The sequence below is a fragment of the Podarcis raffonei genome, chromosome 4 (assembly GCF_027172205.1).
Source record: "Podarcis raffonei isolate rPodRaf1 chromosome 4, rPodRaf1.pri, whole genome shotgun sequence".
Lineage (NCBI taxonomy): Eukaryota > Metazoa > Chordata > Lepidosauria > Squamata > Lacertidae > Podarcis > Podarcis raffonei.
In genome coordinates, this window is record NC_070605.1 from 104,617,151 (window position 1) to 104,905,508 (window position 288,358).

The 288,358-nt window shown below is 41.7% G+C and overlaps 2 protein-coding genes across 8 annotated transcripts; one reads left to right on the forward strand and one right to left on the reverse strand.

The window, feature by feature from the left end:
- Window positions 1-954: 954 nt before the first annotated feature.
- Window positions 955-62,316, reverse strand: TDRD3 (tudor domain containing 3). 6 transcript variants are annotated; one of them, XM_053384707.1, is made up of 14 exons: window positions 62,084-62,316; window positions 51,335-51,419; window positions 49,010-49,075; window positions 41,346-41,506; window positions 37,858-37,999; window positions 35,821-35,892; window positions 34,702-34,851; window positions 33,108-33,242; window positions 30,743-30,899; window positions 28,565-28,690; window positions 24,715-25,547; window positions 23,623-23,748; window positions 4,971-5,096; window positions 955-1,174 (listed from the first exon to the last, which is right to left on the reverse strand). In XM_053384707.1, exons 1-13 carry the CDS (start codon window positions 62,122-62,124, stop codon window positions 4,977-4,979), a joined length of 2,214 nt encoding a protein of 737 aa, XP_053240682.1. In that variant the 5' UTR covers window positions 62,125-62,316; the 3' UTR covers window positions 955-1,174; window positions 4,971-4,976. The 6 variants fall into 6 exon arrangements, with proteins under 6 accessions (XP_053240682.1, XP_053240683.1, XP_053240687.1 ...); XM_053384708.1 differs by lacking the exon at window positions 62,084-62,316 and adding an exon at window positions 61,209-61,227; XM_053384712.1 differs by lacking the exon at window positions 62,084-62,316 and adding an exon at window positions 49,669-49,703 and having other exon boundaries at window positions 51,335-51,394.
- Window positions 62,317-89,783: 27,467 nt separating this feature from the next.
- DIAPH3 (diaphanous related formin 3) lies at window positions 89,784-215,862 on the forward strand. Of its 2 annotated transcripts, XM_053384714.1 has the most exons (28): window positions 89,784-89,921; window positions 91,533-91,565; window positions 93,275-93,451; window positions 95,186-95,290; window positions 98,141-98,271; window positions 100,319-100,393; window positions 101,341-101,410; window positions 103,856-103,992; window positions 105,613-105,718; window positions 108,672-108,782; window positions 109,171-109,289; window positions 109,627-109,743; window positions 113,525-113,643; window positions 114,084-114,148; window positions 116,407-116,511; window positions 117,958-118,293; window positions 126,520-126,634; window positions 128,634-128,723; window positions 131,543-131,637; window positions 133,799-133,900; window positions 134,650-134,889; window positions 137,456-137,585; window positions 139,470-139,594; window positions 147,682-147,846; window positions 148,710-148,845; window positions 151,369-151,464; window positions 151,681-151,746; window positions 214,753-215,862. In XM_053384714.1, exons 1-28 carry the CDS (start codon window positions 89,790-89,792, stop codon window positions 215,007-215,009), a joined length of 3,555 nt encoding a protein of 1,184 aa, XP_053240689.1. In that variant the 5' UTR covers window positions 89,784-89,789; the 3' UTR covers window positions 215,010-215,862. The 2 variants fall into 2 exon arrangements, with proteins under 2 accessions (XP_053240689.1, XP_053240688.1); XM_053384713.1 differs by lacking the exons at window positions 89,784-89,921; window positions 147,682-147,846; window positions 148,710-148,845; ... (1 more) ...; window positions 151,681-151,746; window positions 214,753-215,862 and adding an exon at window positions 92,660-92,807 and having other exon boundaries at window positions 139,470-140,596.
- The last annotated feature ends 72,496 nt before the right edge of the window (window positions 215,863-288,358 follow it).

Genomic DNA, 288,358 nt, shown 5'->3' on the forward strand with positions numbered 1-288,358 from the left:
ACTTTGTATTAGAGTTTCACAAATCTAATTTTAGTTCTCTCCATGCCTTGACTGCAGAAGTCACAGCGAGACAATCCAGACTGTGTTGTGGAAATGCAGCCTTATGAGTCAGAATGAAAGGCCTATTGAGTCTCTAATCTCATCTGTGGTAGTAACCCTTTGGCTCAGTCCCCTAGCTCCTGTGCACTACTGCATGTAAGCCTGTAAACTAAACCTAACCACAAGCAATTGAAACATTTAAAGTTTTATTTCCTGTTTACCCCTGCCTCATCTCTCTCCCGTGTCAAATTTTAGACTGTAAGCTCCTTTTGTCCTTTAAAATAGTGTTCTATGTTGGGTTGCCAGTGCAATGAATTTGATTTTTAGCACAGGAAGCTGTCTCCAACTGGGTGGGTTTTTTTAAAGTATTTGATTGTCCAGTAGAGGCAGGTGTTGTTAACTGGACTTTTGAGTAGGAGAGTATGGCTGGGCTGGCAAGTTGCCAGACCTCCCCCCTCCCCCAGTTATTATAAATATCCTTAGTAAAACTACATGACACACTTTTTAGACTGCTGCTTCCTGGACCTGCCATCTCTTTGTGGTACTTTCATGACAGCCAGGTCATGTGACGAAGCTGAACAGGTGTAAGAACCAGCCTGAGTCTTTCCTCTCTGGTCATTTTACACCATCAACCCAGCCAGCTGAGCCCTGGCTGAGCTCGGGAGAGTAAATGACTCTGGTGTAGCTTCAGCTGAACAGGGTTGGGGATTTAACACCAGCTGGGGCTGCCTGAGCTCAGGCATCCTAAACTGCTCATCTTGCCATAGGATTGCCTAATAAATGTACCACCACAGAAAATAATGTCCTCTTCAGATGCTAAAATACGAGGAATTAGGATTGCACTCAGTGATAATCTGTGCAATAAAAATGGTTGATTCCAGCCAAGTAAAGAAAAAGACACAAAGCAAGGACAGGGTAGATCATGGTGGCTTTTATTGATGGCAATATTAACAATGGTTTTATTTCATATGTAAAAAGTTTAGCTTCATGGAACTTAAAAAAATGTCTCTGTTGAATACATCCTATACGTACTCCCTGCTTGTACCAGCCTTCTTTATCAAGTGCCATCCATGAGGCAAAGTGAGACGTCTTGAGCACCAAGGAGAACACTGAGAACTTTTGCCACAACAAATACCTGAAATGCGGAGGAGAGGAAAAAGGTAACATGGAGATCTCATTGTCATTTGCACTCCATCTCCCATTGTTAATCAAAAAAATTAGCAGATGTTCTATAAAAACAGGCTTCAAAAAACTGCAATTTTGTCTCAAATAACTTTTATTTTTTGAGGTAAAGCTGTTTTGACATTATGAGGTAAGACGCACTGTTGTTGGATTTTGAAGCACTTTTTAGGAGAAAAGAAAGAACCCAGTAGTAGGTTAGGTATTAACTTAATGAGTGTTCCTCATTAATTTCAGCAGGCAGGTTGCTCACTGGGGCAAGACAGTGTGAGCATATTACACTGATCCTGGTCCAACTGCACTGATTACCAATTAGTTTCCAGGCCCAATTCAAAGTGCTGGTTTTGACCTATAAAGCCTTAAGGACCACAATACCTCAAGAACCGCCTCTTTCCATATGAACCTACCCAGACGCTGAGATCATCTTCTGAGGCCCTCCTTCGTGTGCCTCCTCCTCGAGGTCTGGAGGGTGGAAACATGAGAATGGACCTTTTCTGCAGTGGCTCCCCGTCTGTGGAATGCTCTCCCCAGGGAAGTTCGCCTGGCGCCTTCATTATACACCTTTAGGCGCCAGGCAAAAACATTCCTTTTCAACCAGGCCTTTGGTTGACTAACATTCAATGCCCTTTTAAAATGTGCTTTTGTGGGGGAGGGGGTTGTTCTTTTTTCTTTTGATTATGTATTCTGTGTTTTTATATCGTGATTTTATCCTGTGAACTGCCCTGAGACCTGGGGGTATAGGGCAGTATACTAATTTAATTAATAAATAAAGAATGCAAAAATCACCACCCACATTCATGTTAGCAATGAACTCCAAAACGGAGAAGTGGATCCACAATTTTGTAGTTTGTGTTTTTCCAGCTCAGGAGCAACCCAGGTGCTTCTGATATTGACAGAAGCCCATGTTGCCCTGCTGCCATACTTGGCATCCCAGTAAAGCCGGGCATCTAAAGGTGGCAACTGCTGTCTCTAAGCAGCGCAACAGGCTACAGCTCTGAAGAAGAAACATGTCAGGAAAGAAATCACATCAAATAGTGTAATTTCTGTACACTAAATATCAAATATAGAAAAAGAGAAGGGCAGTTTATAACCTTGGAAGATAAATAGATACAAAGGGGACCCACAAGAAAATGTTGCCATATGGATTGCTCCTGTTAAGTCCAAGTTCCAAGCCAGCCATGTCCTGTTTGTGGATATTCCACACTTCCGCTCCCTCTCACCCCTCGTTTCCTCCCCCAGCCTCAAAAACCACTTGCCATTCTGTGCTCTTTGGGCGAGGGCTGTGGCTGCGTGCTTCTCCATTGGTGAGAGCTTCTGGCTGAGAACATGTGACGCCATTGTCCACACAGCTCCACTGGCTGCCCATCTGCCACCAAGACAGGCTCAAGGTTCCTGTACACCTCAGGGATCGCCTGATATTCCAGCTCTATCACTGAGATAATCTTGCGTCTTTGGTCGTTCCCTGAGTTGGTGAGACTCGTTTGACAACAACAAGAAATCAAGCCATCGGCCATCGGCCCAATCCTGTGGAACAGCCTGCCTTTTTAAAATTTACTGGGAAATCTTCTATCATCACCACTGGAGTTAGTGGGAAATTTACTGGTATCAACTTTCCTTTATATTTTGCCCATATCTCAATGACGTTTCTTAATAAGGGATTTTCAGTATTATCCCACCACTGCCTATTTGGTTTGATGAAAAATCTGTTCACTAACTTCTCCCTCATTTCCTGTGTACCACTCTCTAACCATTCTAACTCTCCTTGTTCTATTATCTCGTCTATGATATATCTTAACTCATTTGCTATATAATATAACTATGTTGGGAAGACCCAGTCCACCTATTTTCTGGGGTTTATACCCCATCTTTTATTAATTCTGGGTTTCTTATCCCCATTACAGATTTATTAATCATACGTTGCTAACCCTTTATCTCTGTCTCCAATATCTTAATTGGTAACATTATAAATAAAAAATATTATTCTAGACAAAATTTTAATTATCACTATTCTTCCAAACCATGAAAGATTAATTTTCTAATATTCCTTCAGCTTTTCCTTAATTTCAGTCTTTAATTTGTTAAAATTCTCTTGTTCTAAATTTTCTAAGTTTCTTGTTATATTTATTCCCAAATACTTTATTACATTTCTTAATTTTATATCTATTTTATTTTTCTTCAAAAAAATGTTTTTCATCTTCACCGTAATTAAATATCATCATCTCTAATTTGGACCAATTAATTCACAACCCTGTTATTTCTCCAATTTTTTCCCCAAATGTGCTTCTATTACCTGCATATTTTCCAATGGATTTTCAGTTGTTAGCAAGGTGTCATCTGCAAATAAGCTTATCTTCTCCTTTCCTTTACTGCTTATTCCTTTCATATTTCCATCTTCTCTAATTACATTGGCCAGAGTTTCAATGACCAATACAAATAAGATTGAGAAAAGGGGGCATCTTTGCCTTGTACCTCAGGCTAGTGTTATTTGTTCTGTTATACTATCGTTCACCATGACATATGCCTAAATCAAGTCAAATCTAATCCTTTAAATCGTTCTCCAAATCCTAAACTTTCTATAATCATTTTTAACACTGGTCATTCTACACAGTCCTATTAAACTAGACACCTGTCTTCCTGCTATAAAGCCACATTGGTTTTTATTTATACATGAAAGTGTTCATCCTTTTTGTCATTATTGTTGTCAATATTTTAGCATCTTGATTTACTAGGGAAATTAGCCTATACGATTCTGGGTCTTTCAAATCTTTTCCTGGTTTTGGAATTAAGATAATTATTGATTGTTCCCACAATGGTGGGCTCCTCTCACTCTCTATTATTGAATTAGATAATACTTTTAATTTAGGAAACAGTATTTTTAAAAAATACCTTATAATATTCTGTTCCCACACTCCTGGGGTTTCCCTCCTTTTAGTTTCCCTATAATTTCTGCTGTGATATATTTTCATGATACAGAGATATATAAATATTTTAAATAAATAATAAATAAATAAACTGCAACCAATCGACACTAGCATAGATTTATACTGTTAATTAATATAAAGTCCTAAACCAATCAATTCCATGGTTGCCACATACTGGCTTTAGTGACATTTTTTTATCCACAGACCCCAGTGGTGGGTAATGTTTTTGGCAAGTATTTCTCAAATCAAGTATCTCACCATTTATATTGAGCCGCTTTGTGGTTTGGTGTGGTTTTTAGCATCTGCTGAAGAGAGAGGAATCCAGGCATGACCATGCTTTGCCTGCGCCTTTACTGTACACCTTTAGGCGCCAGGCAAAAACCTTCCTTTTCAACCAGGCCTTTGCCTGACTTGATTTACATCCTATACCCTTTTTTAAAATGCTGGCTCTTTTGAGGGTTTTTATTGGGTTGTTGGTTTTGTTTTGATTTTATGTATTTGATATTTTATGTGAACCACCCTGAGACCTTCGGGTATAGAAACAAACAAACAAACAAAATGCTTTAGCCAGGTCCACCACATTTGCCTCGGATACCCATTCCTTTTCAGAGATTATCTTCGTGACTAGTAATTTTTAGCTGACTCAAAACAGTAGCCCCATCAGTGCAAATTTCTAGACAGCCCCGCAGCATCAGCTAAGTTCCAACAGAACGTCCGTGAGTTATTCTCTTATTCCAGGAAGTGATAAATGTTTGCAAAACCAAACATTAAAAGGTTTTGTGCACTACCCCCACCGCCCCCTCGCCCTGCATGACCATCATCAGTATTTACCCATTATCAGTTCCTAGCTCTTGGAGGCTGATAAAACTGTTGAGTAGGCCGTGTTGACCGCCGGGGCTGTCCATCACCACCTCTTCGGAATTCTAAAGTTTGTTCATAAGCCAATTCTTCCTCTTCCTGCAGGTAAACAACATTATTTAAAAGTGTACACTGACAGAACTATACAGAAAGAAGTTCCCTTTCTAGGCAAAAAGATCTTTAGCTAAAATGGCCCTTACAAGAATGGCTGGGCCAGATCACACTCATGTTTTCTTAAGGACAGAAGCCTGAGAAGTGAAATCTGGATACTGGAAAGAGCAGGGAGAGGCTGCATGTGTAGCAAGGAATCGTACAGATAGAACATCTTTCCCCCCAAAAGTCTACACAAACTAATCTGCAAAAAAGGGCCAGAAAAGTGACTAGTGGGACTTTTAATGATTAAAAACATGGCATTGGAGTGACAAGTACTTAAGGTGTGAGATCCAACACAGAAGCATTAAAGATGAAATGAAAACGTGAAACAGAAAAATGTTACTACTCTTTCTGTAGGAACCCTATCTGTGAGATAATGTCTGTAATGAATAAACAGAGAATTCAGTAGGGTATAAACAAGCTCTGAAAACTATAGTTATATGTATGTCCCACACTACTTTGAGGTTGGCTCAGAGTGATTAGCTAGCATGGTGCACAAGTTAATGACACATTGGAACTGGGGAGACCTAGCATTGAAACTCCTTCTGTGAGCTCAGATCAGTCACATATTCCTACTCTAGCCTACCTCACAGAGTTGTGAAAATAAATGGAGTGCGGACAGGGGGCAACCATATACTGTATGTCGCTTTGAGATCTTCGGAGGAAACAAAATCATAGAATCACAGAACTGTAAAGTTGAAAGGGACCTGAGGGTCATCTAGTCCAACCCCCTGAAAAGCAGGAATCTCAACGAAATCATATGTGACAGAAGGCCATTCAACAGCAAGCACTTAAAAATCTAATACTAATTATAGTTTTTTGGCCGTAAATTGTTGCTCCTTACTGAATTGGAAGCTCACCATGACAATCCCCATAGTCATGCCCCAAAAAGAATCCCAAAATGCAAGCTGTTCTGTTGATGCCTTCATAGATAGATGATACTGTAGAATGAAGATGATAGATAGATAGATACAGTGCTTTTTTGGGGGGGTCACAGAGGTCGCATAACCCTAAACATTTTGTGAATCTAAGTTTGGCCTCATTGGGGGGGCAGTATTTCAATATGAGTAGGAAAATGAGAGTACCCCTAAACTTTTTTTAGGAAAAAAGCACTGGATAGATGATAGGTAGGTAGGTAGGTAGGTAGGTAGGTAGGTAGGTAGATGATAGATAGATAGATAGATAGATGATAGATAGATAGATATAGACAGACAGACAGACAGATACAAGAACTCACAAGAGTACATAGCATAATACCGTATTTATGAGGCTCAGAATGACTGCAATCCTATGTAGTTTCTGGAGGAAATTCCATTGAACACTTGGGTGCTTACTGCTCACTGCAAGTGTAAAACACTGACCTGCATGACACACTAAGCCTTCCCTTAACAAGACCATGCAAGCATCTGGGTTCCCAAAGAAGATAAATTCTGCAGGGATTAGCTGCTCTACAGACTTCCTAGTTGTCAACTGCCTACTGCAGCCAGTTCCAGCAGGGAGACAAAGATATGGTGCTGACAGCACAGCCTCCTTGTCAAGCCTGCTGGGATCAGCTGCACGGAGTTCCTGACTGCACAAAGCAGGCCTTGCTGTAAGTGCCAATCAGCTAAAGGTCATAGTGACCTCAGGAGATGGACACAAAATGGGGATGGGAGTTGGTGGAGCTCAGGATGTGGTCTCCTGGTTGGATCTTATTTCCCCACCTGTAACATAGACTGTATATTAGATTGAAGTATCACAAGTCAATAGAAGTCTGGTCCAGAATACCGTTTGTGTTTCTTTTTCACAATCTGTGCAAATTTCTCACTCCAGCTACACTCGGTGGAGGATAAGATTGTAAGGGGAAAGAGGTGCAGTAGGCATTTCTATCGGTGCTTTTTGTACAAACTGACATGTTTTGCTACGACATTAGAGAGACCTCTTGTTCACATCATTTATAGAAAGAACTAGCAGGGATAAATGGAACAAGGATTGAACAGCATGGGGGGAAATAGGAACACCTGGCCCTATTTTTATTTCAAAGCCAGTTCAGTTCTCCTAGTGTAAAGGAAAAAACCAAAACATATTAAGTAGAAGATTTCTCACCTTTAAACTTCTGATACCCTTTTAAAGTGTCAGCAGCTCTTTCAACAGATGTTACATATAACAACTGCAATAGCTATCACCACTGAGCATGAATTTAAATTTAAACTTGAATTTTTGGCCTCCCATCTGCTTCCCCCCCTCTTATTTTAAATTATAGTACAACCTCCTGTCAGAAAGATTAAAAGCAAAGAAAAGAGGAGGAAATTAGTAAGTGACCTAAAAAGCTAGCTCATAGGTGCTAGAGTACGACTTCCCATTATTCTAAAGGCAGGTTAAAATGCAGCTCTATCCCTTTCTTGCTGTGCTTAAAGCACATGGGTATGTTTTAGTCTACACGTTTTCCAGGTGGCTCAAACCTTTTGGTTATGATTGGGCCCGGGGTGTGGAACTGCATTTGGCCTGTGGGAGAGCACCCTGGCATTCCTCTGCAGCAGCGCAAACTGGGATACAAAGGAAAAGCCAAGCAAGGCTTGAAGCTCAAGTCCTGGTTTGGCAAGGCATAGCTGGGCTATGAATTCCCTATGGGGAACTCTCTAAGGAAGCTGATGCTGGTGCCTTTGCTCTCACTACAAGGGTGAGAGCAAGCCTGCATTGCCAATAAACCCTCAGGTGCACACGATATGGCTCACGACTGTGAGCTAACAGCAATGTCCCTACCTGTCCCACATCTGACATCACATATGATGGGAGGTGTTGGGCAGGTATGTGTGGTTTCATGGAACTGGTTAGCAGACCTAATTAGGCCCACAACCCAGAGGTTCCCCAGCCCTGGCATAGGTGTTGCCCTGCACCTCGCTTCAGGTATTTGAAAGGGAATTGCACGTGCTACACTCTCAGATAAGGTTAACAAGAGACTTTGGGACCATGCTAAATCAAGTGGGGGTTGGCAGTGAACTGGTCTGCAGTCATACCTCATTTCTGACCAAACATAGTACTGTTATTGAAGCTGTTTATGACCGGATGTGCTTCAAATAAAGTAGCCCCAAGTGAACTTGTCAAATGCCCTCTCGGCATCCACCAAAGACCATCAGCAGCAAAAGTGTGTTCTCCACAGTTGCTATTAAGCCATGTGAATGCTTTGCTAAGACAATGGTTAAGAATGAGCTTAGGACATAGATTTCAGTCTGCCTTTGTAAATCAGATCAGACATTAGCTTGAGCAGAAAAACTTGGTTTCCTCACATCGGAATGACTGGGGCATGTCTCTTGTATCTTGCCTAAGACTCTGAAGAGCTGTTGATGTGCCCCAAACCTTTTCCCAAAGCTACATTGTCCAGTGAAGCAGATAGGTTTCTGACACAGTGGCAGCCAGACCATTTTGTGGCACATACCATGTCCATCTGGCGAGTGAGAAGTTTCTTACCACACTGACCAGCAAAGTACTATGCCAGTTCACAGCTACATTCTTGGGGCTCTTATTGCAGATGAAAAGAGGAAGCTCATACTGGAATAGGCTGTTCTAAGAAGAGGGCCATCATTGCCTGGGTCATTATGGCCATGCCCTCCCACAACTGGCTTGTTCGTGGCAGATTAGCTCAAATTCAAAAGGTGTAGACTTTGAGGAAGCACAGACAGTCTTTCTGTAGGAGATCACTTGTTCAGTTGTTTTACCAGCACAAATTGAATGGAGAATGCAGATAACTCTGATTAAAAACAAACTTGGGGAGTGAATAGGTGGAGCTTGATCCTTCTTTGGTCTGCAAGCTTTGCAGCCTCTCAGAGAACTGAGAAGGATTTCTTCTAACTGGGAAAGTTCAGGCTAACAGGGTAAATGCTTACAATTCTTTGTCAGATTGTTTCCATTTCTAATTTAAAACTAAAGGTTGCATTTCACTAGGCTTTTTAAAGCTCAATATGTTTTGCTAAGAGGGACGCGGGTGGCGCTGTGGGTTAAACCACAGAACCTAGGACTTGCCGATCAGAAGGTCGGCAGTTCGAATCCCCATGACGGGGTGAGCTCCTGTTGTTCGGTCCCTGCTCCTGCCAACCTAGCAGTTCAAAAGCACGTCAAAAGTGCAAGTAGATAAATAGGTACCGCTCCAGCGGGAAGATAAACGGCGTTTCTGTGCACTGCTCTGGTTCACCAGAAGCGGCTTAGTCCTGCTGGCCACATGACCCAGAAGCTGTACATCGGTTCCCTCGGCCAATAAAGCAAGATGAACGCCGCAACCCCAGAGTCGTTCACGACTGGACCTAATGATCAGGGGTCCCTTTACCTTTACCTATGTTTTGCTAGTTAACCTACATGTTCAGAAGTAAGCAGTACAGAGCTCAAAGGAGCTTAGCCCCAAGTTAAGTATAGAAACAACTGCAGTTGTGTCGTAATTCTTTTTAGTTTAATGGAATAAAAATCCTAAATAGTTGAAAGGCTGGGGGTGTCAAAAACTGTGGAATTAATACCAGCTGTCGAATAAATCACATGAATGATTCATATACTCATCAATCTATGTAACTGGCAGCACAATCACATTAAGATTCTTGCTGTTTAGTCAGAATTAATCCCCAGGGAGCCAGCAGCCGATGGGCCAGAACCAGCCTCCTCAACAGGTCCAAACAGGATGCTTTGGACCACGGCTCTCTTAGGATACTGCCTGAAACTACTTGGGAAAGGCAAAGGACAAGGGAAGGTATCCAGAGCACCTTCAAGTGATTGTTCCCAGTGGTGATTCTGCATCCCTTGCCATTTCTGTCACAAAAGGTGAGGGAAGCGGGATATGCTGGGAACTATTGGAAACTACTACCTCAAGGTTCCTGGAACACCATGAAGCTGTGGTTCTCAAAGGACCAGCAGCCTCTTCTATTGTGGGGAGGGGGAAACTAGGAGGCCGTGGAGATCTCATTCTGTCTCACTGCTGCCCTGGTGATTAGGAACAGCTGAACCTACCTTTGTCTTGGCCAAGACTACCACTTGAGTGTGGTCCCTTGCACCAAGACAGAAAAAAGGTTACCTACCCCTAAATCACAAACTGAGTTATGTAACTTTGTCAGGTAATATCTGTGCTGGTAATTGCATGAATATTGTCGCACTATCATGACGTAGCTATATGTTACAGCTGACTAGTAGAAAGTGGTTCTTAAGGCCAGTGATAATTTGTTGACCCATCACTAGTTATTCAAGAGGAAAGCACCACCAGACGTCTCCTGTACATGCCCTTCTGGCTGCAGAACTATCATCGCACAACCTGTTGGTGAAGGTGACAAAAACCTCTACCTGCAGCATCTCCTAATAGAGGAATAGGTAGTGGAAAGCACAAGGGTCCACCTGCCAGAGTAATGTAGTATGGTTCAGGTGGTCTGCTGGGTCAGTTTCTTTCACAGCAATATAAATCACCACATGAATGATAACATTAGGTACACACCAGTTCCACAACTCCAGTGTAAGGGCAGGAGAATCCTTGAACCAGTGCCAGTTTGCTTGTTTATGTAGAACACTGTCAGAGGCCACTTGGATGGTATGGCTCCAAAAGGAGAACCTGAAGACTGGTGATGGCCAGCAGTTCAGGGGAATGTATGAGAAGCCTTGGCTCTACTCAGGAACACACAGCCTTGACCATAAGTCCCACAATGTGCCCCCACCCCACACAAAAGTGAGAGTTTGTGGCAACTACAGCAGTCAAGGACTGAGGGGTGAAAGAGCAGTACAAGTCGATCATCTGCATTCACCACAAGGAGCACTGAACTCCCAGGAGGTGGAAGAAGACATTTGGCATGGGAGCCCACTCCCTGCTGGAACATATCTAGGAGCCAATGCTAAAGAAGGTGCCTCTTCAAACAGATGAAGAGGTAACACAGTTGAAGTCATTGATCCTAGGCACTTTGGCAGCTGGCTGTGCGAGCAGGTCCAGCAACCACACTGGTAGCCAATACAATAAGGTTTTGAGGTATGCTAGAGGCCAGGTGTGCATGACCATCCAAAGAGCATGTGGGAAGAAGTCACACATTCTATGAATACTCTGGGGGCCATGGCCAGTATAAATAGGAGGAGTTGGAAGCAATGGTCTCCCTGAGGATGTGCAGGATGTGATGTTTGTGTCAGATCGCTATGTGGAAGTACATATCTTCAAGTCTATGGGTACAAATTCCCAACATAAAGGAATGGAAGGATGCTGGCAATCCTGAATTTCCTTGGTCTCATGAAGGAATTATGTCAAGAAGGTTTACAATTGTCTAGAGGCATCTACCTTTCTCAGGATAGTGAACAGAAGCCCTGAAGTCTCAAGGCATTAGATAACGATTCCATTGTCTCCTTTCAGAGGAGGGTTCTGATCCATCTCTCTTAAGAGATCCATCTCTCTTAAGAGGAGACAAAGGTTTTGAACAGGAAATGTCATATCCAGGAAGCAAGAAAAAGTCAACTGCATATTGCATGTGAACCATGGTGACAGTCTGCCACACCAAGCAGAAGTGCCAGAGTCTGGTCCCAAATACTGGTGGGTATAGCTCCCAACTATGACATGTCACAAGTCAAAACAGATGCTTGGGATATACGCTGCCCTGGGATGGTTAGATAACTGAACTTCACAGATGGGAACGACCTCTTGGATCAATGTGAAGATGACTAACAGGATAATTGTGCCTCTGTTGACTGAGATACAGGACATCTGGAGAAACCTCCATGACAAGGGCATATGGCACACTGTGGGCCTAGGTATGGAGCTTCAGTACAGAATGTCATTAGTTTTAGAACTAATGAGTCCCTTACCACTGAAAGGCAGGCCACTGAAAGATTTATATTAACTCCCTGTGGCCCAAAGGATATCTGCTCCTGTAATGATATTATGGTGCTAAGTGTCCCCATCCCTGACAAAAATGGTTCATGCCTTGGATGCATCTACAAAAATCCCCTGATGAGCTGCAGTGTTAATGGCATGGCAGGGAGCAAGAGTACTGATACCAATGGGGCTTCTTGACGATGGGATCCCACAGATACTTTATCAAGTATTATAGTGAGTGTAAATAGTCTCTGGATTTCCAAGATCTAGAAGACAACTTCTTTGATCCCAGAAAGCTACAAGCAAAATGTGGTATACAACTATGCCAAAAAGATAGCAAATACCAGTCTCAGATACAAGAGAGTCAGAATGACAAGCTAGTATCATTCTGTCTAGGGGTTATATAATCCCTGATCCCCCTTTCGTACATCAACTGATGACCTAGACTTCAACTGAGTCCTTATAATGCAAGATGTATAGGACTGGGGACCAAACAAGGGCAGATCAGACTTAGCCTATCTAGGACTGGCTGAGAAGAAAATGAAATTTGGGTTTCTTGCATAGACTTAGATAGAAATGTTCCTGAGATGCAAACATATCCCTTTATTTTCTTTCTTAGGTTCTGAAGCACCAGAACAGGAAGATTGCTTAGCTTTGGATTTCTACAGCTGATGAACCAGGTCAAGACCCCATCTGATGTTGAGGAACCAAATGTGTGGTGTTTTCCACACCCATCATCAGTACTGAAGTTGTAACTGCCATGCTCAAATCTGAGAATGGGTCAAGTCCAGAAGGTGTGGTGTTGTAGCCATGTCAAAGGAAACTTGTGACCTCTCAGTCTGAAAAAACAGTCTGCTGTCAACAACAAAATGAATGGAACCAAAGTAGAGAAAAGCCAAAGTTTGTGACGGTTGGAAATATTGGCATCGGTGTCAAGCACCATGGAGGCTTGCTCTCACAATGTCACTTGGTAGACGGCATGAGTGGTTTTGGTGTGCCTGGTGGAAATGCTGGCAATGACTGGGTACATGTCCACTCTTTGTCCCTCAACAAGACATTCATGCCCATCAGTGGAGGGTGGAATGCTACCAAAAGCAAACATGACCAAAAGGCCACCCATTGCATCATAGGCTCTGATGGAGGGCAGCGAAGGTGTCAATCAGTGCAGAATGGACCAAAATAAAATAACACAAATGGACAGAGAAAAATAAACTGTAGAAATGAATGTAAATGAAGGAAGAGATGCCCTGTTTCCTGCTGCAATGAGGCATTTTAGATTAAAAATATCTGCTCTTCTTGCTCTTCCTTTGTCATTTTAGTGCTGCAAGTTTGGGTTTTCCAAGTTTCCATTACATTGTTTGATGTCAAAGTATGTATCTTACATTAGCAGATTGTTTTTCCTTTTTTAAAACAACATCCTTTTCCTGTTTAAAAATTGATGCCATTCTTTGGGTAATTAAAAGAGGAGGAACAAAGAAGACTCAGAATCTTGGTGTAAGTCACAAAATGATGGATTAATTTTTAATGAATAAAATTATTTGAGGATGTAACCAATGAGAACTAAATTTAAAATGATTTTTTTATTTTAGGGGAAGGGCCTTCTTCTCTCTCTCGACCTTTATCTTACAACTTCTAGTTCACATGGGATTTTCCTCCAGCGACATTTTCCTCTCCAAACCCACCTTCTATGAAGGCAGGAACAGTGGTTTGGTGTTTTGGAGAAATGAAGAATCAATCTATGCTTTTATTGGGCACGCTGGTTTGTTCGCTAAGAGGAGACTTGTACTCCTTCCAGGTCAGGTCTCAAAGAGGATAGTTTTCTTCAGTTTTTTCCTGTTTTTGTTTCCTTTTTTATTCTTCCTGATCCTTGTGGACTACATTTGCTCAGAAATCTTCTAATGGAAAACAGTAGACCTCACCCAAGAAAGTCTGGTAAATAAGGTTGTTTTGATTAACATTTTCTCAATTTTCAATAATTTATTTACTCATTGTTCCACAAAGTCTTTACATCTATCTCCTACATGTCATCTTAATCTTAAGCAGTTAATGCAACCAGCTATATTTCCCCCTATTTAGTGTTTGTAGCAGTCCCACTGAAATTGTTTCATCTATTATATTGCATTCATATCTATTTAATTTAGTGTTTATTTTGCATCATGTTTGCATTGAATATTTCCCATTTTTCACCACTTGTCAGTTGTTTTTCTTTCTGGTGTGGTTCTGGTCTTTGCTCACTATCCATATGCTCACTAGAGCAAACTAATGTAGACTTATTTGAAAACCTGTTTTTCAAAGATAGGTTTGGAGCCTAATGCTTTCTTCTGGCAGGGGTTGGAGGTCATGTCCATTAACATTTCAATTATTCTAATGGCTCTGACACATGATGCTTTCATATTTAAATCATTCTAGCAGTCAGAATGAGAATATGAAATATCAAGGCTCTCATTGTGAAGAAAGGATAACAATTGTTTGCAAGTGATTGGTTAGAAATCCAACTATTGTTCATCTGGCACAGTTCATAAGTGCTGTCCTTTTCCAAAACAATTTGTTCACTTTGACAAAACATTTAGGGGTTTAAGTTTTGTTTTTGCAAAAGTAATGTACTGCTGTCCACATACCCATAATATCAATAAATTATCACATTTCAGCACAAATATGAATGCTGCCTCATAATCCTCTCACACACTTGCACTGGCAACATGGTTTTCACTGGCTATTCCTATGTCCCACACAGGGAACAATATTTTTCTCCACAACAGGTCTTTTGACCTGAATAATATCAAGTCGCCAAGATACCGGCTGTATTTGAATGTCATGCTAAACCAGAGTTTAGTGCACTGTGAAAGGGCTTAGCCTCCTCCTAAGTTGACATGCTCCTCTTGCCTTCCCTTCTCCTTCCTACAAGGCTGAGATTTGTTTGAAAGCTCCTGCTTTTGGTTTTTGTTAAGTGCAGCCTCCCATGTCTTCCATACAAGGAACTGTAATTGAAACTGGCTTATTTTTTAGCTCCAAGTGACACAAGAAACTGTGGTATCCTAAAGAAAAAGGAGAAGCTTCGGAATTCCTCCTTTTGAACTTATGGGATGATAGGAGAAGTGTGCAAACACTGGATGAGTCTAGGACTATTCTCCACATGCTAAAACACAGTTCAGCCTGACATCCAAATGTGGTTCAATTATGATGTAGTCAACAAGTTAGAAAAGGCTCCATCTCAAAACTCAATAAACTCTTCTCCATATTGTCTTAAAGATTAAAACAAGTATGCTTTCAAAAGCATAAAGTTACTGAATTTTTTAGATCTCTCTGAAAAGCAAACAGAACTGAATTAAAGCTAGAAAGGACTTGTAATTTATACTTGAAGGAATTCAATCAAATAAACCATCTTGTTTTGCTTACTAGACTAATTCTGACTTCAGGCTGTTCACAGCATATGCCTATACCAAGTGTTATTTGACAAGATTGGGAGTCTGTGCTCATAACAGACTCCAAAATTAAATAGCTTTCAGAATGGAATACCTTCCACCTGAAAAAATGAACCCTTTTTGAATCAATGTGTTAGGTCCAAACAGCTAGCCTATATAACATTGGATAATATGCCTTCATACTGGGGAGTGTTGTGGGATGAAGTGAAGCACAAATACTGAAAATAATGAGATATTTTGTTCAAATTCCTTTATTTATATGCTGCACTACTACATCTCTCACCCCCTAACGGCTGCCTAGTAGAGAAGGCCCAGAAAAATAAATAGAAGATGTGTTCATGCACATGTACCTGCATGTGTGTTTTGTGCATTAAGAGTGTGTGGTTGTTAAATCTGGGTAAACATTGAAAAAATATGTGATGAAATATTTTCTAATTTTTAAAGCAAGCAAAGTTTTTAAATATACTGCTATTAATTGCTGATTATGCCCTCAAAATGTTTTCTAGTCACCATTTAAGACAATTTATAAGGCAATCTATCCCATTTACTCTAGAGGTGTAAAATAAAAATCTTGTCAACCTTCATATTCCTATTGACACACGAAACAAACAGCTGTTTCAAAATATGCGTGCCATTTTTTAAAGAAAAAAACAAGCTAACATGCATATCAAAAAGCTTTTTTCAGCCTCAGTAAATATTCACTTTTGTTAGGTTCATGAAGATAAAAATGGAAGTCCGGAATCAGAAGCTATTGATCTTTCAGCAATACTCTGAGAGAGAAACCTGAGGGCTGTACTTTTAGTTTTTAAAATGACCTGAGTTTCTTGTGGCTAACTTTGTCTAGTTCCTGTGGAATTGTATAATGATGATATACTGCTGAGTACTTCAGTATCATCAAGCTAACTCAATGGTCCTTAATAATGTGATAATGTGGCCAGTGGAGGCCAAAGTAATTTCAACCCTCTGTAGAAAAAAGTGCTTATTGTGTATGCTGCTAGATCACAGTTGCCTCCAGTTAACAGGTTTCATTTCTTCTGTTTCTGGGTAATGTTGATGGCATGAAGGGAAGCCTGTTCCTAAGCCAAGATGGTAATAAGGCCTTTTATTTCAACTCTATTTTTACTATATTCTCAACTGGCAAAACTGAAATATGCCTGACTACCTTCAGTGCAGCTGCCTCTTGCTCCTTCTCCAATACTGGAAATCCTTTTAATTACTAATTTTTAATATTCAGGTATTTTCCTAACAGTATCACTTCATGTGCAAAGCTAAAGAAAACTGTTTCTCTCTTTATCACTCTTAAGTTTAGAGATGACAAATGAGCACCAACAAAACCTTACAGTGCTGTCCCATCCCCCAATGGTAACATCCCTGTGCTAAGTCTCTGGACAGCATGGGATTAGGTCTGTGGAGCTGTTTGCAGAACACCTTAAGCTCACCTTCAGACCCAGTTCTCGCCCCATCTATTTTGATTTTTAAAATAGATGTGGCTCAGCTGTCGTCAACTGCAGCTTAATTTCTAGACTTACAGTCTGCCAAGCTGGTGCCAAACACAGTGCTCTACTTTCCTTTAGGCCACATCAGTGAGGGTCCTGTCTGGCCCAGGCTTGTGCCCCAGGGATGTCACCTCAGTGCTGCTAACCCAGACTCACTTCATTGCCTCTTGAGACAGACAGATGCCAACAACAAAGGCCCTTGCAATTCCATAGGCTAGGGGAACCACTTCCATTGGATGGGCCAGATCAAAATGCAGCCCTCCACATTTGACAGGTGGGTGGGGCTGTCCAACTATCAATCAACTTTTATAAGGCAGCTGTGGTTGTATTCTAAAGAAGCAGGGTGGCATTCAATGCCAAATGTAAACTGCAGCCAGGGCTGCAACAAAACAACTGAGAACCACCCCAAGGCTTTGGATTGTTCCTTTGCCACCATGACTTTAGCTGTTCCATTCCTGATGTATTGTAAGCAGATGAGTAGCAGGCGACTGTGGCTATGTGAAAATGGCCTGGTGGGTCTAATTTGGGCATCAGCTGAGGTTCCTCACTGCCAACTGTAGGTCCTGGAAGCTCTCTCAAATCACAGAAGTAGAAACTCACCAGGAAATGATAAAAAGCATAGTAAATATTCTACTTTCTCCCAAAAAATTATCTTTCATTATCTCCACCCGCCCACCCAAATGGGAGAGGAAACATTTCGTTCCTCTGTGACACTGAAATTGATGGAAATTTTACTTTTCTAAGTGTCCGAAATCCTGCTTATTCCTATAATTTACCAAAGTCTGCCTGCTTACAAAATACCGGTTTGGCAGAATTCAAAGACTATTCAGTGCAAAAATCCAGACTGTTGGTTCCATAGTTTGCACTTAATTTTTGATAATCATCCTGTCATGTCCTCTTCCAGCCGTCCCCTAAGCCTCTATTTCAGATGCAGCAATAAAAAACAAGGGTTGTATCTTATAATGTTGTCCCACTAATGCAATAACTTCTGCCTGCAGAATGGGACTTCCTCTCCTGTCCCGAAATGTCTTCCCTTCCCTCCACAGTTTGTTCTGAGGGTTCTGCCAACATTCTACAGCAGATGGGAGAGACACAAGAAGCGAAGTCCCATTGTGCAGGCTAACATCCTTGCACTAACAGGATGTCTTAGCTGAATATAACACAGTACTTTGTTGTTTTACCACCACTGATGTGGTTTCAATGCATCTCTGCTCCAGTTACGTTCAGAAGGCCATTTAACACATCACCTAAGAGCACACATAGGGATTTCCATCAAGTGGAAATTAAACAAAAAGCCACAGCCAATCACATATTTCTGACAAGTGTAGCTATATATCTTCACTCACAAATGATGTCGTTGTTATTGTTTTGGCTCCACACTATACAGTTTTCAGGCATATACATAAAAAATGGTGTATCTGAGTCCCAAGGACTCCTTCCACTATGAAAGAAGTGCATGATCAGTCTATGGAGTGGGGTGGGGTCCATGGGGTGGAGCATCTCCAGCCTGAGGCTTAACTGGGTCCAAACCATGACCAAACCATGCCCATAAACTCTGCACCTGGCATCACATATGACATCAGGTGTGGGGCAGATAAAGACATGGCTGCACTGCCAATCAGCTGATCATCAGGGGTTACAAAGCACTGGGTGTAGAGCTCTGCCATCCATGATAATCTGATGATTATCTGCACAAGCAAAAATAAGTCACTGTATGTCATTGTGATAAACTTGGTCCATGGGGTCTATATGGATTCAGCCCACTGGCCAGATCTAGTTCCCCACCTCTGTGGCAGACCAACAGATGGATTGCAGCCATACTGATCTCTTTCAGAAGGCTGTGCGAGTGATTACTGCTTCCATTCAGCTATTCACTTCAAAGTTATAAATGCTAAGATGTACAAGCAGCACTTTACAAGACATAACACAAGTACTGGCCCATATAAAACTAATGCACTGATGTCACATAATCCATAAAGTCATCCCTGAATGGCACAGTAGTGCATCTGACTTCATCAAACCAGATGATTTCACCAATAACTGCTGCTTATCATTTGTGATTATCGCTATTAAGACTTCTGAAAAGACAGACAATCCTATTTTAATTATCTGAAGCCTTTCCACAAATTGTGTGAGTTACAGCACATGGATAGAAGAAGCCAGACCAAATGGCTTAACTGGAAAGAAATATGCAGTTTTCTGGAGTTTTGAGGTAAAGAAGTCTGCTTCTAATATATACAGTGTGTGAGAAAAATGAATCCTGTCTCCTACAGCATTGGGGAGAAGTGGGCCTCCCTCTCCCACCAAGGCTACTGGATGACGTCATGCTCAAGAAGAGAGACTGGCTACTGTTTACCCAATATTTTTGACTTCATGGAATATTTGACTTCAAATATAGGTGGTGTGTTGACCAGCCAGCAGATCAGCATCCCAAACAAACACACATTTTTATGTCAACCGTACCTAGTGAGTAGAAGTAGGTTTTTATTCTTCAAAAATCATATATACCCTTCTGTCACTTTGTATGGTTTGCACCCATGGCACTAGTTTCATTGCAGTCAAATCAACAGAAAACAGGTTTTTAGAACTGTTTCAGTCACTTTTCAGTGCTACTATGGAAACTACTTGTAAATGAAGGCAAGATTCACATTTCACTGTTAATACAGGAAGTACATTAAACCAAAGAGTTTTATTAGTTTATGCTAAAAGCCTTTTCCCCACCCACCTCTAAACTGACGTGTAGCCCTTGATAAGAACCTTCAAGAGCAGCATGTAAACAGCAGTACAGGCCCCTATAACAGCTCACTACTTATTCAATAATAAGGTTGCTAACCCAATTTGAGTTCATGGAGAGTGATTTTCGTGTGTGTGTATGATTCAAAACACAACACAAAGGTTGGGCACTGTGTTCCTGGTAACCAGCACACAGCAACTGCATATGAACTGTTTTCTAATGTTTCACTTTCTTCCTATGACAAATAGGAGCCTTACAGATGATCATCTTACCACACATAATCTTCACCTTGTGGGTAGCAAAATTCTCCTTACCCCTCTCTAGTGTAACACAGATGGTCCAGATACCCTGATAAGAGAAGTCACTCTCAGATTGGTCACCTCTGTGGGATGGACACAGAAGCACCTATCCTCATATACACAGAGGACAGCTTTGCTCATGTGGACAAGGATATGTGCCCTTACCTAGAGCATTCATGCCAATTCACTGTCTTATTTTACTGGTGGTTGCCAACATACTACCAATAAGCTAAAACTAAAGTGTGTGAATTTGGAAAGAGACTTCAGATATGCAGTAGTATTACCTAATGTTCAGATTTCTGTAATGACTAAAAGGCTGACAGAACAAGTGTCTGTATTAAACATAACTAACTTCCAAATGTTTGGTGTATTTGTTCTAAGGCACACGCAGCTCATCAGGCCTAACCAGTGCCTCCTGTGAAGTTCGTGTGCAACCTAAAATATGCTTGAGAATCCTCTGCAATGCACAAGAGCGCCTTGGCAGGCATGTTGAAGTGAAGTGTTCTCTGAAGACGAAAAGTTTCAAAATTGCTGACTGATGCAAGAGGTACTTGTTTGAAAAGATGTGCTCCATTATTGAAGCACTGTCACTTGAAAGTACCTCATTATTTCTGTTGGGCTACTGTGGGGTTAAGAGTACTCTTAGACAGCAACCATAAACAGCTGTATTATAACCAGATGCTTAAGTTCTACTTCCAGAAATAAAGCCAAATGCTAGAGATTACTGAGAAGCACACGGACGTATGAGAGTAAGAAGAAAACTAGTACTGATAATGAAATTAGATGCTGACAAGTGCATAATCATTTGTAACCAATGTATTCCTGAAATCTGAGAAAAACATAACACTTTAGGTTTAAGTTATCTTGTGTTTATTTTACATTTCTACAGAACAGACTTAATTTAGCCTGAAGTCTCTGAACAATGCATGCTTTTCAAATTTATTTTAAATGTTGCAAAAGAAAAAGTTTATTGTTGTGATGGCATTTAATTTTGGGCTCTTTTTTGCAAACATATACCTTTATTTTGTGATCACTGCTACATTTAGCACAACAGTGGATTGCATATATAAGGGTACATATCTATAGCCAAGTTCAACGTTCAAACAATACTTGAGCGATGGAAAGTGCAAGCTTCTTCATCTACATTTTCTATTGAAAGACCTGTATGTCTGCTTGAAAAGAACTCATTCAAAATCTCACATTTATTGCTTTAGGAAATATACAGAATTCATATAGCCCTTTCTTTTACTTTTAATATAACTGAAATGCATTTATTACAGTAACATTCCTTCCCTGTATTCCTTATCACTGTATGCTATTTTTCTTCTGCCAGGACTCAAACAATATTGTGAAGAGCTTAAGAGTTAGAACCATATCAGGATCAAACCTTTAAAAGACTATCCATTTTTGTTTATTTTCAACAAAATGGAAATTACTCAATTCCATGGTAAGGAAGCAAAAATTAAAAAATGCCATTTCTAAGTACACCTCCAGCTGCAGGATCCAAACAAAACAAGGGACAGCTCTCCTACTGGCCACTGTTTGGAGATTAGGCTGGATGCCTTCTGCAACCAGAGCATCATTTACATGCACTCTCCAAATTGACCAAATCCTAAGGGTGCATTATTTATGTTGCTTTGTTGTCAATTTAAGTGTGTGTATTATGAGTATCTTCATTATGTAAAATTTGAGGCAAGGCAATTAGAAAAGGCCACCACGGGGTGTGGGTGGGTGTGGCACACACACCTGTCCTTCAACAGACTGCCTCCAACTCACTGAGCCTCCTCCTCTCTCTTTTCTCTGTCCTTGTATTTTCACCTGCTACTTGCAGCAGCTGCTACTATTTCAGGCCTGCCTACCAGTTTTCCTCCTGATGCTATAGACTGTGCATGGCCATAGTATCATAATGAAGCACACTGGCTGGAACTGGTATGCCTGCAGCCACCACAAGCAACAAAAGCACAGTGATGTCCCTCAGATCAGGCAACAGGCTGACCAAGCCCATAATCAGACAAACACTGAACTAGCATAACTCATCTTTAGCAATGCATCCATACAAATGAGAGCTTTGGGTGGGCTCTCTTATTTCATCCTGAAATGACCCAAATTCTTTGCTGGATATCCAAAGGACATCTGAAAACTAAACAGATTCTGAATGATGAGTCTACTGGGTCTCTAGGCCAGGAAACAGGTATGACAAAAGTTGGGTTTTGCAGTGGCTGCCACAATATGGCCTGCAGCGTTCTTTGCTGCCTCCAACTGAGGCTCTGAATGTTGCACAGGACCAAGATGCTAGAAAGCATGAGATGCATAATGCTCCTGGCTCCTATCTCGAGATCCTGCAGAGATGTGTGACAGCACTGATGGCTTCTAAACCTACTTCAATGTCGTCTGGAAATCTGGGAGTCGTGCAAGAAGAACTGCATGGGGACCCACAACAGGGACTGTGACAGTACATGATACATTTCGGATTGGGCTGGATGCCAGAGAATCTGAGAGCTAATCTGATAGGACGGAAAAGAGCAGGAGACTCTAGACATCAGTTGACTGTCCCCATCCTGAATTACAGAACAAACCTCTTTGCTAGAAGAAACTAGTACTAAGAGAATGCAGAAGCTTGTATGGAAAGAAAAACAAGGTCCTCCACTTTACATAATATGTTTGCAGCTATATGAAAGGGAAGAAAATGTGAGGAATTATCAGCAGCATGAAAAAATGTAGCACGAGTTCTGGTAATTACTACTTGAACTGCTATGTTAAGTCATAAAATTTATAAAAAACCATAATGGATTTTTAATTTTTCTACTGGGTTGTCAAAAAAAACTCAGAAAGAGAGCACAGAAAGGACTGAAAATGTAAAAGCCAATTCAAGCGTTCACTCTTCTGTGTACCATTAACAGGATAGTTATAAAGTGTCATCATAGCCAATTATACAGTCTTAGTAAAATGGAGTTCAAAGCAGTGGGTGGTAACCAGTGCTGTACTCATGCAAGGATGCTTCTCTAGGACGGGGAGTGGGGAGCAGTGTGAATGGGAAATTGAGAATTAATTGAGGGGGAGGCAGTTTGGGCTTCACTGGATACAACCCAATTGTTCTTGAATAAACATGCACTAAACAAAAAGGTTTTTTAAACTCTAGTTTTACCTAAATAGAGCTTTCCATGAACATGTTGTATAAGACCTTTTAGAATGGCATATTTTATGAAGCACTTTAGGTCTTTATGGTTATTGTACCTATCTAATATACTTAAGTAGCATTTGTCAAAATAATGAGCACAATTAAAACAATGGTGGAAGCAGCTCTAATTTTACCTGTACATACAGATAGATTAAAAAACCCTTTGGAATTTAAGACTTATGAATTCATCATCTCCTAAACTAAAACAGAACCATATGGAAGCTGTCAGTCAGAACCCTTAATTTGTCAGAGCAAATTTAAAAAGCATCCTGTTAATTTTTCATATAAATATGATTTTGCTAGTGACTCGAGAATATTGCCCGAACAATTTACATTTTATTACATGAGTGTAAGACCACATGCAGATTCTTTAAGGCATTGTTATGGATGGATATGTAATAAAGAAGGTCTTAAACCAGTTCTAGAATTCTCTTCTTCAGGCTTTTACTTCAAACTCTCTGCACGATTACCAGTCATCTGTTTATGGCTTCATTGTTCGTATGAACTATGCACTTTATCTCTTTGTATACAATTTATTATCACGTACCCAGGTGTCAGCTTGAATGGGTCTGATGTTGCTTAGTAACACCTCTTCATAGTTTCCATAATCACAGAACTTAACAACTGCAGTTGTCCCAGAGGAATGAAGAGCTTCAATTTCTGCTCGATAAAACTGGAAAAGACATTTAAAACAGAAGTTCACATATTTTAGTTGCAAAAGCAACAATATATTCACAAACCATGTAATAAAAACCAATCTGTAATAGGATTAGGAAAAATGTATAAGAAACAGCTGATAGTAACTTTATCCATTTTCTTTTAAAACATTCCTAGTGAAAGATTTAAATCTGCAATTTAATCAACAAATACTTTAGCTGATTAAATGACGGGACAATTTAATCAGTGAGGTGTGAGTTGGCAAACTGCATTACATACTAGAGAATAATAATTAAAAATTAAAAGATGACAAATCACCCTAAAAATGAATGGTTGATTATATCAGTTGTAAATATTCTTCCATATCCTTGATTCTTAAAAAGGCATCTGCAGTTCAGTTTTAAAGGTTTTACTAAATATGCAGACATAATCTATTGTTTAAAAATTAAAATATCCTTAAATTGCTCAAGTGTCTTACATTTTATACACTTTGTACAGAGGGAAAAACAAGGCTGCTCATCTGTCTCTTTAGGATCACTTATTCAGAGAAAACTCACTCTTAAGGAGTCCCACCTTCTGTGTCACACCTATTACCCAGGATTACTTCAAGCCTGCTGCTTTTAAGGAAATATCCTCTGAACACCCATTACTACAGATATGACAAAAAAATTCTTAGTTCCACACAACCCAACGGAGTGCCACGAAGGACAGGAAGCCAGGATAGAAAAACTTTACAAACCCAGGCAGCAAACTATTTACTTTTCTTATTTATTATCGTTTATTAAATTTGTATACAGCCCTATACCCATACATCTCAGGGTTCACAACACAAAACCACAATATAAAAAACACAAAATACATAATAAACAGGGATATTTTATCAACGTCCCTTTCCCCAAAACAATAGCCAGAGTTTGATAGTACAAAGACGCCTCTTGCACTTAAAACAGAAGCAATAGAATTTGACTTGAGTAGGGCATACCTTGTTATCTTCCCAGTAAAGGGCGAAACATTCATCCCCTGGTTGCCAGCTTTTCCCATATTCTCTTGAAGTAGATGGTTCCACCATTTTTTCTGGTTTGATGGGTCCAGATCTCTTTTTGGGCCCAGTATCATAGTACATTTTTACATCAAATGCTGGGGCCATGTTGGGCGCAGGCAGTTTAATAGGTCCAACTCTCCTTCCTTTCTGAAAATGCTCCACATCGCCATTTGGTACAGAACTAAAACGATCAGTTCTAACAGGGTTTTGATAATCTATGTTCATACCAAAGTGCTGCTCATTTTTTAAGCCAGTTAAAGTTTCATTTGTTAGCATTAGTGTTTTCCTATCATAGAAATTGTCAGGATGGTGTATCTGGTTTTCCCTACTTCCCTGTTTCTGATTATTGTTGTCAGATGCATCTTGAGCAGCAGAATTCTCTTTCATTTCCATGGGTGAGGCAACTTTTCCTTGTCTGCTTTGCACTGGGATGTCCCGCTTAAAATGAAAGTCACCAGGGTGAACAGCTGTGGGATAGGAAGTATCTTTTCGAGCATAAAGTCTATCACACCTATTTCTCTCTTCAATCCATTGTTCAGGGCCCAAAGAATTTTGTCTTTCGGAAGCTCTGGTTCTCATTAATACACTCCCCTCCATGGCGTGCCTCAAATTTTGACTGTCTCGCTGAAAACGAGGCGGCTTCTCGTTCCTTGGCTGCCTGGTGTCATTTCGAGGAACATGCCTTTGCTGACTATATACTTTTATGCCATTCTGCTCAGCATTCATTACTCTGTGCTGCCCCTGATGCTGCAGTGACATCTGTAACTTTGGTTCTACAAAAGAAAAACAACAGTTATTAGTGACACAGCTAATCAGTATCAAACTATTTTAATTCCTAAAGACAGTTTAGATATTTGACAACCGATATGTAGTTGATCATCTGGTGTATAAATAATACATGGAGTCTAAGGTCACATTGTCACTCTCAACCTATATTTATTTTAGTTATCTCCTGCCTCTCAGCAAAGATTCTAGGATGCCAAAATTACACATAAAAGTCAAGAATTCACATGAAATTAAAAAGGGAGTTAAAAATAATAATAAAATCACAACATAATAAAACTTCATAGAACATTCTCATAGAACTATTCTATAAGGTGCAATCAAGAAGCATGTCAATAATCTACGTTAGCAAGAAACGTGGGAAAGTGTTCATATGGTATTAACCTGAATAACGTTTTCACAAGCTACAGGAGTTAAACACTGGGGGATGAGCCGCCTAAAGATAAGCACTTCGAAGCTCTTGATTTCGAAGCTGTTAATAGAGCAAACTATGGCTACCGCTAATCAGCAACTGCTACCAAACCATGCTTTGAAGGGTTCGTGGTTTGGGATGTTTCTTATTTTGCAGGTAACCATAGTCCGCTCAACTCAAATGTCTGGCAAATCGTGTAAGGGAGAATGAAAACAATGCCTCAGAGGAAAGTATTTCATGGAATGACCACAACCTCTAAACCACGGAATGGCTGTAACTTCTTAACTCCATCAAGGAGAAAGGAAAGGGCCACAAGCCTAAAGGTAGTTTAAATCCAGGGGGCTGAGGGGTGAAATGGCCAGGAAAGAGACTATAAACAATTCACAGGCTTCATCTTGTGCAGGTCTAGCTTAAATAGTAAGCGAAGCAAACCCAATCTTTATTGTTGAGCAGAGAGTATAAAAGCAGAAGTCATAAACGTTTGCTTCTTTGTTGTGTCCAACACTTGCTTTAAATAAAAAGAATTCATATATTGGTGCACCTGGCAAGATAAAAGGTAAAGGGACCCCTGACCGTTAGGTCCAGTCACAGACAACTCTGGGGTTGCAGCGCTCATCTCGCTGTACTGGCCGAGGGAGCCGGCGTACAGCTTCCAGGTCATGACCAAGCCGCTTCTGGCGAACCAGAGCAGCACATGGAAATGCCGTTTACTTTCCGCCGGAGTGGTACCTATTTATCTACTTGCACTTTGACGTGCTTTTGAACTGCTAGGCTGGCAGGAGCAGGGACCCAGCAACGGGAGCTCACCCCGTCGCAGGAATTCGAACTGCTGACCTTCCGATCGGCAAGCCCTAGGCTCTGTGGTTTAGACACACAAACACTATGTTAAATCCAAATATAAATCTGAAGGTGCATGCTTTGCTTTGAATAATATTAGATTTCCCCCCCTTCTCAAATCAATTGTTTATATTGCTTAATTAATTCTGTCTGAAATTTGTGCTGGAATTCTTGAGTGTACAAGGTATCTAATTTGGTTGATCTCCCTAGCAAATTTTACTAATTCAGGCTGAGCACAGACGAAAAACATTCATTAGAACTGTTGCAGTCAGAGTCCACCTTGAGACAGGTAAGTCAGTGGACTGGTGTAATTTTGCTACCCTGTCACTTCAGACTATTTGTATCTGACAGTAATTTTGGACTTTGAAAGCCACAATCCATTAAAAAAGCATTGATTTTATTAACCATCACAGCAGATGTTTCCAACCCAATGAATTTCTGTAGCTTTCTGCAAAGGGAAAGAGGTTAGTCTGGCATGATTATTTCAAGGTCACAGATTTATGGGAACCTAAGTGAATAAAATGATTGACTGACAACTTAAAAGGGAAATGCTTGTCATCTTAAAACTACCTAGTATAAGACAAAAGCTTTCCTGTCTTGCAATTAAGGCAAAGACTGAGCCATTTTCCAAGCTATTTTCCCCAATTTCATTTTACCATAATAGCTGAAGAGATGTCTAGCTGTGTGACAAAACAGCATGTCCTGCTCTTAAGTGTCAAATTAGGTTTGTTACTACTGTCCAGCGAAAGCATATACGCCATTTGAGAGTTTGGGCTAATGGCTCACTGGAGAAGGAATAATACAAGAGGAAATGGTGGGGTGGGGTTGGAGTTCCTGTCACTTCCCTTTATGCTACGAAAATGAACTGCTGATAAGCTTCTAGGAGTGTTGGACCTGAGGTGAGCCCCATAATTGTGCAGCAATCCCCAAGTTCTGAGCTTAAAGAAGAGATGGGGAACTCATAACCATCATCCTGGGTCACTGGTCATGCTGGCTGGGACAGAGGGGAGTCGGGAGTCCCACATCATCTGGAGGGCCACAAGGTCCCACCATCCCTGGATTAAAGTTCTCTGCAAAATTTCCTGCAGAGGACAATTCTGTTTTTGCACCAGGTCAGTGTTGTTGCTGCTTATTAAATTTGTATACTGTCCTTCATTTATAGATCTCAGGGTGGTTCACATGTGTTGAAACCATTTGGAACTAAGCTTCCCATTTTTGGACGGAGGCAGGCGGGGGGAGTGTGTATCTGGAGGAGGAAAAAGCTGAGTTTTCCCATTAGCAAGATTTCCATCTAGCTATACAAGACATCGCTAAGGATGTCAGGTACTGCCAAAGGACATTCAGCAACAAATAACAGAAACTGGGAGTAACAAAACTCAACCACAGCTCGGGGCTTCATAAATTGTGTTTTACACAACAACAAGCTTATTTCCAGGAAGGGTGCCTCAAGTAGCTGCTGAAACAACTATCTCTTTGTAAAATTTGAAAGTGGTTCCATAACAAGTAAAATCTCCTTTTACGTGTAGTCTAAATACTTCAAAATACTCCAAGTAAACTACTTTTAAAAGGAAACCTTTCATTAAATAAAATGCTAAAGAATACTGAAAGCTTCACATGCAAATAATGCAGCTCTTTTAAAAAATAATTTCTAGATGGTGCACGGGTTCTCCGTGGAGGAGGATGGATCTACTCATATGGATGATGGATCTACTCATGGTGTCGTGCAAGAAGCTGCAAACTCCCACCGTGTCTACATACCTTCTACTGCAAGAGTACCCATTTTAGACTCCAGGAAGTCAAACAGTGTGCTTGGAGCCGATGGCCTGGCATTTCCTAGTTCTTCCTCATCTTCAGGTCGTATCCGGCCTCTGCCTTTCCCCTTCCCTAGAGATAAATCATATTTAGTTATAGTCAAATGAACTTAGCTTGAAAAATAAAGCAATTCAAAGTATTTTAAAGTTAGGTATACAGAGAAACCTTAAAGGAATGTAGTAACTTATCAACTGGATTAGCTTCCACCAATCTTGTGTTCCCTGACGTTGTTGGGAGAACAACTGCATCACCCCTAGCCAGCATGGCAAATGCTCTCCAACAACATCTGGGACACAAGGTTGGGGAAGGCTGAAATAGATGGCTGAAGACATTTTCCATATTTTTGTTGACAATATCTTACACCTACCATGTTAAGGTGTATTAAAGTAGGATATATATTTCAGAGAAAATCTTTGCACCTGGATGCAAGGTAAGTTTTTCATGCTCTGGCAAATTCCAAATACTGTAAGCAATTAGGGTTCTAATTCTACAGGGAGCTCCCACAATTCACCATGGGTCCATTAGAAACATTCACCCTCCAAAGCAGAGAGAGGAGCTAGGTTGGGAACCAAGCTAGCTATCAAGCTCCTTTTCTCCCTCTCATCATGTGAGGTGATCACCTGACTAGGGCATGCATGGCCATTAAAATGAACCCTTTACCTTATGTCCACTCAAACTTATTTATCTGAGACTTTTTAAAAAAATTAGGTATACAGCCGTCTGTAACAACACTATTCTTATTTGACCAAAACAGCAAGCTTGCCTTGCCTCTTCAAAGCATGACAAAACTTTTAAAAGTCACTGAACCTGACCAATATAGAAGGTCCAGTGGGAATTAACTGCAAATATTACAGGAAGAATCCATGAGCTAAATGGGGTGGGATGGGGAGCCAGAATAGAAAAGAAAGTGGAAGTAATAGCCAAAAACCTTCTGTAGTATCCACGTTTTGAGGTAGAATAAGATACAGAAGCTGGTAATTGAGCACATTCTACTTTTACCACATAGCAGTGATAGTAAGGAAAGTAAGGAAAGAATTGGTAAAATCAGATATGTTATTTACAAGATCCTGCCAAAGTTAAAAAGTGTGCTGATCACAGTGATGGAGTGTTCATCTCCACTGTGGATAAGAATTAACTCCTCCCTTTCTGACCCCTCTTTCCCAGTCAGTGCTACTTTAAATAAGCACATGTGAAAAATAAACCAAGTGGAAGAAATTCCAAGAGGTTCTGTTTAAACTGCTTTTTGGCATAATTCTACTAAAAACCAATCTGGACTCTTTGATCATCATGAGGCCCTTCTTCATGTGCCTCCTCCATGAGAGGTCCAAAGGGTGGCAAGACAAGAACAGGCCTTTTCCGCAGTGGCTCCATTTGTGGAATGTTCTCCCCAGGGAGGTCTGTTGGGCGACCTCAACATCTGTCTTTTAGGTGAAAGTGTTCCTCTCATCAGGCCTTGGGCTGGTTCATTTTCTATGGCCCTTTAAAAGTGTTTTTGGCAGGGTGGGGGGGCTGCTGCTCTGTTTTTGTTCTATTTATTTTGTGCTTTTATCCTGTATTTTTACCTTGTGAACCTCCCTGAGATCTTAGGATGAAGCAGAGTATATAAATTTAATGAAGTTAAAGGAGAAGAAACTTTACCCTTAAGGTTCCTAGATACGTGCACCCCTGCACACCCTTTCCTAGTTTTCCTGCTCCTTTTCTCCATTCCCTTCTTCCAAACAACTTTTTCCTAGTTCCTTGTGCTAAGTCATTTCCTGGGCTCATTCATGTGCCCCCTTTGACCATGCTGTCTGCCATGTTCCTCTGAAGGACCTCAGCTCAACCCATGGTAGCCAAAGAACATTCTAACTCTCAATACCTTGGTGACATTAAGGCAGGTTAGACATTCGTTGAAAGAAGCTTTACAGCACCACAACTACAGAATCCCTTGGGGTGTTGTATTATAATCCATTATGTACTGCGTTACAATAGCCTCATGCTCTACACATCACCAGCAATGTTAACTGGGAAGTAATTACAGTTGGTGGCTTCACAGAAAACCACCAGAAACCTTTGGTTGTAGTTCAGAAGTAAATTGTTCCTATTCAAATGCTTTTCTGTAAGAAGCAGCCTTTAAAGTTGTACCTCTAGGAGGTGGCCCTTGTACAGTCATTTGTTTATTGCTGTTCAGAAGGAAGTTCAATGAAGCTTCAAGGTTGTTGCTGTTATCCATAAGCGCTTGCCTTGCTGCTTCCTTACTGAAACCCATTTCTGTTATATGTTTGAGAGCCTTTTCATCAACCTGCAATAGAAGACATGAATAAATGTAAACCATGGATACAATGTACCCCATAAAACTGTTTACTTTTAAAGTGAATATTTATATTAAATTAAAACACAAATTAGTATTTCATGTACACACAAGACAAGACACACAAGACCACAAGACAAGTCTGTTTTGCTAAATTAAGAGTAATTTGTTACAAAGTCATAATTTCATACAAACCACAGACAAAGAGAATATCAAAATATGCCATTTATTGCCTTTGATTAAACGTCTTTCCTGAATTATCTCCAAGGAGGGCAGGAGCAGGTAGAGGATGCCACCAACTAATTGTGATCCCTATGCTGCCCACTAATTTGGAGCTCTTCCCATTCCACTGCAGTCCACGTGCCACATTTCAGGATATGCTCACCACTCAAGGGAGTCTTTTAAGGAGCTTCAGAAAACTGCAATGGATTGGAGTAGTCAGGAAAGCCTGGGATGAATACACTTCTATCCCCACATCATTCAATACAACCTGGTGTGTTCTGGGAATTATGAACTGTTGCACTATGATGGAAACAGACCCGTCTTATATGCAGCAATCGCACTGCAAGTATCACAGCCCTCTCACTGTCAGGGCTGCACACAGATCCAGCAGCTACTACCTGCCTTGAATGAATTCAAAAGAAGGCACTTTTCAGCCTGGCTGAGTGACCCAGTATCCATCTGGGTTCTTGCATTTGAAAGTGCTTTCCAACCAATTTCAAGAGGGATACACAAGCACAGGTAACCTCAAACATTTAAATTCCTCCTGAATAGCTAAACTCCACGCCAAACTGCTTTTGAAAACTCCTTCAGTTTCAGAAGCAGTTCACAGTATAGCACAGGGAACTGCTGTTCAATAAAGACAAAGGTACTAGCTTTGCACATGTTACTAGCTTTGCATTTCTCTGGATCCTGGCCACAGCTTGCAAGAACAGTTCAACTTGCACACTGCTGCCACAATGACTTTTAAATAATTACTAGCAAGGCTGATGTCAAACTACAGATTTGGCAAAAGAACAACATTTTAAACCAGTTTTAGTGGGGGACGGGGGGCGGGCGGGTGTGGGGGACTCCCTGGTCCTGAATGGGGCAACTGTGCCCCTGAAGGACCAGGTGCGCAGCCTGGGGGTCATTTTGGACTCACAGCCATCCATGGAGGCGCAGGTCAATTCTGTGTCCAGGCTAGCTGTCTCCCAGCTCCATCTGGTATGCAGGCTGAGACCCTACCTGCCCGCAGACTGTCTCACCAGAGTGGTGCATGCTCTAGTTATCTCCCGCTTGGACTACTGCAATGCGCTCTACGTGGGGCTACCTTTGAGGGTGACCCAGAAAGTACAACTAATCCAGAATGCGGCAGCTAGACTGGTGACTGGGAGCGGCCTCCAAGACTATATAACACCAGTCTTGAAAGACCTACATTGGCTCCCAGTACGTTTACGAGCACAATTCAAAGTGTTAGTGTTGACCTTTAAAGCCCTGGACAGCCTCAGCCCAGTATACCTGAAGAAGCGTCTCCACCCCCATCGTTCTGCCCGGACACTGAGGTCCAGTGCTGAGGGCCTTCTGGTGGTTCCCTCAGTGCAAGAAGTGAGGTTACAGGGAACCAGGCAGAAGGCCTTCTCGGTAGTGGCACTGCCCTGTGGAACACTCTCCCATCAAATGTCAAAGAAATAAACAACTATATGACATTTAGAAGACATCTGAAGGCAGCCCTGTTTAGGGAAATTTTAATGATTGATGTTTTAATGTATTTTTAATCTTTTGTTAGAAGACGCCCAGAGTGGCTGGGGAAACCCAGCCAGATGAGCGAGGTAGAAATAGATGATGATGATGATTGTTGTTGTTGATATTGTCACTAAAATCCAGCAATATTTTCATAGTTGAAAAGCTCAACATGCATCTGTATGGGGGAGAAATCTGAATTATAAGAAACATATCTGCAAAGATGTTACCTTTCAGCCATGACAGTTGGTTTTCAATTTTCTTGCAATTTAACATTTTACTTTAATCAAATATTGAGTTAGGCTGCAATCCTAACTGAAGTATCCTTCAGTAAGCTCCACTGAATATAACACATAGAAATTGTACTGGTAGTCAAGATGTCTGCATACCTTGCACAAAAACATCCCCTCAGCTCCCCCTGAACATCCTTCATATAAAATACTGATGTTTGAAGGCTTGCTGAGATTCCAGCCTTACCAGTTCTCGATAGACACCTTCATTTTTCCCCTCAGGCTTGATCTTCTCTTTTTGGAACACTTCCCTGATTCGATTCCCTCCTGTACTCACACTGAGATTGCTTCTAGTACTGCCACCTCCTCCAAACGTTTTAGTCTTTAGAGAACAGATAAGGAAAATAATGTTTCAGTACCACCAGTACTAACTTTCTTTATATAACCACTAGGGAAAGCCAGTCTGAAGATACTCATTTTTAGCATTCCTGCAAACAAAATTTTGATTTCTAGCTCCACTTCTGGTCTCTCTAGAAATCACAAAATACTGTAAAAAGGTTTTAACAAGCATAATTGGGGATTATTATTACTATCAAATTTATTACCCAACCTTCACAAACAGCTCCCAGGGTAGGTTACAACAATTTAAAACTCAGAATAAGAAACATGTAAAACAGATTATAGTTACAAGAACAGAGTGGGCTATGAAAACACACATTTCAGGTGTCAAAGGCAAAGAGGTGCAAAGGCACAGAATGAAGAAGCCAGACACACCTCTGTGGGGAGAGAATCCCACAACTTATATAAAAAACAACTTAAATCAGAAATTGGAAGGAAGAATATTTCATCACCGATACATTATAGAGATTACACAGGCAGTACGGTTAGGCTTTTAGTTTAAGGGACCTTTTACATTACTAAAACTGCTTGCTTTTATACATAACAAAATGTTTTGGTTCCAAAACATTCTATGTACGAAATAAACCAGTCAAAACATCTACCCTAAGTCTGACATATTTATGTGATTCAATATACATATTCATTTTAATCCTTGGCTAGTGTGATATCTGAACAATCTACTCCTCCCGTATTTCTGGTCTTTCCAAAACAAGCAAGCAAACAAACAAACACACACACACCTGGGTACTGAGATAAGTTACACTGAAACATATGTTTCCAATATCTATCTATCATCTATCTATCTATCTATCTATCTATCTATCTATCTATATCTATCATCTTTCTTTCTTTCTTTCATACAGTGGAGTGGTACTTCGGGTTACAGACGCTTCAGGTTACAGATGCTTCGGGTTACAGACTCTACTAACCCAGAAATAGTACCTCGGGTTAAGAACTTTGCTTCAGGATGAGAACACAAATCGCGTGGCAGCAGCGGGTGGCTCCATTAGCAAAAGTGGTACCTCAGGTTAAGAACAGTTTCAGGTTAAGAATGAACCTCCAGAATGAATTAAGTTCTTAACCTGAGGTATCACTGTACTCAAGTTTTCTAATTAGCTTAAATAACTATAATCAATGAATATAGAACAATGCATGCTTCTAAACTGATTGGGTGATTTTCTCTTCAGCAGTACTCCATGCCAAATTCCTTTAGAACCCCCTTTCTCCTCACTGGATAATTTATTTTGTGGGAACACAGCAAATACCTTCATATTCATTTCTCCATACAATACCAAGAAGAGAACGCACAGGCATTATAGTACCTCCACAAATTAGAAATTTATTGTAAATGATGATGATGATGATGATGATGATGATAATAATAATAATAATAATAATAATAATAATAATAATAATAAAAAACTGCAGACCCTCTTTCTAACCTCTTTGCTTTTTGCTACTTCTGCAATAGCAGCTGTTCGCTGTTTTTCAAACTCATCATTGTCCCCGGCAGGTTTCGCTGTGCTTGTCACTTGCAGAGTTTTTCTCCGATCCAGCTCCCTGCTGTCCACTTGCAGCTGAGATACACACTTCTGGAAATGTAAAAGCATATTTAAAAAGCAGCTCCATCTACCATGTATTTCATTTTTAATATAATAGAATCAAATCACAATACAGCCACATGCCAGATTCTAGTTGTGATCTGAACTTCCCAGTCTCTACTACACAGGAAATAAAGACAGATAAATTATAAGAGAGCAATTGTGTTACTCAAGCAGCCCAGCATGATCCCCTGTATCCTCCTCTCCCTTAAAGATCTTTTGGGACTGTGCAGGTTCCAAGAAGTGGACAAGAGGCTCCAGAGGAAGCCTCCCAGTCCAGCCCCACTCAGGTCTTTCTTTGATTAAAGAATCCTCTCTGCTGGATGAAGAATGCTCCATTTCTAGACAACCGGTTGGTACCAAATAGCGGAAATTGAAACTTTCCCCACAGATCAAGCTGCTTTTAGAATATAGTCTCATTGACATAGGTACGTGCACAAGAAACTGGGTATGTGTGTGTGTGCGCGCGCGCACTCTAAAAACAAACCAATACTGATGGCCCATGTACACACAGCTAAGTACAAAGCAGGGGCAAAACTTAAAATGAAAAAGATATCTAACCAAACATTTAACTGCTAAATAGAAAGTATCACGTAGCTGATGTTCCTTGTGGCACTTGAAAGAATGGACTGGGAAAGCACTTGGCTGCCGCTTGAAAGTTCTCAAACATGTAGAAAAGCATTATGTTCAAACTAGTTTCTTACAGTTATATCAATTTGTAAATTAATGCTTAAATATCTTTTTCCTGCACCATATCCTGTTAAACACTAGACTCTAAAGAACACAATGCCAAAGTATTGAAATAAAAAGTCCTATATGTAGCTTTTTTAAAATAAAGCATCTGGGTATGGGGCGGTATATATATTCAATAAATAATAAGAAATAATAATAAGAAATATTCTAAGATACAACAGTCACTTCTGTTTCAAAGTTTAAACCTATTTTAAAAGCACGTCATACCTGCCCAAAAGGCACAAAGGGAGGAGGTCCACCTTCCGTTCCTATGTTACTTCTGTTGTGTTTCGATAAGCTCTGTGAAATTAAGCAACATTATCATTAACTGGTATTGCCACAGCAAGAGGTATGACATTCTACCCGTCATGCCCTGTATCTACCAACTTACTGATCAACCTTACTAGAAGCACCGGTGCCATGAGAAGAGTGTGAAGGCACAGGAAAGCTTGAAGGAGACAAAGAGAGAAGGCAAACTTTCTAAACAAGCAAATCAGCTACCCAGTTTGAATTGGGCATTAAGCTTGTGCCTCTAGAAAGAAATACATATGAAGTCTTTTTACTGAGGAACAGGAAGTTCTATGGATTCAAAGAAATGTAGGGTGGAAACATGCTACACAAACCACAGAACTTCGTGTTTTACACACTGTGTCTTCAACCAGCGCTAGATATCAATTTATTAGGCAGGAAAAAGGCCACCTTAGAGGCTGCTCCAGAGGGACTATGCCCTCCCACACCCCAAGATCTTTTACCACACCTGCCTTCTGGGAAGGATCCTGCTTAATATTTTGATAGTGTGATTGCAGTTTTATTAACAGTTTCGTTACACTGCAAGCTGCCTTGGAAAGATTTACATCATGAAAAGCAGGTTATACATTATTGCAATAAATACCGTATTTTTCACTCTATAAGACGCACCAGACCACAAGACGCACCTAGTTTTTGGAGGAGGAAAACAAGAAAATAAATATTCTGAATCTCAGAAGCCAGAACAGCAAGAGGGATCGCTGCGCAGTGAAAGGAGCAATCCCTCTTGCTGTTCTGGCTTCTGGGATAGCTGCGCAGCCTGCATTCGCTCCATAAGATGCACACACGTTGCCCCTTTTTAGGAGGGGAAAAGTGAGTCTTATAGAGCAAAAAATACGGTACATATAATCAGACAAAAACAACTATTCAAGAGATGTACAAGGAGTGTTTGCTAAGTTCTTTCTGAAGTGCCTCAGGAAGGAGACAGGTTTTCCCATAAAGTGAAGAGGCAAAAAGTAGAAAGCCTCAGCAAGGAAATCAGAGAGCTTTATGACATTTACAGTACCACACTGACACTGGATAGAAGGCTGGTATAGAAACGGCCCACCTCCAGTGTGGAACTTTTGCCAGCCCATTTTCTCTGACACCTCAAAATGCTAACAAAATGCTAAATTTTCTGGGTTTAAATCAGGGATGAAGAACCCCTCGTGAGCAACCTGACAGCAGTTTAGGGCCAGAGGCAAACATGGATAGAGCAATGGATGCTCTACTTTCCTCTGTACCCTCCCACATTCTGCCCCATAGACACCATGCATCTCTCCATCCAGGCCAGCAAGAGGCATCAGCACAAGGACACATTCCAGGAGGAAAATGACTTGAGGAGAGTGTGGAGCAGGACTGGTGAAGGCTGTGGTCTGGGGGGGTGGTCTTGGGGAGCCCCAGAGGCCAGGTATGGCCCCCCAAGCCTATGATTCCCCATCCCCAGCTTAAATCCTGACCTTTCCATAAAAACATTTTTAATGCACATTACAATGTGACTTAATTAAATGTGCTTTGTAACACAATCACAATGCCTTCATTTTCATATACCTAATAAATAATTTGAAGTTTAACTAATATACCTGAAGGAGCGTCACCCCCATCATTCAGCCCAGACACTGAGGTCCTTCTCTGAGGGTCTTCTGCTGGTTCCCTCATTGGAGGAAGCGGAGTTACTGGGAACCAGGCAGAGGGCCTTCTCAGTAGTGGCAATCTCCCTGGGGAACACCTCAGATGTCAAGGAGATGAAGAATTACACAACTTTTAGAAGACATCTGAAAGCAGCCCTGTATCAGGAGGTTTTTCATGCTTGATATTTTTATTTTGATTTTAGATATGCTGTAAGCTGCCCAGAGTGGCTGGGGGAAACCCAGCTAGATGGATGGGGTATAAATAATAATAAAATTTATTATTATTATTATTATTATTATTATTATTATTATTATTCAGCTTAAGGTAGGGAAAAGCATGTTACCTCACCCTTTGCAACTCCCACTTTTCTATAAGATGGTCCACTTCACCGCCAAGAATCACTGTGTTGCTGTCATCCAGAAGGAGGATGCCATTTTTCACTTCCACAATTCCCAGCAGTTTAATTTTCGTTCCAGGAGGAGTGTTCAGACTAAACACAAGAACAAGAGGAACTCCACAAGTATTGACGAAAGTATTATTTCAGTATTTTGTTCTGAATCACCATTACACTGAATCAGTTCTAAGTTATTTATTATGTGATACATATTAAATAATTTGGTAGTCTGAAACTACAGTGCATTCTGTTTTAATGCTAAATAGCACATGGCCCAGCACTATCACCTTATGCAGGAAGCATAGTCAGAATCCATCTCCATATTGCTTCTGGAAGCACTCACAGAAAACGTGTTTAACTGTACGTTTTTTTCAAAGTGCCCCCAATGTTCAGTGGCAAAATAGGTAAACAAAAAAACACATTTTCAATGCTGCAGCATCTATAGAACATCAATCATTACAATGGTAGTTTTCAACTGTTCACAAATTGACAGGATATATTAAGAAAATCAGCTGTCAATCACTTCAGAAACTGAGCTCTGACTAGGGATACTTAGGTGAGAACAAACCCTGTTCCTGGAAATGGAACAGCGCACAAAGGAGATATGAGATTCAGATATCTGAATATGGGGCATCTCATGATTGAGACACCTTTACAGTAGCATGTGAGAATTCACAGCCTTGCTACTGGGACCTTGAGGATCCAAAGCATGCAGCCCTCCCAATGAAGCAAAGGGCTTCAGACATTGGCCAAGCAGCACAGAAAGGAGATAGAGAGCCATCACATATCTGTAATCCACCAACAGCATCAAGACATCTCTAGTACAAAGTGTCATGAGAAATTCCAAATCCTTGTCAAGCATTACTGAATGAAAAAAGATGTTCATTCTACTTTCGCCATCTTCATTATAATGTTGGCTCCATACAGACCCTCTTGCATTCTGTGCTGGCCACAGATGAAGGAAGGAGCCCAACTGTGGAGTTTGGTCTTCCATATTCCTAGTCTAGCATCTTATCAGATGGGCTGGTGGTCTAGATCAGGGATAGGCAAACTCTGGCCCTCCAGATGTTAGGGACTACAATTCCCATCATCCCTGACCACTGGTCCTGTTAGCTAGGGATGATGGGAATTGTAGTCCCAAACATCGGGAGGGCAGGAGTTTGCCTATGCCTGGTCTAGATATTGCTCAGTCCTGCCCTTTGCCAACAGCTCTATTAAGACAGTTGAGGTGATGCGAATTACTTCCAGATCTCCATGAATAATACAATAATAGTTTATTAACTAACATAATATGTGACAACTTCCATCCTTAAGAAAAAGAGTGCTGAAGTAAAGTCAGCGGGCTCCTTCTGCAGAGCTGCCATTTTGTTCTAGTTCAAAAACTGCAAATGGTACAAGGGTGGTCAGAGCATGTTGCAGTAATACATTGTTTGTTTCCAGGCTCAGTTTAAAGTGTTCTATTAATCCTCAAAATGTGTAAGCGGTCTAGAACCAGGTTACCTTAAGGACTGCCCAAGATCAGCATCTGAGAATCTAAACTCCAGCCAGTCATTAGCAAAATTTTGATCACTGGCACTGCAATCACAGAATTCTCCACTTGAAGAAACTAGAGAAGCCCCCACCCCACCCCCCCTTTTGGACAGATGCTGAAAACGTTTTAAAGATATTTTGTAGCCAATTTTTGCTTATGTAAAATCTTCTTTTTAAAAAAATGCTGAGCTATTTTAAGCTGTGTTTTTACTGTCACTCTATTTTGTTTTCTTTCTAGAAACTGCTTTGAAAAAATATTTTGACAAGCACGGGTGCAAATAAACTTTATTCTTCACTTAGGCTTTATTTAAAGGACAACTTTTTTCCAGAAAGAAACATGTTTCTTTTAAAGAACTAAGATGACAAAACCATCATTTCACATTTTCAGAAACAAAAACGTTGTCTTTAAAACTATTTAATTAAATAGCATACAATATATTCAAATATAAAATTGAAGGTTAGTCCTGTAGGATCTTGCAAAGCTGGACCGATCTTTTGGTACTGGAGTACAGCTTCACACTTATTTTTGGATGCCTAACAGGCTTTCATCTACAGATAATGAGAAAACGGGCACATGAGCTCTGGGAAGAAATATGGGCAGTTAAAGTGAAGGTGCAATGGTTCTTGAATGGTTTATACTAAAGTAGATCTAAAGGATACATACAACTATGAAACCAAATACCTAATCCTGGCCACCACACTGCCTCCAGTGCTGTCTTGTTGCAAGATTTAAGGCAACTGTGTAGATAATATAGGATAAAACAGGAGCATACCTCCTTGACCAACATGGAAAAGGACAGAATATCTAATATGGAGGCAGTGTTCTAGGTGTACTGTGGCCCCTAAAGCTGTGGGGAGAAGTTGTGTAAAGACAACAAGTCTTATGATTAATTACAAACTAGCACTAGGGTAAATGTATCTGGGTGCAACCTTGCACAATCTTGCATATCCCTATGTAGTGTAGCTATGAATGTGCATGGGGGCGGCAGCCTTCTGTTAGAGAAGCTTCAGGAATGTTGAAGGGCAGTTTTAAATTGGTGCTGGCAGGGGTGCCAACTTGTATAAAATATGGGGGGCAGGTAAGTCCCCCCCGATGCGGTGCCTGCACACTATTTGAATGGCAATGTCCATCAACTTTGAGGGCCCCAGCACCCTCAAATATTTTATTTGGGGAAGAAGCCCCCTCAGCCCCTAGAAGTTGGCTCCTACCCACAGGGAGAAAGGCTTTTGTATAAAGTTAAAATATTTTTGATTTTGCTCACCAAGTAATTTCTTAGTGCACAAACTGCTCTGCAATCTCTTTATGGTTTACCATACGTGTAAAGCCAACAAGCTTTGCACGTGGCTTCTCATCAAGTCACTAATTCATATGTAGTCTAATCCAGTATACCTATTATGCAATTCATTAGCATTTTTAGTAATGAAATTCCACTCATTTTATGTACACAACTGATCAGCTGGCCAGATGGCCTTTCAGCTGTTATCACCCTATGTTAAACTCCAGCTGATTACTTGAATGGGTATCATATAGGCACACAATTGCCCAAAGAATCTGAAGGACAGCTTTAACTATAGCTGTGTATAATACGTAACTCCCTAAAGTTTTCTATTCAATTCATTTCTTATAAATGTTTTACTTTTACAGTGTACTTCTGTGTTTTCAGCTACTGTAAACCAAGGACCACTATGAGAGATTAGCAGTCAATTTATTCTTGGAGGCATAAACCACAAACAGAAAAAGATATGAAGGATTTCTTTGTATAGGATTATTATTTCTTCACTTCTGGAACAAACTTTTTCTCCTTCAAAAGATATTGTAAACTCAGACATATTCTATATATTGAAATGCCTTTGAGAGTTCTAAAATGTAATGTGCTTTCAGTCAATATGAAGCAAAATAAGTATTGTTTACCTTATTTTGGACATATAATTATATTCTATTGCAGTGCAGCTTGTGTGTCCATCAGTCATCTGCAAACGCAGCATTCTTGGAGCAGCCTGAGATTCTTCATTGTCCTTTGGTGCAGCTATATTGCGTACTTTTTGGATTTGTAGAACACATGGACCTTCTAGCTGTGAAGACCAATGCAAAATTACTTTAATTAGCTTTGTTCTATTTTGTGTAACTACTATAGGAAATGGTTCTGGTAGGTATTAGGTTACCTAAAAAAAAAAACATTTTTAATTATACTTCATTATTATTGTTGCCAGAGCACTGCCATCATTTCTATGGACACTAGGGTTGGGCGATATCTGGTTTTCAACATCGCAATATATCAGCAGCTAAACACTGCAATATTTCAATATATCACGATATCTGAAATAAGGCTGGAGCTATGTAGAGGTGAACGTGGTAATGTCTTGACAACTGCTACCATTTATGAGTCTAATTCTAAAACTGATAATTTTTTAATTACCTTTAACATATTGTTACAACTGCTATGTTATAGTGGTACTGTACCAATAATGTTTAAATCAGCACATTTTCTCTAAAATTAAAGCTGTGGAAGTAATCAGTAGCATATATCAAAAGTAAGGTGAGAGAATGTTTACTAAAATTTTAATTGCATTACTAAACAAGCAAAACACCGATTCAGTGTCACACTTTTAGATATTCAAGTATCCATTGAGTCTTATACATCCCACAAACCAGTTATCTGATTGATGGGTAATGTTCTTTTCTAAACCAGGCCAAACTATTATAGTAATAATAATAATAATAATAATAATAATAATAATAATAATAATAATTTATTATTTATACCCCGCCCATCTGGCTGGGTTTCCCCAGCCACTCTGGGCGGCTTCCAACTGAATATTAAAACCAGTACAGCATCAAACATTAAAAACTTCCCTAAAGAGGGCTGCCTTCAGTTGTCTTTTAAAAGTAAAATAGTTGTTTATTGCTTTGATATCTGCTGGGAGGACGTTCCACAGGGCAGGCGCCACTACCGAGAAGGCCCTCTGCCTGGTTCCCTGTAACCTTACTTCTCGCAATGAGGGAACCGCCAGAAGGCCCTCGGCGCTGGATCTCAGTGTCCGGGCTGAACGATGGGGGTGGAGACGCTCCTTCAGGTATACAGGACCGAGGCCGTTTAGGGCTTTAAAGGTCAGCACCAATACTCGGCGGCCACTCCCAGTCACCAGTCTAGCTGCCACATTCTGGATTAATTGCAGTTTCCGGGTCACCTTCAAAGGTAGCCCCACATAGAGCGCGTTGCAGTAGTCCAAGCGGGAGATAACTAGAGCATGCACCAGTCTGGCAAGACAGTCCGTGGGCAGGTAGGGTCTTAGCCTGCGTACCAGGTGGAGCTGGTAGACAGCTGCCCTGGACACAGAATTAACCTGTGCCTCCATGGACAGCTGTGAGTCCAAAATGACTCCCAGGCTGTGCACCTGGTCCTTCAGGGGCACAGTTACCCCATTCAGGACCAGGGAATCCCCCACACCCGCCCGCCCCGTCCCCCAAAAACAGTACTTCTGTCTTGTCAGGATTCAACCTCAATCTGTTAGCCGCCATCCATCCTCCAACAGCCTCCAGGCACTCACACAGGACCTTCACCGCCTTCACTGGTTCTGATTTAAAGGAGAGGTAGAGCTGGGTATCATCTGCATACTGATGAACACCCAGCCCAAACCCCCTGATGATCTCTCCCAGCGGCTTCATATAGATATTAAAAAGCATGGGGGAGAGGACGGAACCCTGAGGCACCCCACAAGTGAGAGCCCAGGGGTCTGAACACTCATCCCCCACCACCACTTTCTGAACACGGCCCAGGAGAAAGGAGCGGAACCACCATATAACAGTGCCCCCAGCTCCCAGCCCCTCTAGACGGTCCAGAAGGATGTTATGGTCGATGGTGTCAAAGGCCGCTGAGAGATCCAGCAGAACTAGGAAACAGCTCTCACCTTTGTCCCTAGCCCGCCGGAGATCATCAACCAGTGCAACCAAGGCAGTTTCAGTCCCATGGTGAGGCCTGAATCCCGATTGGAAGGGATCCAAATGGTCCGCATCCTCCAGGCGTGCTTGGAGTTGTTCAGCAACCACCCACTCAATCACCTTGCCCAAGAATGGAAGATTTGAGACTGGGTGATAGTTGGCCAAATTGGCTGGGTCTAAAGATGTTTTTTTAAGAAGCGGTTTAATGACCGCCTCTTTCAGCGGGTCTGGGAAGGCTCCCTCACAGAGGGAAGCATTCACCACCCCGCAGAGCCCATCGCCCAGCCCATCCCGGCTCGCTTTTATCAGCCAGGATGGGCAAGGATCAAGGAGACAGGTGGTCGGTTTCACTTGTCCAAGCAGCCTGTCCACATCCTCGGAGGTAACAGATTGGAATTGATCCCATGTAACAGGACTAGACAGAACTCTAGCACTCTCCCACCCTGGCCCTGCTCCCATGGTGGGGTCTACCTCCTTCTGAATCTGAGCGACTTTATCTGCTAAAAAACTTTGCAAAAGCATTGCAGGAGATCTTGGGGTCCCTACCAGGCCACGGTGGTGCAGGTGGTTCCGATAGATTGCGAACCACCTGAAAAAGTCTCCTGCTGCTGTTTTCTGCAGATGCAATGGAGGCGGTGAAGAAGGCCCTCTTCGCCGTTGCCATTGCCACTTGGTAGGCTCGACGTTGAGCTCTAGCCCATGTCCGGTCTGATTCAGAATGAGTTTTCCGCCACCGGCGCTCTAACCATCTCAACGATTGTTTCATCACCCTCAGCTCCGGGGAAAACCACGGGGCTGTCCGGGCTCCATGTAATCGGAGAGGGTGCTTCGGAGCTAGACAGTCAATAGCCCTGGTTAACTCCGCATTCCAGCGGGCCACCAGGGAATCAGCTGAAAGGCCATCAACTTGGGATAAAACATCCCCTACCACTCTCTGGAAGCCAATTGGATCCATTAAGTGGCGGGGCGGACCATCCGAATCGGTCCCACCTCCCTGCAGAGGGGAAGAGTCGCGGAGAAGTCCAGTTGCACCAGGAAGTGATCTGACCATGGCACTTCTTTTGTTTCGCTTTTAGTTAATGTCAGATCACCAACATCCGTAGAGGTAAACACCAAGTCTAAGGCATGTCCGCGACTATGAGTTGGGCCAAACTTATTCAGGGACAGCCCCATGGAGGCCATGCTTCCCACGAAGTCCCGAGCGGCCCCTTGTAAGGTCATGTTGGCATGGATGTTAAAATCCCCCAGGACAACCAAGCTAGGTGTCTCCAGGAGCATATCCGCCACGACCTGAAGCAGCTCGGGCAGGGAATCCTTGGGGCAGCGGGGAGGTCGGTACACCAAAAGGAATCCTGTACTGCCCCTATTGCCCAACTTCCAGAACATGCACTCAGAGAACTGGGTCTTCCCCATAGGACGCCTGGTGCAGACTAATGACTTCCTAAAAATCACTGCAACACCCCCTCCCCGCCCACATGACCTGGGTTGCTGTGCGTAAGAGAAACCTGGTGGGCAAGCAGCGGCAAGGACAGGCCCATCTGCCTCATCCAACCAGGTCTCTGTCACACATGCCAGGTCAAATCCTCCATCCACAATCAGGTCATGGATGGCAGTGGTTTTATTCATCATTGACCTGGCACTGCACAGCAACACTTTCAGGTCATGTGGGTTTCCCTTGCTGATTCCAGTATCCTTCCGGTCAGGACCAGACCTGGAGGCAGGGATAGTCCTCAAACAACAACTAAACCTGCCTCTTCGGTAATGACATGGTCTGGTCTTAGCGTAACTCCTCCTCCTGCCTGTGATCACTGAGATCGGGTGTCCCAATACATTCCCCCCTGTGGAACATGCCCCAGCCATTCTATTGGCTGAGGCCCACTCCCAGGCAGCCCTGACCCTTCCCCTTAAAAAGCAAAATACAAACTATATAATAACTTAACAGAATAATAAAAATAGAAGCACAGCAAAAAAAACAATAGTGCTAAAATTAAACTATTCCCCACCCTAACTAAATACTTAACCAACCGCAAGCAGAAATAAAATTATAAAATTATAAAACATTATAAAAAACAACCACCACCACCATTTAAGGTGCAGCAAATTAAAAGCAGTTAAAACATTTAAAACCATTTTGTCACTTGCTGCAGGTAGCTGCTCAGGCCTCTAAACTAGAAAGAATGGATAAAATTTTACAGAACAAAAAATGATTAAATGAAAATTTTTGCAAGGAAAATTTGCATTTCAGCATTCTCTGGCAATAGAGATGCCATTTGTCTCTGAAGAACATATGCTGAACATACTTTCAGAAGGCACACTTGTTCCTGGGATAGCCCAAAATGTCTTTGCATGCACCATCAATACTGGGAAGGATGCCTCATGTGCCGTTCACCATATCAAAGGGCATTCATCAATGTCCACTGTTGGCATAGCCATATAGTTATTTTAGCTCTTTGGTCCTCCACTTGAAATAAACATTTTTTGCCAACCCCTTTTCTATGGAGCATGGTGAGTATTTGGCTCTGTAGAAGCAGCAGAGTCCCATGCAAGTCTGTCATCTTCTTTATGGCATCCTGTCTGACAGCCTCAGGAGCCTCCAAGAAATGCAGCTGGAACCTTGGGTCACACGGAGGCTAGACCTATAATGGTTGCAGTAGGTTCACTTTCATTCTTTTCTAACTGTGCACCCAAACCTCACATTTAATATCAATGTATTAATTTGTTGTTAATAGCAAATGTGTGAGAAACCAAAGGGGCCAGGAGAGAATCGGGAAGAGTTCTAGGGTAGGGTATGGGATTGGAAGAGAAAATGGGGGGGCATAATGAGGGGGAGAGACGCAGATGGGGGGAAAGGTTCAAAAGGCAGAGCAGAGTGCTTTTTCTCTTTTACTCTGAAGCAACTTGCAAGCCAACAAGCATCTCGAGAGTGTATTTCCCCCCTGCTTGGACTGATAAGCTGGAAGACTCACAGAGTTAACATGGGGCTGGCTGCATAGGCTGGGTTAATAAGAAACCTGTGGGCTGCTTCTGCCCCAAAAGAAAGGTGCACACAACAAACACAGCTAACAAAGGGCTCCAGCACCAACAAGGGAGGGGAAAGACACACACACACACACACAGAGAGAGAGAGAGAGAGAGAGAGAGAGAGAGAGAGAGAGAGATGGAGCAAGGAAGCAAACAATTTTGAAGGGAAAGAGTTAACAAAGAGAACGGGACAGAGAGCGAGCAGCCGCACCACCACCACCACCACCACCACCACAGAGTAGTTCCTTGTAAGTGTTGTGCCACAGAGAGACTCAGCATCACTGGAGCAAGGAAGCAAGCAAATTGGAAGAGAAAAAACGATCAGGAGGCAGAGGAGACTGTGCAGCGATTGCAGCGATTTTTGCTCAGCCTGTAACCAGTTTTTGTAGCTATTTGTAGTGATGACGGGGAGAGCTAACTGAAAAAGGCAGGATTTTTTGCAGCAGACTATTGTAGCTATTAGTAGGGATGGCAAGGAGAGCCAGGTGGAGGAGGGGGGGTGCAGGCCGCCCTGGGTGTCACCATTGAGGGGGTGACAAAATGCCGGGCGGCACTCACCACGGGGCCTGCAGCGCGCCCGAGCCACGCCTCTCTCCTGGGAGAGACATGGTGGCTTGGGCGTGCTCAGGCTCCGCACTGCCCCAATGGTCCGCCCACTACCTCCCCCCAGCTGTAGGGCGGCTGAGTGGGAGGAGGCAGGCAGACTCCGGAGGCCCCGCAGTGCGTTGCTGCCCTACTGAATTCAATGGGGCTTACTCCCAGGAAAGTAGTTTAGTTGAAGTCAGTGGAGCCTATGCATGCACAGGTTCCACTGGCTGCTGAGGTGAAATGACACCAAAGCCAGAGATACACAAGACAAAATAGAGTTGACAAAAAACACCCACCCACTAGAAAACCTTCTTTAACCTTTTGAAACAATTGCCAAACAGGTTTTAGTTGTGGCGGGAACTTCTGTGCTGCTAAATTCAACTATTAAGTACAGCAAGTGGGGTGGCTGAATTTTATTCTGGCTCCTAAGAAGCTATTCTCCTGGTTGCACAGGAGAGCTGGGGGACATTGGCCTTTCCTCAGGCTCATTCTAGGCTTGTGTACATAGCACTAAATCATTGTTTAGTTTAAAATGGGAAGTAGTCCAACATCTACAGGCTGTTTGTACAGAAGAATCTGCAAAATTATGTCTGTCCCAATCCTAAAACCTCCTTGTTGAATTTACCAAATGATTCCTTGTCTAAGCATAATTTATCTCCCTCCTCTAACAAATGGGTCCATCTAGAGGCCATCTGACCCACAAAAGTGCAGCTTATACTTTGGCACCCTGTTTTTTCAGCTTCTCACCTGATGGTTACACCCATTAAACATATACATTTAATTACAGTGGTACCTCGGGTTACATACGCTTCAGGTTGCAGACTCCGCTAACCCAGAAATAGTGCTTCAGGTTAAGAACTTTGCTTCAGGATGAGAACAGAAATCGGGCTCCGGCGGCGCGGCGGCAGCAGGAGGCCCCATTAGCTGAAGTGGTGCTTCAGGTTAAGAACAGTTTCAGGTTAAGAACAGACCTCTGGAATGAATTAAGTACTTAACCTGAGGTACCACTGTACAGAGCTAAAGCTTCTGAAAAAAATTTGCTTAAATACCCAGCACTAAAAAGACAAGAGAAGATCTAGTCTCACCGTCAATATATTAAAAAGATCCCTAATTTTGATTTGTACAACCAAACAGATATTAAAGATATTTGCAGAGAAGACCAAGACTGCTAACCTAAATTGATTTCAGCACTTAAACTTAATATTGCAACAATAATTTGGAAAAAATGCTAACTGCGCATAGTTTGGATTAGCTCTAAATTTGTTCAAACCCTTCATATGCTGAGAAGTATCAGATTTCCTGTTTAAATACAATAATCATGATATTAAACACCATTTAACTCTACTCACGATAAGGCACGCTGTTACATTATCTGTCACATATGCTGAAGTTCAACATTTTTCTTCAAATTTAATCTAACACAGCCATCTTGTGGCTGAAGCTTGTATCTCATGATTCTAAGTTCCATGAAACTGTACTGCTACACCCTAGTTATCGTTGTTCCGGAGAGGGTGGGGATGTGTTTGGGGCTGTTTCCCCCACCTGCCCGCATGTGACATCATATGTGACGTCAGGTGTGGGGCGGGTAGAGAAGTGGCTGGATTGGACACTCAATCACAGCAGGAATAAAGTTACTACCCAGCTGGTAGCGAGTGAGTTCACCTTGCTGGTTTAGCTGTGCCACCAAGTTCCCTAGATCACTAGATCTAGGAACTAGATCACACAGCTGATCCATGCAGCATGCAGCACCGTCATCCTGGCGCCCAGGGCTTGCACAGGGCTCTCCAAGTGCCTAAAAGCTAGCTCTGTTCCCAAGCACCTGACAATCAGCTGGCTCCCAGGCACCTGAGAAAACCTTGCAAGAGACTTTGACAACCCACCTGTTAATCACCTGACACCAGTAGCCCCTGCAGGGATGATGCCCAGTAAATGGAGAAGGGAGAAGAAGAGAGACAAGTTCAGCTGGAAAAGCTGCAGGAATACAAGTACTGTATGAACACAAGTACTGCAAAAGCCAGCAATTTTACCTTTTCCACCTTTCCGCCATTGATGTCACTTGGAAGGAACTTCTTCCCAATAGCTCTTAAATCTGTCTGAAGTCAAAATAAAAATTAAGTTTGAGTACTGTTTTCCAAAATAGATACCAGAAAGAAAGTAACAATTCATAAGAAATAATTTATAGTAAGAAGTAATAACAGTATTTCACAGTCACGCATACTGGTAAATATACATACCCATGAACAAAGTAAATATTATCAAGCTCATGATTCTCATACACAGCTCTTAAACAAAATAATCTTTTATGCAACTTAATGTAAATCTTTAAAAAGGAATAATCCCTACTTAAGAAGAGTAAAATAATGTTATAAAAAACTTGTTGCCTTTTTACAGAAATTACAGTTCAGACCTCTAGCAGCTATGTATGCTTGGTTGCCTCCATATTTCCTAATGGTTTCTAAGATCCAGCTGTTTTAGTCTACATTTACTTGAAGCAGGTTTTGTATGTCATATCCTTTAGCTAGCTGTTACTGATATTTTTATTTTGAATGGGTTTTTTTAGTTAATTGTTTTATACACACACATATACACTATTTCATTGTTTTACGTTTTTATTGTGTAAAGCACATTGAGATGTTCACTTTTAAAAGGAAGTATACAGTATTTTTAAAAAAATGAATATTACTACCCAAGACACTGCAACACTCAGATTACAGTTTCTTCCTATAAACAAGCAGATGCACAATATAATTAAATGATTTATGCTTCACATTTTTGTTTTAACTTTGAACTAAACATTTATAGTATTGTTCCAATAGCTTACCCAACGCCAGAGACACCGCTCGTTTTTAAAAATAGAAATCATTAAATCTCTGTGGTTTAAATGTTGGTTCTTTACCTGCACACCCTTTACAATTAGGATTTACATAACCTTCATTAGTTATTTACATAACTATATTTTGTTCCTGCACTGTATTAAGCAAGTTTCTAGTATGCATGGCTGCAAAAACTCCTGTGGGATCATGTAGGTGGTATTATGGAATGAAATCTAAAGCATCCTGAGAGGAAGCAGAAATGACAAAGGAGTTGTGTACATGGGTGCTAGGCTATGTTCCTGCTGACTGCAGCTCCTTATGCTATCCCTCTAGAACAGATTTGCAAGATGTATGAGACGCACCAGCAAAATATGGGTGAGGAAACCCAAAGGGAATATAATGAACACTATAAAAGACTAAATATATATAAAAAAATTGTCCAGTAGAACCTTAGAGACCAACTTAAGTTTGTTCTTGGTATAAGCTTTCATGTGCATGCACACTTCTTCAGATACTATAAAAGACTATAATTCTAAGGAGAGAAAGAGAGAAGGCATGACAGGGTCTTTAGTCTTCCATTCTGTTTCCTTAAATGTCTGCTCATAGATTCTGACTATTTGCTGGTTAATGATAACATATGCTTAGTCTATTACCTGACAATACAGTACACTAGCACAATTTTTGTTGGTATAAAAAAATCTGCTGCGCTGAAAAGGTAACATTAAATAAAGGCAATAACCAGAAAAACTATTGCTTGCCTAGTATAGAAGCATGAACAGAAGCCCACAGTTAAATTTTCAGAGAACACATAAAGTTAGTAATTGATATACTATACAGAATTATTCTTAAGAAATACGAAGAGAATTGTATGAAGCACTAACAAAACTTAGAAAAAATGCTTATATAACACGGATGCAGTCAACACCGATAGTTCTACCTTGTTTACTTTGGGGAGAAGCAGGAGAAATAGTGATTTCAAAGAATGAACCATATCACTATTGTTTTCTATTTAACAATGTTATGGCAGAAGAAATTGCATCCAGCTAAATCCCCAGGTAATAGACTAAAGAATGCCTATACTTCTATAACAGAAATAGTATTTCTAACTTAATTTATCCAACATAGTTAAGACCAGAGCATAAAAACAAGGTAGAATATATACATAAAACGGCTTCAATCAACTTCTATTACAGATGGAAACCTGTTCTTTAAACCCAGCAAGTAAAAACAAAATTGCAAAACTGTATTTCCATAACTCAGAATGGAAATTAAATCTAGCAATTGTTATTGTGATGGGCCTATTTAATCCTTTTAAGACAACAACTCAAGTCACCCACCCTAAATAATTACTAGGCAAAACTTTATTTGTATAATACTATTCTAACCTATTTTGGGGTTTTCTAGTAATTATTTTACAATAATAGCACCTTTAATAGCTATGGTATTTCATTTTGTATTATATCAGCCAACCCTTAAGCTAATGATCACAATAAGTGACAATTAACAAGACAATTATGAAAGTTCACATATGCTACCTACATTAAGTGCAATCAGAATAATGTTGTTTATGTTGACTTTGTCAGATGAATTTGTGCAGGCTTCAATTCCTTCATCTGACAGGTACCTATTAAAAGAAATGAAAAATGTTGATTTAGTATACGGATATCTCAAATGAAAACATCCCAAATCCTTAATCTACCCATGAAAACATTTCTAATGCATCTTAAGTTGTACAGCAAGTTACGATTTCACTGAAGCAATTCTGGGATGTTAAACTGTTGCACAGTAAGTCTCCAAAATACCAGATGATGGGGAGAACAAAGGAGAAGAACTCTTGTCCTCCTAGTTTGCTTGTGAGCTTTTATGGAATGACTAGTTGGTCACCGATTGAAGCCTTGGGTGAGAGCCAATGTAGCAATGTGACCTCTCTCCCTCCCATGAGCCCCACAAGTGACCTCCAAAGATCTGCTCTGGAGGCTTATGGGACTCTATCAAACAGAGTTTAATGGCCTGGGGAGGTGCTGTAGGAGGGAGAAAAGGAACCAAGTCCTGTTGCACAAGCACATAGACATCACTAAATGTTGCTCATTATACTGGACATTGTCCTGAAATAACAAAGTCATTCTTATTTTCTAAGTAATTCAACCAAACATTGTAGCAGCTGAAGCTAATTCCTTTGCTTTCAAAACAGATTGGTTGTAAGTAACTTTGACCTGATTGTTCCAAGATATTCAAGAGCAACACCCTCAATTAATATGAACTTGATTATGTTTTGTAAAGCAAGGTTGATGCTTTTACTTTTTTTGCCAGGTTATCAAAATATTATTTATTGAAGGTGTTCCTCAGCAAATTCTGATGCCTCAACAATACCCTTACCGTTCCATATACAATATTCCCAAATACTTATTTTCAACCCCCCACCCCATTTTGCTGTTTTGAGGGGGGAACAATATGGCGGACCACCATTACGATAATGGTAAAGACCAAACAGCCATGCATAAAATTCTACTGATGTAGCAGGGGTTTTCAGTTCAGCCTCTTGAACTTCCGGAAAAGACACTCCTTAAAAACCAGGAGACCCTCCATTTCAGGAAGGGCTGCAGCTGGACAGGAAACATTGGGCGCTGCACAATTAAGTCTTACTCACTGAAGATGTACTGAAATTAATGGTCCTAACTTTTGGATACCACCCATTACTTGTCCATGCAAACATGAACCTATCGGGTTCACAAACACCATTGTTTGTTTTTAAACCACGCCTTTATTGAAAAAGAAACATTTCCATGCAACTTAGTCAGAAATAATAAAAAATAAAAAAATAAAGCTGAAGCCTGATAGGAAATTTGTTTTCTACATTCACACATTACACTAAATGACAGGTGAGGAAATGGATCCAGCCAACCCTCCAAGAGCCGCACATCAGGTGACTTGGCTCAAGGGAAGAATTAGAAGTGCACTCTGGATTATTTTTAATTTTTACAGTCTCAGCTTGCACCAAGTCACAGATGCAAATATTCCTGCTGAAAACAGGGAAGGGATTCAATCCCAAATGCATGCTGTGCTTTAGGTGGGGATCAATTTAACTCAGAAACTCTGGAGCGGAGCCAATCCCAGCAGGGCTTATAACTACAGTGGTACCGCGGGTTAAGTACTTAATTCGTTCCGGAGGTCTGTTCTTAACCTGAAACTGTTCTTAACCTGAAGCACCACTTTAGCTAATGGGGCCTCCCGCTGCCGCCACGCCGCTGGAGCACAATTTCTGTTCTCATCCTGAAGCAAAGTGCTTAACCCGAGGTACTATTTTTGGGTTAGTGGAGTCTGTAACCTGAAGCGTATGTAACCTGAGGTACCACTGTACTATAGTGCTAAATTTAAAAGGTGCTGAGTTCAAGCTCTGCTTGCAGAAGATCATTCAGGAGAGCACTCTAAGAGTAACACCACATCCAAACCAGTAGCTGTAAAAAGAACTGCATTTCCCCCAAAGCTATCTTCACCACTCTATTGAATTCCCTGCCACACACACACCCTTTTAACCATTAAGTAGGTTCAGAAGACAATCAGAACATGGCTTGTTATTTTGAAGTTTGGTATACACACATGCAATAACTTCCTTCTATACGTCAAGCTATCAGTTATATAGCCACTAGACATTTAACAGCTACACAAAGGAGTAAAAAACTTGATTTTGCTGCCTGCCACTGCCGAAGCAAGGGGTTGCTAAGTATCTGGCAGGCTTTAGCACATGGGAGTTGAGCAGTGTTTGGCTTAGCTGGTCACAACTTGAGCAGGCTTACCAGCTTTAGATCAGAGTTAAGTACATCCTCTACTTACAAAAATATTTATTTATTATATTTATAAAGTTAAACAACTTTAGTGCAGGGAAGTGCACTAAAAACAAAGAATGAAAATAAATATTAAAAATATGATACAAAACAATGAAAGGAGTATGAAGATTTATTTCTGGCAGATACACAATAAGGATGAATCATAATTTTGAGAACCTCAGATTAAACAACTTGTTCGTTTAATCTGAGGTTCTAACTCTTTTAATGTGGAAAAAAAGTATTTATCTGATGCTGAAAAAACTATAAAGATGGTGCCAGGTAAGCCTCTTGCCTGAATCTACTTCATAAATTGCTGTCACCAAGATAGCCCTCCTTAGGTGTCACCTATCTCACTTCATCTGCTGGGGAACTTAGAGCAGGACCTTCAATAAAGATTTTAAGGAGATACACACACACGGTGAAAAAAGTATTACAAAGCCTTGGCTTTTCTGAAGCAAAGCTCTGATTTGGACCCAAGTAGAAGCAAGGCAACATAAGCTGAACCATCCTGCTTTCTAAAGCAAAATCCAAACCAATGTAATCTTTGTTGTTTTAAAAAACACACACCTCAAAGCAGTGTGCACCAATGAAAGAAAATAAAGTATAATAATAATAATAATAATAATAATAATAATAATAATAATAATAATTGCAACAATAATTCATAAAGATACTCAAAAGTATTTTTGTTAATGTTTTGAAGTAGGAACTGGACCAACACTAAAATATGGAATGATCTAATTGAGGATGTCACTGAAATACTGTAATATACTGTTTAGTAAATAATAATAACAACATACAATATGCTGTGCTTACATCTTACTTTCAACCTGAAAGCAAATTATACTTAAACAAAGCAAACAGAATTTTCTTGTCTAGGAAACATCACAATGTACAACTATGGAATCACCACTTGGTGGAACTATTGCTGCATGTCAAGTCCTTGTTCCTTAAAAAATAAACAAGTCTTTTAAAATTGGGGGAGAATGTCCAAGTATAAATAAATAGTTTTAAATTTAACACTAGTTTTATGGAGTTGCATGTTTGAGCAGAAGAGTGCAGCTAGAATATGTATTTTCGATTCCATTTCAGAAAGTCTATAATTTATGCAGAGCAAAAGCATGCAGGCCAACTCAACAATAAGCTTCACTGAATTCCGTGGGACTTACTCCCAAGAACAGGCACCTACAATTACAGCCTAATTGTCTTAACACATTATCCACAAAACACTCAAACCTACTTGACACAATAATTTCCTATACACTCACCAGCATTAACTAGAGCCAGGGGAAGGCAACCTAAGGCCCATGGGCCAGAAGAGGCCCACGGAGGCCGTTTAACCGGCCCAAGAGCCACCCCCAAACTGAGCTGCGCTAAACTGGCGCAGCATGGCACAGGGACTCTCTTCCGCAGCTCCAGAAATTGTTTCTGCGCATGCCCAGACACCGGAAATCACGTCTGCACATGCCCAGACACCGGAAATCACGTCTGCACATGCCCAGACACTGGAAATCGCTTCTGCGCAGGCATGATTTTCGGTGTCTGGGCATGCACAGAAGCTATTTCTGGCATTGCGCTGCGCCGGCCCGGCCCACGGAGGATCTCTGTGGGAGTGATCCGGCCCATGCCTGGTAAGCCTTGCCAACCCCTGAACTAGACTATTATGTGTGGCAAGAACAGCACATAAATGCATGTTCTATGAGACTTCCATCAGGTCAAAAAGGAATAGGGGAACCAGGGAATACTTGGGTGTTGGAATAATGCATTTGTATAAAACAAAAATATAAAATATAGCACATTTTACTTTTGGGGCTTAACATCTTACAAAGGCAGCTTACAATATCATAAGAACACAATGAATACACCAACCACTGGTTGTACTGCTGTTGTGCAAAGCACTGCCTGCTCAGAGACACAAAAGCCCCTCTCGAAAGGCGTTCTGTTGGCTTTTGAAGAAGTTTCTGACAAAGACATTCACTTGATCTCACAACCAAAATCTCCTGTACTTGATATATTGTTTTAATGGTATTGTCTTATTTCTCATTTTATTTATAGGTGTTTATATATTAATGTTTTCGTAACCTGGTTTTCTATATTTTGTAAACCACTTAGAAACCTAGTTTGGCATTAAGCAGTATATAAATTAAAACAGGAAAGTTGCTAAAAGTGACCCTTTAGAGCACAATTACAGCAAGGAACATTGTTCCATGTACGTTGTGGTTTATGCAAGAGATGCACTGGATGCTCACAACCTTTGTGTACAGTGGTACCTCGGGTTACATGCACTTCAGTCTACATACGCTTCAGGTTACAGACTCCGCTAACCCAAAAATAGTACCTCGGGTTAAGAACTTTGCTTCAGGATGAGAACAGAAATTGTGCTCTGGCAGTGCGGCGGCAGCAGGAGGCCCCATTAGCTAAAGTGGTGCTTCAGGTTAAGAACAGTTTCAGGTTAAGAACGGACCTCCAGAACGAATTAAGTTCTTAACCTGAGGTACCACTGTACTTTGAGTTGACTGTGTGCCCTTCTTTCTCTCCCCAGCCCCCAGTCATGCACATCAGATTTCAAAACTATTATTTGAAACTATGCAGTGAGTTGGCTGGGGGAGCGGGTGCATGTGAATAAGCAATTAATATAGACTAACGTAATGAGAGACAGCTCTTCTCACTTATGGTCTTAAATGTGTTAGTTCTTCCTTAAACAGAAAGACAGAATCTCTCATTTATCTCAAAGCCTACATAATTTTATTTCGGATCCTGAATCAGAAGCATAACTAAATTTAGTTTACGGCTACAAAAAAAAGAATCTTGTTGAAATCACATGATTACACTCCAGTAAGTAGCAATCAAGAAAATTGTGCCAAAGGTTCAAAAGAGATACGTTCACTTGCATTTATGCCCAGAGTAGTATCATTTAAGCCATGTTTTTTCTAATAATTATTTTATTAAAGAGTTTCATGTAGATGTTAAATAGAATAGGGCATTGGTTATCAACCAGTGTTCCATGGCACCCTGGGGTGCCTTGAATGCTGGTCAGGTGTGCCGTGGGCAACACTGGCCTGCCTCCATCTCTCTTTCCTTCCTTCCCTCCCTCCTCTGATGCCCTATTGCATCTCTGCCTCCCAAAGGCTTGCATGGCTGTTTGTTGCAGCAGCCCTGGCTCTGGGGCTGGCCAGGGGGTGCTGGTTGCCAGGAGCTGAGGCAGCCTCGGAGGAAGCAAGCAAGTGGATGAGGGAGCCCAGCCAGTCTGCCAGCCCTTGCTGTTGGGAATGGACAGACAAGTGGGAGGCCGAACAGGCAGGCAGACAGGTGCAGTGCTGGCCTTTCTTGTGCTTGCTGCGTGCAGTGTCTGTCTGGGAGCTGAGTACCCAGCACTGAAGGGGTGCTTTTCTGCCATGCAGGCCCTGCTGCGCCTGCTGCTGCCACTCAAGGTGAGTAAGGTGATGGCCTCACGTTCACTTTCAGCTAGTCTCTGTTGGGCTGCTAAGGCTGGGGACATCCTCTTCCGAGGCCCCTGTAGGGTAGTATGAGGCATCTCTTTTGGGTGGGTGGCTCAGAGACCAGGCTCAGAGACCAGGGGTGGTGGCAGCGGCTGCCTGGAGGACTCCCAAAAAGAGGGGAGAGGAGGCTGGGGGAACACTCCACAAGGGAGGGTGTTTGGAAAAGGGTGAGGAGCTACAGGCAAGGGGTGACATAACTGGGCTCCTGAGCCCCACAGGGGTGCCGCACAAAGATTGCAGTCGGTCAAGGGAGCCATGGGCTCAAAAAAGGTTGAAAACCACTGGATTGTGTGTTGCATGAAGAATGACTTTCTTGAATCTTCCAATGTTCAGCTTCACTGAATGTCCAAAAGTTCTAACGTTATGAGAGAAAAAATTCTCCAGCCACTTTCTCCATGCCAGACATAATTTTATAAACTTCTATCATGATACCTCTTATTCCCCCTTTCTCTAAACTAAAAGTTCTGAACACTGCAACCTTTCCTCATAGAGGAGTCGCTCCATCCCCATGATTATTTTGGTTGCCCTTTTCTGAACCGGTTATACAATATTCTTTTTGAGGGGAGGTGACCACAACTGTATGCAGTAGTCCAAATGAAGCCGCACCATAGGTGTGTATAATGGGATTAGGAAACGGGTGGCTTTATTTTCAATTCCTTTCTTTAAAATCCCCAGCATGAGATTTGCCTTTTTCACAGCTACAACACACTGAGTATACACACTGGTACTTACCTAATTTTAAGACATGCTAAGGAACAATTGGTTGTTATTATGTCTTCATATGTAAAACCACAGAATTCAAAGAGGCTGCACTTTCTTTTCCCCATGACTGTAAACAATCTCAGCAAGCAATAAGCAAATAATAATAATAATTTATTTATACCCCATCCATCTGGCTGGGTTTCCCCAGCCACTCTGGGCGGCTTCCAACAAAAGATTAAAAATACATTAAAACATCATAAATAAAATAAAATTCCTTCCGGTAGCTCCTTAGAGACCAACTAAGTTAGTTATTGGTATGAGCTTTTGTGTGCATGCACACTTCTTCAGATACACTGAAACAGAAGTCATCAGACCCTTATATATAGTGAGAGGGTGGGGAGGGGTATTACTCAGAAGGGTGGTGGGAATGGGTGATTGGCTAATAGATGTGGTAAACCTGTTGACGACTGTTAATGACTGCAATTGGTCCTACAGGAAAAAGCAAGGGGTGAGATGGCTAAAAATAGCTTTATCATGTATAATGAGATAAGAATCCAATGTCTCTATTCAGACCAGGTCTCTCCATGGTTTTAAGTTTGGTAATAAGGTGCAATCCAGCAACTTCTCTTTCCTGTCTATTTCTGAAATTCTTTTGTAATAAGACAGCTACTTTGAGATCTTGTATAGAATGTCCTGGGAGACTGAAGTGTTCTCCTACTGGTTTCTCTGTCTTGTGATTCCTGATATCAGATTTATGTCCATTTATCCTTTGGCGTAGGGTTTGGCCTGTTTGTACAATATAGAGAGCTGAAGGGCACTGTTGGCATTTGATGGTATACACAATGTTAGAAGATGAGCAATTAAATAGTCCTGAGATGGTATGTTTGATGTTGTTGGGGCCAGTAATAGTGTTGTCCGGGTGTATGTGGCAGCAAAGTTGGCATCTGGGTTTATTGCAGGCTCTGGTACCAGTGTCCATGTTAAGTCTGGTTGTTGTATTATTGTGGGTGAGGAGTTGTTTAGGATTGGGTGGTTGTCTGTAGGCAATGAAAGGTCTTCCTCCCAGAGCTTGTGAAAGAGAACTGTCATTGTCTAGGAGAGGTTGTAGATCTCTGATGATGCGTTGTACTGTTTTAACATGGGAGCTGTATGTGATTACTAGTGGTGTTCTGTCAGCATGCAACAACCCACGCCCCAGGAAATGGCTGCGACTAGCCAGCTAAACCAGGTGAGGGTAGTCGAAGGGTCTCAAACCCTCGGTGACTTAGGGATTTCCCCTGCATGTGAAGACAGGCTCCTGCAGATTGAGCCGATGTGACCAATAGTGGATCCAACGGTCAAGAAGGCAGTTGCTGCATGTGCTGTAGAGAGAAATGAGAGGCAGATGGGGCTCATCTACCTCAGAAGGTAGCCCACCTAGAAGAAAGAAAAATCTTATCTTAAAAGTTCTACTGTCTTGTGGGTTATCTTTGGGAGAAGAAAAGGCTAAGGAGTAAAAACCACACAAATCCAGAGTGGAATCCCCAAGACAGTTGGATGGCACCTTGTATGCCTGTTTCTGGCAACTCTTGCAGCTGGTGCCAAACATATTGCTGTGCTTTCCTTTGGACTGCATCAGTGAAGCCAAGAGATGGATCTTGTCATCTGGACAGTCCAGGACCTCCACACACACTGCCCAGGCTTGCGCGACAGGGAGGTGACTCTGGTGTTGCTAACACAGCAGTTTGAGTTCACCCCTGGAGGAACACTCTATTCTCTCTGAAGATGGGCACCAACACACACACACACAGCATTAAAAGAAGTACTGAATTAGTAACATAATGCATGAATGTACATAATGCAAGTAAATATCAATTGTAACGTAACTTTTTTCAGATAACTATAGCCCTCTTTTCAAGTTTTCATGGTCTATCCATATGTTCTATCAAAACATGGTGGGCACCTAGACTGTACTTGTTGGCCCCTCATCTCTGTATGTTTAATAAAAAGTCAGAATAGGCTTTCCTCATTTTGAGTATGTGATCAAGAACCCTGGTCTGCACAGGGACTCCAAATTACCTGAGTATAGCTATACTGTATGCACAAAACCTATCTTCACCTTCTGCCTAACACATAGATAGAACATGAGGACAGGGCTAATGGGTGGAAGTCTGCTCTCTCTGCACCTGCTGACCAAAAGTGTTGATAGGAAAAGTAAACAGTATTTATTCAAAATATATATAGAGTTCCTAATGCCAGTTAGCTCAGTTGGTTAGAGAGTGGTGCTGATAATGCCAAGGTTATGGGTTCGATCCTCATACGGGCCACCTGAGATTCCTGCATTTCTGGGGGCTGGACTAGATTATCCTTCAGGTGCCTTCCATCTAGGATGCTAATGCACAGCTCAATGCTAGAGTTAGTGGGTGGGAGCCAGATTGTTGTGAATGGAAGGGCTCCTTCCACTCCTGGAAGGCACTGAGGTCCAGCAAAAGCTTCCCACTGGTGGAAGAGGGAAAGGGAGGCTTTTTAAAATGACTCCTTCATCCCCCATGCAGCCACTCGTGTCAGATGTTATCTCAAACCTCCAAATTTTGAACCGGGAAGACCTGGTGAAGTCTGCCTCTCAATCCTCTTCACCCAATGCTAGCTGAACTTCATTGAACATGATTTTGGATGCAACTCAGTTCAAAAGTGTATATCAGCCCCCGATTCTCTATCAAAAGTCAACCAATGTAAGGGGTCTTCTCCAATAAAAAATAAAATTTCAAACAAAGCTTTAAATGCTTAAGTCATATTATTTTACACATTTGGCTACTGGGGGGAAATTGGTATAGTTATACAATACATAAAATTAACAGGGAATATGTTTTGTGCATCAATACAAGTTAAATAAACACGTTGCTGGCCACATGCCTGCCAGGTACATCATGCTTTCACTGCAGCTTACAAAATTATTTTAGAGTATATATCTAATGAAGAAGTACTGAAGGTAAACTTAAAAGCAATACAAAGAATTTCTAAATTTTCACTCTAGTATGATCACTTTTTCTTTGTCTATTCTACTTGTCCCTGAACTCCTGGCAGGCTGGAAGTGAGTGGGTGAAGAGTTTGCCTATCACCTCCCTCACTCCAAATAATTAGCAACATTGCTTCACATCAGTGACCAAATATGTTTTCATACTGTTGTGAACTTGTCAACCAAAGCTGTCAACCTCGTGGTTAGGCCCAAGTACTACTTTAAAATATTAGCTTTGCTAGAATACTTTAGTATTCAGCATTTTACATTATTCAGCTTTCTCTACCAAAGCTGCTAAAGTAGAAAATGGTTTGTTTCAACAGTACATATACTGCAAGCAATGTAATTATTAGTTATAAATATAGCACTGAACAACAACAAATGAAATATACCTTGCAAGGTTCTTCAAGTGTACTTTCATTAATCTCTTAACTGTCAAGCTAACCTCAGCACATATCTGATGAAAAGTAAAGGGCGAGGACAGATTTCCACAGAAAGGACTAAAAAAAAATGCAAGCACAAATGCAAAAACCTTTAAATTGTGCCACCTTGATTTCCAATTGCACAGCAGCTAGTTTAATTATTTCTGGCCTAATCCTCACAAGCTGACAACATATCTTTAGGGGAAAGAGTGTACTGCGTGAGGAGTAACAGAAACCTAGGTTCAAAAGCTGGGACAGCAGTTAAAAGACTGACATGATAGAAATGCCTCAAACTTCAACTTCAAACTTTGACTCATCAGGTGAACTTAAGAAAATCTCTTTTCTTAGTCACTACATCTATAGTATAGGAGATTGCATTACTGATCTGCCATACACAGTTGTAAGGTATGCTAAAATAAAGTTTTGGAAATTCAATACAGGAGGCGACAAACGGCTGCTAAGAATATTTTTGGACGGTGAGCTGACGAGAAGGCAACCCGAACCCAAGTTCTGCAAACTCCCGAAAAGCAGCCCAGGTGCAAAGCGGCGCTGCCCTTGCAACCCCCCCCCGCCCCCCGCTGTCAAAACCCGAGAGGCCGGACCCCGCCGGGCATGCAGGGCGCGGCGCCGCGGAGGGCGCGATCTTCCTTCGCCACCGGCCTGCCTCTCGGCCCTTCAAGGGAGCCCTGAATGAATAAACAAACAGCGGGGATGAAGAGGGACCCGCTCGGGAGGCCTGCGGGGAAAGGGGGCGGCCCAGGAGGCCGCGTCAGGCAGGGGAGCCGCCAAGAGGGGCGAGAGGTCGCTGGGGGGCTGCCCTCCTCCCCCCCCGCCGCCCCACTCACCAGCCGGCCTCCGGGAGCGCCGAGGCGCCTCTCTCGGCCATGGCGCCGCCGCCTCCTCCTCTCCGCCCCCCGCGGAGAAAGGGCCACGCGGGGAGGCCTCGGCCCCGCCCGCCTCAGGCCCCGCCGCGCAGGCGCAGAGGCACCCGAGGGGAAGCACGCGAAGCCGGGGGAGGGAAAAGGAAGAACGGCAGGCCCCCTCCCCCCTCCGCCCGCCCCGCCCGGAGCGCCGCTTCGCCGACTCTCACGCTGCCGGAAGTCGGGGAGTCTCCGGCGCCCCCAGCTCCGCGCTTCCGCTTCCGCAGCTGCTTCCGCTTCCGGGTGGGAGGCGGGCCCTTCCGGCCAGCGGGCCGGGTCTTCCCCGAGCGCGCCCTTCGGGACCGAGGCTCTGGTGGCGGGGAGGCGCCTGGGGGGCGGGCAGAGCCAGGCAGCGCAGCCCGGGATTCGGGGAAAGGGAGAGGGCTCGGCCTCCGAAAGGGGCCCCGCCGGACACTCAATTAGCCTTTGGCTGAAGGGGGGGGGCGGGTTATTCTTTATTTTGTTTTCAGGTAATGTCTTTTTCTGGTTTTATACTGTAAACTGCCCGAGATCCTCGGGGGAAGGGCAGTATAGAAATGATAATAATAATACTAATAATAATAATATAACTCCATGAATAAATTTAGTCCTGCACTGTGTACCCCACCGTTCTTAAAAAGAGAGGGAGAAGTGGCCTGTGGTCCTGCAGTGTGAATGTGCTGATAACATAACAAGGTCAAAAGATGCGGCTGAAATTGGGAGCAGAACAGCCTTCCTCCAGGTGGCTTGACCCGCTCCCTCTCAGACTCCTTAGTCCGCCTTTTCCATCACCGCACAAGAAAGTGGCAGGACTCAGCCATGAAGGTTTGGGAGGCAATAAGACCACAGTCCGTGACTGCTGGGAGGAAAGGATTCAGTGGGGGTGGAGAGGATCTTTGGCTTTTCTGTTTCTGATTTTAATAGTTTCAAAAAATGATATTCGACGGATGGCTAAAGAAACAATTTAGAAACAGTTATAATCAAAGCATGTATTCGTACCATCCATCATCCACACAGCAAAGGCCTTATTTTTCAGGAGCTAAGTTCTAGTTAAGTAAATAGCGTCTAAAGGAGCTGAATCCTAGAGTGCTAACCCTGGAGAATCTACTCTAGCAAAGCAGTCTTGAGGGACCACAGTAAATTGCAACCAAAACCTAGATTATCAGTGCAATTCCAACCATATCTACTCAAAACTAAGTCCTGTTGAATTCAGTGGAGCTTGCAAAATGTAAGGTTTTGAACAAAGCCTAAGGGAACATAGTCCTATGCAGAAGAAGCTGGCCAGGGTAAATTAAGCCAGCATAATGTTACAGTAGTAGCAGGGCTGTTGCTGCTGCTCTGCCTAACCCTGACACAGTGGATATTTCATTTAATTCATTGTATCCCACCTTTCCCCCAGGGAGCTCATAGTGACTTACATGTTTTCCATTGCTCCCCATTTTATCCTCACAACAACAACCCTGCAAGATAGGTTAGGCTGAGAGGCAGGGACTGGCCCAAGATCACCCAGGGAGCTTCATGGCTGAGTGGGGATTAGAACCTTGGCTTCCCAGGTCCTAGTCCAACAATATTAACCACGACACCACACTGGAATACAAGCTGCCATCGCCATTGTGCGCACAGCCCAGGAGGGGAAAACACATACAATTAAATTGGCAGAGACATTACAGTAGTGCCCAACAATCAGTGACTGCTGGTGATGATACCCACATTGCCACTCATACATGAAGGGATATGTCACCAGCACATACCTTTGCACACAATATGCAATGCAAGACCTCTGTGCTGCCAGTCTGTCAGTCTCAGTTGCACAGCCAGCAACAAATGCACTGCTGCAAATCTCAATGCACCCCTGCAGGCAGGGATACAAACCCCCTTACACTTCTCAAAAGCATATTTATGTTTAATTCTTATATTATTATTATTTTTTTTTAATAATATTTATTGAAATTTTTCATAATATCTCCAATCTTACAATTTTGAACATCACTTATTTTAGCTTATCCGACCTCCCTCAACTCCTCTGGCAATCATCCATACTTAATCTCTTATCTACACATTCCTTAATTATAATATTACCATTTTAATACATTTTCCATCCTCTTTTACATTTTTGCAATATTCCTTATTTTTTCACAAAGCTTCTTTAAAACACACTAGCGTTATATTTTCCTCACATACAGTTTTCAAATAGTCCCTGAATTTCCCCCAGTCCTCTAAAAACTCATAATCTCTCTGAAGTCTGATTTTCCCCGTTAATTTATCAAGTTCTGCGAAATTTGTCAGTTTTTCTCTCCATTCTTCGATGTTTGGAAGTTCTTTCTGCTTCCACCTTTGGGCCAGCAATATTCTCGCAGCTGTTATTGCATATTGGAAGATTTTGCGATATAATATAATAATATAATATAAGTTTAATTCTTATATTATATTATATATTATATTATATTTATTATATTTTCTCCCATTAAAGTCAGTGGGAGAAAAAAAAATCCATGTACCAGGTTTGGAACAGGAGAAAATTTGCACCATGAATAAGGCCATTCCAGTGAAACCACACCCACTGCAACTTACTGGGGTCAGTTATATGAGAGTTTCCCTCTAATTTGCCAAATTCTCTACTATTGAACCAATGATTTTGTGTGTCTTTCCCACCCAATCAGCCTGACCCTACATGGTTCTGGTCTCTCAGTACCCAGCAAGCGTCACCTATGCAAGTTTAGAGTATATGAAGAGGGATTTTGAAATAAGTGGGCTTTATTTCCATGAAAATGCATTTTGAGTCAGAACTCCAGCACAAGAACGTTCATTGTCAAGTATCATTTAACAGTTCGTTCATAAATAGCAGTTCATCCATGAATGGAACATTAAGTACCACTGATGGCATTGCTGTAGATCATTTATGCACACCATCTATATAAACTGTTAGTAGCCTGAAACTATCACCTGCATGAGATAATTGATTAATGTATTTAATAATAGGAAATTAAATTGTATCACATAACTGAGAGATCTTTTAATTGATTACTTGCCCTTTTAACTGATTATTTTTAAAAATTTAATCATGTACCAAACTTAAATATGTGTCTTTTTGAGACATTGAAAGAAGCATAAAGTAATGTAATTTCCAAAAGCTACCACTCATTGCAGTAACAAACTAGAAGCAACATAGCTTCAGAAACCAATGCACTTTATGGGCCCCTTAAATGGTGTTAAAAACAACAGATGCTGCAGCATTACTGGAGATAAGCAGGTACAGGTTCAACATTACAGGCCTTTAGTGCTGAGGCCTTGCTCTTCATAATGAGCTGAACTGGAATTAAAACAGAGCACAATATAATGCTATATAACCCAACATAGCCCTTTTCCCATGGCCAAGATCTTTCTATAATGTCACAACAAAGTCCAATTCAACAAAGGTCCTCTCCAATGTTAATTAAAAGTCTTTTTTAAGTAATAATTTTTATTAAATCTGCAGTTTTACCTCTTAAAGTCAACATTTTACATACTATTAGATATCCCATGACTTCCCTCTTTCCTTGGTTCATTTTCTTTATCTTTCATTCCTGCATATTTTGCTGTAACCATTTCAGTCAGTTCACTTTTACATCACTCAAACAATAATTACACAGTTGACTTTATCTTAATGCTACCAGCATTTTCAGTTGTGTACAGTTATTTTCCATATACTCAATAGATGTTTTCCACTTTTCTTTGAATATATGTTCTCCTTGCTCTCTTATCCTACATGTTAAACCTGCGAGCTCTGCATATTCTACCATCTTACATTGCCCGTCCTCTTCACTTGGGACCTCCCTCACTTTCCATTTTTGGTCTAACAATTGTTGCATACATAAATAAATTTTGTTGAAACTTAGGGACTTGCGTTTGAATTATTCCAAACAAAAATGACTCCAGTTTTTGGGGAAAGTTATTTTAAACATTTTTTTTACTCATTATAAATAATTTCCCAATATTATTTTCCCTTTTTGCATGTCCACTACATATGAAAAAATGTTCCCTTCATTTCTTTACATTTCTAAATAAAACATTCTACCTGAGTAGAGAAAACGTTTCAGATCTACAATGGTGGTATACATAATATTTGTGGTTTTCTTGCAATATTTATTATTAGTTAGATGTGCCAAGATGAACATGCTACCTAAAACCTTGGCTCTAAAACTTGCTTGCTCATCTGGGGTAATATTACTTTTGCGCACCCAAACTTCTATTTTAAGAAGCAAATATTTAGCCTACAGTTAAGCAATGACATTTGTAAAATAACGAGTTTGTAATTTCTAGGTAGTGCTCTATGGCCCTTCTTGTAAAAATATATAATAATAAAAGCAGTAACTCTCCACCACACACAAAAAGAAAAAGCTGATAGCATCAAAATGTTTAAGAATCAAAGGAACCCACCATTCAATGTTTTTGTGTGATTCTAAAAAAAAATATTGCAGGAAATACTCAAATAATTCATTTTTGGTCAGATAACCAATTAAGTCTTTTACCTTCATGTCAATTGCAAGATGTCATTTAAATTTCATGCAGTCAGTATGAACTACAGAGGTCTGAGCTACTTTATTGAATGTGTAATAAAATATTACTCCTAGAACTATTTTGGAGATGTATAATCTATAATCAACTCGCATAATACAGCTGCATCCAAATAATGAAGCAATTATTTCAACAGGAGAGGAGTTGTCCTTTTTTGCATTTTCCAGGTCTATAGAATTCCCTTTGAAATGCAAGAATGAAATGATGGGAATTGTGCATGGCATTCAAAGTGCGGTTGCACCATATATTTGTATTAAGACATAATAATGTTGACAACTTTCCTAATGATCCTTCAGACAGTATGCTTTTTCCACAGCTGCTGTTCACTGGGTCGATGTTTCATTGAGCTCCATCATAACTCCTAGATTTGTTTGCTTGGATATTACATCTTTTCAAATCTGCATCCATAACTTTTAGACAGGTTAAAATATAAAACTAAAGATTATAATAAATGTTCATAGATAGCATATCAAACAAGTACTAAACCATCAAATAAAAATAATGCTGTTTCAACTGGCACTGCTTAGAATTTGAGACTTTATGTGTAATCAAAACCCAAACAAACAAATCACAGCAAGCAAATGTGGAGACAGCTTGTGGGCCACAAGCAGGCTTCCAGTGAAACATTTGCTCCCTGCTGGTTGCTTGGATGCTGGGAAAGAATCCTGAATCATGTAGACCTTGGTCTGATTCAACAAAACACTTTTGAGGTTAAGGTGGCAAGGTGCAACTGGAATCAGTACAGTCCCTTAGCTTCCAGCCTGAATCTGCATTGTATTGCAGAGTTTATACCATTTTAATTAATAGTACCTTTACCGCTGAAATTATGGAAAGAAGTCACACATCAATCCTGTTATTAGCCATCATAGGTGCTTAGATTGGGCAGGCTTGATCATGACCTTCTGCACTCTAATTGTATCACTGCAACTATTTCCCTTGTTTTGAATGACACTGGAGAAGTGTGATGGGCTGGACTTAGCAAACTTGGATTCAACTGGTCACCCAGACATGAAGCTCCTTAGGGGTTTTTGGCAGATCAATAATTTGGCCAAACCCAGAGGTGTTGCAAGGATGAAATAGGATAACCTCACATCAATTACCCTGAGCTTGCAGGTGGTGCAGGGTATATGTGAAAAGTAATATTTTATCTGGTTTTGGCATTTATATGTCATTGCATAAATATCTCCTAATCAACTGTCATCTGAGAATGTTACAGATAGGTAGCCGTGTTGGTCTGCCATAGTCAAAACAAAAATTTTTTTTCCTTCCAGTAGCACCTTAAAGACCAACTAAGTTAGTTCTTGGTATGAGCTTTCGTGTGCATGCACACTTCTTCAGATACACTGAAACAGAAGTTGCCAGATCCTTCTATATAGTGAGAAGGTGGGGAGGGGTATTACTCAGAAGGGTGGTGGGAATGGGTGATTGGCAGATAGCTGTGATGAGCCTGTTGACGACTCTTAACGACTGCAATAGGTCTTACAGGAAAAAGCAAGGGGTGAGAAGGTGAAAAATGGCTTTGTCATGTATAATGAGATAAGAATCCAATGTCTTTGTTCAGACGAGGTCTCTCCATGGTTTTAAGTTTGGTAATGAGTTGCAATTCAGCAGCTTCTCTTTCCAGTCTATTTCTGAAATTCCTTTGTAGTAAAACAGCTACTTTGAGATCTTGTATAGAATGTCCTGGGAGATTGAAGTGTTCTCCTACTGGTTTCTCTGTCTTGTGATTCTTGATGTCCGATTTATGTCCATTTATTCTTTGGCGTAAGGTTTGGCCTGTTTGTCCAATATAGAGAGCTGAAGGACACTGTTGGCATTCTTTGGCGTAAGGTTTGGCCTGTTTGTCCAATATAGAGAGCTGAAGGACACTGTTGGCATTTTTCCTGTAAGACCTATTGCAGTCGTTAAGAGTCGTCAACAGGCTCATCACAGCTATCTGCCAATCAGAGAGCTGAAGGACACTGTTGGCATTCTTTGGCGTAAGGTTTGGCCTGTTTGTCCAATATAGAGAGCTGAAGGACACTGTTGGCATTTTTCCTGTAAGACCTATTGCAGTCGTTAAGAGTCGTCAACAGGCTCATCACAGCTATCTGCCAATCACCCATTCCCACCACCCTTCTGAGTAATACCCCTCCCCACCTTCTCACTATATAGAGGGATCTGGCAACTTCTGTTTCAGTGTATCTGAAGAAGTGTGCATGCACACGAAAGCTCATACCAAGAACTAACTTAGTTGGTCTTTAAGGTGCTACTGGAAGGAAAAAAAATTTTTGTTTTGTCATCTGAGAAGTTCACAACTTAAAAAAACAAAAATCTTACTACGTCAAAGCTAAATCAATCACAGCAGCATAAAATCCAGCCAAGGGTGAAAAACAGTTCAGAGCCTAAACAGCAATAGAACCATAGTTGTTTGACAGCATCGGAAAGTATAGCAGGTCTTCACCGGGTTTCAAAAAGTTCATAAAGTAGGTTCTGGGCGAGCTTCTCTGGGGAGAGTGTTCCATAAAATGGGTGTCAGAGCTGCAAAGACAAATACTATAAGAACAGTCCACAAAGCATTGTTAGCACTCCCATCTCTTTTTTAATCAGTTTTATTTATTTATTTTTAAAAACTTTCTTACATTTATATTCCAGGTTGGCATTGGCTACCACCCCAACCTCAGCACTGCCACTGCTTCTCACTGGCACCGAGAAGAAGAAAGTTGGCCCTGGGCAAAGGGAAGACCTGCAGGGCCAGCCCAGTGCCCTTGAATAGAGGAATTTGAGTCTCATGAATGCACAGTCATCCACCTGCCCAGCCGCTTTCCTTCCTCCAGGCCCCTGGTCTCTCCCGTCCTCATTACTCTCCCTATAAGAGCTGAAGCACTGCAGTGTTTCACGTCTCCCTGCACAGGGAAGCTGCTGTTCCCTCTCTGTGCCCGGCTGAATTGCTCCTCAAAGCGGCAGCAGGCATGCCCTTCTAGTCATTCTTTCTACTTGGAGCTTAAATGGTGGCTCAGGCAAGGTGGCTGACACTTCCAAATGCCTCTTCTTTTTAGGCCTGCTTGGAAGGAAGCCTTTTGATCTGCAGCCCAGAGGCTTTGTATCACAGTGTGGTACGTTGGCTTGACAGCCATGGACAGAAAGTCTTTACAGAGGGTGGTGAACACAGCACATGATATCATGGGCTGTCCCCTGAGCCCACTAGATGACATCGCAAGAGATTGTTGCCTTAGTAGAGCGAGGAAAGTTCTCAGGGACAATTCACACCCCGGCCAGCACCTCTTTAATCTTCTACCCTCGGGCAGGAGACATAGAAATATAATCTGTCGTACCAACAGGCTAAAAAACAATTTCTATCCGTGGGCTGTTAGGCTGCTGAATGGAAAATAATATAGTGCAACTGACTTTCGGGGTTGGTGTGTTGTGTGACAAGCACACAGAATGCAATGAGAATGAGTGTTTTGGAGGGGGAGGGAGGCTCAGTTACAGGTTGTACATTGACAATAAAAGTATTATTTGCACTTTGTCAGTAGAAAACATTAAGCAAGTGAACAGGCAGTACAGCAAGCTTAGTTCTTATAGAAGATGTTAATTTGCATTAATGCTGCTTAGAGGGAGCAGGGAGACACATCAACATCCAACTAAGGTAAAGGTAAAGGGGCCCCTGACCATTAGGTCCAGTCGTGGCCGACTCTGGGGTTGCGGTGCTCATCTCGCTTTATTGGCCGAGGGAGCCGGCGTACAGCTTCCGGGTCATGTGGCCAGCATGACTAAGCCGCTTCTGGCGAACCAGAGCAGCGCACGGAAACGACGTTTACCATCCTGCCGGAGCGGTACCTATTTATCTACTTGCACTTTCACACGCTTTTGAACTGCTAGGTTGGCAGGAGCTGGGACCGAGCAACGGGAGCTCACCCCGTTGTGGGGATTCGAACCGCCAACCTTCTGATCGGCCAGTCCTAGGATCTGTGGTTTAACCCACAGTGCCACCCACATCCCTTAACATCCAACTACCGGTAATTAATTTAAGCCACTCTTTGTGCTAGCTTCTGTGGATGATTTTGCCTCTCTAAAGTGAGCAACTTTACCCTCAAAGCAGAGATTCTTTTGGTTTTGGTTTCTTGCTTTGCTCTTCATTTCCCCTCATAATCTTTTTGGAGGTTGGAGGAATAAAGGTTTACCCGCTCTGTTTGAAACAGGCTCTCTTGGTAGGCTGTCCTACCCTGCTACCCTGAGGAGATACAGTCTAAGAGTTAATAACTGGGTCTTCTGTATTGTAATCAGAGCAGATCCTTTAAAAAATCCACCATTTATTGATGCTACTGCATCAAATTTGTGTGAGATATAATTACTGGTTATGTGTTGTTTGCCATTCTTGAACCCCAACCTGTACTTCCCAGCTCCACCATCAAAATAAAAAAAGAAGAAAAAGCAGCCTTTCTAGAAACTTCACAAGTCCATTTCAAAGTGTTTTCCCTATTCATCAATTTTGGCAGTGAGGATTTGGCAGATGCCAATACATACCCTATGAAACTGCATTTTGTTCAGTCAAGCCACCTGGCCCCACACTGTCTAGTCTCTGAATTATGACCACTCTTCAGTTCCGCTTTTAAACTTGTTCACAATCTGAAGTTAGGGGTGAGCAGTGAAGTGGCCAAGCTTGCTGATTATGACACCAGATTGCTCAGGGCAGTTAAAACTAAAAAAGAACATGATGAACTCTCAGGGATGTCTCCAAACTGGGTGAATGAGCATTAAAATGGGAAATCTGCACTAATGGGCTCTGAACTGGTGATGAGTGACCAGGAACAAAAGTTTGGGGCTGTAGTGGATAGCACAATTAAGATGGCAGATGTGAAAAGGGATAATTCTGTGTTAGCAATAATGAGAAAAGGGGTTGAAAATAAAGCTTACACAAGGCTATGTTTCACCAACACTTGAAATACTGCATACAGTTCTGGTGGCCACAACTCTTCAAGGATATTGTATTGCTGGCAGATATCTAGAAAGGGGCGTAAAAACCTAACTCTGTCCTTACTCTGTAATCTCACGTTCCCAGAAGGCCTGGGTGCCAGAGGCCAAGACATGCCATATGAAGCCTTTTGCTGAGTTAAACCAACCTTTAATAATAACCAAGTCCCTGAAAGGGAGCCAGCAGGCTTGGTAGGTTGGAATTGGCTCCACTTGATGTTTGAATTCCTCTGATTCCACCCAGAACAAACAGTGTCTTAAAACTGATTTGCTTTGTTGTGATGCTCATTACTATACAGTCCTTGTTTACTTTTCATATTTGCGCACATTACAAAAGCATGCATTACAACCAGTTACAGGAAAACTCAGTAGCACATTGCTATGATTCACAGCTGCAATATTGTTTTATTTTCAGTTTTATTGCTTATATTGTTTGTGTGTACATATGTATATTTCATTCTTACAAGGCAGTAATTTAAACATAAAGCTGTGTTTTATTTATGTATTTACTCAAAACTCTGGAAAAATTAAAGTTAAAAGTAAAAAAGGGGCAGGTGAAAGCGAGAGTGAAGTTGTAAATCTTGCTTTATGTTTGGGTTGTATTCAGCTTAATTTGCCAGGAAGCTGCACCCTGCGTTTGTTAAATGTTTGCCTTTACATTTTCTAACAGATGGAACATGGGCATTATCAATGTTTCTACTAAACAGCAAATGGCACTGCAACGTAAACACAATATTGCAAGAGGTTGGTCTTACATTAGCATCTTTACAATCTGGCGGATAGTTTGCACATTTAAAGGCATCTTATTTTTAGACCAACTGCTCCTGCATTTCCACATATTGATAGGGGGCATTACTGACGCTTCTGTACCAGAACTTGCTTTTCAAACCATGCCTAATGTCTATTCCAAACTGAAACAGGAGACCCATTCTTTTCTTTAAAAAATAAAATAAAATTTATTTTATTAATAAAATAACTCCTAGATTAAAGAGCATAAAGAAATATTGCTATAGCAGGTTGAAAGCAGCATAGGGTTGGGCATTCTCATTGACCTTATTTATTTATTTATTTAGGTCTGTCTTTGACCATTATTCTCCTATGTCTTTCGTCTCAAGGCATCCACAACTCTGGTATGAAAAAAATATATACTCAGTAGCGACAAACATTAAATATGCTTTTAAATCAACCTTATTTCTATCCCACTTCCAAACCATCTCCATCTCACATGATTTTCTCTGATACATCTTAGCCCATTTTGCACAGGTTTCAAAAGTTTTATCTTCCAGTACAGAATATTCCGCCTGGGCAACAACAGCAAGGGAGAAGCAATGCCTCTTCTTCCCTTTCAGCTCATAAACTCTAAACTCCAGCTGACCTTTTCTGGTAACCGCCCAGTTATACTATTGCAATGTATTTAATCTGTGGCTTCCTTTGAAGATGGTTCACAAACTACAGCTAGTGCAGAGTGTGGCTGCTAGATTGTTAAGTGAAATTAGAAGGTGTGAACGTAGAACACAGGCTCTGACCCAACTACACCTGCTGCAAATTTGTTTGAACATTTTGGCTCCCAAACACCACAAACCCAGAAGTGAGTGTTCTGGTTTGTGAACGTTCTTTGGAACCTGAATATCCAATGTGGGTTCTGTGACTTGCGATTGGCTGCAGGAGCTTCCTGCAGCCAATCAGAAGCTGCGCCTTGGTTTCCGAACGTTTTGGAAGTCTAATGGACTTCTGGAATGGATTCCGTTCGACTTCTGAGATATGACTGTACGGGTTTTGACCCTTAAAGCCCTATACACATAACTTGCAACTTTTAACTTGTGCACATTCAGCTTTAAGTGTTTGGCAAAAAAAAATAATAATAGTGGAACGGAGATGGACATCTGGGAAAAAAGACTTTGGCAATTCCACCCACCATTGAACCCAATGTGTTTTGACTAGGCACAATTTTGGCTTTGGAACATAACCCCCCACATGCGTGATGTCACAAACACTAGACTTTCTGTTATTTATTTATTCATTCATTCCAATGATTTTCAGACCACCTTTCAGCCAAAGGCTTCCATTTCTTCATGTGGGAACCTATTGCAATAATTTACAGTGGTACCTTGGTTTTCGAACAGCTTAGTTCCCGAACAACTCGGAACCTGAATGCTGCAAACCCGGAAGTAGGTGTTCTGGTTTTCAAACTTTGCCCTGGAAGCCGAACGTGCTCCTGAGCTTCTATTTCACTGTTGCACCGCTCAGTTGAGTCCCCCACCATCGTAATTAAAGCCTCTTTTCCTCCCGCTTCTGCCCTTGCGCTGCTCATTTGAGACTCCCCCGTCATAATTAAAACCTTCCGTTTCTGATTGCAGTCTTCTGAGGTGATATTTGGTACTTTTGTTTTTGCTTTTTTTGCGTTTTTGTTTGTGGTTTTTTCATTTTCATGACTGTGGCTTGTTTTTCGTTTTATGATTGACTGATTGTGTAAATGCGGAAATGGATAAAAGCCACTCATCCAAACAATGACTATCATCAGCGCAGGTAAGAAAAATTTTTAAATTAAATTTTTATTATCTACAATATTGTCTTCTTTGTATCACTTTATTTCTTTATAATTGAAAACTTTTCAATAAAATATTAATATAAAAAAACCACACATGCCAGTGTGAGTTAAGCCAGCATAAAGTTATACATATCCCTGATAGAAGGAAAGCAAGCCTTTTAAAAAGTGCTCTTTGCAGGGTTGCCAGGTCATGTGACCAAGCAGACTGAGGTTCCAATACTGTAGAACCTTAATTCCCTCTCTCTGGTCCCTCCACAACCCGAATGCTCCCACTTTTAGATTTACACTAGCCTTGAATTATCAAAAACAAAAAACAAAACCCTGCATGCTAAACTGCTGATATCCACGGATCTTGCCATAGGTTTACCTCCTAAACACATGTTGTATCTCTACATACCATCCTTGCACTAAGATGCCTAAGATTAATTTTCTTCACTGAACTAAAAACAGGAGGTGGGGGAGGGATTATACCATTTGTCAAAGTGGAGGGGCAACCTAAGTTTGTATCTGGATTGATATTAGACAGCAGGAAATTATTCTTGCATTAGCCATTTAAAGCACATCTTGAAATCTGAATATGAAGAAGATTTATATCAAAATGCAGCAGTTTTCCTGGCACAACAGCAATAGCTGTCTGTCGTATAAACTGCTATTTTATGAATTGTGTGCTCTAGGAGTTTCATTTTTACCCTTTTTGTACATATTGAGGCATTTATTACCATGTGTACCATATTTATTAAAATGACTACTTGATAGATACCGAACTGCAAAAGTGTGTGATGTAACTATGTTATAGAATCCACAGAATCATAGAATTGTAGACTTGGAAAGGACCCCAAGAGTCCTCTCGTCTAACCCCTGCAATGCAGGAATCTCAATTAGATCATACATGATAGATGGCAATCCAACCTCTGCTTAAAAACCTCCAAGGATTATTCATTTGTTTCTCAAATTTATACCCCTTCCTCTGTGTAGGCATGGCTTCCAAAGACTGATTGAGCCAAGTATTTTGGCCAGTCAAACTCATGAGCTGGTGAACTGTTTGCTTGTTTCTTACATTGATGTTCAGAGGTATGTGGCATCTGAAGGAGGTTCAATCTGCCCATAGTGGGCAGATCTACATGATGCATTTAAAGCTCATGACTTCTCCCAAAGAATACTGGGAATGGTAGTTTTCCCCTCCCAGAGCTACAACCTATAGTACCATTAACAAACTACAGTTCAAAGGATTCTTTTGGAGTAGTCATTTGCTTTAAATGCATGTTGGGTGTGCTTTAAGTGTGTGGTGTGGATCTGCCCACAATCCTATCATCCATGAGTTTGTTTTTCTAATCCCCTAGTAAAGCCGTCCAAGGTGGTAGTCATGTGACTCATCACATTTTGCAGAGTTGTGTGAAGAAGTACTTTATTTTTTGTCCTGAATTCTTTGGGTGGCTCAGAGGTCAAATAACATGTTTTGTCATGTTTGTGTTGATTATATGTAATGTAAATAAATTTGAGACTTGTTTTTAGTAAAAAGCAATATGAAAGTCTAATAAATCTAATCAAGTTAGACTATTATGTAAATAACAACATCATGCTAAATAGACAGTTATCTGTTGTGATCCATTAGGACAATACACGTGCATGCAATCACTAGAAGTTAATCTAGAAGTTAACACGTGCATGTTAATCACTAGAAGCTTTCAAGTTCAGGAGAATTCAGACACTTGTTCCCTATCATAATAAAGACGTTTACCAACATGTCTGCCTTTGCTTTCAGCATCTCATGAAGTAGCCAACTGTGTACCCTCTGCCTCATGCCTCAGGCCCACTCACTCACCCACATAAGAGATAGTGCTCTGTGCAATCGCCTGTGAATCTTGAAAGGCAGCGTCTCTTTTTGGAACTCTAAGCCAACTGCCTGAGCCCAGTAGCTTAGTCCTTCTGTTCCAGTCAGGAAAGTCATCTTGACAGGAGATTCAACACTAAGCTATGGAGAGAGTGGGGAAGCCGGCGGGGGGTCTCCATGTAACAGAAACAACTGGTTGCTAATTCATGGCAGACACAGCCTGTCACAAGTGTTTCTCCATGCTGACTAGTAGTTTTGCAAAGAAACTTATAGTTGTAAAGTTCAGGGAGAAAGTTCTGCTCCCAAAGAGTCCAGTTTGGGCAGCCATCCCATAACTACTTAACTTGAGAGTAAGCCCATTAAACTCAGTGGAACTTTATTCTGAGCAGCCATGTATGGAACGGCAGTGTAAAATTGGCTATTATTAAACAGAAGCAATTTATCTCTTTTGTCTTATTATGCAAATAACCTTCCAAAATCGAGCTTAACATGCAATTTTTATCCAAGAATATTTTTGTGTGAAGCTATTCTGAAAAGATTTGTATCTTTATAATTAGGAAGGGCAAATATATTAAGAAGGATAAAAGGATAATTTTCTAATCTCCTGTTATGCAAATTAGTTTATAATTTTTATCATTTACTTCAGAACTGGAAGAACAATGGAGCTTTTGTTCACATGCAAGGGAGTCTCCGTTGTCTGCTTGACATGGTGCAACTGAAAATTATCTCAAGGCAAGTATTATTAATGGCATGAAGAGACTGTAAATACATATCAATTAGCTACATGCACACATATTAAACTAGTAAAAGAAAAGTTCATATTTTACACACTAACTTTAGCTCTTAACCTCTTAGCCCTTCAGTTTCCAAGAATGCAATTTCTACCCTTCTGTGTTCCATATTACAGAACTCTGTACTTATCTTAAAAGGTAAAGGTAAAGGTACCCCTGACCGTTAGGTCCAGTCGCGGACCACTCTGGGGTTGTGTGCTTATCTCGCTCTATAGGCTGAGGGAGCCGGCGTTTGTCTGCAGACAGCTTCCGGGTCATGTGGCCAGCATGACTAAGCCGCTTCTGGCGAACCAGAGCAGAGCTCGGAAACGCCGTTTACTTATCTTAGATGAAGCTTATTTCATTAGGGGTTTTCCCCTCAACATGTATTTCAAAATGTTAAGAATAAACCTCAACAATAATTGATATAGCATGTTCTACATGTATTGAGTATTGAAGTAAATTATTAGAAATCAAAAGAACAATATTGTTGATGCCATCACAAAACATCCCCAGAGTGGATTATTATTATTATTTTCTTGTTTTCTCAAAATTAGCCAATACGAAGGAGGAGTTAAGCAAGAAAGGAACATAAAGGAGGTTTTCCCCTGCCGGATATACTATGAGGCATCCTGTCTGTTGGTTGAAGGAATGGATGACATCAGAGAATTCACATATTCTAGACTTAGAAGGTCATTACTATTTTTGGTTGGCACGCTTATTTATGGTTTGAAAATGTGAAAGTTCATAAAGGATTTACAAATCATATAATTGGGGGGGGGGAATGTACAATGTATGGGATAAATACAATATTAGAGGTAAAAACACCACTTTAGCTCTAACCATTGGAACTATACCGGTAAAGAAAAAGAATATGATAGAAGGGTGGACAACTTACAGAAATTTATTAAAACAAGAGGGAGGAGAGTATAAATTAAAAGAATTTAAGGAATTATCAGGGAAATTAACAACATGGATACAATATCATCATTTGAATGAAGTATTTAAGAAAGATAGGATATGAGGGTTTGGGGAACAAATATCGCAACTGGAGAGAGACCTGTTGGAATGTAATGTAAAAGTGCTGTCTAAAATATATAAAATATTATTTGAATGGGAGACAAAGGATGAGCAAGTAAAATCCTCAATGATACATAATATAGACATGGAAGCATGGGAACAATTGTGGAATATGGATATAAAATTTACAGCATGCTATAGTCTAAGAGAAAATGATATGAAAATGAAAAAATGTATAAATCTAAATCAAATAAGTGTTGGAAATGTAAAGAGAAAGAAGGTTCTTTTTATCATATTTGGTGATCTTGTAGTAAGGTTGAAGCTTACTGGGAAATGATATATAATGAATTGAAAAGGATGTTTACAATAACGCTTGTAAAAAAAAACCCAGAAGCTTTTCTTTTGGGAATTATAGGGACAGAACTACCTAAACTGTATAGAATCTTATTCATGTATGCTACTACAGCGCCAAGAATGTTACTCACCCCAAAATGGAAAGAAGTCCCAGCAAAGGAAGAATGGATACAAAAACTTGTGGAATATGCAGAAATGGCAAAACTTACTGGAAGAATAAGAAATCAAGATAACTTTTTTTATATATAAAAAAATGGAAATGGGTTTGTTGAATATTTACAGATAAACTGTAAACAGATAAGAACATTGGCAGGAGTATTGTAATAACTTGCAGTTTTATAAGAGTATATATTTAAAGTCGATGAATAAATGAGCAAATTAAGTTAATTTGGATATGCGGAAGTTATTAAAAATAAATTTAAGGAATCGCAGAAAGAGGCGGAAGGAAGACAATTTTTGAAATGTTAAAATGATTGTCAAATCAGTGAAATATATAAACCTGAAAAGCATAATTAAATTTCTTTTTTAAAAAAGTAAGTGCTCACTCTTCTTCAAGAAGGCCTTCTCAGTAACTGATAGTAAATAATGCCATGTTATGAGGGGAGGGCCATTTTCACTTATTTCCAGGGTGCACCTATCTATATGTATGTGCATTTCTGTTGGATGAGTGATTTCAGCAGAGACTCTCCTCCCTGCAAGAGAGGGGCGTGGTTGTGGCCGGGAGCCGGACTCCGCCTCAAGAAGGGGGCGTTTGCCCCCTGCCTCCCAGTCACCTGGCTGGCCCTCAAGGGGTGCCTTCAAGGGGGCGTGTACAGCAGCCTAAATTGCTGCGGCCCTCACTTTTTGTCGTCCCGTCGCGAGTCACCCACCCTCCACTCCCTTAGAGCAGGGTTTCCAGTTTTCTTTTGGCCTTGCTATGGACCTTAGGTTGGTCGCCCTGGTTGTCCGGGGGGCCTGGTAGGAATTTTTCCATTTGGCGTTAGGCTTTTTGGTTTTTTCACCTACCTCGTAGCAATCGTCACAACTTTCGTGGTATTGGTGGATAGGTTAGGCATTGGAATAATGTTTTGTGGTGTCGAAGGGCTAGGTGTGGCCATCGCCGAGCCTTCAATTTTTGGGTATTCCATTAAAGGAATCCAGCGGTCGTGTATTCTGTCCGATGCCTGCTTGGCGGGAGGCCATGGCACGACCCTCGGTGACATCAGGGGAGAGCTTATAGTTGGATTAGCATCAACAGGCTCCACCTGAGGCATCAGATCAAGATCTGTATTTTAAAATGAGCTTAAAAAAATATATTTGCAAATGTTTGTATCTCTCATGCCAGGCAGAAGACCAGCTGGGTTTGGCATATGTTTATCTTCCTGGATAAGGGCCCCCTGATTTATTGCAGGAGACAAGTGCCTCAGGGTTGTAAAAGGAAATTACAAGCTAGGAGCAAAAGGTCACACTGACCATACAAATTACAGAATACAATCAAGCTGCAAAAGCACTCATTGTTTAACAAATAATAATACCATGTGTCTTCCATTAGAGACTTGAGCCAAAGGTTAAAGGGTAAATTGAAGAAGTTGCTTTTAGAAAAAGCAGTTGGCCAGGAAAAGGGGGGGGGTTGCTTTGGAAAGTGTTCTTACTAAGTTTCCTTCTAAAAAGCTATATATGTTAATGTATGAAATATATTGGCTTAAATGTAATTATGCAAAGGATTTAGAAAGTAAGAAATGTTAGATTCTTATGTTAGATTCTTATTTCATAGAATCATAGAATCATATAGTTGGAAGAGACCACAGGGGCCATCGAGCCCAGCCCCCTGCCAAGCAGGAAACACCATCAGAGCACTCCTGACATATGGTTGTCAGGCCTCTGCTTAAAGACCTCCAAAGAAGGAGATCTTTCATTGATGATGCGTGAGAATGTGAACCCAAGATCTCTGACCTCTGTTTAAAATAAAAATTTAAAACCATTAGCCATGTGTTTTGGAGGGCAATAGGGCAAGGAGGGCAAGAGGTGAGCTGGTAATTAAGGTGCCTTGTTGAGGCAAATGTAAGATATATGACTATTTATTTGCCATTTATAGATAGAAGGAAATATAGCTCTTTGTCTCCCATAAAAGGTAATAGGAAATGGGTCTTTTATGATTGGTTCTAGCAAACAGCCAATAGGAATTTCAACCAGGCTGATTGGACAGAGGCAGCCAAAGGAGGAGCAAGGGGGCTGGGCTGAGGGAATATAAGTGCTGGCCATAATGGCAGGAGGGCAGGCCAGAGCTTGGTAACCATATACCACTGTGCCTCTTATTTATTTGTCCGACAAATAAATTATTATTTTAATTTCTCTATTGCTGCGTTGAATATTTCATTCCAGCTAAGCGTTAACCACAAGCAGGGTGCTACACACCTACTGGTGAATAAACCCCCTTTGTTTTTTAGACTCACCCCTCGCCGAGTGGGTGGAGTCAGCTGACGTAATCCAATGCCTAAGCCAATACCAATACCTTTTCACTTGCTGTAATCAATAAAGTTGTGGCCTTTTCTTGCCCATTAACCTTATATCACGTGTCCTTGTGTTTCATTCCACTGCGCGGGGTTCGGGTCCTCGAACCATAAGATACAGCTGACAACAGACATGACTGATAAACATGGCTTGCTTTAAGCTGGGCCCTTTTAAATGGAGAGACTCCTCTCACAGAAGGTGGAGCTGGCTTCTGAGCTAGAGCTCAGCTCCTGTTCAAGGCTCAGACTGAGGATGGCTAGCTATCATTGAGTCGCATCTGAACTCTGCTTTTGTGGAGTCTCCAAACTGAGATCTGTATGGAACTGTCCAGGGTGCTGCTGAAGCCTCACTTCACAACTGCATTGCAGAGTCGGTTGCTTAAAGCAGAACAGGTGCTCACCAGTCACATCAGCTGCCAGTTACCTGATGATGGGACTCTGGTACCACTCCGGTGGGAAGGTAAACGGTGTTTCCGTGTGCTGCTCTGGTTCGCCAGAAGCGGCTTAGTCATGCTGGCCACATGACCGGGAAGCTGTACGCCGGCTCCCTCGGCCAATCAAGTGAGATGAGCGCCGCAACCCCAGAGTCGTTCACGACTGGACCTAACAGTCAGGGGTCCCTTTACCTTTACCTTATGCCACTACTGTCTCTGGGCACTTGGGCTGTGTCTTCTTTGTGTGATTCCGCCCATGGATGGTTAAGTCCAGTCAAAGGCAACTATGGGGTGTGGCACTCATCGCGCTTCAGGCCAAGGGAGCTGGTATTTGTCCACAGACAGCTTTCTGGGTCATGTGGCCAGCATGACTAAAATGCTTCCGGCGTTTACCTTTCCGCCACAGCGGTATGTATTTATCTACTCATGCTGGTATGCTTTTGAACTGCTAGGTTGGCAGGAGCTGGGACAGAGCAATATACCATGAATTAGACATCGTATGTAGTAAAAGTTGAATCCATCCAAAGGTTATTTGTAATATAAAAAATGTTATATAACATTTGTAATATAACAATTGTTATTTGTAATATAGTGTATAGAAAGCTTTTCAAAACATGTCAAGTGGCTATTAAAGCATTCTTTCCCCCTCCACCCACACAGTTTGATATTGAAAAAGTAACTTATAATTATATGTGCTATGCATATGCTCTTTGTGTTGCTGTAGTGGCATTAACAGTTAACAGCCTGAATAATGTTTCAAGACATTAGAGATATTGCAGAATTCCTACAGTCCCTATCATCCACTCTTGCACTTTATTTTCTCTTCTTTCAATGACAGAAATTAACCCCCACATCTTATTCAGTTGAGTGTTTCTGGGTTGTTGTTTTAAATTCCCAAATGCATTATAAATGAGTCACACCACAAGTGTGTATACAGTACTGAGTGATTAACCATAAGCTGTGAGACATTTGAAATAAATTCTTGAACAAGTAAAGCTGTACAACGAGTGTACAATGGTAGTTCAAGGTCAGAGGATCAAGGCACAATCTTGAAAGAAAAATTGCAGGATAGAATCAGAGACAAACTGCTGTGGGAAGTGTTTATCATTGTTCCTTAAGTTGCTCTTATGTGTGGCAAAAATCTGAGAAGGAAAGTTTTGTCTCATCTCTCCACAGAATTTGGGAGGAAAATTGTTCTTTCACAAAAATATTATTGCCATGTGGGGTCAGAGCAGGGCTCCATCTTTCCCAATATCTCAACACTGCTCAGTTAGATGTTTCTGTGGTGCCAAAAGAGCAGCAAGCCTTCCTTATTGCTTACCTTCCAGGAACACGTGTTTTCTCTTACTTCCCAGAAGTGAAATCTGAACTGATACTTAGGTGAAACTTTAATTTAACCACATTAATAAACCAGAGGACAGAACTTTAGGACCTAAGCAACCAACAGAGCTTAACTGAATGGCTGGGGTACTTTTAGGCCCAAAGGCATTTAAATATTTAGGACTATATAGAGTACATATTCCTATAACAGTGGGTAAACTATATAATTTATATTAAAAGCCTTTAGTGAAAGCCATTCAAAAAATATAAAGAGGTAGGGAAAGAATAATGTATGCTGGGCAGAAATAGAATGGCAGAAATGAAACTTATTCCAATATTACTTTATTTGTTTCCCTTTCCCCACTCCCACTATTAAGGCTAAAAATATTCAATTTTTTTCAGAGTGAAAGATCTAGAATTACCATGCATTTTGTTTTTTGTTTTTTAAGTGAATGAATGGGGAGTCTCTAATCTGGCTATATATGATGATTCATTCCATCTTCAGCAACTGTGCTACTTGATTTTCAAATAAGAGTAGCCATGGATAAAAATAGAATAAACAAAAACTATGGCAAAGAATCTTTATGTGTATTGTCATTCCACCCATTGTACCTCAGCAGTTTGGAATAAAATAAAAAAACCCAATTATCAGGTGCACTTTTCAGGTCTGGAAAAACTGGCAAAGCCTCACCTCTCCAGGAATTTCTCCAATAATGCCACCTGATTATCACCCTAGATTTAAATGTGATATACCCAAAGGTAAATTAGTAAAATGGGAAGAAAATGGATATTTTAGACCTAAATATATATTCTTTACCACAGAGCTGATATTGGACAATTTGAATACACCAGTTAGAATGATGTACTCTTAAGGATGATGGCATTGCTATTTACTGGCTTTGAAAGAATGGTAGAAGTGAACAATGTTTCTGAATGGGGGCTAATATAAAAACTAAATACACAATATTTTCTTTAACAAGCACTATGACTAGTTTAAAGATAGCATGGGAAACCAATGTGGAGCAGTCTATAGACTATTATGATTGGAAAGCTATTTGGTTAACCATGCAATCAGTTTTTGCATATAAAAAACACCTTGAAATTTTGGGATACATATACAGTATGGTATACGACTCCCATACAATTGTAGATGGGGTTTCCATAACTTGTTTGCACAACTGAATGGGGCATCTGCTACCACCTATGGTGGACCTATCTGATGAGTGTGACTTTTGGGGGGAAAGTACAACAGGAATTTACTTTGAATTTGAAAGAACCCATTAAGTTTGCATTTTAGTGAATATTATTCTCTTAGGTGAGAGGCCAGGTTTAGATATTAAAACATAAGAATTGCTTATGTTTCTTATTATAGCAGCTAGACTATCTGTTGCATAAAATGAAAATCCCTAGAAGAACTAAACATAGCATTTATAGAAACATTTAAAAGGCTGCAGTGGCTGTAAAAAATAACACAGGCTATCTGATGAGAGACACTGATAGACAAAGTGTGTTTTATGTAGCATGCCATGCCTTTATTTCATATGCAAATCAGAAATATATGCAATATCCACCATCCTCAGCAGTTCTGAAAATATGGAGACTGTAACTATAAAGCAATGTTTTGAAAAGAAGCTATTTTCTGTGATACATCTACGTAATTTACTTAATTTTCAACTTGATTTTACATGGTTTTTACCACATCAGAAGGAGGAAGAGGAGAAGGAGATATTTTACAAAGATTTTACAAATTTTACAAAGAATATATTTTAAAATAATTTATTATTTGCAGAGCCCAGGAACTACTAAATAATTGGTGGGTTATTATATTGGTTTTATTTTCCCTCCATTTTGTTGTAGTAGTGCAGATTAACATACCTAAAAGATAAAGAGATACATTTGGTTCTATGAAATCAAATTCTTCACAACAGCTTCAATTGGATCTGAAATTCATGGTTATCCTTCCACTGGGCCATTTGATACATGAGGCTGGCCTCCCCCAGATTATTTCATGTAGCCCTGTCAGCTCCATGTTTTCCTCATCAGCCCCACTAGAACATGCTTCTGCTGTAACCCTTTAACTGCTCTCTTTTCTTTCAAAGCAACAGGTAGTGGAAGGGTATTCGTCATCCTTGGAGTGACCAAAATACTACATTAAACCCTTTAGTGGCTGCTAGATAGTCATCTAGGGGACCTGAATCTGAAAACGGACGATAGCTTGCAGATGGTGTGGCAGCACCTTCACTGCCTGTGACACACACGCTTTTCCATCCTCAAATCATGCAGGATTGGTGGTTCTTCAAACACAGGTTTGACAGATGATTGTGTTACAAAGGAAATGGCAACATAGGCCCTCTATCACACCACCACCAACGCTTTAAAATTATTGGCTGGCATCCAAATAACTTATTTAGATATGCCCAAAGACTTCTGCATGCCCAATGGGAGTTTTGCTTTTTTAACTTTGGAAGACCCAACCTGTGCATCATATCACAGCTTACTTATGAAAGTATTTTCCATTTTTATGAAGTGTTTTTTTTTTTATGTGACCATGTGTGTGTGCTTATTTTGAGAAATATAATCCTGATGCTAATGTGGCTATATATGTCACTTCAGTTACACCGGACCATATTGGCACTCCAGCCTTGGAAATGATGGAAATACGTAACAAAACCCTGTGCTTCTTGTGCACAGACATTTAAGAGGGCACTCATTTGCCTCTACTTAATTGGTCCGCAGGTTTTGCGGTTTTTTAAAGCATGCAGCATACCAGAAAAAGGAATTCCTCCTCTCTCACATAAAGGAAATTGCTTTTCCAACATTATGCTAGCTGTGACACATGCATGCAGAATCTAAAACAATTTTCTCCTTTGGAACCCTCCCCCCATATACTGTACATACATGATTGGTCAATCAATTACTGGTATACATTTAATTAGTTAAGATTTCTTTAATCAGATGTTGTTGGCATCTGCCTGTCTTGGGAGACTATGGAAGGGTGCACTTTCGAGGGTAAAGTCAAACTACTGGAGAGTTACAGCGTCTGCTGAGGCTGCAGAGACCTATATGAGAGAGACATGTTTTATTGCAAGTGGGACAGATGAAGGCATCCAGTTTTGCTGCTCCAGGGGCACCATGGCATTTTTTCTCTCGAGTCCCTTCCAGCCATCAGATGTCATCTCATTTTCACACAAGAGTTAAAGTGTTCCGTTGTTTCCTTTATTCCCCCCCCTCACCCCACAAAGAGATTGCTTCGTAATACTGTATTACTGTACAACCTTCACTGCCTAGACCGTCTATTCAAATTACAGATTTCTCTATAGATTTAGCAATGATGACAATCACATAAAAAGCACAGGCAGGCTTGAAAGTGATGTAAACCTCCTGTGAGAATGCTCCAAGAATTAGAAACACATTTGGATCAATTGCAGACCAAGGTGCTCCAAGAATAAGCACACAGAAGTGAGTTCTATCATACAGATGTCCAAACCGTAGCACAGTCCTGCTGGCAAGGGAAGACCAAGTCATCTCAAGCCACAGGCATGACTGGCACACTTTATAACTGCCATCTTTACACACCTATGGCACACTTGTTTTGGTCAGCAGTTTGTGGCACTCATTATTTTGATCTTCCCCTAATTTTATTATATTGGAAGCTAGTGTATTAAAAGGATTTGTGACCTGATTTCCATATTAGCTATATTGCAACAGCTACACAGCCATTTGTCTTTTTATGCTCTTTCTCTCTCTCTCTCATATTTATTGGCCCATTTTTATTTTATGGTTTTTTAATTGATCTTATACTCATTTGTGTTGTATTGCTGTTATTTTTATTGTATTTCTATGTTTAATGGTGCAATTCTATACTGTACACACTTATATGAGAGAAAACCCATTAAAGTCACTGGGAATTACTTCTGAAGACAGGCATTGGATTGCACTGTTAACTTGGAAATCACCCTGGGGATCTATGAGAGTGAAAAGTCGGAACCAAAATATTTAGATAAATTTTACCTGTGGTTCTGTCCTACATCATTGTAGCACTGAGTTGGTTGGGACCATTCTGATTACGTTGCCCTTTCCCATGCCAGAATCTAGATGGGTAGGAGTGTGTGCATGCATACCACAGATGAAACCAAACCAAGAAGGCTTGAAACTATGTAGGCCTCAAGAGTGCAAGTATGAATAACTTCAGCATAAAGTAAGCAAAACTAAAAGATAAAAGAATTAGGAATCACTGTTCCCTCCTGTTAGAGTGTCAGTGCCAAACATCAGTTTAGTTTCTGCTTATTTAAAAGCAGCTTTGTATAATTTTTTCCTGACACTACATGAAGCAGAACATGCCTCAGGCTATATCTTTTTAAAGCTTCTCAGATGCTTTTGTATATAAATTCTTAGTTGTCACAAGGTTGACCAATTCTTGTAGCAATGTTCTACAAATTGAGATACTGTACCAAAGTTTCATTAAAATGCCTGGCTCTGCTGCTGCTGCATCCTTTTTCTGCATATTTGAGATATGTATAGATTTGGTACATGTGCGAGATAAATTATTTCAAGGGGGGGACTCTCTTCCTAATAATTTTAAAAGTCTGTGTGAAGTTTAAAGGAAACCAATTTAACTCATAGTTTCTGTGTAAACTTTTAAATAATGAGATAATCTTTTATAACACTTATGAATTATGTTGTAAAAATTAGAAGTGGTTTAGTGGAGTTTGGGCCATTTTGACAGTATGAAAATGCATAAATCAGAAAGCTGGCAGCAATTTGGCCTAATTTTGCTGCTTCATATTTAACTCTGAGTAACACAGTAATGGAACATCATTACTCCTTGGAATCTAGATATCACAAAAACCTCATGATAAAAGCGAAGTAGACTTTCATTATGAAAGTTCAACCTTTGGTGCTGAATGGTAGGTGTATTCAGTTTTAAGTCAATCTTTTCTGCCACCATTTTGTAATCATGATTTTTTATTTTAAAAAGTTTTTATACCTCATTCAATAACAGCACCGTGATCCTTATTTGCTCTACTAAGTCAGGGGAGATAGCTAGACTTTTTGAGGCTAGCGAGTGCTGAAGGGACACAGCAGGACAGCCTCCCAAAATGATGTTACAGTGAATGCCTCAGAGGTAAATCTCAAAGGTGTTACAGTGCTGGCTCCGGAAATGTTCTATGCACATCTGCAAACTCTTCTCCACCTTCAGCAAATAAGTCCTTCTGGAACACAAATAGCACAGGGGTGGGATCTGACCCGGTGCTAAGGGAACCTTATAAAGACTGCAAGCTTGTCTTTATATTGCTGGAGGACAGGCTGCCATCTGTCTGGTGGAGCTGGCCCAGAAACTAGCACATTTATGAAACTACCTGCACACAGGATGTGTAACTTAGGGATGTCTGGGAGGTAGAAAGCCTTGCAAGGCATCCAGGGGAACAACAAACACAAGAGTGATCCCAGAAAAAAGAACTTTTACTGAAAAAGTAAAACAACATTTTGTTCATGTTAACAGTTACTGAAGGCTCTCATGTACAAAGTTAAGGGAGGATAATAAGGCAGACAATGGCAAACCCAAGTGGCTACATGGTTATGCTTTAATATTTGGAGGGGGGAAGGAGGGTGGTTGCTGACATGGAAACTGGCAGGAGAAAGAGTGTTGCATCTTTCCTTACTTGTCTTCTCTCCAAAACATGGCGTGGGTGGGGGTTCTGCACACATGCGGATGAGAAACAGTGTACAGGTGGTCTAATCGTTGTAGACACTAACGGAATTATGAAATGCAAGCAGGGAAGCCAATATAATTAGCACCTCGTTTCTGTATGTCTCATCACAAATAGTTGTTAAGGACATGGGGCAATGTGGGCTTTGGTTTGGAGAATATTACACAAATAGGTAACATGGTCATGATTACACTGTTCTGTCTTTTTCTCTTCCTCAGCAGTAGATTAAGATTTTTCATTTCATAGGCCATCTGCCTCACAAGTATGATACACCTGTTGCTCTGAAATTCTGTTAGGATGGAATGTAAATCTGCAGGTTTTTTTCTCAGTATGTGTTCAGATTTTTTTTAAAAATATTTTAGCAGGAAAACAACATATTGGCCAAAGTAATCTGAACAAGTGGAATTTCTCTGCCCCAACCACCAAAAAAAGATTGATGTTTGGTATGTGACACGTTTGAGAGCCTCATGGAACAAAACGATGATTGTATAAGCCTAGACTGTCAAGTAATGATTAGAAAAGGCAGATGCTCTGTTTTCAGCACAGCATCTGCCAGAGTGGTGAACTTGTTCTGCTCATTAGAGCAGGCTCTTCTGAGAGGCAGGAGTAATAATGTTGGTTCAAGTCCAGTTTTCAGTTTTTACCCTTGAATATCTCATGTCAGAGAGTGGAATAAAGAAACTGTGTTGCTTTTCCCATTTTATTTTCCAGCTACAAGTATGGGAGGGTGTGTTCTCATATATATATATATATGCACCCCTAAGTTGCTTCCTAATTGGCCAATGGGTGGTCCTGACTCGATCCCATCCCCTCTTGTGCCTGCTAGCTCAAGGGGGACATTGGGCTGGAACATATTCCCCATGATGGAAGCCCAAAGCAGCCTCCCCAACCCACTATCCCCCACCATGCGGGCTGGAAATCAATGGGAATGGTAGTATACAAACTTTACCAAATAAAATAAATAAATAAAAACAACAAGCATTTGTGTGCACCTTGCTCCCCCCCCCCCCCGTGGGGACTCAAGACAGAGTATAGCTAAAAACAGCAATTTAACATTGATAGAATTAAAACTATATTGATAACCATATATATACAGAGAGACAGGTAGATATGGGGGAACCAATCATTAAAATATATATATAAAATTATAAAATTCAAACAATATTTATTTGTTTGTGTTGAATAACTCTGGAAAACAATAGTTATTGTTTGTGTATAGAGAGAGATGAAACACGAGCTCCCTCAGACATCTACAGGCCCAGGCAGGAGCCGAGTCAGTCTTCGGTCCCGCGCACGCGCCCAAGCCAAAGGGCAGCCAATCGGCTCAGCGATTCCCCGGCGCCTCCGACTCCCGTTCCGCGGACGCCGCCGCTGCACCCGGGACTTTCTTCCTCCCTCCCTCTCTCCGGAGAGCTCCGTTTCCACCTATCAGAGAGGAGAGAGGCTCCCTGGCCATGCTCGGCGGCCTGGGATTGGCTGCGCAGAGGCGGGCAAGGAAGGGAGGGCGGGGAGTCCGTGGCGGGAAGATTCGGATGCCTGGGTTTCGAGCCCGGGCGTGGCGGGCGTTTCAACGGCCCAGGGCGCCGGGCGAGAGGGGGCGGGGCCTCGCCAACTGCCTTCTCCTCAGCCGAGCGCGCGCCTGCGGGGGGCTCCTTCCGCGCGGCTGCCATGGAGCCGGGGGCGCCGCGAGGGAAGAAGGGCCGAGGAGGGAGCAGGGTGCTCCGCGGCGACGGAGACGAGCCCGGCTGGGAGGCGGCGGCGGCGGGCGGAGGCGGCAGCAGCACTAAAAAGCCCAAGTTTGTGAGTAGCCTGAGGCAGCTCTGGGCTCCCGGGAGCCTCTCCTTCCCTCCCCCCCCCCAAGGCCCGTCTCTGGGAAATACCTCTTTTTAAAAAACAACACCACGCAACTGATTTCCCTCATGGGGGGTTGGCGACCCCCCCCCCGCCATTATGCTGCCCCGGAACTTTCCTTCGGAACTGGCTGCCTCTTGAGGCCCAGGAGGCGCCTTGACTCTTTCCTGCAGCTGCTGCAAAAGATAACTGGTTAGACAAGCCACTGGGAGAGTTAGACCAACTCTGATGGCTGTGCATTTTTCTGGATTTTCTTTTTGTAAACCGCTTTAAGGGTGAGGTTTTTTAATATATAAAAAAACTGTAACTAGGATATTTAAACAAAAGCTCAGTGAAGGCTTTTTCTTTCAGCATGAGGCCAGTGGGGAGAAGGGTTCAGGCGTCTCTAGAGATGCTGCTTGCCACCTCGCCCTCGGGCAGAGGTTTCCCAACTTTTTGAGTCCCTTGAGGAACCACGTTCTCTCTGCAGCTCCCCTGTGGGAAACGAGCACCTCAGAAGCCCAGCTTGGTCCCCCTTGCCTGCACAGCCAGCAGCCCCCCATCCCTTTTCAAACATCCTTCTTTTGTGGAGTGTTTCCTCAGCCTCCTCTCCCCTCTTCTTAGGGAAGCTTCCCCGGTCTCTGAGCCCCCTGCCCCAGAGAGAGGTGCCTCCTCACCACGTCCCACTGGGGCCTCGGAAGAGGATGTCCCCAGCCTTAGTAGCCCAGCAGAGACTGGCTGAAAGAGAATGTGAGGCCAGCATCTTACCTTGAGTGGCAGCAGCTGGGCCTGCATGGCGGAAAGGCTCCTCTTCAGTGCTGGACACTCAGCTCTCAGGCAGGCCTTGCACACAGCAAGCACAAGAAAGGCCAGCCCTGCACCTGTCTGTCTGCTTGTCCGGCCTCCCACTTGTCTGTCCATTCCCAACAGCAAGGGCTGGCAGACTGGCTGGGCTCCCTCATCCACTTGCTTGCTTCCTCCGAGGCTGCCTCAGCTCCTGGCAACCAGCACCCCCTGGCCAGCCCCAGAGCCAGGGCTGCTGCAACAAACAGCCATGCAAGCCTTTGGGAGGCAGAGATGCAATAGGGCATCAGAGGAGGGAGGGAAGGAAGGAAAGAGAGATGGAGGCAGGCCAGTGTTGCCCACGGCACACCTGACCAGCATTCAAGGCACACTGGTTGATAACCACTGCCCTAGGGTGTTTTATTCTGATACTGATAAAGGGGACTCTTGGCCACAAGTTCATACAGAGTTCACAGGGAAGGGATGGTTGTCTCCTTATCTGCTAGCTTTTCTGGGCATAAGCAGGTTAAAAAAGGGGGGCAGCAGGGGCAGTTCTTCTTCACTTACTGCCACTCAAGCCAAGCCAAGGAGGCCAGGGACTTGTGGCTGTTCCATGGGATGGGTTCTTGAGGTTGTCCAGTGGGGTATCATCAGGATTACCTCCACATTTACAGAGACCAATATGATGATGGAAAGTGAAGGAATATTGCTTGCATTGTGAAATTATACCTAGAATTTCTTTGCTAATTTTTGGTAGACTATCTGAACTGCATTAAGAGCTTGTTTCTTTATTTACAGCATTTGCACATCAAGACACTGACAGATGATGTGGTAAGATTATTTTGCTTTTATTCTGCTGTGACTAACTGTATGTTTTACCACACAGATAACGGGAACTTGCTTTGTAAAATAAACACTTTTTGTCATTCAGATTTGGCACTTAACTGAAATGCAGTAACTCACTTCAGATGTAATGCCAAATAATGATTTTGTGTTACATGAACTTGCCTAGGGCTAATGTGCTGTCCCCCTGCCCATAATGCCATCTCATATTTTTTCTTTAGTTAATGGGTAAGTGAACCAATAAATGGATAAATGTGAGTAAGAAATAATAACAATAAAAACTATAACAATTTGCTGTGGCATCCTACAATTTGCTGTGGCAAGTTTGCTTGTAAACTAGAATTGGGAATTAAATGTTTGGTTGTAAATAATAGTTTGCCCAGATTGGATGTAGTGATAAACTATAGTTTTTGACAAAACAAGTATAGGAGGAATAAATGGGTATCCTAAGTGTTGTTCATGCAAACCAAGCCAATAAGTTGAGTGTGCCATTGGTTAACTATGCTTTAATCATGCTTCCACACTTATGAAAGAGATGTCCTGTTTACTGTGTTTTGGCTGGAATTCTCCATTATCTATTCAGCTAACAACTTTCTACGTCTGGGAGGTCAGAGTTATAGATGACAGTCCTGGGTCCTACCTTATTTTTAGGTATTTTGCATTGCAAGATTTTGCTGCAGGAATGTATTTAGGGGTCCTATTAACTTCTTTGGGCATGATACTAAATTATAGTTTAGAATTATGTGTATGAGCCTAAGTTTACTTCAGGCTTGCATTCCAGATCACCTTTCTAGTACTGCTGTGAGGAGATTGGAAGCTTTAACTTGTGTGTCCAGTCAACTGCTTATTTAATTATTTTAGAACCCTAAACTGTAGTTTATATTTACTATGGTTTGTTGAATAAAGCTATTGCTGATTAGGTAGAGAGTTGCATAATCCCAGTATTGCCATACTAATGTACAATTTTTTTTTTGAAGACTGCCACATGTGGTTGGATATGCCACAGCAGCAAATTGCAAAGTATGGGCAGGGGTATAAGGAATATGGCAATTTTTAAAGTACACTTGTGCCATGTTGTTCAGGACTTTATATACTTGCCTTGATAGCATGCTTGGTAGCATGCTGACATACAACGCAGGTGTCAGTAGCTAATGCCCAATAACATCTAGACTACAGAATTCTTCAGTGGCTGCAGCTTACAAACCAGCTTCAAGGGTGGCTCTCCAAAGGGTGAGTTACAATACTTTATATTCAGGGCTAGTGATGCTTGAACCCATGCAGCCAAACTATCCGAATCCAATAATGGTTGCAGCTGATGTACCAAACGATGCTGGTAAAATGCGGTTGTAGCTACTGAGGTAACCTGAACCTCAAGTGACAAAGCTGGGAGTACCCGTAAACTAGGTACCTGGTATATCAGACAAAGTACAACCTGGCTCGTCCAGGCTCAGTCCTGTAATATCAAACCAAAGTTTAGTGTTTGTCTAAGCAAAGCCACCATGAGTCGGAGTCACCTAATGATGGTAGGAATGAAATAGTACTAGGTATACAACATTTTTTAAAAAAAATGTTTTTGCTTTTTTGTATTTCAGTGCTACTGTAAAGAGATACTACTGATCCCATGTATAAGAAGTATTTTTAGGATGCATTGTGTATAATATGAACTTTAGACATATTCATTCTTAGTTCTTGTTCAGTTTGATAGATTTTCAAGTATACGAATTCCTGGGAGCAAAAAAGATCGACCAACTATAATGAATCTGAAACAATTGCATTCTACAACCAGCAGCTGGCCTACATCTACAGATTTGGATGACTTCATTCCTAATCCTTTATCAGATGGGGAGATCCTATCACTATTTGAAAAAATGATGGTAAGAGAAATTGTTCAATTGGCTATGAAGGTGTAATGATATCATAAACAGAATACTAAAGTTCCCACTATGCTATTGGGTTTCTCTTTCTGCACAATAAAAGCACTGTTAAAGTTATATCTACACACTCATTAAAAAATAGTTCAACTAGTTGTGTGTGAATTTTAGCAGTGGCAGATAGTATTACAGTCCATTATATGAATGGCTCTCTTCTACTAAGAATCTTGCCTGTTGATATAGCCTTGTCCACTTATGGCACGAGCTTAATTTTCATATTATTCCATAAGGGTGAATGGTACCTTTCAAAATAGTTATGGCAAAGATTATACTAGTACCATTACTCTTGTTTTATATATGCGACAAAAATATTTTTGACTATTTTTTCTTGAAAAATCGACGAGAGCAATTTATAAATGAGCAGCAATAATGAAGGAAATGGTTACCAATAAATCATATATATTAGTAAACCCTAAATTGCATCTTTCTATAATTTCTACTAGTCCCAACTAATAATAATTAATAATAGTAATTTATTATTTGTACCCTACCCATCTGACTGGGTTGTCCTTGCCACTCTGAGCGGCTTTCAGCATATATACATTGTAAAACATAGTAAAACATTAATCCTTGAAGAGCTTCCCTATGTAGTGCTGCCTTCAGATGTTTCCTAAATGTTATATAATTACTCATCTCCTTAATATATGATGGGATGGCATTCCACAGGGTGGGCGCCACTACCAAGAAGGCCCTCTGCGTGTTTCCCTGTAACTTCACTTCTTGGAGTGAGGGAACCGCCAAAAGGCCTCAGTGCTGGATCTCTGTGTCTGGGCTGAGTGATGGGGGTGGAGACGCTCCTTCAGGTATACAGGGCCAAGGCTGTTTAGGGCTTTAAAGGTCAGCACCAACACTTTGAATTATGTTCGGAAATGTACTAGGAGTCAATGTAGGTCTTACAGAACGGGTGTTATATGGTTCCGGTGGCCACGCCCAGTCGCCAGTCTAGTTGCCACATTCTAGATTAATTGTAGTCTCCGAGTTACCTTCAAAGGTAGTGCCGCGTAGAGTGCATTGCAGTAGTCCAAGTGGGAGATAACCAGTGCATGTACCATTCTGGTGAGACAGTGCACAGACAGGCAGGGTCTCAGCCAGCATACCAGATGGAGCTGGTAGACAGTCGCCCTAGACACAGAATTAACCTGTGACTTCATGGACAGCTGTGAGTCCAAAATGACTCCCAGGCTGCGCACCTGGTTGTTCAGAGACACAGTTACCCCATTCAGGACCAGGAAGTCCCCCTTTCCCCCCCAAAACATTACTTCAGTCTTGTTGGGATTCAACTTCAGTCCATTAGCCGCCATCCATCCTCCAGCTGCCCCCAGAAACTCTCACACGACATTCCCTGCACTTCACTGGTTCCAATTTAAATGAGAGGTAGAACTTGGTATCATCCACATCTTCATTTTCACTGTAACTGAGCTGAGCTGAGCTCACAGTCCTTCAACACAAAAATCCACTCCAGGTTAATCTAATCTTTCTACATTTCAATAGTTAATAGGATCATTTTGTTGCTTTTGTTAAATAAAAAAATCCTTGCAATCTACAGCAAATAACTCAGGATTTGCCAGCATATTCTAATGAACCTTTTATTCATTCCTGGTTTATGGTAAGGTGATTTTGTTTGTAGAAGGGGGGTAAATCATAGTATGTAATGTCTGTGTTGCCTTTTCCCCTTAGGAAGATATGAATTTAAATGAAGATCGGAAGGCACCATTGAGAGAGAAAGATTTCAGTACCAAAAAAGAAATGGTGGTGCAATATATTAGTACTGCTTCTAAAGTGGTAAGCACTCTTGAGTGGAGTGGGTGTTTGGGTGGGAGAAAAACTAACAGATATTAAGAGATTGATGCAAATCAAGGAAAACACTACTTTTATCAGCAACTGCAATCACAGCTCCCAACAAGTCCAGTCCAGTTCATGCCAGATTGCATGTTATTTAGTTAAGATATTTATATACCACTTATTCACATTTCTAAGTGGTGTAAATAAAAACAATCCACAGAAAATGGGACAATAGAATGATAAGACTTTATCATGAAACCAAACATCACCTTAAAATAAGTGCTAGAACAAGAAAGTCTGAGTCAAGTGTCTGAAGTTCAGCAAGGAAGGTGCTCAGCTGGGAGGGAGTTCACAGCCTTGGGTCCACTATACTTAATTCATAACTTTGGTTAGTTATGAGCTGCATATCTGAGCCACGGGGGACCACTGACAGAGACTCACTCAAAGATCTCAGTGTTTGGGCCTGGATATAAGGGATTATGGACTCATATTGTTACAAATTAACTTTGTAAATTAACGCACGAACCTTGAACCTGGACCGGTTAAATATGGACAGCCAGTGCTTGCTTTTAAGCACTGGAATTATGTGCTGGTACAGTTACGATATAGAAGCAATGCAGCTGCAAACTGCTAGCTTGAAAAGTAAACATGATGGGAATGTTGTGACTGTCCGTGGGAAACAGAGGGACAGTCAGCTCACAGGGCAATGCACCGGAATTAGCTCAGAGTGTAATATGAACTCTTCCTCTTGCTCTTGTACAGGAAGTACAGGAGGTGTTTGTCACTCGACTGCTGGAGCTTGAAGAGAGCAGTCATGTTTTCTGTAATGCTGCAAAGACAGGAATAAAAGCATGTAAATAAGTTTCTGTCTATCTCCATTTCCCTGCCGGGAGAGCAGGAGGGAGGGGTGTGTTCTTCCCACGCTGAGAAGAATCGCCTATCGAGACCTAGCCTGGATCTTGCTGGGGAATGCAGTCAGGGAGGTCAACGGGAGACCAAGCCGGGTGCCTGGGAGTGTTGCCAGTTACTCCTGATATAGGCTTGATTTCCGACAGGTACATCAACAGACTAGCCACAGCATTTTGCATCAGCTGGAGCTTCTGAACCAGGCACAGGGTAGCCCCACATAGAGAGCCTTGCAATAATCAAGTTTTGAGGTTATCAATTCATGAATTTCCACAGCTAGGCTAACCCTATTGGTACACTATCTATAGTTGGTAAAAGGTACTCCTGGCTATTTAGGCTACTATTAAATCTGAATGTAAGTTTGTTAGTTCTGCTATTTTTAGAAAATGAAAACAGTGCCTCTTTCATTTAAATGAAGTATGAATGATTTACAACGCTTTATCTACCAAACAGGTGTGTTTCATTTTCATCTGATGAATTGCTTTAGTTTGCCCAGTAACTATCAGTCATGGCAATTTAGTTTGTTTGGGTAGGACAAGGCAGAATGAAGCAGAAAGAAGCAACTTTTGAAAGAAGAGAGGTCAAAGCTGTTCAGTACACAGGTTCATAGGTTGCCTATTTCTACTGCCTAGGAATGGAGTGGATTCAGCCTTTAATTCCAATTTGGCCTTGCTCCCTGAAATGGTGCTCTCACAGATGTCTTAGTGGAAACCAGGGCCAAAAGTAAAGATCTCCTCTCAAAAAGAAAGGAAAAAGAAAAGAAAAGAGGCTAGATTAAGATCTAGGGAATACCCAAGTTGTAAACCCTCATGTGCCCAGAGACCTATTTACATGTCCTTATAGGCCCCTCCTCTCCAAAACACAGGGGATTCATAAGGTTTGAAAGACAAAGCAGTATTGGTAAAGACTCTTCAATTCAGTTAGCTTCCAGAATCTTTTCAAAATGAACAACCTGTGCCTTAAAGGCATTTACATTTACCTATATTCAGAACTGCATCAGGTTCCCCTGCCGTGCAAGGTCCCACTAGGACCTGGAGAATACCTTAACCTGTCTTCAACAATATGGCTTCCTGATAAACTGGCAAAAGAGCCACCTTTGCCCCTTGCTGCAGATCCAGCATCTGGAGGCTACTATAGATATAGCATCCGGGGGAAACTATAAATACAGCAACCTTTGCTCATGAAATCCATACGGCTTTTGTTGCATTTTTTAAAAGCTGCTGCAAAGGGCTGGCTTGATGCAGTTGTGGCCACAGTGTATTAGATAAGTATTCATTTTTTAAAATATAGAATTGAATATGTTTGTATTGAGATTTAATTTTAAATTGTATACTGCTCAGTATGCAGGTGGGTAATGACACGTTTCAGTTTTTTCTGTACTGCAGGTCCCCCAGCACATGCCAAGCTAGCATGTTTGGGAGGATACATTAGGGAGGCACTTGCAGATGATTAGTGTATTTGTTCTTAGAGTGAGTACCCAATCTAGTAGTTTTAAAAGTGTTAGTGACCATTATGTGTTGCTTTATGGTTAGTTGTTTTTAGTTAATTTTATGTAACTTCTGTACCCCAACTTGGAATCTATTGTAATGTAGGGCAGGCTATAAATACATTTTTTTATTTAAAAAAAATACTACTTGTATAAATGTAAGGAGATAGTTAACTTTAAACATGTAATGCTCTCCAAGTAATCCTATGTACCATGTGTAATTGCTTAATTTTTATGATCAGCTAGATATAATTTTAAATTATTTATTTTATTGCATCTATATTCCAGCTTTCTAAGTTATACATTCTTCATATTTTATGATTTTAAACTAGCTAGAAAATTGCTTTAGTTAAATACTGAGTTTCTCTAAAAGTTAGTAGTTTAATGAGATGCTTGTGAATTGTAACTGGTAAAATGCAGTGAACTGAGATATTGAGCAAGTATTACTTTCCTTGCAGGGGTGCCTCAAGAGTAGCAAGCAGATTTCACCACAGGAGTTCATATATGAACTGAAATCAGGAACAGTAGATGAAAAACTTGTCGGTTGCTTAGAATCCCTCCGCGTGTCATTGACTAGCAATCCTGTCAGGTAATTCAAGTAGTTCAAAAGTTGTTGTTTTTTTCTTTAAAAAAAAGGTGTGTCACTGTATTTCTATATGACCATCTTCCTTCAGTAATCAAAAAGCAAATTAGTAAAATTTTATAAGGTGTTGTCTTTTACCAGGTGTGTTTATGACTTTGTTTAAGGTAGAGTTTCTCCAGAATCTCGATCTCTGAATATCAGTGGCAGTCACTTTCCTCCAAATGCCTTTCCTAGATGTCTTGTTTTCCCCCTGTAAATATATACAAGTGGTATTAGAAATATGAAGTTGCATGTCTAATATTTTTGCTGAAGTTGTAGGGATAGCAGAATTGGACTTTAAAGTAGGAACAAGTGACTACAGCTTGTGTTGTGATCCAGAGAAAAGATGGTGCTTTTGTTTTATAGCAGCTCAATGATTCTCCCGTGTGTGCATTGCTATGCTGCTCGTGTACTTCATCTGTGTTGCTCATTCACTGGATACTAAATTAATCTCCATATCATTATGATGTTGCCAAAAGGTCTCTTGAACTAAAATTAGAATTTGATTAAATCAACAGTTTTAATACTAGCTGTAGTGTTTTATGGCAATGTCTACGTATAAATTGTTTAGAGTCATTTATGAACACTAAATGTTCACACATTTCAGAACTTATTCTCTAGCATTGTCTACGCACCTTTTCAAGGCCCTTTCTGTGTCAACTTTTTGTGTCCCACAGTAGGGCTACTGAGAAGAGATGTGGAGCAGAGCTGCAATATTAATGCCGCATGATCGGCATTCTTACTATAAAGAATGCATCCTCCTTATCTATGTGCAGATAAGTTGATACCAAACAGCAGTAAACAAGTTGGGAAATGATATATGAAACACACATCCCTCTCTCAAATATCATACAGGTTGCCTGCAAGTCTTTGCCTATTTTTGAGTGATGTCACATGGGGAGTTTAGATTTTGGAATGTGTAAAGATTTTCAGTGCTGTTAAAACTTTATTTCCTAAGGATGTGACAGCTGTTTTTAAGTGGTAACTACTGTTACATGGTTAAAATATTTGGTACATTAGGCTAAGAAACTTAGTTTCCCATGTTTGTGTCTGTGTGTACATAGGAAGCATTGTATCACTAAAAAAGTTTGGTGTCTGGTTGAAAAACATTTGGTCAAAATGATACATTGGTGTTAATCATACATAAGCATACTTTTGTCTGTTTTTCGTTACCTGTTTTTCAAAGTCTTTTTCAATTTTCTGTGGTTATACTGTATTTAATTGTATGTTATTTGAGGGGTTTTTTCTTCTTTTCTCAACTTTTTTGCTGCTGTCTTGGTTTTTGAATTTCAGTTATATCTACATTGGTTTTTTCTTTTGGTACCAAACATTAGCTCATGAACAGCAGTCATGTAATTGAACAGATGTATTCCCTTGCATAGTTTGCGGCTGTTGGAAACTAACTTGCCCAAGACCCAGTAATCATTGTGGGTTATATTGGAAACAATTAGCAACGCCTGATAATTGCCTTGCACAAAAAAGAGGCTGTGGAAGCCCCAGCCCAGATTATGACTGCAGCATAGGATAGAGACCTTGTGCTCTGCTTTCTTGCAGCGAAATATCTCAGCTTAGCTGTGACTTGCCATGATTGGGAAAAAATGTATGCTCACATAGAGGAAATAGTATTTGTGGGAGGAAGGGACACATTTAAATGGAGAAGATGGTGTGGGTTAACCCCCACTGTCCCACACCATAGTCCTGGACTAGATTACAAGCTCTACAGCCCCCATAAAGAAAGAAAATAAATAAATAAATAGTTGAGCTGGGAGATGTAAACCTGACATCTCTTTCTCAAAACCAAGACTAACATTCCAATCTAGAAATCAAACTGGCCTGCAAAAATCTGTGTCTCCTGGTTTGTGGGTGTCTTGCTGCCCACCACACGGAAAGGATTCTGAGCTCTTGACGCTCTTGACGCTATTTTTATATAACTATAGTAATTGCTTGAAATAAAAGGTCACCTAATGGATACAATATTCAAAATGTCTTTTTCACCACCTCTTAATACTTGCAGTTGGGTCGAGAACTTTGGATATGAAGGACTTGGATTACTACTGGACATCTTGGAAAGATTGGTTGAAGCAAAGCAGTAAGATTTTTTTCTACAAATATACAGTCTAGGCCTGGGTGATGTATTGATTCATCGCCCCAAAACCAGTTTTGAAACCTGCATTGCAGCAATGATTTCACAATTTTAGGCCAGGCAATATACCATGAATGCCAGCAGGTGTTGCCAGCATTTCAGGCATGGCCTCCTCAATCCTCAGCGAGCCCAGCAGGGCCACTCAAGACCCGCTCCCTCCCTCCACAGCCCAGCCAGCCATTCCCAAAGATACTGGAGTGGGGTTGGGGGTGGCAGCGTGCTTGCACCTACCTCTTGTGCTTTGTGCTGTGCTCGCTGCTTGCCCGCCCATCATTTCTTCGGCTGAGCAAGTGGGCTGTTCCTCCATCCCTTCTGCCTCACACCTGGTGCCTCCTGCAAGCCCCTGTGATGGGAGCATGTGGGGAACAGCAGTAGCAGCAGCGCTGGCTCCTTTTCCTCATCTCCGGCCCTGTACCTTCATGGTTGATTGGTGGTGGCGGTGCCCATTTCCCTTCAAGTTGCTACTTGCAAGATGGAAGTAGTGGGGCTGGCTGTGGTGCTGGAGCTGTTGGGAACGCAGTGAGGTGGCAATGGCCATGGGGTAAGCTAGGAGGGAGCTGGTGTGTCTGCTTGGGGGCGGTGAGGTGCTTAGGCAAGGCGATGCTGTGCTGTCAGTGTATGCTGTCCCATTGGTGCAGATGGGAGCTGCATTGTGGTGTAAATGAGGAATGGCTATGGAGGGTTAACTGGCTACTCTACTAAACTAGTTCAAACGACTTGGAAGTCCTCCTTCCTCCTCATTTTCAGACATTGTGATATATCACTATATTGTAATGCTCTGCTGGTGATGCATCACAATGTTGAAAAGCAGATATTGCCCAGCCCTAATACACTCCTCAGTAAGAGTAGAATAGCTTGCATTATGATATAAATTTGTCCTTAATTTGTTTCAGACAGGAACAAATTCTGAAGAAGTTACAGCACAAGATCATACAGTGTTTGAAGGCCTTTATGAATAATAAGGTTAGCAACATCATTTGCTTAATTATTTAAGACTGCTGTCGTATACAGTACTTGGTTACTTGGAAATAAGCCCTATTAAACTCAGTGACGCTTTCATTTCAAGAAGAAATGAAGTATAAACACACATAACTGATACTGTTAACAGTTAAGTGACATGCCAACCTTTGTCTCATATCCTTGATTCTACTGGCACTTACATAACTAGATACACAAATTGAAGCTGCAATCCTGTGTTCAGTTCTTGTTGGGGTCAATATCTGGTATGTTATGGTTTAACTATTTTCATGCCTAACAGAAAGCTATGCCTATGCCAGTGGCTTAAAAGTGCTGCAGTAGTAGTAGTAGTGATGATGATGATGATGATGGAATATTCCTTTCATTTCATTTCTGTACTGCTTTATATTTTTAAGAAAAATGCTGCACATTTCCATTCAATAATAGTTTCTTTTTTGCATTACATGTTAAGCATTATCTGCGAATCAAGCCAGTGAGGTGCCAAAAGATCATAGTTAATCTACAAGTTAATCTTGTAGTGTCCAGTGGGGCTCCTCCCCCTTCCCCTTGTGTTTAGGATTTCAACCTCATAGTACTAATTTAGTTTCCTCGTTAGGAGGCCTTCATGCATTTTTATGAGGTGCCAATTGGAAAAAGAAGGTAGCTTAGTCCACTGGTAGAATCAAACTTCAAAATTTACACACTGAAACTCACACATTTATTTTAAATCCAAGTCCAGTTTCCTTTCTGCAGGACAGCATTGTTTCTATATAAGACCCTACGCATGTTCCAAAAGCAGCAGAAGATACTGTATCTGTTGCACTCCTTGCAAAATATTCACTTAAAATTTAAATATGGCAGTTAGGAGTAAATCAGTTGACACATACAGAGTATATTTATGAAAAACTTTATGTGCTTACACAGATAGCAGATGATGCATATGAAAATGAAACATGTAAAGCCAAAGACTGGACGTGAAACAATGAGATTCTATAAAAATACTGAATGTTGCAAATTAATCATTTGCCTATGACAGTGGTTTTCAACCTTTTTGAGTCCATGGCTCCATTGACCAACCACATTCTTTTTGTGGCTCCACTGTGGGATACAGGAATTCCCACTTATATGGGGGTTTGTGCTGCCAAATACAACAGTTCTTTCCAAGGATATCAGGACAAAAGGAATGAGGTGGAGGAAGGGGAACCAGAACAGTTTTATTAACAGGCATACAAAGCATTAGCAGGCATACAAAGCATAACATAAAACATACCCGACATGGGCTACTCAATCTCCCCTTCAGCTGCCCGGAACCCCAGGTAGAGCAGCATGAGAAAAACCCCAACCATTGGTGTCCCATCATCAGGTCCTTTGATCTGGACAGAAGCTCACCAGGCCCCTCCCACCTATGACTTTTATAGCCTGCCTTGATGCGTTCAAGTGCACCTGGCATTACTCATGATTAATACAGAGCGGCTGAGAGTCTCCCACTACCTGCAGCCGGCATCCAGCCAACACTTGCAACACAGGTTGAGAATCCAGCAGACCTCAGGTGACAGGTGAGAATCCAGCAGACCTCAAACTGGGGATGTTAAAGGGAAAGGGACATGCCACCACACTCCTCAAAATACAATTGTCTTCCGCATTTCCACTACAGGGTTGCATTCTGCCCCCCTGCTTGCATCACTTGGATGTGTGTAAGTGGGGATTTCCCCCATTCCACCCCACATGTATGATAGCACACATACAATAGCCAGGTTCTTTAAAAAACTGAGCATGCAAGGCTTAGCGACAGATGTGGAAGGACACAGTGTGTCAGTATTAGGCAATTATTAGACTGCGTGTATGCCTGTAGTATAAGTTTACAGTGTGTGAGTAATGTGAAGGGTGTGTATAGTGTGGCTGAGTATTACCGTATTGGCCCGAATATAAGCTGCACCTGCAAATAAGCCACACCTTTAAAATTTGGGGGAGGGGAGAAAAGAAAACTACCCAATATAAGCCACTCCCTTAAAATTCCACAGGCTCTCCCACCCATTCCATTTTACTATATGTTTGTTTCAGCAGTGTTATCGTAAAAGCCAATTTTTGCAAGGTCGTAAATTTTAGCTGCTCTTTTAACTGTTCGTGGTCAGAATTTGGAAAAGAAGTACAACTTATATTCAGGCCAATATGGTAAATATTCTGAGAATTGTAAGAGCCTAAGCAAATTTCCACTTGTGTATTCTTCCTTGTTATTTTATTCTTATTGCTATAGGGTTTTTGCATGAGTGCTTCAACAAAATACTACATGGTAGTTTTTCAGTCATTTGAGTAGTGTGCAGTCCTGCCTACCTGGAATATTTGTATTTTGAAAGTGGCTAGGAGAATTGGTAAACTAATAGAAATTATTCTTTTTATAAATGGATGGCACTTGCCTACTTTCTGTTAACTATCACTTTTTGTTTTGTCTAGTATGGTTTGGAAAGAATAATGGGTGAAGAGAGAAGCTTTTCATTACTGGCCAAAGCAATTGATCCTAAACAAATCAGCATGATGACTGATATAGTTAAACTTCTTTCTGCAATATGTATTGTTGGAGAGGAAAACATGTAAGTACAGCACTGAATATCTAAGTTGGTTGGTGACTTAGAAATAAGTAGGTGAAAGTTGTTAATTGGAAATGGTTGTATTGAGACATAAAGTTTAATCATGAAAATACCAATACCTTGGCAGTAAGCATTTTTAAACAATGCATGGAAAGCTTTTGATGGAAAGCACACATTGTTTGGGTGGTGTTTGCAAACAAGGCTTTGCCAAGATGTACAGAATGGAGGCCTGTTTTACAAACATCTGTACAATCACAAGGGTTAAAGCTAGGGAACTGGTGCTTCGCTCTCAAAGGTGGCAGCAGCCAGAGACCATCAGTGGAGGAGGTGAGCTGTTTAGCAGCCCCTCTTCCATAACTGCTGGAATTCCTCCTTCTCTTAAGAAAGCCAGCCTTTTTGCACCTTTGGCTGGCAGAGGGAAGCCTCCCCCGTCTCACCCCCTGCTGACTGAACGATTGAGAGCCCATCTGGGCTCAATCTACCAAGGAATTGGGGGCTATATCAAGACATGGTCCAATGGGAAGAAAGACATGTATGGGAAGAAAGGAACTGCGGAGAGTAGGGGGATTCCAATTACAGTGGCTCTGGGCAAGGGGAGGTGTGGTGTAGGGGTGGGGCATGCCTGGTAAGGGGTACACTGCACAGGCACTTTGTGACTGTGCCAGCCCTCAGAGGCTGATGGATTCAGTTGGTTTCCAGAGGGCCCTGGTTGATGTGACTGGCACACTTGTTGAAGCCCGGGCTGACTTGTAGAACATCCAAATGGTTCAGGCCATTGAAACAATCACACGAGTGCACTTCCCCACTTTGTAGAGCCCACTTGTGGCTCAAGTGTTCTTGGTGGTGCAGAGTGCCTTTCATTGGCTTCGACTAGTGGCCCAGCTGTACCGCTGTCAGGGCAAGAATAGCCTAACATATGTTGTCTATGCTCTGGTAATCTAGGTTAGATTATTGGAACATGTTATACATGGGGCTGCCTCTGAAGACGGTTTGGAAACTTCAGCTGGTGGGGAATTCTCCCAATTCTTCTAAACAATCTGGCCTTTTAAACTGTGGGTGGGTGGGTATTGTTTTTGTTTGTTACTAAATTGGGTATTTTTGTAGTGTAAACTACCCTGTGATCTTCGGATAAAGGGTGGCATACAAATCGTAGTAGTAGTAGTACAGTGGTACCTCGGGTTGCAGATGCTTCAGGTTACAGACGCTTCAGGTTACAGACTCTGCTAACCTGGAAGAAGTACCTCGGGTTAAGAACTTTGCTTCAGGATGGGAACAGAAATTACGCGGTGGCGACAGGAGGCCCCATTAGCTAAAGTGATACCTCAGGTTAAGAATAGTTTCAGGTTAAGAACGGACCTCCAGAATGAATTAAATTCTTAACCCGAGGTACCACTGTAATAGTAATTAATAATAATAATTAATGATGATGATAAGTAATAATAGATTATAAAGATTCCATTCCAGTTGGTAATCTTTATATAGAATTCTCTATGCATAGTCCTCCTCTAACTTGCTCTAAGGACAGTAAATAAAGAAATTGCTTTAAAATTAGTTTTATGCTATTATAATCCATTTCTTTTTATTGGTAAATATAAATTATTTATTTGGTTTTTCATGTTATAGCCTTGAAAAAATTTTGGACGCTTTGACTACAGCAGCAGAAGAGAAAAACATTGACAGATTTTGTCCCATTGTGGAAGGTCTTCAGGGGAATTCCATCCATCTGCAAGTAAATGATAAGTTTGTGTGCTTTTTTTTAATAGCAGAGGCAGCGTCTAAGGAAGACTAAAAATAAAGCTAGGATTGGGTATATGTACCAGTTCTATTTGCAGATGGGCAGACAGTGACATTTCTGTGCAATCAGTTGTATTGATTTGTGGCTCTATTATGGCTCTATTATGATGATCACTTAGGATGTCAGAGCTTATGTGCGCAACATTAGTAACATGTTGCAATCTACTGTACCACTTGGAAAAGCTACTTTTTCCTGAGACCAATAGCGATGGATTTTTTAAAAAGCAAAACCAGAAGTTCATATTTTCCCAAGTGTTATGGAGTTTGGGGGGGGGGTTGAAGTACTGTGGAACATGTGCACTAAAAGTCTTATATGCCCAGATAACATACTTGGTCTGAAAAAATACATAGCTGAATAGTGGTTGGGCTTTTTATCTTAATGGCTAATGGTCTTTGGGGTGTTGGATTTAGAACTGCAAAAGCTTTTTTCTCCTGTTGTAAGAATGCTGTGGTGTGTAGCTTACTGAACACCCACCTTCCCTTGCATTGGCAATTAACTTTAAGACAGCCTGTGTTGGTGCCAATGGAAGGCTGTTGTTGATGCTTATTGGCTGAGCTAACCCTCTCCTCCACAGCTGCATATCCCCCTCTTCCAGCAATTAGGTTTGAAATTTAATAAATTTAATAAAAAGATAGATGTTTAATATAAAAAAGAAAGACGCCAAACTGTTTTTTGAAACCTGAGTGCTTCATGAGAGAGTATGAGAAACTGCATATGGCTTGTGCTGCATTTATTTTGAAGTATTTTATCCTGCCCTTCAACTGCAAAAAGCTCCCTCAGACTTCTGTAACAGAAAAAGAAATGGTACTGGGGAGGAGGAAGAAAGCAAACTTGGGAGACTGCTCTTACATGCATTTTGTAATGGGTATTTGCCTGTGGGTGGGTGTGCAGCAGCTCTGACCTCACCTGTTTTGGCCTCGCCCATTGCAGTCATGTGGATCCTGGAAGGTTGGCTGTAAGAAAATGTGGCCCTTAGGTTGAAAAAGGTTCCCCACTCCTGATTTAAAGGAAACTTTGTACTAATGTGTAGGTTTACTGTGATGTGTGAAATTTATTGAGAATTTACATACATTTTATGTGTAGCATACAAGGTAAAAATATATATAGCATATTTTTCCATGTAGAATATGATTATTATTTTTTGCTAAACTTTTTTTTAGTCAGAATTTGGGGGTTGTCTTATACATAGATGGTTAAGAAAAACACTACTTACGAGTAGCATAGGAAGCCTGGGGGTATTATTTGGGGGGGGGGGAGCACATACACACGATGCTCGACTAAAGTCTTCAAGGGAGAATTAGGAGGGTCACTTTTGCAGTGAGAGGTTTGCAAACAAACAAACAACCGAAAGGGCGAGAGTGCAATGTGGCTTGGAAAAGGCACTCAAGACAATGCACCAAAAAAGGGGGACGCCCCCCATACACACACACACACACACACACACACACACACAACTGAAAGGGGGCTGAGCAGGCCCTGGAGCTGAGACCTAGGTGGGCTGCAGCTGCGGTTGCCGGCCTCCGCTGCTGCCTCCTTGCTGGTCTCGGAGGGAATCCATCCATTAAGCTGCTGCCTGCGTTGGCTATGAATGGAGATGCGACGTGGGCCAGAGAGGCAGCCAGCAGCTCCTTGTCTCTTATGCAGTGCTTCCTTCGCAGCCTCAGTGGAGCAGCACGGCTGCCCAGGCATCTCATACTTGACGTGTTGCCATTGTCACCGCTGCTGCTCCCAGTTCCTCCAGCCTCTCTTACTTTCCCCTCTTTGAATCTCTCTCACACACTCACAAACAAGACACTTCAACTCTCACCCACAGGGTCCTGCTGCCTGACAGGCAGCCACTCCCAGTTTCCATTTAAAGGGCATGCACCTACTCAGCACAAAAAACCACGACATTTTGCCAGATTAAAGAAACCCACTGCAGGCGCCATGAAGGCCTGTCATTTCACTTACTACTTCTGCCAACCAGTGCAGACCACTGCGGCAAGCCAGGTTAGGCAGAGCAGGAGCTCTCCCTGGCACTCTAAATGAAAAAAAAAGTTGTTCTGTTTGATGTTTAAAATACTGATTTCTTAATTTTGGGTTCAAAAAAATACGGGGCGTCTTATACACAGAAAAATACGGTATATTCTTTGTAATATATGTATATATATAGAGAGAGGACATGGGTGAAAAATTAAATTGTTTTATTCATCCTTTGTTGTTTGAACTGGTAGGTTATTGGTTTATGTTGGCATACATTTCCAGATGTGTTGGTTGTGTCCTATTGAGTCTAACATATATGCAGTAGTCATCTAAAATGATTTGGATCAAAGTGGCCCAAAGTTTCATGCCAAGTGGGCTGCAAGAGTACTTTGACACGTGACCTGTAGACCACACACTGCCTTGTCATGCAGGGGGCAGGAGCAAGGCCAAAATTTGACACCCCCCCAAGCCTTCACACTGCCTTCCCTAAGCCAGGTGCTGCCACAAGACTCTGGCAGTCCTAGAGCCCTCCCACCTCCTTCCCAAAGCTGGGAAAGCACTAACTAGGCTTTGGGAAGAAGGTGGGAGGACTCCTGGACCATGCCAGAGTCCTCATGCCTTCTTCCTAAAGCCCAGAATCTCCTTACCTGGCTTTGGGAAGGCAGCATGAGGGCTGAGGGCGTGAGTGTGTCATGTTGTTGAGGGCTGCCAAAAAAGGGCCGTCCGTTGGATCACCCTGATTTAGATACTCTTTAGCAATATTTAACAAGTAGCACACTGGGTTGCATGTCATGGTGATACTCCTGCACTCTTAGTAATAAAATATCAAGTCATAAAATATCAAGTCATAAATGGTTGTAAGCTGAGCACATGCAATTTACTATTGTTTGGTCTGTTTTCTTCTGAAATATTATTTTTCTTGCAGGTAGCCTGTATGCAGCTGATCAATGCATTAGTTACGTTTCCTGATGATTTGGACTTCAGACTCCACATTAGAAATGAATTTATGCGTTGTGGATTGAAAGAGCAAGTGCCAGTAAGTCCCCTATAGTGTGTGTGTGTGTGTGTGTAAGAGAGAGAAAGAGATAATTAATATTTAAATTAGTTTATTTTTCTTGGCTGAGGAAAAGTTGTGTTAAGCCCCTTTTGGTGAAATTTATTAAGACAGAGAATGAAAGATTACATATAAAAATTGATCCACAAATGTATAGATGAAAATGAAGTAACAATAATCTTTAGTACCAGCTTTGTTTTATGTAATGTATTCCAAATTTTAAAATATATCATTTGTTTATTTGAATAATTAATGTAAATTCTCCCAAATAAATCCCTTGCTATGTTAAAAATTGGATTTTGTTCAGAATAACTTATATTTATACACAGTCATTAATTAAGCACTATTGAATTCTCCCTTCCTGCTGCAGCAACTGAAATGCTTAAAGAATGATGCTTTGGATATTCAACTAAAAGTGTTCTGTGAACATACAGAAGAAGACATGATTGAATTTTCCCATCGTTTAGAAGATATCAGATTGGACTTTGAATATCCTTTGAAAGAGGACAGAGAACCCAAAAATTTTAGACCTGGGATTGGTAGCAAGCATCCCATTGGTGATGCCTTTCTTTTTTCCATTTTAAATGGAAGTAAGAGGTGCTGATGTAGAAAATGAGAGTGTGCATGTTGTTCCAGGACTATGGGTCCGGGCGAGCAGGGAAGGCAGTTTGGGCCAAACACATGAAGTAGCTGTGCTTAACTTACACATCTCAGCTTGGTTATTTAAATGTTGAAATTATAATAAAAAATAAATTTTGCTTTGAAAGAGTAAAGTACTTGTATGGCCTTGAATACAAATTAGCTGTATCATCCTTGACCTGGATACTGAAGCAAATGATGTTTACAATGTGGTGTGGAACACTGTAAAGGACACAAGTGCAGAAGGCTATTTTCTTTCTATACTTCAGCATCTCTTGTTGATCAGAAATGACTCTTTTATAAGGTAAGGAAAACTTGCAATAGCTCTTACCTAGGTATTTATTATAAAAGATTGTATAATGTTTACCACCTGGAATTTTTCCCTGGATGTTTTTTTTTCCCCCTGTGAAAAGGGAATAACTTGTGAACTGATGCAAGTTACTTAGTTTGATAAGAGGAGGAATTCCAAGGGAAACTGGGCTTTTCCTAGACTAAAGTTAAAATGGGCCATATGCTTGCCAAGGAAAGGTGGTCTTTGCTGCCAGCATATCTAAGAACCAGTTCATATATTGGAACAAGCTCACTTGTAAACAACTATTCACATGATTACCCATGGTAGCAATATAATTCTGAAAGTGACATATGAGAAAACTCTGCTCCCTTCCATTATTTTATTTTTTTAGGTAGTGCTTTTTCTCATCATGAAAGAGAAGTCTTGATTTGCAGGTGTTCCCTTCTCTGGTTACATGAGTAGATTGAGTAGTTATTTGCAAGATTGAGCTGTCTCCAATGACACATGAACTGTCACTTAGATTATGATGATAATGATTGATTCAATATATATACTACCCTTTATCAAAAGATTCCTGGGTGGTGTACAACATTTAAAATATATTCTGTGGAACATAATAATAATAATAAATCATAATATCAGTCCCCCTTTAACAGACCATAAATTATTTAATGACCAAAAGCTTGGGTAAAGAGAAATGTTTTTGCCTGGCATCTAAAGACATGTAGTGATGATGCCAGGCAAGCCTCTCTTGGGATAGTATTCCAGATGGGCCACCCCAGAAAAGGCCTGTTCTCGTGTTGCTACCCTCTGAACTTCTCAGAGAGGAGGGACATAGAGAAGGCCTTGGAGGACAGGTCTGGGTTGGTTCATATGGGGAACCTGAGGTCCTGAGCTGTGTAAGGCTTTATAGGTCAGCACCAGCACTTTCAATTGGGCCCGGATTGGCATTATATGCCCCCCAAACTGTTCTGTTTTGGTGAGCAATTGGGCCATTGTGCACCAGCTGAATTTTCCAAATCATCTTCAGAGGCAGCCACATGTATAACGCATTGCAGTAATCCACCAGCCGAAGTTGTTGGAAGGCATTAGCAAGGCCACCTGGGCCTCAAGCGACAATAATGGATCTGGGAGCACCTGCAAAGTACAAACCTGCTCTTTAAAAGGGAGTGTAACCCCTGCAAGAACGGGCCTTCTCCCATCTATTCAGTCTAGGGAACCACCACTAACAGTGCCTCAGTCTTATCTGGAATAAGCTTCAGTTTATTGGCTCTAATCCAGTCCCTTCCTGAGGGAGCAAGGCATTGGTCTAGAACACCCACTGCTGCACCTGTAGATGTAAAGGAGAAATTGAGCAGATTACCATTGACAACACACTCCAAAACCCAGGCTTCGTGTAGATATTAAGTAACATGGCAGAAAGAATTGAGCCCTGAGGGACCCTACATTGAAGGCCTCATGGTGCCAAAAAAACACTCCCAAAGCATCGCCCACTGCAGACGGCCATCCAAGTATGACTGGAACCAATGCAAAATAGTGGCCATCCACCCCCAACTCGGATAGCCTCCCCAGGAGGATACAGTGCTTGATGGTATCCCTGAAAAGTCAAGGAGGATTAACAGGGACACACTGCCCCTGTCTTTCTCCTGACAGAGGTCATCATGTTATGCAAGCAGGGTGGTTTCTGTGCCAAATCCCAATTGACAATTCTAGAAAATGAGTCTCTTCTGGACTTCCCACCCTTACCTCCACAGTGTTTATACTGAAACCCTTTCTACTGCATTATAGCTTCATTACAAAAAGTTTCTCTTTTACAATTTATCATTTTTCGTATACTGCTTTTATCTCGATTCCTGCCTGTGATTTCATTTGACTGTAATACTTTTTAAAATAGTCCACGAAAGTCCTCCATTCTTCTATAAAAAGTTCATCATTTTGCTCTCTTAATCTCCTTGCCATTTCTGCATAGTCCATTATTTTCAAAAGCTACTCCTCCTTTGTGGGAACTTTCTCTTCTTTCCATTTCCATGCTTATAATATTCTAGCTGCTGTTGTCACATACATAAATAATCTGGTCATCTTCTTTGGAACATACAACCCTATTATACCTATAAGAAAAGCTTCTAGTCTTTTCAGAATAGCCCATTTAAACATTTTCTTCATTTCATTACATATCATTTCCCAAAAACCTTTTGCTTTTTTTACATGTCCACCACATAGGGAAGAATGACGCATCTATCTGCATACATTTCCAGTATTTACATGACACATTTTTATACATATTGACCAGTTTATTTGGCATTAAATACCACGTGTACATCATTTTAAGATACTTTCCTCTTAGTGTATAACAAAGCAGTAAATTTCATATCCTTTCCACATAACTTCTTCCAAGAAGCCATATCAATATTATGGCCTATGTCTTTAGTCCATTGTGTTATTTTTTCCTTAACCAGTTCATCTTTAGTATCCTATTCTACTAACATTTTATACATTTTAGAAATCAGTTTTTCATTACTCTCAAGCAACCCCATTAGGAAATCAGGTCTTGGTTCCATTAAACCAGTGGTTTTCAACCAGTGTGCTGTGGAACCCTGGGGTGCTTTGAATCATATGGTCAGGGGTGCCATGGGCAACACTGGCCTCTTTCCTTCCCTCCCTCCTGATGCTCTCTCACTTCTCTGCCTCCCAAAGGCTTGCACAGCTGCTTGTTGCAGCGGCCCTGGCTACAAGCTCCCGAGGCGAATGGTGCCTCTGGGGCTGGCTAGGGCATGCTGGTTGCCAGGAGCTGAGGTGGCCTCGGAGTAAGCAAGCAAGCAGGTAAGGGAGCCCAGCCAGCCAGTCCTTCAGCCCTTGCTTTTAGGAATGGACAGACTTGTGGCAGGGCAGACAGACAGGCGCCTTGCTGGCCTTTCTTCTGCTTGCTGTGTGCAAGGCCTGCCTTAGAGCTGAGTGCCCGGTGCTGAAGGGGAGCTTTTCCTCCATGCAGGAGGAAAGGCACAAGCCTCTATGAGGGATAGCAACTATGGCGGTTTCCCTTTAAGTAGATTCTTATACCTGGACCATACAACAAAAAAGCTTCTCCTTACAGTTTAATTTAAAAAGTCTTTATGGACCTTTGCTTTTTCATGCCACAGATATGCATGCCATATCATACCCTTACAGATCCAGCAATCTAGTATTTTTTTTAATATCATCCATTCCTTTATCCATGTCAAACATGCTGCATCATAATGGATGACTATGTTGGGGGGAAAAACATGCGCATTAGAGCCTTGTTTCATGTGAACATATTATTGTTATCTTGGCCTGATTTATGTAGTGGGACAAGACATATTATGACACTTTGGTTGTAACCAATGTAGCACTATGTAAAAGGCCCTTAGCAGTTTTCTTTTCTTTTCTTTACAAATAGTCAGCTGTTACATCATTATTGCAAGTAACACTAAACAGTTCAATCTTACATCAGATTTTGATTGTTAAAATCAAACCACATAGGACTGGCATGTATCACATGAGGCAGAATAATGCTAGGGTCATAGAAAGTAATGTTTGATCAGGCCTCCAGGCTTCAAGAGTGCTTTTTTCTGAAATGAAGTTTCTTAAAAATAAATAAAAAACCTTAACATACCACTGTGGGCTCCTTTGGGGGAAAAGCAGGATATAAATTGAATCAATATTAATAATAAACCCTGTAATATGAAACCTTTGCTTCTCAGAAGCAACATTACTTGTAGAATGAAGAACTTTCAGCTTGTTCTGCAATATGTATTTTTCTCTTTCACCTGTATAGGCCACTATATTTTAAGTTAATTGAAGAGTGCATTTCACAGATAGTCTTGCATCGAAGTGGAGTAGACCCCGATTTTAGTTATCGTAAAAGACTGGATGTAGACTTCAGTCATTTAATGAGTAAGTCTTTTTATATTATTATTCTTCCTATAAAAAGCATGTTTAAAAAGATTAGCTGGTATGTGGTTAAAAGCAAACCTATTCCTCTTTAAAAAAACTGCTTAGAAAGCATAGCTGTGGGCCACAATAATGGGTCACAATTACCTTCCCACTTAACACTGTTTTCTGTGGTCTCTGATAGCTACTGGGCTTTCTAGCTGTCCTGATATCACAGCTGGCTATGTGTTGACATGTCTTATTATAAGAAGGGAGAGAAGTAATACTGGGCAACTGAGTCACCATTAAGCATTCTTCAATACTCATCTTCTGTTGATTGCTCTGACACTGCTGTGTGTGGAATGTGAGCCAAATAGAGCTCAGCCTTGGAGCAGGCTGGCTAGGAGCTGAAAGCTTGCTTTTCAAATTACTTTTTAAAACCCCAAACCTTGGCTTCCTATTAGATATTTGTATTGAGCAAAAGAAAATAGAAGAACTTGAAGAGAGAGCTTCAGAATTTTCAAAAAAGGTTAGTAATTTCAGGTTGTTTTATTCAGATATGCTTAACTTTAAATGTATACATTACAATGTGTTCTGAGACGTTAATAATTCATGATTTTAAAGAGCTAAAATAGGCTTGATGCCCAAGACCTGTGATTCAAATCCAACACTTTAGTTTTAACATAAAAAGTAACCAAGTGATTTCTGTTTCCTGGATTGGTGCAATCGTTTGGGAAAGGGCTGTCTAAACCTTCTTTTCCATGTCATTCTCCTGATGAAAATCCTCTCCCAACTGCTATTACAAATTCCACATGATATTTGTTCTGCACTTGTAAGGATTTGGTCTGTCAGTGGGACAGCACCTGCACTTTGGAACTCCCTGCCCATTGATATTATTATGCAGGCATATTTGCTGTACAGTAGTACCTCGGGTTAAGTACTTAATTCGTTCCGGAGGTCCGTACTTAACCTGAAACTGTTCTTAACCTGAAGCACCACTTTAGCTAATGGGGCCTCCTGCTGCTGCCGCGCTGCCGGAGCACAATTTCTGTTCTCATCCTGAAGCAAAGTTCTTAACCTGAAGCACTATTTCTGGATTAGCGGAGTCTGTAACCCGAAGCGTATGTAACCTGAAGCGTATGTAAGCCGAGGTACCACTGTACTGTTTTCAGTGCCTACTAAAACTCTGTTGTCTAAGCAACCCTACCCTGACATATAATAATTGTTTTATAGTGTACATTTATACAATTGCTGGTTTTATTTTATTTTAAAATGTTTTAGGCTAATTTTTTTTTATATCTGTTTTTATTATAATATTAATGTATATTTTATGTAAACTGCGAAGAGGTTTTTATGATTAACTAGTACATCAACCTGTGGAATAAGTAAAGGACCTGCTTCACCCTGCTAGGAACTAGACAGGTATTTGTACTGCATTTGTCCTTATTTCCCCAGTGTGGCTAATGGAAGATAGTAATTATCATGATTGGAAAGACAGTTTTGGGGAACACTTAAAAACAAAATAAAAAGACCAGCATGCTTTAGTGCCCCTTGAAGTCTGTGTCTGCACAACAGTACCTTGGGAAACTACCTGTTTCCGATCTTCTGAATTGCCATAATTTTTGGGAAGTGGTTGAAGGTAATCCAAGAACATAACACACTAGAAAATGGGCATCTGTGTAGTCTGACTGTCTACCATTTTTACTCCTACTTCAAATTTAAAAGCTATTTTACATTTAACTGGCTACTCTACTGAAAAGAATATAGAGTGTGCTATAAAAGACCAGTTAAATATGAGCACACAGTCATGTGCATAACAGGTTATTTCTGTGGAAATTGTATGTTCTTAGTATTCAAATCTATTCATCTTAGTCATTTTTTCCACTGGTGTCACACTATTATTGGCCATATTCTATCACTGTAGCTTAATTTTTACCTGTTCAATGGTGCAACCCTGTGTACACTACACTATGACTTACTCCCAGGTAAATATAATAATAATAATAATAATAATAATAATAATAATAATAATAATAATAATAATAGTATCTTTATTGTCATTGCCCCCTCTCAGGGACAACAAAATTACTTGACTGCTCCATAAAAACACTAATTAAAACAATACAGTATAGTACAGCAAGGAAGATCAGATGACTTTCAAAGTCCCGGCTTCCCATTCAGGGCCGAGATCGCTCTGGAGAAGAAGCTGTTCTTAAGACGGCTCGTTCTTGTCTTCATCGTCCTGTATCTCCGTCCCGAAGGCAGGAGCTCGAAGAGACAGTGACCAGGATGCGATGGATCTTTTACTATGTCCAGTGCCTTCCTATGGCACCTTGTGGCATAAATCTGCTCTAAGGTGGAGAGTGGGCAGCCAACAATGCTCTCTGCTGCCTTAACAACTCTGCACAACCCCATCCTGTCCTGGGTAGTACAGCTTCCGTACCACACACATAAGCCATAAGTGAGCACGCTCTCAATGGCACAGTGATAGAAGGCAAGCAGCAGTTTCTGCGGAAGATGGTTTTTCCTTAGAATTCTCAAAAAGTACGGTCTCTGCTGCGCCTTCTTCACAAGCCCCCTTGTGTTGACACTCCAGGACAGATCCTCTTGTAATTCAATGCCCAAAAATCTGAACGTTGTTACCCTCTCCACACAGACCCCATCAATCAAATATGTGCTGAACTTTAGTTTAAATGGATATAAGTAACGCTTAAGGACCGAGGAGTTATATTAAACATTGAAAGAATGAATACAATGATATATAGCACTTTAATGCTTGTATTTCAGTTTGAAAATGAATTTGTAGCACATCAAGAGACAAAAGCACAACTTCAAAAAATTGAAGAAAAAATTATTCACACTGAAGCAAATGGAAAAGTTTATAAGCATAAGGTAAATGATTTTTTATTCCTAAAATGTGGTTTTTAATCAAACTATTTGAAAACAAGTTTTCAGATAATGATACAACTAGTTACTATAATACAATTAAATAAAAGGTCTTTCATTTTTATAAATACATTTAGTTGTCTTTATATAATATGTACATGATATTTATATTTGTTATGTCTGTAGATAGTTGCTCGTGAGTAAACAGCCAGGACTCCGACCTGTCTTTTACAGGTTTTATTAAGTGCAAACTATGTACAGTTCAGAGATTCAAAGTTAATGTCTGTCTCACTCACTTGCAGATTCCTGGAGTGGCCTTTTCCGGTCTGTCCCCCCCAGCATAAGAACTTAGACACCCCAAATCTCCGCCTTCCCCCCTTGCGAAAACTGGGCAACGGAAGCGGCATGTCCGTTTCCCTACCAGGCTGGCTGAGCCGAGGTGCTTGGACTCACAGTAACGTCTGTGAGCCTTTGCCTTGCTTTGCCCCTCCTTTCCCCCTCTGCTTCGCTGGAGGCATGACTCTCCACTGCCTGACGAAGTGCTACTGCTCAGCAACTTTGGAGGCTCCCTGTACTCTTCTGCCCCCCTCTCCCCTTTCGATGGCAGTCCCCTGGCAATATTTTTAAAACTAAATTTTGTTTAAACCATTGGGCAGAATGGTTCCAATGTGGAGATAAGAGAATCTTGAACAAGAAGCTGCTCTTACTCCATGCTAGATAGAACAGGAAGAACATTTATGCATTTCAGATAGAATTCTAATATTGGTAGTGTCTTGTGCTTTATTCATATTTTTACGTTATACTTTTATTATCTTCGTAAAAGTACAGTTTTTTTTTTAAGATAGACATATTTCATGGAGGAAGCCTTTTGGGAAGGATAACTAAATGTAGCCTCCACATGTGGAGACAATACGCCTCTGAGTAGCAATTGCTGGTAGACAAACAAGGTTGGATGGGGACATTTGCTACTGTGCCCTACTTCTAAGCTTCTTAGGAACATGTGATTGGCTGCTATTGGAAGTGGGATACTAGACTAGATGGACATTTAGTCTGATCCAACAAGGCTTCCAAGTTATTATGTTTCCTAACTGGAAACGTCTGAGAAAGTTATGTGATATGAATAACATACAGCATTGTAGCATTACTAATTTGCACAATGTTGGGTCTAAGCTGCATAAGGCTTTTGTACACAATGCTAGTTCTTTGCATTGTGGTTGGTAGCAAATGGCTAAGCAACACAGTGGACCTGCATGTTATTGATGAGCTTTGCCATCAATATACTGGTTAGGGAATAGAATTGCCTCCTAAACTGTCTCATCACATTGGCATTGTATTTTACAGTTTTATGTCAAATTTACAACAGAGTAGTTATGCTGGGTTTCATAAGTTTAACTTGATATTATCAAATGATATTTAGGGATTGTATTCATAAATCGGAAACTTGCTTTTCAGGATGGCTCAATAATGAATGGCGTAGGTGCCTGTCCAGTGACATCTTTGGAAGGACATGTGACTTCAGTCCCATTAGCTGATGCAGCACCCAAGTCATTACCACTTTCAGCTGGAGCTCTGCCACCACCACCGCCACCGCCACCGCCACCCCCATTGCCACCTTCATTGACTAGTAGTTCAGGAAAGGCTCCTCCTTTTGGTGTGCCGCCACCACCACCACTACAGACATTGCCGGGAGCACAGTGTTCTCCTCCTCCTCAAGTACTGCCTTATGGATTGAAGCCTAAAAAAGAATTTAAACCTGAGGTCACTATGAAAAGACTGAACTGGTTAAAGGTAAATAAACGGAAAGCATATTTTGCAAAATTCTAAGTAGAACTGAATTATTAGACACTGGTATTAGTTTATTTATTTTTATTCCTTTATTAAGAGAACAGTATCTCACATTTTAGCACAAATGTCCTCACAAGGTGGTGTATGGAATTAATAAAACATTAAAACCGGTTTAAAGTGAAAACAGAGCCCTTTAAAATGAGCCATAAAACGGACATAGGTGACATTACTTTTTTTTTTTTAATCAATTGAAATAAAAATGTTTTGAGAGTCATTCTCAAAATTGCTAGGTAGGGTGCCATGCATACTTCCAAGGTGATTTTATTCCGTATGTACCACCACTGAAAAAGCCCAGCCTCTGCTTCCCATCAGCCTTCCCTGTCTCCTGTTATTGGCTAGAGAACAGGGCTACCAATGGGAAAGTTTTGGCAGGCTCATATAGGTGCAGATGGTTTTTCAGGTAATGTAGTCCTAATTAACTAGAGCTTTAAAGGTCAAGGGCAGTATTTTAAAGTGTGTCTAGAAAGAAATAGCAATATAAACTGCACATAATAGTTATTATAGACTCTGGTGGTTTAGTTTCTAAGCATTGTGTTGTACCGACTGAAGTTTCTCAATTGTTTTTAGAAATGACTCTTATGTAGAGCACACTACAGTAGATCTAGCCAGGCTATAACCAGAGCATGTGTCGTTGAGACAAGGCCGGGATTATGTGACACTTATAGTAGTGCCAATTCTGCCAGTCGAAGGAGTCAAGTGGGTCCTGTGAGATAAGGCAATCTCATAGGTAAACTGGTCTCAGGTTGTTAAGGGCTTTATATACCAATAGCAATGCCTTGAACTTGGTCTGGTAGCAAATCAGCAACCTTCATGTTGCTTTCATTCCAGGATGAGCTGTATTAACTAGCACAGAAATGTGAATGTTTATAAATATGCTGAAAAGAACATGGGTTTCTGTTAAAATTGGTTGCTTCTTGCGCAGCACTGTTATGTTGTTGTGGTCCATTGCACTCTGAGGTGTCCAGGGACCTGGGGAAGTTTACACAGTAGCACAACTATTTGAGAGGGCAAGGAGGCCTACCTGGACAATGCAGCTTTAATAGATTCTTACTCTCATTGCTGCTGGTTGTCTGGAAACACGATACTTACCTCAGCCTTGTATGTCCAGTGGAATTGACTTAACTTCTTCTTTCCAGTGTTAGAAACTGGGATAGAAAAGCTAGGAGACAAATGGCTCCTGGGACCTGGAAAATGCTTTTTATTTATTATTTTGATAAGCATGAACTAATATGCAATTCACATAAGTGACACATTGTTAATATCACATTTTAAAAAGAAATTGTTAATACATGTTTAATTTGGTGTTTATAATAAAAAATACAGTGGCACCTCGTGTTACGTACCGTTCCCCTTACGAATTCTGTTTTTTTTTTTTTTATATAAAATTTTTTATTGGTTTTTCCACATATAATATAAGACAATACAAAAGACAGACACAAACAAACACACATATAAACATATAAAATTTCATAGATTTTTTCATATACCCAATTTCAGCGACTTCCCCATGCCCCCCTTTTCTGCATCTCTATTTTAAACTTTTTTTTTTCCAGCAACCCCTGGTCCAAATTATTCTTAATTCCTATCTTTAACTCTTATCCAATCATTTATCGCTGCAAATCTGTTATGCTTTACCCATGACATTTTAACACTCAATAATTTTGCAAGTATTTTTAAGATAAAGTTTAAATTTCTTCCAATCTTCTTCCGCCGTCTCTTTCCCTTGGTCACGGATTCTGCTCGTCATCTCTGCTAGTCCCATGTAATCGATCACCTTCGTCTGCCACTCTTCCAGTGTGGGTAGTTCTTGTGTCTTCCAATACTTTGCTAGTAGAACTCTCGCTGCTGTTGTAGCATACATAAAAAACATCCTATCTTTCTTTGACACCAATTGGCCTACCATGCCCAGGAGAAAAGCCTCTGGTTTTTTATGAAAGGTACACTTAAGCACCTTCTTAATTTCATTATAGATCATTTCCCAGAAGGCCTTAATCCTTGGGCACGTCCACCAAAGGTGGTAGAAAGTACCTTCAGTTTCCTTGCATTTCCAACATTTATTATTGGGCAAATGGTAAATTTTTGCAAGCTTGACTGGGGTCATGTACCACCTATAAATCATTTTCATAATGTTCTCTCTTAAGGCATTACATGCCGTAAATTTTATACCGGTGGTCCATAACTGTTCCCAGTCAGCAAACATAATATCATGACCAATGTCCTGTGCCCATTTAATCATAGCTGATTTAACCATTTCATCCTGTGTATTCCATTTCAGCAGCAAGTTGTACATTCTAGACAGATTCTTCGTATTGGGTTCTAACAATTCTGTTTCTAATTTTGACTTCTCCACCTGGAAGCCGATTTTCCTGTCCTGTTTAAAAACTTCATTTATCTGATAATAATGTAGCCAATCTCTTACTTTAAACTTCAATTTCTCATAACTCTGTAATTTCACATTTCCACCTTCTTGTTCTACAATTTCCCAATATTTTGGCCATTTAGATTCCATATTAAGTTTTTTAACTTCCTTAGCCTCCATTGGTGACAGCCACCTAGGGGTTTTATTTTCCAATAAGTCTTTATACCGACTCCAAACATTATATAATGCTTTCCTTACAATATGGTTTTTGAAGCTTTTATGGATTTTTACCTTGTCATACCATATATATGCATGCCAACCAAATCTATTATTGAACCCTTCTAAATCCAAAATGTCTGTGTTCTCAAGAAGTAGCCAGTCTTTCAGCCAGCAAAAAGCTGCTGCTTCATAGTAAAGCTTTAAGTCCGGCAGGGCAAACCCCCCTCTTTCTTTTGCATCAGTTAATATTTTAAATTTTATTCTGGGCTTTTTGCCCTGCCAGACAAATTTCGATATATCTTTCTGCCACTTCTTGAAACAATCCATTCTGTCCACAATCTGCAATGTTTGGAACAAAAACAGCATTCTTGGCAAAACATTCATCTTAATAACAGCAATTCGGCCTAACAAGGAAAGTCTCAAATTTGACCATATTTCCAAATCTTTCTTAATTTCTGTCCAGCATTTCTCATAATTGTCTTTAAATAGATTCACATTCTTAGTTGTTAAATTAACCCCTAGATATTTCACCTTATTTGCTACCATTAATCCAGTTTCACTCTGAAACTTCTCTCTTTCATCCACTGTTAGGTTCTTTCCCAATACCTTTGTTTTTTGTTTATTTAACTTAAAACCTGCCACTCGACCAAAGGCTTGTATTGTCTCCAAAACTTTTTTTGTACTAGTGTCTGGCTCTTGCAAAGTTAAAACTAGATCATCTGCGAACGCTTTCAACTTATATTGTTTGGCTCCGACCTGAATCCCTTTAACCAGCTGGTCACCCCTGATCATATTTAGTAAAACCTCCAGAACAGTTATAAAAAGTAGTGGGGATATTGGGCACCCCTGTCGTGTCCCTTTTTCAATAGTAATTTGTTCAGTAACCACGTTATTTACAATTAGTTTTGCTTTTTGTTCAGAATAAATTGCACCTATACCATTCTCAAAACCTTGACCCACCCCCATTCCTTTGAGATTCTTTTTCAAAAAGCTCCAAGAGATATTGTCAAAGGCTTTCTCAGCATCCACAAATATTAATACTGCCTTAGTGTTAATATTATTCTCAAGTAGTTCCATAATGTCTATTATATTCCTCACATTGTCAGATAAGTGTCTTCCTGGGAGAAAGCCAGCCTGGTCCTTATGAATCTCACCCACCAAAACCCTCTTCAATCTTTTTGCCAAAATGTCTGCAAAAATTTTGTAATCCACGTTAAGCAATGATATAGGGCGGTAGTTCTTAATCTGATTCTTTTCCTTCTCAGATTTTGGTATAAGTGTAATATAAGCTTCTTTCCACGATTCAGGTGCCTTCTTCCCCTCTAAGATTTCATTGCAGACTTCCTTAAACGGTTGAATCAACCAGTCTTTCAAAGCTTTGTAATATCTGGAAGTCAGGCCATCTGGTCCTGGAGATTTTCCCAATTTCATGTTTTGAATGGCTCCCTCTATTTCTTGCTCAGTTATTTTCTGGTTCAAAATCATTCTACTTTGATCAGATATTTTTTGTAATCCATACTTTTTAAGAAATTCTTCCATCTCTTTTTCCTCCACCGGCCCTTGTGCATAAAGTTTCCTGAAATAACTCTGAAAACAGTTTCTAATCTCATTTGGCCTAAAAATGTTCTTTCCTTCAACCTCTAGGCTTGTAACCGTGTTTAACTTTTGTCTCTTCTTCAGTTGCCATGCCAGAAGTTTCCCACATTTATCTGCCGATTCAAATGTCTTTTGTCTCATTTGCTTTATTTTCCATTCTATCTCCTGGTTCATCAATTCCATATACTGTCTCTGGTAAAACTTTATTTCTCTTAAAATTTCATGAGACTTTGGCTTTGATCTCAATTTCTTTTCACCTTCTTTTATTTTTTCCAAAATTTTGTTTTTCTTTTCATTCTGTCTCTTCTTTTTCAGGGTATTCTGCTGTATCAAAAATCCTCTCATAACCGCTTTACTTGCGTCCCAAATTGTTCTTTTTTCCACCTCTGTTTTCAGATTTATCTCAAAGTAGTCCTTAATAGATTTCTGGGCCTTTCTGTACACCTCTTCATCTCTAAATAGGGAGTCATTCATCCTCCATCTGAAGGAGCCAGCCGTTGTTGTGTTCATTTCCATCTTTACGGCGTTATGGTCGGAGCAAGTTTTTGGGCAGATTTCCACTTTCTTTATCTTAGGTGCCATTCCACTAGTTACCCAGATTTGATCGATTCTGGTCCAGGTCAATTTTGCTTCGGAGAAAAAAGTTCCCTCTCTCTCCAGAGGGTTTCTTGTTCTCCAAATGTCAATCAAGTCCATGTTATCTGTCATTTCAAAAAAAGTCTTAGGTAGCCTCCCATCCTTGGAAACCACCTGTCTTAGTGCTTTATCCATATTTGTAGAGACCACTCCATTCATATCTCCCATCATGATTATATTATAATCCAAATAGTCCATTAATGTCTCATGTAGTTTCTTAAAGAACTCTGACTTCCCTTCGTTCGGAGCATAAATCCCAATTATCAATAATTTTTCTCCTTGGACTTGTATTTCTATTGCCAAATATCTTCCTTGTTCATCTTTAAACATCAGCTTCGGGGCCAATTTTTCCTTAGCATAAATCACCACTCCTCTTTTTTTCACCTTATCTGATGAAATGAATTCCTGTCCCAGTCTTTTATTAACAAGTAATTTTCTATGTGTTCTGGTCACGTGGGTTTCTTGCAAACAAATCCAATCCAATTGTTCCTTTTTTAAAATATGGAAAACCTCACGTCTTTTTCTGGGAAGGTTCAAACCGTTACAATTCCAGCTTAAAAATTGTAGAGCCATGTTGTTACTTACTTTGTTGCTCCTCCAACTGCCCCCAACAGTTGTTCTTCCTTTGTTGGGGTCTGAAGTCCAAATGTCAAGTTCGATATGTCCGCTAAGTCCTTAGCCTCATTAGTCAGGTCCACCACTCCCTTCACCAGGTCTTCTTGATTTTTTTCCAGAAACTGTTCTTTATCTTGCACTGTTCTTATTTTGATTTTTTTTCCCTTTATAATTGAAAGAGAGGCCTTGAGGGTACTCCCATCTGTATATTATGTTGTTCTTCATCAACAAGGTGGTCAAATCCCTGTAGTAGGTTCTTACTTCCAAAATATATTTAGGAATATCCTTGTAAATCTGAACAAAGGAGTCTTCAATCTCCAGAGATCTTTGATATTGTAAATTCAATATTTTGTCTCTCTCCTCCTTAGATCTCAAAGTTATCAGGCAATCCCTTGGCTTCTTTTTATTCTGTCTTCTTCCCAGTCTAAAGGCCGTAACTATCTTAAATTCCTCCTCTTTCAAATTCACTTGCCAAAAGTCTGAGAATTCTTTGGTGAGGTACTCTGCCAAACTGTCCTGCTCACTTTCTGGCACGGCTCTCAGTCTCAAGTTCCTCTCCTTTCTCTGAAGATCTATTAAGGACAGGGCAGCCTCATGTTCCTCTAGCTTTTTGCAAACAGGTTCTAATTTAACTTGCGTTGATTCGGCTATAGTTTTTGCCTCTTCAGCAGTCTTACGAATTGCAACATTTTCTTCAATTAATTTATTTATAGTCTCTGTATTAGATGCAACACTTTTAGTGTTCAAATCAAGCTTCTCCGATAGCTCTGTTAATTGTTTAGAATTTTCTGTACCTTGTTTGGTCAATGCCTCTAATGATTCATTAATTTTTATTAATGCTTGTGTCACTGTATCCATCCCTCTTTCCTGCCCTTCTACACCTGCAAGGGCTAGGCCTGATATGGAGCCTCTTCTCCTTTGTGCAATTTTTGTTTTTGCTCTTGTTTTTATCTCATCCTCTTGGCCTCTCATGTCCCAAGGTCGTTCCCACAAGAATTGTTTCCAAATGGAAAACTCCACTAACTTTTTCCTTGCGCTGTTAAATTTTTCCCTCAGCCCTCTAGAGGGAGCAATTCACAGTTCAAAGTACAAGGAAACAAAGAAAAAGAAAGCGAAAAATGGCCACAACTTTTCAAATAATTTTCCAGTTAGAAAGCTGTTATCCTCAGCCACCAACAGTAGCAGATAAGGTCTCAACTTTGTATCCAACTTGCAATACACCAACTTTGTATCCAATCTCAAATGACAGTATCCAATCCCGGTGAATTAGTCCTTTTTAAAGCAGTCCTTTCCCAAGGGTTTAAAACAGCGGATAATTTTCCCTTTCATCTCTTTCCAGCAGGTAATGCTAGTTCAGGTTCATCCCCCCCGCTCCTGCTGCTAGGGGGGAAGGTTCAGATTCAATGTCTAGGTTAAGTATAAATAGAGCAATCTTCCGTCAAATTGCAGCTTGTTTATCGTTGCTTTAACTGTCATGCAGTCCGGGAAAGGCAGACTTCCTTATTTTAACTCTTTCCCGTTTTCAGCCAAATTTTCAAACCGTTTTGCTTTAAATCCCGGAGATTTCCCAATCTTACTCACGGGTAATTGTACATCCAAATCCGAATGCCAGGAAGGAATCGGCGCTCTCCGTTATGGCGACGCGGCTTCGCTCCGCGAGCTGGGTTGCGACTCTCAGCCCCGCGCTCTCACCCGATGCCGCTCCGGAGCCTTTAAAAAGGCTCCTTCGCAGTAAGGGGGGGCGCTTCAGGTGCCCACCGAGTCTCCTTGTTCACAGGCTTCTGCGCCTGTGATTTTAGGGGTCCCCGCTTCGCCGTAGCGGTCAGACCCGAACTCACGGAGCAGCCTCCCTGAGCAGAGCTCAGCAGGAGACCGCCATTAAACGCTGGTGCCGACCGGAAGTCCCCCTTACGAATTCTGTGGGTTATGCGCTCCGCTAACCCGGAAGTAGATGCCCCGGGATGCGAGCGGAAGTCGAGCTCTGGTGGCGCGGCAGCCGCGGGAGTTGCCATTAGTGAAAGCGCGCCTCATGTTACGAGTGGTTTCCTGTTATGAACGGACCTCCAGAACGGATTAAGTCCGTAACACGAGGTACCACTGTATTGACACCATACTTCAGTTTTCAAAACACTCTTTATTGTTAACCTTCTTAAACATACAGTGGTACCTCGGGATGCGAACAGGATCCGTTCCGGAGCCCCGTTCGCATCCCGAAGCGAATGTAACCCGTGTCTGCGTGCGCGGGTCACGTTTTGACGCTTCTGCGCATTCGTGTGACGTCATTTTGACGGTCTGCACATGCGTGTGCACGCGGCGACACCCGGAAGTAACGCACTCCGTTATTTCTGGGTTGCCGCAGAGCGCAACCCAAATTTGCCTAACCCAAAGCCTATTCATCCCGATGTATGACTGTATTGTCTATCCTTAACATATACTTCAAGGCTTCAAAGCACATACATTTCAGTAATCCTTGAGTGTCAGCCAGGGGCAAAAAATGGCACCCAGACTTTCTGAGGTGCTCACAAATAGAGAATCTTTAGGTGAAATGCACCTGGCGCCCTGCTAATTTCGAACTCTGCCTCTATCCAGAATGACTTCTAAGCCATTGGAAAGAACTAATATTACTTTCTCTTCATCATTATCAGCTATATTAATGATCAACTTCCATATTTTGTGCGTGACTTCTATTATTATATATCTGTAGCTAATGTGATATCACTCAGCAGTTATTATTATATTTGCAGATTAGACCACAAGAAATGAATGAGAACTGTTTCTGGATTAAGGCAAATGATGGCAGATATGAGAGTGCTGATCTTTTAGGCAAGCTGGAGCTTACGTTTTGTTGTAAAAAAACCCGTAAGTAACTAATTGTTTTGTTTTAAATTCTTACTAGGTTAGAAAATGAGCCTAGTTGATTTTGATTGAAACATCAGAATTTCTTACAACTACAGTTGAATATCTACATGTGCTGTCTGAGAACCAAGTTGAATAGTACTTTGGCTTACCTAAGACCTTTTATAAGTGATCCCATATGAACTGTAATTAGGAAGAATTAGGAAAAGGAGCATATAACATATGACAATTTTGGGTCAATGTTTTGTAATGGGATGTACAATAGTTCAAAGTTGGGAATGCAAGACACAGATCTGTGATTTTTGAGGGGTGTGCGTGCGTGTATTAAACTGATCATGACTTGATGGCCTTTATTGAAAAATGGAGAAAGTAAGTAGCACAGGAAGTGACTGCCTAGAGCTCCATGTGCTACAGTGGTATAAGAGAAGTGCAGCTGAAATCAGAATTTCGCTATCTCCGTCTCCACATTAATCTTCATTGGCTTTAAATAGATAAGTGGTGCTCTGGTGGTGGTTCATGCAAAGCTGCTATTCATACTTTTGATTTTGAGTATGAAACTTGTTCAAGTTGCAGACGCTTGCTTGATAAACAACTCTTGATTGTTGATTGTGTATTAAATGCACTGTACAGTGGTACCTCGGGTTACATACGCTTCAGGTTACATACGCTTCAGGTTACATACGCTTCAGGTTACAGACTCCGCTAACCCAGAAATATTACCTTGGATTAAGAACTTTTCTTCAGGATGAGAACAGAAATCATGTGGCGGTGGCACAGCGGCAGCAGGAGGCCCCATTAGCTAAATTGGTGCTTCAGGTTAAGAAGAGTTTCAGGTTAAGAACAGACCTCCAGAACGAATTCAGTTCTTAACCTGAGGTACCACTGTATTTGGTTACAGTGATTCAAAAAATAGCTCAGCCCATAGCAGTTTGATGTTGTGTGGGCATAGCTTAATTTACATTTTTAATCTAGTTTAGCAATACTTTTCTTAGAACCAATCAAATCAAGGCAATCTACAACTGTGGATTTGGGAGTTTTTTCTTATGAGCTAACATGGCTGCCTTTCTGTGTGTTGTTGTTGTTGTTTTTTCTTTAAAGGAAATGCTGATTAAACTTGAGTAAATTGGCTTTATAGTGGTACCTTGGTTCTCAAACTTAATCCGTTCTGGAAGTCCATTCCAAAACCAAAGCATTCCAAAACCAAAGTGCTTTCCCATAGAAAGTAATGCAAAATAGATTAATCTGTTCCAGACTTTTAAAAACAACCCCTAAAACAGCAATTTAACATGAATTTTACTATCTAACGAAACCATTGTTCCATAAAATGAAAGCAATAAACAATGTACTGCAGTCACACAATCAATCAATCAGTAGCTGAACTGGGTTCCACACAGTCATAAACAAAACAAAAAGAGCCGCAAAAACAAAAACACAAATAGCAAAAATAGTCAGACCTCAGCATAACACTCAAAATGGAATTGTGGCACTCAAAATGGAAGCATAACAACGAAATGGAGCATGTCCAGCTTCTGAAAAAGGTTTGCAAAGCGGAACACTTACTTCCGGGTTTGCAGTGTTTGGGTTCCAAGTTGTTTGAGTACCAAGGCGTTTGAGAATCAAGATACCACTGAATACAGTGAATACAGTGGTAACGTGAATGCATCACTGTCCTGCTTTGTCTTCAGCATAATGCCACATTTGGGGGCCTTTTGTCACCCATACTGCCCATGACTTTGATGGGAATATCTCCACCCATTCCTAATCTCCAGCAGTGGTGTAGATTGGGGCTTAGGGTTGTGGCTTTGCTGCTTACTTTTAAAATCCAGCAACATGAATCTTGTTATGTGCTTCTGATATGTAAGGAATGGAACTTTCTGCACTTGCATTGTGCTTATTTTTATTCATATTTAATTTCAAAACCACAACAAAATATGTATCTTTAGGGAAATATTTGATGCTTAACATTATTGTGTGCTAATAACATTGTTGTGCTTTTTGACAGTAAAAAAAGATGAAAATATTGAAGAGAGAAGTATTAAAAAACGAATCAAAGAACTCAAAATTTTGGATCCAAAGACTGCTCAAAACCTTTGTATGTAAATGCTTTACTTTGTTTAAAACATTTTAGAGAGTCAGATTTTTTTGAAAATAACAGTGTTCTACTTACTGAATTGTATTTATTATTACTATATTTAGGACTCAATGTGGCTTACAGCTAAAATAGAAACAGCTTAAAACAGAAATTTTAAACTCAATTCTCACTTTGTATTAAAGCACGGATTGTCAACATGGTGTCCTCCATATGTTGTTGAACTCCACCTCCCATCAGTCTCAAGCAGCATGATTCCAACATATGGAGGAAGTTATGTTAGCTTACCCCTGTATAACAACAATATCAACAGTAGGTTTAACTTATGTAATGGTGAGCGTAGGATTCATTACTGTACATACCAGAGCTTTCAGACATTGGAAACTAAATTGCAAAAGTACATAAATTTCTGGAAGATTATCCATCAGAAACAAATTTAACTATCAGTAGATGGTTGTTGTTTATATTTAAACTCAGACATTTTCTTTATTCAGTATTTGCCATCTTCAATGGGGATTTTTCTAATGAGCTTGTTTCTCTTGGCTTGTCCACACTTCAGCTTGTCCTGTACTTTCTGAGAGGTTTTTCATTTGCCCTGCCGCTTCCTCAGGGAAAACCCTCTGTTTACAGTGAATCGTAACAAATGTCAGTTTTCTGCAGATTAACATGTGAAACAATTCAGTGGTAAACAGCAGATTTTCCCAGGGTAAGCAGTGGGGCAAACAAAAAACCTCTTGCACTCTTACCTAGAAAGCATGGGACAAGCAGAAGTGTGGATGAGCTCTCAACTTGCTCCCACAGCAGAATTAGTAAGTTTCTCCAGTGGCTTAGGAGAAGGGATAGTTATTGACTAGACAATGGTGACTTCACCATCCATGCTGTTGAGGTGAGGAAATTCCTGTCATGGCACAATCTCGCATACGGCCTATGGTATTCTTCTGGAGCAGCTGTTTTGAGTTGGGGGGTGGGCAGTCAGGGGCACAGCTATCTTCTCCGGTACCTGGGGCAACCCGCCCACGAGGCCGCTGCCATGAGCCCTGCGCAGGGGCCACCATCCTCCTTCGCAGCTTTGCTGGCAGGCAGCGGCCCCAGCAGCACCCGGAGCGCACTGCACCCGCCTTGCTCCGCCTCTGGGGGCAGTACTGCTTTGCAGACGTTTTGATCCTACTTGGCTGACCATCTTCAGAAAGTGGTGATTGGGGCACATGAGCCGCCTTTGTGAGGTGCTGCAGGTTTCAGAGTTCATGAGCTTAACATCTACGTGGAAATGCTGAGTGGGATTATCCAGAGTTTTGGAGTGCATTGCACACCTTCTTTTGTTTCCTGAGACAGACAGATGCCGTCCAGCCCAACCTATCAGCTCCTGGTACACAGCTCTATTCCTTCTTTACATCTGCAAGTGTGGCAGTGAGTGTGATAGCTCTGTTTCTGACCTCAGTAATGAACTGGATAAGAGCTGTTAAACTGAAGTTTAAACCACATAAGATGATAGAGTTAGTGCGTGTTTCTCTAGACTGGAGGGTGGGGTGTGATCTGCCCTGGATGGGGTTACACTCCCACTGAAGGAGCAGGTGTGTAGCTTTTGGGTACTTCTGGGTACTTTAGGCTCACGTGACTTCTGTGGTGCAGAGTGCCTTCCATCAGCTTTGTCTGGTAGCCCAGCTATTCTCCTTTTAAGAAATGATAGTCTGAACACATAACCCCAATCTTGGCATGACTGCAGTGGCTACCAGGCACGATTTGAGTTGTAAAGCCATATGCAGTTCGGGAGTCTCGTACCTCAAGGACCGCCACTCCCCACTTCAACCAACCTGAACCCTACTGTCAGGTGTTGGTGTGGTTGCTCGAGAGCAAACAGGCAAGACTCCAACCTGTCTTTTCCAGGCTTTATTATCTGTACAAAGTATTTACAGTGCAGAGCGTTGCAAGTCCATGTCTGCTCAGTCGCTAGCAGAATCTGGGAGTTGGCAGTCCTTATACCTTCCCCAGCATAACAGTACCCCCATCCTTCTCCCCTCTCTGCGCGCAAACCTACTGTGCAAAGTGGGCGTTGGCAAAGGGGGGCTTGCCTCCCCTGCGCTTTGATTAGGCTCGGTGTTGAGGCTCTCCCTAGCATCTTTTGATCCCTGCGCCCCTTTCCCACTGGAGGCGGGGCTTCCTTCCTCGCCAGAGGAAGAACTGCTTCGCAAGATCTTCGGAGGCTCCCTGTAACACAACTGCCCTTCCATCTCTCGCCTCTGAGCTGATGGCAGTTCCCTGACACCTACATTCCTCATTGTGGACCCTTCTCTGCAAAGGAGGTGGCGACAAGACAACAGGCCTTCTCAGTAGTGACTCCCCATTTGTGGCATGCTTTTTCCTTGGGAGGCATGCCTGGCACCATTGCTTTCTGTTTTTAGATGTCAGGCAAAAGCATTTTTATTCACTCAGGCCTTTGGATCCTAATTTTATGCTTAGCTTGTAATGGGATAGGGTTCAGTTGGATCTGCTCTCTGATACGTATTATTAATTAATGTTTTAGATTGTTTGTAATGTCTGCTTTTGTAAGTAGCTTTGAGGTAACTGTTGTGGGAAAGGCAACTAATAGGTTTAATAGAGAATTTTATTTACTAATTTATCTTCCATGTCTCTTTCCTTATTTACGCTCATGTGTCTTGCTAAAGTTATTGATGTGCCACAATTTTATAAAGTGAGCAAGTGGTCACTTTAAAACTTTTGGTAGACATCTCAGCAAGCACTGTAGCTGGACAGCATTGCTTTTGCTTAGCCAAAATGTGTTCCCATTTGATAAGCATAGTTTGTGTTTGTGTGCTTTTCCTTAGCTATCTTCTTAGGTTATTTTCGGGTACCTTATGAAGAAATAAAAATGATGATACTGGAAATAGATGAAGCCCAGTTGTCGGAGTCTATGCTTCAGGTATGGTGAACTGATAAACAGCTTTATAATCATGTTTTTATGAATAAAAAACTGTTGGTTTAATGTTTAGCTGACTTGGCTTCTAACGCAGAAGGGCAGGATGTAAGTTTTAAAATAAAACTAGCCTGATGTAATTCCAGTGATGAAAAGAATACTCTCCTAAACGTCTCCTAAATCATCATCATCATCATTCCTTCATCTTAAGGTCCCTGGGCTGGTTACAACCATTGAAAAAGCAACAATAAAACATGGAAGGAGCAAAAGGTCATGAAGTTCAAGCTAATGCCTCAAAGCACTATTCACTGCAAAGCCAATCCAGTGCAGATGTAGTCACTTAGTAGGCTACATGATATAGCAAATAGGGATAGTTGAAGATATTGGGGATTGTCTGGAGTTTTGTTTGTTCCTGGGCTTAAAGACTTTGGGGTGGAGGGAAGAACTGGTTTTCTTGAAGTGTGGAGAGTGATGGGATGATATTCAACATTGTATAAGCAGAATTCATTTTCCTCTTCACCTGCTTCTCCATGCTCCCCACTTCTACTTTGGAAGGTCCCATCAACTCTCTGGAGTCGATTTGGGAACTGCACAGGTGGGAGGGGAAGAAGTTGTTCTGTTGTGAGAGTGTAAGCCACTTTTGCCTGTGGATGGGCTTCACTTAATATCACTGACTATCCATATTTCAGTGATCAAGTTTTCAAAGTGACAAGTGTACTCTATTCTTGCAGTCCAGTGACAAATCGCCCCAATTGCTTTAGCTTTCTAAAAGCATTCAGTTTAAATATCCCAAGTGATAGGAGATTAATAAAATGGCATGAAATCTCTCTGAAGCAATGCAGCAGCCAAGAATTAGAGCAAGAACTGTTGTATAAATTGTGGTATATATTGATACCCCCCCCCCAGCTGTGCTAGTGAATGTGATGATGTAAATGGAGATGGGTGTAATTAGGCCTTAACTAATGTATGGTCTCTCTTGCCAGCCATCTAGTAGCATAGGCCATTAGTGGGAGAAGGAGAATGTTCTAATGAAGGTTCTACATCATTCACTTTCTATTAGGCCATGTGTGGTATGAATATCAAACCCTCCCACCTTTAAGGTACAGGGTTTTGTTGTAAAACCTCAGGCTTTATTCTGTCAAGTGGGCTCACACAGCATTAGTTTGTTGGTTAAAACCTTTGTGCAAAGCTCTACAGAGCTACAGAATTTCCAGCCCCTTTGTTTATATCATCTGGTACAATTTGTACCTTGAGTTGAGTGCCATCATGCTGTAAATTTGTTATCTGTGCTGAATAATGCCATTGGTGTAGCTTGAAATCCTAGTGCTAAATACCTTGTCTAGATCAGTTCTCCCCCGCCCTTGTCTAGATCAGTTCTTAAGTTAGACTGTAATGATGTACTTTTAATAGTTTACTTTTATTTAAAGGTTATATGTTTATTGACACAAATTTTCTACGTGGTATCACTATACAAACAAAAAGCAGTTTGCCCAAATAAGCAAGCATAGTAACTGATGTAAATAATAACATTTTTGTTTTGTTTTTTAAAAAATCACACGACTTATGCAACAGTAATCATAGTAATAACATAGTCAATGTTTAAACTCACATAAAATTTAAGGAATATTTATTGTAGCATAGAAATTCAACATTGGTGTTTTCTGGGAATTAGAATTGCCGGGTTGTGACTAGGAGGCCAGTCTAGTAACCCACTTAAGAGTTCACTTCTCCATGAGAAAATAATTTCCAGTTGTCAGCATTCATTAAAAAACTGTTTCCCCCCACCCCCATATTCTTGTATGGCATTTCTTTTGAAGGCTGTTTATTGACTGCTACTTAGCTTTTTTCCCTGGGGCTATGATTACAATAGTTTTCAAGTAGTGAAGAAAATGGAAACTTGCACTTTTAAAAATCAGGAATTTCCACTTTTGCACTCAACAATTGAATTCTATTTTCTCACTGGAGTCAGTTTTAGTTTTCATTTTTTTAGTGATAAAATCCTTTTTTCTTTACATGTGTTGCTGTCTGAGCAAATTCCTTTGATTCTTTGTGAGACTGAATTGAAATTTTTTGAACTGGTTGTGTAAAATAAAACCTCATGGGAACATTTACTGAGAAAAGACCGTGAAAACTCTTAATATATTTCATATATTTTCATGATACATAGAATCTAATAAAGCACCTTCCTGAAGAAAAACAACTGAATGAATTGTCCAAAATGAAGAGTGAATATGAAAACTTGTCTGAACCAGAACAGTTCTGTATTGTGGTGAGTAGCACTGTTCCTTCTGCTTCATATGTGATGCTAACAATATCACTATAATTTTTGAATCTTTGAGAAGTATTTTAGTATTTTACCTCAAGCTGTATTTTTGGCTCTTCTACATAAGAAATGTAGAAAACTGGACACTTGCCTTCTAGTTTCTTTTGGTTGTTCAATGGCAGTAAGGGCTATGAGTGTTTGAACAGTCCAAGATAATGCTGGGGTTTTGATATACTGCAGGGATTTTGCTTATGCACTTCTGCCACCTTATCCCCTGAATTTAGAATATTGAAGCAGAAAAAGAATGAAGAGACTTGCAGTCCCAAGAACACATGTACACAAATAATTCTCCTATAACATTTTCTGAATAATTATGCTTAGAACTATGTGTGTCACTCAAACTTTATTATGGCCTGAGCAACTGCTCATGCACTAATGTACCCCAGTAGTAATGTGTGGTGCTGTGCAAACAGCTTGATAAGAAGCACCTGGAAGACTAGAAGAAATGCTAGTGGGCTTTTTGGCTTAGTATATTCACAAGTTAAATATAGCTGAGAAGGATAATTATTCACAAGTTAAATATTGCTCAAACAAGTGTTCCTCGTTCATTCATCTATTTTGGGATAGTATATAGGCATGAGGTTTGGCTTCAGTCCATTTGTCATACCTGTAAATCATCCAAGATTAAACCAACCTGCTCCATGCTAAAGTATAACATAGGTTTTAAAAGAGAACTTTTTTCCCTTTTCAATCAGATGAGCGGTGTAAAGAGGCTGAAGCCACGGCTGAGTGCTATTCTTTTTAAGCTTCAGTTTGAGGAACAGGTGAATAACATCAAACCTGACATCATGGCTGTCAGTGCTGCCTGTGAAGAGATAAAGAAGAGCAGGAGCTTCAGTAAGCTTCTGGAACTAGTATTGCTAATGGGAAACTACATGAATGCAGGATCTCGAAATGCACAGACGTTTGGATTTAACCTCTGCTCCTTATGTAAAGTGAGTCTTTTTAAAGAGCTGTGAATGCTGAGTTCAGTGCTGCAATCACTTGCTTTTCATATTTACAATGCAGTTTAAATTGCTTTCTGTTTTTTGACACCTAACATCTTCAATAACTTCAGCTTAAATGTCTATTCATTTACCCCCACCCACTTATAAAAGCAGTTAATTTGTTTTGATCTAGACAATAGTAGATATTGTAAATGTGTATGCTCGGTTTCGAGATTGCTGTACAGTTTTAAAAGCTTTGGTGTTTCAAGCCGACAGAAAGAGGTGTGACATGGTGAGCTATTGTTGCTGCTCATTGTCTCAATTACGAATATTTTTAGTAGTACATCAAAAATGAAACTGAAAGCTTGCACTTAGTGAATTCTGTTAAGGGTTCAACGGAGCAAATAATTGGTCCCAGTTCTGCAAGTACTTCAGATTTGTACAACACAGAGTATACTCAGTCAGAGCTGAAATACATTTATTTCAGCTTTTTCTTTTTTTTCTTTTTTAATAATATTTTTATTGAACAATTTTTAATATAACAAAAACAAAACATACATAAACAAACATCAGACAATAATAAAACATAAAAACAAGTACCATTTCATAACCCAATTTGTAAACCTTACTTCCTCGACCTCCCCTTACTTCCCGTTTCTGTATTCCAAATTCTTACAGTTATTCAGCGAAATCTTGCCTTATTTTATTATAAATTTATAATATTCACCCTTATTCTCTTTATCATAACCCTTACTGATAGTAACCATTTATTTTAATCCAACATCATTCTAACTGTCACCAATTTTATAATGTTTCTTTAAATACTCCTTAAATTTTTTCCATTCTTGTTCCGCCGCTTCTCTTCCCTGGTCTCGGATTCTGCTCGTCATCTCCGCCAAATTCATATAGTCCATCACCTTCATCTGCCATTCTTCCAGTGTGGGTAGATCCTGTGTCTTCCAGTACTTTGCAATGAGTATTCTAGCTGCTGTTGTAGCATACATAAAAAAGGTTGTATCTGTCTTTAACACCCCCTGGCCGACAATACCCAAGAGAAAGGCCTCTGGTTTCTTGGTGAAAGTATATTTAAATACCTTTTTCAGTTCATTGTAAATCATTTCCCAGAATGCCTTAATCTTCGGGCACGTCCACCAGAGGTGAAAAAAAGTACCTTCCTTTTCTTTACATTTCCAACATTTATTATCAGGCAAATGGTAAATTTTTGCAAGCTTGACTGGGGTTATGTACCACCTATAAATCATTTTCATTATATTTTCCCTTAAGGCGTTACACGCCGTAAACTTCAGCCCGGTGGTCCACAACTTTTCCCAGTCAGCAAACATAATGTTATGACCAATGTCCTGAGCCCATTTAATCATAGTTAATTTAACCATTTCATCTTGTGTGTTCCATTTCAGCAGCAGATTATACATTTTTGACAAATTCTTAGTACTGGATTCTAACAGTTCAGTCTCTAATTTTGATTTTTCCACCTGGAAGCCTGTTTTTCTGTCTTATTTCAGCTTTTTCTTCTGATTTTGAAGGCTGATATTTTCCAAATATGCACTGGATATGTACATATTTGGCTACTATCTGATACTAAAGCATCAATATTAGAATTGAATCTTGTAGTAAAGCTAAATGGACCCCTGACCATTAGGTCCAGTCGCGGCCGACTCTGGGGTTGCGGCGCTCATCTCGCTTTATTGGCCGAGGGAGCCGGCATACAGCTTCCGGGTCATGTGGCCAGCATGACTAAGCCACTTCTGGCAAACCAGAGCAGCGCACGGAAACGCCGTTTACCTTCCCACTGGAGCGGTACCCATTTATCTACTTGCACTTTGACGTGCTTTCGAACTGCTAGGTTGGCAGGAGCAGGGACCAAGCAACGGGTGCTCACTCCATTGCGGGGATTCGAACTGCTGACCTTCTGATCGGCAAGTCCTAGGCTCTGTGGTTTAACCCAAAGCGCCACCCGTGTCCCTGAATCTTGCAGTATCTTCCAGTAAAAGGCTCCTGGTGTGCAGTCTTATTTAGAAATTTTGCAATATCTTCATCCATTAAACATTTTGGGAAACATTCCCTGAATAAAAAATATTCAAACTTTGATGTCAAACTCTGAAAAGCTTATTATTTTATTTTTATTTTAGAAATTTTTACCCCCCCCCCTTTTCCATCAAGGAACTCGGAGCAGATGGTCTCCCACCTACTCAGACTAAACTTGGTCAATAAGGTTGCTACATTGTGTTCCTTTACAAAGTTGGTATCTTCTAGATACTTTACACTGCATCATGGGAGTTGTAGTCCAAAACATTTGGATAGCACCAAATTGGCAAGGATTGCTTTAGACCATGTCTGTGCTAATTGTAACTCTGCATTAGAAAACAAAATTTGAATATGAAAATCAAATTTTCAATTAAAATGGCAAATTAAATGCAATTAGTTTTTTAAATGGTTCAAAACTCAGTTTTCAGATATTGTGCAGGAAAACTGATTTCAATTTCTATTTTGTAAATCATAAAATATATGATCAAAATGTATTACTGCTTCTGAATATTCACTTACTAATTTCTAGTTAAAGGACACCAAATCAGTTGATCAGAAGATAACACTGCTTCATTTTCTGGTGGAATTGTGTGAAGAGAAGTATCCTGAAGTCCTAAGCTTTGTTGAAGACTTGCAGAGCTTAGATAAAGCAAGCAGAGGTTTGTATTAAAGAATGGGCTAATATATTTTATTCAGCTGTTGTCCAGAATGAATAATTTTTGATTTGAGTGTTGAAGTTTGTACCCACACCCAAGAATTTACATTCCAGAATATACTACTTTTCAAGCTTCCTTGTAAGCGGAAGGTCATTTCAGGAAAGTTCATATTGAACTAAGAAAATGTCCAGAACAGAATAGTGGTGTGCAATAAGAAAGCAGCAACACAGAGTTGGAAATATTGTACATGATACTGGTATGCGTCTTTGAAAGGCAAGAAGCTACAAGACTGGCATAAGAATTGTCAAGATTTCAAATCTGAAAAAGATCAGTAGTCCTGCAGTACCAGAGGCTCAAACAGATGTATATCCAAACTGACAAGCAGCAAGCCCTCAATAATTCTCCACACTTTCAGCCATAGGGATCCTCCCTCCCCCCCCCTCTCAGAAAGAAGAAGCCATGCTCCACTTAATGCCAGGTTATCCTGCACATCCTGCATCCTTTTGCTTTGCACCACAGGGGTAGCAGGCCAGCATGAATGCATGGGCTGAAAAGTTGGCCACTGAAATTTGCCAGGAGTGTAAGGAACAGATTTAAGACCCCCCTGAGATCCAGAAATGAGCGCCATTACTGGCTAACGTGCTTAGTCATCAAACATATGCTGTACCTACTGAACATTTAGTTTCACAGGCCCAGAGGCACACTGGAGTCTTTTTTATGGTGCAACAGAATGGGGATATGTGGATGATTCTGCTCCAAAGTGGTTCTACATATTCTGAATAAAAGTGTCAAGATGAAAATATTGAGGTCCATTCGAATAGTGCTTGAACTACAGAGTACCCAGGCACACAGAAGACACACACATTCTGATATGGTGCTCATGAAAGTTCAACACTTCCCCCAGTATCTCAGCCACTTCCAGTACAGGTAGTTGCGGTTTGGGTTCATAGTCACATCCAAAGTTTCACCAAGGTACTAGTGGTGCTTGGGGCACATCTCAGGATACAAGTGGTGTTTCTTTATCCCTGGGGCAGCTAATCTGTGGTCTTTCAGATATTTTTGGATTCCAGCTCCCAACAGCCCAGGCAGCAAGAGAAATAGTCAGAGATAGTGGGAGTCATAGTCCAGCTAGAGATGGAAGTTCAAAGGTTAGACACCCTGCTCTACTTAGTTGACATTTTATTTTGAACATAACTCAGGTATTCTCTGTAGAGAGGTTTATAAATTCTGGAATCCATATTTATTTGTTCTTGCTCCTTGAATCAAGTGCTTCAGCCCATTCAAATCTATCTCACCTATACTAGAGACCACAGTTTCATGGTGATCTGAAAAGTTTTCTGGAGCAAATCCTGAAACACAGGAGAGCAAAACTAGAAGATCAAAATTTTAACATGTTTCTATCTGGAAAACAGACTGGCTGGTACATGAAGTCATGTGCACCTCATGGTTATTAGTCTACTCTTGGTAATTATATGCTTCACCAGGATACTATAAACAAGTTTTGCACCTACCACTGAACAACTTTCTTCCTTTAAGATGAGAGAGTCTGGCAGAAGCATATGTCCCCATGAAGAGTAAGTACTATAGTATGTTTGGTACTAATTGTATACCTATATACTGTCTCAACTGTGATCAGTATGCCCTCTCCAAATCACTCAATTGGTGCATTAACTAGTCAGAGCCTGAGTACATTTGCTGTTTCCGGTGATATGACTGAGTAAATTTATTAAACTGATCATTCATCAAGATACTGAGTAGATAGTAGAACTCAACACATGACAAAAGTATTTCATAATGTGGACTTATAGGAATCTTTGCAAGAAAGCATCTACTAACAGTATTCACCTTTTGATACGTGTGAGGTTTTAATTATAAATATATGCTTAGTTTCAGCAGAAAGCTTGGAGAAGAGCCTAAAGCAGATGGAAAGGCAGCTTATACAACTTGAGAAGGATTTAGAGACCTTTCCCCTTTCTGAAGATATTCATGACAAATTTGTGACAAAGATGTCCATATCCTTTTGCTGTTAAATAACTTATCTGGCTTTGTCTAGGGTTCTTTAACACTTTTAAAATTTATTTGCATAATCTTTATTAAAGTTATAGCCATCACTTCTGACAACCCTGACCTCATTTCTACCTTGAATTACTAAGAACCTAAAACGGCTTTAATGAAGATTCACCTATAATTCATAATCTGAAGGTAGTCCTGTGTCATCTCCAGTGGTTTGGCGTTTTCGTCATATAGGCATGAAAGTGCTCATTGAATGGAAAATATTACTGGAGGAAACAGTTGAGAAGTTGACTAGTTAAGCACTACAACTTAAATTGGATGGAAAACAGCTTAATTTAGCAATGAGGGAAGAGTTGCCTGCTTGGGGTATCAATTTAGATTGCCCATTTTGATTATTTTTTTAGTCTGAACTACAAACTAATTTCAGTTTTTTAAAGCTTCTTTTCTCTTACTGTTTGGAATTGTATGTGTAATTATTCCTTTGAATTTATAGGAGCCGCCATCATTCTTTTCCATAAATCCTGTGCATCTTACCTGCTAATTTTGGTTCAGGTTTTTTCCTTTCAGATGCTTTTTGATGTGATTTTTTTTTCTGTGTCTGGTTTGTAATTCACTAAGAAGCAAGTAGCATTAGCACAAAAGACAGCACCGGGGGGGGGGGGGGTCCACAAAAAGCAGATAGATGTGCTCTTGTGGGTTTCTTGTTTTTGTTGGCCTGTAGGAAGGTTTAATGAAGGTATGAAAGAACTAATTGTCTGCAGCTCTAAACCATTATGCTTCACATTCAGTTCCCATGACACTTCATGTTACTAACCAGAGTAAAGTTAGCTGTTGGTCATTTGAGGCTACAGAATGTATTTTCATATTTAACACTTGGTCAGTACATTGGTATTGTACATAAATATCTATTTATTTCTTAAAAGGTATACACTACCTGGTTGTAAGAAACCTCAAAGAAGATTACAAAAAGAATAAAACAATAAAATTATCAATTAAAACAATTAACAACAGTTTTAATCAGCAATAAAGTAAAAACAGATTAAAACACATCAACATGCTAGGTATCTGGTAGGCCTATCTAAACAAAAATATTTTAGCACATGCCGAAAAGTGTACAGTGGGGGCACCTGTTCCATATCAATAGGCAACAAGTTCCAAAGTATAGGTGCTGCCACAATAAAATATTGATTTCTGATAAATGTGGAACAGGTATTATGTGGCACCTTCAACAGCGCTACTTCTGCAAATTGAAGCAATCAAATGGGTGCATGTGGGGTAAAGTGTCTCTGAGGTGAACCAGTCCCAAGGGCTTTATATACTAATTGTAACACCTTGAACTTGGCCTGGTAGCAAATCTGTAACTAGTGCAAATCACTTAAAAGCACGTATTATATGCTGACAATGCCTTATTCCTGTCAGCAATTGTGCTGCAACAATCTGCACTGACTGCAGTTTTCAGATCAAGCACAAGGGAAGCCCGACATAAAAGCGCATTGCAGTAATCTAGTCTTGAAGTAACCAGAGTGTGAAGTACTCTGACCAAGCTTTTCCTGTCTAGAAATGCTCATAGCTGTCAAATCAATTGTAGTTGATAAAAGACACTTCTAGCCTCTGAGCAACTAAGCCCCCATTGACACAGCTGGATCCAGAAGCACCCCCAGAATGCAAACCTGCTTAGTGTAACCCCATCCAGGATAGGCAACTGACCAATTTCTCGGACATGGAAACCACTTGTCCATAGTGTCTCTATCATGCCCGGATTCAAGCCCAGATTGTTTTCAGTCATCTTTCTCACTACTGTATCCAAGCAATGGCCCACACAGTTGCATGTCCAGGCCTGAACCCAGATTGGAATGAATCTAAATAATTTGTGTCATCCAAGAATACATTCAGCTGCCACACCACAGCCGTCTCCACCACCTCCCCCCAAAGTGGGTATATTCAACTGGTGAATAGTTGTTCCAGTCTAAGGGGTCCAGAGCTGCGGATTTTTTAGGAGCAGCCGCACTACTGCCTCTTTCAAGGCAGCAGGGATCACACCTTCACATCCACTGAATGGATATAAATGCATTCCATTTTAAAACAGTCCTGCCTGAAAGTCTCTTGCACCATACTGAGCGATACAATTTCTACTGGCACAGTCACCAAGGTGTAATGACACTTAGAATCATAGGATCATAGAGTTGGAAGAGACCACAAGGGCCATCGAGTCCAACCCCCTGCCAAGCAGGAAACACCATCAGAGCACTCCTGACATATGGTTGTCAAGCCTCTGCTTAAAGACCTCCAAAGGAGGAGACTCCACCACACTCCTTGGCAGCAAATTCCACTGTCGAACAGCTCTTACTGTCAGGAAGTTCTTCCTAATGTTTAGGTGGAATCTTCCTTCTTGTAGTTTGGATCCATTGCTCCGTGTCCGCTTCTCTGGAGCAGCAGAAAACAACCTTTCTCCCTCCTCTGTGACATCCTTTTATATATTTGAACATGGCTATCATATCACCCCTTAACCTCCTCTTCTCCAGGCTAAACATGCCCAGCTCCCTTAGCCGTTCCTCATAAGGCATCGTTTCCAGGCCTTTGACCATTTTGGTTGCCCTCCTCTGGACACGTTCCAGTTTGTCAGTGTCCTTCTTGAACTGTGGTGCCCAGAACTGGACACAGTACTCCAGGTGAGGTCTGACCAGAGCAGAATACAGTGGCACTATTACTTCCCTTGATCTAGATGCTATACTCCTATTGATGCAGCCCAGAATTGCATTGGCTTTTTTAGCTGCCGCGTCACACTGTTGGCTCATGTCAAGTTTGTGGTCAACCAAGACTCCTAGATCCTTTTCACATGTAGTGCTCTCAAGCCAGGTGTCACCCATCTTGTATTTGTGCCTCTCATTTTTTTGCCCAAGTGCAATACTTTACATTTCTCCCTGTTAAAATTCATCTTGTTTGTTTTGGCCCAGTTCTCTAATCTGTCAAGGTCGTTTTGAAGTGTGATCCTGTCCTCTGGGGTGTTAGCCACCCCTCCCAGTTTGGTGTCATCTGCAAATTTGATCAGGATGCCCTTGAGTCCATCATCCAAGTCGTTGATAAAGATGTTGAATAAGACCGGGCCCAAGACAGAACCCTGTGGCACCCCGCTAGTCACTCTTCTCCAGGATGAAGAGGAACCATTGATGAGCACCCTTTGGGTTCGGTCAGTCAGCCAGTTACAAATCCACTGAGTGGTAGCATAGTCAAGACCACATTTTACCAGCTTCTTTACAAGAATATCATGGGGCACCTTGTCAAATGCCTTGCTGAAATCAAGGTAGGCTACATCCACTGCGTTCCCTTCATCTACCAGGCTTGTAATTCTGTCAAAAAACGAGATCAGGTTAGTCTGACATGACTTATTTTTCAGAAATCCATGCTGACTATTGGTGATCACAGCACTCCTTTCTAGTTGCTCACAGACTGTTTGCTTAATGATCTCTCCAGAATCTTCCCTGGTATTGATGTCAGACTGACTGGGCGGTAATTATTTGGGTCCTCTCTTTCCCCCTTTTTGAAAATAGGGACAACATTTGCCCTTCTCCAGTCTGCCGGGACTTCACCTGTTCTCCAGGAATTCTCAAAGATGACTGCCAGTGGTTCTGAGATCACATCTGCCAGTTCTTTTAATACTCTTGGATGCAGTTCATCTGGCCCTGGAGACTTGAATACATCTAGACTAGCCAAGTATTCTTGTACTATCTCCTTAGTTATTCTGGGCTGTGTTTCCTCTGCTGAATCATTTGCTCCAAATTCTTCAGGTCGGGCATTGTTTTCTTTATCGGAGAAGACTGAGGCAAAGAAGGCATTGAGGAGTTCAGCCCTTTCTGTGTCCCCTGTTTGCATTTCACCATCTTCTCCTCTGAGTGACCCCACTGTTTCTTTGTTCTTCCTTTTGCTACGAACATACCCATAAAAGCCTTTTTTGTTGCTTTTAACCTCTCTAGCAAGCCTGAGTTCATTCTGTGCTTTAGCTTTTCTGACTTTGTGTCTACACGTGCTGGCTATTTGTTTGAATTCCTCTTTGGTGGTTTCCCCCCTTTTCCGTTTTTTGTACACATCCTTTTTTAATCTTAACTCAATTAAAAGTTCTTTAGATAGCCACCCTGGCTTCTTTAGGCACCTTCCATGTTTCCGTCTCATTGGTATTGCCTGAAGTTGTGCTTTTACTATCTCCCTCTTAACAAACTCCCAGCCATCATGAACTCCCTTTCCTTTTAGTATTGCTGTCCATGGGATCTCACCCAGCACTTCCCTAAGTTTTATGAAGTCGGCTTTCTTAAAGTCAAGAAATTGAGTCCTAGTATGCTTGGCTGCTCCTTTCCGCTGTATAGTAAACTTCAGAAGAGCATGATCACTCGCGCCTAATGATCCTTCCACTTCTACCCCACTAATGAGGTCATCAACATTGGTTAGGACCAGATCTAAAATGGCTGTTCCTCTTGTTGCTTCTCCCACTTTCTGGACAATGAAGTTGTCTGCAAGGCCAGTGAGGAATCTGTTTGACCTTATGCTCTTGGCTGAGTTTGACATTCAACAAATATCCGGGTAATTGAAGTCCCCCGTTACTACTATCTCCCTTCTTTTTGCATGCTTGGCCATCTGTTTCAGGAAGGCATCATCTATGTCCTCCGTTTGGCTTGGGGATCTATAGTAAACTCCCACAATGAGGTCACTGTTATTCTTCTCTCCCTTAATTTTGACCCAAATGCTCTCACTTTGGCTTTGAGGTTCTAAATCTTGGATCTCTTCACAGGTATACACATCCCTGACATATAACGCCACTCCTCCTCCTTTCTTGTCTGGTCTGTTTCTCTGAAATAGATTGTATCCCTCCATTATTACATTCCAATCGTGGGACTTATCCCACCAGGTTTCAGTGATGTCTATTATGTCATATTTAGTTTGCTGTACCAAGAGCTCAAGCTCATCTTGTTTATTTCCCATGCTTTGCGCATTAGTGTACAGACATTGAAGTCCATTAATAATTCCCCCGTGTCTCTTATTTAAGGATTTTTTCCTCCCACCACTAGGTCTGCGTGCTGTTTGCTCCATTTGGTCTATGACATTTGGATGATCATCTTCATCAATTGATAGACTCCTACCTTCAGGAGCACTGTCTCCCTCCCCCACATTAGTCAGTTTAAAGCCCTCCTGGGTATTTCTATAGGTATTTCTGCCTTCTAGCCTATGATTGTCCAGAATCAGCAGTTGATCATCTGAATGATAAGGATTTGAAGGTCTCAGAATGGTTAGCAATTTTCTGTGCTTTCGCATGTAAGCATGACTATGCATGCACATGGTAATTTTAATTTTGTCTTTGCTATCTTAACTGCCACCTTGAAAGCATTCTAGCATATACATTGCTTGCCTGAAGGACAGCACTGAACATGAAAATGTATTCATAAACCCTACCTACAGGTTTACACACAGGTTACTCTTATTTATAAGAGAGTGTATTATCTGAAACTTCACAGAAATACCTCACCATTTCAACCAAATTCACATGTGACACTTAAACAGATGGTTTGATCTTTAAACACTGTTAAGATGCAATAGTTAGCTCTCTTCTGCTAACACTCCCTATAGGCAGGGAATAATTGAGGAACAGTGGAGTTACATGTGGTTTCTGGTAATGGCTGTGAGCTTTCTAATTAAAGACACTCACTTCCAGGAAAGCTGGAGTTACGATAAATTACAAACCAAAGGAGACTTGATGTAAAGGTTAGATGAACCTGCACAGCGTGAAGAAGTTGGGGCCTGTCTGAGCTCTTATTGTTATGACAGGGGAAGTTGAATGATGCTGATGTCTTTTGAAAGGCACACAGCTCGTAAAAAGCAGTCGGTGGGAAAGCTGAGACAGGAAGGATGGGGCTTTGTGAAAACTAATTTCTCACTTGCCATACAATTACGCTCTGTAGGCAACTTGGCTATTACATCCTGTCACTAAATATCATAACCTGGAGCCGGCTAATGAATTGATTAGCATTCATATTTCTTTTAGAAGTCTGATATGTGCACAGTCAGTGGGTTCTATTATTGATAGAATCTATAATTATATAAAAGACTTCCTTACTGGATTATTCTAGTTAGCTGTCCATTGCAGTTGTGTACACTACTTTACATGCAATTAAATCCCCACCCCCGCTTTTTTTTGCTGTAGATAGGAATTCCAGAGAAATAAAGCATAGAACATTAAAACCATTTATGCAAACATTATGATGAAACTAATTTAAATTACTTGATAGGTATAGATGTGCAAACAAGTTAAATGAAAATTGGGTCCTTGAACAGTTTTGAGAAGCTCACATTTCTATTTGATTATAATACAGGCACACCATTATCAAAATACACGATAAGCTCTAGAGCTCTTATCTACAAAAACAAATTGATAAAATACTTTTGTCAGTTTTTTCTTGCACCGCTTGGTCACTTTAGAAAGCCATTTAAATATATATTGCAAGAGACGACAAATCTATAAAAATAATTTTATGAACTAAATGGTATTTTGTACTTCTGTACTTTTTCAGAATAGCAGGAAAATAGTGTCTCATTTTATCAAGAAAATGACAGTTTTGGAAATAAAGCATTTAGTACCCTGCTAAATTTTGCCTGATTAATAATAGTAATACGTTTTAATAGTGTGCTGATCGTTAAAGGGATTTATATAAATTGTTCTCTGTTAGATGATAGTATTGGCTATGTATGATGATCTGTTGATGTAAAATTAAATTGCCAGTGGAACCAACTTGATATAGGCACATAGTGAAAATGCCATCTGAATGACGACTTCCTATTATGCTTAGCAAAATAATAAGAACTGAGACTCTAGAAACACAGGAGGCGAGAAGTTTAGGAATATTGGTTCAGTTGTAAGAAGCACCTTTTCATGTTTGATTTTCATTGTGCATTTACTAGCATGGTTTGTTTAAGTATTAAGAGGCTTTAAAGATTATCAGAAATTCAGCCAAAAAAATCACAAAATGACATGTGTAGAGGAATACTATGAAGAAAAAATAAAGTATCAGCTTGAGAGTGTTGCAAGGAGATCTGTAACATTGTGGTATACTAGATAAAAGAAAAAGTGATGATTACTAATTGTGAAAAATATAGATATGTTTAAGAAAATGTTGGCAATGTTGTGTATTTTAAACAAAAAAAAAGTTGCAGAGGCATGGAAATGAACAATTATGTAAGTGAACAGAAGTGAAAGTTTAATTAGAATATTAAAGTGCTGAACTGTTTCTCAATACTTTTCTTTATTAAAATTACTGCCAAACATTTATTTTTGAGCATTAATAAAATATTAGTTAGAGAACAGTAATTCTCATTGATTTTGAGAAGGATCAGTAAGTTTGTTACCAAAGAAGTTCACTTGTTTGAATGTTTCAGAGGACTAGCGCTTTGAGTAACTAATCTATGTATTTTTGCAGTGTTTAGTTTGTGTTGTATTGGTGCCCAAGAAGAAATCTCTTATTTAGAGTATTTGCTCCCTGCTCTTCGAGGTGGGGGGAACAGCCTCCCAGAGCAGCTTACATGCAGTTAGTTAAAGCAAGATATTCCCACTAGTTTGTTATCTAAGTGGGACTTGGGTTGTGCAGAGGCAATTAATCTTTGAGGTATGAAAAATGTAGGAAGAATAGAAAGGAAAAATCGAAAAATGCTGACTATTAGAAGAACTACATGCTATTGGAGAGGTGTCGTTACTGCTGATAACTTGCTATTTCCTCTTTCCTGGAAACTTAGTATTCTCTGTTTGTTTATTTTGATTGATTGATTGATTGATTGATTGATTGAATTTGTATCCCGCCCCTCCTCCTGAAGAAGCCCAGACTGGCAAACAAAGCAAAATAATTGTAAAACACTAAAACTTTCTAAAAACGTACTCTCTTCCATCAAGTGATCTTGGAGTTGCCAGGAACAATATTCTTCAGCTACCAAACACATGAGTAAATGGGAATGTTTTCAAATTCTTCCTGAAAGTTAGTGAGAATGGAGACAGGTGCACCTCAATATGGAAGTCATTTGACAATCAGTTTTGTAACCTTAACAAACTTAATACACCTTTGTAATTCAAGCACGGGAACAGTTCCAGAAACTTTCGAGGATGCATAACAGTATGGAAACACTCTATCGGAATGTAATGGAATTTTATGCCGTCGATTGGAAGAAAGTTTCAGTGGAAGAATTTCTAACTGACTTGAACAATTTTAGGACAATGTTTATGGTAAATCTTATGACAATCTAATTCTAGACTCTGCAGAAGTAGTATAGATGAATATGCTTTTGCTTCACAGGTTCAGCTATTCTTTACATCACTTTACATCACTAAGAACAGCCAGCCACAACCTTGTGTCTCCATATATTGTTGGACCACAATCTCAGCATGGCCAGTGGTCAGACATGTTGGAAGTTAACAGTCCAACATCATCTGGTGGACTGAAGGTTGGGGAAGGCTGACTAGAAAGATGAGTATATATTTTGTTGGTAGCAGCAACCTAATATGCAAGCATGGTGGACCATTTTACCCCAAGTTACATGAGAACCAGATACATTTGAAACAGCAGCTACTAGTCTAGGTATATAACTCTGTCGCTGCCCCTTACTTCAGGTGTTCAGGGGAGAGTGCTGATCCTGATTCTTACATAGCCATAATGGTATGATCTCTCATATCAGTACAAGAGGCAGGTCTCTGCATGCTTGGGGTTTCCCAAGGTATGCACAAATACAAAAAATATTTGTCATAAATAAATAGAATGGGGCAACCCTTCCCTGCCACCCCTCCCCCCTAAACAAAACATAACAATAAAAGCAGGGAGGACTAGCTGGGCTGACTTGGGTGTGTGCAAGAGGAAGAAGCAATAGGTTGAAGGAGTGAAAGTGGGGTAGGAAAGGCAAGAGATGCCAGCTTTTTAAAACAACCCTAGTACTATAACTGATTCTACTGCTGTGGTGGTGTTTTATTGTTGTAAACTGCTTTAGGATTTATTTTCAAATGAAAAGCAGCATAGAAATGATTTTAAATAGGCATGTATACATTTTTCTAAGTTATAATTGTTTATGCTGGTGAAATTTAATATATTTTGCTAGCAAGCTGCAAAGGAGAATATGAGAAGAAAAGAAGCAGAAGAAAAGCAGAGACGTGCTAGAATTGCTAAAGAAAAAGCAGAAAGGGAAAAAATAGAAAGACAAAGAAAGAAAAAGTGTTTGTTGGAAATGAAAACAGGTAATGTGGACAGGAACCTTGTTCTTGTAATATTGCTTGTGTTACTAGCTCGATGACTTCTAAAAGCAGAACTGGTTGTTTCACTTCAGAAATGTGCTTAAATCTGACTAATCATTTCAGGGCAATGTTTTGCTTGTGTGGAGAATTAAATTCCTATTATTTCCTGTTAATGCCACACTTTCTTTGCTTTCCACATTTTTCTTGCCCTCAAGCTAACATTAAGGTGCTCGGGAAATGTGGTGCACTTTGCCCATGCTCTGGCCCCTCTTGCCTTACCTCTGGTTGTGCTGATGTTTGCCTCTTGGCTCTGGCTATGTCATTAGGGGGCTAAGTAAGGTAAGTTCCTTGCTCACCCTTGCCAGCTCACCCATGCCAGCACTCTGTCCTTGATTCAAGGTGCTGCATGCTCCTACTTTCCAGCTTTGCACGGCACACCTCCCACAACATGTAGAAGTAGTGGGTAGGTACCTCCCAAATTTTAAGTGGACCTGAAATTGGAAAATGCTGCAACTATATCCTATCCTAGGCCAGCCTTTCTTGACCTTGGGTCCCCATGTGGTCTTAACTACAACTCCCATCATCCCTGACCTGGCTGGTTAGGAATGGATTGAGAACTACATCTGGGGACTCGAGGATGAAAAAGACTGCCCTAAACTAATCTGTCCATGCTGAAAATCCCATTCACTTTCTGAGCTGGAGGAGAGTTTACTGGGGACATGGTGTTCAGTTCATAATGTAGATTGTCCTAAAAACTATCATTTTTAATCTTGATTTCTTCATCTTTTTTTCTGCTTATACAATTTTCTTAGCATAGGAAAAAAACTACTTATGATGTTCAGAGCTATGCAGCAGTACAATCAGCATATGCCTAAATTGTTAAAAGGGGGTTTGGCATTAGCTCAGTTTGTCAGCTGGCTCAGCAAGCATATCGGTTTCATTTCAGTAGGAGAAGAATATTACTTGAAAGTTAGCAGTAAAAATGGTAACTTATTGCCTACAGATTGTCCTTTGATCAAAACATTTAAGGCAGTTTGCAATTCTGCATCCCAGCTCACCTGGGGCTCATAAAATCATAGAAGGGACCCCAAGGAAGGGAAGGGACCTTGGAAGGGACCCCGAGGGTCATCTAGTCCACCCCCTGCAACGCAGGAACCTCAGCTAAAGCATCCATGACAGATGGCCATCCAACTTCTGCTTAAACCCCCCCCCCAAGGAAAGAGAGTCTACCACCTCTTGTAGGAGTCTGTTCCACTGTCAAACAGCCCTTACTGTCAGAATGTTCTTTCTGATGTTTAGTCAGAATCTCCTTTCTTGTAACTTGAAGCCATTGATTCGAGTCCTACCCTCCAGAGCAGAAATAAACAAGCTTGCTACATCTTCCATGTGACAGCCCTTCAGATGTTTGAAGATGGCTATTATATTTACTCTCAGCCTCTAATCTAGGCTAAATATACCAAAATCCCTCAACTGTTCCTCATAAGACTTGCTTTCCAGAACCTTTGTTATCTTGGTTGCCCTCCTCTATGCACATTTCAGCTTGTCAATATCCTTCTTAAATTGTGGTGCCCGTTGCATATATTCTGTCTGAGAAATCGAAAACAATTTTGTGCAGATTACTTGACGTAACTTGAATTACATTTTTTTGAAACAAACAACTGCAAAATTATTGTTGAATGGGAAGTATATGTGCATATCTGCTTTAAGTAGCTCTTTTGAAATTGTACGTAGCTGTATAAGACCCTATAGCAGAGAAACTAAAGTGTGTTGGCTCAGACGTAGTACTGGCTTATGGACAGTCCTCCCAAAGGCTGCAAGCCATGGAGGGTGCAGCCAGTGAGAGTAGGCATTACTAAAGTTGGTATGACTACTTTGTACCAGCTATCTCTGGTCTGTGTCTCTGCATATGTGTGTTTAAACACACACACACACACACACACGTGTGCATAGTTTCAGATCAAACTATACTTTGAATGAATTCTGCTTTTTTAAATGCAGCGTTAAATGGTTAAAAAAATACTGAGGATCGAAGTATTTAGTAAATGAAAGTCTATTTTCATGAGTGGACATTCACAAATCCATAAATGATCCATTTAGGGAATCAGAATCTGAACATCTAATATACTGTATGCAAATATTCATTTTCATCTTGGAAGATGATGTCCTACAAAGTAACCTGCTTCTGCAAACCCACATGGCTTTATGATGTGGCTTCATTCAGGTTTCAGAGATATTAGAAGCATATGAATGATGTTGCATTATATTTAAAGTTACTGCTCTATTTCATTTTAGGACGCAGTGGTGTGAGGTGAATCAAATGAACTTTGGTCTGCATTAGTGGACACAATATGAACACTAACAGGGCTGACTTCTTGGAGATCTGATTAATGAGTAAATTAAAGGCTTGTCTGAATTTGGAATTGCCAGCTTTTTATTGCTACGGTTTCTTCTCCAGCCCTGTAAATCCTTTGGCATTGCTATGGTAACCATGAAAGCTGAAGGAATTCCCTCCATCTCTTTTTACAGAGGGTGATGAGACAGGTGTGATGGATAGCCTACTGGAGGCCTTGCAGTCAGGTGCTGCTTTTCGAGACAGAAGAAAACGCACAACAAGGGCTAAAGGTGAATACTCCCCCCCCCCTCTTTTATAGATTTAGGGCACAGGACTATTTACTACAGAATGCATCAGTTGGTGGAGAACTACTTATAGTAACAACATTAAATGATAATTTGTAAAGTTTTCAGAGTACACCTTTGCTTCCAGGAAACTACCTTTTGGAAATATACTTTTGTGTAAATATTAAACATACTTGTTTTTTTTCCTTCTTTTTCCTTTAGATACAGATGTGCCACAGAATTTCAGCCCAACCTCTGAAAGACCTGTTCTGAAAGCTTGTAACCATGGTAATTCATAAATCATATGTTTTTACTGTTGATTCCTATTGATTTCCATAAGGGTCTGTTATATTCCTTGTTTACGGTCATATCTGGAATAAGCCACTGGGATTGGCTTGCCAAATGGAAGTCACTTAGTGTCTACATTCTTAGAAGTTTTCTTCTTATCTTTACATATCTGACTTGCATTTTTACTTTGTCTAAAATCTGAAGAGTTGTTGATGCCAAATAACATAATTCAAAATACTAGTAAAGTATGTCTTTAGCTCTTGAATTTTAATATATTGTCTTATTTATAAAATAGGTCAAGTATTACTTTATTGTAAAATAGCATTAAAAAAGAAAAGGTTTTTTATTTATTAACTCAGTGGTTTATAAAATATCATTGTTAAGGATCTGAGTATGATTCAGGAAAGACTGTATTTCATATTATGAAGAATGTATTTCACATGTTGGGCAAAAAATAATAATATTAAATATTCAAGTTTGTGAATTTAAGCAGAGGATTTTATCTGTTTATTTCACCTACAAAGGAAAAGAATATTTTCTTTACCTTATTTTATTAAGTAATTTCTTTTATTAAGTAATGCTTACTTAATATATGCACAAAAATCATGGGGGGAATATAGCTAGCCATTTTATAGTTTTAGAATATGATGCATTCCCTGTTCCCTGTGGTCCGAAGGCATGTGATACAGGAACCTTGCTGAAGTGAAGCAGGTTTAGAACTGGTCAGGACTGTGAGACTGCATAGAAGTCCTGTGTACACTGTCTTGAATTCCATGAGAAAAAATGCAGTGAAATACATTTCATTATACAGTGGTACCTTGGGTTACAGACGCTTCAGGTTACAGACTCCGCTAACCCAGAAATAGTACCTTGGGTTAAGAACTTTGCTTCAGGATGAGAACAGAAATCGTGCTGTGGCAGTGCAGCGACAGCAGGAGGCCCCATTAGCTAAAGTGGTGCTTCAGGTTAAGAACAGTTTCAGGTTAAGAACGGACCTCCAATGGTCCCTTGGGTTAAGAACTTAATTCATTCTGGAGGTCCGTTCTTAACCTGAAACTGTTCTTAACCTGAGGTACCAGTTTAGCTAATGGGGCCTCCTGCTGCTGCCGGAGCACGATTTCTGTTCTCATCCTGAAGCAAAGTTCTTAACCCGAGGTACTATTTCTGGGTTAGCGGAGTTTGTAACCTGAAGTGTCTGTAACCCAAGGTACCACTGTATGTGTAAGCTATTTTACTTGGAGTGATCTTTGTAGAAGCAATACATGGTTTGTTTTTTGTTATGAAAATCTCCCTGTTGTGAGGTTAAAGCTGATTATTTGCTACTGCTGCTAAAAACCATTTCAAAGGCAAGCTGATTCATCTTCCTTTTTTATGATTCTGGAAATACAAAACCCTACTAGAACATATGGGTTACCTTGCTGGCTCAGTCTAAAATGCATCTAATGCAGCATCTGCTTTCAGCAGCAGTCAGCCAGATTGCTCACAAGTAAGGTGTGATGGCCTTCTTCTGTCTGTCCCAGCATCTAGTCTTTAGAGGTATACTGCTTCTATACGTATAGAGGTTCTGTTTAGCTACTATGGGCATTGCTTGGTAGTTTATGTGGCGTCCAAACTTTTTTCAAAGAGGGCCAGATTTGATGAAGTGAAGGGCCGTGAGAACCGACCAAAGGGCCAACCAAAGTTGTTAACCTTTTTTAGGATTGAAGTTGTTGGGGTTCTTTTTACCCCAGGAAATATACTACTGTGGGGGCCAGAATAAACTGACCAGCGGGCTGGATTAGGCCCCTGAAACGAACTTTGAACATGCCTGGTTATGGCCATTGCTGCACCCTGTAGCAGTGAATTCCATAATAGTATGTTGTGTGGTTCAGCACTTGTTTTTATTGGTCCCAACCCTACCGCTGATCAACTTTCTCTTGTTGGAAGATTCTTAATTTACAGTGGTGCCTCGCAAGACAAAATTAATTCGTTCTGCGAGTTTTTTCGTCTACCGAATTTTTCGTCTTGCGAAGCACGAAATCCCATAGGAATGCATTGAAATTCAATTAATGCGTTCCTATGGTCAAAAAAAGTCCAAACAAAGCCAAATTTGGTACAACAAGAGTTTATTAACTGCTCTTTAAAGTCACACATACTGTAAAGAGCAGTTCAAAAATTGAAGGAACAATAAATTAAGTTTCTAAACATGACAGAAAAACATTTAAAAATCAACAAAGTGTACCGTACATTTTCTAAGACTCTGGGGGACCACTCGAAGAAGGTTCCTCTTCCACTCTTTGCTTCTTGCTGAAGAACCTGTCCATGGTCTGCTGCTTCATCCGCCTTTTCAGCACCTCCCTGAAAGGTGACATGACCGTCGTATCAAAAGTGTTCACAAGGTCATGTATCACGTGCTTGTTAGGGTGGTGCCGCTGTGCAAAAGCCTGCACATACTTCCACTTCTGGCAAATGTCTCTCAGTTCTTTGGAGGACAGCCGTTCCTCAGTTGCTTCCTCCTCTTCCAGCGAGGCCTCCTCCTGCGCAGCCTCTGCCTGCAGTTCGACCAGCTCCTGGGTGGTCAGCTCGTGGTCGTGCTCCTCCACCAGCTCGCTGACGTCCTCCTCTGTGACCTCCAGGCCCATGGTCCTCCCCAAGGCAATAATGTCCTGCACCACTGTTGACTCTGGTGCATCAGAGTCACTTGGTGCCACACAGTCCGGCCACAGGCTGCGCCAAGCGCAATGACGATGTCGAAGTGGTCCTTCCAGAATTCCCGCAGGGTGATGGTGGTGCAATCAGTCACCTCGAAGCATCGCCTGAAAAGCTCCTTGGTGTAGAGTTTTTTGAAATTGGCGATGACCTGCTGATCCATCGCCTGGAGCAGTGGCGTGGTGTTAGGCAGCAGGAACATGATGCTGATGAAGCTGAACTCCTCCAACAAGGCCTTTAGGATGAGCAGGAGCATTGTCCATCAGAAGCAAAGCCTTCAGCGGCAGGTCGTTGTCCAGCAGGTACTGTTTGACAGCAGGGCCAAAAGCAAGATTGACCCAGTCCACAAACAGCACACGTGTGACCCAAGCCTTGCTGTTGGATCGCCACATGACACTCAGCTGCTCCTTGTCGACCTTGTGTTTCTTGAAGGCCCGTGGGTTCTCCGAGTGGTACACCAGCAGGGGCTTGATCTTCAGGTTGCCGCTTGCATTGGCACAGAAGAGCAGGGTCAGACAGTCCTTCATGGGCTTGTGGCCAGGCAACTTGGCCTCCTCCTGTGTGATGAAAGTCCTTTTGGGCATCCTCTTCCAAAACAGCCCGGTCTCGTCGCAGTTGAAGACCTGCTGTGGAACGTAGCCCTCCGTCTTCACAACCTCCAGGAACTCCGCTGCAAAGTCTTCAGCCGCAGGAACATCAGAACTGGCAGCCTCTCCATGCCTGACCACTCTGTGGATTCCAGATCTTGTCTTGGACCGGTCAAACCAACCTCTGCTTGCCTTGAAGACTTCTGGCTCGCCTGAGGTTCCTGGCTGTTCCCGGACGAGGTCTGTGTGCAAGGCCTTGGCCTTCTCAAAAATGACGGCCTCAGTCACTGTGTCCCCTGCACGCTGCTTCTCTTCTAACCAGATGAGCAGCAACTTTTCGACCTCCTCCAGAACAGCTGGGCGGTTCTTCATGATCTTGGTGACTCCCTTGGCTGCATCAGTCGCCAGGATCTTCTCCCTCATCTTCAGGATGGTCCCGATGGTCGATGGATTCCTGCCGTACTCCCTAGCGAGGTCTGTCACACGCATTCCACCGTCGTGCTTCCGGATGATCTCCTTCTTCATTTCCAGCGTCACCTTCTCCTTCTTCCTCTCGCCGGCCTCTGCAGCAGCAGTCTTCTTGGGTCCCATGGCAGCACAGCTCCTACCTTCGTAAACTCAGAAAAATAAAAATCAGTGCTCCACTTCCAAAAAATTCAAAAGCACCCAGCCACCCACCACACAGAAAATCAAACCCAGAACCAAGTCCTTGAATTCCAAACACCCCAACCCAAAATCCAAAAACCCCCAAAAAAGTTTTAAAAGTTTAACTTACGAAATGGCTGCAAATCACCAAAGTCTTCAAAATCCTCAAATGGCTGCAAAAGAAGTTTTGGAAAAGCTTTAAAAATCACCAAAGTCTTCAAAAACCTCAACTGTTCCCCCAGCCACCCACCCACCACACAGAAATTGCAAACCCCTCCCCAACTGTTGCAAACCCCTCCCCAACTGTTCCCCCAGCCCCTCCCCAACTGTTGCAAACCCCTCCTCAACTGTTCCCCCAGCCAGCCACCACACAGAAATTCAAATCCAGAATTTTTTTAAAACAACAGCAGAGTGGCCCAATGGTCACAGAAAATCATAAAAATTAAAAAAAACTCCACACAACAAGCTCCCAGATTCTTGCAAACCCCTCCCCAAATGTTCCCCCAGCCAGCCACCACACAGAAATTCAAACCCAGAATTTTTTTTTAAAAAAACCACATGGCCCAATGGTCACAGAAAATCATAAAAATTAAAAAAAACCCACACAAGCTACCATATTCTTGCAAACCCCTCCTCAACTGTTCCCCCAGCCACCCACCACACAGAAATTCAAATCCAGAATTTTTTTTAAAAAACAACAACAACATGGCCCAATGGTCACAAAAAATCATAAAAATTCAAAAAAAAACCCCACACAAGCTCCCAGATTCTTGCAAACCCCTCCTCAACTGTTCCCCCAGCCAGCCACCACACAGAAATTCAAACCCAGATTTTTTTAAAAAAAAACCACATGGCCCAATGGTCACAAAAAATCATAAAAATGCAGAAAAAAACCACACAAGCTCCCAGATTCTTGCAAACCTATCCCCAACACCAAGTCCTTGAATTCCAAACACCCCAACCCAAAATCCAAAAAACCCCAAAAAAGTTTTAAAAGTTTAACTTACCAAATGGATGCAAAAGAAGTTTTGGAAAAGCTTCAAAAATCAGCAAAGTCCTCAAAAACCTCAAAAAAGGCTACCACACCGCGTGCTATGTGTTGCTCCTCGAAGTTCAAGTCGCAACTACACCTCTTCAAGCAATGCACCCTGGGTATTAACGGTTTTACGAAAAAGGAAACAAACTTGCAAGACGTTTTCGTCTTGTGAAGCAAGCCCATAGGGAAATTTGTCTTGCGAAGCACCTCAAAAAACGAAAAACTCTTTCGTCTAGCGAGTTTTTCGTCTTACGAGGCATTTGTCTTGCGGGGCACCACTGTACTGTTGCAGTTGGTTGATCCCTGAAAGAGGGATGGATAAGTTATGGCATGCCTTTAAATATGCAACCTTTCGATGTCAATCTAGTTTTAGAAACAGTTTTGAAGGACAGCAGAAGCTGATCAGACTGTAAAATGGGATCAGGTAAATCAACTTTGTGAAAAAGGGAGAAAATGTCTAATGCACCTATGTCACAACTTAATATTGTTTAAACTGTCTTTGTAAGTATTTTTAATGGCACCTGAACTGAAATTTTCAGATAGTCAGTAAAGAGAAGTCTTATGAAAATTGTTTTTAAAAAGCAATTCTAGACATTGCATCTGTCACTGATCTCATTCCCTACCAACAGTGACCCTTTCCGTCTAGACTCTGACTAATGATTTTCAGAACTTCGTTAAACCAGTTATAGAAGATTGTTGTCAGGCATTCTCCACTAAATTGCTTACCTAAGCTATGTAGACGTTCTGGTCAGGAGTTTTCAAACACTGATTTTAAGTAGCAATATTCTGCAGAATAGGTTGGTGGGGGGAAAGAACGTAACAGAGAGGAAACATGGCAATGTGTGTGTGTGTAATTTGCAAAGATCACACAATACTCCTCCTATGCAAGTAAGCCACCAATTGTCAGAGATGGATGTGTTGGCACTTCTCAATGTGTTACTTCTCCCTGTATGGGTGACTTTCTTCCATTCTCTTATATGGAGAATATGCCCCCTGTTCCTGGTGTCAATTGTTATGTGAAGGGCTAGATCTTGGTATTCTCCCAGTGCAAGTGATTTGTAACGTTAATTCCTACCTAAGATTGTGTATACACAGAATTATGTACATAGAATTCTGTAGAGGCTACTTCAGTGCAGCTAAGGGGAAGGACCCTAAATAACTGGTGGAGACCATGTTCTGCATGCAGAATCCCATGTTCAATCCCTGGCATCTCCAGGTAAGGCTGGGAAAGATTGGTCTGAAGCCCTGGATAACGATGCTGTTTGATGCTGACAATACTGAGTAGATGAATCAGTCGTCTGATTTGGACAGAAAAGTGGATTGATGGAATCTGGAGATTCAGTAACCATGGCAGCAACACTTGTTTTAGCTAGTGGGCTGCAATCACCAAGCTCACCTGCTACAAGATATGGTAGAACTTAGGGTATCCTGGGAAGACTCCACAGTAAGAGTAATCATGAGTTTTTTACCTTTCTGGTGGCAACTCAGAGAAGAGCTCTGCTACTAGCCTTGCGAAGTTGAGTGGCTCAATAGTATGGATGCCAGATACCATTACTACAAAGCCTCGGCTGGAGTACAGGAAGAGGCATGTTGCTGGGCTGATAATGGACATTAGCCTAAGCCCCCACAATAGCATTTCTTTCTGAGTTGTGGAGCCATGTTTTCAAAACCTTTTGTCATTTATTATAGATTGAACTTTGTAGCTAAGTAATAATCTCTTGGAGTGGTGGCAGAAATTTCTCTCTAATAATTTTGAGGGCCCATATTTGAAAGCCTTTCCGTTAGCAATATTTCCTCCCAGCATATTTACATTGGTGATTTTTTAATATATATATTATAGTGTATTTAAGACCAGGTCTTTGCAAAAGTTTGTTTAAAAACCACCTGTCTCATAAGCATTCATTTCCAGACTCCTAGTCTTGAGAAACTTGCCTATATATCCAGAAAGTTCTTTTGTTAATACTAACACTAGGGGGTGCCATTCATCCATTGTTTAGCTATAGATTGCTTTGAAAATGCGGGCAGCAAAATTTTCTCACGTCAGAATGAAATGAATTCTATAATGAAATAAGAATGCATAAAAAAGCTATTATGAAATTCATGTATAACGAGCTAGATATATATCGTATAAACTAAAGACGTCTGCTACCTAGCTGTTATTGCCATACTGCCTGGTAAAATAATTATTACTGTCCTGACATTTCATAAATATACATAAATGAAGAGGGTACAAGCATTAATTTTAAAGTTTGGAGAACAATATAATGGTAATATTTACTTTCATGATGCTGTATACTGCATGCACTTCATTCAGTTGAAACTAATTTTATAGTTTTTAGCTTAATCAGGTTTGTTCTTAGCCTTAGGCACATTAAGTATTTACAGCTAGCATAAACAGCACTTAAGTGGTATTATAATAATGAACAAAATTTTTGGTCATTGTTGGACAAAGTGTTAAGATAGCAAGGGAAATGTATACTTTTACAGTTGTACTGTAGGTGGTACTCTTTTACTGCTTCTTCTGAGGGTAGGGGCAGAATAAATATATATTCAATTCAGTGTGATCCATCATCAGGCAACTGTTCAAAAAGTAGCATTCTTAAATGCTCTCAAATGTCCAGTAGCAAAAATAAATGAAGGGCATAGTGCATTAAGGGATTTCCAGTGGAGTCTCTCAGGGCAGAGGAAACTGCTGCGAGAGAGAGCTCATGGGACAGATTGTGCTCTTACTGCCTTTAGCAATAGCTTCCTAACTAATCAGTCTCCAGGCTTATACCCTGCTTTAACTTGAGCTGCTTTCTGTTTGCTAGGCACTGACTGAAAACAGGACACAGCCAATTATTCTCTGCTGAGTTAACCCATTTCACTTTATCCAGTGGAAAGCATGATTGCCTCCTTATGGAAACATATTCTTCATGTGTTTTCATTTTTAGTTACACATCTTCTAAATTAGGGTAAATAACAAATTATTTCAAATAAGTTTTAATTAAAACATTCACATATTTCTGTTAGGTACTCAGAGGTTTTTCTGTTGAGCCAGTTAGCACATTGAAAAAACCAATCCTGTACATCTGAGTTACGCAAATAATGTGAAATGACACCAGAAATGGACCATCACTTATGCAGAAGTAATTGCCCAAATAAGAACATAAGCAGGGCCTGCAGGATCAGGCCAAAGGGACATCTAGGCCAACATCCTGTTCTCACAGTTGCCAACCAGATGCTTGTGGATAACCCACAAGCGGGATCCGAGCACAAGAGCTTGTTTTTCTTGTGGTTTTCAGAAGCATTACTGCCTTCGACTGTGAAAGCAGAGCTTAGCCATCCTGGCTGGTCGGCTATAAACCATTGTGCTTTGTGGTTTTTAATTTAATAATTTCACCCCACATTTTTGGTCTCTACTTTATTCAAAGAATACTCTGTGGCTGGTATTTAAAGCAGAATGTAAGTACATTTTCCCCTGAAGTGCTGGTAAATGATAAGTATATGTTCCGAATTGGCAACATCATTTATTTAGAAGAATTTAAACATAAGCACAACCTGCTGGCTCACACCAAAGGTCTAGCATCCTGTTCTCACAGTGACCATCCAAAGGCCTATGGGAAGCCCACATATAGGAGATGAGTGTGCAATAGCAGTCTCCCCACTTGTGATTCAAGCAACTGGCATTCGGAGGCAGACTGCCTGCCACAGGGGAGGTGGAAAGTAGCCACCGTGGCTATTAGCTATCAAAAGCCTTGCCCTCCTTTAAAGCTAATCAGGTTGATGGCCATCATTACTTCTTGTGGGAACAAATGCCATTGTTCTGTGCACTGTGTTTTTTGTCTGACCTGAATCTTCCTGACTTATAGTATTATGAAAGATTGAGAAAAACTTCTTTGTAACCACATCATGCACAATTTTGCAAACCTCTGTCATCTTCCCTCTTTACTCTACTTTTCTGTAAACTAAAAGGTTCCAAGTCAACCTTTCCTCAAAGGGAAGTTGCTCCATCCCCTTGATTGTCCTGGTTGGCCTTTTCTGAACCCTTCCAGCTCTATAGTATCCATTTGTTCTCAATCAGTTTGACAACACTTAACATAAGAGAAGCCTGCTGGATCAGGCTGGTGGCCTATCATGTTCGGCATTCTGCTCTCCCAGTGGCCAGCCAGATGCCTGTGGGTAGCAGGAACCAAGTATAACCCTGCTCTTCCCTCCTGCGGTTTTTAGTCACTTGCAACAGGTCCTGGGGCACAACTTGGTCAAAAGGAAAGAGGGAAAAAACAGGGGGTCTGCAATACTTAGCTAATTTGGAACCGCTGGCATAAAGGACTTAAATGGCTGGACCATATTGCTTGTTTTCAATGTACTACTTTGTTATTTTGTTCATATGTTTATTTGTAAATCACTTTTAAGACTATTCCGCAGTTAAGTTTTGAAATAAAAAAAGGAGAGACAATTGCTGTGTTTGACTAAATCAGCAGTGAGCAACCTCAGTCTCCGGGACAAAATGTAGCCCTTCAGACCTCTTTATCCTTCACTCAGGACCCTCCCTAGGCCACATCTCATCAGCCCTGCTCCATCTCTTCCTTGATTGCTTTCACCTGGCTGGCATATGGACTTGAAATGTGACATTTGATTGCCTTGAGAGAGAGGTTAGAGGAGGGGCAGTAGAAACCTCTGTGTTTTGCATGGTTGGAATATAGCCTACTGTACAAAGGTACTAAATGTCACATCTGTTGCATCACCTACTTTGACTGTGGTCTTGCCCACCACTGGTATATCTCCACTCATCAAGCTAATCCCCCCCACCCCCACTTGACTAGTTTCAACAAAGCATAGTTAAGATGAACTACAGTTTAGGGTTTGGTTGTAATACTGAGCTGTAGTTATTCAAAAGCGAACATAAAAGCTTCATATTTCATGGATATGCTGGGAGTTTCTTCTGCAGCTTGTTTCCATTATGATAAACAAAGGTTTATTGTGACATCCAAAGCAGATCAAATGAGAGGATTTTAACTGACCTTACATTTGCTTTCTGTACTAACCAGAGGAATCTAATAAGTGTGGGACACTAAATTCTGTCACCAGGGGTTACTCTAGTAGCTGATACCTGAAGCTTCTTTGTCACAGTCACATGTTGTGGGTGGTATCCAACCAAACTGTTAGTGCAAGCACTTTTGACTGTGCAATTTGAATTCCCTCTCCACAAGCCCCCTGCACCCTCCCTAAATCTGCTTCAGAGGGTTGGGGGAAACCCACAGCAGATGGTGGGGAGGGGAGGGGGGTGGTTCTGTTTCACAGCCCAGAGTGTTTGATGTAGCAGAACTATTTAGTTGGATACTGCCCTTCATTTGGATTATATACTCATAAAACATAACAACCTGAAAATTAACAATAGTGGAGCAGTATCAGTTAGGTTTGCAAAATGTTCTACCAGCGAATTGGTACATAGTTGCTTGTTCCTATGTCTGGTATCAAAAATGTGAATAAGGAGTGTGCTATTTGTGGACAAGTAGTGTAGAATTCAACATTTTCCTTGTTAAAGGATATATCTTGGTCTTATCCAAAGTCCTTAGCTAGACAAGTTTTATCTTGTGAGCAAACATTGAGAGCTATATTAGGTCTTCTGTAGGAGATTCAGTCATCAGGGCTGGATGTGTAGGGAGCTGCCACAGTAGGGTGTCATAAATAGCTGGAGAGCCATCTGGCCTCAATCTGTTAATACATATTTCCCTTTTGCAGTCAACTAGTGTGGGTTTTCCCCTGCTGTATGCGGCAAACAGGAGGTGCCAAAGATGAGGCAAAGGCAGTGAGGTGCCTTCTTGGAAGGCTGATTAGATTCCATTTCAGGAGGTGTGGTACTGTTTGTTGGTGGCTGCAAAAAACAACAACACAGTAGCTTGTGCTGCATTAAAGTGCACGTTTTCATAGACTTGAGGGAACTTCACCAGATGTGTTATCCTCAGTTCACAGGTGTGCCTGTATGAAATTATAAAATTCACACAAAACCCCTAGTATATTAAAGGAAAACAGGGACAACTGGCAATAAAATGCAAAAAGTACAGTCTGTGACAATTCTGTGTAAAATTTAAGATAAGCACACACAAAAATTAATCACAATAGAAGAAATGGTGGTAGTGCAGTCATCCCAGGTTTGATATGTTAATTAACGCTTGTGTTGGGACTGGACACTATTGTCTCAATTCAAGCCTAAACAAATAAATAAAACTTCTTAGAATCATAGAATCATAGAGTTGAAAGAGACCACAAGGGCCATCGAGTCCAACCCCCTGCCAAGCAGGAAACACCATCAGAGCACTCCTGACATATGGTTGTCAAGCCTCTGCTTAAAGACCTCCAAAGAAGGAGACTCCACCACACTCCTTGGCAGCAAATTCCACTGTCAAACAGCTCTTACTGTCAGGAAGTTCTTCCTAATGTTTAGGTGGAATCTTCCTTCTTGTAGTTTGGATCCATTGCTCCGTGTCCGCTTCTCTGGAGCAGCAGAAAACAACCTTTCTCCCTCCTCTATGTGACATCCTTTTATATATTTGAACATGACTATCATATCACCCCTTAGCCTCCTCTTCTCCAGGCTAAACATGCCCAGCTCCCTTAGCCGTTCCTCATAAGGCATCGTTTCCAGGCCTTTGACCATTTTGGTTGCCCTCCTCTGGACACGTTCCAGTTTGTCAGTGTCCTTCTTGAACTGTGGTGCCCAGAACTGGACACAGTACTCCAGGTTAGGTCTAACCAGAGCAGAATACAGTGGCACTATTACTTCCCTTGATCTAGATGCTATACTCCTATTGATGCAGCCCAGAATTGCATTGGCTTTTTTAGCTGCTGCGTCACACTGTTGGCTCATGTCTAGTTTGTGGTCCACCAAGACTCCCAGATCCTTTTCACATGTACTGCTCTCAAGCCAGGTGTCACCCATCTTGTATTTGTGCCTCTCATTTTTTTTGCCCAAGTGCAATACTTTACATTTCTCCCAGTTAAAATTCGTCTTGTTTGTTTTGGCCCAGTTCTCTAATCTGTCAAGGTCGTTTTGAAGTGTGATCCTGTCCTCTGGGGTGTTAGCCACCCCTCCCAGTTTGGTGTCATCTGCAAATTTGATCAGGATGCCCTTGAGTCCATCATCCAAGTCGTTGATAAAGATGTTGAATAAGACCGGGCCCAAGACAGAACCCTGTGGCACCCCACTAGTCACTCTTCTCCAGGATGAAGAGGAACCATTGATGAGCACCCTTTGGGTTCGGTCAGTCAGCCAGTTACAAATCCACTTGAATAGTTCTAATTCAACAATTTCACACCAGTCGTCCCTTTAAATTATTTTGTTAGAGAATAACAATGTTCCTGTGGGCAGTGGAGTATCCTTGGAGGCTGAAATGTTCTCCCAGTGGGTTTCTGAACAAAAAGTTGTGTAGAACCATAAAAACAGAGAAAGCTATTATAAGGTTCTGAGGAGTAGACTGTAGTCCACAAAAGCATAATCTTCTGGGGGGGGGGGGTTGCTGCTACAGATAATGGTGTTAGGCAACTGGGATTGTTGCAACGTCTGCTTTTGTGTTGTGTCTCCGTTATGTGGCCTGTTGTTGTTCAAACACTTTCAATCTAAATTTGATATCCTGTAGTTTAAAACCACTGTTATTATGCTGTAGCTATGCTTAGCTATTATAGAATCAATTTGCCTCTCTTGTATTTTAATTCTTGCCTGGTAGTCATTGGCAACAAGGAATTGCATGCAACCAAGTGCATGGAATTCCACACAGATTAGTGAGCAGGTTGTCAGTGGAGGGATGTAGTAATCCTCTGCACTCAGCATAGGAACCAAGTGGGATTCTAGAAGTGAGAGGCTGCCTCCTCTACATCCAGAATGGGAATAGTTAACATTTGCACATAATTGAATAGTGGAATTCACTTACCACCAATTTGGAAGGCTTTAGAGGGGTATTAGAAAAAAATTATGAAGGGTAAGTCTCTATATCTACCTCTATAACCAGAGCATGCTAGGGAGCAACAGCAGGAACAGGCTATTGCACTCATGTCCTGCTTGGAGACATCTAGCTGGCCCTGGAGAAAACAGGTTGCTGGACTAGGTAGGTCTTTGCTCTTAATTCAGTAGTGCTCTTCTTGGCTCTTAAATGCAGTAGGCTTTTACAGGAGAGATAAAGTTGTCCGCCTCTCGTCTGCCAGCCCACAGCAGGCTAGTAACGTTTGTGTGCTTATTTACTATGTTTAGAAATGTGTATTCCTCTGTTTTGAGCTATGCAATGTATATCCAGATGTTCAAATTTGTTCTAATTTTGTCATTTGAAAGCTGCTTTAGGAGCATTTTTTGTCTGGCGAGTGTGATAATAAAAAAATCCAAATAAATAGGAGCAAAAGAAGTTGCTGATACTGAGTTCAGAGCATTGGTCTATGTAACACAGCATTGTCTACATTGACTGGCAGTGGCTCTCTGGGGTTTTGTATAAGGTTTTCTTCCAGCCCTACCTAGACATGCCGGTGATTGAACCAGGCACCTTCTGTGTGCAAGGCAGATGCTCTACCACTGAGCTATGGCCCTTCCCCTGGTACAGAGATGTGGGTGGTGCTGTGGTCTAAACCACTGAGCCTCTTGGGCTTGCCCATCAGAAGGTTGGTGGTTTGAATCTGTGCGACAGGGTGAGCTCCTGTTGCTCTGTCCCAGCTTCTGCCAACCTAGTAGTTCAAAAGCATGCCAGTGCAAATAGATAAATAGGTACCACTGCAGCGGGAAGGTAAACAGTGTTTCTGTGCACTCTGGTTTCTGTTGCAGTGTCCCGTTGCGCCAGAAGCAGTTTAGTCATGCTGGCCACATGACCCAGAAGCTGTCTGTGGACAAACGCCAGCTCCTTCAGCCTGAAGCGAGATGAGTGCTGCATCCCATAGTTGCCTTTGGCTGGACATAACCGTCCAGGGTTCCTTTACCTCTTTACCTTTGCTAGATTACAGCTCCCATCATCCCTGACCAATGGCCATGCTAGATGGGGCTGAATGGGAATTGAAGTTGCAACACCTGGAGGGCCACAGGTTCCTCATTACTGATCTAGGCTAAGCCCTTTATAGCAGGCCTTGTTTTGGATGTGCATCTTAAAAATATAAAGCAGGTTTGTTTTGAAAACAAGTGTATTATGTAAGTACACTCAAGAGGTCAGATTAGCTATGGCTCCCTATTAAGTGAAATGTATGTTATGGCCCTTGCTACTTCTCCAGTTTTAGGAAACTTTATGAGTGGTTCAGTATAAATGCATTAAGTGCCCAGATAGGTGATTTTTCCATTTTTGTTTTTTAAAATGTGTTATTTGTCTTCATTGAGCCTCAGAGGTTGGTAGGAAATAAGTTCAAATACCGTATTTTTTCATATATAAGATGCCCCCTATTTTTGCGGCAACAACCAATCGCCGGTCCACCCTTGGCACTATCCATGTATAAGACGCCCCCTAATTTTTGCCTTTTTTAAAGGAAAAAAACCCTTGTCTTATACACGGAAAAATATGGTAAATAAAAATGACTAGGCTCACTGATCTTCAGCACCCTCATAATTTTTGTCTAAATGCTTTCTAGTGTAAAGGGACCCCTGACCATTAGGTCCAGTCGCGGACGACTCTGGGGTTATGGCGCTCATCTCGCTTTATTGGCCGAGGGAGCTGGCGTACAGCTTCCAGGTGGCCAGCATGACTAAGCCGCTTCTGGCGAACCAGAGCAGCGCACGGAAACGCCATTTACCTTCCCACCAGAGCGGTACCTGAACTGCCAATCTTCTGATCGGCAAGCCCTAGGTTCCCGTGGTTTAACCCACAGCACCACCCGCGTTATATTTATATTCTTAGTAGAACATCCTTTACTGGAACAATGTTGTTAATATAAATCAAATAGTATTGTCTTTATTGATGAAGCATTATAGTGTTGAACCATCTTCAGTTTTCATAGAATCATAGAATTGGAAGGAACTCCAGGGGTTATCTAGTCCAACCACCTGCACTTGTAGGTATCTCAACTAAAGCATCCATGACACTTGGCCATCCAACCTCTGGTTGAAAACCTCCAAGGAAGGAGAGTCCACCACCTTCCAAGGCAGTCCATTCCACTGTTGAACAGCTCTTACTGTCAGAAAGTTCTTCCTGATGTTTGCTGGAATCTCCTTTCTCGTAACTTGAAGCCATTAGTTCAGGTCCTAGCCTCCAGAGAAAACGAGCTTGTTCCCTCTTCCATGTGATAGCCCTTGAGATATTTGAAGATGGCTATCATATCTCCTCTGTCTCCTCCTATCCAGGCTAAACATACCCAGCTCCCCGAACTGTTTCTCATAAGACTTGGCTTTCAGGGAGGCTCGCCTAGTTCTTTCATTACATATCTTTAGGCGTCAGGTGAAAATGGTTCTCTATACCTCTATAACTGCATCACAGTCATTGGCTCATGTTATGTTTGTGGTCTTCTAAAACCCCTAGATCCTTTTCACGTTTATTACTGGCAAGCCAAGTGTTCCCATCTTGTATTTGTGCAGCTGGTTATTCCTGCCTAAGTGTACAACCTTATATTTGTGTCTACTGAAATTTATTTTGTTAGTTTTGGCCCAGTTCTCCAATCTTTTAAGGTCATCTTAAATCTCAGTTCTGTCTTCTGTGGCATTAGCTATGCCTCCTAGTTTGGTGTTACCTGCAAATTTGATGAATATCCCCTCAATTTCTTCATCCAAGCAGTTTATAAAGACGAGCAACGGGCCTAGGGCCTCCCTCATATGAAAGCCCCCAGAGCTATTTGCAATGAACAAAAAGGAAGAAAGTCCCACTTCTTTTGGCTTTATTAAAATAATTGTGTAGGGCCAAACCATACAGTCCTTAGGGACTCAATGTGGGAAGCTCATATATCTCCATTGCCTGCCCCTCTTACTAGGGGATAAAGTCTCTCTTCATTTGTTAATGACAGTGATGATGATTCTTAATGTCACTGTTGACTGCTGTTCACTTTACACGGTTGAAATATTATTCTGATATACTGGTAGTTTATTAATAGTTTAGTAAAACATTTGATTCAGAATAATTTTTTTCTTGTTTTCCTCCTCTAAAAAACTATGGTAGGTGCCTCTTATGGTCAGGTGCGTCTTATGGAGTGAAAAATACAGCATTTCAATCTCAGTGCTGTGGTTAGTTGATACTGTTTTGAATGTGGGACCCATCCTCTAAACTGCTTACTTTATTTCCTTTATCTTTTACAAGAAAGCACTTGCAATATGCTTGATATTTTAGAAAAATTCATTGAAGATTTCTGTTAAATGTGTGTATCCTAACAGCCTGTGTATGTGAGAGAGAAAGAGCTCTGGCTTCTTCAATTTCCATGGTTCAACAGAATTACATAGAAAACAAATGACCATTTTTATCATTTCTTCATTTCTGATAAAATCATTTTAGTTAACCTAAATTCATTTTGAATTAACAACTTGCAATGCACTCTGAAATAATTAAATTGCAGTGTGTGCTTATCTTGGTTTTCCAAACAGACTTATCCCACCCATATAGAAGTCTACTGTTTGGTCAGCTCTATTGCTTAAGTATAAATCATTTTTTTTCTTTTTACATCAGTTGCTATAAAATATTAGCCACCTGTGAGAATTTGCATATTTGGAAGAACCTTCTGTTTGATTTTTTTTGGCTGTATTCCAAGGTTTGTATGTGTGTTTTTAAATGGTTTATAAAGGAAAGCAGAAATTGAGCCATTTCAAATCTTTCTAGTTAATTACTCTAAGAGGTACTGTATGTTAGGAAAATAAAGACACAATTTCTTAATTAATCTAGAGAAAATAAAGCAAACATTCTGAAATGCCAGTGGGCAAATGCATAGGACAGAACCATGGCTATTCTGCTTAATAGCGATTATGTTGTACACAAGCTGAAGCCAGAGCCCTGTGTCGTCTGGGCAACTCCAGTTGCCATAGCAATGGAACTCTGTTGCAGGAGCAGGGTGAATGCTAATTGTAGCCATTTGTTGTTCCCTTCTGAGTCTTCTTTAACTTAGCACGATTGCAAAGCAGTCTGAGGTGCTGGGTGAGCAATATTGAGAACCCCAAAAGTACTGTTACTCAAGGAAACTGGATGCTTGACTTGAAGTAATTATTTTAGCAGTCAACAGTGCTGACAGTGCCACTGTGTGGGCAGGGATACAATCTGATAGGGATAGAGAGCTGTTTAAAAGCTGGTTTGTTATTATTTATCTACTTCCAGCATTTGTATGTCATTCCATACAGTTTACAGTTAGTAAGTAAAAATAATGCAAATATAAGAATAAAGCACAAAACTGTTTAAAAAAATGAGATGCCCATGTAAAAGACCTGGGTGTCCCAAAGGCTGCAAAGAGGGTGCCAGATGAGCTTCCAGTCTGCTCCATTACCAGGGGGTCGCTAATTAAAAGGCCTTTTATCTGGTAGTTATCCACCTCACATTAGAGCCAGTGTGGCACAATGGTTAGAGTTTTGGACTAGGACTTGGGAGAGCAGGATTCGAATCACCACTCAGCCACGAAGGTCACTGGGTAACCTTGAGCCAGACACCATCTCTTCGCCTAACCCACCTCACAGGATTGTTGTGAGGATGAAATGGGGAAGAGGAGAAGCATGTAAACCATCTTGAGATCCTTGAAAGATAAAGGTGATATATAAATGTTAATACTGCTGCTGCTGCTGCTGCTACCACCACCACTACTACTGCTACTAATAATAATATATGGTGGGTGTACATGGAGCAGGATGTCTGAAGACGATTTTCCTGCATTGTAGGGACTTGGAGTAGATGACCCTTGGGGTCCCTTCCAACTCTACAATTCTGTGGCTCAAGATCCTTAGGGGTTTACCAGTTAAAAGCAGCAATTTAAATTTGGCCCAGAGACAGATTGAGTCAGTGCAGCCAACAGAACACAGAATAAATATGGTCAAATGACACAGTCCAGTTAATAATCTTGCAACCTGTTCTAGACAACTGCAATGTCCAGACCACTTTTAATGTCATTACAGCCTAAATGAGAGTTTACCATGGCACCTAATGAAGCATTTTTCTTTGTAGATTTGGCTTGAGTCTGCAAAGAAAAAATGTTCCTTTGCATAAATGACTCCGCATAGGAACACAGGAAGCTGCCATATTGGTCAACCTGGCTCAGTACTGTCTACACTGACTGGCGACATCTTTCCATGGTTTCAAACATGGACCAATTGCCTGTCTCTTTGATCCTTGCCCATGTTGGCTAATAAAAGCAAGCCCAGAAGGACTGGATGATGGGCCCCACAGGGTGGTGAATGCTTCCCTCTGTGTTGGGAGTCTTCCTAGACCCATTGAAAAAAATGGTAATTAAACTGCTTCTTAAAAAACCATCTTTGTACCAACCACTATGGCCAACTATCGTCCATTCTCCATTCTTGGGTAAGGTGATTGAGTAGGTGGGTGCTGAACAACTCCAGGCATGCCTGGAGGATGCAGACCATTTTGATTCCCTCCAGTCGGGATTCAGGCATCATCATGGGACTGAAACTTCGTTGTACTGGTTGATGATCTCCAGCAGGCTAAGGACAAAGGTGAAAGCTGTTTCACAGTTCTGCTGGATCTCTCAGCGGCCTTTGATACCATCAACCATGGTATACTTCTGGACTGGCTAGAGGGGTTGGGAGCTGGGGCCAGTATTATATAGTGGTTCTGCTCCTTCCTCCTGGGTCGTGCCCAGAAAGTGGTGTTGGAGGATGAGTGTTCAGATCTCTGGGCGCTCACTTGTGGAGTGCTTCAGGGCCCCATACTCTCCCCCATGCTTTTCAACATCTACCTGAAGCTGCTGAGAGGGGTCATCAGGGGGTTTGGGCTGGGTGTTCATCAGTATGCGGATGATATCCAGCTCTCCCTCTCTTTTAAATCAGAACCAGTGAAGGTAGTGAATGTCTTGTGTGCGTGTCTGGAGGTGGTTGGAGGATGGATGGCAGCTAACAGATTGAGGCTGAATCCTGACAAGACAGAAGCACTGTTTTGGGGGGATAGGGGGCGGGGGGAGTAACTGTGCCCCTAAAGGACCAGGTGCACAGCCTGGGTGTAATTTTGCACTCACAGCTGTCCATAGAGGCGCAGGTCAATTCTGTGTCCAGGGCAGCTGTCTACCAGCTCCATCTGGTACACAGGTTGAAACCCTATCTGCCCGCAGACTATCTCACCAAAGTGGTGCTTGCTCTGGTTGTCTTTTAGACTACTGCAATGCGCTTTACGTTGGGCTACTTTTGAAGGTGACTCTGAAACTACAACTTTTCCAGAATGTGGCAGCTAGACTGATGACTGGAAGTGGCCACCGAGAGCATATAACACCAGTCCTAAAGGATCTTTACTGGCTCCCAGTACATATCTGAGCATGATTCAAAGTGTTGGTGCTGACCTGTAAAGCCCTAAACAGCCTCAGCCCAGAAAAACTGAAGGAGTGTCTTCATCCTGATCGTTCAGTCAGGACACTGAGATCCTTCTCTGAGGGTCTTCTGCTGGTTCCCTCGCTGCGAAAAGCGAAGCTACAGGGAACCAGGCAGAAGGCCTTCTCGGTAGTGGCATCCTCCCTGTACAATGCCCTCCCTTCAGATGTCAAGGAGATAAAGAACTACGTAACTTCTAAAAGACATCTGAAGGTGTTTGCATTCAGCACAAGTGACCAAATGCAAACTCTGCTTGCAGAGGAGCAATTAGGAGTGCACTTTAAGGCTCATGGTTATTCATTTGCAGCTGCACCTTACCCTTCCCATACATTTCACCATATCACATCAGTTGTCTGAGGTTAGGGCAGCAGTTCTCAACCTGTGGGTCCCCAGATGATGTTGGACTACAACTCCCACCATCCCTGAGCTCTGGCCTTGCTAGCTATGGGTGATGGGAGTTGTAGTTCAACAACATTTGGGGACCCACAGGTTGAGAAAGGCTGGGTTAGGGCATGGTTGGGGGGGGGAATGGGCTTGCAGGTCCAGTTAAGATTCCAGATGGGTCTAATTTGGCCAATGGGTGAAGGTCCCCTATGCATGCTTTAGGGGAAATGTAGCTCAAACTAGAAGAATCAGAACATCATTCAAGTGGATGGATGAACCAACAATACATCTGCCTGTCTGGATTTAGTCTCTGTTTAATCACTCTCCACCCAGTCCATTACTTTACCCAAGCACTATGTCAGGACAGATGAAGCCTCACTTGAATCTGATGAAAAAGAGAGATAAACTAGGTATCATCCAGATAATGGTGACATCTCAGAAAAATATGTGCTATGGTAATATGTACAGAAAAATATGTGCTCTGGTTGTCCACCCTTTTATCTTTTTCTCACCATGCCTGTTTTATTGTACAACTGGTTGTACATTACTGGAGCAAGAGAACATTCTATTAGAAAGACATACCATATTTTTCTGTGTATAAGACTAGGTTTTTTGTTGTTTTTTTACCAAAAAATTAGGTTTAAAATTGGGGCTCATCTTATACATGGGTAGTGCTGAGTGGTGTTTTCTTAATTTGGAGTCCCCAAAAATACAGTCTTATACACAGAAAAATACAGTATGTACCTAAAAGAATACTAAATGATCAGAGCACATCACCTACAGTAGGCCTGTATCTGACCTATACATATGGAAACATCCTAAGAGGTGGCCCAACAAGTAAAAAACTCATTGCTGGTGGAATGCTTGTACATCACAGAGAAAAGTCACATCCCAGCTTATGTCCCTAACATTCTAGCTTTCTGCAAACACATGGTGCTTGTGGGCAAGTGTCTAACCTAATCCCCTACCTTTTGTTCTGCAATGGTATAGTCCCAGGAAAAATGCCATGCAATGTTTCTGAATATGTGAAGATATTCTGACTTCAGCATTGAAAAATGATTCCTCAGGTTCCCAAGTTCTTTTATAGCAAGGAAACACAAAGAACTCTTGAGTGTGTTTCTAATAGTTAGCAGATGTAACATTTTGAATAGCTTGGAATATTAACTCATATGGACTTACTTTGATTAGAGTTAGTAGCACTATAATGATCATGTGATAACTGATGAAAATGTTCAGATACTATATGAAACTTACAGTTTACTGTGGATTTACAGAGTTTGAATAAAAATTAGATGGTTCTCTGATTCTGATAGTAATATGACCTTTATTCTGTGTGTATATGTTGAATTTATTTCAAATACAGCAAATGGCTTCTATCCCTTTATACTTGGGATTTATTATGTACACAGCTGCTTAAAATGAAATTGCATTTCTATTTCAAAAGATGATCTGAGCCAAAAGACATTTTGATGAGGTCTTCATAATGCTCTCTTCCTCTTCCCAAATCATCTTCTTGCACTTCCATTTCATGTCACACTTCCTATGGATTCAAAGAGCCCTGTAAAAGCACCTAAAGCACTTATATATGTTAACAGATGTTCTCTTAATTTTTCTCCCTTTATGCAACATTCTTCTCACTTTATTCTGTTCTACTCCAAAAGGGCCCCACACTTAAGAACAGATGGGGCGTGGAAGCACATCTGAATCTTTCAGGTGTCATTGGTGGCCTTTACAATCCCCACAGTATCCGAAATAACCCCCACTCTATTTTTGTCACCTTCCTCCATCTCTTCCACGTCCCACTTCAAAAGCCACTGCTTTAACAGTGCCTTTCTTAAGGTATCCCATCCTTGAACTCAATTTCCACTGCCATCTTGCACTTTTCATTCACTTCTCCTACCCTTTATACATTTGCATTTTAAAGCTCTCTAGACTGAGACCATGTAGCTTCTGAGTTCTGTGGAGCCCCTAGTACACTCTAGCTACTTTAAATAGTAGTATTAATTTCCTTTTTGTCTGTACTGCACCTGACAGTCCTCAACTTGAGTATGTCACAATTTAGTCATCATGAATAGCTTTTGAATAACATTTGTCCTTTTCTTGATTTATGTCCTAAACGATTCCTTACTTCATTATAAAATGATCAGCATATTATGAAGTGGGAATGTAAAGAGAATTTATCAAGATAAACTGCAGCTAGTTATCCCATTGAAGTTATGTCACAGATATTTCAGCAAGGTCCCTGCCTCTGGCATTTACTATCTAAATGACTTGTGGCAGAAGATTATAGATCTTTCTTAGGAGGTAAAGGTTGGAGTGATTCCAACCCCCAACCCCCCCTTATTGAAGGCAAGTCTTGGCTTATTTAAGAGTTTTTCCTTCTGTGAAACCTGCATTCATTATGTAACATTTGGCAAATCTTACAGGTAAGGAAATACACATTTCTAGGAGTTCATGGCCTCTTCTCATCTATGGTAAATTTGACTTATCAAGGGCAAGCCATGAGAGCACAGCTTTTCTGCAGGTTTGATGGGGAATGTCAGCTGCTATACCTTTGCAAGGATCCTTGGGGATTTTAGTAACAAGTCTGATATAACTGTAAAAAGCATCAGCTATTCTGGCTGCTTTAACCTCATACAGCATTTGTAGTAGAAGGGAAGAACACCTGCGTATGGTTGCATAAATAGGCAAAATGCTTCAGGTTCTTTTACATGGTTTTATATTTCTTCCACTAAAAATATAAATGAAAAACACAATGGATTACATAGGCTGCATTATGAAAGGCATCATATAGCAAGTTTTGAGACTCTTATCATTATCTCTTGGTTCCCATCTGCAATGGCTGCCCCTCTTTTTACTCTATCCAAAATATAATGCCGCAGTCCATAAATCTATGAAATCCAGGCTAGGACATTGCTTTTGTGGTAAATTAAAGTGGCTACCATGGATGCGTAGTGCGAGCTAAGCTTGGCTTGCTTTCAAAAATGGCACTGCCACCGCCCAACACTAAAACACTGCCTGGAGGTCTGATGAGAAGGATTGTAAATGGTGCTGCTACTGTTGTCGTTATAGAAGCAGCCGCCAATCACAGGGCGGGAACACAGCCACGTTGGGTCTGTGTCTATGTTGGGGGGGGGCAGCATTAGAAGCTCGTTACCTAAGCCCCCAAACTCTGATTGGTGCCAGCCTTGCCTCAAAATATATCTTCACATATTTTCAGCATGGAGAAAATGCCTTTTCTCAAAAGGTACTTTTAAAAAGTACTTTACAATTATTTATATAATGCCTTAAAACTAAGTTTTCGAAGCAGTTTACGTGGTAAAATTGAGCAATAACGTACAGTAGTACCTTGATTTAAGAACAACTTGGATTAAAAATGCTGCAAACCCGGAAGTAGGTGCCTTGGTTTGTGAACTTTGCCTTGAAAGCAGAACGTGTCCTGCTTCCTGTTGAGTGTGTTTCATTTGTAAATTGAGTCCCCTGCTGCTATGGGAAAGCATGCCTTGGTTTAAGAATGCTTTGCTTTAAGAGCAGACTTCTGGAACGGATTAAGTTCGTAAACCAAGGTACCACTATAAACATCTGGGAAGTAGCATCTTAATTCTAAAGTTTTCATTATAGTTTGATAACTTCCTTAAAAGAGGATTTTAAGGTTTTGGAACAGGTTGTTGCTTGAGTCTGTTAAGCCGCCTTAGAAAGATTACACCAGTGGCTGTTGGGGGAGACTGGGAGTTGCTAGGAGAGCAGTTGCATTAAAATTTCTTCTTCCCAGTCCTCTTGTTGCTGTTGACGCACCACACCCACAATGGTCACATGGGAATATGAACACACTTCCATTCAGAGACGTGTGGCTGAATACCAGGCCCAGGTACCACAAGATTCCCCAAAGGAACAACGTGTCTCATCCAGACTGAGGCTTTCATTAGCTTCTAGTTCTCAGAACTGTTTTATTCTTGTAGTTATCTAATATTTATGAGAGCCTTTTCAGTGATGAACACTTTACATGCACAGGGACATTCACCTGTAGTCCTGCTGCTTTTTCGGCTGGCCTGTTCTAATCAATATGCTGCAAATCACAATAGAGAAAAAAGATCACTTTAGTTGAAATTTATTCATTTTTTATTCCACATTGCTACATTGTAATGCAGAATTTTGTATGTTTAAAGGTGTACAAGTTTAATATATTTACCTTCAAACAAATTTGAATAAAAGCAATGTGTTGTCTATAAAGAAAGGAATTTTTAAAAACCCTAGTTATTTGCTTTTTTCTGTAAAAAAAGTCAGTATAGAATAATTAAAAAATCTAGATGCTGTGTACTTTTCCATAAGTGTTTGCTTTTTTCAAAAACTGGATAGCTCAGCAGATACAAATAGTCAAATAAACAACTTTAAAAGTCAGCACCAACACTTTGAATTGTGCTCAAAAATGTACTGGGAGCCAATGTAGATCTTATAGGGTCTGCATTGTTATGCAGGTGTTATATGGTCCTGGCGGCCACTCCCAATCACCAATCTGGCAGCCACATTCTGTAGTTTCTGAGTCACCTTCAAAGGTAGCCCCACATAGAGCGCATTGCAGTAGTCCAAGCAGGAGATAGTCAGAGCATGCAGCACTCTGGCGAGACAGTGCACAGACAGGTAGGGTCTCAGCCATTGTACCAAATGGAGCTGGTAGACAACTGTCCTGGACACAGAATTGACCTGTGCCTCCACGGACAGTAGTGAGTCCAGTATGATTCCCAATGCTTGAACTGACCTTTGGTGGAAGTGAATCTAAGGAACTGAGACAAACACTGGTGACACGAGACAAGGCTGTAGGCCTAATGAAACAAAAACTGAAAAATCACTAGATTTTAATGGAAAGGGATCATGGGAGGGGGGATCCTGGATAAAGCTGTAAATGGCTACTAAGTAACCCATTTGGATATGTTCTACTGCCCCAGTTGGAGGCAATATGCTTCTGAAGACGAGTGCCACTGGCCTGAACTAGCAAGCTCATGTTCTTACATTACTACTGGCATTAAACAGTGGGGTAGGGCAAAGGAGCAGCACTGATCAGTACAGATACTAACAGTGGCGTAGCATGGGGAGTGCAGGGGGGGCCGGCCGCACCGGGTGCAACATCTGGGGGTTAGTGTTAGGGGGCGCAAATCCACGGGTTAGGGGGCGCAAATTACTTGCCTTGCCCCGGGTGCTGACAACCCACGCTACGCCACTGGATACTAACAAAATGCAATATGCTCCTGAATTTTTCTCTCTTCTTTCTTCCATCCAGCCCCTACAGAGTATCATTAATAAGTTTATTTAAGCATGAGCTATACAGTATGAGAAAAATAATATGACATCCAAATTAACATTATTTTAAAAATATATCCTAAGTTCATGTTACATTAGTCAGTTTTAATAGAATGAGATAAGGTTCTCCATCTCTGTACAATGATGTAGGCTTCTACTGGATAAATCAATGAAATGTTGCTCTTAATAGTACACAGAAGAGAACGCCTAACAGATCTGTAACATCTTAACTGCTTTTCTTTCATAAGAAATGTTAAAGTGCAGGTGATAACTTTTTAACAAAATCTTCTAAGGTTGCTATGTAGGAAATGTAAACTGCTATGACATTCTTCTTTCATCATATAGGCAAGCATGAAAATGTCATAAATTTAAGTGCTTTGCATGCTTAAAGCTTTTACTAGTGACAAATGACATAGATGTCAGGAATGGGGATAGGGGAGAGAAGCTATACATTGCCACAGCCTTTTAAGGTTGCAACACTGCACAATACTGTGAGGAAAGTGTATTAACATGATAGTCCTTATAATGTTAGTAACATTCACTTGAATAACCTTTGCTGATTTTATGGGGTTCTGTGTGTGGTTGATGGTAACATGGATAATGTCTGGCCTGGAAATAATTCACACAGACCTCCCTTCAAGAGTACTCACAGTGGCATGAAAGCTGCTTTATCTTGGTGTGATTCTACACTACATTGGAGTGTATGAATGAAGCAGTCACAGAAATGGACAAGTCTTTGCATTTAAAAGGAGAAGAAAGTACAAAAAGATGTATCAGCTTGATAGGTCATTTCACAGTTATTCACAAACTTTATAAATTACTTACGCTCTGCATGCTTCCATACTGGGCAACCTAGAGATGACCAACTTTATTTTTTAAGATCTACTGAAATAAAATGGAAAAGCAGAGTATCCAAAACAAATTTCCTTGGTAACATACTACTATTAATTTAGAGAGCATGCCAAGTTCACAGTGTGAAAATGTCAGTTTTCTTATGCCATTCCATTCATAAAGAGGTGTAGATTATTTATCTCCATTTTCCATTCAAACACAGTATGAACAACCTGAAGGAAGTGCCTCAGCAATCATTGTCATTCTTTTGAAATACTGTGTGTACAATGTATTTTTATGGGCAATCTAAAAAACAAATAGGTAGATTGCAGCAACTAGATACTTGCAAGGTATTTATGATTTATGGATATATGAGAAACCAATTAATCATCTTTTATGGCAAAATTCTGATAAAAGTCAACGTGACTCATGTTAATGATATGACAGAATAGTTCTCATTGTCTTTCATATTCAGATATTAGCTTCAGGTGTATTTACCAGTTTACTTGAAGGCTCACCTTGCCACATACATGCCTACTTGTCTCCTTGGCCTGAGGAACTTATACAAGTGCTATAAATTTTCCTTCCTCATCTGTGAGGAGACAATCTTTTAGGGAAGCAGCACCTATGTTTTGGAACACCCTGTCTATTAACGTTAGGTAGGCACCCTCATCAAACTATGTTAAGACTTTTCCTTAAAAGTTTTTGTTCCTGCAAGCCTACCCAAACATTTAATTTAGTGTTATATTCTTGTTCTTAAATGTTTGCTGATTTTTACTGTGTAATATAAGTTGATATTATTTTATGTAATTATGTATTTTATGTAGGAAAGAACAATTCACTTTTACTCTGGTTTCACTACAATACCTAAGACCTATTGAATTTGGTAGGACTTTATTCTTTGGGGATAGATAGCTTATCTAGCTATCTGAATTAAGTGGTTCAGTGCTATTATGTGTTTCCTGAAATGTTCATTTCTTGCCTTTATTCCTTTTGTTTGCTATACTTTGAGTAATTAAGGGCTTGTCCACACTTCCACTTGTCCTGTGTCTAGAAACCGGGTCATTTTCCACTTGTCCAAGCAATTTTGCGTTTGCCCAGCCACTTTACCCAGGAAAACTCACTCATTAGTGAAAAATCAGAACAAACAGCAAACCCTGGAAAACCTGATTGCTGTTCACAGTCCTAAACTGGGGGTTTTCCCAGGGGAAAGCAGCAGGACAAATGGAAGTGCAGATGAGCCCTAGCTTGGGAAAGCATTGTATCAATTAAGAAAGTACCATATTTTTTGCTGCCAATGGGGCGGCTGAGCGCGGGGGTGGAGGGATTACACGGCTCCCGCTGTGCTTGCTTTACATGGGTGTAAGTGGCTCCTGTCCCGCTTTGCTGCTTTAAAGGGAGCCACGGAGGAGGGAAGGAAGCGGAGCCCTCATCCGTGGCTTGCTTTAAAGCAGCAAAGCTGGGCAGGAGCTGGTTACACCCATGTAAAACCACATCAAAGGTGGTTTTAAACAAATTATCAATTGATGTTAATGGTTTTTTAAATGGACGATTATAATTTCTGCTTTGGAAGTATGTGTCTCAACTTCAGATGTAATGTGGTTTCCTTTGAAATACACTTATTCCAGATTTGTAGCAAGGCTACAAGTTTGTCTATTGTAGCTGTTGCTTAACATTTCTGTTTTGTTCCATGTTGTGAAAAGCCCTTGTATGGGTATTGCTGGAATGCGTGTGCTTGAAGTAAATCTTCTACTAGCCAGTTAATACTGCATAAAAAGAAGCTATTCATTTTAATATTATGTGCAATTATTTTTTCAGTAGAAGTCAAATTAGTTCATTGAACTTTTTATAGGGGTGTAATAACACTCCTGCCTATTGGTCATTCTTGAATGGAAGATGCAACTTGTCTTATCTAAACATTTTATGTTGGACTTACATGAAAAGGGCATTTCATAGATGAAAACTTTCATTATCCTCTCTGTATACCCATAAGACAATCTCATGCAAAGTGGAGATGCTGGTATGTAGTGTAGTTATTTTAGAGACACGGTACTCTTAAAAAATCTACAGTATGCATCTCAGATCAGCCATGAGCTCTCCCTGCCCAAACGTTACTGAGCTGCTGTAAACTAAGATAATATATGTGTTTTGCTTTAAGCACATAATTTCAACAGAAATCGAGCTTTAATTATTATTAAATCTAGAAAAAAAAGTGTCTTAATTCCGAATTGTTGTACTTGCATTCTTTATCATACCTTAAGAATTGAAGTCTATGCATTAATGCTGGTGAATAGTTTTAGTTAAAATTGAGACTAAAATGAAATCTGATGGACTGAACAGAGTTGACAGCACCTTTTTGAGTGATGAAATTGCTATTGATTTATGACAAATACCAGTAAAAGCAGTCAGGGGCTGTTTTGCTGCTGTCACTTGAGAACTGAAAGTAGGCAGGTTTTGTTATCAATCATCTCTTGTCGGTATAAGACAGCGGCAAGCTGTTATAATTGATTTGATAGCTACATCTGAGTTTTGCTCTAGTGGGCACCATGGATTGTGGCAGAGCAGTGGTGCAGAGAATTGACATGGAAAGGAAATGGCATTACTCCTCAAAGGCAAAGTTATATGATGATTAGAAAACATGTTGATCAAAATGCTTCTCTATGCGAAAAATTTTAGGCTGAGATGTAGCTGGGCCTGAGTTTTGTGTAGAAAATGTTTAAAAGGCTAAAATTTAAGAAGGAATGTTCTGGAAAATGCTGTTGACCATCAAACTCTGAATACCAGGTCAGAATGTCTTTTTCCTAGCTACTTTGAGGATGACTGTTGAAGGCTACTCGCCAATTGAAACTTTTCTCTGGAGAGGGAATGTTAAAGACAAATCTAATTGCCGAACTCACGTTTTTGTGGGTAGAATATTTGATTGGGGAGGTTTATTAGGTGCAGACATAGTGCCAAACCATAATGCCTGCATGTTAACTGTTAACTGTTCCTAAGAGTTGTTCTCAGATTTTCTACCTTCAGTAAACCTATTCCATATTGAATTATTCACATATCAACCACAAATTCCCAGTGCTCTGAAGTGGATTCTGAGCCTTTCCTGCAAGTGCCCATTTCAGGAAAAGCCGATAGTCATGGGCAGGCAGCCATTCAGGAAGTTTGCTTGATACTACGGACTGATTTCTTCAACTGAAGAGCTTTTTGAACAGTTCTGTCTCTGAGGAGGAAATCCATGATGCTTCCAAGAGACTTAAGTAGAGTAAAATCATAGAATCTTAGCGTTGCAAGGGACACAAGGGTCATCTTGGGTCACAGAGATCAGGCAGGTGGGTGCATGCAGATGAGGCGTGGAGATGAGGGAAAGAGCAGCTGCAGAGATTGGGGTGGGGGGGGGAGGAAAGGAAGTGGAGTTTGAGTGGGAGGCGAGGGGAGGGGCGTCAAGCCACTGTCAGCGGAGCAACTAGCGGTGGCAGCCAGCAAAGGTGCATGTCCACTATGGCTGCTGCTGGTTTCCTGCTGACTGAGAAAAGCTGCCTCTGCCTAAATGTCATGGGAAGGTAGTACCACAGTGCCTTGAAGTGAAGGGTGATCAGCTGCACTGTTCTCCATCAGCATGAGGGGAAGGCTGCAGCATTTTTGGCTGCCTTGGTTTCTCTCAGTGTAAGGGAAGGCGGCTCAGATCAGCAGTGAGGAGCAATATATTGCTGCACATTTCCGGGTCAAAATCATTATTACGCATTTTAAAACTGATTTTGGCCAATATATTGAAAAATTGCACAGCGTTAAAACAGACCATAATTGGGAACCACTGGTTTACGTTCCTAACTACTCTGAATTCTAAAGGCTTGGTATCCAATATTTACAAATTACAATATTTACAAATCAGGCAATGGGCCCCTTCCAGGGTCTTATGATATCCTGGAATGGTGACCTTAAATGTCAGATTGGTGAACATAAATGAGGTCAAATTTGGGTAAATGTTCCATTAAAAACTGTTATCTTTTAGGATTCAATAATCTACTCTAAAAGCAGTACTTAGGTGATATTGTACTCTGGCACGCCTTTCCAAAATCAATACAAATATCTCTTCACTATGTTGGCAAGGTTGTAATACTATTGGAACTTATACACATGTGTGTTGGGAATGTGAAATTTTAAATAATTTTTGGGTAAAGGTTTTTACCCTTATCTCTCATAGATCAATCGTTAACACCAGATCCAGTATTGAACTTGCTTCCAATAGAAAGCAGTACAAATCCCAGAGTATCTCATAAGATACTGGTCTTTCTATTACTAGCAGTGGGAAGAATGTCAATAGTCAGTCAATGGAAAACTTGCTCACCTCCCTTGCTTGATCATTGATTTGGTAGAGTATGGGATGTAGCTCTCTCTGAGGATCAAAGAAAAGTAAGCAGGGAAGAGTCTAAATCAGATCATTTTGATGCTATTTGGTCTAAATTTTTGATACATGGCACTGCAACATAGACCCCCAATGGTTCAATTGAGTTTGTGGAGAGAATGTATTTTATAAGATTAGGATAAATGCTTTGGATTGTGATTATAAAAGATGCATCACATGTGTTAATGTAGGGTATTATCTTCCCTCCCCTCCCATTCTTTCCTTGCTTTCACCCCCCACTTTTGTATCAGTATGTTTGATTTTGTTTATATTTTGACTTTATTTTTAAAACTAAAACAATATAAAAAGTAGGATAATCCTGTCACACCTTCCTAACATAGCTTTATGGTGCTCTATATATCAAACAGCTGAAAAATAGTTTGGTGCATACAGGACTGATACTGTAATAGCAAAAATATATTTGATGAAGGAGGAATAGTATTTCTTTTCAATTGGTATATATTGTACTTAAAATTTTTAAAGAAAATATCTCTGAGAAACAATAGAAATATAGGTTAAAACAGGTGATACAGTAATAATATAGAGGTTTCAGAGCTAGTTAAGAATTTCCTTTGAATTACAAGACTGTTCTCCTAGGAAGAGCAAGCAGAATTGTTGCTAGGACTTATTCTTGAGGGACTGAAAACTCTCCATAGGGAGATAGCAGAAAACATAAGCTCTTTATATAGTGATACCTTTGTGAACAATATGTAAAAATGTAGACTTCCTTCAAGTTGCTTGCCTCAATGTTTTTATAAATTTCATGAAGCAATATTGTTATAATGTGAATATGCGGTTTCTTCATTGTGTTTGTTTTGTGTGTGTCACAAATCCTCAGTGCGCTGAAGGGGGTTCTGAGTCTTTCCTGCAGATGCCCATTTTAGGAAAAGCCAAAGACTGTGGCCAGGCAGCTATTCAGGGGAGCTTGCTTGACACGACTGATGTCTTCCACTTAGGATAAGCACCCACGGAACCTTGATTCTGTTGAATTGTCCTAATATGCCTGTCTTCATGATGGCTCATGATGCACAATTAGGTTACACCCCAGCATAAGGTGGGTTACACCACTGGAACTGCTGCTACTGCTACTGTTGTGGATGTGGGTGTGTATGAGGGTATGGGTGTGGGTGTGTGTGAGAGAGAGAGAGATAGGAGGAGGAGGAGAAGAATGGAGTGAGATAAGAAATGAGTTTGGTGTTGAATTCTTCTGTTACACAGGATTCCAGGAGGATCAATGGAATCAAATCTCCCCATTTATTTATTTAAAGTGTTTTAGGCAGTCTTTCAGAGTAAAGGCCTCAAAAAGTCTGCTTCCCTTAATCAGTGGGTGATTTTGCGGCAAGGGGCTGGGATGTGGCTGACTACCTGCCAGTGATTGGCCAGTCCAGCAGGCTTTGGGCAGGCCTCCCCTGAAGGCGGACCCGTCTGGCCAATCATTGCTGGCTGGGCCTGCTCCCGGGCAGGATAAATTGTGGCCTGGTTTGGCGGTCACTCCTTCTGCCTCTCTTTGCCAGTCATAGCCCCATCCCAGCGGTGGTTTACCCTTAGATGCACTCCCAGCAGAATGGCTAGAATGGTATTATCTGGCTTCACCCAATGCCTATGCCCAACCACATCTGTAACCAATACAGGTTGTGGCCTATTCAAACCCATAATGCCATATACTGTTGTTTTGAATTGCAGGATCATGGGGTCTTGGCACACAAATGTCATGCATAATAGAAAAAGATACATAAGTACATTGGACAAAAAAAATTGGCATACATTATTATGAGACAGTATTTTTGCTCCGTACTTGTCATGAACTGCCCTGAAATCTTTGGATGAAGGGTGGTAACATTTAATAAATCAATTGTAGGTAGTAGTGGCTGGCAAGGGAGCATGAGTGAGACTCTCCTTGATTTCTAATGGTTATCAGGAGTTGGTAAGTTAGTGGGGAGCTTGGTGCAGTGTGGTCATAAGGTGGGGAGAATAGGATAGGCTCCAAGCTCTTCACTGCCTCTCCCCTCTCCTCTCAGTAAATGCTTGTGATATCCAGTGCTGGAAATCAGGAGAGCAACATAGCCCCACCACTGCCACCCTGCAAGCCAGCACTAACTTCAAGGCCATTCACCATCATAACAGATCTTACTAGTGGATGTATGAGCAAGACCTCTGAAGCTGCTCATAAGGTACAAGCAAGATTGTACATATTGAGACCATTTAGATCGTCTGGTTCCAAACCAATTGAAGGTTAACGTCAGCACTGTGTTAGAAGAACTTCTGTACAATTGATTCCATGTTGTGGCTTCCTAATTCCCACCAACATCCTGCATTTTGCAGCAATTGGAAGTTTCCAAATCATGTTCAAAGCGCATTACAGTGGTACCGCTGGTTAAGAACTTAATTCGTTCTGGAGGTCCATTCTTAACCTGAAACTGTTCTTAACCTGAGGTACCACTCTAGGCATTTCCCCTCTTAAAGCTGAAAGTGTTTTTTTTAAGGATTATAGAAGTAGTCTCCTTTTCAAGATATCCCATAAGAAGAAGACAAAGAATTACTTCATATTGATATTGGATTGCTCTTATAGTTTACATTAATGGCAATTAAAAAATGATTTCAGGTCCAAAAACTGCTCATGAGCTTCAACTATGATAATTTATAAAATGTTCAACATTGAAGCAATACAAAAGAACCATATGTGTGATATGAATTGTAGTAGTAGTAGTAATTTATTATTTATAGCCCGCCCATCTGGCTGGGCTTCCCCAGCCACTCTGGGCGGCCTCCAACCAAATATCAAAAACACAATACAGCATCAAACATTAAAACAGGGCCGCCTTCAGTTGTCTTTTAAAAGTAAAATAGTTGCTTATTGCCTTGACATCTGCTGGGAGGCATTCCACAGGGCAAGTGCCACTACCGAGAAGGCCCTCTGCCTGGTTCTTGCAGCGAGGGAGCCACCAGAAGGCCCTCAGTGCTGGACCTCAGTGTCCGGGCTGGACGATGGGGGTGGAGAAGCTTCTTCAGGTCTACTGAAACGAGGCCGTTTAGGGCTTTAAAGGTCAGCACCAACACTTTGAATCGTGCTCGGAAATGTACTGGGAGCCTATGCACATCTCTCAGGTCCGGTGTTATATGGTCTAGCTGCCACATTCTGGATTAATTGCAGTTTCCGAGTCACCTTCAAAGGTAGCCCCATGTAGAGCGCATTGCAGTAGATGCGTACCAGATGGAGCTGGGAGACAGCTGCCCTGGACACAGAATTAACCTGTACCTCCATGGACAGCTGTGAGTCCAAAATGACTCCCAGGCTGCGCGCCTGGTCCTTTAAGGGCACAGTTACCCCAATCTGCCATAACTTGAAATCTGATGACGAGGCCCCGCTAATAGATCCAGCTTAATGGGATCTGACCCATGACCCACCAAAGGGTCTTCCCAGTAATGGCAGCTCATTTGTCAAATTTATTCCCCTTTAAGGTTTGGCTGGCATCTAAGTTGTTTAGTTTTAGGAACCAGCTTGAAGTCTTGTTTTTGCTACCAAGTTTTTTAATGCAGAAGAAAATTGACAGAATTTCAGGAAGCTGTCAGGCTGTCTATTTTTTATTGTATAGCTAATATTTTATATTTTTAAATGTTGGTTGTTTTATATTTATTTTTGTAACACAATCTGTCAATTAGGATGAAGGGTGGGATAAAACTTTTAAAAATAATATTTAAAGCTATATTATACAAATTTATAACATGAGCACCCCTTTTTACTGTTAGTTGTTTGATATACAGCATTAATTTTCAAGGAGTAATTACAGAATTGTAACTTATTATTGTTGTCATTATCATTATTCATTATCTGCCCCACTTCACCTTGCCTGACTCCCATTGTGACACATCATTTTTGAGAAAGTTGCTTCAGAAAATAATATATATATATTGAAGCTTTTTCTTAGAAGCTGAAACGGGGCAGAGTGTGTGTGTGTTGAAACCACGTTTCTAACAAATGCAGAACTATATTTTCCAAGTTTCTTCTGGGCAAAATTAAGGGCTGAATGATGTCAAATGGCCTCTTCAAGTTCAGAAGCTTCTTGCATGATTATAACATGAAATTCTAATTATTTGCAATAGGAATGTAAATAAGGTGGCACCAAGCCTTATTTGCAATGACTAATGAAAGCTGTTGACTGTAATCAGAGAGATGCAGAGCAACAGGGGCAATTCATTAGGAAAAATGTGGCTGGCAAACAGCAAGTGCATGCCAGTTCTGGCCTTTCTGTTTTTACATCAAATTATATACAGTATTTGTTGTTGTAAATGATAATAAATAACTCCCTTTATGAGGAGAGTAAGTAGTGATAAGACATTGCTGCACAGTTAATCCTGCCAACTCCTGCAAAATATCTACAGGGTATATGTCATACTTGGCTTTGCCATGGATAGCTAAAGATGCTTGCCATATTACATTGATTAAACACATTTTAATTGTGGATTTCTTCTGTTGGGTTGAAGTTCAATATATTAAACACGTGCTTCAAGTCTTATTGCTTCACGCAATAAGCAGTTCCTTTAACTTCTGGAATTAATCAGATATTAATGTATTGCTTGTATATCTTAGATTTATGGTGTATTTAAGTCATACATGTTATTGTGACCTTATTAAAATAATAATATGCACATGACATTCTTTTATGAATGCATGCCTGTAACACTATTTTGGATTTGTAATTCTGAGTCTTCTGCTTCTGCATGAATATAATTGCATTTGTTTCTAGAAAATATACTACTATTTACTAGTTTTTGTGTCTCTAGTTAGTACAATTTTCTAACAAAGCACTCTCATATTGCAGATAGTGATATAAGGGGCCTTTTCCTTAAAAAAGAATGAGGACCCGTTTAGCTGAGATTCCTGCACTGCAGGGGGTTGGACTAGATGACCCTCAGGGTCCCTTCCAACTCCATGAATCTGTGACCCAAGGAATAAGTCTATTTTAGACCTTGGTGGCATATGGCAAACCTATTTTTAATCTGATGTTCCTAATTCAGTATTAAAACATGTTGTGATGTTCTAATATAAACCAAATGGAGACTTTATGATTAGAGGTAGTGTATGCTCACTGGCTGATGGGGGCAAACGGCAGAGCATGGATATTAGATTATGACCTACTTATAAATTTTGACTGGAGTATGATAGTTTGAATTATTATTTTTTATGACTATCAGCAGCAGTTTGCTATGTCCAGGGTTTTCAGAATGAGTACTGCTATTCAAAGAAAATTGCCCCCCTCCCCCACACACCACACACACTTCGCATCCTGACTTATTTTTCTAGTAGTTCTGGTGATGGTGTCTTAACCAAAGTGTCTCAACTGACAATAACTTCAGTAACTAGAGATGCTGGCGCAGATCAACAGCCTTGGCTCCAGACAGAAACTCAAGGACTCGTAATGCTCATTTCAGGCATCTGCATTATCCAGCTTGGATTGAAAACAGAGTCGTAGAAGAATTCACATTTTACCCATCCAGCTCCCTTAAACACTTAGACACCATTTCCTTTACACAACACTTAACTCCGCAAGGGCCATGGGAAGAGGGAGGATCCGATCTCTTATTGTCTCCCCTCTCCATACACTGGTAACACGTCAGGAAGAAAGATCCCCATGACCCTTGAGAAACAAAAGGGCTAACTCTAAAGGAACTGGCCAAATAACAAAAGTCTTTGTCAAATGACCTAATGACCAATAGCAAAGGGGCCAAATGAGAATTATAGTTTCAGAGTATGCGCATCACAACTGCAAGGTCCTGTCCTATGTATCCCTTAACCCTAATGGTGGGGGTGTGATCAATAGCGGCCACTGCCCACAAGAGGTCATAGAGGCTGACCAATGATCAGTCACAGGATTTGGCCAAATTGTTTTGGTTTTGTCCCCATCTTACTTCCTTGGAATGATACTTTAGAAATAAGCATCGCTACTTTATTAGGAAGTAACTAAACTGAAGAAGTCTTACTTTGGGTCAGAAGGAGGCCCTGCTGTCACAGCTGCGTCTCTGCCAGGAGAAAAGACCTTCATCTGTTCTGGTTGTTTCTGTATCCTCCTCTGCAAAGAAACTGGACATTTAAACCTCACAGTTTTGGTAATACTTAAAGTGCCTTATGTTGGTTCCGAAGGTGTCCCTGCTCTCACCATTTCTAGTGTGTATTCATACCACAACAACCATGCGTTACTCAGCAGGAAGCCCTTGTCAAATGGTGAGCAGTTGAATGCAACCCAGCAAATTTCGTGGCTGACTGGGTCTGATTAACTGCAATTCCACGAGCCCCAGCCAGCAAGGCCGGAGATGGGAGATGTAGCTCAGCCACAGGTCAGCCACTCCTAATATACCGTATTTATTGGAATGTAATGCACACCTAAAAAATTAGGGTGCACATTAGATTTTATGACGCCAGCAAATACTTTTTTGGTTTCAAAGTTTTGAAAATTCAGGTGCACATTAGATTTGATGGCACATTGTGTAAATACAATAACAGAACATTCTTAACAAATACCACCTCTCAGCGTGTACAAGTAAAACTAACTTGTTATGTGACACCCCCACCCAGTATTTTCTTAATATTTTAAAACGTTTTTAACCATTTATTGATAATTTTGATGTTTTCTTTTATATTTTTGTAAACAGCTCAGAGGCAGTTTGCAAATTTTGTTTTTAAGAAATACATAGAATGAAATACTTTTAGCACCTTAGAAATGTAAGTGTGAAGTATCTTATCCTGGTGTGGGGAAGAGTTAATTCTAATGCACATTTCTATGGCTGAAGGGAAATGAGTTCACTGCTGCTCATTCCTTGATTGATTGAATTTCTATGCCGTTCATTCAGATGAATCTCAAAGCTGCTTACAAACTAATGACAACAACATAATAATTATAATAGAACATCACAAATGCAGCATAAATCATATAAAATAATTAACAAATAATCATCAACCAATCTCCTTTATTGGCATAGAAAAAGTGCATTGTATGCATGGACTGGAACACAACACAGTTAACAAAACGTAGTTGGAGATACATTAGGATAAAACTGTCCAGACATCATGAGGTACGAAAGTGGCTCTTAGGACCTATGGTGACGTAATTTCATGGCGTCACTCAAAAATCTTGCCACATTCTCCCACAATGTCATTCCTACAATTGATGAACAAATAATCAGTAAAACAATTGCAATCTATAAAACACTATTAACGAAACAGCAACTGAAACATAAGCTTAACACCACAATTACAGCAAATTATTTGCCGTTTGAGTGAATGGTTAAAGATTCCTGAAGTATAGTTTTGATTTAACCAGACAGCTAGAAGGAAGGTCAACCTCTTAGGAATCTCAAAAGGTAAATTATACCCTGTTACGTATGTCTACTTGACTCAACCTGGCATTTGACACTGGGTTATATGTTTGGCAAGACCTGAAGCGTTTCAGGCTCAATTTGCTCACAAAGCTTGCTTATAGCTAGCCGCAGTTGCACCCATTATTGCTGCCTCTTCTCACCTATATTGCTTCTTGGTGCAGGTATTCTAACCCTTTAAGGTAATGCGTCAGAACTCTCAACGAGGCTTCTTCACAACGAGCTTTTTCTTGTTCTAGAAAACACTGGAATGACTTTCCCAACACTAAATCTGTCCTATTTACCATTATCACTATTTAGTAGGAGGAAAAGTAGTAGTAGTAGTAAAATTTATATACCATCCTTTATCTGAGGATCACAGGACTGTTTACAATATAGAAACACAAAAATACATAACATAGTAATAAAAGCAATTACACCCCCACCTCACCCCCACAGTTTATAAGGCTATAAATTGTTCATCAAAGGCATGGGAGAAGAATGTTTTTGCCTTACAGCTAAAAATATGCAATGAAGATGCCAGGCCAGCCTCCCTGGGGAGAGCATTCAACACGCAGGGCACCACTGCAGAAAAGGCAGGTTCTCCTATTGCTGCCCTCTGAGGCTCTCGTGAGGAACACACCTGAAGAACACACAGATGATGATTACAGAGTCTGGATTGGCTCATATGGGGAGAGGTGGTCCATATGACAAGCACTCACATTGCCCACTCATATTTTCATTAAACCAAGATATGAACCACCCTTCTCTCTGTGCATGCCTCCCCTTTGTTAAAAAAAATTTGTATTAAGTTTTACAATTTTATATTGATAACAATGACATTATTTCATAGAAAAAGAAAAAATACAATTCCCGTATCTCTCCCCCCCAAGACTTCCCTCAACTTCCTCTTCTGTTTCATTGCATATTAACTTCTCCTGCTTGTTTTATTATACCTTAATATTGCATTTTTTATTTTAAATATTGTTCTGTTCTTATCCTTTTTATACCATAATTGTTTTCAAACTACCTCTTACACTTTTTATTTTTGAATTTTTACATCTTAACTTCTATGTCCATTTTGTTAATTGTGTTTACTTAAACCCTGCTAGTGAGTTCACTTCTTTACAATATTTCTGTAAGTACAACTTGAATGGTTCCCACTCTTTTTTGAAGTCTATATTGGCTTTGTCTCATAAGTTTCCCAGTTAGCTTCCCAATTTCCACATAGTCCATCAATTTTTCTTGACATTCTTCTTTTGTTGGTATCTTGTCTTATTTCCATTTTTGGGCTAGTAATATCCTAGCCGCTGTTGTGGCATACATAAATAGTTTCTTCTGCTCCTTTGGCAAGTCTTGACCTATAATGCCTAGCAAAAAAGCTTCTGGTATTTTAACAAAGGTTATTTTAAACATTCTTTTCAATTCATTATAAATTATTTCCCAATTTTTAAAAATTATGTTACAATTCCACCACATGTGATAATACGTGCCTTCCTTCTCTTTACATTTCCAACATGCCTCCCCTTCAAAGTTTACTGCATTTTGCTCTGGAAATCTTCGCTTTTTTCTAACAGGTTGGGATTGGTAATTGAAAACTTACATGGTTAATATTTTAGCTTTTAATAAAAGGCTTGTTGGAGAAAAATGATCAGCCATAAAAAATAGAAAGGTTAAAAAATGGTCAAATGCCATGAAAGGATTCACTGATTAACAGTAAAAATAATGTTTCGTTTCTTCATTAACTTAGATGAAGCATGTAACTTCATTATTAGACTAATGAAACTGATATCTGTTTTGAAAATACATATAGTGCTTGTAGGGACCATGATGGATTGGACTTCACTAGTGGGTAATAGAGAGTTTTTATGCAGCCTACCTGCTGTCTCCTGGAAAATATCTCCCTAGCGAATTTAAAATGTTACTTTCAATTCTAATTGCTGGAAATGTGTGTTTAGAATTGGCTACTCTACCACTGCTGTTGTAGGGTTCCTGTATGGTTGGCCAAGAGGAAGTGTAGCCCTTGGGCCAAAAAGATGAACCACCACTTTATTATACTGTCAATATCCACAGCAAGGCTCATCTGGCACTTTTGTTACATATCTTTAGGCACCACGCAAAAACATCCCTCTTTTCCCAGGCCTTTGGCTGCTTAAACAATCTACGGCCTTGTGAGACTTGATGTTGTATACAGTTTAAGGTTGGGGGAGAAGAGAGGAGGTGATCTGTAAAAAGGATTTATGATCTGAAAATAGAGGTGATGTATGTATTTCTGTAACCCAAGAAAGCCTTTAATAAAAATATATATTTTTAAAAATATGGACTTTTAAACAGGGGGTATTGTTTTTATTTGTTATTATGGTATGTATTTTTGTGTTTTACAAGAGACAGCTAGCAGACTAGTCGTCTGTCACAGCAGGAGAACTACTACTGTATCTTCCACCACTCTCACTGAGGGATGAAGCAACCCATACCTGCTGCAGTTCTAAACCAGCAGGTGAAGTATGTTCCATAGGGAGCTGTGGTGTTAGCATCTCTTCACACCTCCAAGCGGAGGTCTCCATTTCTTTTTATGCTTCTTGGAGGTCTCCATTTCTTTTTATGCTTCTAAATCTTCCCCCTTGTCTGCTTCACATACTTCTAAGCATCAGAGGCCTTCCAGTGAAAGAAAGATAGTTAATCCATGCCCATTCTAGTAGGAACTGCAATTGAGATTGTATTAAGTATTTTGGATAGAAAGCAAGCAGATCCCTACCTATTGTTGTTGTTGTTGTTGTTGTTGTTGTTGTTGTTGAGTCGTTTAGTCATGTCCGACTCTTCGTGATCCCCTGGACCAGAGCACACCAGGCACTCCTGTCTTCCACTGCCTCCCGCAGTTTGGTCAAACTCATGTTAGTAGCTTCGAGAACACTGTCCAACCATCTCGTCCTCTGTTGTCCCCTTCTCCTTGTGCCCTCAATCTTTCCCAACATCAGGGTCTTTTCCAAGGAGTCTTCTCTTCTCCTGAGGTGGCCAAAGTATTGGAGCCTCAGCTTCACGATCTGTCCTTCCAGGAAGCACTCAGGGTTGATTTCCTTCAGAATGGATAGGTTTGATGTTCTTGCAGTCCATGGGACTCTCAAGAGTCTCCTCCAGCACCATAATTCAAAAGCATCAATTCTTCGTCGATCAGCCTTCTTTATGGTCCAGCTCTCATTTCCACACATCACTACTGGGAAAACCCTAGCTTTAACGATACGGACCTTAGTCGGCAAGGTGATATTTCTGCTTTTAAGATGCTGTCTAGGTTTATCATTGCTTTTCTCCCAAGAAGCAGGCGTCTTTTAATTTTGTGACTGCTGTCACCATCTGCAGTGATCATGGAGCCCAAGAAAGTAAAACCTCTCACTGCCTCAATTTCTTCCTCTTCTGTTTGCCAGGAGGTGATGGGACCCGTGGCCATGATCTTCGTTTTTTTGATACTGAGCTTCAGACCATATTTTGCGCTCTCCTCTTTCACCCTCATTAAAAGGTTCTTTAATTCCTCCTCACTTTCTGCCATCAAGGTTGTGTCATATCTGAGGTTGTTGATATTTCTTCCGGCAATCTTAATTCCAGTTTGGGATTCATCCAATCCACCCTTTCGCATGATGAATTCTGCATATAAGTTAAATAAGCAGGGAGACAATATACAGCCTTGTCGTACTCCTTTCCCAGTTTTGAACCAATCAGTTGTTCCATATCCAGTTCTAACTGTAGCTTCTTTTCCCACATAGAGATTTCTCAGGAGACAAATGAGGTGATCAGGCACTCCCATTTCTTTAGGAACTTGCCATAGTTTGCTGTGGTTGACACAGTCAAAGGCTTTTGCATAGTCAATGAAGGAGAAGAAGATGTATTTCTGGAACTCTCTAGCTTTTTCCATAATCCAGCGCATGTTTGCAATTTGGTCTCCGGTTCCTCTGCCCCTTTGAAATCCAGATTGCATTTCTGGGAGTTCTCGGTCCACATACTGCTTAATCCTGCCTTGTATAATTTTAAGCATAACCTATAGAATACTTGTAAAAGCATACTAGCCCATCTATGTGGTTAATACATGTTGTAGATTATTGCAGTAATAACAAAAAGCTTTTCTGTTAAGTGAAATTCTGGGTTAACCCTATCCATTAGCCAGAGGGAGGTGATCCATAGTCAGTGTGATACGAGGGGTACTATTAAACATGTTGTATCTTGAGCTGTATCTACTTGAGCAGGAGAATGTGGGTTTTTCTGATTTTTTAACATGGGGGGTCTTAACTTTTGTATGGTACCCTCGGGGTACCTAGCTTTCAGTGAGTGTTTGCTTCTGGTGCTAGGATTGTGTTTTTAAATAATTTTTCTTTAAAATTATGCTATCTCATTCAACCATTTTCAGCCTTCATTTCAATTAACAGGATATGCTTTCAGTTAAATTTAATATAAATTCAGGAGGCTTACCTGTTTACATTGAAATTGAGAAAACAAAGAACTTTGTCAAATTCAATTTAGCATTACGGAGATTACTGCAGCACATCAGACTTTTATCTATAGTAGTGTATAAAAGCACTTTGAACAGTGCATCAATTTTCACAGCCATTTAGTAGATTAGAAAGCAATTGTAAGCAAAATAAAACCCACATTAACTCCTGTCAACAGCCTCCCTTTTTCTCTGTTATGGATTGGTTTGAAATAACGATGAGGTCGGAACTGATTGCATCAACAGTACAGATGTATTATAAAAATGAATGAAGCCACTGTACGAGAATTCAGAGTCATCAGTAGATATTTATCCTATCTATGTAGCAGCTTTCATGTTTGCTTTTCTATATAGTACTATGAGCTTTTTGGAGGTGGGGGAGAAGAAGAAGAAGAAGAAGAAGAAGGTAGGCTGTATGTGAGACACGTCTAATCCCTGGATCCCGCAAGTGTTAAAATATAAGCCAGGCTAGCTTCCTGTGTTCAGGTGATAGCCTGGGTGATGGACTATTAAGGGAAACAAAGGAAATGGGCTCTGTGTGAGATGGCAGATGGGTGGGGTTAGAACATTAGAAGGGCAAAACCTGAGTTTAGAATGGAGTTGCTGTGATGGGACCTAGAAGCAAAGCAGCAAGCTTGAGACAGTCAGAGCAACGTTTGAGAGCAATGTCTGATTTCTGTTTCAATCTAAGGCTGCAGGTATGGGAGAAACAGGACCTTTTGGGGGTGTAACTGTTGTGAACCCCCCTGTATTGTATATATGTGTAAATAAACCATATATCATAAACCACTGTCTCTGCAGTGTTCCCAAAGGAAACAGAAACCCTGGGTGGGGGCCTGGAACTCCTGGAATCTTGCACTGCTCTGAGACTAGGGTGATGTGCAGCAATGCAAAAACAAAACAAAGCTCTGACATTAAGGGAACATGTCCCTGCCACCAAGAAACAATTGCTTATGTTTTGAAACAGTAATTATATCTAGTGACAGCTTTTTAAACTGTGCTCAATTTTCTATTCTAATAGTATTGCAGTTATAGCTGTCTAGTGTTTTGTATGCAATCAACAAAATACTTACATAAATAGAATCACATATTTTATTTATTTATTTGTTCATTCATTTATTTATTTTAAATGAGCACTCCTCTGAACAATTGTTCTGATCCATTTGCAACATTATTTCCTGGTGCTGTCTTAAAAGCAGTTAGAGTAACTAAAAATGACATTTTATCTGAGCTTAAAAGCAATTAAAATAAAGTGTACTTTTAATCATAGATGGCAAACCACCTATAAGCTAGTGTTCAAGGTCCTTTATATAATTTAAAATAAGGCTTGCTTTTTAAAAGAAAAAAATAATGTGCCCCTCTTGTTGTTCTGTGGATGAATTTAGAATAAGAGATTTTTAGAGGGGGGGCATGAATTACTGGGGAGCGTACCAGTGCATATCTTTTTAATTGCTTGCCTAGGTTGGAACAGTAATTTTCTTTCAGATAAGGAGTATTTCTATGCTGCTAATTTCTTTTTTGTTTTTTTTTGTTTTGTAAAAGGAAAAAGCTGCCTTCACCTTCACTAAAATTTTACCTAACAAGCAGCGTCTGTCCTACAGTATGAATAATCACAGATTGGTATACTGTGGTACCTTGGAAGTTGAACGGAATCCGTTCCAGAAGTCCTTTCATCTTCCAAAACGTTCGGAAACCAAGGTGTGGCTTCTGATTGGCTGCAGAAAGCTTTTGATGTTTGGGTTCCAATGAATGTTTACAAACTGGAATACTCACTTCTGGGTTTGCGGCATTCAGGAGCCAAAATGTTTGACTCACAAGGCGTTCGCGAACAAAGGTACAACTGTATTTCATGAACGCAAAACACAGCATGGTAATTTTCAGTATTAACTACCTAAATCTAGTGAGAGTTGTTCAAAGAAGACTAAACAATTATTGTCTTTTGTTTTTCAGTTCATCAGCCTTATTGCATTAACTGTATGCTGTTGCGATAAGATAAGAAAAGAAAAGAAAAAAATCTTGCAAAAATATAAACCGTGAACCAGTGAAAGTAAATTGTCCTAGACACATAATAGTAATCCAAAATTTTGCCAATTATAATTCATTGGGTGTGTCATGGCAATTTAACTACATTGTGCCCTTGAACCTTGTGTAACATTCTTAAGGCCACAAAGGCAATTTTAGCTACTTCCCTGGTTACACTAGCAACAAGTCTTACAAGACTCATTCAGTGAATGGGACCATATAAATGGTGGTGTGAAAGTCTGTCTTACTCTAGTGCTGCCCACAAAAAAGGCCAGATCATTGCTAGTTTTAATATAATGTCCCTTTGTCATAGATCCAAACCTTAAAGCAGGTAACAAGGAATCACGAACAACAGATTAACACAACCCAATCCTCATGTCTGCAGAGGGAGTTTCAGAACCCCTCGTAAGGTCCCACTGAGGAGCAAAATGGGGCAAACTGGGCACATATACTCAAACCTTCCATGCACTGAAGGGGGCTCTTGGAGCACTTATATTCCATTTTGAATAAAGATGCTGCGTATGTTCAAATGAGGCCGTGGTTAATGGCTCATGTTGAGCAGAATTTTTGTTACTAGAATGTAATAATGTTAATAATTATGAAGCAATGGCTGTGATTTGCTGGAAAATGAGAGGATGATTAAGGTATTTATCTTTTTATTAGCTACTGCTTTTTATGATACTTATGGAAATGCACTAAGTAAATTATTAAAACTGAATAAATTTTGCATGAAATTCTGCCAACAGCTAAAAATATTTCTGGATTAAGTCACAGATGTGTTTCTTCTTCTTCTTCAGGTGTTTGGCATTCCTGTCTTGATACCTTATGTGGCATGTTTCCTATCAGAAAATATTTTTTAAAAGTACACTGCACTTAACAGCTTGAGCTATCAGTTCCAGCCATTTTGTTTCTACTCTTTTTGCCCTTCCCATCTGAAAATCCCTTGCAGGGGGTTCCCAATGGTGTCCCATTCAGGCACTCCTCAGGTCCACTGGGAAGCTTTAACACCTTGGGCTTTCCTAGGCCATGGGTTGTTAACCAGTTGCTGATAATGTTGGCACATCATCACATCATCCCTGATCATTGGCCACTGGCTGATGGGAGGTGTAACCTAGCAGTGTAGAGCCACAATTTAGCCACCCCTTCATTTTAAAAATTAAAGAAATATTAGCTAGTTCAACTTAATTTATATCAGCCTTAAAACATTAATATTTTTTTCAATTTACAATTTGTAACACCATCAGAGAGGGAGAGGAGTAGGAGCAAAAAAAGCACTTAAATCAGGATGGAGATGCTGATGTCTTGGCAAAGTGAAGCATCTATTTACCCCATAGTAAGAAGACGGAATTTAAAGGCGGAATTTAAATATAGCTTGCAAACACAATTTAAGCCCAGGATTCAAGTCATGCTGGTGCAAATCCAACACTAAATCAAACGAGGCAATGTACTGCAGAATGTACACCAGTGGGTGGAGGAGAGAAGGAGGAGCCACCAGGTCACTCCCTAATATGTCTGCAGCAGATCTTAAGGTCACTCACGAAAATGCCCTGTATGTTATGGGTTTACCTTTGCAATCTAAAATAAGTGGTCCAGTTTTTAAATGACAGGCACTGATGAGGTTTTTGAGTTTTTTTTCTACAATCAAGTGGTATGTAAATTTTATCAAAGAAAAAATAATAATTCATCAAGGTTTCTTTATGAAGCAGCACCTTCTCAATGCTTCCGTTCCCAGTTAATCATAAAAAGCAAAAATAAAAAAATAAAAATGTTCATTGACATCCTATTAAACTAGAGCTGAGGATTGGACAGTGAAGGATGAAGTAAACTGTGTTCCCTGAACTTCCACAACCCCAGGGAAGTAACAGTAATAGTAGACTGGGAAGCAGATACATTCTAGAAGCACGGCAACTGGCTGCTAAATCCCTTAAGAGCAGTTCTCTGACAGAATATATTATATGATACACCAAAGAACTGAGATGATGAAGCAGAGTTGTAGAAGAATCCTTACTACCTTGTTTTTCAGAGTTTGGGTGCTAGGTTTCACCACATAATTTCACTGTTGCCTATCATATTTTTGTGTGTTATTTTTCAGACGCTGTTCTGATGTATTGTACAGTATAGGTCAAATGCTGCTTTTGTAACTAGAGATTCTTGAGGAATAAAAGCATCACAGCCATGTTTGTGCAGTGATATTTCAATAAAAATATGTGGATTAGTTTTATATAAGTCTGTTAAGGAAGGAAGAAGTTAATATCAGGCAATATGAAAAAAACATTAAATGTTGCTTTTAAGTGCACTAGTCATACTTAAATTAGTAGGACTTACTTCTAAGTAGTAGACACATAAAATCCCACTGTTAACTGCTGTGAGTAAAATCATTCTGTTGAAAAGTTTTAGTCATAAATCCCTTTATAAAACTTTTGTTGACTTTTTTCTCCATAATGCTTTCTATTTAATTCTGTGCTATGGTTTATACCAAATATTTATTATAATGTGACTTGAATACCCAGACACTGTCAAGATGGTTCAGTGATTTAGTGGTGTTTCTCCTACAGCTTTCCCTGTAATCAGCAGATGCTCTGGTATTATCATAAATATTTCCTTTACACACACACACAAACTTACATGCTTGTGATTGAATTCAACTTGTTGCATAATAAATATCCCATGATGATCTCCAACCTTCTGTTTGTACTATTGCCTCTTGGTCTAGACATCCACTTTTCAGAGCTGCTTAGTTAAACTGAAGCAGGCAGAGAGAAACAAAATATTGTTCTACCTACTGTCGCCACCCTCACTGGAGTGTTAAAGACTCTAATTTCTTTGTTGCGTTAATTTTCTGCTCTGTTTCCTAAACTATATATATAATCTTAAATTTCAGACATCAAGGTGTTCACTACAACCACAAGGTAATGGCGTTCTAAGTCAGCCACTCTCAGTTCAAACCTCATAAGCATATGTGTGAAATTTAGAATTTTTTTTGCCTACATCACCTTACACTTGTTTACATTGAACTGCATTTGGTATTTTACTGCCCATTCACTCACTTTAAAGAGATCCTTTTGGGGCTTTCCTCACCCATCACTCTAAATTATTTAGGAACAAGTTAAAAGGCATAGGTCCCAGTACCAGTCCTTGGGAGTCTCCACTTTCTATAGCCTTTCATTAGGAAAACTGACCATTTATTCCTACTCAGCTGTTTCATTACCAGTTACTGATCTGCAAGAGTTCTCCTTTTATTATTAACTTCTAAACCTATTCAGTCTTTGGTGAGCTGCTTTGTAAAACGTATTTTTGATTTAATTTATTTAATAAACTTTATTTTTATTTTTCAACACAAAAACATAGAAAGTCATCAGAGAGATGCTTATATAATAATGGTATGTGTATAGCATTATTCTACATAGGTATATTAAGCTAACACATAATTTGAACCATATTTCGTTTTTAGGTATAGATAAGGAGTTATGGAAGTCATTCATTGAAAGAGTTTAGTACACAATGTCAACTGAAACAACTCTCCGATCTAATAAGTTAGTGAAACAGGTCTTACCCCAGGGGTCAGCAAACTTTTTTTGAGGGGCCCAGTTCACCATCCCCCAGACCTAGTGGCGGGCCGGACTGCATGCGGCGGAGGGGGCTTCTCTCTCTCCCCCTGCCGACCTCCTCTGCCGCTCTGCCTGTGGTTGGGAGGTGGCACCACCACCTCTCCTTTTTGGGCCAGCTTTCCCAGGCATGGGGCCAGCAGGCGCGCCAAGCTCCAGCCCACAGCGCGGCCATGGGGAGAGGCCAGCAAGCGGGCCATGAGGCTTCCTATCAAAGCCCAGCCCCTTCCTCCGCAGGGCGGGGAGAAGCCAGGAAGAGGGAGGGAGGAGATGACGGCGCGGTGAGGGGAATTGCAAAAAAAATGGCACCCGTAAAAATTGTGTGGGGGGGAAATGGTGATCGTGCTGACCCAAGCAGCGATTGCAGAACCGTTTGCAGGCTGGATCCAGAGGGCAATTGGGCCGGATCCGGCCCACAGGCCTTAGTTTGCCGACCGCTGCCTTACCCTTACAGTAGCCATGCTGGTTCCAATTCAGCAACACTTGTTCTTCTATATACAGTGGTACCTCGGGTTAAGTACTTAATTCGTTCTGGAGGTCCGTTCTTAACCTGAAACTGTTCTTAACCTGAAGCACCACTTTAGCTAATGGGGCCTCCCACTGGCGCTGTGCAATTTCTGTTCTCAACCTGAAACAAAGTTCTTAACCCGAGGTACTATTTCTGGGTTAGCGGAGTCTGTAACCTGAAGCGTATGTAACCTGAAGCGTATGTAACCCGAGGTACCACTGTACTTGGTAATTTTATCCTTGATCGTGCTTTCCGCTAGTTTTCCTGGGACAGATGTCGAGCTAACTGGTTAAGCATAAATTTTTAAGCATATATTAAGCACTTTTTTTTGTAATGGAAACTTTCCGGTCCTCAGATATAGAGGCTGATATTAGGGACAGCTTACATATTTTTTGTTAGATTAACAATTTTGCATTTGAGATCTTTAGTGCTTTACATTTTTTGTATTAGCAGTTTAGCAATTTTGCATTTGAATTCTTGGGTGGGTGGCATGTGGATCCAACGTTTTGTCAATTGTAATTTTGCCAATAAGACCTCAAACTCATAAAATCATATTCTTTGTTCCCCAGATAGAGAAGGGAGCAAAGCTAATTTTCATATAAAATGTTTGCTTAGTTTTAAGCATTTAATATGTAAGATGTGCTCCCTTGAGCTGTTTCACATGAAAGCCTTGACATCCATATATTTTTGTAATCATCCATGCAACTATGTGGTCTCAATAGACCACAAGGTGCATATCTATGTATAATAAACCCATCTTGCCAGTAATTGCGCTGATCTTGCTTCAACAGATGACATTTGTAACATGCCCTTTGAGCTTTCCACCTCACCTAGGACTTTTGCAAAAGAGCTGTTGTTTCTGTGGTAGGGAACAGGTTATCTATGTATCAAGTGAGACAACAGAATATCTGTTTCTACTAGTGTTTATATAGTCTTTTAAGTCCAATAAGCTTTCCTGCTTAGCTGGAATGTATGCTGCTCCTAGAATGCAATTCATTACAGTTGGTGTGTGCTCAATAGGACTTACTGTTGATTAGGATGCAGTGTGGCTCACAGAAGAAAGCCAGAACACAAAACATATAATCAAAATAAAAACAATCCAATAACACCCCCCAAAAAATTTTTTTTATAAGGGCATAGTGTTAAATAGTGGGTAGACATAGCAGACGACGCAGCGATTTCTCCAAAGCAGCTCTTTATTTGTAAGCTGGAACAGAACTGAATAGCAAACAGCTCAGCTGGCCTGCTTTTATAGGCAGCCGGCTGTCAATATTGTAGCAATATTGTAGCAACAACAACCCAGGGTTTCCCACCTAAGGTAACTGACGTGGACCTGAGTGAAAACTATATGCACGATACCCCTGGTGGCCAGGGTGAGAACTTCAGTACATAACACATAGGATGTCAATCAAATCAACAAAGGCCTGGTTAAAAAGGAACGTTTTTGCCTGGTGCCTAAAGATGTATAATGAAGGTGACAGGCAAACTTCCCTGGGGAGAGCGTTCCACAGACCAGAGTATTGGGAAGTTTTTAATGTTTGACGTTTTATTATGTTTGTATAGGTGTTGAAAGATGCCCAGAGTGGCTGGGGCAACCCAGCCAGATGGGAGGTAATAAATAATAAAAATATTATTATAGGATTAAGTAGGATTGCACTGTTGCTAATATGTCCATTCTCGTGCCATAATCTGCTTTTTATACCCAAATAGGCATATTCCCCGCTTTTCCTATTTGGTTCTCTCTTCATACTTGGCAGCTGCATTACGTTTCTAAACACATTCCAAGAGCTAGCTTCACTGTCATCTCAAATCAGATATTTTGCTTTCCAACACCTTTAGGAGAAGGTGACATAGCCAGTACCTCACTGATAACCACAACTCTTCATGGATGCCCCTCAAATACAAATGACAAGCAAAGTAAAGCTAGCCTAGAGCTGGCTTCTTCTACTTTTTAAGCTCTGCACAAGTGTTTAAAAACATCAACATTCTGAATTAAGCCAGGCTGTTGTAAAGTTAATTTGATTTCTATTCCCAAAGAACAGTATTAATCTTGGGACATCAAGTACTTCCAAGAGCAAAGAAAGACTACCCTAGTAAGAGAGATTGTGGACACATGCTTTGCTGTATGCCACTAGAGCTGGATTAGACCTAGAATCTGTTCTACTCTCCAGATTTTGGGTGGGGGAGAACTACTACTGTACTTCCTACCTCACTGCTAGACTTTATTAACCTCTTACTAACATGGATGCTACTCCTTCTGTAGTGGATCCCACACTCAAATAAAGCCTTTGCACATTTAATTTGGCTTCCTTATGTATTTACATACCATGCCAACAATAGACTTCACAAGGGGCTGCTTTCTGAAAGTGTGGTTTATAGCCATCCAAACCGTATGCGTGGATGTCTTTGCCCACATACTAATAGGCAAAGGAGAAACCTGGAAGGCAGAAGGAACCACTTTGGGTGAGTCATTTGTAAATACCGCTTCAATTTGGAATACAGCAAGCAGCCTCTTGCAATTCAGTGTAAATGTAGCACTGTTAGCTCAGAATCTAAATGCTGGTACAGCATGACACTGACTTCCAATATCTAGTGAATTCACCACATTTTAGCACAGGAAGACAGCTCCACTGCCTCATTGTAAACAACTGCTGGCAGTTGCTGAACTGCATCAAATATTCCTCTCAACAAATTCTCAATAATAGATTTTAATTTTCACAATTTCTCTGGTTATTTCGGTATTAGCCCACTTTACCTCTCTTGCCTGCCTGCTGCTCCTGTTCTATGCTACTTGTCCTGGAATCAATTTGTGTGAGTTCCAGCCCCCACCCTTTCCCACACACTACGTCTCATCTCTCCACCACCTCAGATCTCCTGCTTTCTCTGTCAACAGCTCACAAAGCTTCTTCCTTGAAGTAGTTTGACAATTGACCTTACTCTGTCGCTTCTTCTTAGTTTAGGTGATGGGTGATGCTGAATAATGGAGGGAGAATGTAGTGTTAGAGGAAGGGGTTCAGGCGAACATTTCAAGGTTGCATGAATTGTATAAGCTGACCTGGCATCATATTACAGCTGCAAGCGTGAAAGGGTTGCGTGACTTTTACTTGGGTGTTGCAATCTTATTCTTTGTAATCTTCAATTTTCAGTCCCAGAATTTTTAACTGTACCCCGGAACCTATTCTTAGGAGCTTTTTTGTAACCATACTTTGCCAACTTCCAGCTTTTCTCTCCAGGACAAAGAGTTGTAAGAGAAGATTGAGTTTCTGTATCTTTAACGATTACATAAGAGATGGAATTTTTGTAGGCATGGCTTGTCATATAGGGTGAGAAAAGTTTGTCTGTTAATTATTATTATTAATTTCATTTGTATACCATTTAATATTTTTAAGAAAAAAACTCATGATGGTTTACAACACATTAAAACATCAAATAAAGCAATCCAGAATAAAACATTACTGAAGAAAGTCAAATATATAGTATAAATTCAAAGCAACGTAATTAACAGGAAAGTAAAATATTAGCTTAATAATAATAATAATAATAATAACAACAACAATAATATTATACCGTATTACTTATACCCCGCCCATGTGTCTTGGGTTCCCCAGCCACTCTGGGCGGCTCCCAAAATAATAATAATAATAATAATAATAATAATAATAATAATAATAATAAAGTGATCGGATATCAAACATTAAAAACTTTCCTAACTTCTTAAAGATTTTAAAATAAAACATTACCAAAACGTCAACTACAGAATGCACATTTAATGTAACAAAGTTAACAAAAATTATGTTGGTTGGTTGTTGTTGTTGTTGTTGTTGTTGTTGTTGTTGTTACTATTTCCCAGTCACTCTGGGCAGCTTATCTGCCTTCAGATAAAGGACTACCTTTAGATGTCTTCTAAATGTCGGATAGTTGTTTATTTCCCTGACCTCTGCTGGGAGGGCGTTCCACATGGCGGGTGCCACTACCGAGAAGGCCCTCTGCCTGGTTCCCTGTAACCTCAATTATCGCAGTGAAGGAACCGCCAGAAGGCCCTCAGAGCTGGACCTCAGTGTCCGGGCTGAACGATGGGGGTGGAGATGCTTCTAGGGTAAGGTTACCAGATTTTTTTCAATGAATCTGGGGACACTTTTCAACTTCAATGGATTTTGTATGGGGACTGATTTGTAAATCCGGGGACTGTCCCTGGGAAATGGGGACGTCTGGTAAACTTAGTCTAGGGCTTTAAAGGTCAGCACCAAGACTTTGAATTGTGCTCAGAAACGTACTGGGAGCCAATGTATATCTTTCAGGAAATCTTAAAGATTTGAAAAGAAAATATTGCTAAAGGAAGTCAAATATAAACTGCACATTTAAAACAGAATAATAAGAGAATAAAATATTATCATTAGCATATAACGTATTTGCTGCTCTTGCTGCCAGTGGTGGTTCATGGCCATTGGTGGTTGTGGAGGCTCAGGCCCAACTGCGTCTGCACTAAGAGACAGCCAATAGGTTAATCCCCTTTTCCGCCCAACTCGTAACGGCACAGGCTTCCTGCTTCCTTCCATGGCCTCTGGTCCCCACTAAAGGAAAAGGGGAAGGGGGTGACAGGGCCATTGCTATAACCCAGCTGAGGTCGGGATGTGGCCCATTGGTAGACTGTCTCTCTAGTGACTAGCACTGGCAGTGCACTTTCAAGTACTACTGGAGTAGTACAGTTATATTTTTATATATTATCATGACCATATTGGAAAGCTTGGAAAGGGGTGATGTATTCATGTTAAATTAAAAGTAAAGGAAAAGGACCCCTGGATGGTTAAGTCCAGTCAAAAATGGCTATAGGGTGCAGCGTTCATCTTGCTTTAATACAATGCCCTCACAATTCTTACATCAAAATTGAGCATTAGTTCAATTCCCTTTTAGGAATTAAAGCAGTGGCGAGACATTCCTTAAATATTCAAAAGCTTTACTTGCAGAGCAGATGATAAAAGAACATACCGTATTTTTCGCCCCATAGGATGCACCTAGTTTTTTTTGGGGGGGGAATAAAGGAAAAAAAGTTTATTTCCCCCCCAGGCGCGGGGGCTGGCGCGGGGGAAGCCTGAGCTTCCCCCGACCCCAGCCCACAGAACAGGCTGCCACCCCAAGCCTTGCGCGCCCGGCAGGACCTCCTGCAGGGCGCGTGAGACTTGCGGACATCTGCCCGAAGCAGGGGGCGGGCTCCGCAGCACGCCCCGTGCTTCGGGCTGCAGGCTGCCGCCCCAAGCCTCGCGCGCCCGGCGGGACCTCCCTCTGGGCGCGCGAGGCTTGCCCACATCTGTCCGAAGCACAGGGCGTGCTACGCAGCGCGCCATGTGCTTCGGGCTCCAGGCTGCTGCCCGCAAGCCTTGCGCGCCCGGCGGGACCTCCTGCCGGGCACGCGAGGGTTGTGGAGAGCTTCCTGAAGCCTGGAGAGCGAGAGGGGTCGGTGCGCACCGACGCCTCTCGTTCTCCAGGCTTCAGCGAAAGCCTGCATTCGCCCCATAGGACGCACACACATTTCCCCTTCATTTTTGGAGGGGGAAAAGTGCGTCCTATAGGGCGAAAAATACGGTATTCGCATTCGCAAGACATGCTTATCCAAGTATAGGCTCAGCTTCACTTAAAATATAGCTTCTTGTTTTAAATCATAACCTGTGTCTCCTCTTACAGCTCTGCACTCGGTGCTTTCCTATAGGCCTTGCAGCTCCATGAAGAGATTCACATTTCAACCTTTCTCTGTTCTATTCAGAGACCCAATAGCTGCTGCACTGCTGTCTCTCTATTCATAGAGAGCCCTCTCTGTATTCTCTGTTCAGAGAAAAAACATTAACACTTTCCTTCTAGCAGTGTTCAGAGAAGCTTCTTTATACAGCCATCTCTTTATGCTGTGACATCGCAGTGAACTCACACAAAATGGAGTATGTGACTTGGTACTTCTCATGTGACCAAAGTTAACTAACCGCATGAAAGCTACTGGAGCACATACTAGAATCAGCTAGTAACTAATCAAAACTTGAAAGTGCTTTCTGTAAACACACAGCAATATCTATTTAAGCAATCCCATTTCAACAAATTAAATCAGTATATCTAACAGTATGGGCATTTCATATGCCTAATTGTCATATGAATCAGCTTTAGACACATTCTGCAATTATCAGATTTAAAACTGTTCAAAACAACACATCTGTAAATGCTCACTCAGTTCTCCTTTCTGTTGCTGGGATGGACAGATGGACAGCCACTGTAAGCTTAGAAACAAGTTCCTGTGCACAGACCACATACATCTTTGATCCAAGAAAGATGAGTTCCAGTAAGCACAATCTTGAGTTGGAGACCTTTCCAAAATCTAGGATTCAAATAAGCGCGACTGTAAGCAATGACATAAATACAGTTTCACCTCTCCTTTTTTCAACTTGAAGATTAATATTCATGTAGAAAACAGCAAGTGCAAATCACAAAGTATCTGTTTTTCCCTAGGTATGCTTGTTGGATACCTATTACATTTATCTGCTTCCTGATGCATATACCCAGAGAGAAATGCTGAAAGTTCCTTGCATCTTACATTTAATGCTCTCTTCTTGACATGAGTAATTATATCCAAGTCAGAAAAAATAATGTGAATCAGCTCTGAGCCATGTAGTGAACCTGGCTTTCAAACACAATTTCCAGCAATCAAAAGTGAAGCGGCAGGAAAGAAAAGAAACCCAAGAAAATATCTCTGAATGGAATGCGTAGAGCTAGAGGTGCTCTAAGATGCTGCTATCAATTTACCAAAGTGGAAAATGTCAGACTTTGCCACTCGCCACTAAGAATTAGATTATGAAATCGAACAACTACTATTTAATACCCATATTAGAAAGTGTATTTTTGCAGGACGTAGGGGATGAGGTGTACAACATGTTTGGGCATAGAAACATTCATTATGGTTTTATGCAATTTCACAAGGCCTTTTCAGACATTATGGGGTTGCTAATCTAGGTTTGCCCCAGGGACTTGATTGAACAGAGCTACAACCAATCCCAATTCTGATGGGTAAATCTACATTGCTTTACTGTTGATTTTTAATGGTTAAGTGAAGGAGTACTACTAACTATTAAATGGTTTCTAATATTATTATTTATTAATTGCCTTCCACCTATGCCCCAAGGCAATGTACAAAATATAATAAAAACAGTTACAAGGCAGCACAACAAATAAGATGAGTTTAAAACAATTCAAAATGAGCAGCTGTGGCTCTACCCGGGAATACATGTTAGAACAAAAATGTCCTCTCTTGTTTCCATGAAGTAGAGATACTGGGTATCTGTTGTAGCTCAGTGAGCATGCTATTTCACAGAACAGGGGAAGCCTTACAGAGAACCTACTTCTGAATCACTGTAGAGTGGACCTCTAATATTTTGGTGCAACCGGTTTAGAATTTCAACAGCCGGGTTGCTCACCAGGGCAAGGCAGTTTGAGTATTTTATACTGATCCCAGTTCAACTGCACTGGTTACCAATTAGCTTCCAGGCCCAATTCAGAGTGCTGGTTTTGACCTACGTATAAAGCCTGAAAGGGCTCAGGACCACAATACCTCAAAGCCCGCCTCTCCCCATATAAACCATCCCAGACTCTGTGTTTATCATCTGAGGCTCCTCCACGTGAGGTCCAAAGGGCGGCCACATAGGAATGGGCCTTTTCTGCAGTGGCTCCCCGTTTGTGGAATGCTCTCCCCAGGGAAATTCATCTGGCACCTTCATTATACGTCTTTAGGCACCAGACAAAAATGTTCTCTTCAACCAAGCCTTTGGCTGATTAATATTCTACGGCCTATTCTACGGTGCTCCTGTATTTGTGGGAGGGTTTGGGGGGGTTGTTTTTGTTTTAACTTTTTCTTTTGTGCTTTTATTCTGTATTTTTATCTTGTGAACCACCCTAACATCTTCAGATGAAGGGTGGTATATATTTTTTAACAATTACAGCAGCAGCAACAACAGGAACTTGAAGGAGACACTCTCCTACAGAACATAGTGACCTGATGTGTATATAAGGGGCAATGTGGTCTGTAAAATAACCTGGTCCCAAGCTGTATAGGGCTGGATATGTTAGTACCAAAACTTGAACTTGGCTTGGGCGCAGATTGGCACTCATCGCAAATACCACAAACAAGGTGCTGTATGCTGATGGTAGTTTGCCCTCACAAGCAACCTGGCCACTGCATTCTAGCCACCACATTCAGTACTAGCTGCAGCCTCCAGACCAATCTCGTGTGTAGCCCCACACAGAGCACATTGCAGAAATATAACATTGAGGTTAGCAATGCATGGGCAATGTGGTCAGGCTGTCCCAGTTCAGAAATGGCATAGACAACTTCCTGTACATGGGAGCTGCTCAAAGTGCCCAGCTTGTCAGATTCAGTTTATTAAACCTTATCCAGCTCACCTCTGCCTCTAGACACCAGTACAGGACCTGCACAGCCATCTCAATTGTTACCGAAAAATAGAGTTGAGTAGCATCACTGTAATAATGCCCCCTCACTTCATATGTCCTGTTGACTTGCTCCCAAAGGCTTCATATAGAAGCTGAATAGCATTGGAGACAAGAGGCATCTCATAACTCAAGAGCCAGGGAACTGAGGGACACCCTTCCAGTGGTATCTTCTGGAACTGTCCCCAGAGATAATCACTGAGACAACCCAGGAACTACTGCAGAACAGTGGCCCCTGATACCTCTTCTCCCATTGAAAGCCCAAGACTAAGACGACCCAGTTCAAACACCAACCCAGCTAGGAAGCTCACTGGCTGATCTGGGGTAATTTTTCTGTGCCCAGCCTACCCTACAGGCTTGTCTTGAGGATATAAACAGGGTGGGGAATGTGTACTGCCCTAGACTCCTTGAAAGGACTGTCACATAAAAGGACTAAGATGTACTTGAATCCGGGCTTTTGTTCATATCCAGAGCTGCTTCACAAAACGCACTTCTCACTAACAACAATCAAAACAATCTACAGTAGTTATGCACCCTCATGGCAATTGCTACAACTTAAGATGGCACAAACATTGGATATGAATGTAATACATCCATAAGAATTATTATTTTCTCAGACCCCCTGATGCTTATTCGTACATTTTTGTTTGAAGCTGAAAACCACATGCAGTTTTGGAGCTACTCGTATATGCAATAAAGAGCTAAGACTACTGTTCATCAGTGCAAGGATTTTCCCCTGCATCCTGGAACCACTCTATTCTGTTAGGAGAGGCTCAGAACTTACAGGGTTAAGAGTTCTGAGTGATGACGCCTCACATTCTGAGGGCGGGCTTAGAACACTGAAGGGAGTGGTTTACTGTGTTCTTTCAGTGTGCGTGTTAGCTCCGTGGAGAAAGGAGCAACATGGGCGAACTATCGCCAGGAGATTTATAGCTGTTGTGTTTTGCTAAGGAATAAAGACTTTAAGATAAGGAGACTGCTGCGTTTCAGCCTGAGTTATTACCACACGACAGAACGTTCCTGCTTCTGCTTCCGCTGTGTTTTACGCTCTGCTGAGTCAAAGGTCCCAGGGGGGAAGACCAGAGCTGCGCAAGAGAAGTGTGCCGGACCCCTGGACGAAATTGACCCCAACAGGTTATGGAGGTCAGCAATAAAGATAAGCAACGTTCGTGCGTGTGAGAGGCTGCAGCCAGAGGCCAGCCGATGAGACGCTGGGAAGTGAAACTGCAGGCAAAGAGGCTGAGGAGCAGACAAAGGCCAGCTAAGGAGTAGCTGGAGCCAGCTAGAGCGACGGGAGCTCGCTGGGAAGGATCTGCCGGACCGGGAGGTGCTACTGTATCGTGAGTAGGCCGGGCCCCGGGGGAGAGATGGCAGACAGCCAGAAGTCGTCAATCCCTTTTGATAAGGTGGACGGGAGCAAGCCCTGGGCCGGGAGAAGGCAGGCACTGAAGAAAGCAGTGGGAGCCAGGCCAGAGGGGGCTGAGAATTGCTCTGAGGAAGCAAGAAGCCCAGAGGGGGCTGGAGGCCCAGAGGGGGCTGGGACTGTGTTGGAGGGCTGCCGGAATGCCCCTACACGTGAGCTGCATGCTGCAGAGCGGCTGAGAGAAGAGAAGAGCTTTGCACCAGAGAATGGGGTTGCAGGCCATTCCAAGGGTCTTGAGAGTGCCAGGCTGTTTGGCAGGAGCTGGAGGGGGTTTGCAGAGAAACCACAGCAGAAGCCAAAAGCCATTTTCCCAACGGCAGAAAAGCCTCAAGGAGGAGTGCTGCTGGAAAGGTTGGGGGGGCAGAGAAGACCAAAGGCAAGTTTGCAAAGTTTTCCACTCGGAGATGTTTTGTTTGTGCCTCGGCTGACCATCTGTGTCGCAGCTGCCCACAGAGAGCAAAGGAGCCAGGGCAGGATATGTCCAAGGTCGCTTCCCATGGGAACCAGCCGGGTTTCCATGGCAACAGAGGGAGCAGGCGTGAGAAACAAAAGAAGCTACGTGCTCCAGAGAAGGGAGGAAACGTTTATCAGCTGACTGCGTCGATGGCTGTTTTGGAGAACACCTGCAGCGAACGCCCCAAGGTCGGGGGCAGCAGGAAGTCAGTTGCTAAGGCAACAAAGAAGGACAACTCCGGAGGGGGGAGAGTCCTACGTTGGGTTGTTGACTCGGCTGCGAATGCCCATTTGGTAACAGCGCCACCTGATGGACAAATGTGGAACTGCAAGGCTGTTTCAACTGAGAAAACAGTTAAATTTGCTACAGGTTCACAGGGACGTGTAACCCATGTTTCTAACATGTTTGTCTCTTTTTTACAGGCTGAATTGAAGGTTTATGTTCTCCCTGAGATAAAACATTGCCTGCTATCTGTACCTTCTCTTTTACAGGAGGGATATTCTGTGAGTTTTGAAAAAGATGTTTGTACAATTTCCAGAGATGGGAAGGAGCTCGTAAGTGTTGGGAAGGATCAAAACAACCTCTTTGTTTTGGAAACACCACTGGAGGGTGAGGGGAATATTGGGAAAGCCACTGATCACACTCATGTGTCGTGTGCTTGCGTGTGGCACAAGAGGATGTCACATGGGTCCTGTGAGGACGTCCAGATGTTATCAGAGTGCACCAAAGGTTGCAAGGTAAAAGAATGTGGTCAACCTTTGAATTGCAAGGCTTGCAGGAAAGCCAGAAACAAGGGATTTAATAATCCCAGGGTGGAGAGAGTAACCACAAAGCCTTTTGAGCTTGTACATGCAGACCTTTTGGATATGCCACAGCCAAGTCTGGGCAAGGCCAAGTGGCTGATGGTGCTGACAGATGATTATACGCAGAACGCATGGGCGTACACGCTGAAAACGAAGGAGGAGGCAACGCAACTGATCAAAGATTGGGTTGCAGAGGTGGAACTGAGGTTCTCCACCAAGGTGCAAGGGTTCAAATGTGACCAAGGTTCAGAGGTCACTGGGTCTGCTCTAAAGGGTTTCTTTCGCCAGAGGGGGATACGTCACAAGGTGACTTCTCCTCAGGAGAGTGGCGTGGCAGAGCTTAGGAGTAAAGCTCTGGTTCGAGCATCCGAGATTCTACTGGATGACTCTGGTTTGCCTCAAAGTTTTTGGGGGGAGGCAGTAAAAACGGCCAATTTCACGATGAACAGGTGCTACAATGCAGAGGTAGGTGACACCCCGTATTTCCTGCTTCATCGGCAGAAGCCGCTTGTGCATTTCTTTCGCACTTTTGGTAGCAGAGCCATGGTGCCTGTACCAAAGTTTCTGCAGCAGGAGGGTGGCCCAAGGTTCCAGGAAATGATCTTCTGTGGATATGAGCCTGCGACAAAAGGGTGGAGATTCGCATACCCAGAAGGTGATCAGACCAAGCTTCTGGTCAGTAAACAGGCTGAGTTCTATGAGCAGGATGGTTGGGCAAGGCGCAAAGCGCGCTCTGACGTTCACTCAGATTGTCTGTCTGACTCTGAGGAGGAAGGAGAGCCAGAGCCTGAACCTGCTGGTGGAGACCAGGTCCCTGAACAGAGTAGGGCGTCTCCACAGGTTGTTAAGGGAGTGTCCAAGAGTGAGCCCTCATCTCCTGTGCGCATAATGCAGAAAGCTCACAGACGTGTCAAGTCAGAGGGGGAGTCCTCTGATGAGGAAGACGCACATGCTGGCCCCAGTGGGTCAAAAGGAGCACCCCAGTTTGTGCCCAGGCGGTCATCGCGGGCTACAAAGGGAATTCCACCTGAGAGGTTTCAGGTCACAAATGCGTGGGTTGGTTTCGCACAGTGCGAACCTGAGGTTTGTGAGGTTCAACAGGTGCCTAACAACGATGCCAGGAAGGGGCGGAAGGCAATGGGGAAGGTGTTGAACACTCAGAAGTCCTCTCAGAACGTGATTCGAGAGGGGGTGTTAGGAGAGGCTCAGAACTTACAGGGTTAAGAGTTCTGAGTGATGACGCCTCACATTCTGAGGGCGGGCTTAGAACACTGAAGGGTGTGGTTTACTGTGTTCTTTCAGTGTGCGTGTTAGCTCCGTGGAGAAAGGAGCAACATGGGCGAACTATCGCCAGGAGATTTATAGCTGTTGTGTTTTGCTAAGGAATAAAGACTTTAAGATAAGGAGACTGCTGCGTTTCAGCCTGAGTTATTACCACACGACAGAACGTTCCTGCTTCTGCTTCCGCTGTGTTTTACGCTCTGCTGAGTCAAAGGTCCCAGGGGGGAAGACCAGAGCTGCGCAAGAGAAGTGTGCCGGACCCCTGGACGAAATTGACCCCAAACATATTCCCCCCCTCCTCCGCCCCACACCACCTACATCTGTTCTGAGGTTTCCCCTAAACTGCACTGGGCATCTACGAATCCCCTTGTATCAGTGTAAAGAGTTAATTAAATACTGCCCCATGGATACTGAATGGTTAACATTTGCATGTGTTAACTGTTGCATCAACAAAAAAAGGTCTCTCACCATGTAGATGCCCTTTTAAGAAACTTTAAAATTAAAACACACAAATATATATAGACAGAATGGGGAGGGGAGTTTCAGTACCACAGGACAGCCAATTCCTGTACTTTAAGGAAATAGCAAGTGGTCAAGTGGAGTAGGCTAGTTTTGCATGTTTTAGGGTGAGTTATGACCCCAAATGTGTAAAAAGGTTAAAATGCCCTCATATCAAAGTCTAGCTGCACATGGGAATTTCTACAAATTGCATGATAGGAAGAAAACAGTTTTCTTGTTCAAGAGCCATACCAGGAACCTTTATTAAGTTTTGAATTGTCTCTAATATGGCTATTCTTCTTTTTCAGGCTAGTATAATCATTCCAGTATTTATCTCTTTTGCAGTTGCATATTTAAATTCATACTATGTAAATTCAAAAAGGCACAATCATCTTACATGCTTAGTGCCATTCCTTTGAGTCTTGTGTGTATCTAATTCTGGTTATATGTTTGTGCAATTTTCTCATACAGTAAATGAAGCTAAGTGAAAATTGCTTCTCTCTTATTGGATTTTAAGTAACAATTGTCCCCCTGATGCAGGAGATAGAAGAGGTTATTTTATTTTCTCCTAACAGCCAAAAGGTGATCATACTTCTAAAATTCGTTGAGATTGCCCAAGAAACTGTGTAAAAAACTCATCCATCATTGTGAGCCCCTGGTCAGGGAATGACAGTGCAGTAAATATCTTCAGCAGCAGCCTTTTAATGTACAAGCTGTTTTCGGTTGGGATTTTCAGCACTCACATAAAACACACTGTCATGAGTGACTGCCTGTGCTCCAAAGTCATTACTATTGGGATGATGGAACATCTTTCAGCGAATAACCAAAAAACTCTAAATGTCATGTCAAGTTTGTTGAAACCATTTTCAAGCCTTGTTCAAGGTTACATGAATATTGAATATGCCTTTTTTAAAAGAAAAAAGTATAGGATCTATCAGAAGGTTTGTTTAGACAGGTAAATTGAAGAGTATATTGATTTTTTATAATTGCCTTATGTATTGTTTAAGGCCCCAAGTGAATCTACACTTCATTTTGCCTCTTTAATAGATCAAATTACGGGGACAATAATGAACTATGATATTCCCAACTGCATCTGGCTAGAGAGTTTTGAAGTCAGAATACTAGAGTAGATGGCCTGATCCAGCCAAGGGACCTTCTCAATGAGATTTTTGGTGTGTACAGGGAGAGGAGAGGAAGATGAGATCCCCACATTATTGGATACAACCCTGTGTATCTGGAAGCTGCTATGTTCACTTTCATGAATTTACAAATGTAAAAACGCCCTATATTAGTTTTATTGACAGGTGTACTCATCTGAGCTAAACTGTTACTTGGGGGTGGGGGGTGAGGCTCACCATTCTCTTGTTTCCTCTGGGACTAATTCTTTGTTTAGAAGATTCCAAGACGTTATTGGTTTCAATGTGAGGGATGAGTGTTCAGCATTTGAGAAGCACTCCTGCTTTATATTTATGAAATGTCAGCCTAGGATTCCAAAGACCATCCTACCATTTCCATGTACCCAAGCGTGCCTTGGAAAGTTTAAACATTCCGCTGGGCTTGCTTACAGTAGGTGGCTCTTTGGATCCTAGCCATACAATTTAACTTGTCCATGGGTAGACTTCGTTATTTTTATTAACAGTTTTTCTTCAATGTGTTTTCGTTAGATCACAGTTTAAACTTTGCTACTCGGTTCTTTCAGTTCATTAACCAAACGCCCGCTCTTCTCTTTAGAATGTAGAATTGCACAGCTTTGCCAGTTTTCAGCAGTTGGGGTGCTTGAGTCAAAAATAATTGTAATTTGTCTGTTTTCTACCTTACAGAAAACCAGAAAGCACCAACAGAAAAGCTACATTTGCACCACAATATGAACACAACATCAACAAAGAATCCAATGAGCAAGGACCTTAATTTCAAGATGGAAACTAATTCATCTGTAGAAAAGAGAGCAGCTGTTGGGAAGAAGGGCATTAGTAATGGAGGAAGTAGAGGGAAAGAAATGGAGCTTGCTGGCTTTGTTTCTAAAGGAGAAGCAATTCCTGAAGTAGAAGCTCTGCTAGCAAGATTACGAGCACTGTAATCTTTGACTTCACCGATCAAAGCAAAAACTGAGTCCCTTAAGATGTTCAAGAAAAATATATGTCTATTACAGAATATACAACTTCAGAAATGCAGGTGGACCAATTCTCCAAATCAGAAATACCTGCAAGTAAAAAATTAGCATGTTCCTCTCTTTCAGAAAGACTAATTCATTAGCTTTTCACATGCTGTGAGTATTTGATGGAAATGAGCTTTTGAGCAACTGATCTCCATTAGCTTTCTGAAGCAGTACATGTTTATTTTCTGATTGGCACCATAAAGAAGCTTTTCATGGCTGTTACATGTTTTGCATGATGCACATTTGATGTATGGATTTATAATGTTTTGTGCCTGAATACAAAATTGTTCTTTGTATTCCTGTAATATGGCATTGATGTCTTGTGTAGTCGGAAGACAATTCAAGGATAATGAAAGGGGGGGAATTTTGGTTCACAGATCTGTTGACTGTATTAACACTCATTCCCCCCATGTGCTCCACTTTAAAACAATTGTAAGCTATTGACTTAAATTTTTAAAAATGCAAATCAAGCTATGTACATCCTGGGTATTGTTCATTGCAGAGTCTGAAATTTTAGTAGAAAAAAGTGCAATACAATATTACATAAGTTATAAATAAGTTTAATAGTATAGCTTGATTCTTCATCAGGTAAGTGCTAAAATGCATTCATTTATTGTTAATCTACAGACAACACTGCGTATCTATGCATAAAGTAATATCAAATGTATGATAAGATGTATATCCAACCTATAGCTGTTACTCAAACTTGAAATATAAACACAATTTTGCCTTAGCACAAATTTATGATTATTAAAGGAACTTAGTTACTCTTTGACTGTGACTGATCTTAATTTTTCTGTTGCGCACAGAAAGACACCTAAGGAAATATTTGCCAGAATTGGCTTTTTAAATCACTTTGTTACAATGCATGCTGTTGGATTTGGTAGAGATTTCTTGCACAATTAATCAATATTGGTGTATTTTTAATTCATTTGTAAATTGCACATCACTGCAGTGTAGACTAATTAATTACTCTTGCAATAGTATATTGCTTCTGGTTTTAATTGGGTTGGAAAACTGGATCCATTTATGAGATCCTTATAAGATCATACCTGCAGATTATTTGGACACACCGATTACCGGTAATAATTTTCTTCAAAATGTTGTGTAGGAGCTATTTTTTAAAAATGCATTGCCTTAATTATTTTTGAACAAATAAAAGCAGAATGTTGAAACAGATCAAACTTCAAATTCCTCACCAAAATGGTTTAGGGATTATTGAATTTAGTATATTTCTTTGTTACACATCTTCTTGTACTGTATTTATTTGCTCCTTTAAAAATCGGACAAATATGCCTTTGGAAGATGTGAATTGCTTTTTAATGTAAAGAACTCAGATCACTTTTCATTGTTAAATATAGATCATTTCTGTGTCTTCCTAGCATTAAGAACCAAAGTGGACTTTGTTGTTGTTACCATTACCTATTGCAATTATACCCAGATTTCCTCCAGTGGCTTAAAATGGTATACACAGGTCTCTAGCTTCCCCATTTTATTCAGGCAGTCCTTGATTTGCACTGTGGGGCAGTGCGAGGAGGCACCTCTCTGTGGGGCAGGGGGGCAGCTCAGAGACCAGGGGTGGCAGCCGTGGCTGGCCAGAGGACTCCCAAGGAGAAGGGAGGGGGGAGAGGAGGCTGAAGGAACACTCCAGAAGGGAGGGTGTTTGAAAAAAGGGTGAAAGGCTGCTAGGCAAGGGGGGGTATAACTGGGCTCCTGAGCCCCACAGGGGTGCCACAGAAAGAATGTAGTTGCTCAAGGGAGCCATGGACACAAAAGGTTGAAAACCTGCCATAGTGGCTTTCTTTGATTACCACAATGGTGCTCAAAGCAAAGCCAAATCACAGTTCAAATTGCACTGAACCACTCAGTGACATCTTCCTACTGGACAGTTGGTGATAGACAACCTTGTGGGGAACAGAGGGGAAGGCCAGTTGTAGGAGGCTCTATTTGCCTGCACTTTCTTCTTAAACTTACATTTGCAAACAATGCTGATAGAAAAAATCCAGTTCTTTGAAATATCACAGCATGTTCTATGGTCTGAAACCTTTTGCAGTAACTTCGGCAATATATTATTAGTAGTTGTAGTGTTTAGGTGTGTAAAGGTAGTTTCTTTCCCCACTATTGCAATCCCCACCCCTCATTTATGAGTTGTGTGGTCTTATATTTGGACAGATTCTAAAGTGATGTGTGATCTTACGATTATAGAACAAGAATACCTTCAGTTAGGTCAATATTGTTTCAACTGCTTCAACATACTATGAGAACTGTTATGCTTGAACGTAAATCTTCTAAAAGGCTGAAAAAGCATTTCATCATCAAAATTGGTTTTCTTCCTTACATCTAAACAGGCTTATCCTGATGATGATGTAAGAATGAAATGTGTTTTGAAAGGCCAGGATCTTCATGCTTCTTGAATGTATGCTGTACCTGACATATAACGGCACAGAAACAGGGAGGTTAGGAAACAGATCTGATAAATGTGCTACTTGATTTCACTTTGGGGACCTGAAATTGCATCTTGCACAGAATGAAGCAACTGGAAATGAAATAGTTTCAAATGACATCTTTAAAGGTCATGAAGGAAATGATGGTAGGTGATCCAGACTTTCTATGGCCACAGGTGTCTTGTCTATTCAAAGAAATATACCAGAACACACCTATTTTATGGCACTATTTTCAGACTGTTCAAAATGAGCAAAGGGATAGAGAAAGGACCCCAAGAAATCTAAGCAAAACCCTAATATTCTTCAAATTTATTTTTTAAAGTGCAGGGGGTTGTGACCCTGAAGTGATATTCTTATTTATTCCAATAAAGGGAGCACCAAAATGTCTGAGATGGTTCAATAACTGAAGCCTGGTTTAGAGAACCTGGTGGTTGTGGTTAAAACTGTTCCTGACCCGTAACATTTCACAATGCAAAAGGGGGTTGAGTCTTATAATGTCTACCTTTTTACACTTACACATGCACATCCTTTGCCAAAGCTAGTGAGATTGCATCTATTTGCAATCTTCAATGCATACATAGAGACACTGAATGTTTTTTATTGGGCCAGCTGGAAGGTTTCCAACCATGGTAGAGACCCACTACTTTGGGGGGGGGGGGAAGCAGGAGATGACACGCCTCTACTGCCCCTGAAATTGGTGCAAGTGATGGTTGCAAAGGCTCCCTCATTCCACCCAGGAACATCTTCATCAGCAGAAGGCAGAGAAGAGCCAGTTCCAATCGGCCTCAAGGGCAGGATATGGTTCATAGGTTTGGCTTGAGCCCGGTTACCACTTTAAATTTTGACACTTTGTTGCCAAAAGGAGGGCAAGGGAGGGGTGATAATTGGGCGCTTCAAGGGGTGTGTCTACTTGGTCCTAAGTTGCTCCCATGCCCCCTTGCTTTGTGTAACTTTTCATGGGGCAAGAGCTGTAGCTCCACTGAGATTATTGTGAGGGTAAAGGGGATCCTGAGCCATGCATTTAAAGCAGTGTTTACTAACTCAGGGTCATATGGCCCCCTGCCATAGCTGTCAACGTTTCCCTTTTTTTATTCCAAATAGGATTCCTCGCAAGAAAAAGGAAAAGTTGACAGCTATGCCCCCTACCCCCCAAAAAAATATTCCAAGGGGGCCACAGGTAAAAATTACGTAAATGGGGGGGGGGGTATAGCACAAGGCTAGATGGCTAAAGGGGGAAGTGAGAAGTGAAGAAAAAGAATCTTTGTATTGGTTTTTATGGGGGGGCACCTCCCGTGGGGGAACCACAGGAAGGAAACAAGGTCAGAAGGGGAGATGGTGGGAAAAGGTTGGGAGACACTGATTTAAAGGATATTCAATGAAACTGCTTTACCCATTTTTTTAAAGTTTCAGCATGCCAATTTTCCTGAATATGATGCAAAATGCATTTGACAAGGAGTTTGTCACAGTTGCAACATTGAAAAGTGGTCTATCCACATGATCAATGCAAGCGTCATCTTAAATATCAACTAAAGCAGTTGATTTCCAAATTACGAGGTTGGGAAAAACTTCTGGGTGGGTCGGTCCTTTTGCTGGTGCGCTAACTGACATTTATTGGACTGACAGCATTTGCAAGCACTTGATCTTCATCATGCTGATGAGCAGATCCATGCTGGGTTTTATTTACACTCCCAACTTGATATTTGCCCCTGAGAAAAAAATGGTATGTTTGTCAGTTTCAATTTCAAGAACTTTCTGACACTTTGGTGGTTTGAGAGAATGTACTGATAGGAAGAGCACACTCTTCAGTCAAGAGGTAGGTACTTCTTTATTTAATCTGTTCCTGTTCAGTTACATAGCCCTAAACATGATGAATATGACAATTCTAAAATAAGGACATAAACATTTGATAAACAGTATTGCAGAATGTGAAGTGTGTTGCGTTCAGCCAGCCTGTTGCTAAATAGCATGGACACAATTTAGTCAGTGGTGGGTGCAGTGTCCAAGCACGCAGAATTTCTACTGCCACTCGCCTGCACGCACAGGCATGCCTCCAGACAGCTGTGGAGGCTGTTAAGGTGAATGGCAGACCTGCATCCTTCACCATATCCCCTTCTAGCTTTCCCCTCTGCTTGGTGCAAGTTCATGCCTGCTGTGGAACACAGTTAACTTGTGTTGAGGCAGGTGAAGGGACTTTGGAAGTCCTATTTACCTTTATACCCCCCACTCACTGCCTCTGGGCCCAGTCTAAAAACCAATGTGGGAAATGGTTTTGTTGAGTCCATGGGCATCATCTGCATGAAGGTGCAGCACCCATAGTTGGCTAGGAATCCTGGATTCCTAGGTCATGTGGCAGACCAGTCTGATCAGCTGCAGCAACAGAAGCTCATTTCTTATTGCAATCCCAGGAGCAGTGAGCATGGCTTTGACTGGGGGGCAGGCACTAGCTCCAGACAAAAGTTTTTCTGTGGACTCCTTTCCCGGGGCACCCTAAACACTTTGTTCCAGTTTTGACTAAGGATCCAACCCAGTGTCTTTCCCCCACAGAGTTGTGACTGTTGCGATGAGGTAGGCAAAACCTCCAGACGGGCCCAATTTGTCTGCAGGCAAGTTCCTCCCTGGCCCCAGATATGGCGACTGATTAATTCCCAAGGTCGTGCTAGCTAGAACAACTGTCCACTTACCTTCTGACAGGGCTGCATTGCGCAGGATGGGTAGGTTGGATGTCTGACACCGACTTCGCTGCCCACTCACAGTGCAGTCATAATTCAAGCCACAGAGGTGGACCTGAGTGGAAACTGGCTCCCCCAGGTCTATCTCCAAAACCTCACCCGCTAGTCTGGCCATGATTGGCAAATATGAATTTCAATGCTTTGCAGGACATCCCAGAAGACCCCTTGACCAGCAGAGGCTGTTAATGCTGCCAGCGGTCACATGGGTGAGGACTTCGCCCCCCCCCAGCTCCCCAGTGGCTGCGTCACATCACACCATCCAGCAAAAGGTAAGTGGTCTATATCGATTTCTAATTGGCAGATCTACAATGCTGGATTATCCTGTTGAAACAACATCAACCACATTGCAGAGTTTCTCTGCCTCTAACAAAACCGCAACAGGAGCGTTCTGCTCTATATAATATAGCAGAGTGACCTCCCATTAACTCCACCTCTGAAATACAGGAACCTTTTTCTTTTGTGATTGTCAAGTCCCCCAAGAAGGATCAGAGCATTTTACTCTTTTTCTTTCTTTTTTCCCTTGGAAGATCTGCAGTGCAGTAAATCTTTTGACTCTGACAAACTGCAGAAACCAGTAAACAGCTTCAGCATAACACTGCTTGGATAAAGCATCAAATATCAGACAGGTTCAAAAATGAAGCTCTCATTGGAAAACATGCAGTTGTCATTGCTCATCCTTCTACTATCTAAGGCTGAATCTTGTTCAGATAAACCTCACCCTTGCTTAAGCAGCTAGGTACAGGGAAATGTCAGTATTTCAGCATTCCCAATTTAGCTTGTGTTAGGCTAGCCTGAAATCAGAGCTTGGATTTGGTAGGTAAACACATATAGCTGATCCTTAAAGGTTCAGTGCTTCAGCTGCATTTAGTACTTCAACTGCTTGGGGGAACGTGAGCACAGAGGCATCGGAAATGAATAACTATAAACATTTTAAATGTAATAGAAGGTGGTGAGTGAAATGTGTCCCTGATGGGCTGACTAATAGTAAATTGTGCCTTTTGGAGCAAGCTCATTCTTTATACCCTTGATAAAATAAACAGAATATTTCTTCCTTCCCACTTCATCTTTGCTCCTCTGTGTATTCTAATTTCCCATAACTAACTAACTAACTCTCTCTCTCTCTCTCTCTCTCTCGTGTGTGTGTGTGTGCACGCGCGCATGTTCATAGAGATGGAATTTGTTTCCATGATTCTTGTGTGGTAGATGTGTTGAGCTGTACTGGTTTTGACGGCAGGTGCATGTCTGACTGTCTTCATCAGGCTTCCTCAAACTCAGCCCTCCAGATGTTTTTGGCCTACAACTCCCATGATCCCCAGCTAGCAAGACCAGTGGTCAGGGATGATGGGAATTGTAGTCTCAAAACATCTGGAGGGCCGAGGTTGAGGAAGCCTGGTCCTCATGCTTCTTCCGCACAAAATACTTCCTAGATGTACAAAAAGACAAGCCCCTGAGCTGCTCTATAACATTCTGCTTTTGTATGCAAGAGTTATGTTTAAGACCATTCCAAAATCCATTCCCCACCTGAAGGCTGAACTGGTTTCTGCTATTCTATTTCACTTGGGGAACTGCAACCTTGAGTGGGATGTTCAGGTGCTGGCTGGGCTTTGCAGATAAGGACTAGATCAAATCTCACTGGGTGCCTTTTAAGTAAATGGCTTCAGCAAAAATTACATTTTGCAATTTTGCCTGTGTAGGCCCGAATCCTTCCCTTAAAAGACCTAAATATTTAAGCCTGTTTTTAATTGATGCTGATTTTATATTTTACATTTATGATTTTTGATTAAAATTTGAATGTTATTTTAATGCTGTTGGTTTAGTAAATTGTATTTTAAATATATCTTCCTCTTAGTCACTTTGAGAAGATTTCTACCACTAAACGTAATTTTTATTTATACACACACAGACACAAATAACACAAGTTTTTACATAATATCAATGCTTTTTTCTTTAAAAATGCTTAGGTGTACTCTCATTTTGACTCAAGAAAATCACCATTTTATAGTTCAAATCAGGAAAAAATAAATACAGTAAATGGACAAAAGTACAAAGATTCACAAAATCTTTAGGGGTATGCAGACCCCTGTGTCCCCCCCACAAAAAAATCATTGCATAGTATCAAAATATTTTGGGTGAAAACATCATATTCTGCCATATTGTATCAATTTCAAAACGAGTGTGAGTGTGTGTGTGTGTGTGTGTGTATGGACACAGGTGGCGCTGTGGGTTAAACCACAGAGCCTACGGCTTGCCGATCAGAAGGTCGCCGGTTCAAATCCCCGCAACGGGGTGATCTCCCATTGCTCTGTCCCTGCTCCTGCCAACCTAGCAGTTCAAAAGCACGTCAAAGTGCAAGTAGATAAATAGGTGCCGCTCCGGCGGGAAGGTAAATGTCGTTTCCGTGCCCTGCTCTGGTTCGCCAGAAGCAACTTAGTCATGCTGGTCGCATGACCCGGAAGTTGTATGCCGGCTCCCTCGGCCAATAAAGCGAGATGAGTGCCACAACCCCAGAGTCAGTCACGGCTGGACCTAATGGTCAGGGGTCCCTTTACCTTTACTATATATATATAATCGACCTAAAAATAATCAACCTAAAAACAATGGGCCACGGTCTTATTCAGAAATATTTCAGCTCTCCGCCTTCCTTACCTACTGGGAGGCAGAGATTAAGATTGCTGAAGCCAATAGTAGTAGCACTGGCCTAAAAACAGAAGCCGGCGTGGGGGGGCAGAGGAAACTATTTTTCCTCATTTGTTTTTTACAGCTTCAGATATATTTTTTAACATATAAGATTATTAGAATATGTATCCTTGCCTGTTCTTAAAACAGAAACCTGTAGTATTACAATTCTGGATATGCCCTTTCTCATATTCAGGAATGGGACGAGGCAGAGTAGTTCCCCAGTGAAAATATATTTCAGAAATACAGGGAGAAAATGTCTCCATGTGCAGTATTATAAACTACATCCACACAACTTACTTATTGGTGGACTGTAAACCTTGAAGAAGCACATCAAAGAGCTTCTTTTGTTACCAGAATTCTGACATAAAAAGTACGTCTCGACATATTACGTTTTCTCTGTTTGATGTCCTTTAAGGGAAAGAGTTCTTGGTTGGTAGTGAAAGTAGTCATAAATAGTGTTTATGGAGGCCTGAATGGGGCGAGGAAGAACTGAGTCTCTTGCAGGAATGATTTCTTGTAAATATCCTTTAGGCTACATAGTGTGGGCATGGAAATATTTGCTTTTAGTCTTTGGAAAGTTGAGTTCTTCACTTCACTTTAATGAACCATTTTCTGAGGCTTATTCTTTTGTCATTGGCTTAAATTAGGAGACTCCAAACGCTGACCTTGTGTGCTTTCCAAAGGGAGTCCATAGCTCATTTGTGCAACAAAGGCCTTTGCCGTAAGCCTAGGAGAGCCTTTGCCAATCAGAGTGAAAAATACCAGGTTCGATGGAGAAAAGATCTAAGCCAGTACAAGGCTGTTCTATATGTTCAAAGTCAGTGGGGGGAGGGGGTAGCATTTGCTTAGCGACAAAAACCTTGACATAATTGTGCAAATGCAGTTAACGTGTGTGTGTGTGTTTTAATGCAGATAGTACCATAGCTCTCAACTTTCAGATTTGAAAATAAGGGATCAGCAGCCTCGAAAATAAGGGATCAGCAGCCTCACCTGTCCTGGGGACAGTCTACGGTTCAACTTTGTAACCAGAGGTTCAACTGAATAGAATCTGAATCCCATGCACTACAAGGCCTATGCAGCCTCAACTTAAGATGGCTCCCCAGCCTGGCTTTGCAGCAACACGTGCAACCAAATAGCGTCCAGTGTTCAAAAACCCCTTCAGCTTGCATTAACTAGCCACACACACATGAGGTGGTGGCAGCCTCCCGCCCGCCATTGTACTCAACCAGCTCCTTTCCTTTCCCCCCACTGTGTGCCCCCCCCCGTCCAGACAGACCTTATCCCCAGCAAGGGTGAGTGGGCCATCGATGATGTACCCATCCGATTCTGAGCACAGGTACATTCCGAGTCCCTCTGAGCCAAGGCCCAAAGGCAGAAAGCCCAGCCAGTAGCCAAACGAAGCCTCGAGCGGTGGTTCCCACAGCGCAGCAACCCGGCAAAGGGATACAGCAGCAAGGAAACCACACCGTCACCTCTCTGCTGGGAAGCGCTGAGCAAAGGCGAGTCCCCAGGCAATGTGGCTGATTTTATCTGCCCAAGGCATGCAAGCTCCACCCCCCAGTTGTTCTCAGACTCCTTATTGGTGAGCAATGCAGCCGAGCAACGCAGTTGAGGAGCCTCCCTGGCCAGCAGGGAGGGAGAGGAGCTGCTTCCTTTGAAATCCAGGAAATTTACAGGATATCAACAATCCAGAATAGCAGCGGGAAATGGCGCTGTAATAAGGGCGTTTCCCGCCAAAGAAGGGAAAGTTGACAGCTATGGATAGCACCCACTGGGAAGGGGGAGCAAGGAGAAAGAGCTTAAGACAACAGAGGCTTCCCTCCCAATGAAGGCTTCTTCATGATGTGCTTTGAGCATGTGTGTGAAGGACTGGACTGGACTGTTCCTCCCCACCCCTGCTCAAACCCCACTCTGTGGCTGTTAAAAATGTGCACATTGTGAGAACTTAAATAATTGCCATCACATCTAGTTCATTCCTTTGTTTAAACCAGGGCTGGGCAACTGCCTCCTCCCTGTCAAAGGGGGGGGGATTTCTGGGGGGGATCATATCCTGACAGCAGCGCATTGCCCCCCCCCCACTTCTCTCTCTGCCACCACACTCCTTCCCTTCCTTCCATCTTTCTCTCCACCCAGTCTGCTGCCAGGAGTGGGACAAAGTCAAAGGTCTGAGCCTCCTTGCTGAAATAGAGGGATCTGTCTGCTGGGTGAGAGTTCCACAGAGTCTGGTCCGCAATCTATCTCCTGGTGGAAACGAGCTGTGCAACCGAGCCAGGTGGGGAATTCACTGAAGATCTTGTTAACTGGGCAGAGATAGAAGGAATCAGGAGGACTGTAAAGTATCCTGGACCAAAGTCATTAAAGGCCTTACAGATTAATTGGCCCAGTAACATATAAGCAGATGCAGACATGGAAATTCCCCGTTTGCATTTTTGCTTCAGTGTTCAGGGCCAGGAAGGGGCTGTACTGCTTTTCAAATTTAATTTGAATGCTAATTTTTAAAGCCCTACAGGTCTGGGCCCCTGGATATCTGAAGGGCTATCTGCTCCAGTATGGATCTCCATGTGCTTTTAGATCACCTGCAGAGCTCCTGCTGTGACAGGAGTCAGTAAGATCTAGAGCATTCGCATTAGTGGTGTCCCAGTTATGAAACTGCTCAGGAAGGATTTCCTAACTTTCTTAACATTTGCTGCTTTTAGGCTGATAGCCAGCACAACTCCTTTCTGGAGGGCATTTGGCCTCCAGGAGATCTAAACCAAGAGCAGCAGTTTCAGTATCTGCTTCTTAGTGCTCCATCAAATCGAGATGATTGTTATATGCTGGATGTTTTAACTCTGATTTTACGGATGTTTTTACATGCTTATATTCTGTTCTAAACATACTGCTTTAAGAATAAGTTACTTACTAGTTCATCCTAAATTATAAATAAATTGATTTTATTGAAATTTCTTGCCAGATCTTCATACATTATGATTTCCAGGCACACATTATACCTTTAAAGCAGATTAGAAACACACTCTTTCAAAGAATTCTGGGGCCAGTAGTTTACCCCTCACAGATTTATGATTCCCAGCAACCTTTAACTTGGGTTGCCATACATCCTCTTTTTCCTGGACATGTCCTCTTTTCCATGGGTAAAACGCCAAACTGGGAGTGGTTGTTGTTGTTTTTTAAAAAGCCAAAATGTCTGGGTGTTTTGTGTGTGTTTTGTGTGTGTGTTTGGCTTGCTCCCCCCTTAGGTATCCCTCTATTGGGCGTGCCTCCCATCATTAAGCGGCTCTGCAGTGCTCCTTGGGTCAAGGTGCTCCCTTACCTACCTAGGCCCACCCCACCACCACCATTGGACCTGGTGTCTCCCGCCTGCAGACTTGACTCGCTTTAGGGCCTGCTTTTCAAGTGGCTTGGCAAGTCCATCAACCCTCCCTTCAAATTAATTGGATGAACACAAGGTCTCTCCAGTTGGCATCCCGCCCCACCGCATAGGAGCTCAGGGAGGGCTGTGGTCTCAGGAAGAGGCGCAGAGAAGGAGCCCGGCTGCTGTGTGGAGAGCTCAGTGGTTCCCCATCCCTCGTTTCTCTCCCCCCTTGTTTTCTGTCTCATTCTCTCTTCTCCCCCCTCCCTACCCCCCTTTCCCCCTCCCCTGCCTTGTCTCCCCCTTGCCAGGGCTTCACCTCCCCCTTTTCTCTGGCAACCTGGTGGTCCCTCCTGGACTCTTTGGGATTTTATACCTAGTGATGTGTAACTTACAGGATGCCCAGAAGTGGTGGCAGCGGGGGGGGGGGCGTGTCTTCCTACTTCACAGAGATTTTTTGGTTATTTAATTCACATCCTCTTGCTCCAGCAGCCTTAAAATATATATATTATTGGCTCATAAGGAACCACCATTTCATGGCAAATCAGCTGTATCAGACTTTTGCAGCTGCTTGTCTGTATACATTGAAGGCATCAAAAATAAAAAAATCCTTTTTTATTTTTTAAAAAGGGAAATGGTTGCTGTCCTCCAGTTTTCACACAAAGGAAGGGACTGTTAAAGTAATTATAATTATTTGCTTTTTTAAGAAATTCTCTATATAACTTTAATTCCAACATTGTGCTCTGAACTGTTTGTTAGGTCTTGTAGCTGTCTGAATGGTGAAAGAATCAATTGTTTATTTTAAAAAGACATCATTCTCTGCTTATCATCTGTTAGTATGCGGTCTTGTTGTTACTGGATCTGAGCTGAAGGGAGGGTATTTATGGGTATGTAGCATCAAATGCAGGTTGACTCTAGCTTGGCTGCAAAAATGGACGGTACATGCGTTAACGTACAACACGGGTTCATTCCTTGGAGTCATTGTTGTACCTTGATGGTAAAATGGGATGTTTTCAGGAGAGATCAGTGTTGGTTGTGTTGCCTAGCGTAATGGTTTTGGGCTTGTTGTTTTAGTGCATGGGTAGGCAAGCTAAGGCCCGGGGTCTGGATCCGGCCCAATTGCCTTCTAAATCCAGCCCACGGACGGCCCGGGAATCAGCATGATTATTTGTGGGGCCTGCCTGGTGTTTTTACATGAGTAGAATCTGTCCTTTTATTTAAAATGCATCTCTGGGTTATTTGTGGGGCATAGGAATTAGTTCATTATTATTTTTTCCAAAATATAGTCCAGCCCCCTACAAGTTCTGCGGTACAGTGGACCGGCCCCCTGCTGAAAAGAATTGCTGACCCCTGTTTTAGTGTGTTTGCATTTACAGTGGTACCTCTGGTTAAGAATTAATTCATTCCTGAGGTCTGTTCTTAACCAGAAACTGTTCTTAACCTGAAGCACCACTTTAGCTAATGGGGCCTGCCGCTGCTGCTGCGCCGCCGGAGCACGATTTCTGTACTCATCCTGAAGCAAAGTTCTTAACCCGAGGTACTATTTCTGGGTTAGCGGAGTCTGTAACCTGAAGCGTCTGTAACCCGAGATACCACTGTATTTGCTTTGAATGGCACATTGATTGAAAATGATTTTGAAAACTGGCTATACTTTCTGGAAGAGACACGGACATAACTGGCTGAAGACTTGCTTTCCTCTTCTATTCTCCAGCCCCCTCAGCAATATAGCACAGCTTCTATCAGGGGCCAGCAAACTTTTTCATCAGGGGGCCAGTCCACTGTCCCTCAGACCTTGTGAGGGGCCGGACTATACTGTGTGTGGGGGGGGGGGGAATGAACGAATTCCTATGCCCCACAAATAACCCAGAGGTGCATTTTGAATAAAAGCACACATTCCATTCATGTAAAAACACACTGATTCCCAGGCCGTCTGCGGGCCAGATTGAGAAGGCGATTGGGCCAGATCTGGCCCCCGGGCCTTAGTTTGCCTATCCATGTTCTATAGCCTACATATAGTAGGGATATTTAGAATGAGAGTTGTAATAGCAATCCATAGTTAAAGGTGGAAGTCGGCAAACGTGTCCTCGTTTTTGCTCTTCAGAACATGGTAACCCTACTCAGTGCCCAGAATTCTTGAGGGAAAGAAAGTTATTCCAGTGTTCTTAAAGCTTTAGGCCTAGATTCAAGGAAACAGTTGGGCTAGGAGGTAGCCGTGCAACCAGGCTTTCTCTCCTCTCTTATTTTTCATTGCAGACAAAACCTCGGCCTGTCCACACAATTTTCCAATTTTGTTCCTGTTTATAAGGTTACAATATAGGTGTATATTTGGATTACTTGAAAACAGTTTGTGTGACCTGAGGAAAAGTCACCACTCAGCTGAAAGATCTATAAAATTCATTCACAGGTATCTCACTTCCTGATTCTGTAGCAGCCGCATAGGCAAAAACTGACAAAACGGGACAAGGTTTTTTTCAGAAGGCTTGCAAAGAATAATGTAGAGGTGGCAAAAGAATTGATTCAAAATCACTGTAGAAGATTAATTGTGTGACATGTGGGCAATTGGTTAATGGGATTGGGCCGGTTCCCATTGACTGATGCTTTGACAAAAAGAAGCTTTGCATTGCATTTCAAATGATGGAAGAGATTCGTTTTTCTACGCTTGTTTACCTCAGTGTAGTGAAAAATGTAATGTGTGAAGCAGCCCTCAGAATGCAGTTGCTGTTATTTGAAAAGGGACTTTACAAGCCAAGAGATTCTCCGCTCTGTAGCTTCCATGCTCTGAAAAATGAAACAAATCTAAATGGAAATTACAGGCTTAGCTGACAAACTTTGCTTTGGAAATTGACATTTGTACGCTCTATGCATGAAACCATTGTCACATATGAACTGAATCAAACACACCACGGGGGGGGGGGGGAATGGTCAGAGCAAATAAACCTTGTATATGATTGGTTCACTTGTGCAGCCTCTGACACATTCCAGCCACTTCTCTATTAAGCTTGCCAAATTACTAGAAAAAAGTAGCCTAGCCTGCTCTTGTGCCTTTAACAGCAGCTTAATGTACAAAAATCAGCAGGTGAGTTTATCTCTCAGGACAGAGATAAATATGAGCTAATGCCTGCAGCTCAAGCTGCTGCTAAACATGCAGCTACAGTGGTCATCTGAACAGTCAGCAGTCCCATTTTCTGTTGCAGCCAAAGCCTGTTTACTCAGAGGAGACATTAATCTTATGCTCCTCTCTCAACAAGTGTGTCAAGAGGACAGATTCCATGATGGCCAGGCGCCCCCCATGTAAGAAGCTCTGCTATAAAAGGATGGATCACTGGATACGAGGAAGAATTGATTGGTTTGGCAACACTTTTTGAATGATTTTAATGGACTAGAATTTTGGCAGGACACTCAGGTACTAATAACCAAGTTTCTAGATCCAAATGGATGCAGAAGGGGTTATTGACTGTGGCTTTTCTTAACAGGGACAGATGGTCAGTGGAAGATGGCTGGCAGCCACAGTATGCATCTGGAGTTTAGAAGATACCACCCTTTCAACAGTTTTCCACTACCGTGAGCAAAGATGTTGTTATCACAGTTGGGGGAGGGGAGCCAAGTGTAGTCCTAAGCACATATATGTGGCAAGGATTCAACTCTAGGCTGCAACTCTTGATTGATTGAAGCTAAGCTCCAGAAATTGTGCGGGAGCCTTTCACTATTGCTTCATCACAGGAGGCTCTCAAAATCTTGCTGGACTACAACTGGTAGTGTTATCCCTGACTGTTGTTCCTGCTGGTTAGGGCTGATAGCAATTGTTACCCAACAACTTCTGAAGGGCCACAGGCTCTGATGCATCAAGCTCTGCTGACAACATCTGGGCTGCCTCTGCCATGAAAAGAGAGCAAGTTATCTTAACTTATCAGACTAATAGATTATAATTAACTGCAGCTGGAGAATACCATGTTTGCAGGGCTTTTCAATTTACTGCCTGCCAGTTCCTTCTTATTTTCATTGTGTTGGTGGCAGATGATTCCTTAGCTTCTTCTCTTTTTGCTACAAAGTTGATTAAAGAGTTACAGAATCCAAGTCTTTGTGAACAGTGGTGTTTGCCAAGTAGAAGAAAATGGCCTTTGGCAGATGTGGTGCCACAGAGTCCATCTTCTCGTAAATTCTTTTTAAACATCTATTCTGCATGAATTTGCTGAAGGAAGTCACCCAGAGGTTTGGGCTGAAGTGTCAGCAATATGCTGATGAAATGCAGCTCCGTCTGTTTTCCATCTACACATCTCAGGAGGGCTGCAGAAATCTTGAATGGTGCCTAAAGGAGGATGCAATGTGGATGCTATGGGCAGGGAAACCAGCTGATTTGAGTAAAGGGGTACAACTAGTTTTGAATAGGATTGCACTCCCTCTAAAGAACCAAGTTCACAGTTTGGGGGTTCTTCAGGACTTGGCACCTGTGGATGCACAAGTGGTGGCACTGCCCAGGAATGTCTTCTGCCAGCTTAGGGTGGCCATGCAAGTTGTGATGCTGCTTGATTGCAATAAAACCTCCAAGTGGTTTACAAGAAATATTAATGTTGTCATTAAAAACAGTTTAAAGATTAAACATAATTAAAATTAACAATAAAATATTAAAACGCACCAACATCTACAGGTCTGGATAGGCTTGCCGAAACAAAGATGTTTTAAGCAGATACCAAACAGAGAACAATAAAGGTGCCTTCCTGAGGCCAATATTCAGGGAATTCTAAAGCATAAGGGCTGCCACATTAAAATATTTGTTACAACTGGGGGGGTATTCTTCAAATTAAAACGATCAGCTAGGCACATCTGGGGCAAGGCAAACCTGCAAGTAAGCTGGTCGTGAGCTATTAAGGTGCAGATCATGAGCAGAGGTGTTCTATGCTGTCAGGGTCTCACCCCTCTCAGCAATTGTGCTGCAGCATTCTATACTACCTATAGTTTCAAGGGAAGCAGAAGGGAAGCCCCACTGAAGGGTACATTGCAGTAACCCAATCTTGAAAGTCATCTAAGCCTGACCTGTTGTGGTCAAGGTCTCCCGGTCCAGGCATGGTCAGAGTTGTACCAAGTGCAGCTGGTAAAAGGCATGCATGCACAATGTACATCTAGAGTAAACTACTATAATGCATGCTTTGTGGAGCTGCCTTTGATGATGACTCAGAAACTTCAGCTGGTTCAAAATGCGGCTTCTGGCTGGGGCCAGATAGTCATATCATATTGCACTTGGAAGTATGGGTAACCATCTATTTGGAGGGCTACACCCCTTTTTAGAAGAGTTGCCCTTTTGAAGCCCAGTCTAGCCTGGATAGAATGTGTATGTATCACTGTAAGGGGGATTCAGTGCTATGTGATAGACAGACCCCCATAAAGTGATGTTGTGAGACACCGGCTGCATCTCATGGCCTGTGCTGGGCCAAGTGCTGCAAGGATCCAACTCTCATGACATGGCAAACCACAGGACATGAGACGCAGCAGGTGTCTCTACTGAGGGAAGCCATCTATAGATTTGGGCTAGGGTGGATGAACCTTGTATGCTGATGACACCCAGATCTATTTCTGATTTCCATCTTCTGGTCCTGGGAAAGTGTGGCAGTTGAGAACTGGTGTCTAAAGGCAATATGACATTTGATGGAGAGCCATAGCTTCCATTTTGCCTGCATCTCTTCTTGCCTCTAGGTTTGCATGTGGGGAGACAGCGCCAGTTAGGAGGCTCCTGGGCCATCAGTTCTGGACCCTTGCAATGTACATGAAACATATTTCACCTTTCCACTGAGGTGAACTTATAACTGTAGTCTGTGTGTGGAGCCCATGCATATTTTACAAACTATCTCATGTACTGTATTTGAGCCCACATGAACAATGAAAAAATTATTTGCCATTGCTCAGTGCATTGCCTTGATAATGGCAGGCTGCTGGTGCAGTCTCTGAGTTCCACAGGACAAAGAGAATGTACTATTTCAATTTTGCTTTTTAAAAATGTAGCTATAATGAACATGCCTTTTCGCTTTCAAAGCCATTTTTCTTTGCGGAAAGTATTGAAAAGAGAAAGAGAGGAAGATGGCTGAGGAAGCTGCCAGGTGTTGGCATGAGATGAGCAGACATCTCACCTACAGAACAATTATCCGGAGTTCCACTTTAATTAAAGAGAGAATGCACCAGCAAAAAGGACCAGTTCTTTTCTTTGCAGAGAAGCCTCCTCTATAGCAGCTTGTTCCTTTGTCCAATGGGCAGCCAGATTGTAACTAAGAATAGTGCCATGAAACGGTGTGAGAATTAAAAAGGGGAACATGACATGGACAGGAAAGATAGCGTGATTCTTTTCCCTGCCTTGTGAAATTCTCTTTTGTAAAGAATAAATAAATAATAATTCAGGGTGGTCACCCACAAGATGATCTTGCCATGCCCACTCAGGTTTAATAATCTGCTTTGCCGCTCTTAGCATAACTTGTGGATATAGATGAACAAAGGACTGGAAGTTGGTGAAAGTGCCCATCTTGTCATTCAGTTTCTGAATAGGAAAATCTAAAGACATATGTTGAAAGTGACACTTTACATCTGAACTAGAATGCTTTAGATTTGTCTGCATCTCTTGATCAGGCATGAAATATCACAAGTTGTTGCCTATCAAATATTATACAATACTAAATTCAATTCAAACACAGTTTAACTATTTCAAAAGCACTGTGTACCAGCCATCTAACATTATTACATGGTGCCATTACAAACTATCCAATATTAAAATAAAATACTGTAGGATGCAAAGTACAAATATTCATCCATTTGAAGTGCATGAAGTACGTTTGGTGTCAAACTTTCTGGGGGAGAATTTGGGAGAGAATTATTTGGAACAAATTATGTTTGGCTCTAGGATGGTGATGATGCTAATTGGGATGGTCGTGATCACTTTGAAAACCACATAGACACATTTTGCACCTCTTTCACTAATGTAAATTACCTGCTGAAGAACATGGTAGTATCAATCATTCTGGAATGATCTTGAGATTAAAGAAAAGTGATCCAATCTGTCTGTAAATCATGTGGGCATCTGTAACCACCCAACTGTGATTTAATTTTTTAACATTGTGTTTGGGATAGAAACAAAAAATGCAAGTCCTTTCTCATAAGTACATGATCTGGCAATGCCAGACTCTATTAAGTTAAGTAATTCATTAGAAGCATGTAAAAATTGCCAAGCCAAAGCTGGACTAGGAAGTGGTAGTGTTCCAAATTATATTAAATTTTGTCCCCATATGGTTTGACACAATGTTGAATAGTAAGGATGAAGAGAGGAGAGAGACCAGCAGAGCCAAGACTTGAAAAGGCTTCTCGTGGGCTGACTGAAATATTTTGCATATAATCCTTTGAAAGTTGGCAGATATTTCCCTCACAAATAATTGGTCATCTGTGCTGCTTTTGCAACTGTTGTGAGTACAGATCACTACACTGTAAGCTCTGTAGTATTAGCCATTCCTGACAGGTGTGTCTTTGGGGTGGAGAATTGTCAGCCCCCAGGCAGGATGTGGCCCAGTGTTCCGCCTTCATCCCATTGCCTTGCACATGATTTAGGTTTGAAAGAAACCGCAATAGGATGTCTTGTTCAAGTAAAATTACAGCATGGTTGCTCTGGGAGAGAAGGTCAAGCCCTCCTCATGTGCTGCCCCCCACCCCATTCAATTGTGTTTGAAAACAGCCTTCTAGGCATTTTTTCAAGCCTAATTGTGGTACTGGCATCGTTGTTTGGAGGAGATCACAACTGGGGACAAAAGGGTTTGTACACCCCATGAGATCTCTCTTGCTGACCCACATGCATATATCCCACTGCTCTGTTAGTGCCAACAGGAGGCTGTATTCAAGCTTAACTGCTGCAGTGGAGGACCTTGGTGGAGATCAAACACACACAACTGGACTTGAAAGATGTGAAGATTTTTTAAAGCCTAATTGTGGAGGACTGGGGAGAGTTTGTGATGTGATGTGTATATGTATGTGATTAGTGCATACGCGAAATGGCTTTTTTATTTTTTTGGCCCTGCTCAACACTGGGCTTCCACGTTCCTATGACCCTTGTGAGTGAAGCCGGCAGGAATCTCGTACTCCCAGCAGGGTCACCCAAGGCGGTAAGGTCAAAGGGAAGGAGCTAGACAAAGAATGATCCAAGAAGTCCTCAATGGCAGAACAGGCGGAAGATAACAAGTGGTATGTTACAACAACTGTGAAGGCGGATGAAGGCTGCAGCGGATAAGAATCTACCGGTCGTCATGACAATCTTACTCAGCTGTGAGTGATTGCCGACGAAGAACTGATACGTAAGAGTATGCAACTGATGATCCCCCCCCACCATTTGCATTGTGTTTCTTTTGCATTGAAATCAATGATGTGCAAAAATGCAATGATAACATAACTGTAATTACATAAAGTTTTACCACTGCAGACAAGGGAAATGAATAACATAGGTTTTGTTGTAAGCCGAACTGTAGCAGAATGGAAGCAGCACTGCATGCAAGAAATACAGGGCGGAACAGAAATCAATGCCTTCTTACATCCACACTTCCTGATCTGCTTCAACATGTCTTCCCTTCCAGAACAGTTTCCACCAACTTTGTTATATTTTTGGAACCAGCCAAAAGACACTTCTAATCACCCAGGTTGTTTAAGTTGCCACTTGGTTTGTTTTACCTGCTGCTTTACCTCATTGTCTTCACTTGCCCTCTTGAAGTTGCTTTACTTGTGAAAATGTTTTGCTGGTTTTAACGTTCCCTGCCCTGGGATTATTCATTCAGTGAAAGGTGGGTAGAAATGTTTTTAATAAATAAATAAGCTATCATGGCCCATGCAAGTACATGCTACTATACCTTAACCTCTAATGTGCCAAATCACATTATTTATTATTGTTGTTGTTGTTGTTGTTGTTATTGCCTGTATAATAGAACAAAATGATCATAAGCAAGAACAACTGGCAAGTGAGTTCTATAAGTTCATTTCTGCCTCTTCCACAAAGAAACTTCAGATTTTGCTTTCAAATATGCAGAGCACAATGTTTTAGTGACGCCAGTTTCTCATTAGCAGGGAACAAGCTGTCTCTTTTGGGGGGCTACTTTTATGGGAAACTGTATAAATCAGGAATTAGCTTTAAGATAAAGTGCCATTTTGACAACAGTACATTACAATTAGCATTAACAGTATTGATTGGCCTATAACACCGTGCCATTTGCCTGGGAAATCTCAAAACATCTGCTCCTCTGTACTGCTTATTTAGGTGGAAGTTTATGGGTTTTCTATGCTAAGTATCTTTAATTTTATATTTTTCCACTGAAAATTGCTTCTAAAGGAAGCAACCCACCTTCCTTTTTATTTTTAGTTGTGCCAGTAGCAGAAAGTGATCAATAAGTTACTAGCATCAAGGTGGCCTTTTATTTCCCAGGAGGAGTAATAAAAAGGAGGGTGGAACTATTGCCATGCTTGGTTGCTGCCAAAGAATGGAGCTGTTGTAATGAATTTTAAATTGTACTTGGAAGAGGCTATTAGTGATAACCATTTTAAGTTGGCCCTATGCTACTTGTTTTTAGGGCCATGCACGTGATCCGTGAGATGCTTTGCCTAGGGCTGCCACCTGGCTGATACCCTTCCCCCCTGCAAGTCCATGCAGTTTGGTTGGATTTGAAACAATGGCCAACCCCAACCAATGGAAAAGGCTGGGCAAGTCAGGGGTCTCTGAACCATTGCCTTCGCTCTGCTAAGAGCCAAGCATGAGAATAGTGGCAATGTGGCTGTAGTGAGAGAGGACACCCAGGTCCAGTCCAGGAGACCCCTCTGGCCTTGGATAAAGCAACACTGGTCACTGGACTCTGTCACTCCCGGTCCAAGGAGGAGTCTGTTGGCTGTCCACTGCAGGGTTATTACCTTCCTCTTCAGGAATGCTTTTGGCCTTTAAAGGCTGGAAAGCACTGCTTGGTTTTGCCAGAACTGGCATCTAATTCTGATAGTTTTACGCTCTGGTTTTTTTTTTGTATCTTGCTATTCTTGTTGGTTTCATTTCCTTTTTTGTTTTGGTCTTCACAGTATCCTATGATTTGTTGTACCCACTTTGAACTCCACAAGGATATGCCAGGATAATAGTATTTTACAATAAACATTTGTTCAGTTTCCAAAAAACCTGGTGTTTTTTTAAAACAGATTTTATTTGAAATAAACATAAGTTTCTAGTCCCTTTGCTTGAAAAAGTATGAACAATGGCTGGTGAGATCCCAAAACTGAACACGTGTTCAGGATGATGAGTATATATTTGCTTCTTGGATAATATTTTTTTAAAAAGTTTTCAATTACATTCCAATAATAGCCTCATTATAACAATACCAATTTATAATACAGTTATTAATACCAATTATTCAAATACCGAATTATATAATTTAGATAAAGTGGGCACACTAGAATTGATGGTTTGATTATTTGCTTTATTTCTGCGTTCCAAAATCTTATTAATTTCCATTACATCCCAGTCATCATAATAATCCCTTATACAACAACTGCAATATGAATAATGAATAATGAATAATATGACACATTAATTGATTTATAAAACCACAAGTGAGGAACTCAAACTATATCCTCATTGAAATAAAAAATTGCCCAGTAGCACATTAGAGACCAGCTAAGTTTGTTCTGGGTATAAACTTTTGTGTGCTTGCATACTTCTTCAGATACCCGGAAACAGAAGTCACCAGACCCTTATATATAGTGGGATGGTGGGGTGGAGTTTTTCTCAGAAGGGTAGTAGGAGATGGGTGATTGACTCAATGGTATGGTAAACCTGTTAACAACTGCAATTAGTCCTACAGGAAAAAGCAAGGGATAGTATGCAGATGACAAAAAATAGCTTTAGCATATGTAATGAGACAAGAATCCAATATCTCTATTCAGACCAGGTCTCTCCATAGTCTGAATAGAGATAATAGATTCTTGTCTCATTGGATTCCCACCCCACCCTCCCACTATATATAAGGGTCTGGTGACTTCTCTTTCAGTGTATCTGAAGAAGTGTGCAGGCACACGAAAGCTCATACCAATAACAAACTTAGTTGGTCTCTAAGGTGCTACTGGACAATTTTTTATTTATTTCGACTGCGTCAGACCAACACAGCTGCCTACCTGAATCTATATCCTTGTTGTTCCTGTGCGTGACAGTTATTCTGTCCATGGTGTTTTTTCCTGTCCTTGTAAGAGGTTATGTCTTTCTTTACCCCGATTGTTGCTGTTCTCCATCATGCCTTGGGTGGAGCCAATATCCCACTGTGGTTCCAGAAATTTCTCCATAAGTATATCTTTCCTTCTCATTGCACCTAGCCTCTCCCCATGCACTGAATAAATTACAAAAAATGGTTTAGGTTGCCTCTTTTTTTTTTTTTTTGCAAAACAATGCAAATTTACATAATTTAGCATTTCTAAATGCAAAGCTATGACCTAGAATTTAGTTTCTTTTGCAAAGCATCATGTTGCCTCTTTGGTGGAGCAGCTACTAATGAACCTGCACGTGTCACACCTGGGGCCATGAGCACTGTTGGCTCCTTAAGGTGATGCCTTTTAAGCCAACCTAAAACATACATTAAAAAATACAAGTGGGAATTCTAATGATAAGCAGGGAAGGTGGATGCAAAGTAGGTTTCTCTGAGTGGTGCACTCACTGAATTGATAAGTGGAGGAAGAGCAGGGCAGCGTTTGATACTTCAGATCAAGCAGGTTCAGGATCAAAATGTTTTCTGCCCAGCTGGGGCTTGACAAGACTGCAATTACTAATTATTTCACTGAGCTTGTGTAAAATCCTACAACAGGTTCTCTTTTAACCTGGCAAAATAAATGGGTTCTGTGGCCAGTGTAACCAAGCTGGCAGGGAAATAATTGGCACGCACTCCTGTTTTTGTTCCAGCGCTAGGTGCCTTCCGTTTTTTACAGGTGGTGTTTGTGATTCCCCTGTGGGTGTGTGCATAAGCAGGCAGAGGCTGCTGGAGGGTTGCAGACAAAGTCGGCTTTGCTAAGCAGCATCTGCAGCAAAATAAAAACAATACTTTTGCATGCTGCTGTTGCTGCTTGCTCCTGCTTTCATTCACTCTTGCATGCAAATGCATGTGCCAATTAACACAACCCTAATCATGCTTATTTGGAAGTAAGTCTTGTTTATTTCAGCAGGGTTTGCCTTTAATGTGAAAGTACTTAATGTTGTAGCCTTGTTTTAAAAGTTAAGCATTAGAAGTTGTGTGCCCAGCTTGTACAGGAGCAACTGCCTAAACAGTGATCCATCTTCACCTTCTTGCTTATGCAGAGAAGATAAAGAACAAAAACAAAATGCAAACAAAAACCTAGAACTATTCAATCATGAAATATTTAGAGCTCTTCCAGATATCCTATTTATTGAATATTCATCCTTATTTGCTTTCACAAAGCTTACTGTGGAGGTTAGATTGCTTTACTGAGCATTCGTTCTGATTTGATTGTGGGGAGGCTACAAGACAAAAACAAGCATTTGTTCCCATCTGCTTGCTGAGTGTTAATAAGTCGTCCTATTGATCACTCATTCACACACATTCTTCAGTGTATTTCCCTGTCACTTTCCAAGCTGAAAGAAGTCAAATTGTTTTCTTTTAAGTGGATGTGTCACACTCAGGCATCAGAGCACTTTAATCCACTTTAATTGTGCAAACCTGAATTTACGGTATGTGCTTCAAACCCTCTCACAAACTAGTGTCAGCCTGGAGACAAGTCAAACTCACTCAGTATTTTTACTCTATCCCAGCTCCTTAAAAAAATAATTTAAAAAAATCCCAGAATATTAGGCCCATCTCTCTGATTTGAATTATCTTTTATTTTTAGTGAATTAACTCTCCCCCAAGGGTCAAAGTGTTGGTTTTTCATAATTTGATTAAAGAATAAAAAGAGAATTCCCTGGATGCCTAGATCCAGGTTTGGGGCAAATACTCTTTGCTGAGAGAGACTCAACAGAGATTTAAAATCACAAGACATGCAGCAAAGTAAAACATGGAAATAAAGGCTGTTAGACCCTTAAAATATCCTCTTCTCAGTTTCTTCCAAAGTTACCCACTTCCCCTTAGCATAGAAAGAGACCACATTAAAAAGTTAAAAGTGGTTTGCTTACAAATTCTTCAAAGGTCAGATTCATGTGCTGCCCCATGCAGCAGCAAGAAAAGACATGCAGCAGAACTTAATTTCAAAAATTGTAAGAGTTTCTAAATTATTTGTATAGAAACACAAAGATGGCTTGCTAAAGCCACGCAGTCTAAGCTTGGAACATCTAGATCAGACCTCCTTACTGGAAGGGTTCACGTGGTGCAAAAATGGTGGAAAGTGGGCGACCAAGGAGTTTGGTAACCCTTCCTCCCCAGTTGAGGGTGTGTGACCTAGCTAAACCTGGCACGACAGCTTACTGTGTGGTTTAACCCCTTCATGCATTAGTTAAAGTTAAGCATTTTGGTTATATGAGGCTGGATATACCCCACGAAGAGTACCTTTCTTCCATCTGGCATTTGGTGTGACAGGTTCGTTTCCTTTGCTGTGGTGTTTTTCTGTCCCCCTCCCCCTCCCCAGTATGATATTAGCTTTTAATTATGTAAGCTGCCTTGAGCCTTGGATAAGCAGCTAACAAATGCATTTTATAAAATGCAAAAAAACAAATCTGGTTGCCCCTTTGAGAACAGAAGGTTGGACTAGCTGGCCATTGGCTTGATCCATTTAATGGCTCTCCATATTTAATGTCATTCTCAGTTCATGTGAAGAAAGAAAAGCAGCCGCCTTGTTTAAGGGCAATTTCACAGTCCAGATATTTACAGCAAAATACCCAAACAAAAAGTTTGCCACCCCCAATAAATACTAACAAGCAAATACTGTTTTCTGCATAAATATCACCCCAGTGCTGATAAGCAGACCGGTTGTGACTGTGTGCAGCACATGGAAAACTGGGGGGCGGGGAGCCTACAATATCACAATTTGTTCTCAGTAGAAAGGAAACTTCATTTATTTTAAGGGAGTTACTTCTGAGTAAAACCTACCAAGGACAGCCAATTGTGCTTTATTCTGTAAGGACAGCACACCTGAGGAACAAACGAAATCATGTGGACATGAGGAAAGTGCTTTAATTTACTCACTTATTTACGTAGTATACCACCCTTCATCCAAAGATCTCAGGGTGGTTCACAGCATAAAAATACAGCTGGGCTCTATTAGCAGTGCATCTGGGAGAGGCACATTCCTGATACTGGTGGGGCTTGAGCAATGGCAGGGTTGGGCCATGCAGATGCACCATTGGGAGCACTGGATGGTATTTCAGAAGTGGGGAAATGCTACTGAGTAGACCCTGTCACAAGTCAAGCAACACCCAGCAGCAGAACCATCGACAGGGCCTCCCTTGTTGATTCTAAGGCTCAGGATGGTTGATACTGGACGAGACAATTTATTGTGGCTTAATATGCTAGTCCTAATCCCTTGAATTGGGTCCAGTAGCTCATGGGCAGCAAAGTTCAGTTGGGCTGTTCCACTCACCAAGCTGGTGGCAGTTTCTAGGCAGTCTTCAAGGCACGTCCCCCATAGAGGCGCTCCAGCTCTTGGGACAATCGGTAAAGAGAGGACAACATATAAGAACCTTCCAAAAAGCAAAAAGAGAGAGAGAGAGAGAGACTTCGAAAGACAGCAGTGGTGGTAGTGCTCAGAGGGGAGGTCATTAGAGTCTGTACTGACTCCTAAGACCCAACTATCCTAGTCCAGAAACAGCCATAGCTGGCGAACCATTCTAAGCTTGGCACAAGTACTTCTAGCTACAGAGGCCCCTTGGAACTCCAGGGACAGATTGAAATACAGGCAGTTGCTTCAGGGGGAGTGCAAACCCTCCCAGAGCAGGCCATATATCAAATTCCCAAACATGAGAACCACCCACTCATAGCACCTGTCTATGAGAATTCAGCCTCTTAAGACAGGCCATTCAGCCCATCACTGGAGATCATCATGTTTCTGTGGCAACTGTCACACACACACACCAGAAGCAAAGATGGTGACCACCAGTGTAGTATAGTTGTGTGGTTGTGTGTGTTGCTGTTGTTAAAGGGTTCAATGTGGCATCAGTGGTGGGTCCCTTAGCCTAATGTACTATTTAATGTGATCCCCTAACAAGGAAGACTCCAGTTCAAGACTAGCCATTCTGGAACAGTTTTTTCTCCCTATGCTCTTAAGACTTTCCCCACTGAAAGCACATAGGATCAGGGCTGGCTGCCAGCCCAGAAACAGATCACTTTATTGTTTTATATAAGTGAGGAGAACCTTTTGCTTTTAACTTCATGGCATGCACTCTCCCAACCCCAGTGCTTTTTTCCAGGTTGCTGTGAGCTATCAGGCACTCATGCAATTGAGAACTGGATTGGGGCGAGGAGGAAAAGATAAGTAGAATGGCCTTTGCTGTAACCTGAGGGGAATTTTGTACAGAGGATGAACTCTAAGCCATCTCCACATCTAACTGCAATATTAACCAGGGAATTTGCTGTTGGGCTGACATAAAGGTAAAGGTACCCCTGCCCGTACGGGCCAGTCTTGACAGACTCTAGGGTTGTGCGCCCATCTCACTCAAGAGGCCGGGGGCCAGCGCTGTCCGGAGACACTTCCGGGTCACGTGGCCAGCGTGACAAAGCTGCTCTGGCGAGCCAGAGCCGCACACGGAAACGTCGTTTACCTTCCCGCTAGAAAGCGGTCCCTATTTATCTACTTGCACCTGGGGGTGCTTTCGAACTGCTAGGTTGGCAGGCGCTGGGACCGAGCAACGGGAGCGCACTCCGCCGCGGGGATTCGAACCGCCAACCTTTCGATCGGCAAGCCCTGGGCGCTGAGGCTTTTACCCACAGCGCCACCCGCCATATGGGCTGACATAAGTACCAGTAATTGTCTCTCAGCTGCCGTCCTCAGGTTGTAAAGGAAGAGAGGCTAGCCTGTGACCTTCCAGATGTTGTTGCACTACCACTTCCATTGTCCCTATTGGTCATGCTGGCTGGGAAGCTGGAGATCAACAACATCTGGAGAGTCACTGCTTCCTCATCCTTGATCTAAGTGAACTAGGAAGTTCTACCTGCAGGCAACAGGGATGCTTTTCTGTGATGCTTTAGTTCAACTGTCATTAACATTTGGCGAGTCCCAGAAGATCTCAAGTACTTATTTGGGCTATTTTAAGAGTTTCCTTTTTTTCCTTTTTCTAATTTAGAGATTTGCTTACCTATAGAGTTTCAAGTATGCAGAAACAGCTACCTTATTTTTAGGTGTCTCTGTCTTCTCTCCCCCTGCCCCCCCCCCCTGCTCTGGGCAACAGCCTGGGGAAGGGAGGGGAAGCGAGGGTGTTTATGCAGCTGGCAAACATCTCCAAGCTGGCATTTCGCTGTATGATGTGTGGAGTGTTATTGTAGGGTGCTTCATATGATCTTTGGTGTGAGGAAGGGGGTGGGCTGGGGTTCAGACAAAAATTGGAACACTTGCCTTTGGGAATTTCTATATAGGAGAGAGCACTGATGGGACATAATATTTGGTCCAAAATAAGGAAATTGCTTGTTATAAAGAAAAGGTATATTTCCCTATGAATTGCTATCTGTATATTTCTCTTTTGAAAATAATTCAAGCCTAAATACTTTAATGTACTTGCTTTGTAGCTCAGCATGTGTTGCTTTTATCACACTTCATTGGGATTTGTTTAGGAATGCTAAACTGATAATATACGAAATGGTCCAACAATACTAATGGTGTTTATTCACTTGTAAGTCCCATTGATTTTTGAGGGACTCCTTCCCATGAAAGAGTGCTTAGAGTTGCAGCCAAAAGCTTGTGTTTCATTTTTGTTTCATTATTAGAAAGCTATTGTAATTCCTTAACCCTTTGTACGCAGCCGTTAGCACAACTATAAAAAGCATTTCCTGTTCAACCAGAATTTGAAGGACCTGTGTTACGGTGGATGATGCTATAATGAAGAACAGGCACTTTGCAAGGAAAATATGTTTCATGTATTCCATTTCTTCTCCAGTGCCACAGAGTGTGTAGTCAACTTTCCCCATTCCTAACAAGGATTGATTTGGCAATAAAATGCATTTAACATTCCTGCATAAGCAGCAGTAAATTCAACTGTTAGGGCTTCAGAAGGAAAACAGGGTTAACTAGCTGGTTCTTTGAAACATAATTAAGCATGAATTAAATACGATGAGTTAAAGGCTAATGCTAATGAAGCTAAAGATAAGTTATGGAGATTCAGTCTGAAATGTTAATGGTTGACTTTCAACATATGTCACATATTGAACATATGTCCCTCTGGACTCTCATGCGCTGTGCAGCTGACATAAGCCAGTCAGAACAGGCTGCCGTGCTTCTCAAGCTCAAAGGAGACAACAAATAAAAGCATTAGGACTTAATCTTTGGGTTGGGGGGTCACTACTTGCCCTTGACACTGATGAAGAGAAAGAGACCTTTTGCTTTTCTAGCAGGTTGTACTAACTATAGATTTCTAGAGCAAAGATGGATACATAATAGTACACATTTACTCAAACAAAGAAACGGGAGAAAGTTAATGCAAAACCTCAGCTCTTTGCTGGAGGCAGGGCTGTGTGCAAAACTTCCATCTCTTCAGACACAGCTAAACAAATGCACCCTTGCTTTGCCCCATTTAAGTCAATGGTGATTACTTGTGCCTTGTAATACCATGTTAGCATTAAGCACAGCCTGGAATCAGATGCAGAGTTCAGCTCCATCTAGTCTTTTTTATCCTTACAAATTGCCACATCAAAACGCAAAAGGGAAAAGGAAGTATGTTTGCTTCTCATGCTGCTCTATTAGCTTTCAAATTTTCAATTTCTTATTTAAATGTGATCTTAGATGAGAATGGTATGTTATTTTCTTGTATTCTTTCATCATAACCTTTTGAGTATGAGCTCGTTGGTGGTGGTGGGGTACCTCTGGTTTTGACAAGCAGTATGCAAGTTGTGATATAATGTACTAATTATAACAATTGCATTCCATAGGTTTCCACTTCTGCAAGGGCCAGACTAGATGTGACGTTGGCTGTAATGCCTGTGTCTCTGCCCATTCACATATAAAGTGGGGGTAGAGAGAGTCTCTCACACAGGGGAATGTTGTGCCGGAGAGAGATGCTGAACCTGACATGTGTTCCTGCATTCTCGCACACCACTCTTTCCTACTATTCTAATATTGGCTACTAGATACAGAGCAAAACTGAAAATGACTCTCTTATAAGCCCTTTTCAGACATTACAATTAGGTTAAAATAAACATAGGGAGGCAGGGAGGGAGAGGAACAAGAGCTGAAGGCTCTAACTCTACTCTGCGGTTGCCATTCGTATCATCCTCCAACCTTTGGAAGGCAAATTTCTGCAAAGGGGAGCCTTTGTATTCATGGAGGCTCCCTGTAATAATAATAATAATAATAATAATAATAATAATAATAATAATCCGCCCATCTCAGCCACTCTGGGCAGCTTACAACACATAGAACCCCAATTACATGCACTGAGCTGATTGCAAGCTCCAGTGTTGACATGGAAAGGGGCACCTGGAACAGCAGAACGAGAGGGAGGTAAATATGGGAGACAGATCCAGGGTTCAGTGCATCCATCCTGTGTTCTCCTCTTACTTATAGAGACAGAGGTCTGCTCTATATATCAGTGAGGCAGACACATGAAAAGAAAATGTTTGCCACTGTCATGCCTAGCCTGGCATGTCCAAGACGTTTTGGCACTTGAGGTGAACCACAAAATGGCCCTGCCACCCCTCCAGAGAAGAAAGGGTGAGTGACGTTCTACATCAAGAACAAGGCAGGGGGCGATAAATATCCTCATCCAGAACAAGGGTGGGAGGAGATGAGCAGTGCCTCCTATCTGCCAAGAGGCCGCTGAAGTGGCAGCCGCGGGGTAGGGGGCTGCTGAGGAGGTGGCAGATCCTGTCTCCAGTGAGCGCACTGCCACTGCTGTTGTGGTGGCAGCACTGGGTGGTACATTACTTGGAGACTGGATGTACTGCCCCTATGGATCCTGCCACCTGAGGCGGTCAGCTCACCTTGCCTCAGGGGTGGGCTGGGTCTGTGTCTACCCTTTCTCCAAGTTAAATGTCTTGAAAAGAGGTTACATTTGTGTTAGACGCAGTAACTCTTGCATTACACAGCTTGTGATGGTGCTGCATTTGTTGGTGTTCTGTGTATTTGCATTTGTTGCCAACAGGAGCCACACTTGGACTCTGTCTCTCGCTTGCTCTGCCTCTGGCCTTCTGCCACTGCACAAAGACAAAAGAACCTTCTGGATCAGGCCAAAGGCCCATCTAGTCCAGCTTCCTGTTCTCACAGTGACCAACTAGATCACACCACTCAACTGCCCCAAATTAAGTGGGACACAAAGAATTTACAGAAGCCACTCCGGCATCTGTTTGAAGTCTGTGATGTCCTGTTTCCGCTGCCTTCCCTTCTCCACCTCTGGTGGGGCGGCCACAGCCAGAGGCTCCACCACCGCCATGACTGACTTCCGCTGTCGCCATATTCCAGCAAGTGAGTGCAGCGCATCTCCACTTCCAGTGGCTGCAGCCAGGCCAAGAAAGTTGCAAGAAGGCTGAGGCCAAGCTGTGGAGGTGGAGGAGAAAGAGCTGGTGAAGGTAAGGCTGTGGTGGGAGGGGCCAGCTGCAGCACGAAGATCGGGCCGGGGGGAGCGTGAGCGGATCAGGAGGGAAAGAGTGTGTGGGTCAAGTGGGGTGGGCGGGAGAAAGAGCAGATTGGGAGAAGGGGGTGGTAAAAAGAGCAAGCAGGTGGGGCAGGAGTGGGTGGCAGGAAGAGCATGCAGATGTCCCGCTTTCCTGTCCCAAAAAGTTGGCCAGGATGCTAGATCCCCCAGGGAAAATAGGAAGACCTTCATTTTACACCCTTGTAATTACTCAGTGTTTTTTTTAAGCAGAAAAGTGGGGGGGGGGCATAAATATACTTTAAACAAACAGGCACACACATCTGGGAAAAGTTGGAATGTGTAGAGTAATCCCTGGTCTAAGGCACTGAGTTTTTCCCAACCTAATGCATACGGGCTTCCATTTTAATACTATTCACATAACTTCTATACAGTGACAAACCTGTAGAAACAAAGGACTATAAAAAAAGTTGAAGCAACTTCACTGCCACCCGTGGAAATATTCTCCCTCCCCCAGTTCTAATATTGGTCACTTTATACAGACTAAAACTTAAAATAGCTTTATTATAGTCAACTAGAGCCTACGTTAGATTAATAGCTCCCTGTGATGATGGCTTGAGACCTGCTAGGTTCAAGGCCATTCCTTTCAGGCTCCCACACACTCCAGTCTGGACAATAACACAGACAGACAAAATTCAAGCTGAGCCTTTTGCTTCAGCTAGAAAATGGAAAGCATAGTTGTGTGTGCCATTCAATTGTATGTATTTGTGTCTTGGGGAAGGCAGAGCAACAGCTTTCGAGGTGAGAGTCATGTGTTACCTGAAGGAAAACTGACCACAGATTGCAGAAAATGTTTTTAAGCTAATCAAAGAACCAAAGCAGAAGCCCAGAGATAGGGGGCTCTGCAGGACAGGAAGTTTTAAAAAGAGCTTGCTTTTCTACTGCAACCATTTCTTACCACCTCTCTCTCTCCTCTTTTTATTCTTTGCTTATGGTATACTTTATCCCTCCCGTTTAAATGACAAATTGCTCTCAATAATCACCCCCCACCCCTGTAGCTTTTATGAACACTTTCCCCCTTGAGACTCAGGATTCATTTGTTTTTGATATAGTAAATAATGCATTGTTTTCTCTCTGGTTCAGTCCTTTATATTGTAGCAAAAGCGCTTGTCCAGAATGATTATCCCTCTTTATCACCAGAGTTTACAGCAGGTGAGCTCCTTCACCTAATTATGATGCTATAATTTATCACCAATCTAGCCTGCATGGGTGTCTACTGCCTGGCATATATCATGAGTAATATGTTGTTTGAGGAAACAATGTCCCACTTAGAGTTTGGGCAGCCTGCTCCACCGAAAATGCACTATTCAGCATGTATGTCTGCCTCCTTTGTTTCCCCCCACGTGATTTATTTCAGTAAGAAGCCCAAATAGCTTGCACAGTCCATACCAAGTCCCACGACGTGCTCCAACAAGTGTTCCCTTCCATGGTTATTTACTGCTCAGATATAGCATTTTAGCTGTACAGCGCCATCAGGGCACATAGTGCTTTTACAGAGTGTCATATTCTGCTTACTACAGTGCACTCTTAAGTGGGGATGTCCTCTGAAGAACATTTGCATATGTCAGCAAATGCAGAATTTTACAGTATAATCATTCTCCTAATAGTTGCTGAGATTCTGGGAGCATGTTAACATCTATTCTCCAGTTGCCGTGTGGCTTTCTGTGTGATCCACAACCCTTTGCAAAGAGCTGGTTTATGGCATTGTCGCTCCTGAAAAACCTAGAGCTCGTGCAGAATGAAGCCTCCAGAGGGGCGCCCTTGAGACTCCCAAATGTGTGGTGGGGAGGGGCAAACGGGGTCTTTGACACGGGTGAAATAAAGCCTAGTTTCGCCCCTGCCACATGAGCCTAACTCCGGGGCAGCCAACATGTCACTCTGCAGGCAGGGGCTGTGCAGAGGGACCTCTCCCTCCAAGCCAATGCAGCACCTCAGCCAGGAGGGCAGCCCTGGTCGCTGGCTTTGTGCAGTTCAGGGTTCAGGGAGCCTTATGTCAGCTGCTATGTTTTTCATCTGTATGTGCTGCTACTTTTTCAGAATGTTTTAAATGCTTCCTTTATTGATGGTTTATATTTTTATCTGTATTGTATTTATTTGTCTGCAAACCACCCAGGGGTTCATTAGAATGAAAGGTGTTTTGGAAGTGCGATAAATAAATAAAGCCTTGAAACTAAATTAACTTACATTGTTCATTTGAGAAAAAGAAGACAAAACAAACAAAAATTTGAGCAGCTTTTATTTCTTATATGAAAACAATACAAATAATAACACATAGAGAGGATTTTCATTATTGGTACAAGCAAACCTTGACAACTCCAGCCATTAATTATATATTATTGTGTTATATTGTGCTGTGTATAAATTACCATGGAAAACCTGCAGGACAACATATTAATTTATTATGAAAGGCATATTCGATATTTATGGTGTATATTGTTTTATATTGCTTCTTGATTGTATACAGGGTATGAATTTGGGTATATTTTGTACGTCATATGCTTGGCATTCTATTTTCTAAAAAACCCAATAAACTTTCTAGCTAGTTTCATTACAGAACTGGACTTTAACAAAAATTCTGTTTGTTTTTCTATTCTTTAGCATTAATGTAACATGTGTTTTTAAAATACTGAGTACATCCCACTGAGTGCTCTTATTAGGCAGTTAATACAGTATATTCTGTTGCATAAATCTCCGCTGTTCTTCCCTTGAATAGGTGTTCCAGATCCCCGCTCCCACCCAGGAAAGGGAGTCAGACCTTCTTAGAGGCAGAACTCAGGTTTATTCAGATGAATAAAGAAGAGAGAGACCCCCGACTTCTCAGGTCAGAAAAAGGGTCTGTGGGATATAGAAAGAAATCACAGTTTACATATCAAAAATGCATTCCAAGGAAACGGTGTTAAACAAAGGAGTATTTGCCACATTATCTGTCCTGCACTGCTCTGCCAGCTCATCTCTGGCTGCCAAATTTGTTGCAAACCCAGCCTGTTCTGCTAGCCAGTCCTGCCAGCTCCGTCCTTGATGTGATCTGCTTACACGGAGCCTGCATTCCGTTCCCTCTCTGACTGTCCCATGCCTTAGAAAAAGTATACTTAGAAGCAAGCAATTAATACATAAGCAAATTAAGCATGATTAATTAATTATAATAAGCATAAATGATTAATAATTCAGATTTTTGTAACAATTAAAAAATGTTGACAAGCTGTCTTCTGAATAGCTTAACATAATAAAAAAATTAAATAATTAAGATTCAGTAATCAAATTTCTCAAATATTGCCCAGAAAGCAGTAAAGCTGCTGTTAGAACCCCTACCACTGCGCAACAGAATAGCACGGTTTTAGCACCTTATGAAAAGGCAAAAAGTTGAGTTAGGTAGGCAGCTGCGGTCATGTCATCTAAGTATCATATCAGAAGCTTAATTCTCCCTCTCATTTTAGAAAATGCATTTATTCCTAGTACCAGAGTTTTGTATAGTCCAACATTTTGGGGAAATGCTGAGGCACCTGCAGTTTCCCAAGTGCTAATGCTGATCATAAAGATTGATCTAAACCTGAGAAAGAAGACGGACGTTGCTCTCCTTTACAAGCGTGATGTTTTGACAATGCGTGGGCAGACTATGTTAGATGATGATGATGATGATGATGATTATTATTATTAAGAGTTCCTGCTTTTGAATATGACACTGCAGCTTTGCCTGCTTGACATTTCACTTGGCAGGGCAAAGCGCTAGCCGCCCTAATGGACCAGCCTCCACTGGCTTTAACTGGGGAGCAAGAGAAATGAAGAGTGGAAGCGATGGACCAAACTAAAATACTAAAATTCACCAAAGGGCATTTCATTGTTTGTAGTCATGTTTCAAAGCTCTCCTCTCTGTTAATGATGCATACTAATGGTTTGGGAGTCCCTCAGCCCCCGCAGGGCCTAATTCTGCACATACTCTGCATGCCCATAAAATCCACACCTGGTGTCAGGTGGTAGACAGGTGAGTGTGGTTTGTGGCAGATCATGTGGAGGCCTGGTGTGGCGGATCACGAGGTTTCCCACTTCAGCCATAAGTGGTCTTCCATTCGCAAGGAAGTTCACAGAGCAGCACTGATATTTTCTCTTTCTGCTCATGCTTTTAGATCAAAGTAATTCTTTTTTATAGAACCTTTAGAAGCAAAGTCACTACAAATTTTGAGAATGTCATTCATCTTAATTTTAAGATTAAATATCACCATCACAATAGCTGACTGTCCTCTTTCCACCACTGGCCTCTGCTCCCAAAGACTGGGTTTTGTTATTGGACCAGGCCCATCTAGTCCGGCATCCTGCCCTCACAGTGGTGAACCAGATGCCAAGGGAGAAGACGGCAAGCGGGACATGAGCGCAGCAGCAATTCCCAGGAGTGGCATTCAGAGGCTTAATGCCTCTGGAGGTGACATACAGCCACTGTGGCTACTGGGGACCTTCAAAGATGCTGCAAATTCTTCCTGCTGCTTTTGGTCAACACACTCTCAGGCGTATGATGCATTTCAGCAAAGCACAGATCTTACTCCTACTCACTGGTGAACCATGCAAATATGTCCTTTCCCTGAGCTCATTCAACTCCCAGAGGTGGTCATTACATGCATGAGAGGGAGGAATGAAAAGCTTAGCAGAAAATCAGTTACCCTGAAATTTTGCTCAAAGTGACAAGAGGCTGGAGTATGCAGGAAGCAACTTGTTGTGCAACTTTTTTTTTGTACTCATGAGACATCCACTGGTAAAATTTCAAATTCAGCATGTCTTAGCATATGTGAGGTTCTTAGCCCCATTCTAAGATTGTTTGTTTGTGTGTGTCGTAGAGATTCTGGTAGCAGCTCCTATCTCTGAAGATCTGCATGGACTGCATGTATAGGGTTCCCTCTGCCTAATTGGGAACACAGCTTTTGTAGGGTTACTGGTTACATGGACTCAATCATTTGTCATAGCAGCCTTCCATACCCTCCAACATTCTGCTGATGGAAATCAGAATGAGATTCTTTTGGGGTTGGACTAGATGACCCTTGGCACCTATTCCAACTCTACAGTTCTATGATCTATCAACTCTGTGAGGCAGATTGGGGCTGTGTGGAACTTGCCTAGAATGGTCGCTTCAGCCAATGGGGGGTCTTGTTGTCTTGTCTCTCCACCATCCCAGTCACTGCTTTCTGTTTTCCTCAAAAGCCTTTATTCTCTTCTCTTTCTTTTCTCCCCCCACTGCCTTTCCTTGTGCTCTTTCCCCCCTCCTCCTCCTCAGTCGCCCCTGAGGGCCTTGCCATCTGCCATGCTGTCCACTCCTTAATGCTGAGAGAACACTCGGGGGGGGGGTATTGATGTGCAACTCCTGCCAGCCACCTTCTTGGCTGTTATGAGGAGGAGATTCCACTTGGGCAGTTCTCTAAAAGTCTGGTAACGGCAAGCACGTTCATCTTGTCCGGGTCCCAGCAGACATCACGGAGGTGGAACATCCCACCGGCCTCCTCCACCGGCCGGCACGCAAATCACACTCCTCACTTGGTCCTGCCTTGGCTGCTTCCATTTCCTCCACTGACTGGAAACAAAAGCTGCCTGTTGAAGTTCCGCTCTTCAAGTGAAGCTTGCATGGCTTTGAGCAGGATGCGGGAGGGCTCTGGCAGGGTGCGAGAGTCCAAATACCTTCTTCCCAAAGCCTAGTGAGCACCAGGTGGGCTTTGGGAAGGAGTCTTCATGCCTCCTGCCATCCCGGGTGCTGCTTCCACAGTCCACTGCCGGGACAAATCAGGGGGCCCTGATTATTACACTTACTACAGGAAGTGCTGTGCAATGACGGCCAGCACACAGAGACCGTTGTTCTGTGGCAAGCAGTCTGCATGGAAGTGGTGCTGAGAGCAAGCTCCACGCTGCTGTGAGTGAACCCAGGGAAGGCTGGTGTACAGAGCCTGTGCAGGCTAGCAATGAGCATACCAAGGGCAGGGGCAGGGAGCCTGCTATCCTGACCTTACTCCTGCACACGTGGAGTGTGGAATGCTACTGCGTGCAGAATTCTGCTTCCCAGAGGCCAAACCATACTTAACACAAGAGATCTGTAATAATCCAGTTATAAATAATATATATAATATATATTATTATTATTATATAATAAACCTGCCTTTGTCTTTCTTTAAACATTACAATGTTTAAAAAGTAAAGATTTTACCTCAGCTTGATTGGTGCACCAGTGTTTGACCCTTTCCTGATCTAACAGGCTCCTAGAATGTGCTATTAGCCCAGGAGTGATGAACATATGCAAACAGACAGCCTCCAAAATGTGCTTACTTCGCATAATTTATACTAGAGCACAGAGTCCCGCTTTTCTTTCTCAGCCCTTGGATTAGCTGGGCAGGGAGGTTTAAATTCACTAGCATGGACTGCACCAAGTCCCAAGTGTATGCAAGGCTTGATTTGAAAGAATATCTTTTTGAGTCTCAATTTTGCCTGGTTTATAAGATTTCATGGCAATTTTGCTTGTGTTGTGCTGAGAATGATTTCTTTATCACATGCAGATTAAGCCATCTAATTTCCCAGTTCCCATTTCTGGTGCTCCTGTAGAGGAGATGCACGGATCTTAACAGAGAGCGCAATATAGGGAAGAACAGCCCTCTGGACGGTTCCAGGGCTAATGGAGATGGACGGTTTGGATTAAGTGGAAGAGAAACCCACTTTCAAAGTAATATACTTTTGGTCTCTATTGGCAGCAGGTTGCCAATGTTCTCTTTATCATTGCTCCAACTACAGACGCAGGTCTGGTCAGAAGGGCCTAGTAATTATTTCAGAAAATTGCTGTTTCTCAGGAACAGGACCAGTTGGAGTAATTTCTTCATATAGTAGTGCTTGCAAAACAAACATTATCCATGGCTGCAGGAAATAGAAGGAATGTAACAGTTAGTGATTAACATTTGGGTTCATTGCACTGGTCTTCCGCGCTAAGCATTTAATAACATGAGAGACCCTCTGAACATTTGCAGAGTGCTTTCCTGTCTAGTGCTGCACTGCAAATCTATGTAAAGGCATCTGAGATTAAGGAAAGGGCTTCCACAGCAGTGGCATGGTTTAGGGTAGGGACCCATGGGCCTTGTGTTGTCCTCCAGAGGTTGCTCATCTCCCACCAGCCCCAGCCTGGTACCATGGCCAATGGTCAGGCAGGATGGCAGTTGTAGTCCAAGAGCGTCCAGAAGCACCACATTGGCTACCCCTTATTCATGGGGTTTGGGAATTGACTCAGGGAATTGGCTCCCCACCACCACCTCCCACCCTGCACGTGGATAGTCCTTAAGAGAATCTTACGTTTTGTTCAGCTTCTTGATTCTATAGACAGACTATTGTTCTGTGCAGGCATCCCCCCACTTATGCATGTTCCATTGCGTGTGGCCACGTCTACACGTGGCACTGGGAATAATGAAATAATTCAATTCAAACCCAGAAATGGCGGGAGAGAGCTGGAGAGCCCTTGTGGCTCATGAGGAGACCCTCCCCAGAGCCTGAAGAGGATGTCATTGAGGGTGGAGGAAACCCCAGTGAGACCGGAGGTGCAGTGGGGCTTTGTTAACGCTGCTCAGCCTCCCCGCCTAACAGCTGGTGCATGCAGTAGCGCAGCAGCCGCCAATGTCGCTTTTCCACGCATCCTCCAGCAGCCCCAGAGCTTCAGTTCTTGCTGTGGATATGTTTGGATACTGTACTTTTAAAATGGATTGGAGAGCAACAGAGAGTGCATTTAAAGGGTGTTTAGAGGGTGCCCCCCACTTTACGCAATTTCACTTATATGTGTGGCGGCCTGGGACTTAACAGTGAGTTGCCTGTGCAATGTGTTCCTCTTTGCTTCTGGGCTCAATTTGAAATGCTGGTACTTACCTTTGAGATGCATATACCTGAAGGAACTACCATTCCTATATTAAGCTGCCTGACTCTTCCGTTGAGACCCATCTGCAGGTGCTTCCTCCCTCAGAGATATGCTCTTTAACTACAAATGAGTGGCCATTTTTCTTTTTGCAATGAAACCCTCCCTAAAGGGGCTTGTCTAGCACCAACATTGCAGTTTTTCTGACACCAAGCAGTATTATTTTTATTTACCTAGGGATTTTACTAATGCATCCCCCCCCCTGCATATTATGATATAAATCTGGTTGTATATCATCCTGAATTTAACAGGATGGAGGGTGTTCATAGTGTTTGTTATGAATAATAAAACAAATCACTTGGTTTAAAACTGCTTTCGTTTCTCTGCAATTTAATCTCCTTTCTCTCTCTGGGCTTTAGAATTAAAAATCACATCCACAATGCACTGGAATGGCATCTTGGTGATAGTTAGCTCCCAGGTGTTCGAAGTTCTAAAAAGCAACCAAAGTTGTTGGCATAGACACAACAATGGGGTAAAACAAGTGTGTGTGGGGAGAAATTATGCACCCATCACATTTACATTTACTTATTCTAAGATTGTCTCCATCATGAAGCATCACTAATCCGTTTCAAAGGTACAGCTTTTCAGGCCTACAGAAGTCATGGAATTTCTTGGGCACTGCATTAGCAATGTCACCCTTCCATATCGTGTAAAGAACAATCTTTGCTTTGGCACAGTTTCTTGTTCTATACTAAATCTATCTCTCATACCAAAGAAGTTCAACTATAAAACCATTCCACATAGAAACCAATCCTCTTAAGTGTGATTTTGAGCTATCAGCTCTTGTTTGAGATATCGGAAATCCTCTGATTCAAACCTGCCTCTTCTAAGGCTTTTGAAAGCTCTTTACCCATTTATGAAGTTGGCTAAGATTATGCATTTGGTTGCCTAAACAGCAGAATTGCTCAGTATTGCTGTAGCGATAACCTGCAGTTACCCTGTGCAGAAAGGTGCAAGCAAGGTGCTTATAGGAAACTGTTGGAAAATTGCAAAGTTTCTGCCCTTGGCTACAAACTCACACACAGTCTTTTAATCAAGGGACTGTTTTAGTCTTCCAGTAATTAGTGATGTGGATGCTAGAAGTTGCTCGGAAGGTTGCAATCACTTCTAGATCTATTGGTCTTACCTCTGTTTTCAAGCAACAGAGAAGAGCAGTTTTGAAGCACTACAGCAAGTTGAGGTCAGTGCTATCATGCATTATATTAAATATACATTCCAGAATCGTTACAACCTTTTATAGTACCAGAAAATGCTCAGATAATCTGTTCTTAAAGATCCACACATCTAGCTGGGAATTTTACTTTATGTATTCTGGTTAGTTTATGAGGAGTGAGATATCACTGGGATATTCTCTTAAAGAAATGCTTTTTAATGCTGGAAACTTATTAAATGTTTGAGAATATTATTGAACACCCAAGTCCATTCTTGTTGTTGCATGTTGGAGTTTATGCTTAATAGAACTTTTTCTATAGTCCCATTTTAACTGTTTCTATAATCCCATTTTATCTTGCATGTGGACTACGTTCAAACGAGTTTAATTTCCAAAAGGGTTATGTAGATGTTAGTATAGTAATCAATCTTTTTGGGTTGAGTTTCATTAGAAGAGCTTCAAATGCAGTCAGTTTATGCTGCTTTCCATATTTATCTACTATTTTCTCTGCCACATGTCTAAGTTGAAAAAGCTGAAATAATGGGAGAGTATATTGTCAATGCTTGGTGATGAGAGATCATATTTTCATCTTAAATCCAAGCACATACACACAATATATTTATCCATATTGAAGTATTGATTGTCCTATATAGTTCTTTATCTACCAATTCATCCTGTAGAATTGATGCCAGTGGTGAGAAGACAGAGGCTAAATAAATAGGGAGCTTAATCCCAACTTTAATTGTTGCTTTGGTAGAAAGTATAAATTTTTAGTTTGAGATGTTTTCGTTGTGGCTTATATCAAAGTGTATTCCACTGAGATTTCCTATAAAGAATTCTTCTACTTATATAGGAGACATATAACATCCACTTAATTAGAGCTAGTTTAGATGCTTGATGATAGCAAATAATACAGGCACCTCAAGGCTGCCTTTGTTAATTTTTTTGGTAGAGATTTTCATTAGCTGTTCTTGAAGGTCTGCTTCTTCAGATAAATTTCATTACTTTCTGTTGCCAAAGTGCTAGGTTTTTTTAAAATAACAATTTCCAGCAAAAACGAACAGAAATATCAATTTTGCTAAGTAACCAGGTTTATGATAGCTATCCTCCCCAGCCATGACACTGGATATTTTCCCCAGTTATTTTAGTCCTTCTATATTTGTGTATAAAATAAATTGCAGTTATATTCCTTCATTAGTTCAAAATTTGAGTGAATCCAAATCCCCAGATATCAGAGCGGACTTCCAATTTAGTTTAGTAGTTTCTAGAAGCTTATTTTGTTGTTCACTTGAGATGTTTACTCCAAAAAACCAGATTTCAGAATATTTACGTTATAGCCCAAGGCTTTCCTATATACAGCTGGAGGGCATTCCATTCCCCCCCCTCCCAACATTCTGGCTGGGATAGATATAATATTATGTCATCAGCATACAAATATATTTTTACCTCTTAAGTTCTGGATCTAATCCTTTAATCTTCTTATTTTCTTGTATGTGAATTGCCAAGAGTTCAAGAAATACAGTTAAGAGTAAAGGGGATAATGGACATCCCAAACGTGTTCCTTGGCAGATAGGTGGCATTTTTGGCATAGGATTATTTATGTAGATTTTTTATTTAAAGCACTGATACAGAAAATTTGTCTATGTCTTGAAAAGGCTACCTAAGTTCAGTTCTTGTGTGGCCCTGGTAAGAAAGCTCCACTGTAATTGATCAAAAGGCTTTTCCATGTCAAATAAGAAAAGAAAAGGGGTTGTTGATTTGGTTCTTTACTCATTTCTATGCAATTGATCAGTCTTTTTACATTTGTTAGAAGGGTTTGTGATTTTTCTTATAAAGCCTGTTGGAACTTAGTGTGTGTGTATAGCATAATTTTAATAATAATAATAATAATAATAAATTTTATTTATATCCCGCCCTCCCCAGCCAAAGCCTAACAACAATCAAATAATCAAACAATCCAACATTCTAAAAACATTTCATTATAAAAATTAATTAAAATCAAATTAATGGCAACCATTAAGCAAAATTCTGTGCAGATTGCCAGAGGAGGGAGTCAGGCTGTGCCCTGGCCAAAGGCCTGGCGGAACAGCTCTGTCTTGCAGGCCCTGCGGAAAGATGTCAAGTCCCGCAGGGCCCTAGTCTCTTGTGACAGAGCGTTCCACCAGGTTGGAGCCGCGGCCGAGAAAGCCCTGGCTCTAGTTGAGGCCAGCCTAACCTCTCTGTGGCCTGGGACCTTCAAGATGTTTTTATTTGCAGACCGTAAGTTCCTCTGTGGGACATACCAGGAGAGGTGGTCCCGTAGGTACGAGGGTCCTAGGCCGTATAGGGCTTTAAAGGTTAAAACCAGCACCTTAAACCTGATCCTGTACTCCTGTGCAGCTGGTATAGTACCGGATGAATGTGATCTCGCAGCGAAGACCCCGTAAGGAGTCTCGCCGCGGCATTCTGCACCCGCTGGAGTTTCTGGGTCAGTCTCAAGGGCAGCCCCACGTAGAGCATTACAATAATCCAGTCTGGAGGTGACCGTCGCGTGGATCACAGTGGCTAGGTCAGGTCGAGAGAGATAAGGGGCCAACTGCTTAGCTTGGCGGAGATGAAAAAATGCCGCCTTTGTTATAGCTGTAATCTGCACCTCCTTAGAGAGGGAGGTATCGAATATTACACCCAAACTCTTAACGGACGGTGCTGGCACTAATTGCACCCCCGCAATAGATGGGAGTTGCCCCCTCAATCCCATATCGTCCCGTCCCAGCCAGAGGACCTCTGTCTTCGAAGGATTTAGCTTCAACCGGCTCCCACGTAACCATCCAGCCACAGCCTCCAGGCATCTAGTCAGTGTGTCTGGGGCCGAGTCAGGATGGCCATCCATCAACAGATAGAGTTGGGTGTCATTGGCATACTGATGGCAACCCAGCCCAAAACTCCGGACAAGCTGGGCGAGGGGGCGCATAAAGATGTTAAAAAGCATCGGGAAGAGTATCGCACCCTGAGGCACTCCACACACCAAGGAGTGGCGCAATGACAATTCCCCCCCCAAGCTTACAGGGCCAATTAAAACTAAGACCATACGATGAGGTGACCCAATACTGTACCACATGGTTACAATATCACCAAATTGCACAAATATTCAACCAGGATAAAGTAATAGGATTTGAAAAAGAAGAATCAAAATTACAAAAAGTATTATTACAAAACTCAAAAAATATATATCCAAAATGTATAATTTATTATTAGAATGGGAATTAAAGGATGAAGAAGTAAAAGAAGTTATGATTAAATGGGCATGTGATATAGGATATGTAATTCGGCTGGGAGAAATTATGGAAATATGATATTAAATTCACGGCATGTTATACAATAAGAGAAAATTTTATGAAAATGGTGTACCAATGGTACTTAACTCCGATAAAATTGGCTAAAATTTATAAATTAAAATTGAATACCTGTTGGAGATGTAAAAAAGAAATAGGAACAATGTTTCACATGTGGTGGGAATGCCGACCTATTAAACAATTCTGGAATGAAATCTATGAAGAACTCAAAAAGATGTTTAAAATATCTTTCAGTAAAAAACTGGAGGCATTCCTTTTAGGTTTAATTACAAATGATATCCCCGAAAATCAAAGGAAAGTATTCCTTTATGCAACAACAGCTGCCAGGATGTTTATAGCTAAAAACTGGAAAGTCAGAAAAATTCCATCAGTGAAAGATTGGCAAATTAAATTTTGTGAATACATAAATCTGGCAAGACTCACAGCTTACATAAGGGGACAATCGGACCAGAAATTATTAAAAGAATGGGGTTGTGCTAAAGAGTATATGAAAAAACATTGTTCTGGAGTAAGTACATTGGTATGTAATGAAGGATGCTTTACAGGGTTAAAGAAAAAGAAAAATGGTGTAAAAAAAAAAGTACAAAGGTGGAAGTAATCTAATTAGACACAACAATACAGTAAGAGTAAATTTTTGAGGTCTTAGAACAAAGGAAGGAAGTCAATTTGTGTTTATGTATGTAATGATATGGTTTTTTTCTGTAGATGTGTGCTTTTTCGTTTTTGTTTAGTTTTGTTTTGTTTTCTTTGCTTTTTTCCCTTTTCCTTTCCTTTTCTTTTTTTTAATATGTTCCGGGTTTTTTTGTTTGTATAGTACTCAATGTTTGTAATTTTGTTTTGTAATTTTTGTTATGATTCTGCATTGAAAATAAAAAAAATTCAAAAGACAATTCCCCCCCAAGCGCCACCCTCTGTCCCCGAACAGAGAGAAATGAGCACAGCCATTGAAGGACTGTGCCCTGGATCCCCATGTCGGCAAGGCAGTGGTCCAAGAGTTCGTGATCAACCATGACGAAGGCTGCTGACAGGTCTAGAAGAATCAGCAGCCCCAACCCGCCTCGATCCAGCTGCCTGCAGAGATCATCTGTTAGGGCGACCAGAGCCGTCTCGGTCCCATGACCAGCGCGGAAGCCGGACTGGAATGGATCCAGAGCCGATGTTTCATCCAGAAACCTACCAAGCTGTTCAGCAACCACTCTCTCAATCACCTTACCCAGGAATGGAAGATTCGAAACCGGGCGGTAATTGGATAGATCTAAGGGATCTAATGATGTTTTCCTTAAGAGCAGGTGCACCACTGCCTCCTTCAGTTCCCCTGGGAATATCCCGGTGCCAAGGGACAAATTGATGATATCCCCCAGGGGGGCCCACACCTCGTCTGGACACGCTCTAATCAGCCAAGATGGGCACGGGTCGAGAGGACAGGTGGTGGGCTTTCCAGCTCGGAGGAGTCTGTCCACATTGGCTGGGGATATCCGATCAAAGTGGTCCAATACTGGACCCGAGGACAGTCGAGGGGCCTCCAGTTCCTTTATTGTATCCAAATTGGCAGGGAGGTCATGGCGGAGCAACAGGACCTTCTCCGCAAAAAAGCTCGCAAATGGCTCACAGCTGTGTGTCAGATTGTTATTTAAATTTGGCTGTCCTTCAAGGGACGTTAAAGACCCAATTATACTAAATAATTGCGCCGGGCGAGAGCTAGCAGATGCAATGGAGGCCGAGAAGTAAGACTTCGTAGCGGCCTTCACTGCCATCTCATAGGTTTTCATAAAAACCCTATAAGATGTTCTTGAGGCTCCGTCACGGGCACCCCGCCATACTCGCTCTAGCCGTCTGAGGTCCCGCTTCATTTTCCGGAGCTCCTCGGTAAACCAGGGAGCCCGGTTTATGTGGGGTCGCAGAGGGCGCTTAGGTGCGATCTCATCAATGGCTGCCAGGAGCTGGATATTCCAGCCCTCAACAAGCTCAGTCAATGAGTCGCCAGGGGGAGCAAGGTCCCGCAAGGCCTGACGGAATCTATCAGGGTCCATCAGCCTCTGCGGGCAAGCCCAAATCGGCTCGCCACCTAAGCAGGGTGGGGGTGGAAAGTCAATCCTGGCTTTCAGAGTGTAGTGATCAGACCACGGCACCTTCATCGAAGGAGACATGATCACATCTATACCGGCGCCAAAGATCAAATCCAGCGTGTGGCCTGCTTGATGTGTGGGGCCCGAAACAAACTGGGAGAGCCCTAGTGTCGCCATGGAAGACACCAGGTCCAGAGCCTGTGAGGAGGGAGTGGCATCAGCATGGATGTTGAAGTCCCCCAATACCAATAGGTTAGGGAACTCCAAGGCCCAGCCAGCCACCGCCTCCAGCAGGCCTGACAGGGTGGCTGCTGGTGCGCTAGGTGGCTGGTACACCAGTCAGACAGCCAAGCTCACCTCAGAGCCCCACACTAGGCCAACACATTCAATGCCGGGGATCGATGGCGGTGGTAGAGCCCTGAAAGAACAATCTTCCTGGATTAATAATGCCACCCCTCCCCCCCGGCCCACAGTCCGTGACTGGTGGAGGACAGAGAAACCCGGGGGCGCCATCTCTCGTAAGGTAACAGTTTCCCCTTCACGCACCCAGGTCTCCGTCACACAAGCCAGGTCGACCCCCTGCGAGGTAAAGAAATCTCGCAGAGTGGCGGTTTTGTTGCCTATAGACCTGGCATTGCACAGCACCAGTGAAGGAGGTGAGTAATCCTTGCTCACCCTACCCTCGTCCCTCGGGATGGGGCGCAGATTGGAAGGGGTACAAGCATATCCGTATCTCGATCCCCTTCGCCTATAACATCTGCCCCCATCGCCATACTGAAGAATGTTTATTGCTCAGATAAGCCTTGGCGTCCAGCCCGCTTCGGTTGCGCAGTTCTGCTGGGCCTCCGGACTTCAAAGGCCACATTCCAAAGGCTCTGAGCAAACGCAGAGATAAGCACAGCGGCCAGAGAAAGCTGCAAGCTCCAATGCGTTCTTCAGTGTGCTTAAATAAAATCCACTCAGGATCTTAGCAGCTAGAGGCAGTTTTTGTTTACAGCAGACTATCCATTGTCTATCACAGCGATCAGCATCGTGAAAACACGTCCTCTCTCCTCAAAAGCGAAAGTAGAGAGAAAGAACAAAGGCTGGAGACTCTCGGATATGACGTGTCTCCCCCCTCCTCCCAATTTGTAGGCAGGGTGTACACTCTGAGCTGTTTAACCCTGTAAGCTCAGGTTCTCCTCACACATACCTCCCTCGCCCCTCCACGGTAGCAACAATTTTATTCAATCTTTTAGCAAGAATAGCTATAAAATAATCTCTGCATCTTGCTACAGTTGTGAGATTGGTCAGTAGGATGTTGTGGTCCTTATTTGGTTTTCATATAAGCTTTATGGTTGCCTCTCGCCATGTTTCAGGAAGCCATTTTAAACACAGTTAATTGCTTATCATTGTTATATGATGTGGTGTTACAATTTTAGAGTAGCTTTTAAATGTTTTCAATCACTTGGTTTTAACTGCTTTGTTGATAATTTTACTATTTCTTACAAACTGCTTAGAGCTTTTATGACAAAGCCTTATTATCCATCTTAAATATGGTGGTGGGAACATGACAGAGGTTTCTTGGAGATGGAATGGCTTCCTAGTTGTCCTTGTTCCTTCTAGCCTTTTGAAAGATGTGGTTTTTCCAGCATTCATTGCTGGCATAACTTTAGTTTTTTTATACCCTTGTTCTTTAACCCAGTTGTCTATATCACTAAAGCAGGACTCTTGTGGCATCCTGCCCTACCATATTTTTGCAGGTCCCCTGAGCACACAGGTAGTTTGTTCGTGTATAAATACCATAGATCATGTCCCCCACCTCGCCCTATAAAAAATGTTTGTATATAGGACTGTTCCATATTGTTGTGCTGTGGTTGTGCTCTGTCTTTGTATAACCTCTAGTTGGCTATGTGTTCTTACTTTATTATTATTTTTACTACGGATGGCATTACCTGCTTTAAGACATCATAGATCAAAGGCAAGGTTAAAATGTTTTAATTAATTAGTAAATTCTGGTAGTTCTTTTATAGTGGACATCTGGCATATGGTTACCAGATTTTTTTCATTGAATCCGGGGACCCTTTTTTCTTTTTCTTTTTTTGAAGCTGAGTAGCAACAGGGAGTCAGTAGTGGGGATGGTGAGGCAAAAGACCCTGGGCCCCAGCACACATGCATATTGTATAAACGTGCAAAGCCCTTCTTTTGCACCCTGTGAAACATCAATGCGCAGAGTTTTCTAAAAAACTGGACAACGCCCACCCACCCACCCAAGACTCCCGAGCCTCCCCCGATCTGTCAAAACAAAGGGGGCAGGAGATCTCTACTGCCGGACGTCCCCAGTTCCCCTTGGGCAGTGGTGGCGGCAGCGAGCAGCAAGCAGCTCCTGAAGCCAGCCAGAGCCAACTGCACTACCAGGCTGACTTCGGGCTGCTGAGGCTGCCCTGCCACGATTCCCGGGGACAGATTTGCAAATCTGGGAACTGTCCCCGGGAACCAGGGACATCTGGTAACCCTAATCTGGCGGGAATGAATACTTGTTTGTTTTATATCCCACTATTCATCTATATATAGCTCCTGCCCACCTAGCAGTTCGAAAGCACCCCTAAGTGCAAGTAGATAAATACGTACCGCTCTATAGCAGGAAGGTAAACGGCGTTTCCGTGTGCGGCACGGGTGCAGCTTCGTCACGCTGGCCACGTGACCTGGAAGTGTCCTCGGACGGCACCGGCTCCCGGCCTCTTGAGTGAGATGAGCGCACAACCCTAGAGTCGGACACGACTGGCCCGTACGGGCATGGGTACCTTTACCTTTACTTTATTCATCTATAATGGCCACATCATAGTTTTACAACACACAATCCCACAAAATATGATATCCAGTAAAATGCAGCAATGAAAATTCTAAAACCATCCTTAAAACAACAAACTTCAAAACTCTGGTATCTATATATGGCCCACAATTTTTATTATCTCTGAAAAACTTGATTAAATAAAAACACCTTAAGTTGACATTGGAAGATTACCAGTGAGAGGGACAGCCAAACTTCCAAAATGAGGCGCATGTGTGCTATGAATCGATAGTGTATCTATCTGTTTTAAGCTGAACTGGGGCTCTATAGTGTACAGTTCTGCAAAGCTTTCAACTTTGAAGAAACTGGGCCCTATTTGTCCACAGGGGACCTAATGATTTACTAGAATATATTTCACATCTCCTGTGCTCAGCCTTTATTCAGAATTATTTGAACCACTGCTGCACCTGTGTCATGCACAACTGTCTCTGCTGCTAAACTATTATTGGTACTGACTGCCCCTCCAGGGATAGTCTCTTCACTCTACTGATTCCATGCTTGCATTTAGGTTTAAATAGTTACTGCAACAACTGAAATTGCACTCATTTACGATTATTCAGACTTACTTGCTTGCTCAGCTTCTGTGAGTTAGGGTTACATCTCAGCAGTATCAGCAACTGTATCTCTGAAACATTTTTCAATGCATATCGATTATCTTGTGATTTTTACAGATAGATCTAAATCCCAGGGAGCAACATTCATCCACAATGGACTGGAAAGTAGTAAGAAAGATGCCAATTGGATCATCTGTAATTAATGCTGAACTTCTTTCATCCTTTGGGGAAAACTCTGATTTGTGTTGAATTCCTGAAGTAAGGCAAATCTGGACTTTATCTTGACTCCCTTAGTTAATTCTTCTTTTTCTGCTTCATCTCCTGATTGTTACTTCCTATCACTGTCTGTCATTGGAGGCTCGTAATGTTGTTGTTTATTGGATGCCTGCAGACATGAAAGGCAACAAGCTGGCTAACCAGACTGCCAGAACATTGACCCAACTTGCCATCCAACATGTAAGGTGTCCCAGGTGGAAGAGCTGTCCCCTGGTGACAAATACAGCCCCCCCCCCCCGCTTCTGATTGTCATACAAGAACTGAATGCTTCTGAATGGCAAAGTGTACAATAAGCTTTTGAATACCTGGCCAGACACAGAACTAAGTGAATGATCAGTCTCTAGACTAGAACCAGAGCAATTCAGATATGTATGTGACAGACAGACAGACAGACAGACAGAGCAATTCAGATATGTATGTGCCCCTTCATGGATCACTGCCTTGCCGTGGCAAAGGGGCTTGAATAACTCAGAGAAGCTATGAACTATGCTGAGCAGGGCACCCAAGATGAACAGGTCATAGTGGAGAGTTTTGACCAAACGTGATCCACCTGGAGGAGGAACCGGCAAGCCACTCCAGTATCCCTGCCAAGAAAACTCCATGGACAAAGACAACAGGCATATAAAAGTTATGATGCTGGAAGATGAGCCCCTCAGGTCGGAAGGCGTCCAACATGCTACTGGGGAAGAGCGGAGGACAAGTACAAGTAGATCCAGAGCTGATGAAGCGGCTGGGCTAAAGCCGAAAGGACGTTCAGTTGCGGATATGCCTGGAAGCGAAAGGAAAGTCCAATGCTGTAAAGAAAAATATTGCATAGGAACCTGGAATGTAAGAACCATGAATCTGGGTAAGTTGGATGTGGTCAAAAATGAGATGGCAAGAATAAATATTGACATCCTGGGAATCAGTGAACTGAAATGGACGGGAATGGGCGAATTCAGTTCGGATGACTATCATATCTACTACTGTGGGCAAGAAACCCGTAAAAGAAATGGCGTGGCCCTCATAGTCAACAAAAGAGTGGCAAAAGCTGTACTGGGATGCAATCTCAAAAATGATAGAATGATCTCGATACGAATCCAAGGCAGACCTTTTAACATCACAGTAATCCAAGTTTATGCACCAACTACTGGTGCTGAAGAAACTGAAATTGACCAATTCTATGAAGACTTACAAGACCTTATAGAAGTGACACCAAAGAAGGATGTTCTTCTCATTATAGGGGATTGGAATGCTAAAGTAGGGAATAAAGAGATAAAAGGAACAACTGGCAAGTTTGGCCTTGGAGATCAAAACGAATCAGGGCAAAGGCTAATAGAGTTCTGTCAAGAGAACAAGCTGGTCATCACAAACACGCTTTTCCAACAACACAAGAGACGACTCTACACATGGACATCACCAGATGGGCAACATCGAAATCAGATTGATTATATTCTCTGCAGCCAAAGATGGAGAAGCTCTATACAGTCAGCAAAAACAAGACCTGGAGCTGACTGTGGCTCAGGTCATCAGCTTCTTATAGCAAAATTCAAGCTTAAACTGAAGAAAGTAGGAAAAACCACTGGGCCGGTAAGATACAATCTAAACCAAATCCCTTATGAATACGCAGTGGAAGTGAGGAACAGGTTTAAGGATTTAGATTTGCTGGACAGAGTGCCTGAAGAACTATGGATGGAGGCTCGCAACATTATACAGGAGGCAGCAACTAAAACCATCCCAATGAAAAAGAAATGCAAGAAAGCAAAGTGGCTGTCCAACGAGGCCTTACAAATAGCGGGGGAGAGAAGGCAAGCAAAATGCGAGGGAGATAGTGAAAGATACAGGAAATTGAATGCAGATTTCCAAAGAATAGCAAGGAGAGACAAGAAGGCCTTCTTAAACGAGCAATGCAAAGAAATAGAGGAAAACAACAGAATGGGAAGAACCAGAGATCTGTTCAAGAAAATCGGAAATATGAAAGGAACATTTCGTACAAAGATTACCATAATAAAGGACAAAAGTGGTAAGGACCTAACAGAAGCAGAAGACATCAAGAAGAGGTGGCAAGAATACACAGAGGAATCATACCAGAAAGATATGGATGTCTCGTACACCCCAGGTAGTGTGGTTGTTGACCTTGAGCCAGACATCCTGGAGAGTGAAGTCAAATGGGCCTTAGAAAGCACTGCAAATAACAAGGCCAGTGGAAGTGATGGTATTCCAGCTGAACTATTTAAAATTTTAAAAGATGATGCTGTTAAGGTGCTACACTCAATATGCCAGCAAGTTTGGAAAACTCAGCAGTGGCCAGAGGATTGGAGAAGATCAGTCTACATCCCAATCCCAAAGAAGGGCAGTGCCAAAGAATGCTCCAACTACTGCACAATTGCACTCATTTCACACGCTAGCAAGGTTATGCTTAAAATTCTACAAGGAAGGCTCAAGCAGTATGTGGACCGAGAACTCCCAGAAGTGCAAGCTGGATTTAGAAAGAGGCAGAGGAACCAGATACCAAATTGCAAACATGCACTGGATTATGGAGAAAGCTAAAGAGTTCCAGAAAGACATCTACTTCTGCTTCATTGACTATGCAAAAGCCTTTGACTGTGTCGACCACAGCAAACTATGGCAAGTTCTTAAAGAAATGGGAGTGCCTGATCACCTCATCTGTCTCCTGAGAAATCTCTATGTGGGACAAGAAGCTACAGTTAGAACTGGATATGGAACAACTGATTGGTTCAAAATTGGGAAAGGAGTACGACAAGGCTGTATATTGTCTCCCTGCTTGTTTAACTTATATGCAGAATTCATCATGCGAAAGGCTGGGCTGGATGAATCCGAAGCCGGAATTAAGATTGCCGGAAGAAATATCAACAACCTCAGATATGCAGATGACACAACCTTGATGGCAGAAAGTGAGGAGGAATTAAAGAACCTTTTATTGAGGGTGAAAGAGGAGAGCGCAAAATATGGTCTGAAGCTCAACATCAAAAAAACGAAGATCATGGCCACTGGGCCCATCATCTCCTGGCAAATAGAAGGGGAAGAAATGGAGGCAGTAAGAGATTTTACTTTCTTGGGCTCCATGATCACTGCAGATGGTGACAGCAGTCACGAAATTAAGAGACGCCTGCTTCTTGGGAGAAAAGCAATGACAAACCTAGACAGCATCTTAAAAAGTAGAGACATCACCTTGCCAACAAAGGTCTGTATAGTTAAAGCTATGGTTTTCCCAGTAGTGATGTATGGAAGTGAGAGCTGGACCATAAAGAAGGCTGATCGCCGAAGAATTGATGCTTTTGAATTATGGTGCTGGAGGAGACTCTTGAGAGTCCCATGGACTGCAAGAAGATCAAGCATATCCATTCTTAAGGAAATCAGCCCTGAGTGCTCACTGGAAGGACAGATCGTGAAGCTGAGGCTCCAATACTTTGGCCACCTCATGAGAAGAGAAGACTCCCTGGAAAAGACTCTGATGTTGGGAAAGATGGAGGGCACAAGGAGAAGGGGACGACAGAGGATGAGATGGTTGGATGGTGTTCTTGAAGCTACCAGCATGAGTTTGATCAAACTGCGGGAGGCAGTGGAGGACAGAAGTGCCTGGCGTGCTCTGGTGCATGGGGTCACGAAGAGTCGGACACGACTAAACGACTAAACAACAACAACAAAATGTGACAGACAGCTGAACTAGACCAGTCCAATGATGCAGTGCCTCAGAAATCCACTAGCGGGCTGGAACCTCTCTCGGATTGGCCACCAAGACTGCCAGCCAGATGATGGTTGTGGAGCCAGCACTTTGGGAGGGGAAATAAAAGGAGGCATTTCTGAGAGAGGGTTCAGATAGTTGAGAGATAGTTTGTGGGGGAGACTTAGAGAGTTGGTCTTGGTCTCTCTCTCTCTCTCTCTGTGCCATCCGCTCTGAGGGAAAGGAGTCTCCTGAGCTTAGACTGGAAGACAGAGTGTCTTGGGAGAGTATTCAGACAGGAATGAACTGGAAGGCTGAGTTTGAGCAGGAGAATTAGAAGTTGTGAGGATCCAGTCGGGAGGAGAGAGATCTTCTAGGTAGAGAAGACTCCCAAGGCTTCCAGTCTAAGCTCAGGAGACTCCTTTCCCTCAGAGGGGGTGAGGTGATTCCCTGGGTCTGTTGCACTGCCAGAAGTACCTCAGGAGTGTCATTGACAGAAGGTTGGGGATCTGACAGAAAGTTCCACCTTGCTTAAGGACCAAAGTATTAAGCTGTAACACCTATGCAAAAACTAAGCTAAGGAGCTGAAGTGAAGTAACTGGAAATAAGCGGAGCATTGACCACCTAGGCTAGAAACCTGTAACATGTAACTGAAGCATCCTAAGTGAATTAAGCAACAGAAATTTAAAAGAAGGTGCATCTAGAAGCCTTGTCTAGAAGCCTGTAACACCCACTAGATTTAGTGTAATATTAATAAGTTAACTGTTTCCTGAAAGAACATTATCTCCTGACACACCCTTTGTTTTATCAACTTTGTTCTGTAAATTTGTTCTCTTATTTGTTCAGCTTCTGCCTGAGTCTCCAAAGAACTAAGTTTACCCCCACAAAAGAAAACCCCATAAGATAACCCATGGTGGTTATGTACAGTGCCTACATAGGTGGTATCTGCCACAACTGGTGACAGAGGTGCAGGATCTGCTACAGTCTGCTCCAAGGCTGTAGAGGAAAAGGAGTGAGAAGGCTAGGAAGATGGGTAGAGGAAACAGGTGGAGAAATTGCACATGTAGCAGAACTAAATATTTTGAAGTGTGGATGTGTAAAATAAAAGCAAAAGGGAAAAGGGTTCCAGCACTGCATACCGTTGAGCACTGGAGCTCAGGTTTCCTCCACAGGGACACAATAGCATACATGGTTGAACTCAGGTTTGATCCTACCCTGTTCTGAGTCCAGCACTTTATTTCTCTTTCTACAAGTCTAACCTTATAATTGCAGGGGAGCACGGTGTTTTTATATAGACATTTTGCTATGGCTAGTGGCTGATGCAAATAAAGATTCTTCTGATCTGTTCTATTATAGGGGAGGGAAAGCTGTAACCCTCCAGATGCTGTTGAACTCCATCACCCCCTGCCAGCCTGGCTAGGTATCAGGGGTGGTGGGAGCAGCAGTCCAGCGACATTTGGAGGGTTACAATTCCCCACATCTGCTATATTAGGTCATTTTTTACACATCAAAAACCCTGGAATTCTATTCCCAATTTATGATTTGTTCTTAACCTTCAGTGCCAGGGAATGCATGATTAACCTAAAGGCCACTGAAATTCCTTTGGGGGGGGTGGGGGTGGGGAAATGAGACAAGAAAGATGTTAGCTGCATCTCAAAGCTGCCATTTACATGTCATGTCACACAATGAGAACTTGCAATACACTTTAAAGATTGGAGATGCGGGTGGTGCTATGGTCTAAACCACTGAGCCTCTTGGGCTTGCTGATAGGAAGCTTGAAGGTTCAAATGCGTGCTATAGGGTGAGCTCCCGTTGCTCTGTCCCAGCTCTTGCCAACCTAGCAGTTCGAAAGCATGCCAGTGCAAGTAGCTAAATAGGTACTGCTACGACGGGAAGGTAAACAGTGTTTCTGTGCACTCTGGCTTCCATCACAGTGTCCCATTGCACCAAAAGCGGTTTAGTCCTGCTGGCAACATGACCCAAAAAGCTGTCTATGGACAAACACTGGCTCCCTTGGCCTGAACGTGAGATGAGCGCTGCAACCCCATAGTAAAATTCAACTAGACTTAACTGTCCAGGGATCCTTTACCTAACAGCATAAAGAAAATTGATATGCTGAGTGAGGAAAACAGCAGTCAACTATTTCTTTTGTCCTCACTTCGACCACACTGACATTCTTTGCATCTATTAAAGCGTGCCAGAGTATTGCCATTGCCAGGACCACTGAGCCTCTTGTTTGTAGCAAAATAAAATCAACCAAGTCTTTCATAAATATGTGAAGGAGAGACAACGTGTCTTAAAAGATAAAATACGAAAAAGTCAGTATCAAGGGGAAAAACTATCCAAAGCTCTAGAGACTCTGGGCGACTAGTCTTGGTAAGACTTTGTTCAGTCAAGGAGCTAATCCATGTTAACATTTTGTCCAAGATGTTGACCATGGCTCAATTCATAGGAAGAAAAAAGATCATTTACTTTTTATTTTCAAACCTGTATATCTGGCTCAAAAAATAACTGCTTTTAAAGAGACGACTTTCTTCTTGTCTGAGTAAATTTTGTTCCAATTTTGTTTTGGCCACAAGTCAAAGATAACAGCTGTACACTTGTGGGTTCACTGAACTTTACGTGATTGCTGGCTGCATTTGCCGACTAGAGGGAATAACCAATAATTAGAACATTTCAGGTCATCTTCTGAAGAACAGTTTTCTCATGTCATGTGATAACCCCCTGCTGTCTTCCCTTGATTTCCCCAATTGTGGAGCTGGCAGTCATGGAGAATGGAATTTTTCAAGACTGCTGTGTTGTGAGATTAGTGAAAATAGAAAAATTGTCACTCCTTCCAGTTTTGATGTTGGTTGTGCTTAAAGTTTTTCATTTTCATTTGATTTGTTACAAAATGTCTCTAGCAGAATCACTCACAATGTTTCCAGTAACAGAGAACTCCCAGAATTTCCGTATCTGACTTTTGGCTCAAGTTTTGGAAATCCTCGTGTTTCTTGCTTCCAATTGAATAAGATTAGCCTAAATGCTGCCTTGTTCCTGTAGGATCATTTTAATTTGCCTTCCAGGTGATAAAGTTGATGACCAAAGAAATGTTGGTTAACTGAATACAAACAACAAGACAAGGTACTGTTGTTGTTGTTGTTGTTGTTGTTATATTGATTTATACCCCACCCTTTCCCTGACTCAAGGAGGTCAACAGATAAAATGTGAACAACTAAAACAACTAAACCTTAATAGAATTATATCTATCTATCTATCTATCTATCTATCATCATCTATCCTATCTAGTGTTATAGATTTGAGAGGGGGACCCCCTAAACCCTAGAAATTAATAAGTGATAAGATTTTGATTATCTGCAACGTGAAGGGAGAAATACAAGCGGCAGAGGAATTCTTGAGCTGGCCTATGCTAAATGACCTGGTCAGGCTAGCGCCATTAAGAAACAATACAGGGCCATTGGCAAGGCAAGAGAACTGTCCTTTCCCCTTGCCCTGAGGAGTGAACAGAGACAATGGATTTGGAAGGTTCCCAGGGTAACGGAATGTGAGATGATAGGAAGAGAGTCCTGAGCCAGAGTTGCTGGGAAAGAGAAGGAAGAAAGACTGGGCTCCATTTTGGGCAGGCTGGCTGCACTGCTGTGCGGCACAAGCTCTTCTTGAAATGACCATGCTGTAAGGACTGGACTCACTCCATGCAGACTGAATGTGTAAATAGGTGAATAAATCATATTTCTTAAAGCTACGACAGTCTCCGCCGTGTCTCAATTCACCAAAGGACCACAGACCTGGCTGCGTGCCTGGAACCCCATCGGCAAAGAGAGGGGGAAGCACCCAGGTTTTGTAACACTATCTATCTAGCTCCCTCCCTAGCATCTATCTATCTAAAACATCTATTAAAAACATACAGATAATTACAATAAAAACAGTATGGAATCAGCTCTTTCAGTAAAAGTCACTTCCCAAAAGCCTGTAGGAACAAGATGGTCTTTACCTGCTGGAGGAAGGACAACAAGGAGGGAGCCAGGCTGGCTTCCCTAGGGAGGGAGTTCAAAAGTCTGGGAGCAGCCACCTAGAAGGAAACAATTCTTTTCCTAAACATTAGAGCTTACTGTCACTTTGCTCCATCTCCCTGCCCAAAAGGTCAGACTTTAGGTGAAATTACTAGATGGGAAAATGTGAACACTATCAAAATTAAGGTAACCAATCTTTAAAACTAGCCTGCCATATTCTACTGTTGTCTATATTATATCTATTTAAAAGGCAGGCAACTGGATGACCTGTGTGTCTCTTGGAGGCAAATGCATAGTCAGGCACACAACAGCATGTGGAGAACTACAGCTTCTCCACCCCTGATTTCAGTTTTATGAGCTAGAAGTATTAATAGTAACTGGGTGCTGGGTTTGATCACGTTTGGGGAGAAATGAGTTCAGCCCTTCTTCCTGCTTTGCCATGGTTCTGAGAAACCTCAACCCGCACCCCACAAGCTGGGAGGGATGCTCCCATCGCCCCCTGAAACACAATATAACAATGTTGAGAGGTGGGCAGGGGAAGAATTAGGCAGCCCCATTCCCACCCCGTGTTTTCATTCCAAACCACCCACTTCCAGTACTGTTTTGCAGCAAGGAAACAGGTGCCTGGGCTATTCTTACATACCATATGATGTAAGAAGTATATAGGAACTATCATCTATCGTCCAAAAAAGTGACAGGTGTCCCTCTCCCCTTTTCACTAGAAGTCCCACTTCCCTTTAAGATTCATTTAGGATTCTGCATGAAAAAGCTATTTTGAGGTGCTGCCCTTAAACATTGTATTTTGGGTGTGTTGTGAGTCTTTATGCATTTGTATTTTTGTATCTAACCCCAGGGAATAGGTTTCACATCTCCCAACCCTTCACGCAGCCCCAAATTTCTTAGGGACCCCAATGATGAGAAAGATTGTTTGGGGGCTATCATGTAACATCTCTGGGTGACTGCAAATAAAACGTTTCAAGTGCAATATACAAGGTGACACTAGATGCCGATGGTGAGCCTTATGGAAAATTCAATGTACAGTGGTACCTCGGGATGCGAATGGGATCCATTCTGGAGCCCTGTTCGCATCCTGAAGCGAACGCAACCCGCATCTGCGTGTGCGTGGGTCGCATTTTGCCACTTCCACGCATTATGTCATTTTGACTGTCTGTACATGTGCACGCGGTGAAACCCAGAAGTAATGCACTCCGTTACTTCCGGGTTGCCGCGGAGCGCAACCCGAAAATACTTAACCTGAAGCACATTTATCCCAAGGTATGACTGTATTTTTAAAAACGCTTTTCAAAAAAAGCATTTTCAAAACTTTTTTTATATGTGTGTAGATTCCACCTCAGTGCCCCCAAGATGAAGGAGCAGTTTTCAGGTTCCCCAGCCCCCCATTTGTCTCTCTGCCCTGGGGTGACGACAAAAAATACTGTTTGGAACTGTAAAACAGCTATATGCCCAACCCTTCATCAAGATCCTGGCTACTACTAGCCATGTTGGCAATGTTCTGCCGCCAGTGCCAGAGCCAGTAAGCTCTGAATACCCACTGCTGTGTGAAGGCCGTGCTGTCCTGCTCAGGTCCAGCTTGTTGGTTTCATTTAGCTTCTGGTTGTCCTCTGTGGATGGCAGACTAAGTGCTGGAGGGGCTCCTTTGGTCTGATCCAGGAGGCTCTCCTTATGCGCGTAGGAGGGGTGATTCAGAGTTCTAGCGCAAAGCAAAATTTCTCATCCAGCATCATCTGGTAATGCAACTATCGCATGCAGTTGCCCTATTAATATCTGACATTTGACGGGGGGAGGGGAGAAATTTAGTATCAGGGTTCAGTAAAATGCAGAGTTAAGACACCGTGAAACATGAAATACTAAAATTAGATATGCATGAGTTAAAATTCATGTGATTTCAGAGGAAGGGAAAAATCACAATGAAAATGCATCCTTCTCTGAACCATGATTTGATTAAATCACTGCTGAACCTTAAATGTACTGTCCAATTAGCAAATGGCATATGAAACTGCTCCCCCTCCCCGCCCCGCTGAACAGAAGTGGTAGTTTTTGTGCTTATCTCCCGAAGTCTGAGAAATAGCTGCAAAAACCAGCTTTGTCGGCCTCCACTTGAAGATAGTTGTTTATGCCAGAGTCCAGAAAGGGGAGCTCACCCAGCAGACTCTGTGGAGGGAGTGATTTATGGAAACTAATTTTATATCCTGAGACAAGACTAAAAAGTTCAATCTATGTAATTAAATTTTATACTGATATTATGAGGGAAGTGAGACAACAGCAGGACAATTTCAGTACAGAATGTTGGCATTTGCGAGTGTTGTAAGCATGCGAACGCTGCAGTGAAACCCTGAAGAAAATCCCATTAAAAGATAAAAGGTCTGACAATGTGCAAAAATTGTGCATGCGTGGTCATTTCCAAGCATTTGGCCAACCACATATAGTCTCTCTTTTATGTCAGTTGCCCATACAGTTGTGTTATTGGGAGGGGAAGGCGGGGCATTCTGGCCTCCCAGAATGACAGCTGGCACTACCTACTAGGGGAGTCTTGCTTTTTCTGCCCTTACTAGGGAGGAGTCCAGCAATGGGCTGGGAGTGGGTGATCTCCTTGCTTGGGGGGGGCTTGTCTCCTCCTGTTGCTGCCCATGATTATGCCACGTTGATAGATATGGCTTTGCCCAAAGCATCATGGGAACTGTGGTTTGTTGCTGCTGAGAGTTGATAGGAGATCCCTATTCCTCTAACAGAGCTATAATTCCCAGAGGGGTTTAACTATCCCCCTGGGACTTGTAGCTCTGTGAGGGAAATAGGGGGACCTCAAGCAGGAGCAAAACTAAGCTTTATTTTACCCGGGTCAAAGACACAGTTTGGTGCACACACCCACACCCACACCCACCGTGCCCATTTGTGTACACACACAGACTGGGAGCCTGAATGACGCCCCTCTGGAGGCTTCACCCGGGGCATAAAATCTGGCTAGCCCCCCCGCCCCCCCGTAGCTACGGCTCTGCCTGAAGCCTCAGTAATTTTCAGCACTCTTCACAAACTGCAGTTGCCAGGATTATCTGTGAAAAGGCGTGGCTGTTAATGTGGTATAATAGTGCTTTAAGTGCAGATGAATGAATGAGCTATGATTGAAAAGCTAAGAAAAATGGGTTTATTGCATCTTTAGTTTACCTTTCCTGCAAGGAGGTCAGAGCAGTGTTAATGGGGCTTCCCGCTTCATGCCACCCTGACAGCAAGCTTGTGAGATAGGATAGGTCAAAAGAGAGACTTGCTACCCAGTGAGCTTTCTGACGGAGCAGAGACTTCAGCCCAGAGTTTCCTGCTCTAAAACTCTCTCCCCTTTACACTTAACTCTCTCAAGGAATGAACTGACAGTGTGGAGGAAAATATTTCCATCTCTGTGTTGGGGAAATTGATGATTCACAAAAAGTTAGCGATGGCAATGCTTTCCAGTCCTGTAATTCTGCTTGGAAGTCATATACGTATTCCATGCCTGTGCCCAGTCCAATCAAACTTTTCTTCTTTTCCCCACATGGTCTGGGGATTAGCAAGGGTCACTCCTCCCTTTGATTCCATTCTGATATAATTTGGTGTGCTTTGTAATCAAAATCTTTTAAATCTGTCCTGGATGCTTTAGCTGGGAGTCCTGCATTGCAGGGGGTTGGACTAGATGACCCTTGGGTCCCTTCCAACTCTAAGATTCTTTGATTCTATGAAACTCAAAGCAAGCACTGCAGTTTGAACTGGGTAGCTGCTTCTTTCTAGGCACAGGGCTATTCCTGTGTGGGCAAACCCTTGCTCACCTCCAGTTTGGAACTCTTTGTACATTGTACATGGTGCTTTAGGGATGTGGGTGGCATTGTGCTCTAAACCACAGAGCCTAGGGCTTGCCGATCAGAGGGTCAGTGGTTCAAATCCCCGTGACGGGGTGAGCTCCAGTTGTTTGGTCCCAGCTCCTACCAACCTAGCAGTTCAAAGCACGTCAAGTGCAAGTACATAAATAGGTACTGCTCTGGCGGGAAGGTAAACGGTGTTTCCGTGTGCTGCTCTGGTTCACTAGAAGCAGCTTAGTCATGCTGGACCCATGACCCGGAAGCTGTCTGCAGACAAACGCCAGCTCCCTTGGCCTATAGAGTGAGATGAGCACCGCAACCCCAGAGTCGTCTGTGACTGGACTTAACGGTCAGGGGTCCCTTTACCTGTACCTTTACATGGTGCTTTATAGTGCTTGGGGGCTGAAGGAAAAATGGGAGAATTAAAGGTAGCGAAAGATAAATGAGAGCAAATCAAGTTGCATGTACACAGACTTCAGTATACTTGGGACTGAGTTTTGGTTTTTCAGAATATGTGAATTTGGGGTACAAAGGGAGGAGGGAAATAAAGTAATATACAGTGGTACCTCAGGTTACAGATGCTTCAGATTACAGACGCTTCAGGTTACAGACTCCGCTAACCCAGAAATAGTACATTGGGATGAGAACAGAAATTGCACAGCGGCGGCAGCGGGAGACCCCATTAGCTAAAGTGGTACCTCAGGTTAAGAACAGTTTCAGGTTAAGAACGGACCTCCAGAACGAATTAAGTTCTTAACCCGAGGTACCACTGTATCAGTAATAATCTAGACAATACCAACAAGAAAGAAAAGTGGGAGGCATCTAAGGAAACCGGTTTGTCTGCATGAGGATCTTACAGATGAGCTGAGAGTTACGAAGGGTATATATACAAAATGGAAGAAAGAGGAAATCACAAAGGAGGAGTATACGCAAGTAGTCATCAGTTGCAGGGGGAAAGTCAGGCTGGCTAAAGCTCAGAATGAGCTCAGGTTTCTTAAAAAGGTTTCTTCAGCTATGTCTGAAGAGGAAGAACAAGCAAGTGGTAGGTCCTCTGTGTGGGGAACAGAGAGAAATGCTATTGGGTGACAGGGAAAAGGTGGAACTCCTCAACATCTACTTTGTCTCTGTCTTCACCCAAAGGAAAAGTGATGCCCAACCTGGTGATAACAGAATAAATGGTGTAAGGAGGGAGCTGCAGCCCAAGATAGGAAAAGAGATGGTAAGGGAACACCAGGCTACTTTAAATGAATTCAAATCTCCAGGACCTGGTAAGCTGCATCCATGGGTATAAAGGAGCTTGTGGATGTAATTTCAGAGCCTTGTCTATTATCTTTGAGAATTCTTTGAGAACAGGTGAGGTCCCTACAGACTGGAGGCAGGCAAATGTCCCCATCTTCAAAAAGGGGGGAAAGGAAGACCCAGATAACTACCAGCTGGTGGGCTTGGCATTGATACCAGGGAAGGTTCTGGAACAGATCATTCAGCACTCAGTCTGTGAGCATTTAGAAAAGGATGCTGCAATTATGAAGACCCAGCATGGGTTTCTCAAAAATAAGTCATGCCAGACCAATCTGATTTCTTTTTTTGATGGAATTACAAACTTGGTGGATCAGGGAAATTCTGTGGACATAGTATATCTTGAGTTCAGTAAGGCTTTTGACAAAGTCCCCCATGATATTCTTGTGAGGAAGCTGGTAAAATGTTGGTTGAATGAGGTAACTGTTCGGTGGATTTGTAGCTGGTTGACTGACCAAACCCAAAGAGTACTCATTAATGGTTCCTTGTCCTCCTGGAAAAAAGTTACAAGTGGTGTGCCACGGGGTTCTGTCCTGGTCTGTTGCTGTTTGGCATCTTTATGTCTTGGATGAAGGAATTGAGGGGGTGCTCATCAAATTTACAGATGACACCAAATTGGGAAGGGTAGCTAATGTTGCAGAAGACAGAATCAGAATTCAAAATCACCTTAATAGATTGGAGAACTAGGCACAAGCTAACAAAATGAATTTCAATAGGGACAAATGTAAGGTTCTGCGCCTACGCAGGAAGAACCAGATGCACAAATATAGGATGGGGAACACCTGGCTTACTAGCAGTACATGTGAAAAGCTTAACATGAGTCAACAGTGTGATGATGCAGCAGCAAAAAAACTTATGCTATTCTAGGCTGCATCAACAGAAGTGTAGTGTATAGATCTGGGACATGGGTGGCGCTGTGGGTTAAACCACAGAGCCTAGGGCTTGCCGATCAGGTCAGCATTTTGAATCCCTGCGACGGGGTGAGCTCCCATTGCTCGGTCCCTGCTCCTGCCAACCTAGCAATTTGAAAGCACATTAAGTAGATAAATAGGTACCGCTCCGGTGGGAAGATAAACGGAATTTCCGTGCGCTGCTCTGGTTCACCAGAAGTGGCTTAGTCACGCTAGCCACATGACCCAGAAGCTGTACGCCGGCTCCCTCGGCCAATAAAGCGAGATGAGCGCCGCAACCCCAGAGTCGGCCACGACTGGACCTAACTAATGGTCAGGGGTCCCTTTACCTTTTTAGTGTATAGATCAGGCACCCCCAAACATGGCCCTCCAGCTGTTTTGGGACTACAGTTTCCATCATCCCTGACCACTGGTCCTGTTAGGTAGGGATGATGGGCGTTGTAGTCCCGAAACATCTGGAGGGCCGAGTTTGGGGGTGCTTGGTCTAGATCAAGGGAAGTAATAGTCCTGCTCTATTTTGCCTTGGTCAGAGCCCACCTAGAGTCCTGTGTCCAATTCTGGGCACCACGATTTAAGAAGGATGTTGATAAGCTGGGATGTGTGCAGAGGAGGGCAACCAAGATGATCAAGGGTCTGGAAACCAAGCCTGATGAGGAGCGCTTGAAGGAGCTGGGTATGTTTAGCCTGGAAAAGAGGAGAGTGAGAGGAGATATGATAGCCATCTTCAAATATCTGAAGAGGGAACAAGCTTGTTTTCTTCTGCTCTTGAGGGTAGGACTCAAGACAATGGCTTCAAGTTATAAGAAAGGAGATTCTGACTAAACATTCATAAAAACTTTCTGACAGTCAGAGCTGTTTGGCAGTGGAACAGACTCCCACGAGAGGGGGGGGACTCTCCTTCCTTGGAGGTTTTTAAACAGAGGTTGGGTGGCCATCTGTCATGGATGCTTTAGCTGAGATTCCTACATTGCAGGGGGTTGGACTAGATGACCCTTGGGGTCCCTTCCAACTCTAAGATTCTATGATTCTATCGGTGGGACCTCCAGGCAAGGCCAGAAAGGGCCAGGAGTGCAGCTACTTGAGACTTCTGCAACAGGAGGAACAAATGACAGACAGACAGAGATATTTCAGAAGATTAGAGCATAACAAATGAGGAGGAGCAAAGAATTGGGAAGCTTTGGTAGAAGATGATTATCAGACCCAGCCCCCATCTTCCTTATTGCCCACCCTAGTAATCCCACTTGGAAGATCAACAATAATGTGAGATGCTTAGCCATCTTTGAGTTGGTAGTGTTCTCTTAATATTTTTGCAGTACTGTACACAGATGGACAATAAGCCTTAGAATGAACACCAAATTGTAGCTATATTGTAAAAAAGTAGGCAAGAGTTGTCCCTTGATGTAGCTTGGACAGCAAAAGTTCCAAGGCAGCACTGGCATACGGATTTAAAAATTGGTGAATAGGAAAGGCTCCAGTTGGTTACAGCATGCATCCAGGTTTTTATGACTTCTCATTGCATTACTTCATACTCTCCAAAGCAGGTGCTAGAAGGTTTTACATGCTCAGTGACGGGAGCTGGTAAGAAAAACTCAGTCACTGTAATTCTCTGCCTCCCTTAAAAGGTCAGTACACAATCTCTGTTGGTGCAGGCAAAAGAACTTCTGCATAAAGCAGGGGTGGTCTCTGAGGTCATCCTAATAAAAGTGACTGGCTTATGAGATCCAGGAACATTTAGGCTAGACCAGGATTCCCCAAACTCCACATGTTAAGGTGAATTTCGACACAAATCACTACCCTGGTCTCCTATTTTATTCAGGAACAAAAAGGTAATGTTATGCTTTGAACTTAAAGGTCTTAAGGAGAGCCTCCTCTTTAGATGGTACTACTGTATGTATTGCTTCCCTTTAGAATGTGGTAAGCCAGGCCTGCTGCAAATGACAGTTCTTTTGCTCATTCTGCTGAGTAGGGCCCTGAGGATCCTGCCTCAAAGTCCTGCCTTGATGGCACTGTTACTTGCTTGCTTCCTTCCTTCTACCAGGACTCTGTAAATGACTTAAACATGTACAGGAACTGATTTCACACAGATGAGGGAAGCGGGCTTCTGTCAGAAGGTATACTTTCAGCTGGTCACCTGAACAGATGTCATATGCATACGGACTATACTTGCAGACTATACAGCTTGGGATCCTGTAAGAAGCAGCTTTTACATGTGTGTAGCACATGTTGTTTATTAATACCAAATTGCTGATTGAAGGTGGTGCCCCACACCCAGCCTAATGGTGGAGGCTGATGGTGCCTGGGTGACATGTGCAGATCTTCTTAGCCAAGCCAGAATAAACCTTTAGGTGGGAGCATCTATTGATGTTTCAACCAGATTTTGTTACCAGGTAAGAGATATTCACAAGGTGCTTCCAAATATCCATAAGATCATTTTGATTCACAGCTGAATGCCTGAAAAACACAGTATAGTTCCCTTTAATTTAGTACTGGCTGCACTAGTTTTCCTGCAACATTTTCAGTGCAAGGCCTTGAGCACGGATTGGTTGTTGAATGTGCGCTTGCTGGGCCACCTGCACAGGAATACTAGAAGAGCAGGGGCTGCGTATCCATCTCTACCCAGGGCTTGATGGTGCTCCAGCTGCATGCAGAGAGCTTTCTTCGCATACAGCTGTGTACAAGGCATTCTGTTCAAGTGTTCTAATAAAGAAACACGGGTTGGTTTTGAAGGCTGGTGCCATAATGCCGTCCTTCACCCACATTTATTCCACATGCAAGTCACATCTGAAAACAATTAAAGGCACAATGCTTTCATTGTTATACCTGGGAGCCTTGAAGCACATGCTGAAGAAGGTTTATGCAGAAGGCAGTCCCACTGACTTCAATAGGTTTAACCCCTTAGGAAGCAGGCCTAAGTTTAACTTAGACATACAGCGGTGTCCCTCTTAAAGGCTGATAGCCGAGGCTGTTTTTTCTTTCAAAATAAAATTGGAGGCAAAATTTGCTTGCACATAAGCTGTAAACATATGTGGGTATAGGACTGAGTGCCAGCCACCCTCAGAGGACTACACACTGTGCAGTTCTCTAGATGCACAGAAGGAAGGAAGCTCAGAGGCTTCTGCAGTCCTGAAACTGTTGGGCTAGAACTGGGAATGTTTAGTCCTGCTGTATGTAGAACTGGCCCATGCAGTGAATGATCAGAACTGCAGTTTAAAACATCCTTTTTAATAGTGACTCTGGACTTGCCCCACCCACCTGTGAGGCTACTGGGTCTTCCTGAAATGGAAGGCAGGGCCAGCCCGCCCATCGGGTGGCACCTCCGCAGGTGCCCCACCAGCCCCTGGCATTGCATTGCACTTATTAGCCCTATTAGCTGCTGGTCACCTGAAGGTCTCCAAGTGACTTGCAGCAGCAGCAGCAGCAACAAATATACACTGCAGATTACTGTAGGAGGGAAAGGGGGGGATCATATAATACATTAATATTCCATATACCATAATATCCACACAAACCCCCATATTTAAATAATAAAGCAATGCTCAGACCCACTAATTACCAAAGAAATAAAATACACAAAACCTCAAACTCCCCATAGTCCAAAAATCATTCCCACCAGACCAATATTTCTTGTCTTAACCTCCCGCCCGCCCAGAAGTCTGGGGTCAAGGCCAGCTGCTACCCATCCATGGTGGGCGGGCCAGCCTGGCGCCTCTCCTTTCCCTTCATGGGGAGCAGCAACAAAGCAAAGCAGGAAGAAGACGGGAACCAGAGTTCTACCTGCTTTGCAGCTGACCTGGCTGCTGCGCCTCTCCTGCTGCTTGGGTCCCAAATTATGGGGGCCCAATGGCACCCGCGACATAACTGTCGGTATTCAAGCGAGCAGAGCCTCCAGCTCTTAGGAATTCGGCCACCCTCCAGGTGCCCGGCTTGAATCCTTGTTGACCCTCCCTGCCAGCCGCTGCCGGCAGGATCAAAGGAGGTCTCTTCGGCGATCCTTTTCAAACGTGAAAAGAACACACCACTCCTCCCCCAGGGAGGGGGAATGAGACAGACAGAAATATATCTACATGTCTTTATTTCTGTCTTTCAGCAGTACAGAGAAAACATGTCTGCACACTCTGCTTCCCCACTGCAGAGAGGGAATAAACTCCACCCATGTACTTCCAGTACAGGGTCATGTGTCGCTCTGAGGTAACATCCGGCTCTCAGAGCACTTCTCAGACTGTGCCTGGTTCCCACGGTACAATCCAGTAACACCCACATCCTGTTTACCATTCCAGCCACCTGGTGCTTGCTTCTGCATTGCTCCTTTTTCGTAACATCCTCCCCCAAAAGAATCAATGCGTGTTGCAGCAAGCAAAGCATGATCCAGAGAAGAAAACAAACAGTTGTTATATACATAACACTCCCCTGTTGTTTCAGTTCCACCCTTGGAACTCCCCGCCACTGGTTTCCCCAGTGTACCTCTCTGGTTGTCTGGTTTCCAAGGAATGAATGCATCTGCATTACCTTGGCTAGCAACTCTCTGTTGTGTCTTTGTCTCTGACTTAGACACAGCTCCAACCTGTTCTCGGTTGTTTACAACAGCAACACATGCAACAGCTAAGTTAGCAAACTCTTTTGAGTACCTCTTGGGTGGTTGACCCTTTGTAACTCTCTCAGACCTACGTATGAGGTGCTGATCCTCTCTGCTCACTGGTCCAGTCTCAGGACTCTTTGGAGAACTAGTTCCAATGGTAAACAGTGGTTCATCCTTCAGTTGTGAAGGCCTATCTATTGTGTGAGACTTCCTCTCAATGACTGTGACAACTGAGCTCTCCGAGCTATCAGTGTCATCACTTTCAGTACAGCTGAATTCAGTGAAATCATCATCATCTGAATCGTCCTCAGTGGGAAATGTGTGTACTATCACTCTCTCCTGTTCAGGAGCACTCTCTAGAAATTTTGTGAGAATCACCTGACCAGATTCAGACAAAATTACTCTGTAGAGACCCTTTTCATACCCCACAAAAATGCCTCTGGCATTCTTTACTCCACCTGGAGCTTCTGTTCTCACATGAGACCCAAAAACCTTGAAATGGGCAACAGAAGGTTTTCTGTGGAACAGTTTCTCAAAAGGAGAACTTCCCAACTCTTTTGAAACCTTTCTCATTTTCGTATAACAGAACGACATTAGAGACTCGGCCCAGTACTCATGTGGCAGATGTGAACTAAGCAATTGCGCTTCCATCCCCTTTTGCAATTCTCTGTTCACCCGTACACAGACACCCCTGTTCCACGCTTCCGCTGAAACAGAAACCTTGTGTCTTATTCCCTTCTTCTGCAGGAACCTTTGGAAATCCTGTAAAAGAAAAATCTGCTTCTCATCTGTGAATAGACAATCAATGTTAGCATCATGCATACTCTTAACTTTGTCACAAAACTCCTGAAACCTCTCCAAGGCTTCCTTTGGCTTTCTCAACACATAAACCCAGACATAGTTAGAGAAATGATCCACACACACAAGATAATATCTTGCATTGCCTCTAGATGGTTCTAGAGGACCAATCACATCAGCATACACCCGCTGAAATGCTCTGTTGACCCCGGTCTTCTTCTTGCTCACACCTGCAAGAGAAACTAGGTTAGACACAGATGAATTACATTCCATGTAATCACTTTGTGCAAAAGTCAACAAATAAAGTCCATCCTTCTGTTTGGCAGAAAGATATAACTCTCCATCTTTGTAGATCTCGCAGCTCTCAGCATCGTAGGACAGTTTCAGTCCTTTCTTTGCAATCTGCGAAACACTCAGCAGATTGAACTTCAATTCAGGAACCAAGTAAACATTGTTTATTGCCAAGTCCAGACTCTTAAGATAGACAGTCCCTTTTCCGGTCGCTTCCAGCTCCTGACCGTTGGCCTGTGTCACAGTGAAGCTTTGCTTCTTAAACGTTGAAAAGAGTCCTCTGTGTGGGGACATATGAACCGTGCAGCCCGTGTCAATTATAAACGCGTTCCCAACATCTGGCGTGGTTCCCTTCGCCATCAAAGCTTTTGCAGGTTTCACCGAAGTCTTGGTGTGACCTTTACCTGACGCCTCAGGCTTTGCTGAGCGGCCCTTCGCTCCTTTAGGCTGACGTGGCTTCTTGCAGTTCCGCTGAAGATGCCCAGCCTGTCCGCAATTGTAACACTGGACAATGTTCAAAGCTACAGCCTCCTTTCTAGTAGCTTCATCTGCGGGGGAATTAGAACTCCGTTCCTCCCTCCCCCTGTCCTTTACTTCCAGTGCAGCAAGTCTGTCCTGTTCATTCAGAACTACGGCACACACCCTCTCCGCGGTCAAATCTTGAGCCGGGAGGGAACCAAGCTGACTGGCAACCGTTTTGTAAGTCCGATTTAAGCTGTTGATCATCATGAAGCAAAACACTTCCTCCTGCAGACGGAAATTGCGTTACACCATCTGCTGGCGCAGATATTTCATCTCCGTCAGGTGCACTTGAACATCTCCATCAGGCGCAAGCCTCAGATTGGTCAGCTTCTCAAAATACAGCAACGCTGAAGAACCAGCATCCCTCTGATGTGTTCTTCGCAGAATTTCCCAAATTTCCCGTGCATATTCCAAACCCTGAATATGCACCAATTGGTCATCTGACACACACAGAATTATAGCCGTTCTGGCTTTCAGATTCTGTGACTCCCAACCTCGGGTTGGTGCTGCTGGGATGGGGTTCTCAATCACGTCAAAGACCCTCTGATTCTGCAGCAGGGCCTTCATCTTTATAGACCAAGATGAATAATTGTCATTAGTGAGGGGAGGGGGATAGGGCAAACCTCCCGCCTTCTTGGAATCCATGCTGAATCCAAGGGTCAGCTTTACACTCAACCTCAAGCCAGCTTTCACTTTTCAAGCCAGTAAAACTCCAAAAGTCTTTGTTTACTGCTTCACTGGCAGGCAAACTGTTGGGCTGTTTTTTCAAAACCCTTGCACAGCTGCGCAGATACACTTTCGATTTCCCAGGCTCTTTTTAGGCCACTCAGTAACTGGCAGACGTTGCCTAGCAACCTGCTCAGGACGGAACTCCTTATCTCACCACAGGAATTCCTGGTATGCAAGCTTGCTCTTTCAGAGCTTGTTTTTTTTCAAACGCAGCTCTTTCTTGTGAACCAGAAAATAAGCCTTTCTGCGTTCATTCTTTCTAGCCCAAAATACAGCATACCTTTTCTGGCTCCGTTGCCTTGAAATACACTCCTCTCGGTGTCCAGCTGTCTGTTTCAGCTTCTGGCTGCAGGCAGACGCTTTTCTTTATCTCCTTAGGTGCAGAGGATGGCAACGATTCATCGACCTCTCACCTCTCATGCAGATTCTCATAGATCAGATAACCATCGGTCTGCTACCAGTTGTCGGTATTCAAGCGAGCAGAGCCTCCAGCTCTTAGGAATTCGGCCACCCTCCAGGTGCCCGGCTTGAATCCTTGTTGACCCTCCCTGCCAGCCGCTGCCGGCAGGATCAAAGGAGGTCTCTTCGGCGATCCTTTTCAAACGTGAAAAGAACACACCACTCCTCCCCCAGGGAGGGGGAATGAGACAGACAGAAATATATCTACATGTCTTTATTTCTGTCTTTCAGCAGTACAGAGAAAACATGTCTGCACACTCTGCTTCCCCACTGCAGAGAGGGAATAAACTCCACCCATGTACTTCCAGTACAGGGTCATGTGTCGCTCTGAGGTAACATCCGGCTCTCAGAGCACTTCTCAGACTGTGCCTGGTTCCCACGGTACAATCCAGTAACACCCACATCCTGTTTACCATTCCAGCCACCTGGTGCTTGCTTCTGCATTGCTCCTTTTTCGTAACAATAACGTGGGTGGCATGATGACGTCGTGAAATCAAGATGTCACGTGAAATTGGCACACCGCAGTCTGAGGCCACGCCGAAGGCCTCATGAGACCTCCAATGTGACTGACGGTTTTTACTGGTATGGGAGCCCCGCTGGGTGGGTGCTGAGCACCCAGGGGCCCCTCTAGTTGGCCCCAGTGCTGCTGCGACTGCTGGGATTGTGTGGCTGCAGCAGCTGCTTCTGGAGAGATCTGGCTGAACTCTGCACGATCTTACAAGAGTTCTGTTTGCTCTTACTAGAAGCTACTGCCAAGCAAAAATGCTCTTCTGGTTCTGGTTTGCCTCAGATCTCTGACTTCTGATTCCTGTCTCCTGCTCACCTCTGACAGCTGCCCAAAGCTGAGCCTTGACCAAGTTGAAGTCATTCCTTCCCTCCGCACTGGGAGCGATTTGTCCAGTCAAATCTAATGTGGAGGCACAACAAAATAACCTGCTTCCAGCAAGAGGCTCTTTGGAAAAAGCCAAGGCCAGAACAATGAATCATGCAGAGAGGTTGCAGGCAGCTCTGGGTTCACCAAGAGTCCTTAATATTATTAGTTCTTCCTGGCACACCATTTGCCCGAGCAAGGTTACGCTAGAGAATCCCAAAAATTCTATAATGGCTTCTTCTGAGAAACAGCAAAATGTGGAGACATTGAGAGCAGACGTACTTGCTGCAACACTTTACATCCTAATCACCCTCATGTAGTAAAAGTTGCTTTTCCAATTCACAACCAACACATTCATGTCTATTTGTTGCAGAAGATGTCACTGGAATTTAAATCCCCTTTTAACTTAAATGATGGGTGGGCTTGTGTTCATTAGCTGTGGAAGAATTTGCTATCCACCCATCATTGTATAATTTTAGTAGATTAAACTGTGTTGATTTTCTGACAAATACAGGTTTTGTGGAAATCGGATGACAAAAAAAATTAAACTTAAAAATTTATGGTACTTATAAAAACTGGTTGGAAAATTTCAGCTCGTAAAGACACGAGGCAATGCTTTGTGGCTTATAGTTAAAACTCTTGTGAGGCAATATTCTTGATTTTACTACTAGCAGATTAATCTTGGTATTAAAATAGGTAGTATAAAGGTAGCAGTGCTTCTCTTTAGGCGGTTCCTATGCAGTTGGGTCTTGCTCTTCAGATCAAAGCAGGGAAAGGTTTTTGATGACTTAATTTACCCACTTCTATACAGTGAATACTGTATAGAAAATACTGAAAAGACATTGAAGAGGTGCAACAGTAGATTACTGGTTGTTAAGCAACTGTTAACTTTGGTTTGTGATTCTCTGTGACAAGCAGAATCAGAACTGCAGCGCAGTGTCATTGAGGAGATATGTAGGGGTTCGTGTTGCACAATGCTGTTGCAACCCCTGCCAGCATCTACATGCATCCAACTGCCATTGAAAAGTTAAGACTAGAGTGGCCAACTTTGATGGCAATAGGAGCATTGGATGATAGACAAAGAGCCAACATTATTCATCTCATTTTATCCTTGGCAAAACCCTCAAAAGGACAAAATGATTTTGCCTCTAAGCTGATGAGGATGGAAAGGCAAACATTTAAGCTTCTCATTCTGATAAGAAAATTCAAACGTGCTCAACGCTTATGCCTTTCAGAATCCTTGTGGTTCCATTAATGCACTGCCATTCAGTAAAATATAAAAGAACCAAAAGGATCTTTCTGTACTCATGTTATATCTCATGTTATCTTCCATAAAACTATTCTTCAGCAATGGAACTGATGGTACAAAGGTGATTACCTCTTAAAATACTATTGGTGAGGTATTGGGTTGTTGTTTTTTATAAAAAAAGAATCTGCTTAAATTGGATGCATTCATGAAGCAGCAACTACATTAATATTTGCAGGCAATTGACACTGAAATGTGACAGGAGCACATGGTCAGCTTTCCAGTGTGTCTGTTGGGGAGAACCTACTTTTTGCCTATGGGAGTGGCAATGTAACTTTATTCCAATCTGTTCATCCCTGCCCAAAATCTCCACCATCCTTGGCTACCTAAACAATTCTTGCCATTTCTCTTTGTTGCACCTTATGAGCAATAAAATAAAATAAGAAAATAAAACAGGACATTTTTTCCAACGTGCATGCAAAAATGAGGTAAATGTTATTGGCTCAGCTCCACAATTAAATCTTAACTCCCTGTAATTGCTTCTTCATCTCTTGCTACTCTTTCTCCCCTCTGTGCATCAGAGTCAACAGAGTTTAGACTTGGGGATGGGGTCTATCACTGCTCCCTTTATGTTACGCTGGAAAATGCTGTGTATGTTTGTTATGCTGTGTAAAAAATGACACCTCACAGAAACGTCTATACATAGTATGTATTGCATTCCCAGTGAAGCTGTGGTAATGTGATTTTTAGTAAGATTTATTGTTATGCTTTTCCTACCACCACTCAGGTGAAAATTAAATTTACTAATGAGTTATGACAGTTGACTAATGAGATGCATGGAAAGGTTAGGCTTTTCAGGAGTGAAACCACGCCCCCATTCTGGTAGCTGCAAATTTAGGGCTTTTGCAACTCATTAGGAAATGTAATCTCTCTAATGTATCATGCCCTCATTATGGAAGTGACATTTCAA

Coding starts and splice junctions, on each gene's coding strand:
- TDRD3 (XM_053384707.1), bottom strand. CDS start 62,124: ATGGCCGAGAGAGGCGCCTCGGCGCTCCCGGAGGCCGGCTG. Junction 51,420..62,083: donor GCGCTCCCGGAGGCCGGCTG/GTGAGTGGGGCG, acceptor TTCTTTTAATAG/GTACCTGTCAGATGAAGGAA. Junction 5,097..23,622: donor CCATTCAAGCTGACACCTGG/GTACGTGATAAT, acceptor GTTTACCTGCAG/GAAGAGGAAGAATTGGCTTA.
- DIAPH3 (XM_053384714.1), top strand. CDS start 89,790: ATGGAGCCGGGGGCGCCGCGAGGGAAGAAGGGCCGAGGAGGGAGCAGG. Junction 101,411..103,855: donor AGGCCTTTATGAATAATAAG/GTTAGCAACATC, acceptor TGTTTTGTCTAG/TATGGTTTGGAAAGAATAAT. Junction 114,149..116,406: donor CTTCAGAATTTTCAAAAAAG/GTTAGTAATTTC, acceptor CTTGTATTTCAG/TTTGAAAATGAATTTGTAGC.